The sequence below is a fragment of the Macaca nemestrina genome, chromosome 11 (genome assembly GCF_043159975.1).
Source record: "Macaca nemestrina isolate mMacNem1 chromosome 11, mMacNem.hap1, whole genome shotgun sequence".
Lineage (NCBI taxonomy): Eukaryota > Metazoa > Chordata > Mammalia > Primates > Cercopithecidae > Macaca > Macaca nemestrina.
In genome coordinates, this window is record NC_092135.1 from 64,293,225 (window position 1) to 64,581,582 (window position 288,358).

Consider the following 288,358-nt stretch of genomic DNA (forward strand, 5'->3'; position numbering starts at 1 on the left):
TCAAAATAAGTGAGCTAAGAAGCATGCATGCCAAAGTATTCTTTGGAACATTTGTGGACATTGTCAAAACCAGTGACATCTACTCATAAGATTTTTGATGAAGACATTCTTTAATGATCTATATAGCAAAGGAAGGGGAAATCTGGTTTTAGGAGTCTAAAGGAACAGTTTATTTAGTGGAAATTCATCTGGAGATGGTAAAGTACTATGTTATAAATAACATGAGTTTACAAACAAACCTTTTGCAAACTAACATGTTCATAGATACGACTTCCTGTGTTTCTTATTTCTCTGCTCTCTCTTGGAACTAAAGGCTATGATTATGGCAAGGTATCTAGTAACCCTCACCATAATCTGGGAATGTGATGAAACTCATGTGATATTGTTTAAAATGCATTCTCTTTCTGTTGTTGTTGTTTAAAGTATATTCAAATATAAAGGCTATGGCTAGTTTTTTAAGGGTGAATTAAATGTATAGTATTTCTTACTTTCTGCCATTTGGGGGCAGAATTTTCAGAACCTCACAGATATAAACAGAATTGGAGTCATGAAGAATATTCCAAATTGGATAGCGATCACGGAATAACAAATGAATAGGAAGAAAATAATTCCTATCCTTCCTGAAATTTATATTCCAGAAGGAAGTGCTTTGCCTAAACATTTGCTTTATCTGAGAATCCAAGACTCCTGATCAAATTTATATTCCAGAAGGAATTAAAATTATTAAATTATTATTTAAAAATTATTAAATTTACTAGGAATATAACTTTGACTAGGAGTTTTGGATTCTGAGATAAAGCAAGTGCTTAGGCAAACACGGTTCACAACAATTCAATGAGAAAGGTGCTTAACTTTTATTTATAGACTTCTTTTTATTATTCCAATTAATGAATTGACCTGTTCATTTTTTAAAATGTCCAGATGTCATATTTTCATAAAAATGCAAAATTTACTTAGTGACCTTGAGTTTCTATAAATAGTCACCATTTTTCATTTGCTTGTAACTCCCCAGTGGGAAAAGGTACTGCCTAGGGGACTTAACCTCCACAAGGATTGTCTAAAAACAAGAAATATCTGTGGTATAAACACTAAACTTAAAACTTCAGGTTTCAGCAACAAACTCTTCTGAAAACACTTGAACAAAACTGAGTGAAAAATAAGTGACTTTACTAAAAATTAATGGAAAGAAGAAAGGAGATTTTTGAACTAGCTTTATTAAAATAAATCTAAGATTCTAAATGGTAGGAATCATTGATCTACTTGACCATTGAGAAAACAAGATAGCTTTTCTTTTTTACTCATTTACTCAATTTGTTTACTCAAGTATTAAGCACCTTCTCTGTGCAAAGCACTGTAAAAGGGTCTGTGTGGATTCCAACTACATCACAATGAATCCTTGTTTGACGTAATCATATCTAGGATTAGAAAATGAAGGGTCCCCAAATTCATTAACTAGCTAGGCAAGGATATTCTTTCCCATCAGGAATTCTCCTAAATTGCTAGTATATTTATACAACAACTCAAAAATTTTAATCCTAGTATAAAAGAAAAAACAGAACAAAACAAAATGAAATGGGAGTTCTTGAAAAGGAAGGCACACGTTCAGAGTAAGGCACATTTAGACTAAAAACCAGATCTTTGGGGACAATGGGCATGGGAAAGCTGGAAACTCTCTTAGAATCTATGAATTATATAGTAATTTCTTAAAAATCACCAATGAATCACAGACCTAAACATCAGAGTTAGAAGTGTAAAATTCTAAGAAGATATCATAAGGAAAAATCTTCGAGACATTAGGTTTGGCACATGGACATGGAACCAAAAGCACGGTCAACAAAAGAAAAAAAAGAGCTGAACTGGATTTTTTGAAAATTAAAACTGTTGTGCATCAAAGAACACTACCAGAAAATGAAAAGGCAATCCATATAATGGGAGAAAATAATTGCAAATCATATATCTGATAAGGGATGCTCAACATCACCGATCATTTGGGAAATGCCAATCAAAACCACAATAAAATATCACTTAACACTTGGTCGGATGGCTATTGTTTAAAAAAAAAAAAAAAAAGGAAAAGAAACATTGACGAGGGTGTGGAGAAATTGTAACCCTTCTGCATTGCTGATGGGAATATAAAATAGTGCAGCTGCTGCAGAAAACACTATGGTGGTTCCTCAAAAAATTAAACAGAATTATCACATGATCCAGCAATTCTACTTTAGGGTATGCATCCTAAATAATTAATAGAAGGGACTCACATAGTTATCTGTACACCAGTGTTCATAGCAGCATTAATCACAGTAGCCAAAAAGTGAAAACAACCCAAATGCCTATCAAGAGATGAACAGATAAACAAAATGTGGTACATATGTACAATAAAATACTATACGGCCTTAAAAATGAATAAAATTCTGATATATGCTATGATCTGGATGAACCTTGAAAATGTTATGCTAAGTGAAATAAACCAGACATGAAAAGACAAATGATGTAGGGTTCCACTTATATGAGGTACCTAGAATAGTCACATTCAAAGAGAAAGTAGAATAGTGGTTACCGGGTAACAGGGGAAGAGAGGAGTGGGGAGTCATTGTTTAACAGTTACCGAGTTTTTGTTTGGAATGATGAAAATGTTCTGAAGATGGATGGTGGTGATCGTGTACAACATGAATGTGCTTAATGCCTCTGAATTGTACATTTGAAATGGTTAAAATGGTAAATTTTGTTGTATACTTTTTACCAAAAGATATATTTTTAAATTCACTAGCATGTTTTGAGATCTGTAAGGCAGAAAGAGTCAGCAGGAGAACAAAATCACAGCAGTTAGCAATGGGTCAACCCTGACAACATGCGGTGTCTCCTTGGTATCTGTTTTGCTAGGCAGTAGTCATTTATATCTATGCAGTACCACTATTTCATGAGAAATAATCATATAATAAACCTAAAAATTGATCAAAATATACAAAATATTACTGTACTCCCACCATTGTTTAAGTTTCCAAAATGCAAACATTTAAAGTTACTCTCAATTGTAATCTTTGTCTTATTAGCCCTTCCCCCTGCCCCAAATAATAATAAGAGGTTCCAAGAATCCAATTCATTACAGACAGGAAGAGAATATAGAATATTTACATATAAATACACGTACATATGCATAAATAGTAAATCAATACATAAATGCATATAAATGCATGTACATATGTTTACATCTAAATCACAAAAAATGAAAAAAACATTACTTTTGTATAGAAATTAGAGACGTCTCAAACATTTTTTATGATTATATGTTACCCATGTCCAGAAAGAGATCCAGTTAAAAAAAGAGCACACTCATTCCCTTCCAAAGCTGTACCCCTGCTGGTAATTTTAGCATTGGTTTATCACGCAGCCCTCGACACAGGTTAGCAATCCCTACAAAATCAAGAAAAACCCTCATCTTCTGCTTTCAACCTTGCTCTCTGTATTTCAACCACACCGGCTTTCTTGCTTCTCCTTAAATACATCAAATATGCCTTGGGGCTTTTGCAATTGTTGTTTTTTTGTGACTAGAATGATCCTTCAGTTGTTTAGCTAGCTCCCTTACTTTCTCATTTACTTCATGTCTCTACTCAAATACCCCTGTATAAAATATATATATATATATATAAAATACCTCCTTCTCTCAATTCTCTGTCCTGTTTTATTGTTTTTCACAGCATATCATATGGTACAATGATGGATAGTGGCTAATATTTATCTATTCATTATCTCTTAAAATTGGCGTCAAATATCCATGTGCTGTTCATTGTATCTGGTGTCTACAATAAAAACTTTATGAAGAAGGAAGAGAGGGAAAAAAGAAAGAGGGAAGGAAAGAAGGAATTGCTTTTAAATTCCAGGAAAAGTATGAATGCTGAGAAGAGAGAGGTTGTGAGTTCTTGGAGCTGGCCTGGAGGGACTCAGCAGCCACTTACCACTGCCCTTGGGATCTCTGCCAGGTCTTCCCTCCCTACAAACCTCAATGGCACCAATACCAACTTGGATGCCAACTCCTGACCTACACATTTTGGAGGCCAACTGGACCAGACCTAATGATTAATCACTAGGCTAAGATAAATCAATTGGAAATTTCAGCTTTAACTTTGTTTTTTCTTATCTGTCACTCTACCTCTTAAGCATATCTGTCACTGCCAAAAGTTTTTGTGTCCCTTATTTCACTTAGCATGTCTCTTCTAGGTCCATGCATGCTGTCACAAATAGTAAGATTTCTTTCTTTTTTTAAGGCTAGATAATATTCTATTTTATATACAGACCACATTTTCTCTACCCTTTCATCTGTTGATGATCATTTGGGTTGTTTTCATATTTTTGCTATTGTGAATAATGCTGCAATGAACACAGAAGTGCGTATATCTCTTTGAGATCCTGATTTCAATTGCTGGATCATATGGTAGTTCTATTTTTAATTTTTTGAGGAACTTCCATATTATTTTCCATAGCAGCTACACTATTATACATTCCCACCAACAGTGGACAAGGGTTTCATTTTCTTCACATTCTCAACAACACTTTTCATTTTTTATAATAGCCATCTTAACAGGTGTGAGATAATTATCTCATTGTAGTGTTGATGAAACCTTAACCACTTAGTCTAGAGGATAAGATACCAATCCACAAATAACTAAAATAGATTGAGATATATCATAGAACTCAAAGACCAAATTTCCCATGGTTTTTATATCCCAAAGTACAGTATCTAAGTGGATAATAGATATTTTTAAAAATTGCATGCAAAAATTATTATAAATACAATGTATAATAAGTTTTCCAAAAATGTTTTAAAACCTTTAAAAGACAACTTTTTGAATTATCGAGGTTAGACAATTTAACTGACATAGATAATTGAGTCTTTGTGACAAGTACTGTGATTTAGATTTCATTTGTGTGTATCAATTTGTAATTCTCTAAATATTTGTACTCCTCCAATATAGAATGTCTAAATTTTTATTTTCCAGGATATATAAATACTTCCAATGAACACCATTGTCTTATCCTGCACAAGATCACTTTGCTTTTCATACTTCTCCATCCCCTAGCTCCAGGATCTCATATGTGTAGCTTCATTCCCTGTTACTTCTCCATTTCCGAATAAACTTCACCCTAGGCATTTTTTTTTTTCTTGAGACTGAGTCTTGCTCTGTTGCCCAGGCAGGAGTGCAGTGGCTCGATCTCAGCTCACTGCAACCTCCACCTCCCAGACTCAGGCAATTCTCCTGCCTCAGCCTCCCGAGCAGCTGGGATTACAGGTGCCAGCCACCATGCCCGGCTAATTTTTATATTTTTTTTAGTAGAGATGGGGTTTCACTATGTTGGCCAGGCTGGTCGCGAACTCCTGACATCAAGTGATTCGCCTGCCTCAGCCTTCCAAAGTGTTGGATTACGGGCGTGAGCCACTGCGCCTGGCCCACCCTAGACATTTTATACATATTTCCCTTTTAATTACACCATTCCTCTTTTTTCAAATCTTTTCTACCTTGGGGAACGCCTTTTTCCCATTTCAATTTTTTTAAATGTTAAAACAAAATATGTGAATCATAGCAAAGTCAAGTCAGAGTAGTGCAATGCTGCTTCTAGACCAGGAAAGGGAAGTCATTCAACCTAAAAAACAACTTCAAAAACACTTTAAATGCATAGGTACTCTTTTCGTAATGTCTACACACTTCCACCAAAATCTCAATTTTGACTTAACACAATGTACCCCTCAGGAATTGGTATTCAAGATGAAAATTGAAACAATCTTCCATCTTTCTTTTTTTGTTGTTTTCTATTAACTGTAATTACATGATTTGGTATGTTTGATTGCAAATGTAATTTTATTTTAGCTCCATTAAGGGTTAAACATATTTTATAGAATGCTTGGTAACGTAACCACCAGGTGTATCTGTGTGGGGTATGTGCAAACATATTCTTGGAATATATAAGATTTCTTTCCTATAAAAGAAATGTGTATGTTATTCAAGTTTAGTAACCACCGTGAATCTTTGGAAAGGGTAGGTAATTTCTGAGCCTTAGTGTTCTCACCTCAAATGGTGGTCATGAGGATTTAAATGGAGCATATGAAAATCCCTTAACAAACTACTCAGTTTAGCATCAAGGAGATGTCCATACATAAGACTGTTACATTAATGTTATCAGTAATATTAGCCAGATGTAAACTTTTCCATATGTATTTTTCCTTATAACAGCATAATTGCTGGCCTTGCACAGTGGCTCACACCTGTAATCCCAACACTTTGGGAGGCCGAGGTGGGCGGATCACCTGAAGTCAAGAATTCGAGACTAGCCTGGCCAACATGGTAAAACCCCATTTCCACTAAAACTACAAAATTAGCCGGGCATGGTGGTGCATGCCTGTAATCCCAGCTACTCGGGAGGCTAAGGCAGGAGAATCACTTGAATCTGGGAGGCAGAGGTTGCAGTGAGCCAAGATTGCACCACTGCACTGCAGCCTGGGCAACAGAGTGAAACCGGCACACCTTTACCTATGTAAAAAAACCTGCACATCCTGTACATGTACTTTGAAATTTAATTTAAAAAAAAAAAAGAGTCTGGGCATGGTGGCTCACACCTGTAATCTCTCAGCACTTTGGGAGGCCTAGGTGGGCAGATCACCTGAGGTCAGGAGTTCAAGACCAGCCTGGCCAACATGGTGAAATCCTATCTCTACTAAAAATACAAAATTAGCTGGGCGTGGTGGCGCATGCCTGTAATCCCAGCTACTTGGGAGGCTGAGGCAGGAGAATTGCTAGAACCTGGGAGGAGGAGGTTGCAGTGAGCCAAGATCATACCATTGCACTCCAGCCTGGGCAACAAGAGCGAAACTTAGTCTCAAAAAAAAAAAAATGCATTTTGATTATAATATTCTAAGTTATTAAATGTCTAGATAACATTATTGGACATCTACTCATATCTACTTATCATGTGTAAGACACTAAAGTGATTGTTTTGGAAAAAAGAAATTAGGATATATAAACATATATATCTCCTAATATATAATATACTATATGTATAATATATACAATAGCCCTTAGAAGTAAATACTACTAAGTTACAGGAAAGCAATATTTAAGAAATTAATATTTGACTAAGACCACATATTGAGTAAAGGAAATATTTGGGAGAAAAAAAACTAACTTTCACTATACTAATTTGAACTCAAATTTATTTCTCTGTGCTTTTAACACTTTATAAAAATATTTTACAGTCTGAAATATAGTAGAGATGTAATATAAATTTTGAAAGGCACATCTCTGCCTAGCTGTTCTACAAGTGTTCATTCCTAAAAGTCTGTCAGCTGATCTCACGGGATTTTAAGAAACTTATTCCCAATTGATCCATGAGTAGGCCACTTCCCTTTTTCCTACCTGAATTACCATGAGCCAAGTTTGTGCATGGGGTAACAAGAATGAAATTTTGTTAAGAGGGAAATAATTTCATCACTTCAACTTTATAATATTTTGTTCCATCAAAAGATCATTTATAAAGGTTGGTCCCATAATATTTACCTAGAAGGAATCACTCAGATAAAGGCATCACTTACCAATAAAGCATTCAATTCATCCTATTCAAAATTTATTTAATAAATTGTCTTTACTCTGAGCCCTAAAAGATACACTGTCTATTGACTTGAAAGAATAGTCATTTAGTAGAGTTTAAATCAATATATGAAATAAAATTTTAAATGTTTTTGTAGAAACAGGGTTTCCTTTTATTGCCCAGGCTGATCTAGAACTCCTGGCTCAAGCAATCCTCCAGCCTTGGCCTTCCAAAGTGATGGGATTGCAGGGGTGACCAGCTGCGCCTGGCATGATATTTTATTATCATGTAACATTTTTCTCATTTTTCCCTGTTTTACTCATCTGCATGTATTTGAATATCTACATTCACTTTTTTCAAATTCTAAAGTATAGACTCTCAAGAAGATGACATATTTTTAAAATAATTACATTGGATTTAAAAACATATAGTGTAGGAGCAACTAGTAAAAGTTGACAGATACTACATCCAGTGAAATTACCCCATTTAAAAAAAAAAAAAAAAAAAAAAGCAGATAATGGGCTGAGCACGGTGGCTCACTCACGCCTGTAATCCCAGCACTTTGGGAGGCTGAGATGGGTGGATCACAAGGTCAGGAGATTGAGACCATCCTGTCTAACACGATGAAACCCCATCTCTATTAAAAATACAGAAGCGTTAGTTGGGCATGGTGGCGGGTGCCTGTAGTCTCAGCTACTTGGGAGGCTGATGCAGAAGAATGGCATGAACCTGGGAGGCAGAGCTTGCAGTGAGCCAAGATAGCGCCACTGCACTCCAGCCTGGGCGACAGAGTGAGAGTCTGTCTCAAAGAAATAAAAAATAAAAATAAAAAAATTTAAAATCAGATAATACAGGGAGTCTAGGTGTGCACATAGCACATAACATTTTTATTAAAAATCTAATGGGAATGTTTTTAATACTTATATTTTAATGCATGTATCTAATCTTATTTATCTTTCTTTAGAAGCCTAATTTTCCCATTATTTGTACTGATAGTTTGACCTAAAAGTGGAGTAACATTTGCGTTACTGGCATACATATCAAACATATGGAAGATGAGATGTAAGAGAGAAGGACAAAAAGAAGAAAAAGGGCATTCATTGCAGGGCAGGATGCTAACTTAATGACATTGTGAATGTACTCACTCTAAATTTCCAAGTGACAATCCTAGGTGCAATTAGAGTTTTATTGTATTTTGATAAATGATTCAGAAAGCTTTGTAAAAAATCCAAGGAGACATTTTAAAGAAATTTATGATCAGTAATAGCAGTCTCTCCAACACTTGACACAAGAAAAGGAAATCATAAAATGAATAGCAAGGAAATTACAATTAAAGTAATGGTAGGTTTTGACAACAACATATGGCATTTTTGGCTCCATGGTCTATCACTTTAAAAAATCTAAAGATATTTCATCTCCTGTATTAAAGAAACAATAACAACGTATTTTTTGCTTACAGTAAGTTGTTATTTTAAAAAGAGATGTGGAAAGAATGGTTTTCTCTATAGGACTAAAAAGATATAGAATAATTCAATTCTACATATGTCAATTCAAATTTGTCTGTGGCAGATTATGCATACTGGCACTGTTCAAGGCATTCCCCTCTTCCTTCCCCACTTTATCATGGTCTGGCATTTTTCCTCACCACTCAGAAGGGTTTCATTCCTCCAAACTTCATTCCACCTTTAGCTGCCAAGAGCTGATGGCTTTCTCTTTTGCCTAAAGTCATTTCCTTCCAGCAATGCAGAGAGGAAAGAGTAAGTGAAACCTTCAATGAAGAAATTTCATTTTTTAGAATGGCAGGACACCAAAATTGTTATCTCATATTCCACAAAAGTATTCTACCCACATTCTCTGGATGGTCTCATAAATCCTCATATAAAATATTTTTATACAATTTTATAATATCTATTTTAATATGAACTTGCCTGTCAAGTGGTAATCTAACTCTACATAGTTGTAAAGGAAGATGTCATAATACTTCTGCAAAGAATAAATTAGGTAATTTGTGATGTGTAATATGAAGGACCGTCTTCAATTAGCACACAGATGCCCTCCAATACAACATCCACAATATGTCCTCTTCAGAGCAAATTTTTAAAAATCCCTGCTAGCAGTTAGTGAAATAATTTAGTCCTTCAAGATGTAATGTGATAACCAAATTATTTCCCAAAAATCTGTGACTGGCCATTTGTTACATTAAAAAATCATTAATCAGAGTCTGTCACCTAACTGAAAGCTAAATTTTCAACCAAATGTTAGTAGCAAAACTCGCTGTTTGTTTAATATCTTTAGGTATAGTCTTGAAAAATAAAGGGGTGAGGCAAATCACCATACAAAGTCTGTGTGTGTGTGTGTGTGTGTGTGTGTGTGTGTATGTGTGTGGTAAAATTCTAGTATAAATATGACACAATCATTTATGAGCATCAAGTTTGCAGTCCTTACTCCCACTCTAATAATAGTGATGGGTCTTCATGGATAAGCCCACATTGCCTCTCTGAACCTTCCTTAGAAAATGTTTCAAATTTTTGGAAAATGTGCCCTTTGTACCTGGGGCAAACATCAATTTAGACCATATGGAAACCTAACCTATGACCTCAGCCTCATCTGACTATATTTCTATCACCTGAGCTCACATAAGCATCTATATTTATTTTAAAAGAATATTTTAAATTCATAGTCAGTGACTATTGACTGGCCCTCAAATTTCTGTTAGATGATACAGATTTAAACCTAACAAGGTTATCGTTTTAGATTTGGAGTCACTCATACTAAAATCATATTAGTTTCTGCAATCCAATTTTTTCTTAAAATATATTTTAATACATTTGTGGTCACTGCCTTTCTACGAATTAATTACAAATTACTTATCTTTGCGTACATTATCACCTATACTGCTAAAAGAGAGAATACATCTCAGGATATTTTACCTCCTCAAAATCATACCACGATACTGTAAACATACTAAATGCTCGACAAATAAAAAATAAATAGAATCACAAAATTCATGTTTCCAGGGTTAATAAGCTTTATTCTGGAAGAATCCATATTTTCGTACTTTATTATTTATATAAATATCTACGAACCCCCTACTCCTTGATGCCAGGCACTATTCTGGAAGCTAAGTCAACAATGAAGACATAGTCTGGGTTGCCTTGGAGTATTCAGCATGCAAATTCACAAAATACCTGCATGCCGTAACAAGCATTATGAAAGAAACAAATAAGGTACCAACATCAAGACCAACAGGCGACAACCTACTTTTGACAAGATGATCAAAAATGATCTTTCCAAAACAAAAAAATCACGAGTTGAGATTTAAAGTTTAAGAAGGAGTAAGCATGCGGAGAGTCCAGGCATTGGGAACAGCATTTGAAAAGGCCTTAAAGAGTGCTATTGTTTCACGTGTTTTAGCCACCACCTGGGCAGGTGCACCTTAATGAGAAGAGAATAGGTTCTGGTGAGGTTGGAGAGAAGGGTCAGAACAGACAGTAAACCAGATGCTGAGGAAAGGCATTTATTGTTGTTGCTAACTGGTCTCTGTGTTGTCGTGTTTATTTCTTCTTCTCCTCCTCTTCTTCTTCTTCTTTTTAAAAATGCAGTTGTGAGCCAATGTTTGTTAGGGGAGACAGGATGGTATTGTTTTGTATGGAGAATGAATTGCAGGGAAGAAAATTACAGAAGTAGAGAGATTGATGTGGAGGCTGTGGCAGGGTTCCAAGTAAATTATGATGATGACCTGAACTAATTTGATGGCAGCGTAGATACAGAAAAGAGAGTGAACGAGATGCATCTGAGACGTATGATGAAATAGAAATAAGTTTGGGAGATAAGATTAATAGATCTACTTATAGGCTGGAAAGGGCTGAAATGGAGTAATGAGGAAGAGAGCAATCAAAGGTGATTTCAATACTTGGATGGTGAAGCCATTTATTCAGATAATGAAGATGGGAGGAAAGAATCTGAGACAGAGTTTTAGGGAAAGTCATAAATTATTATCATTATGACATCTAGAATGTTCCATTTACATTAATAAACTTCAAGCTGTTTTACAAGATCATGACTTGTCTTAGAAAAGTACCATATAAATTCTTCTAGCACTTCACACTCTTTTGCATAACTAATAGGAATAGAAATTATATAAAAAATAATTATTATTCATGTAAAATGAAAAATTCTATTTTTTTCCTTGCCACAGAGAAAGTGGGTTGATTATATAAATAAAGTAAATAGAACCCTACTGATTGCTCTTCTGAATTTATTTATCTATTTATTTGTTTATTTATCTATTTTGCTGCTGAAACTCAGCACAGCAACAGGTAGCAAAAACATAGAAGCATTACCACAGAAGGGCTCCCATTATTATGTGCAGGCCCTAGGGGACAGGAGGCCCAAGATGCTTTTGGCAGAGAGCCAGACTTGACTCATCTTTTTTCTGTAGAAGCATCAGGTACTCTGTGAGCCCAGCCCTGCACCATAGGAATCAAGGCATATCATATATCCAGTCACTGTAAAAATACATCACTGTGTCCCACAACTGCACAGGGGTTTACTTAAGGAAACCTCCTTTTAAACATCTACAAAATTTTTTAAAAATTGTCTTAAGCCAAACTATCAGTTGCCTAAATAGAGGGCACATCCTTCTTTACATCAGATACCATATTCTGTCTAAAATCTGGTTGTTGATAAGCTAGTCTAACAATCATGAAAATTTGTTACATAGGGATCAGCTAGCTTTCAAATAATCAATAATTTTTTTTAAATCTCACCATAAATTACAAGAAAAAAATTCTAGTTCAAACTTTTTTAAATAGTGGAAAAAATCTGAATAATTTTCAATAAAATGAACAGTTGAGTAATTGGATTTGGTTTGCAGTTTATATAAAATAGGTTTATATTGATGTTAAAGCAAAAATCATAAAAATATATTTAAATTACAAGGAAAGAAAAAGAAAATATTTATCTTGTCTACAGGGAAGAAGAAATAGAAAAGAATAACAAATATGTTTCTGAAAAGAACTAAACCTTCCAACACTAACTTGTCAGTACTGATAAGCTATCACTTCCTTAAAAGCTTACTTTCATTTGGCTTTTATCTTACTGACACTAGCTTCTTAAAAACTCCCCTAAGTTTCTCATGTAAATTGCTCTTAACATCAGAGTAGATATAATCTACGAACGCTCCAAGTTAAAAAAAAAAAAAACCCTAAAATAATGCGTGAAATGTTTACTATAATCACAAAAACTGGCATTAATGTTTCCAGTTTCTTGTTCTGATTTTTGTCTTGAATATAAGGGACGAAAATATCCATTTTTTTTTCCCCAAAAGTAAATGAGTTTCCGAAGTTGAATTCGATAAAAAGTTAAAAGGATTCTGCATCTTTTCTGAATTTCACTGTAAAATGCTTATTCGAAAAAATAAGTAAATAAATAAACTGCGCTGAGAAATAGGGGCAGAGCTGTCCTGTCAATTATTTGTGTTTGTGTGCTCTTAAGGGGTGCGGGGGTTCTTTTCTGTCCCCACAGGTAGTAACTGCTACGCTGGTTCTGCACGCTCAGCTTTGCAGATGGAAAATACAGCACATGCTTTTTTGCTCGTAAAAAATATGAGCTGCCCCTTGAACTGAAGCCCATCTCACAACTCTGCTAGCGTAAACATAAATAAAAGACAGTAAACCACCCGGCATTGCTATCCTTCCTTTCCACAGTTTCAGAACCTGGCAGCAAACCCACAGCTCTTCTTCCTCCCATTGCTGAAACCACCCGGTCAAGCTTCTCCCCTCTCTTCCTTCCAGGTGGCGTATACAGAGTGCCAGAACCGAGATGTGAAAACAGACACAGGTGGGTGTGGCAGTTGAGGCGAGCACGGGCGAAAGACCGGGGGCTTCTCCTCCCCTCCCCACCGAAGCAGCAAAAGAAAAGGCACTTACTTGCGACCTAGCCGGCTGACCATCCCCACCCAGTGCACCCGCAGAATCTGGCCCCAGGGGAGGGCGCGGGCCTCTCTTTCCCCGGCGCTCTCTCAGGGCTGCTTCTTTTTCTTTGGGCTCCTGTTGCTCAGGGGACGCCTGCCGCTAGCAGCCACTGGCACCCAAGCTAGCCCAGCCCCAGCCGAGCCGGCAGAATTGGAAAGCCCACAGCCGCAGCTGGAGCGCTGGCGACCGCCTGCCTGCACGCAGACTGCGCCCCTCCTGCCAGGGCGCGCCCGGGGAGGTAGCAGCCCCGCCTCCCCTAGGGCAGCTGCGCGGCTTTGCCTCCTCCACTCCTCCCCGCGCGCCCAGGTCCCCACCCCTTGCTCCCTCCCTCCCTCCACTCCAGCAGGCGGCGCAGGGCGGAGACCTAGCTAGGGGCGCGGTGGTGGCGACGCTGTAGCCTCTGCACCATGCACTAATAGAAGGCGGAGGAGGGGGTTGCACGACCTGCCATCCACGGCCACTCATTGGGTGGGGCGTGTGTGTGTGTGTGTGTGTGTGTGTGTGTGTGTGTGTGTGTGTGTGTGTGTGTGTGTGTGTGTGTCCAGCAGCCAGAAGAGCCCTTCCCTTATCTCACCCCCGCCCCCCTCATCCCTTTCCTCCCTTCCTGATCAGCAGAATCGGCTAACGCTTCCGAGAAGCCACTTTGTGTGGCTTGATGGAGAAAAACTCCGGAACAGAGGAGGTGGGGACCAATGGCAAAGCCCTGAGTCTGGGGCATTGGGTGGGGAGCCAGACAACATCGTCTGGCCAGCGCCTCCCGGGTCCTGGGCTCTGAAGAGTCTAGGCTGGGAATTGGTTTCTTCCCTAGGGCTTTGCTCACAACCGCGAGTGGGGCGGTGACGCTCAAAACCGGTATCTAGGATATGTTTTCTGTTTTCTTTATATATATATGCAAATCAGTTGAATTGCAGAGTCTTCCAGGCAAGCAAATAATACATTTTCTTTCGAAGATGCAGTGAAGAATCAGAGGATGTCCTAGGTTGGGAAGGAAACATGGGGAAAAGGCTGCTTTTCCAGACCTGGGACGCGATCATCTGAATATGCCATCAGTCATATGGGTTCTGAATTTCAGAGCTGGTAGGAGCGACTGTGAAAATAAATTTTTAAAAAATCATTTTGTGTGGAGTGTGTGCGTGCGCTGGTGTTTCCTACAGCAGCCTGGGAGGAAGAACAATGGAAACAGGGTTGAAAAATCTTTCTCAAAGAGAAACAGGAAATTTTCACCAAGGGAAGAAATCAAAGGATGGCCATGGGGCAGGGTGCCTCTCAAAAGGGCAGACCACTTTGCAGGATAAACACTAGTGATGGGCACTTGCACTTTTATTATTTGCTTCCACACCTTCTATCATGGAAATTATGCTTAGAGGTAAACAGGAAGGAAATCAAATCCCAGGGTCTACTTTTCCCTGCTGCTTTCTTTACTTCTGAGATTGGTCCTGGGGTTTTGGACCTCACATTCTTGACTCGTAAGATGTGCTATTGAAGGAAGGAAACTTCAGTGACTGAGGCTGTACACTGAAGGTGAACTAGCTCACTTGTGATAATTCTCAGTGCTATATCCTGGACAAATCACCTTCTCCTCCCTGATTGGTGGTAGATGTAGGAAGAAGAGTTCAACTGCAATAGGAATGATGGTCTTTTTTATTAGATGCAAGCAATGCCACATTCTTTTATTTTTAAGACTTTTTTTTTTAGAGCAGTTTTAGGTTCACAGCAAAATTGAGGGGAGGGTACAGAGACTTCCCACATTCCCCCTACCCCACACAAGAATAGCCTCCCCCATTATCAACATCCCACACCAGAATGAAACATTTATTAAAATTAATGAACTTTCTTTGAGATATCATTATCTCCCAAGGTCTGCAGTTCACATTTAGGGTTAGCTCAGGTGTTGTCCATTCTGTGGGGTTAGGCAAATGTATGATGACATGTATCCACACAGTATCATACAGAGTAATTTCAGTGCCCCCCAAATTCTCTGTGTTCCACTTATTCATCTCCCATTTCAACCCCTGGCAACTACTGATCATTTTACTGTCTTTATAGTTTTGCCTTATCCAGGATGTCCTATATAGTTGCAATAATAGAGACTATAGCCCTTTCAGATTAACTTCTTTCACTTAGCAATATGCTTTTAGTTTTCTTCCATGGCTTTTCATAGCTTGATAGTTCATTTCTTTACAGTGCTGAATAATACTCCATCGACTGGTGGTACCACAGTTTATTCACTTACCTACTGAAGGACGTCTTGTTTGCTTCCAAGTTTTAGCAATTATACATAAAGCCTCTATAAACATCTTTGTGAAGATTACTGTGTGGACATAAGTTTTCAAGTCCTTTGGGTGAACATCAAGGAGCACAACTGCTGGATTGTATGGTGAGAGTATGTTTAGTTTTTAAAGAAACTGCTACACTGTCCTCAAAGTGGCTGGAGCATTTTGCATTTCCACCAGCAACACATGAGAGTTCCTGTTGCCTCACATCCTTGGCTAGAACTTGATATCATCAGTGTTCTGGACTTTGGTTATTCTAATACATATGTGGTGGTGTCTCATGCCCATTGTTGACACCATAAGTGTTATCTGGTTTGCATTTCCCCTGTGACATATGATGCAGATCATCTTTTTATATGCTTATTTGCAAAATGTGTATCTTCTTTGGTCTGTTAAGATATTTGGCCCATTTTTTCATTGGGTTATTTCTTTTCTTATTATTGAGTTTTAAGCTTTATTTGTATATTTTGGTTAACAGTCATTTGTCAAATGTGTCTTTTGCAAATATTTATCTAACACTGGCTTATCTGTTTTTGCAGAGCAGAAGTTTTTAATTTTAATGCAGTTCACCTTATCAATTATGTCTCTTATGGATTATGCCTTTGGTGTTATATCTAGAATAACACATATGTTAGATACATTCTTTGAGTGGAATATATAATGTATTATATATTATATACAACATATGTATTATATGTTATATATAACATACATATTATAACATGTTATATGTTATATTACTATATTATTATGTTATATATAATACATAGGTTGTATATAATATATAACATATTATATATTTCACTGTAAGCAACCATTAACAAGAACTTACTATTCTCAATATATCTAGGTTCTTGTTAGAAATCTTCAAACATAAAATCCTGGAAAATAATAAAACCAAAAATAAAATTCTCTTGGTCCGACTGTGGGATCCCTTGCAGGATTTTACCTGTGAGCTCATAGGCAAAGCATTAGGTATATTATTCATTATTTTCCCAATTTTCTTTCATGTTCCAACTATTTATTTCCTTTCCATTTGTTTTATGTGCCATTCCTGGTCTATAGAACATTTTGTAATGTGTTACTTTTAGTAAAACATTAGCTGTTTATGTATTTCTTGCTCTTTTGGCAGCCCTAGAAATTTTATCTCTGTTTAAACCCAGAAAAAGTCTCTTTCTAAATTTCTTATTGAATACTACACTGCACAGTCTTGAGAGTTCATTAAACACTAAATGACAGCATCCGACGTAGACATAAGTAGATGGTGCCTTTAAAATTTAAAGGGTAGGCTTGAATTAAGGGAAGCACAAAGCCTGTCTGGTTGAACAAGTCAATAACCAATAAGTTCCTAACAATATTTACAACTGACCTTCCGTAACTTGGATAGAAAAATGTGGATATGTTGGGTCATGGAAATTAACTAATATCATACAATCAATACCAGAATAGGAATAAGAATTTTATTTCCCTTAGTGAGAAATAAATGGATATCCACACTTCTGTCTTTTCCACAATTACCACTGCAGTTTTCAAAACTGTAGAAGTTTCTGGAAGAACAAAAGATAGACAGTAATATTAAGGCAATAAAATTAAACAATACAATACTGAAAGAGTTTGTTTTTCTCTAAATAGGATTAGAAAAATACTTTTACCTTCTAATATTGGCTGCATGGCAATATTAATTGTAAGGAAAAACAATTATTCTGTTGTGAAAATAGAAGAATAAAGTTACAAGTTTTGCATATACAAGCTAAAAAGTAGGATTCAAAGGTAGAACTTCAAATTATAACTGAAAATGAATAGAATATACAATGAATATTATCAGACATAGATTGGAGTGATGAGATGGACAAATTTTGCTTAATGAAACAGCTGAAGAAAAGAGGTTTCCTAAACGTATTGGCATCTGAGTGTTTGCTCGTCTAATTTGACGTGGTCTGGATTTTTTTGGCCAGAAAAACTGAAAAAACAGAAAAATGAATGTTTTGTCTTGCATGTAGTAGATGCTTAGTAAGTAAATTAATTGATTACTTATTCCCAAAGAATTTTCCCCACGGTGTCATAGTCTACTAATGGGTCCTTTACCCTAACAATGGTTTTGCTGGTAATGTGCTTTCTGTGGAGTTATTTTTGATCAAAACTACTGTTATCGACATTCCCTTGTAGAAGTCTTCCACTAGACAAGGGGACAAAATATATGAAACACTAGTTTTCAGTTGTTGGGCAACATTATCTATAAGACTGTGATCCCTAGAGAAGAGAAAGAAAGTGAGCCTGTGATTGTCTCTGCATACTACATTAAGTTTCTGAACCACAGCTCAGGAAGATGGAAACATAAAGAGCCACAAAATAAGAGTTTGATAGGCCGAGGGAGCTAGAATTTGTTTATTTGGTACAGGATACCTAAGACAAGGGAGATGAACAGAGAGGATACCAGAGATCTGTAGAAAGAGATCTCAAATTTTTGCTTGACAGCATTCTGCAATTGTCTGAGAACAAAAATACCCTAAGCCAGAGAAAGAACTACAGTCATGCATTGCCTAACAGTGGAGATATGTACCGAGAAATGTGTCACTAGGCAATTTTAACATCATAGAGAGAGTACTTACACAAACCTAGATGGTATAGTCTACTACATACTTAGGCTTTATGATATAGCCTATTGCTTCTAGGCTACAAACCTGTACAGCATGTTACTGTACTGAGGCAATTGTAACACAGTGGTATTTGTGTATCTAATCATATCTACACATAGAAAAGCTACAGTAAAAATACAATATTATAATCTGTGGGACCACCATCTTATGTGCAGTCTGTGGTTGACTGAAGTGTTATCTGGCACATGACTGACATGACTGTAATGTTAAGTAGCAGGTTAAAAATTCTTGGACCTCACACAGAGATAGTAATAATTTATCCTCCTCAGTCAAAGTGAAAACACCTCATAGCACAGGAGATACTGGGTAGACTCTTTAGAAGGGTCTTGTCTTAATAGTGGCGCTGAATTAACTTTAACTAACCTTGCTCTGGATTTATCCTAACAAAGCTTAAAAGTGAGGCTTAAAAGGACCCAACTGGTTTCAATTTACTTATATGTTAGCCAGAGTAAAATCCAACACGTCTCAAAGAATCTAATAACATAAAATTCACATTGACTGGCATCCAATTAAAAAAATGACTAGGCGTGCAAAGAAGAAGGAAAATATGAGCTAGAGCCTGCAGAAAAGTCAATCAACAGAAACAGACCCAGAAATGATAAAGATAATGGAATTAACAAGTTAGGACATTAAATTTTGTAATATTAAGTTGGCTATGTATACTTAAGACAGCAAAGAAAAATCTGAATATCATGAGGAGAGAAATATAAGATATAATACATAAAAATGGAACTTCTACATATGAAAAATACAATATCAGAAATGAAAATTCAATGTATTGTAAAGGCAGCACTCGGAAAAGTAGTTAAGGAATATATATACACATTCAAAATAGAAACAAATGATCCCTGCAACAACAAAGTTCATTCACAACCTGTTTTAGCAGCTTGACTGCTATTGTTTCAGACTTTTATTTTCCTATATGAATACATATATCATTAATAGTATTTGAAACAATAAAATATTAATGCAACATTTGTTATACAGTTATAATAATTTATAGGTAACTATGATCTTTTTAAATATTGAATAAGTATTTTAATATATTCATTTAACATATTTGTATTACCTTTATTAAGTTAATTCTCAAGGATCAGAAATTTTTCTTCCCTCAGAGATATATATGGCCAGGTGCAGTGGCTCATGCCTGTAATCCCAGTACTTTCGGATGGTGAGGCAGGAAGATTGCTTGAGTCCAGGAGTTCAAGACCATCCTGGGGCAACATAGGGAAACTCCATCTCTAAAAGAAATAAATAAAAAATTAGCCAGAGACGGTGGTGTGCATCTGTGGTCCCAGCTACTTGGGAGGCTGAGGAGGGAAGATCAGTTGAGCCTGGGAGGTCAAGGCTGCAGTGAGCTCTGATCTTGTGACTGTACTCCAGCTTGGGCGACAGATTGACATGCTGTTTCTAAAAAAGAAAATAATAATAATAGCAATTTTAAAAAGACATATAAATAGGTCCTGAAGATAGTTCCAAAAGAAAAATTTTAAAATATTTCAGCAAACCTATCAAGATGATACAAGATGTAACTTCCCAAGCTGCTACTCTAAAGGAGATAACAGCTAACAGCTATTGAAATTTAATTATTCCATTATATTTACCACATTGAAAGTTTAATTATGTACTATGAAATGGAGTTTGAAAATATCGGTATTTTTCTTGTTGTTCTGATTACCTTAAGAAGGAGTATTGGCAAATTTGAATGTGTAGTCTAAGATGTGGTGATAACTGATTCTTGCCAGGTTAATAGGTTTTAAGGCAATGATGGGGATAGAACCAGTTTGTGGACCAAGAGTTCTGAAGATTTTAGAGGGGCTTTAGAGAGAGGTGAGGCCAGAGAGGTCTACAGAGACCTAGTGGTCCAAGAGTCTTCAGTGCAGCTGTAAAAGACTAGTTCGCTGTTTATAGAAATCTACATTCTAAATACAAAGTTTCTTATTTAAAGATTCTCACACTGCAAGTTTTTATCATAAAAGTAATAACTAGTCAAAGCAGGAGTCCACAGCAGGAACCAGGCCACATAGCAAGAGGTGAGCTGCAGGTCAGTGAGCAAAGCTTCATCTGTATTTACAGCTACTCCCCATAACTTGTATTACCACCTGAGCTCTGCCTCCTGTCAGATCAGTGGCAGCATTAGATTCTCATAGGAGCGCGAACCCTATTGTGAACTGTGCATGTAAGGGATCTAGGTTGTGAGCTCCTTGTGAATATCTGATGCTTGATGATCTCTCACTGTCTCCCATCACCCCCAGATGGGACCTTCTAGTTGGAGGAAAACAAGCTCAGGGCTCCCACTGATTCTACATTATGCTGAGTTGTATATTTATTTCATTATATATTACAACATAATAATAATAGAAATAAAGTGCACAATAAATGTAATGCACTTGAATCATCCCAAAACCATCTCCCACCCCTGTCTGTGAAAAAAATGGTCTTCCAGGAAACTGGTCCCTGTGCCAAAAAGATTGGGGACTGCTGAGTTAATCTTTTAAATAAAAATTTTGAAATTATTGATTACCATTGTTGTAGGATTTTTTTCTAACATTTCTTTTGCTTTCAGCCTAATTGCATTTGCTATTTTTACGTTGCTGTATTTTCAGCAATTCAGTAGACTTAAATTTTCATGGTAGTGAAGAAGAATAAAAAAATAAAAAATAAAAAATTTTAAAAAGCAGAATATATTTGTATAGTGTCTAATAAAATATGTTAAATTTTAAACCAGAGGCCTGTTTTAGCAAAGTCTGAATTTATTTACACTCAGAAAAACCTGTTGATATTCTGAAAATGTATCATCATGTGAAATGTGGTGAAGACAAGTTGAATGGTAATAGCATATAAAAATAATACTGTATAAAAATGATTGGCATGATTTTATAATATATTCAGAAAAGTCATAGATTTAACTCTTGAAATTTTGTTTCTTGCCAGTGAGATTAACAACAGTTATTGAAGTTGTAACATATACCAGGCATTATATTAATAAACGTTATTTTTTTGACCCATTTAATCCATATAACAAAATTTTGTTTGTTTTTTTGTTTGTTTGTTTTTTGAGAGAGGGTTTTACTCTGTTGTCCAGGCTGGAGTGCAGTGGCATGATCACATCTCACTGCAGCCTCAACCTCCTGGGTTCAAGTGATTCTCCCACCTCACCTCCTGAGTAACTGGGACCACAGGCGTGCACTGCCACACCTGGTGATATGGTTTGGCTCTGTGTTCCTACCCAAATCCCTTTTCAAATTGTAATTCCCACCGTTGAGAGAGGGAGGTAATTAGATCATGGGGGCAACTTCCCGCATGCTGTTCTCCCAATAGCAAATGAGTTCTCAGGAGATCCAATGGCTTTATAAGGGACTTTTTCCCCTTTGTCTCTTCTCTCTCCTGCCGCCATGTGAAGAAGGTCCCTGCTTCTCTTTCACCTTCTGCCACGATAGTAAGTTTCCTGAGGCCTCCCCAGCCATGCAGAACTGTGAGTCCATTAAATCCCCCTTTTTAAATAAATTACCCAGTGTCAGGCAGTTATTTATAGTAGTGTGAAAACAGACTAATACACCCGGTGAAGTTGATTTATTTTTTGTAGATACAGGGTCTCCCTATGTTGCCTAGGCTAGTCTTGAACTCCTGGACTCAAGTGATCCTCACACCTTGGTCTTCCAAGTGCTGAGATTATAGGCATAAGCCACAGTGCCCAGCCAACAACTCTTAGAGGTAGGTATTTTTATTATAATTCCAGTCTTTTTTCAGGCTGAACAACTGGCCCAAGGCCACATAGCTAATATATGGACAAGCCAAGGTGACAACCTAAATAAGTTGGCTCCAGAGCCTGTATGCTTAAGCACCATGCTACACTATCTCCATAAAGAAGTGGCTTTTCTATGTCTCCTAAAGGCAATACATACATTTTGAAAATAGCAGCCATCTACATTATAGCTATGAATTGAAAATTGTTACATATAGAATAACAAAATAAATATTAAACAAATAAATCTCTCAGTAATCCATTTATTTGCAAATAAACCTGTAGAGTTGAAATCAAACATGTCAGAAAAGTTAAATTGCATCGTAGTATATTCGATAGAGTACAAAAGCTATTTATTGATCTGCCAGTTACTACTATATCTCTGGGCATGTCTCCTCATTTCTATGTATTTCAGTTTTCTCCTCTGTAAACCAGAAAGTTTGTACTAAATTATTTTTTATTCCTTTGTATACATAAAGTTCAAAATCAGTTTCATCCTTCCACCGTCATTTTCGGCTAAATGCCACATTTACTGCCACCTGGTGTTCAAAATAAGTAGACTGTTTTGTTATACGAAGTGATGTAAAAAACCTTTTGATATTGATAGTTTCTTTACATTCGAAGTAAGGGGGAAAGTCGTGTGTGTGTGTGTGTGTGTGTGTGTGTGTGTGTGTGTGTGTGTGTGTGTTTTAGACAGAATCTTGCTCTGTCGTCCAGGCTGGAATGCAATGGCGCAATCTCGGCTCACTGCAACCTCCACCTGTCAGGTTCAAGCGATTCTCCTTCCTCAGCCTCCACAGTATCTGGGATTAGAGGCGCCCGCCACCACGCCCAGCTAATTTTTGTGTTTTTGTAGGAACAGGGTTTCGCCAAGGTTGCCCAGACTGGTCTCGAACTCCTGACCTCAAGGGATCCACCTGCCTTGGCCTCCCAAAATGCTGGGATTACAGGGTGAGCCACTGTGCCTGGCCCGGAAAGTACATTTTGCTGGTGTTCAGACTTAAGGTCCATCTTTAGATGAGCTGAAACAACCACTTCTGACTGTTTTATATATAAAAGTAATTTCCAAGGAGATAACTTCAGTTAGTAAACCTCACAGATCTGATTTAGATTTAAAAAAATTTTTTTTTGTTTTTGCTGAGACATTATTTCAACAATTTATAATTGTTTTATGGAAACTTTTTTTTTTTTGCTTACTTGTGATTTTTCTCCACAAATATTTATTTAGATTATGTAAAGGGCACACCTGATACAGAAAGGTCTTCCTTTAACCATATAACCTTGTATTATATTCTCTTTTGATTTTAAACAAACTAACAGAAAAAGAAAGAACATATGGTATTTCAGAAATATATATGAAATTAAAGCAAGATAAGGCAGAAGGACAGTAGAAATGGATGTAAATACTGGAATTTTTTTAAAAAAGCTTTATTTGAAAATTTTAAATACAATTAATTTTTTTGAAGTATTAATTTTTAAATATAGTATCTCAAACTTTCTTTAAATTTGTGAAAATATTTTTACTCCTTCCATTACAATAAAATAGATTGGAGGAAATTCAAGATGGGATTGGTTAGAGGTAACAGGTAGAAGCCCTGGCTAGACGGGTACCCAATGAATAGAGTACAACAGGGTCGAGGCCCAAAGAGTCAAAGCACTGTTTGAGGAGAGTTGAGGGAAGGTAGGCGAGAGCACCAGTGGTGGAGTCGCACTCTTCAGAAGAGGTATGCTCTGTTTGGTTACAGGCCCTTGGTCGTCTTCCAAGACCTGACACACTGTTAAATGGAGATTACTCCTGAGTGTGGCACGACTTTGAATGACACTCGTAGTCTTCCAAACAGATACGAAATTTGAATGATACCTTTAATATCCCCTCTTACTTTTTTCCTACCTTCACCAGTTTATTCTCTTGAAAGAAAGGAGAAAAAGAAAAGCAGAACAATCGCAAGTAAAGGCAGATGTGGGGAGAGGTATATGGCAATGGTTTCTGCCTAGTTTGATGAAATATTGATGTCAATGATAAGAGTTATATGCCAGAACTTTACATCTTTGCTTTTGGGTCAACTTTGTATTTCCTGTCTTTACGAATATGTAATTAAAGGAATTCTACCACATGTTAACAAAAGCCAAAGAGGATGGGGGCAAGTGTTGGAGATTCAGTGGTCCCTAGGAAAGAAAAGGTGATTTTATTTAAGCAAAGAACAAAGAAGCATAGAGAAAACTTAATTTTACCAGAGATTTCTTCTTTCTTTTTTCTTGAAAAATTTATGCCAAAGTCTCTGTTTATTTCTATCACTACTTGCACTATTTTAGCTTGAGTGCTATGATCTTTAATCAGGACTATAGAAACAGACTTCATACTGCTCTGTCAACTGCCAGCATTCCTAACTCTAACCAACTCTCTACATTCTCTTATTTAGTGAGTGGTTCTCAGGATCAAGGTCAAATTCTTTAACATCCATTCTGATCTCTAGCATCAAGGTCTTTGCTTTTGCACTTTCTTTTGGTGGACCACTCTGCTCCAGCACTTATTCCTGAGCCACCTCTTTTGTCCTTCAGATCCTGGGCATCACACCCTCTAAACCCTGCTTGACCTGCCAAGTATGGACTAGATTCCCCTCCTCCATGCTTCTATTATGCTCTCAAAGTATGTGTCAAAGTATGTGTCACATTTTATTCTCATTCTTTATTTGGGCTCCAGCAAAGACTTCCCAGAACAAGTGATGCTTGAGCTGGCCTTGGAAGGTTGTTCAAGAATTAGATGGATGGGGCTTGAGGGGGAATTGCAGGCAGAGGGAATATGGTATGCAAGAACAAGGCCCTTTGCAAATCTTTTGTTTCTGTACTGATGAAGTTGAGGGAGGACTTGGGAGAATGAGGGAAGGTAAGCCCAGAGGAAAGGAGGCATGGGTGATAAAGGTCTTGAATATGCCCTGCTGAGTTGCCTGAGCTTAAAGAGGAAAGGAGACATTTTAAATGTGGAAATATAAATTGTCACCATCATATTTGATTCTAGAAGCATTATTCCTATTTTAAAAGAAAAAAATACATATTACTCTGACAATGCTGGGAAGGAGGGTTTGAACAATAATATACAAGATAAAAAATAAAGACCTAAAGAAACTAGGGAAGTGAAAATGGAGTAGTATGGTCAGAAGTGGTAGGTTTTTTGGTTTGTTTTTCTAAGTAGAATTGAGAGGAAGTAAGTGCTTATTGAATTTGGGTAGGAGAGTAGATAGAGGCATATAAAATAAACAGAAAAGAGTTTGAAATTAGTGGCAATAGATGGCAATGATGATTTCATTAACACTCCCCCCATCCCACAATAGAGTTAGTATTATAAAAGAAATAGATTTAATGGTGGAAGATGATGAGTAAAGTTTTATACATATTGATTTTGAGATGCTGTGAGACAGCCAAGTGGAAGTATTTAGGAAGAAGTTGAATGTGTAGAGATTAACATGATGTTGTCATTTAAGAAAAATGGCCAAATATGTTATTTAATACATATATTACATATTTTTAAAATATAATTTTAACACCAAAGGAGTACATATAGAACATAATCTCTGAATAAAGTAATGTATTTCACAGAAAAAAACTTTTGTCAATCTCTCTATTTCTTAATGCGTAGAGAAATATGTTTATTTACAAAATTTAAAAGTTACAATTTCATTTTGCAATATCATATGGCATGTAATTATTTTCTGGACTCACACTTGTCACATTAGGGATCCATATTTGATAGCAATACACAGAGAAGATAACAAATATTAAGTATATCCTAGGATCCAGGGTATGTCAGGTAGTAGGATATATAGAGAACTGTGTTATGTTTCCCATCCTCCTTCAGGAACAATGAACAATGGATTCATTTCTTGAGTTGGAGAGAGTATGGGATGCGGATGGCTCATAGCTGTGATTCTCTCTGGGAATTGTCCTTAACTAAAGGAAAAAGCCCCATGCAAAGATTTGACCCTTTCTCAGAGGCAGCCCACATCTAATGACTGGTTAATATGAGTATGAAGGTCCTGTTCGTTTGCTTGGGTACAAGTTAGAGCTTCCCATGATTTCACTGAGGCTGCTGTTGCAGCTGCACTGCAGTTCTGCTGCTTCTCTGCAATCTTGTTTCCTGCTTCCTCTCAGCTATAATTACAAAGAGTACTTCCCAATGAACTTCCGTACAAATCTTTTGCTGACTCTTCTGTATCAGAAATAAGTTTATATTGCATAGTAATATTGAGGAAAATAAAGTCAGTTGCTACATATAATATCATTATAGAAAAACTACAGGAGTTTTGAGGAAAATAGCCTCATCTTCCAGCATCTGGCACTATTTATGACTTTTTCTCATTCTATGAAAGAATGAGAATGAAAGGGTTGGAGGCCAGGGCATGAACTGGCTAATGGTTAGAACTGTAAGAGCTGTAGGAAAGAAACTGGAAATTTCCCCATCCCCAGAACTATGGCTGTTTATATTTATATTGTAGACTGAAGGTACCAATCTCCACCATGGAAAAGTCAGAAGTTGAGGAGAGGTAAAAACTCCTCATTGACTAGTACCAGTCATGGGCTAGTATTGACAACCTCTTGTCTGGAGATCCTATTATTATATTATTTTTTATCACAGATTTTGCAGTGTGATTAAACCATGGAGAGTACCCCAACTTAAACAATGCGCAAAAATTCTGAACTTAATAAACACAGATAACTTGCACTCCCTGTTCTTTTCAGAGTATTCATCATCATATTCTGTATTAGTCCGTTTTCATCCTGCTGATAAAGACATAACCAAAACTGGATAATTTATAAAGAAAAAGAGGTTTAATGGACACACAGTTCCACATGGCTGGGGAGTCATGGCAGAAGACGCTTTTGACATGGTGACAACAAGAAAGAATTTGGGAAGGGAAACTTCCCCTTATAAAACCATCAGATCTCGTGAGACTTACTCACTATCAGGAGAACAGCATGGAAAAGACCCACCCCCATGATTCAATCACCTCTCACTGGTTCCCTGCTACGACATGTGGGAATTGTGGGAGCTACAATTCAAGATGAGATTTGGGTGCGGACACAGCTAAACCATATTAAATTCCATGCTTCAGTAATGTTGGAACAAAAGGGACTTGTCTGAAGGTTCAGCCATCCACATATTCTTGTAACTTTTGGACACCCTCAAAAATATGTGTCTGAACCAGAACCCCAGAGATGTGCAAACTGAGACCCAGTTGACACAATTACCTTTGCTAAATTTCTAGGCCATTGGCATTAAGGGATGTCATCACAAGCATCAGCCTCATGGGATCTAGAGAAGGAAGAGGAGGGCGATAGAAAGCCGAAATGATGGCCACTAGCCCATTGTAGCTTTAAATGATCTACTCTACAGGTTTTTGGAAGTCACCTTTATCATATATATTTGGAAAATGATCTGTGTCATCAAGTTGGGTTGGCAAGGACATTGTAGTTCTCAGAAATTGAAAACATAATTACTCCCTTTGACTAATTTATTTTCTTTAACATTATCCCCGCAATCACTTGACTTTCTATCCTATTTTTCAGTGATTTTACTTTGAAATATGACAGGTAATGAGCTGTTAAATAATGAGATATCATCTGTCCTACATTTAAATTTAGAATTTCTAAAGCTGAACAAGTATGTTTAGAGTCAGTATTAAAGAACATCCATTTTTAGAAAGAATATGAAACAACTCTATGAAGGGATAAAACATACTATAGTGTTTTAAAAGGCTAGGCTTCAGAGGCAGGTGAAGCTTGTTAATTGTGTTATCATGAGAGTTAGTTAAACACTCTGGGCCCTAGCTCTCTCATCACAGGAATAACAACACCTGCCTTGTATGAGTCTGTGATTATTAAATAAGACTGTATTTATATAAAGATCTTTACATTGAGCTTGGCACATAATCCTTACCCTCATACTATACTACCTTGATTATTGCAGCTTTCTAGTTGTTTTTCAGACCAGGTAATAAAAGTTCTCCAACTTTGTTACTCTTTTTCAAACTTATTTAGGCTATGCTAAGATCTTTGCATTTCCATATACATTTTATAATTTGTTTGATGATATCTACTGTGATATTGATTGGGATCATGTTGAACCTGCAGATTAATTTGGAAAAAAAGTTATATCCTAGCAATATTGGATTTTTCAAACCATGAGCAATGTATTTTTTTTCCATTTATTTAGGTGTTCTTTAAGTCTTCTAAAAAATGTTTTATAGTCTTTAGAGTACAGGCTGCACACACAGTTTGTCAAATTTCTCTCTAAGTACTTAATTTTAAAAATGTTCTTGTACGTTGAATCTGACATTTTAATTAAGTTAATTTTTCAGTAATTAAATCTTATTATAGGGAAACACTTTATGTTTACTAATCTTGTACCTTGCTAAATTCTATTAGGTGTAATAGTTTTTCCTTCTAAAAACTTAGTGGGATTTTAGGTGTAGGTTATATTTTTGTCTGCAAATAAAGACAGATTTACTACATCTCTTTTGATATCTTATTTGATCTATGGATCATTTAGACATGATTTTTTCTTTTGTTTTAAAATAGGGGATTTTCCATATAGCTCTTATTTGTTGCTTTATAGTTTAATTTTGATGGAGTCGGAGAATATATTTGAATAGTTTCAATGCTTTCAAGTTTGTTCACACTTGTTTTATGTTCCAGCTTATTATGTATCAGTTAATACTTTGCTTGTGCTTGAAAAGAATATGTCTTCTGCTACTGTTAGGAGAGTGTTATAAATGTCAATAAAGTCAAGTTGGTTGTTCACATCTACGTTATTCCTGACTGTGTACTTGTTCTACTAATTACTGAAAGAGGAGTGTTGAAAACTCTGATTATATTTGGGAATTGTGTATTTTTCCTTTAATCTCCATCAGTTTTGCTTTATGTATTTTGAAGCTATGCTATTATGTTCATACACACTTAAGATTTCTATTTATTCTTGTTAATTTGCCTCCTTTATTACTATAAAATATACATCTTTACCTCTGATAATATCACTTTCTTGTAAATCTACTTTCAATTTTAATAGTCCAAATTTCTTTGAATTAGTGTTTGCATATATATTTATCACAATTTTGTATTGTTAATCTGTTTGTATCTTCATATGTAATGTGGGTTTTGTAATTTAGAATTTCTATTTGACATCATTGTATTTTAAGTCATGTTTAGAAGTATTTTAATGATGTAATTAACATTTTTATCAATATATAGTGTCGTTTAAATCAATCATCTTGCAATTTGTTTTCTATTCTTCCAATCTGTTCCTTTTTGCTTTACAATTTTTTAAAAAATAATTTGCTATTTTAAGGATTTTAATATATTCTCTCTATTGGCTTATTAGCCTTTCTCTTTGTTTTATATTTTAAATTATTGTTCTATAATTTACAATATATTGTTTCAACTTATCACAGCCTAACTTGAAATACTATTATAGCACCTCAAGTGTAGTATACAAATCTTAATCCAGTATAAATCTATTTCATCAGTCTTGTCCTTTGCCCTTTGTACTATTGTTAAACATTTTTCTTATACATATATAATATGTATTACAAATACATTATCAACCACAGAGATTGTTATCTTTGCATTACACAATCTTTTAAAAGATATTCAAAATGATAAAATGATTTTTATGTTAATCCACGTTTATGTTTCTAGTGCTCTTCATTCTATTGTTTACATACATATTTCAATCTGATATCATTTGCTTTCTTCCTGAAGAAATTCCTTTGGCCTTTACTGTAGTATAGCACTACTGGTGGTAAATTCAATTATTTTGTGTTTGTCTTAAAAAACATCTATTTATCTTCATTTTGGAAATATTACCCATATTTTACATTGCCATATATTGGCTCATGGGTCACAGAAGCACTTTGTTTTTTCCTCTCCTTGTTAAATTTAGTTTTTATTCCTACAGCTTCAAGTTCATTGATGTCTTCTGCAGTGTCTAATCTGCATTTAAACCCATTCAGTTTATTTTTCATTTTGGATGATTTTTTTTAAATCCCTAACACTTCCATTTGGGTATTTAAAAAACATCTCCAATTTCTCTTATTATTATATTTAAGTGTTCTTTTATGTTTTTGTTCATAGTTATACTGTATATAATAGCTAGTTTAAGATTCTAGTCTGCGGATTTCATAGTTTGTATTGTAACCAATTTTGTTTCTTTTTCCTTCTAGTTAAAAGTCATATTATCTGCTTCTTCCCTACCTAAATATTTTCACTGAACACTGGACATTGTGAATTTTATAATGTGCTATATTTTACTATATTTCTAAAATATGTCAGGCACTTAAACTCTGTTCAGAGTAGTTTAACCTCTTTGAGGCTTGGATTGAAGTATATTTAAGTCAGGTCCAGAGCAGCATTTCATAGCGAACAGGGATCCTCACATTTTTGTTTGTTCAGGATCCCTTCTGTCATGTTTCACAGTCCTGTGTTACCTACTTTTCAATGTCTAAAAATATTTGTTTCATGCCTTTTATCTCATTTTCTAGTTGTTTACAATGACACAGCAGTTCCCACAATAGTTAATCCATCCTAAACGGAAACAGAAGACCCTAACTTTACTTTTAAAGAATCTTAAATAAATCTAATTTTCTCAGTGATTGCACCCCCACAATAATGACAACCTGAAATTTCATTTTTTCTCTTCAGCATTAGAATATTTAATTTTTGTGCATTAAACCAATGAAGATGAGCTGGGATAGCTAAGATATGGAAAACATAACCATAGCAGAGTAGTGATTAAATAAAACTTTCTATAATCAACAACATAGAATCTGCAGAGCACTGACATGAATAACTCTATCTTATAATCTCAGAAACAAAAATATCCCATACTATTAATATTATACAAGATCTATTAACAACAATATTCACCAAGGGAAAACAATCAATATAAAACATACAGACAACATTATAATGTCTTAGACATGCCTATGAGTGTTTACTACATAATAATTCATGGTATAGTTATGATAGTATACCACATTTCCATTTTCTTGTTGATTTGTGTAAAAAGTCAAGAGGCTGATATCTGTAGTATACGATCAGGCCATGGGTGTCATCCACTCTACCCCCATCAATAGCAGCAATTACACTTAGGCAATTGTGTTAATAATTTTGGCTAATTGAAGTAAAAGCACAAAGACTGTTATATTGTACATTTAATACATAGTCTGTTATTTAGGGAAAAATACCCTCTATTTTCTTCATCTAAAATAATAAAAAGGTAATGTGATCATACTGGAGAACGATGATAGCTATTCCAGGAAGGTGCCTGGCATCTTCTGACACTTCTTGTCATCGGTGTTAAGAAAATAGAACAGAGTGGATTCATGTCCTACAATCTATTCTATCAGTGGCACATCAGCGCTGAATATTACATCACAAGCCCTTGTCCAATTGTAAGATGGCCTCATGATAGCTGCTTGTGCTTCTTAAATACTCTAGAGTGAAAGAATTTCTCTGGATTTTCACACTTGAGGCTTTTAAATATTCTATATTTCTGTTTAGTGATAAAATTCTGGTTGTTGTTCTAATTTATGTGAGTTTTCGGTAAAAGTACTGCAGATCAGTGTAAGCTAATGCACATGCAATCAATGCCTTGCAAGGCTTTTCATCACACTTTCTTCCTGTATAGATCGATTGCTAATAAAGGTATCCAATTACTTCCCTCAGAGTGTACTTGGGAATAGCATTAAGTGAAGGAAGCTTGATATGGTCACCTGTTTATAACTGTACATTATTCACAAGACCTTTCCTGTGTGCATAAAACGCTGCAGCAGCAGAGATCCCTGGCAGACCTTGACTGCAGTAGAACCTTTGTGTACACTGGAAGGATCCAGTGTTGTTGTTGTTGTATTTCTGCAGAAAGCAATGTGAGGACACAGAAATAATTTAAATACTTTAAATTATTTAGTAATTTAAAGGTCAAGAGAAAAGTAAACATCTTAGAGATAAATATTCATCACTTCTGTGATGTAAAAATAAAAATAAAAACAACTCATCTCCCTTAATCAAACTGATATTACTATCATAGAATCTTGCTTGTCCTAAATATGTCAGTGCTCCAACTTGGTCTAAAAAGGTTCACTCAGTTGAGAAAACAAATCGTTTTCCTGACCAGAACTATCAACCATGATTGTTAGAACAATTAAAAAGAAATATTTGTTCAGTAAACCAAGGGGGCTCTTTCACATATGAAACAAGGTGAAATAATGATCAAAAAGGTATTCCTGCTTTACATTGCACTGTTTCATGGGTTCATGATAAATTCCTTCCTGTTAGTTTTTGTTTAAGAATCTTGGAGAGATTTCTACTAAGCAAAAGAAGTAAAAGTCAGTGTAGGATTAGCAACTACTGCTTATAATACCTATACTGTTAATTAAGAGTCAATTATTAATGGGATATTATGTTAGACAGCTATACTACCTGTTAACACTGTGAAATTACATTCAGGTTTAGGTTTCAGATAATGTAATCATCTTAATGATGATATCTAGTTAGAAAATAAAGTTTTATTCCATCTAAAGCTCCTATTTATTTATTTATTTATTTATTGAGACAGAGTCTCGCTCTGTCACCCAGGCTGGAGTACAGTGGCACGATCTCGGCTCACCGCAATCTCCACCTCCCATATTCAAGCAATTCTCCTGCTTCAGCCTCCTGAGTATCTGGGATTACAGTTGTGCGCCACCACACTCAGCTATTTTTTATATTTTTAGTATAGATGGGGTTTCACCATGTTGGTTAGTCTATTCTCGAACTCCTGACCTCGTGATCTGCTCACTTTGGCCTCCCAAAGTTCTGAGATTACAGGCATGAGCCAACGTGCCTGCCTAAAGCTCCGATTTATTAAGAAAAATATTGAAGACTTTTAATCACTGTGTGTGTCCTGAATTGTTTGCAATTTTGCTCCTCAGAGTGACAGAGCATGGCACTCATTTTTATGAGCAATTCTACTGTGGTTCCAAGCTTGTGCAACATACTCAATAAAATACAAGAATCATAGTATGCACCCTATAATAGTTTCCTTCTTTCTTTTCCTTCCTTCCTTCCTTCTTTCCTTCCTTCCTTCCTTCCTTCCTCTTTCCTTCATCTTTCTTTTTTTCTCTCTTTATCTTGATTTTAATGAAGAGAAATAAGATTTAAGCTTACCCTGGGGAACACTACTATAGGAGATAAAATTTGAGTTATTTCAGTTTCTAAACCTACTAAAGGCCCAAAGTTCAGCTGATGCATGAAACAGGGATATGCAATTATTGTAGAAAGAAGAAGTCACACTCCAAGGAGACCATCTGAAGAAAAGTAAGCAAAGGGGCCTATAAATACTGTAGGCAAGGTTTAAGAGGAAACTAAAGGATTATGCTTCTAAGACTGAAGGGACAAGGGAATAGTTGCCAAAAATTGCCCTAGAGATTAGATGTAGATGTAAGAAACATTTACAGAAATTGTGGCCATAGGTAAAGAACGGAAGCTACACCCAGTGACTGGGGAGGGAGCAAACACTTGGTCTGGTGCTTCCCATTGGTCAAACTCAACCAGAAGCCACAGGTCAAGAGAACCCATTGAAACAGCTCTTGTGAGTGAGTCTCTAAGAGCTGAGGGCAAGGAGAAGAAGGGTAAAGAGTAGTTCTGGCAGGGCAAAAGGAAGATATCCAGTACAGATGATAAACTGTTACAAATACACTACTCTGACAAATTTCATTTATTCTTCAATCAATGTTGTTTAGCAGTGCTTCCTAAGATGATGAAAATGTAATAAATTTGTGCTGTCAAATACGGTGGACCCTAGATACAGGCTTTTATTGAATACTTGAAATGTGGCTAGTGGGATTTAGAAACTGAAGTCTTAATTTTATTTGCTAATTAATTTAAATTTGAATAGTCACATGTGACTAGTAGCTACCAGTACAGACCTAAGTAACTGTATCATAAATTTAACTGTGCATTACAATCAGTTGAAGGGCTTGCTAACACAAGCCCCACTCCCATAATTTCTGATTCTGTGGTAGGGTCACTGAATATGCATTTCTGAAAAGTTTCCAGACACATCATATTAAAATGTTGAAAATTAAAGGCAGAAAAATCTGGAATGCAGCCAGAGAGAGATGATGCAGCCAGAGAGAGATGATGGTGATAGAAATAGCTGACTTATATTTTCATTAAACCCCATATTGACTTAAAGTGTACATACAGAGTTGCAAATTGACACTGAAATTCAATCGTAACACATAGGTAAAACTAAACCACAATACACTGATGTCAAGAAATGGTTCTAAGTAAGAAACCCAGTAATGTGAAATTGTAAAACACGAATGAGAAACAATAGCCCCCCAAATTCTGTATACAACATAGATGTACTATTTAAAAAGAATCCTCTTAGATAACTACAATTTTCAATTGTGAATGTGCACCCACGGAGAGTAGTTTTGTTTGTTTGTTTGTTTTAAGATTCAAGATGTACATGTGCTTCTTTGTTACATGGATATTACATGAGTAGTGGTGAGGTTTAGGCTTATAAAGTACCCATCACCTCACTCAAATATTGAACATTGTACCCAATTGGTAATTTGTCAGCCCTCAGCTCCCTCCCACCTTCTTCGCTTTGGAGTCCCTAGAATCCATTATCCCACTTATAAGTGAGAACATAAGATATTTTACATTCTCTAGCAGACATAATCCTTAAAGACTGGCTGAATAGAATTCTTCTAACAGAAAAGATGAATAAAATAAGAGATCATGGAGCATCAGGAAGGAAGAAGTAATAATGCAAAAAGCAGAAATATAGGTCATACAATGAGCTTTGTACGTGATGTTTGATGATTGGAACAAAATTATAGCATAATCTCATTCTCATGATGATATTATAAAAATGGGGAAGAAAAGGGAAGGTTAAAATAGTAATACAAGTAGACTCATAAAGAGATAGATAGATAGTGAGAGAGACAAGTAGATACAGGAATACTCAGAACAACCACTACCAAAAATGATACACTCAAAATCACTATAATTAAATCAGATGAAATTCTAAAATATGTTACAGGAACATGCAGGAAGAAGAGAAAAGAGAAACAGAGGTCTGAGTCCAGAGAAAACAAACAGGAAAGAACTAATAAATGGCAATCTTAAGTACTGGCATATCAACAATTGCCTCAAGTGTAAGAATTTTAAATACATCAACAAAAAAATAGATAAAAAATATACCTCAGCTAAAGGCTGCTTACAAGAAACTCCCTTCAAATTCAATGACATATATAGGTTGAAAGTAAAATGGTGAAAAAAAATTGCCATGCAAACTTTAATTAAAAAAAAAACAAAATGGGCTACATTGTTATCTGATAAAGTTGACCTCAGAGAAAGAAAATTATTAAATACAAAAACGGACATACATAATGACAAAAAGCAAGCTATTAGGAAGAAATAACAGTCATATCTATATGCATCAAACAACAGAGTTTCAAAATACATGTAAGAAAATCTGAGAGTGCTGAAAGGAGAAACAGAAAAATTCATAATTGTAGTTGGGGATTTCAACAGCTCCTTCTCAGGAACTGATAAAAACACCAGACAGAAAATCAAAAAAGATTCTATATCCTGATTATCTGAACAACACAATCAGCGAACAGGATCTAACAAACATATACGCAACACTTCATCCAACAATTGCAGAATACACATTTTCTCCAAGTGTCCATGAAGCAATTACTAAGATAGACCATGAAGCAATTACTAAGATAGACCATATCCAGGGTCATAAAACAAACCTCAATAAATTTAAAAGAATTAAAGTCATATATAGTGTATTCTCTGACCACAAAGGATTAAAATTATAAATTAAATACATAAAACAAAGGAATATCTCCAAATCTGTAGAAATTAAACAGCACACTTCTAAATCCATGGGCCTAAGAGAAAGCCTGTGTATTTCTTATATAAGCAAGAAAGAATGAAATAACAAATAGGATAATCCTATAAAATAGAAAAATGGAAAACAACAGGAAAAATCAATGAAACAAAAGTCTGTTTTTTAAAAAGTCAATACAATTGATAAACCTGTAAATAAAAGTAAAATACATACCATATTAATGAGTAAGGAAAAACAAGGCAAAAATACCCAAACGATTCTCAAAACCATTTGATAGGGTTTTGATGGCAACTCTATCAAAATCCCAGCTTGGCTTTTTTGTAGAAGTTAACAAGCTTATCATAAAATTTATGTAGAAACAGCCCTAGAATAACTTATCTTAAAAAAAAAAATTAGAACAAAGTTGAAGGAGTCATATCTTCTTATTTCCAGGCTTACTACACAGCTACCGCAATCTAAACAGTTTGGTGATGGAAAAAGAATAGATATATAGGTCAAAGGAATAGAGAATCCAGAAATAAACTGTTACATTTATGGTCAATTGATTTCAACAAGAGGGTCAAGACAATTGAATGGGGAAAGAACAATATTCAACAAATGGTGCTGGGACAGCTGGATAGCAATATGCAAAAGCATGATCTTAGACCCCTTTCTCAAACAATACACACACAAAAATTAACTCAGAAGCATAAACTTAAATATAAGAGCTAAAAACACAACACTCTTAGAAGAAAACGTGGGAGTAAATCGTTGTAAGCTTGGATTAGGCAATAGTTTCTCAAATATCCTAAAAGTACAAGTAAAAGCTTGATAAATTGGACTTCAACAAAATTAAAACTTTTGTGTATCAAAGGACATAATCAAGAAAGTAAAAAGACAACTCACATAATGTGAGAAAAATATTTGCCAACCATATGCCTAATAAAGAACTGCTATGTAAAATATAGGAAGAACCGCAATAAAAGATAAATAATCCAACTAAAAATGGGCAATGGATTTGAATAGGCATCCCTCCAAAGACATACAGATATCCAGTAAACTCATGAAAATGTTCTCAACATAATTAGCCATTAGCAAAGTGCAAAGCAAGACTACAGTGAGAATCTACTTCCTACTCAGGATTGCTATAAACAAAAATACAGATAGCAAATGTTAGCAAGAATGTGAAAAAATGACACCTACATACATTGCTGGTGGGAATATAAAATGGTTGCAACAATTTTGAAAACCAGTAGAGCAGTTTGTCAGTAAATTAAACATAGTGGTACCAATTTCACCTCTAAGTATATAGTGAAGAGAATTGAAATAATGGATCTACCCAAAAATTGTACACTAATGTTCATAGCAGCATTATTCATAATACTCAAAATGTGGAAACAATCCAAATGATGAATGGATAAATAAAATATAATATATCCACATAGTTAAACATTATTCAGCAATAAAGAGGAATGAAGTACTGATATCTGCTACAACATTTGAAATATTGTGCTAAATGAAAGAAGCCAGTCAAAAAAATCACATATTTACACTCCCACCAACAGTGTATAAGAAGAAAATGTGGTACATATATGCCATGTAATACTATGCAGCCATAAAAAAGAATGAGATCATGTCCTTTGCTGGGACATGGATGGAGATGGAGGCCATTATCCTTAGCAAACTAACACGGGAGTAGAAAACTAAATACTGCATGTTCTCACTTATAAGTAGGAGCTAAATGATGAGAACAGATGAACACATAGAGGGGAACAACACACCCTGGGGTCTATTGGAGGGTGAAAGGTGGTAGGAGGGAGAGAATCAGGAAAAATAACTAATGGGTACTAGGCTTAATACCTGGGTGATGAACTAATTTGTACCGCAAACCCCCATGACACAAGTTTACCTATGTAACAAACCTGCACTTGTACCCCTGAACTTAAAATAAAAGTTAAACAAAAAAGAAAAACGATCACATATTATATTATTTCATTAATATGAACTGTCTAGAACAGATAAATCTATAGAGACAGAAAGTAAATTCATGGTTTTCTAGGGTTAGGTGGTGGTGGAATATGGAGTGACTCTCAGAGATAAAACTGTTACAAACTTGAATTGCTGTGATGCTTGTACAGCTCTGTTAATATACTAAAACCATCTAATTATATACTTTACAAGGATATATTAATCATGTCTCAATTAATGTATTTTTAAAAGAATGATTGATAGACAATACGAGCAATTTAATGTATAAGATAGCCATTGCTTGGTAATTGAGAAAGCCCACTTTAAGTGTTCTCTTTTTTTTTTTAATTTAGAGACAAGGTCTCACTATGTTGTCCAGGCTGGTCTTGAACTCCTGGGCTCAAGCAAGCCTCCCAATTTGGCCACCGAAAGTGCTGGGATTCCAGAAATGAGCTGCTGCACCCAGTCTAAGTGTTCCTTTGAAGTCATCTCAACCTTAACACTCTTGAGTTGTCATTTTTCTTTCCCTCACATGAACACATCCTAGATTCCAACTCTACCATCTCATGCCATTTTTTGAATGCTTTTTGCATAAGTAGAGAGACTTCGGGTTTATGGACTCTATTTTTCACACTTCTATATTTGCTGTTACTTCAGCTTAGGATGTCATTCCTCATTTTCATCATCACCTCCCACAAAATCCCATTTACTTGAACACTTAGCTCAAGATCCAGCTTTTCTGCTAAGTTCAGTAAGACTTTCCACTAGCTCTTGGTGAGGATCTCCGTTATTGGAAGGGAGTTAACAAATAGTTCCAACATGGTGTTTTGTCACACTAAGAAATGACTTTAAGGATAAGAGCAATCCTATTTATCTCTAAATTGTTGTGCCTAATACCTAGGAGGTGCTCAACAGATTTTTATAAAATGATAAAATGGAGGGAGAAAATAGGGAAAAAATGGTGATAAAATTGTGTATAAATGTGGACTGCAAACTTATGGATCATTTGAAGGTGTAGACTTTCAAACAGCCTGGGCTAGAATCCAGGAGTATAGGGTTATGCCACCTGGACAGTGAGTAGAACCTGGGGCTGGAGTTGAGATAGAATTCTTTGAGCCAGTGTGTGATTATAAGTAATTGAAGACAGAGGTTTCTATACGGATGAGGAGATGATTAAGTGTCTAACCCTGAAAGTTTTAGTTTACCAAACATAAAGATGAAAATTTCCACTTGTGAAGACTCAGTCATTCACTGGAGTTCTTTATTGACCATTATAGCTAAGAATGCAGACCCAGAATTTATGGAAAGGAACAGATAACAGAAGAGAAAGTTCAAAAACCAAAGAAGAAAATAAAACATGCCTGAGAAGGGATTTGAGGTGTCCAGAGTAATTCTGCTCAGATTTTCTAGCTAATCTCTGCAATAGGGATTTCATCGTCTCCTTGGCTCATATCTCTTTATCCTCCAGCATGAAGAACTATAAGCTGGATGCCCAGGTCTCATCTCTGTGGTGGACTCTTCTCCTTACACGTGCCTGTGTGTTTAATAAAATCGCTTCTTTAACTGACAAAGTCCTCCTTTTCTGCAGGGGCCCACTTTACTCACTTCACCTCTGATATCCAACACAGAACCCATTATTCCTTCCTATATGTGTATTACAATGTACACTCATAGTATAAAAATTATCACATATTAGGATAACCAGCTGCATAGTTATGTTTCCCCTCAGTAGTCAGTAAGCTCTTCAGTCTCAGATATATCTTTATCTGAATAGGATCTGAGTTTACCTTTAGTATTCAGCATTCACAAAATGTTGAATTTTTCAACTTCTGTAATTTTCTCTCTCGTGACGTCCCTTTTTTCAGGGAATGTCTCTACTTTTAAAATTCCCTCCACTAAATGGGGAAAGTGGGACAGAGGGAGATGGAGAGAGAGAGAGAGAGCGAGAGTGAGTGTGAGAGAAAACATATCAAGGTTCTGTAACTGGACCTGGTTTAGAGTCCTGGCCGTTTTACTTATAAGGTCTCTGCCATATAAAAACTTCATGACCTTTCTAAACCTAACTTTTTTCACTCATGAACTAAGAGTGATCACTTCTTCATGCATGATAAATACATAGGATAAGGCTGGGCATAGGAGTGTGCTCAATAAATGGTAGCTGTTACCATTATCTTTAAAACAATTTCAAGTGTATTATATCTATTAATGAAGCACAATAAAATTTTTGAAGATGCAGAAATTGATAAATAGTAGTGTACCAATAAATTTAATTTCAGTATTTTCTTCCAGAAAGCAAATTCTAATAATACGAAAATACATCTAGTAAAATTATCATTATAATTTTGATAGAAGAGTGATCTTTTTATATCTTGTTAATGTGTAGGGGCCTCTGGTAAGCTTACTAAAATTTGTTTTACAAAATTATGTGATCTAAAGAGAGCACAACTGTTTCCAGTTTTAAGCCTGAATTAACAAACTTTAATGTAAAGCTTATTTTTAAAAAGTATACTACACAAAGTTGCCAACATGATTTATCAAATTAAAAACAAACATAGCTTTATGTGGTTTACAAGTTACATTTATTATTTTCTATAGTATCTAAAAAGTAACATATTGTTAAGACTTTGTTAAAAATAACTCTTTACACAGCTTTTGGAAGCTAACTGGCAAACAAGGTTTACAAGTAAAAGACATACTTTTCAAACCAAAATCAGTTTGTTGTCTTTATGCAATCTACAGAAGCAAGTTATGATTCAGTTTAAGTATCTGAAGCAGTTTCCACAGTAAAGGATTCCCAAGAAATAGAAAACAGAGAAGCTTAGATAAAGCACCAACTGTCACATTTTCACCAAGTCAACACTGGTTCCTCACTGGTCCCCATAACATGACAGAGAGCAGAGGGAGAAAGGGAAGGAACACTTAGAGAGGAAAAAAACACCCTGAAATTACATTCATTTAGGGCATCCCCTAAAGGCATCTTGGTTAGGTTATTCAATTTCTGAGGGGCAAAAAAAGATTATAATAATTAAGGCTTGAGATCATGCATTCAGAATAAAATACAATTACTGATCCATAAATTATATGGAATGTTACATAACATACTTAAAGGATGATATTTAAATCAATAACATAAATTTTCTTTCTGAATCTTTTAGGACTTAGCAGGCTCACTGAAATCAATCTTCATACAGTTGGAATAACTTGCAGAATCTCAAACTACATGGAAGTAAATGACTATATTTATATGAATAAGTCAAAGGACAACTATTTATGTCTATATTTAAAAAATAATTTCAATAGTGAAAACTAATGTTTAGGATTTTACAGTTCTTTGAATATAAAACATTTTATAGAGTATTGATGTATATGATAAGATTAAAAACATTGAAAATGTAAATATATAAGGGAAAACTCACTTGTACATACTAATGTTATAAAACAACAACAAATTTAAACTTTTATCTCCTAATTCATAGTTCCCATAGTTTGAGTGACCATTGTCTTTCTCTAAGTTATAAAGAATTATAACGTACGGTAAAAAGTACCTTAAAGTTGCCACAACTTCCCAGTTAAGGGTCAAGACACTGTGAGAATCCCTGTACATAATGGTAGCTCTCAACTCTTCTAATTCATGTTTAAACATACATTTGTCAGATCTTATATATTTAATGTTACATTAGAAATAACTGGTAAAAATACATCAATTTCATAATAAGGTAAAGCTTGAGTCTATTAACATATTATCTATTACATCATTTTAGTAAATGTATACTTTTTTAAAAAATAGGTGGAAATGAGAAGAAAATGCAAAAAAATGTAGGCCTTAACTCTCCTTTGTGCTTCCTGTTTTATGAATCTGCCCTGTTCGAGAACCAGAGCTTAGGTGGAACTAGCCAGAGATGAGAAACCAGGAGCTCGAGCACAATGAAATCCTATTCATTCCCCGTTCCAAAATGAAAAGAAAACAAGAACATACAAAAAGAAACATAGAGCTCCAACCAATCTTTTTCAAATGCAGTTTTAATCAGCCCAAGAATCTCTGAGGCTGATCTCAAAGGCACTTTCTAAAGAACTGCTCTCTCCTTTCTTCCAATTGACATTTGTCTAGGCAAGTTGATGATTTAATAGCCGGTAGCATTTCACCATCCCACATCAGGAAAGTATTTGCTTACCTGTGAGTCTTAATAGTGGTGACTTGAAGCCCATTAAATTATACATAAAATATACAAGAAAGCCCCTGCTGCTGCTGATCTCTATCACCACTTCCCTTCATTCCCTAGAAGGCACACATCATATAAGCCATGTAGAGAAAACAAACATGAGATTGTCAAATGGCCACTTTAACCCACTTTAAACTCACTGCAGCAATATTAAGGGTTCTCTGGACTTGTTAGATATAATGCTAAAAAGTGAATTGGCATGAAGTCTTGTGAATATAAGCTTAATTACCACGGGTTGTAAAGAATTGATTATTATCTCTACTTTTTCTGATCTTTTATTCCTGGCTTAGGCTTTCAACATTTTCAGATATGTGAAGAAATATGCAAAGAGGTGGTAAGTGGGATTAGATCTGGCTTTGAATAGGTGACTTTTCCTTAGCTTTGTCAAAATAGGCACCTTCTTTAGTAGCGTGAACATCTCTATCATCATCTATCATATGAATGTGTGATGTATTTTTGTCATTTCGCCTCAAGCGGTAATTTTTATAAGCACGTTGAATGATGGTTGCTGAAACTGCCTCTTGTTTTCGTTTCAAAGTAGTCGTAATTGGCTCACATGTGATCTTAAAAGGGTTGGCTAACAAAAACCCTGATTCTATTTCTGAAAGAAGTTTCTCCATCCTCACATCTTGACCCATAACTCTCTTTGTAAAAGCAAGTAGGATATCGAGGCAATGAATTCTGTCCCCAACAGCCATGGGGAGGTCCAAAGCAATGAGCTGGCCCTTGTTTGGTTTTGCCATGAAAAGAGGAGGATCAAGAGCAGCTGCAAAATCTGAAAGCTTGCTAGAGTCTATGTACTGGGTCCTATCAGGATCAAACCTTTTCCATACCTGAAAGAATTTCCTAAAATCATCTTCACTCAAGGTCTTGTTTTTCTTCTTAGAAGCAATATTTAAAAACTCCATGACAACAACAATATACATATTTACAATGATCAGCCATGATATGAGGATATAACTGACAAAATAAAAAATCCCAACAGAGGGGTTCCCACAATCTCCTCTAACTTGAGTCCCAGGGTTAATTTTATCAGGATCACAGTCAGACCATTTACTGTTGAAAATTGCATCAAGCATCCCATCCCAACCAGCAAATATTGCAACTTGAAAAAGACAGAGCATACTGCTGCCAAAGGTTTCAAAATTAGACACATCATTAATTCCAGCTTCTTTTTTAACATAGGCAAAATTGTACATTCCAAATATGGCATAGATGAACATGACCAGGAAGATGAGAAGAATGATGTTCAATAATGCCGGGAGGGACAACATCAAAGGAAGCATCAGATTATGAAACACCTTTGGTCCTTTTCCAAGACGCAGCATGTGAATGATCCGTGAGAGAAGTATCAGTTGCACAAATGAAGGAGACACAAGGTAGGATCCTACTGTCATAGGCAGACATAGTCCTGGGGGTGGGAAAAGATAAAGCAGGCTATACAATTATTCAAACACAATTGTATTTTGAGGACTATAAATTATTTTACACTTAATCGTTTTTCCCTATATTTTATTAATCCTTTATTGATCCCTTCCATTTTACTAATCATTCTCATTTAACAGTTAGTATGTTGAAAGTTTGGGTCGGCCAAACACCAACTGTATCAATGCTTAGGGTATCTAGCTAAATTTGGAAGATTATTTTTCTGTAACATAATCTAAGAGTAGCACAGATCAAGCAGTTGTGGAATTACAGATGACCTGATTCTGTAATGTAGGACAATAGTCATAATTTTTTATTGCTATTGGATCAAGAAATTTTTTATTGCTATTGGATCAAGAAATTGGATCATAAATTTTTATTGCTATTGGATCAAAAATATGCAACTTTTATTGAATGCCCAATAAATATATCACATCAATATGCAAAGATGAATGACATGATTTCTGTCTTCGGGAACCTTATAATTTAGAAACTAGTGATAGACATTTAAAATAATTATAAGGCAGAAAGACCTAATTGGTAAATATAATTACAGAAATGTCTGGCATTTCATGATTCATAGATTATAATTTAATTTCTTTATTTCATAAATAGTACTGGGGCTCCAGGAACTTTAAATATGAGTTGAATAAATAAGTCTTTCTTTTTTAGAACTTTTTTGTAACTGAGGTAGTTAGATGAGGGAAGTATGGCAGTGATTAACACAAGAACTATCAAACAAGTTAAAATTATAATTACATTAAAGACATGTTCTCTGGAAGTATTAGAGAGAATGTAGTTTATTTTGAGTTGAGAAGGTAGTGGAAGGAAGAATCCCAAGAGACTTCTAAGTGACACGGGAGGTTTGTTGAATCTGGAGGAATCATGTCTCACATTTCTGTTAAACTTGGTCTCTGTCTAAGATAACATTTCTCGCTGATGTTCTATCCTATCAATACCCTATCTCTATAGTGCTTTAGTGAATCTTCTACTCTGACCTAAATTCTCATTTCCCTTCAACCTTCCAAATTCTTTCATTATGATGGAAGTATCACTAAATTGTGAATTAATTCCTCTGCATTCTCATCACTAATTTTTTAACCCAATCTCTTTTTTTTTAGGGGGGGAGGTTCTTTTTTTAAATTTTGTTTTTCTTTATTTCTTCTAAAAAAAAACCACCAGGATACATGTGCAGAACATGCAGGTTTGTTACACAGTGATACATGTGCCATGGTGGTTTGCTGCACCTATGGACCAGTCCTCTAAGTTCCTTCCCCTCATGCCCCACCCTCCAACAGGCCCTGGTGTGTGTTGTTCCCCTCTCAGTGTCCATGTGTTCTCATTGTCCAACTCCCACTTATAAGTAAGAATATGTAGTGTTTGGATTTCTGTTCCTGTTTCAGTTTGCAGAGGATGATGGCTAAATCTGGCTCTATCTTGAAGCCTCTATTTCCCTTGCAACCCTCTCAAATACAGGGAGCTCATTCTTCCCCACTCCACTTTCCTCAGATTAGAAAGAAAAAATACATATCTTTCTTTCTTTTCAATATGATTTCTGGTCACTTTTCCTTCCTATTATCTTTATAAAGAAAGAGATTTTTGACACTGTGGGTCATGCCATTCAGCTATATCATTTTCTACCATTCCTTGGCTCTATAGTCTACTCATTCTCCATTCATATTCATTGAATACTTCAATAAGTGACTCAATCTCTCTCATTTCACCTTAGCATCTACCATCAACAATCCATTTAAAAGCTACTTTCTGTCTTTGGTCTTCTCAAGTTATTATATTCTTCTCCATGATTTTACAAATCCACACTTACAATCATATTCTGGACCCAGGATACCTTGCCTTCTGAAATTTCAAATTCAAACTGCTTTCTCTCTGACTGCAATTGCTTTTCGTTCCAGTTCTCTGATGAAGTCCCCTTCAGTCTTACAGGACTCTAATTCCATCCTTCCTCTGCCTTCCTCCTATCAGCTCCCTCCTGTCTTCACATACTTTTCTATCAGTTTTTCTGATAGTTTCTTCTTTTCTGAAACTTATGGTTTTTTTCAGTAGTTAGCTGCATTGTTTCCACTATCAACTGAATGAGTGAATATTTGGAAGCACATCTGGGCAAACAGTTTATCTACATTTTCTACTACTCAATACTTAGAATAGTGCTTGATGCAGTAAACCTAAATATTGTTCCTACTCTCATGGAACTTACATCATAATATGTGTGTTACGGGGAAGCAGACAAACTTCTCTCTGCCCAAAACGCTTTGACACTAAATTCTTTGCTTGGCTATCTCCTTATCTGAAAAGTCTCTAATTAGATTTCACGTCTTCCATAAAGTTTTCTCCGACCTCTACTCACTGATTAGGTGACCTCCTTCTGCTATGCTGCTGCAGCACCCTGTGCCTTCCCTACCATAACCTTAATAGCACATATTAAAATGTACTGTTTAATTATCTATATCCTTTAATAGACTGTAAACTATGTATACACAGAAATTATACCTATCTTGTTTACTACTGAATTTTTTGCATATAATACAGCCTTTATTCACAAAGAGAATTATCAAGTATATTTATTAAATAAGAGAGAGATCTCCAAAGTAAGAGAAAACAAGCAACAAATTTATTAAAGCCTGAAACTCTAGTATTGTATAAGTTATAAATAGTTTTAGAGATTAGAGAGAAGGAAATAATAGCAGACTTGAAAGGTTACATCATTCTAAGGCATAAAGATCTTTCTAGCGTCATCCAGAAAATTAATGTATATTACAGAATGAAGGGGTGACTAAACATTCACCTGGTGGCTTGTGATGCAAAGTCTATGTTATTAGTCCAAGAAATATTTTTGAACATCTTATCTCTATCAGGCATGGGTGGTACATGTATGAATACAAATGTGAAGCATTCCTGTTGAAAATAAAAGAAGATCCCTATCTGTTTTGCTTATTAGGAGACTATATTTCATGAGATATTTAGTGTAAGAGCTTGCTTGAATTAATATTATTATGAATAAAAATTTGACTAAAGAAAATCTCACCTGTGATGGAGAAAATAACCACCATAAAATCAAAAATGTTCCACACAATGGTGAAATAAAAACAACGGAGAGCGATGAGCTTCAGTATACATTCCATAGTATATAGCATAACAAAAATTGAGTTAATCCAGTAGAGAGCAATGTACATTTCTAGACTCTGGCCATCAGTGTCTATCATCATGGCTATTGCTTGGAAACATATAAGAACCATAACAATGACATTAAAAACTTGGCTTGTTACCAAGTCAAAAACGAATCCTTGGAGTTTGTTCTGTGGGTAAAAAAACAGGTGTAATAGTCCCATTAATAGGATACATATACATATATATGTTCTTTATACTCTACAACTTTCTTCCCAAAATAAACGAGAGTGTGAACCTAAATTTTTGTCAAACTATAACATATAGTAAAAACAAACAAACAAACAAAATGACCATGAAAAGCTTTGTTAAGGGACACAAAAATTTTGTCAAAAGCATTTGTTAAGGCTTTTAAAATAATGTATAAAAAACACCTCCATTGAAGTTTCAAAAAATCTAGACATTTTCTTACTCGTGGGCGAGGTACTGGTCTTTGAGAGTCCTCATACATTAACTTCTTCAGCCTGCGGTACTGTTTTCTCTGTTTAACTGTGATAAAGATATTTGAGCCTCCCAGGTAAAGAAAGGAAAGAAAAATATATTAAAATCACACTTAATCCAAATTTTCCCTTATATTAGTATGCATTTTAAAGACTTGGCAATTATTGATTTACTCTTCTAAAGAAAGGCTTAACTGCAGTGAACGAAATCATGTTTGAACATGTCTGACTTTCTGCCCAAAAATCCATACAAAGCACATACAGAATACACGCCGATAGTGACAGAAATTCAGTAATCTCTACGGGCACTCTCTTAGGGAAGCGTCAACTCTATTTTCACATAGGGTTGTAGAAGAGGGCAAAGGAGAAACAGCAGGGGATATCTGGAAATATTTACTAAGAAAGGTTGAGTTCAACAGCTAAAGGAAAAGTTGATTTGTATCTTTTAATAAGCAGAAATAAACAGAAATGATCATATGTGATCATTTTTATATGACTGTATATTGCTTTATTTTTCAAATACTATCAGAAGATTTTTTTTACTATTATTCCAAAAGTACCTTGTGCTTGCTTCTTCATAGCACGTTTGAGGACTTACTAATTTTTGTGTTTATAATGCTAATTTCAGTATCTTATGTAATATATGTGAAGTGAATAATGTCATATCCTAGGAATTAGGAATTGTTACTGCTCTAAATCAGGACCTGCTCGCTTAAATTGATGGCAAACACCAATTCGAAGCCTAGAAGCAAATCTTAGTATGTTATCCTGCAGGGTTGATATTCGTAGAAAGCTGAAGCATCCAATCAAAATCACATTTGATCACTCGGCTGTCTACTCCTATTTCACTGGTGGAGACTCAAGAGTGATATACAGTAGTCCCCCCTTATCTGAAGTCTCACTTTCCACAGAGTCAGTTAGCCATGGTCAACCACAGTTGGAAATTATTGCATGAAAAAATACTAAAAATAAATAGTTAATACATTTTAAATTTCATGTGGGTCTGAGTTGTGTGATGAAATCTTGTGCCATCCTGCTCTGTGGAGATTGGAATGTGAATCATCCCTTTGTCCAGCATATCCACTCAGTCTACGCCACCCACACATTAGTCACTTTGCAGGTATCTCTGTTATCGCAGCGATTGTGTTCAAATAATCCTTATTTTAATTAATAATAACCCCCAAAATGTAAGAGAAGTGATGCTGGCATTCGAATATGCCAAAAGGAAGCTGCAAAGTGCTTCCTTTAAGAGAAAAGGTGAAAGTGCTTGACTTAAGGAAAGAAAATATATATATATATGCTGAGGCTGCCAAATCTATGGTATGAATGAATCTTCTGTCCAGGAAATTGTGAAGAATGAAAAATAAATGTATGCTTGATTTGCTGTTATACTTCAAACTGCAAATGGCCACAGTGCATGATAAGCCTTAGTCATGGAAAAGCCATCTTAACGTGAACAGAAACATGTTTTGATTTACAGCAATCAGGTTAGGTACTACCCTGCAGTTTCAGACATCCACTGGAGGTGTTGGAACAAAGTCCCCATGGATAAGGAGGGTCTACTGTACCAGATTTTACACATGGCTAAAGTTTGATTACATGGCTGAAGATAAAATTTCAAAATTAAACTATTCTTTCCTTTGACTTTTTTGGAAGGCTTCCCAAAAGAGATTAGGTGCCTGTGTAAAACAACTCGACTTACATGTCTTTTTAGTCGTTTGCATTTGTGGAGGCCCTGAAGGAAGTTGCTTTTTAGAAATGGTATGAAACAGTAGTTACTCAATTCTGTCTCTGAACTCTGTCTTATCGGGTTCAAGCACTCCTACTTAGGCCACCCAATTAGGATTTATGACTCTCTCTACTTCTAGCAGAAAGAACTACTCTAACTTAGAAAGATGTCCATGCTGGCTGACTCTGAAGGCTTTAAATATAACAGCGAGTAAAAGAGTGCTTTTTTTTCTGGAACTCTTCACATATTTGTTAAGATAGAAAATTTTACTTACAGTATTTATTTTTCAGTACATCACAATTTTCAAAACACTTGTAATTTTTACACAGACACTTATAATTTTTAACTTTTAAACTTGACTGTGTAGTACATATTTTGGATTTAAAAGTCAATGTAAAGATGAACATTTTGGCAATGTTCATCAAAGTGCAGGAACATTAATCATGATTTTTTAAGATACATGTCAAATAAAAATGACATTAAGCTGAATCCAAAGCCAATTATTTGAAGCAGGGCATTTATATATTTATGTATATGCCTGATTTCCTCAGACATTGGATAAACAAATAATATTTATACTTATCTTTATTTTATGCTTGTTGAAATTATCAATAATAACACTAATCAGCATACTCAGAGGGAGAAATACTCCAAATATAATAAAGTTGATAAAGTAACAATACATGTAGATGTTGACTTCAAAATGAGGCTGTATATTTACCTAGAAGTTTAAAATAAGCAAATTATTGATATCGGCTTTTTAAAACAAGTTTTATAAAACAATTTATGACAAGAAAACCCAACAATGAAACTGTTTTCTTTTTGCTCTTTGGCAAAAGGATATCATTGCTTTGAATGTTAAAGTTCATTTCATTCATTTAACCATTGTTGCAAAATCTGGTAACCTTTCAAATGAGCCTATGGGACCTCAATCATTGTATATAATAACTCTAGAAGAATTTCACTGCCAATGAAATATCCAATCTGAAAAGCGTTTAATTTCTATTCATTATTACTGGTGTCCTGTGCTCAAATTGCAAAAATGAGTTTGCTTGTATCCTAACAATGACTTTAAAATGACATTATACTTACAGCAACAGAATCAATTGCTGAATTCATAATAGTGATCCATCCATTAAATGTTGCCTGTAAAAATGACATGCATTTAAAATTTATGCTTCCTGGCAAATAAAAAGTAAAATCTCAATCTGTTATTAGTGCACTGAAACATTTGGCATAGGTTTGCCACACTTCCATATACTGTGTAATTGGGATTCTCAACATTTTCATTATTATATTATCTGTTAACAACTATTTCAAGTACTTAGTTTATTTGTAGTTAGTAACAAAATATTTTAAGATAGTATGACTAGAAAAAGATAAATAGAGAAACAAATATATAAATGGTAAATAAATACATGCGGCCATGTGTCATGGTGACTTGTAGTTGCTATACATTTTCTTTTCTGTGAGAGACATAAGAGGAATTGTTCAACTCTTCACATCTGCTAGATACTGAGTCACTGAGTAGCAGTTCCTCAAAATGCTACTAAAAAGTAGCAACTTGGATTGGACCAAATAATTATTACCTGTGATGGTTAATACTGACTGTCAACTTGATTGGATTGAAGGATGCAAAGTATTGATCCTGGGCATGTCTGTGAGGGTGTTGCCAAAGGAGATTAACATTTGAGTCAATGGGCTGGGAAAGGCAGACCCACCCTTAATCTGGTGGACACAATCTAATCAGCTGTCAGCAAATATAAAGCAGGCAGGAAAATGTGAAAAGACGAGACTGGCCTAGCCTCCCAGCCTATATTTTTCTCCCATGCTGGATGCTTCCTGCCCTCAAACATTGGACTCCAAATTCTCCAGTTTTGAGGCTCGGACTGGCTATCCTTGCTCCTCAAGCTTGCAGACAGCCTATTGTGGGACCCTGTGATCATTGATCATGTAAGTTAATACTTAATATATTCCCCTTTATATATATATATGTGTGTGTGTGTATATATATTCACATATATATCCTACATATACATATATATCCTATATATATATATGAAGGAAGTGGAGAAGCAAGTAAATTTAACAGAGGAAATACAGATACTGGCCCAAACTATTTTTACCACCACTGATCAAGTTATGGGATAATGTATTAGTCAGGGTTCCCTAGAGGGACAGAACTTATGGGAGATATATATATATATACACACACACACACACACACACAAATATATATATATAGAATATATATTATTATATGGGATAATATATAATATATAATGGGATAAATAATATATAATGGGATATATAATATATATTATTATATAGGATAATATATAATAGGATATATATTATATATATATAAGAAGATATATATATCCTATTAGTTCTGTCCCTCTAGGGAAACCCTGACTAATACATTACCCTATAATCTGATCGCTGGTGGTAAAAATAGTGTGGGCCAGTATCTGTATTTCCTCTGTTAAATTTACTTGCATCTCCACTTCCTTCATCCAATGGGGCAGGGACAGTATTTAACTTTCATCTCTTTTTTTTTTTTTTTTTTTTTTTTTTGAGAGAGTGTCTCACTTTGTCACCAGGTTGGAGTTCAGTGGCATGATCTCAGCTCACTGCAACCTCCACCTGCCAGGTTCAAGCAATTCTCCTGCCTCAGCCTCCCAAGTAGCTGGGACCACAGGCGTGCGCCACCACACCCAGCTAATTTTTGTATTTTTAGCAGAGATGGGGTTTCACCATGTTGGCTAGGATAGTCTTGATCTCTTGACCTCATGATCTGCCCACCTTGGCGGCCTCCCAAAGTGCTGGGATTACAGGCATGAGCCACCGCGCCTGGGCTGTCTCTTTAAATTAGCCTAGTGTTGTATGTTGCAGGAAGTCAGGGACCTCGAATGTAGGGACCGGCTAGAGTCATGGTAGAGGAACATAAATTGTGAAGATTTCGCTTTAATATGGACATTTATCAGTTCCCAAATTAATACTTTTATAATTTCTTACGCCTGTCTTACTTTAATCTCTTAATCCTGTTATCTTCGTAAGCTGAGGATGTACATCTCACTGGTACCTCAGGACCACTGTGATAATTGTGTTAACTGTACAAATTGATTGTAAAACATGTGTGTTTGAACAATATGAAATCAGTGCACTTTGAAAAAGAACAGAATAACAGCGAGTTTTAGGGAACAAGGGAAGACAACCACAAGGTCTCACTGCCTGCAGGGTTGGGCAAAAAGAGCCATATTTTTCTTCTTGCAGAGAGCCTATAAACGGATGTACAAGTAGGGAAGATATCACTAAATTCTTGTCCTAGCAAGGAATATTGATATTAATACTCTGGGAAAGGAATTCATTCCTGCGGGGAGGTCTATAAACAGCCACTCTGGGAATGTCTGTCCTATGCAGTTGAGATAAGGACTGAGATAAGCCCTGGTCTCCTGCAGTACCCTCAGGCTTACTAGGATTGGGAAACTCCATCCTGGCAAATTTTTGGTCAGACAGGTTCTCTGCTCTTGAACCCTGTTTTCTGTTAAGATGTTTATCAAGACAATATGTGCACCGCTGAACATATAGACCCTCATCAGGAGTTCTGATTTTGTCCTTGTCCTGTTTCCACAGAAGCATGTGATCTGTGTTCTGCTTTTTGCCCCTTGAAGCATGTGACCTACTCCCTGTTTGTACACCCCCTCCCCTTTTGAAATCCTTAATAAAAACATGCTGGTTTTAAGGCTCAGGTGGACACCATGGTCCTACCAATATGTGATGTCACCCCCGTCGGCCCAGCTGTAAAATTCCTCTCTTTGTACTCTTTTTCTTTATTTCTCAGCCAGCTGACATGGAAAATAGAAAGAACCTACACTGAAATATTGGGGGCGGGTTCCCCTGATAGTTGTATGTCCCATTACATTTATCTACTAATTGCTAAAATATTTTATAACCAAATGTATTAATCACCCACATTTTGTCCTTTGCATTCAACCTACAATATGGATGAATATATAATTAATAAGGAAAAGTCAAAAGTGTACTTACTACTTGAAGCAGAGAAAGGAAACCATTTCCAACATTATCAAAGTTCATTTTTGCATTTTCCCATGGCATGGATTCATTAAACAGAAGGCTTTCACACTGACTCTTATTCATGACTTCAGATGAAGGAAACCTTTCTCCACTTGTTGGGTCAATGCATTCATAGAATCTGCCAGCAAATAAGTCTACTCCCATGATACTAAAAATCAGCCAGATCATCAGGCAGACAAGAAACACATTCAAAGTAGGTAAGGTTGTTTTGATCAAAGCTCTCACAACCACCTGGCATATATAAAAAATGTAAACTTTAGATAGGAAATCTGAAACTGTTTAGTTTTTGATCAGTTTGAAAAATACTAATTGATATAATGACATATTTTTTAAAAACCTTAAAAGGCTGTATCTAAAGATTTAACAGCCCACTTGCTGGTACTGGAATAACCTAAATAGCAATTCAATTTTTATTTAGAAAATACAATCAAATCAGGCCAGGCATGGTGGCTCATGCCTGTAATCCCAGCACTTTGGGAGGCCGAAGCGGGTGGATCACCATGTCAGGAGATCGAGATCATCCTGGCTAACATGGTGAAACCCCTTCTCTACTTAAAATACAAAAAATTAGCCGGGCGTGGTGGCGGGTGCCTATAGTCCCAGTTACTTGGAAGGCTGAGGCAGGAGAATCATTTGAACCCAGGAGGCGGAGCTTGCAGTGAGCAGAGATAGTGCCACTGAACTCCAGCCTGGGCGACAGAGCCAGACTCCATCCAAAAAAAAAAAAAGAAAATACATTCAAATCCAGATATTCTTAAAATGTTTGTGCTAAAAAAAATCATTAAATGACAATAGAGCTTATTAGTACAAATACTAGAAAAATAATTATTTTGCTGACTCAATATGTGTGTGTGTGTGTATATATATGCTTATTGATTTCCTGTATTGTGCCAGAAATGATCATTCAAGATAATTGAACCCATGTGTATGTATGAGGTTATCTTAAAATATATATATTATACATTTTAAGTGAAATAGAATATGTGAAAGAGTAGTCAGGGGAATCAGAAGACCAATAGATTGTACTGTCAATGAAGCCAAGGGAAGAGATTGCTTCAGGAAACTAAACGGGTTGCTGTACTTCACAAAGATTCAATCATCACTGAACCATTTGGTGTCACTGGTGAATCACTCCAGAGTAGGAAGCTTGGGAGATGAATCCACCACCTAAACTTGAATACCAGCAATAATCTATAATCACTGTCATTATTTCCTCAACTGACCTCACTCTTTAAAATTCAATTCAGAATTGTATTCTTATTACTCCACTGAAGCTGCTAAGGCAAATGCAAATCAGTTGCTATATCTAATATAACAATATGTTTTACTATTTCTGCTACTTATTTTTCTCTTAGCTTCTTTTTGTTTGCGTGCGTGTGTGTGTGTGTGTGTGTGTGTGTGTGTGTGTGTTTGTTTGTTTGTTTGTTTTCTGTTTTTTGTTTTTTTAGTAGATATAGGGTTTCACCATGTTGGTCAGGCTGGTCTTGAACTCCTGACCTCAGGTGATCCACCCACTTTGGCCTCCCAAAGTGATGGGATTACAGGCGTGAACCACTGTGCCCGGCCTCTCTTTATTTTATACTTTTGCTTTCCCTTTCCTGACCTTCTTTCACTTTCTTCCTGAGGCACCATTGATTCGTTTTCTACCATTCTAACCTTTCCTTCCTTCAGTCATTACTAGATACTAATACTTTGGCCTGCATATTCTTGCTGATATTCCATAGTTGTCTGTCTTTGAATTAATATTTTGGCTTTTAACTATGATTTCAGTAACACTTTTATTTCTAAAACTAGATCTTTTGTTAATACTTTTAAATATTTTGAAAGGTCCATTAATGGTTCTGCTAAAGAAAAATGCTATGTCTTTTAGAAAATCCACATATAGTGAATAAAAAGAGTGGATATAGTTGACACATATATTTGAAAAGTAGACAGCACCTAAGATCTTAAACTTATTAAAAACATAAATCATTAATTTTATAAGCATGTAGCTTCCTAATATACTCAATGATATACCTTCCTAATATACTCAATGATATACCTTCAGCGATAATTTACAGAACTTCCAGAGGTTGAGATGAGGCTTCAGGTCTGAACCCGACTTTACTCTAAGCCTGGCTACTGTTTTCCTGACCTTGAATTGTCCACAGCCTTGTCTCATTGCCATTCTAATGAATGTACAGCATTAAATAGTACAGGGCCTAATTTCTGACAGAGTCAGTCTCCCTGGCAAATCTCTTCCTGCTTTTCTCTAAATTGGGGCAGACAACTTGCTGATTGTGTTACTTTTTTTTCCTCCCTATATGTCTAAACTTATTAGGAAAAAGAATTGGTATTATCTCGTTTTTTGAAAATAAAAAAGAGTTTGTTTATTTTAGCTACATACTTACTTAGGGTTGTGTGTGTGTGTGTGTGTATTTTGAGTAAATAGGCCCTCTGTAGTTTACATGTTAGAATATTCTATAATGTTTTCCTATCACTGAACAGTATTTATACTGGAAAGGTGGCTGTCTTTTTTTTTTTTTTTTTTTTTTTTTTTTTTTTTTTTTTGAGACAGTCTCACTCTGTCACTCAGTCTGGAGTGCAGTGGAGCGATGTCGGCTCACTGCAGCCTTGACCTCCCAGGCTCAGGTGACCCTCTCACTTCACCTCACCTCAGCATCTCAAGTAGCTGGGACTACAGGTGCATACACCACACCCGGCTATTTTGTATTTTTTGTAGAGACAGGGTCTTACTGTGTTACCCGGGCTGGTCTCAAACTCCTGAGCTCAAGCGATCTGTTCGTCTTGGTCTCCCAAACTGCTAGGATTACAGGTGTAAGCCACTGTGCCCAGGCTGCTTTGTCATTTTAACTTCAACCTTATCGAACCATTCAACCACCTTATTTTCAGCTTATTTTCCACCTTATTTTGGTTTAAAAGCACTGGGGAATATCACCACCTTGTGGATCTTCATGATATGGTTAATGAAGTCTGTTTCTTAAGTTATTATATGTTACAATTACTATTTTAGATTTTTTGTTTCTGAAGTGTATAATTAGGATTTTGCCACATTTGGAACTTTTATGTATTTACCACATAATCAAAATATTAATGTCCCAACACAAATAAATCAAATGTATTTAACAAACAGATCAGGCCTAAGCACTATTATTATGAGTCAATGACACGTTTGTATGAATTACAAGAATATTATCAGGAATCATGGACTAAGTATATATACACAAATATAATTAATGTACTTAAGTACTTTATACAATCATATAAAAGTGAAATTATTAAAATTTCTGAAATTATTTTTTAAATAAAATACATATTTTTAATTACTTATATTTCTGTTTGTATGTATAATAACCACTCAAATTTTGAGAGAAAAATAAACATTCGCTTTTTACCAAGTGGAAAGAGTTTAAGTGTTATGGTTTCTTAATAACAGTTTAAATGTAATATATAATGTTTAAAATACAGAGATAAAGGTTAAACATTAATAATTTTCTCACTAGGTTCTACCATAGCAATGAATATGTGATATGAGGTAGTAAAGTGGTAGACTGGTATAAAAAACTCTATGTAAATAAAAATGCAAAAACACATAAATGTATTATAAAATAAAATAAAAGGTACATTTGAATGTGTTCTGTCATTTCTGTATACAATGGGTCACAGTATAGCTACATACTTATACTACTTGTGGTGGTCAGCGACTCCATTTTTTTTCTATTAGGTCGAGCATTATGCGATTTCCATTTCAGGTACAAAAGATTGAACACCGGCCATTTTATAATATTCAATCTATTTTCTTTACATTGTTCAGACACTGGCCATTTTATAATATTCAATCTATTTCCTTTACATTGTTCAGAAGAGGTTTTAACATGTGAGTGATGAAGACAAGACATCGCTTGTGATTGTGACATTTAAAAAATTAAATTTATCTTAAAATTCAAACTTTTCTTTCATTCAGTGAGTAATCACTTAGGACATACAATGTTTGTATAATTTTAAAGTTTGTTAACTAATCCAAGTTTCATTTTCTAACAATTGTATTTTTAAAATGGAGACAATTTCATTAATATGCATATGTATATGGGGTAGAAATATACTTTTAAAACTATATTTTCTCTCTCAAATACTAGTTTCTTTTACTTGTCTGTGTTGGTTTTTATACTTTATGAGGAATAAGAACGTAGAATCTTAATAAACGTACCTATTCCTCTCTGTTTCTAAGCAATGAAATGTAAGGTTTTTATTGTATTAATACTGTTAAAGGTACAAATGAGAAGAAAACAAAGCTTCCCAATTTGTGCAAATTTAGTAATTCCAAATAAAAATCTGTAGATATAGCTTAGAAACTTATCTCTTACCTTCATTCTTTCAAATTGAGATAGAACTCTGAGGGGCCGAAGGAATTTCATGGAAATAAGTGGTTTTAGTTCTTCCCGAGTTTTGCCTATTAAGCTAAGACAAAACACCTATATATATTTTTTTAAAAAAGTGAATAGGATTCCGTATTAATATAACATGTAAAATAAAATAAACTTTGCATTTATTACAACAGATATATACAACAAAAACTTACCAGTAAATTTGTGAATTACTTTTACATATATTTCAAAATACATTAATAATCACAGAAAGTTATAAGAAAATCGTTTAGTGTTAAAATCACTTTAAAAAGATAAAACTAAATTATTTTCTGGTAATAAGGAATGTATTTTAGTGAGATAAATAAAAGTTATATATTTTATACTCTTTATGATCAACTATTTATAGAGACATCTGTTTTCAGTTTGAAATTAGATTAAGAATCAGTTTCATAATTACTTGTAATACAGTGATCGTATGCAGATATTCATTAAAACAAAATAAGAAACATATTTACAAATGCATTAATATACAAATATGGTTAAGACAATATACAAGATAGGCTTTCAGAGGATAAGCATCAAAGAAGATATGAATATTGTTAAGTCAAAAGTACACACATTACAAAAAGTATAACCAGATACAAAGGTAAATTTTAAAAGTAAATATATTCAAGGTTAATAAATGTTCATAAATACTGACTAAGGTGGTAAGGCTAAGATTAACTTTTATTATATCTTCAGATTTTTCTACATTTTCAAGTCAACATTATGAAAATTTTCTTCTTTTTACCCTTTACTAAAGAGATAGCCTTGAAGTAGGCTTTGAACTTTGGGTATTATTTTCATAAGCATGAAGGAATCTGGACACAGAACAATGGGAAACAAGAAGGCGAGTCGCAGGCATAGTATGGTTTGGCTAGAGCAAAAGGCTAATTTGAAAGAGTAAACTTAGGAAAGAGAGGTCAGCTATTTTAAATCATTAATTGTAGGTTGAGGAGATTCCATCATTATTTTCAGAATAGAGAGCCATTCATTCATTCAACAAAAATACTGAGAACCTTCTAATATGACAGAAATTGTTCTAGGCACAGGACTTAAAGGAGGGAAGAAAACTAAGAAAAAATTCTACCCTAATGGAACTTATATGTTAGTGGGAGAAAACAGACAATAAACAAAATAAATGAACAAATGGTGCAATATTAATAAGGGGTATGGAGATGAAGGAAGCAGACAAAGAGAAAGGGAGTATTGGAGTGGTTGCAGTTTAAATAGTGTTGTAAGGAAAGACCTTCAAAGGTTTCATTTTGGCTAAGGCATCAATGCCAGCCAATGTTCCAGTTGGAAGGAAAAATAAGTACACAGGCACTAAGAAGAAAATAATCTTGACATATTTGAAGTGCTCCATGAAAGCTGGTGCTGATGGATCAGTAAATAGACTTGGACAGGGGAAAGGGAGCATAACAGGGAATATGTTTGGATTACACAGATACTCGTAGAGCATTGATTGCAAAGATTGTTGATTTTACCCTGAATGAGATGGGTGTTTATCATAAGGTTTCAAGAGAAGTGACATGAGCTGACTTCCATTTCACAACAGTTACTCTGGTTGCTATGTGGAAAACAGAATGAAGGTGTGCAGGGCAGAAGCAAGGACACCACTTTGGAATCTATTGTAGAGATCTAAGTGAGAAATTTGGGGAGCTTGGATCAGCCCAACACTTGTGAACATCATAAGTAGTCTAATTGTGATATATGATTTAAGAGTTAAGCCAACAAAAAAAAAAGACTTTAGGGTGCTGATATCATCAAGATATTCTGCAACAAACTTACATGATTAGCAGTAAATTCAAGGTGATTATTGTAATAATCCAGGAATAAAGTGCTGAACTTTTAAAATTTTGGAAAGAGAAGAAAATGATAGATGTTAAATATTATGAACTAAGAAAGGTGTTATATACCAATAATGTAGATGGAGAGGGAAAGGAAAGATATAATAAACTGACAGGAAGTGAAAAAGTAAGACTGAGGAAGAAAAAGTAAATCAAATAGCCTTTTAAATTTTCTTTAAAATACGTACAATAACAACCACGAAGTCCAGCCTGTACCAGCCATTAGAGAAATAGGCTTTAAAACCATATGCCATCCATTTTAGAAGCATTTCCAGAATGAAGATGTAAGTGAAGATCATGTCAGCATATTCTAATAAAATTTTAATTGTCTTTCTCTGATCAATATATATATCTTCAAAAGCCTGTGGGTTAAAAAAAACATATGAGGATTAGGTGTAGAGGTAATTTCTAAAAACTCTTTTGACATAGAAGGGAACAAAATTTCATATCTAATAGCCATATGGTGAGCACTGTCAGAGGTTGTAGGCTCCAGGGCTGGTTCACTATGCTTGTATTTATTGACATAATCCATAAGTATTATTATTTGACCCCATGCCTATGACAGACATCATTAATTGATCCCAGAACTAGTTCTTATATAGGCTGAACCTGGCTTCATAACTGTTTTAAATAGCAATCCAAAAATCCCCTCCAAAATCAGTTAATCAAACTTAAGAGATAAAACCTTTAGTAACATCTGACATGAATCTTATCTGTAATTCCAGGTAGCAATTCACAGATATATACCACTTATTCATAGAGAAACAGATATGTTTTTAAAATGTCTTTAGAAATCCATAAGGCTATCAGGTAAACCAGTTGAAATACTGAAGATTAATTAAAACTATAATTGTTTCTCCAAAGCTTCTCAGTTTTAATGTCAACCTTAATTTGACTATGGAATATGTAAAGTCTGATCATGTCATTGAAAGCAATTTCATAAATATTTTAGCACTGAAAACAGGCAGGCAGACTTTCAATATCAATATACATAAAAGGACAAAAAGTAAGCAAGGATTAAAATAGTCTCGTATAAAGAATGATGTGATTCCTTTTTTTTTTTTAATTAAACTTTAAGTTCTAGGGTACATATGCACAACGTGCAGGTTTGTTACATATGTATACATGTGCCATGTTGGTGTGCTGCACCCATTAACTCATCATTTACATTAGGTATATCTCCTAATCAAGTGGGCTTCATCCCTGGGAGCAAGGATGGTTCAACATACGCAAACCAATAAACGTAATCCTGCATATAAACAGAACCAAAGACAAAAACCACATGATTATCTCAATAGATGCAGAAAAGGCCTTGACAAAATTTGACAGCTCTTCATGCTAAAAACTCTCAATAAATTTGGTATTGATGGAACGTATCTCAAAATAATAAGAGCTATTTATGACAAACCCACAGCCAATATCATACTGAATGGGCAAAAACTGGAAAAATTCCCTTTGAAAACTGGCACAAGACAGGGATGCCCTCTCTCACCACTCCTGTTCAACCTAGTGTTGGAAGTTCTGGCTAGGGCAATCAGGCAAGAGAAAGAAATCAAGGGTATTCAGTTAGGAAAAGAAGAAGTCAAATTGTCCCTCTTTGCAGATGACATGATTGTATATTTAGAAAACCCCATTGCCTCAGCCCAAAATCTCCTTAAGCTGATAAGCAACTTCAGCAAAGTCTCAGGATACAAAATCAATGTGCAAAAATCACAAGCATTCTTATACACCAGTAACAGACAGACAGCCAAATCATGAATGAACTTCCATTCACAATAGCTTCAAAGAGAATAAAATACCTAGGAATCCAACTTACAAGGGATGTAAAGGACCTCTTCAAGGAGAACTACAAACCATGGCTCAGTGAAATAAAAGAGGACACAAACAAATGAAAGAACATACCATGCTTATGGATAGGAAGAATCAATATTGTGAAAATGGTCATACTGCCCAAGGTTATTTATAGATTCAATGCCATTCCCATCAAGCTACCAATGACTTTCTTCACAGAATTGGAAAAAACTGCTTTAAAGTTCATATGGAACCAAAAAAAGTGCTTGCATTGCCAAGACAATCCTAAGCCAAAAGAACAAAGCTGGAGGCATCATGCTACCTGACCTCAAACTATACTACAAGGCTACAGTAACCAAAACAGCATGGTGCTGGTACCAAAACAGAGATATAGACCAATGGAACAGAACAGAGCCCTCAGAAATAATACCACACATCTACAGCCATCTGGTCTTTGACAAACCTGACAAAAACAAGAAAGGGGGAAAGGATTCCCTATTTAATAAATGGTGCTGAGAAAATTGGCTAGCCTAAGTAGAAAGCTGAAACTGGATCCTTTCCTTACTCCTTATACGAAAATTAATTCAAGATGGATTAGAGACTTAAATGTTAGACCTAAAACCATAAAAACCCTAGAAGAAAACCTAGGTAATACCATTGAGGACATAGGCATGGGCAAGGACTTCATATCTAAAACATCAAAAGCAACGACAACAAAAGCCAAAATTGACAAATGGGACCTAATTAAACTAAAGAGCTTCTGCACAGCAAAAGAAACTACCATCAGAGTGAACAGGCAACCTACAGAATGGGAGAAAATCTTTGGAATCTACTCATCTGACAAAGGGCTAATATCCACAACCTATAAAGAACCCAATCAAATTTACAAGAAAAAAACAAACAACCCCATCAAAAAGTGGGCAAAGGATATGAACAGACACTTCTCCAAAGAAGACATTCATACAGCCAACAGACACATGAAGAAATGCTCATCATCACTCGCCATCAGAGGATATGCAAATCAAAACCACAATGAGATACCATCTCACACCAGTTAGAATGGCAATCATTAAAAAATCAGGAAACAACAGGTGCTGGAGAGGATGTGGAGAAATAGGAACACTTTTACGCTGTTGGTGGGACTGTAAACTAGTTCAACCATTGTGGAAAACAGTGTGGCAATTCCTCAAGGATCTAGAACTAGAAATACTATTTGACCCAGCCATACCATTACTGGGGATATACCCAAAGGATTATAAGTCATGCTGCTATAAAGACACATGCACACATGTTTACTGTGGCACTATTCACAATAGCAAAGACTTGGAATCAACCCAAATGTCCATCACTGACAGACTGGATTAAGAAAATGTGGCACATATACACCATGGAATACTATACAGCCATAAAAAAGGATGAGTTTGTGTCCTTTGTAGGGACATGGATGCAGCTGGAAACCATCATTCTCAGCAAACTATTGCAAGAACGGAAAACCAAACACTGCATGTTCTCACTCATAGGTGGGAACTGAACAATTAGATCACTTGGACACATGAAGGGGAGCATCATACACAGGGATAGCATTAGGAATGATGTGATTCTTGAAATGTACTGTTAAATGGAAGTAAATACAAAATAACAATAGATTTTATGACTTTTAATTGAACCAATTGTGGTGTAAATGAGTCCATAAAGATTATAAACATAAAGTTCTTAAAAATTTTTTATTTCGTTACATGTATTTATTTATTATTCAATTATTCAGGTACATAATGCGAAATATTATAAAAAGATGTACAAAAGCCTCCACTTCAATTAGCATGGGCAGAGTAGATTTCACCAGACCAATGATCCTACTGCAAAGAACCAGAAAAACAGTACAAAGTTTTAAAAGCATTTGTTTTTAAAGGCATCACAGAGCTGCTGTATCAATAAAGAGCAGATGAGCCCTAATTGTAGAAAGGAGAAGGTCAAGAATATGTTCAGAACAAAAATATTTAACATGTGAATTCTAATAAAAAGAAGGCTAGTATCTAATAAAAATTAGGCAAGATACATAACTTAGGATAGTTCATAATAATAGAGGGATCAATACTACAAGTACATACATACTACAAGTACCTACATCTGTATGTCCAAAACAATGGGTCATCAAACTATATAAAGCAAAACTGATGACACTAAAAGAAGGTTTAGAAAAAAAAGCAATCATAGTGGGATAATTTAACACATTATATCTATAGCTAACCAAAGAAAACATCTTTGCTATATCACTAAGGCTCCCATTATAGATGAGAACAATGGTAATAACAAACTACAATTGCACCCAGCTACACCATATGACACATGCTTTTCAAGTACATGTTGAACACTGTCATAGATGGTGGAGTTGCCTACAAAGAACTCCTTTACTGGCATATCTAACTATTTCACAGCAACCGAGTGTTGCTTGATAACACACAACTAAAGCCCTCTCTGGAGAATTACCTCTGCTATAGGAGAGCCACCCCGCCTGAGAGGCAATCTTTCCACTCCTAGAGGGACCCAGCACAACCAATGGCTGAGTGGAATAGAGATATAAATACCAGCTCCCTTGAGTCACTCAAGGTGAAATTGTGTGGTGCAGTTTGGGCTCCAGAGCCTCCCTACAAGATCAAGCTGAAATGAGTCTTTCTTGAGGATTATGAAGAAGCCTACAATAGGGTAGGTGTCTTTTAAAAACTCTCCTTAAGGTCTACCTCTACCTCCTCTCCTGGTCACCTGATGTATAAATAGAGTCAACTCTCTTCATTCAGTGGCCTGGGAAGTACCAAGATTGCTAAGGAAGGAGAAGGATTATGTACCAGAAAACCTGGTACCTATGCAGGCCCTAGAAACATGTATTAGCAGGAAATGGAGGAGCTTTCCTGGGAGGGGATCCAGAGAGGGCTGCGTATCAGTTTCCTGTTGTGACTGTAACAGATTACCACAAATATAGTGGCTTAAAAACAACACAACTCTATATACTCTCATTCTTGATGTCAGAAATCACTGGGCTAAAATCGAGGTGATGAGAAGGCTAGTTCCTTTTGGTGGCTGAGGAGTCTCAGTTCCTTCCTTTTTCAGCTTCTAGTGACTGCTTATACATTTTGGCCTGTAGTGCATTCTTCTGTCTTCAAAGGATGACACCCTAATCTCTGCTTCTATCCTCACATCACCTTCTTTTCTGACTCAACTCCTATAGAAACTCTTTTGCAGGAACCATTGTGATTATATTAGGCTCATCTAGATAATTCAGGATAATCTCCTTGTCTCAAGATCTTTAACTTGATCAGATCTGCGAAGACCCTTTTGCCATATAAGTTAACATTCAAAGGTTCTGGGGATTATGTCATGGACATATTTGAGGACTATTAATCAGCCTACCACAGGCTGGATCAAAGGGGATAGAATATGAAGCTGGATAAAGGGAAGAACGTGTTGGTATGGGGGTCACAGTTAACTCCAGCACCACAGGAATTAACATCATATTGATTCATTATATTGATGATATCATGTTAATTAGACCTGATGAACAAGAAATGGTAAGTTCTCTAGATGCTTTAGAGAGACATATGTGCCTCCTACTCTAAGAAAGAGATACAATGCCTGATAGGTCTCTTTAGGATTTGAAAGCAAAATTTCACACTTGCAAATATTGATCCAAAGATGCATTATCAGGTGATGCAGAAGATTGCTATTTTTCAGTAGAATCTGATGCAATAAAAGATACTAAAATAGGTTGACTATATTCTAAGCAGCCTTTCCATTTGAGCCATATGAAGATCCATGATGCTAGCAGAATCTGTGATGGAGAAAGGCATAGTATGGAGTATCTGACAAGTCCACTAGGGGGTACTTGTGTTTCCCATTCTCTCAACCTTAGGATAGGTGGATTCTGGGGTCTTTGCTCCCAGAAAGGTCATTAGGGTACATGCTATGTCTCCTACTAAAACTCAAGCTTAGATGTCATTTGCTCAATTTTTGATTTATTGTACCAGTCAACTAGTAAGAAAGAAAGAAGTTACCATACCAGCAAGGATAATTGACCCTGATCATTATGAGCAAGTGAGATGCTGTAACAAAATAAGAGGAAGAAGAAATACAAAAGTAACACACAGTTTGAATCTATTTTTAATAAGTCTGAAATGGATAAAACTAATCTATGGCAGTTGAACTCCACATGCTGGCTACCCTTGTGGAATAGGGAAGTAACTGAGGGGTAAGAGTGTTGTTCTGGCATCCTGGTAATGTTCTTTTTCTCAATCTAAGTCTGGAGAGGATGTGGAGAAATAGGAACACTTTTACACTATTGGCGGGACTGTAAACTAGTTCAACCATTGTGGAAGACAGTGTGGCGATTCCTCAAGGATCTAGAACTAGAAATACCATTTGACCCAGCTATCCCATTACTGGGTATGTACCCAAAGGACTATAAATCATGCTGCTATAAAGATACATGCACACGTATGTTTATTGCAGCACTATTCTAGACCATTCTTTTCACTTATTACTCTCTCTTGATGACTTGTAGTGTAAATATGTAGATACCTTCTGAATTTTTAAAATAGCTGCACAGAGTTCCATTGGATGGTTTTTTGTAGTATCAAGTCAGCTATTACAGACCTTCTTTTCTAACCCTTTGCTATTATTACAAAACATTCTTCAGTGAATTACCTTGTAGAGCCATTTAATGTGCAGATATTTGTAGAATGTTTTTTAGAATTTATATTCTGGCTGCAGAATTAAGATTGTAGGGTCAAATACATTTGTAGTTCACAGATCCTTTAAAGCATATGCAATAGTTCCCTTTCCTTTGATAGGTACCAAAGTACAAGCATATTATAGCAGTTTTGGATGTGCAAATCATTAAAATGTTTCACACGTGAAAATTCATTAAAATCAGAAGAATCCGGTATCTATTCACATTCCATTTTCCCACTGTCATTCATATATTTTGAAATTCAATATTGCAAAATAATATATTAAAAATCAATATTAAATTTAATATTGAGTGATGCATATATAAACTTTCTAAGAAAGTATAATATTTAGATTTTAAAACTAAAATCACAGAATATGAAATTTGGTGCTATTTGGTGCTATACTAAATATCCTTGGAAATGTAATCCTGGTTTTGACTTTCTAAATTAACAGAATCATGATACATTTGTTCCCAGCAAAGTATCAAACAGCCTGGCTGCTCACTTACCAGAGTGCCGGTGCTGAGCAGAGTAACAAGGCCAATAAAACACTTAAACCAATTGTTCTCTACAATCTTGCAGCAGGTTTTCCTGATGTTCTGCCAGATTTTTCCTTTCTTGGATGCTCCACTGGTTTGACCAAGTGATGATCTGCGTCCACAACCTGTTAAGATTGGAACTGGTAAGAACAACAATCTAGAAAACTCATGAAAAAGTAAACACCTGAAACTTTCTACTATGTGCCACAGCAATTATTTATTTACAAATTCTAGTCCAGGTTGTCTCTGATTTACAAACATTTAATTTATACCCATGGTGTAGTGACCACTGTAATCACTGACCAGAAAATGGAAAACTGGACTTAGGAGTTTGGTAGTAATGAGAGGAAAGGCATTGTGAAAGGCAGAAATGACCTAGAACATCTTGTCACTCTGCAAAACAGTCTGAGGGTAGGTATTCACTAATATTGCAAAAGAAAATACACACAGATATTTCACTTCTGAAAGTTACATTTTGATATAATGCCTGAAAATTTACTCTTTGAAGATTCACATGGCATAACATGCATTCCTGTTTAAAAATATAAATACTTATGAGATGTTAAGAGGCATAAAATTAGTTAAATCAAATTAATTGCTTTGATTCCAGTTCTTATGTGGCTGGAAATGGGAATTTTTATTGAGACTATTATGGAAGTAACATGGACTGTGGAGTACTTTCTGGGCATAGTACATGTGTACGGGACTGCACTTTATGCTTTGGCCAAAAGGGTTGGCAAAATGGAAACCTGAGGCTGGAGAAGAGGTTGATATACAGGTGACAAAACGAAGACATGGAGGTAGGTGGAGTTTAAAGCCAAAACATTTTATTTTAGAATTTTGTCTTCTGTTAAATAATACTATGAGTAGCATTGTGGCAGTGGAATATTATTGATAATGGTGATTCCAAAACACATTTTTCATGCTGTAAGTAATATTGCATAAAAATAAATAATGTTCATATTTGATTTTTTACTGGTAGTTATATCACTGTGTGCTTTAGAACACAGCACAATTTAGGAGTAAAACAGAAAATTGGTATAGTTAAAGCAGCACTGAAATGTGTGTGTATACACATACACATGCACACATATACCTATATATGTTGAAGTCAAATGAAGTGTGCTTAGATCTCATGAAATAGAGCCAATATTTAAGTTACTCATATAAAAACGGCCTATAACTGTCAGAGGAAGACAAATGGTAATGGTGACATTTATATATTTAACATGAATATTAAGAAATGTATAAAGATTCAGTCAACTGACTGACATACTGGATATGGAACATATACATATATTTTTGATATTTGAAAATTTTATTAAATTTGTACCTACATGTTGGTCTGTTTTAACAATGCATAATGATATTCTAGTTTAATAAATATTCAAAGAACAATTAAACTTCAATTTTAAAGATATTTTTCAATAAAATATTCAATGAAAATATTCATATTCATTTTACATATACACTAAAATGTGTACTTACCAAATACAAAAAATTACACCTCACAAATTGTTTTACTAATTTAGCTTTAAACACACATAAAAACTCCAGTGGCAACAGAGATGGAATTGAAGTAAGTCAATTCTGTTTTTCTACCATTAGTCACTATACTGTCATTGTTTATTCATAATCTAGTGTTTCAAAGTAGGACATAAGTAGTACTGTAGAAGTTACAGAAATGAACTAAGTCCTGAAATGAGCTGGAGATTCCAAATTCTTACTGTTCAATCAACAATTGTTAATTGTTAAAATAAGTGACTTAGCTGGTAGTTGAGTCTGAAATGTGCAATGCCACCTATTTAAGAGAGTTATTTGAATTAGCTTCCAGGTAGAATATGTTTACTAAAGGAACATATACATTTTGACAACTTGTAATTAAAATTAGTTTCCTAGCAAGATTAACACAATTTTCTTTTTTTTTTATTATTATTATTATACTTTAAGTTGTAGGGTACATGTGCATAACGTGCAGGTTTGTTACATATGTATACTTGTGCCATGTTGGTGTGCTGCACCCATCAACTCATCATTTACATCAGGTATAACTCCCAATGCAATCCCTCCCCCCTCCCCCCTCCCCATGATAGGCCCCTGTGTGTGATGTTCCCCTTCCTGAGTCCAAGTGATCTCATTGTTCAGTTCCCACCTATGAGTGAGAACATGCGGTGTTTGGTTTTCTGTTCTTGTGATAGTTTGCTAAGAATGATGGTTTCCAGCTGCATTACCATTTTTAGGATGCTTTGATCTTTCACTTCCATAGAACATTTCTTCTTCTTCAGATATAGCAATATCAACGGTACTGCATTCAGATGAGCTAGACTGCTTTATTTTCTAAAAGGTGAAGTCCCACCAAAAAAGTTGTGATTAGTTTCATTTACCCACAGTGGTCAAAGTTTATTTCATTTTCAGAAGTGAGAAAAATTTTGTACAGAAATAATATTGTTAGGTTTAAAAGACCTTAGGCCGATTTCATGGCTGATATTAAAATCATATATATTGATAAGAATTGAAGTTTAAAACACTATTGTATGATACTTACTTTAACCTAAAATAACACTTAGATTAAAATTAATGTTTAGTTAATAACACTTTACTTCTTTAAGATGTATAGGTTGTCTCCAATTCACAAAAGGATTTGGGTTCCAAAGTTTTCTTGAAGTAAGTCACAAGTTTCCCATATATGCTATTTCAATTAGATGAGTAGAATCAAAACAAATCATCCTTTGATGCTAAAGATGGGTAGATCTTAGGTTTCATTGTAAAAATCAGTCCAGATGGTCTTATGTATGTCATCATAGGATGGGATTTATCATGAAGTAAAATGAGGGAAAGGCACAAGAAATAGGGATAAGGACAGGCCTGGGAAAGGGGCACAGCCTTATGAAAAGCACCCAGATGCAGAGATTGACCTTCTTTCTCTGCTTTTGACTGAAGTTCAAGGCTAGGTAGAATAAGGTGGTCATTGCTTTATACAGGTAATAGTGCAAATGATACTCTTTGCCTTTATTTAAAATTATTTTCTCACAATGCTTTATTTTACCTTATTTTGAAATAACTATACTATAAATCATTCTTTAAAATCACCGAGATTCTAAGGTTAATAGCATATAGGTAATATTTTCTAATTAAAACAAAAATTAAGGCAAGTGTATTTTAACATTTGGAATGAAACCAATCTTACTTCGTAAAAATTAAGAAAAAAATCTACGTGAAGTAGAGTGCAAAAAAAAAAAAAGAAATTGTCAATATTTTGTCCTGCCTCTTAGACTTATACACAGTAAGTGTCAAGGAAATGTAATTAGAAAGCTATTTTTGCTTTAGTCCTTACGTGGTCAGTTGTCAGTAAATCATTATAGTGCTCAATTTAAAAAAGTAAAGTATCCAGCAGAATATTATTCTTAAACAGATATTTTTATTATTTCTATTACTTTTATATATTCTTATTTATTTCTAATGAAATAAAATCTGTAGCAATATATTTATGTGAGACTAGGCATTAAGTAATTTAAATATAATATTTGGCACTCAGTAATTAAAATTATACATCATACATTTTTTCTAAAGAGTTGCAAAAAGCCTTGCACATATCCTATTTGATGTGATTTTTCCAAAATACCTGTGAGTAGGTATTATTCTAATTTTACAAATAAATCAATTAAGACTCAAATTATAAATCATTTATTTTGATAGAAGATTATTTAATGGCATAATAAAGTGACCATAATATACTTCTGCATTATAAAAAATATGTTATAAAATACGATGTGAGTTTTGATGTTATTTTTATGATAAACACACACTATATATATGCATATATATGTCAATATATATGCTTATTTTAATAAAAATAGGCTGGAAGTACAAATACCAAAGAAACAAGGGAGTGTATCTCTGAATTATCAGATCATTTATATATTTTTGTGTTTTATTTTTGGCTGTGGGTATACCAACATCCTAAGGAGTCATGGGCTACATAATCTAGAAAGCACCTAACTAAATATATAAATAAACGAATACATCTTTTGTGAGTAGTTAATCAACCAGCAAGACCTAATAACTATACAGCATAAATAATGCAATTTTCATATTTACAGTTGTTTTAAGTTACAGCTTTCCTATGTATTTTCATACTCCAGAATTTCTAAGGAGATTAGCATGAAGTTTTCAGGGAGACTCCAACATGATGTGCTGTGGCAAATAGCAATTTCACCCAGAAATGGATGGTAATCAAAATCTTTAATGATGATTGAGAAGTGTGCTGAGTAAGAATTTATGCCTGTTTTATAGTAATGGTATTAATTTAAAAGGTAAATGAACCTTAGACTATTGGGCATGTGGATTAAAAATGTTTCTCTAACTAAAATAATGATGGCTTTAGTAAATGATGGAAGGACCTTGGATAATTGAAACTGAACTCCTGTTAGAAGACAATTTGTGAAGTTATTGTAGAGCGCATCTCCCAAAACAGAAGAGGTCTGGGAAACAAGATGGTGCCAGAGATGATGGGGACCTGTTAAGAGACATTCCCTGACCCTCCAGTGCCCCGAGTGATCTGAAATGATTCCCCAGTGGGATCCAAAGTTAAAAGCCCTTGTACAGGTGTGATCTCTGTAGGTGTAGCTTTCTATGAAATTGTATCTCCTTCTAAAACACAATGCTGTTTGCAAATGGAGACAATAAGACTGTTTCCAGTAGGGTGTATATTTTAGAAGCTAAGTGAACAACAGTATCTACCCTTCTTTGAATGCGACCCTGATTTTTTAAGCCAGTGCGTTATAAAGCTACCAACTGTGCACAATTCAAACTGGGAGGTTTTAAAAATTCCTTTAGTCCAACTTAACTACAATGTCCAAATATGGGCAGAAATGATCTGACTTAAATCTTAGAATTTTAGCAAGCAAGAAGGAAGTGTAACACTGTTCTAATTCAATCTCCCATTTTAAGATGATAAAGTCCATGGAAATTTAGTGATTTCTTAAATCATATACCTTGATTTTGAAAACTTTGGTTTCCTCAGTATACTCTTCAGCACCCTCAGACTGGTTATTAATTTATAAAATGTCACAATTATATTATCTAATGTTTCCTAAGTGCTTACTCTTTACTAGGCATTGTTCTATGTACTATTATCCCCCTATGGAGTAAATACTATTTTAGCCCCATTTAAATATGAGAAAACTGAAGCTTGGAAAGTTTAACTAATTTGATCAAAAGCATAAATTCAGAGGCTAAGAGTGATGGAGCTCGAAGTGATGGAGTTAGAATTGAGTGGACAATCTGGCTGTGGAACTTCAGTGCTTATTTACTTCCTTATCAACAATACTATAAATCACCACTAAGCAATCAGGATATTTAAACATCTTACCTCCTTGCTGTCTCCATCACCAGACTTACTCTGAATCTCCTTATTTTCCGGATTTTCTATATCAGATTCTCCTGAAGCAACTGGTACAGTTTCTGAGACACTAGGACTGGGGATAAGCGATTGGCTCTCATTTTCAGTAGTATTTTTCTCTGTGCCACTGCTTTTTTCCTTATCCTTGAGAAAATCTTGGGCGTTGCTCAATTCAGAAAGGGTATGGTCAGAAATATCTTCTTTAACATATACCTCATTTACATGGTCCATTGTGTCCTTTGGGACATTTTGTTTTTTGCATAGTATTTTAAGAAGCACATAGTTTATTCCTTTTTTAATCCTTGCCACTGCAAGCTGGAGATTTTTTGCTTCATTATTCTCTTCAGCTGTTACATCCTTGCATGAACTAAATGAGCTCACCAATGCCAGAAACAGGTAAACTACCTAAATAAGGAAGTAAAATGAGGCTAAATGTATCCCATTTTGTTTCATTTTAAGTAATGAAAAGTTTGTTTACAAAACTGACTTGAGAACATTTAATATCTACTCTGTTAGCATATTTCAATAATACAATATATTGTAATTAATAACGGTAATCACCATGCTGTACAATGCATCTTTTGAACTTATTCTTCCTATGTAACTGTAATTATATATACTTTGGCCAATGGCTTCTCAATCTCTACTTTCCCCTAACCACCCAACTTCTGGTAACCACCATTCTGCTCTCTACTTCTAGAGTGTGAATATTAACCCATTTGTGCCTAGTGTTCCATTATTGGAAGGCTAAGCTTGTGGGAGTTATTTATGTCCTACTGCTCAAGGTCATTGCCAAGGTCTGAATTTTCACACAAAAATTGCAACTTCTGACATAAATGGGTTAAGTGTTCTCACCATTAAAACGATAACTATGTGAAGTAATGAATTTGTTAATTAGCTCTATTTAGCCATTCCACAATGTATGTCTACTTCAAAACATTACCTTGTACACCATAAATACATACAATTTTATATGTTAACTTAAAAAATGAATTTGACCAAAAAAGGCTGATCTGAGATTTGAAAATGAAGCAGATGAACTACAATACTATTCAGTTCTTATCCATCTACCACAGTGTGTTAGGTGCTCCGCTATGGATTTGTATAGCAAGAATTTATTTTAAGCTCATGACGTCCTATGCAATATGATTTGTTTCTCTTTTACAGATGGAAAAGACAAGGTTTACATATGTCAAATATCAAAGGATCAAAGGTTACATAGATTAGACCCAAGTCTGCTTTATTCCAAAGCTTATTTTCTCACTGAGTCAGGCTGTCTCACTCAAGGTGAGCAAATAAGTTGTTTTTTCCAGGCAGCTCACTTCACTTCAGCCCTGTTCTAGGAAAACATGTAATAATTCTGCAAACCCAGGAAGAACTATACAGGGATAGAGCTATCCATGGTCCTGAATATCATATCTAATGGCTTTTGTGAGATGAAAACACAGATGCTAGGAAGGTTAGTTGATTCTCTGTTGTAGTAAATTTGGTCAAACAAGAAACAGATAAGTGATGGAAGAATCATTCCTAATACTTGTAACTTATTTTGAACTCAAAGATAGTGTATATTTTGACTTTTACTGTCACTTAGAAATATGATTAAGTACTGATCACTTTCCAGAGAATCAGATTTTAAACTTGTTTATAATTGTAAGGCATACATTATAATTTTGGATAATTATGCTATTTATATGTACATGAAATAAGTATGTGAGCATCTCCAAAGACTCATATTTTGAAACTTCTTTCAAAATTTTAGATCTATGTGAACAGTTGAGTTTCTCAAACACTCCAATAATTACTCTTTTTCTCATGGACATGCACATCTGGGAAAATTAGAACTTCCAACCTAATAGTATTTAATCCTAATGGGTTACATTTACTTCTCTCTATATAGATCTTCCTATTTCTTAGGAATAGAGAAGTTTCAAATAAGACTTGTATAGAAAAATCAAAGTATTTTGCAGTGAATAAAGTCATCAAATACATAAACTTAATCTTATCCATAGTTTTAGCATAGCAATAAAATTTTGGTTATAAGATATATCAATATGGGAAATGTTTTGTGGGTGAGAGCATCTGAAAAACTGGCAGATATCTTTTATAATCCCAATGAAAGATTCTCAGAAGAGAAAAATAAAACAGAAAGGACAATGATCAAATTCTAATAGCCTCTGAAATAAAGAAATAAAGCAGACTTAGGTCTAATCTATGTAACCTTTGATCCTTTCTGTTCTCCCATTAGTGTCTCCTTTGGCAATGAGGTTTACTTATAGATAATCTAGGCAGGAGCTGCATGGCCCCCGTAGGAGCCACACTATTAGCAACTCTATTATTCTCAAAGGACAACAGCTTCGTGATATAAAAGGGTGAGACCAGATATAATTTAAGATACTCAATTGTTTCCTTTTCTTCCACTGTTTGGCTAAGTATTAGGCACAGTGTGAAATAAGGGAAGGGTGTTAGTGTGTTTCATGACTGTAAGCTTCATATGAACAAAAACCATGTTTTCTCTTAATTAGACAACCAGCACACTGCTAGACACAAAATAGGTAATAAATATTTATTTTTAAAAATAAGTGATTATAGAATGAATAAAAAATAGATTTTGTGCTAGGATTTGAACAAGAAAAAGTTTATGCTATATTAATCATATTTTTAGGAAATTACATCAAAGATTTCTTATATCTTAGACACACATGTACACAAATATACACACATACATTCATATATATATATGTATATATAGTGAAAATGTTCAAAGCCTAAAAATGAACGTAATCTTAAAAGTGCTAAGTGCTCTGAAACTGTAGTATAAGATAAGAATTTTATAACCCTCAGAAATGCTACTGCTTTGTTCAGATGTGGTCTGAATTAAAAATAGCCTACTCTCTTTTAAGGATTTAAAGGAAAAGACAGGCTGTGTAAGTGGCGCAAGTTACAGAGAACTGATTACTACTTCTAATTTGAGCATTAACAAAAAAAGAGAGCAGAAAATGCAGAGATTTGTATTGTATAAACTCAGAGTAACTTTAGTCACAGAATCTGTAACTAGATTAAAAACATATATTTATTATTTTTGTGTTAGGAGAGAAAAGGTGAAATAATGTATATAAAACAAAACTTTTTTTAAATTCCCCTGAATTTTGTTTTCTTGCATCTCAAAGATATCCACATATTGGGTGAGAATTGAGCAACTCATAGCAAAATCAAACAGCATAAAAGAGAAAGAAAGTTCAAGATTTAAGTAATTACTTTCTGATTTGTAATCAACAAATAAACATGTATGAAGGAATTTAACATGTATTGAGGCTACTTAATTTTAAATTTCTTGAATTATATCTTAATATATATTTAATTTGGAATTATACAAATATATATGGAATAACATATGTCTCTACAACCAAATTTTTTATTTTTAAAAAGCAACTGAAGTTTGTATTAAGTTTTCTCTTTCTTTTATTTTCATGTTTCTATCCCTCAGTGTTTGGTTTATGTAACCAGAGTCAGGTACTATATTTCACTTTGTGGCAATCACCTAAATCACAAGTAAAACACCCAGAATGAAATTAAAATCTACCTAACTAAAACTTGTCAATAATATTAAATAACTAACAAAAATCTGGTGAAGATATAGGGGTTAAATTTTTCTAGAGTGCAAAGAAATGATTTGTGTAATTTATGAATTACTTATAGGGTGCCAAATGATTACATTTAAGTTATAACAACCCTACAAGGCAGGTACTGTTATGTTCATTCCTCTGTTAAGTATGGCCAGGTTTAAAGAGGCTGTGTAATATGCACAACATCATTTATTAAGTGATTGAAATGGTTTGTCTTTCTTCCCATCCAAATCTCATCTTGAATTGTAGTTCTCATAATCCCCACATGTTGTGGGAGGGAATCGGTGGGAGGTAACTGAATCATGGGGGCAGTTACCTCCACGCTGTTCTCATGGTGGGTGAATTCTCACAAGAGCTGATGGTTTTATAAGGGGTTTACCCCACATTCACTCTGCACTTCTCCTTGCTGCTGCAATGTGAACAAGGACATGCCTGCTTCCTCTTCCACCATGATTGTAAGTTTCCTGAGGCCTCCCACGCCCTGTGGAACTGTGAGTCAGTTAAACCTCTTTCTTTTGTAAATTATCCAGCCTCGGTTACGCCCTTATTAGCATCATGAGAATGGACTAATACAGTAAATTGATACTGCAGAGAATGGGGCACTGTTGTAAAGATACCCGAAAATGTGGAAGTGACTTTGGAACTGGGTAACAGGCAGATGTTGGAACAGTTTGGAGGGCTCAAAGAAGACAGCAAGATGTGGGATGTTTGGAACTTCCTAGAGACTTGTTGAATGGTCTTAACAAAATGCTGATAGTGATATGGACAATAAAGTCCAGGCTGAGGTGGTCTCAGATTGAGATGAGGAACTTGTTGAGAACTGGAGCAAAGATGACTCCTTTAGCCATGCTTTAGCAAAGAGACTGACGGCTTTTTGCCCCTTCCCTAGAGATCTGTGGAACTGTGAACTTGAGAGAGATGATTTCAGGTATCTGGCAGAAGAAATTTCTAAGTGGCAAAGCATTCAAGAAGCAGAGCATAAAAGTTTGTAAAATTTGCAGCCTGATGATGCAGTAGAAAAGTAAAACCAATTTTCTGGAGAGAAATTCAAGCTGGCTGCATAAATTTGCATAAGTAATGAGGAACCGAATGTTAATCACCAAAGCAATGGGGAAAATGTCTCCAGGGCACATCAGAGACCTTCACAGCAGCCCCTCCCATAACAGGGCATAGGCCTAGGAGGAAAAAATGGTTGTGTAGTCTGGGCCCAGGGTCCCCCTGCCGTGTGCAGCCTAGGGACCTAGTGCCAAGTGTCCCAGCTGTTCCAGCTGTGGCCAAAAGGGGCCGAAGTATAGCTTAGACCATCACTTTGGAGTGTGCAAGCCCCAAGCCTGGGCAACTTCCATGTGGTGTTGAGCCTGCGGGTGCAAAGAAGTCAAGAATTGAGGTTTTGGAATCTCCACCAAGATTACAGAGGATGTATGGAAATGCCTGGATGTCCAGGCAGAAGTTTGCTACAGGGGCAGAGCTCTCATAGAGAACCTCTGCTATGGCAGTGTGGAAAAGAAATGTAGGGTTGGAGCCCCAACACAGAGTCCCCACTGGGGCACTGCCTAGTGGAGCTGTGAGAAGAGGGCCACTGTTCTCCAGACACCAGAATGGTAGATCCACTGACAACTTGGACTGCACCTGGAAAAGCCACAGGCACTTAACACTGGCCTGTGAAGGCAGCTGGGATCAGTGCTGTACCCTACAAAGACACAGGGATGGAGCTATTCAAGGCCATGGGAACCCACCTCTTGCATCAGTATGCCCTGAATGTGAGACATAGAGCCAAAGGAGATCATTTTGGAACTTTGAGGTTTAATGACTGCCCTATTGGATTTCAGACTTGCATGGCAGCTGTACCCGCTTTGTTTTAGCCAGTGAATCCCATTTGGAATGGATGTATTTATCCAATGCCTTACCCACATTGTATCTAGTAAGTAACTAACTTGCTTTTGATTGTACAGGCTCATAGGTGGAAGGGACTTGTCTTATCTTAGATGAGACTTTGGACTTGGACTTTTGAGTTAATGCTGGGATGAATTAAGACTTTGGGGAACTTTTGGAAAGACATGATAGTGTTTTGAAATGTGAGGATATGATATTTGGGAAGGGCCAGGGGTGGAATGATATTGCTTGGCTGTGTCTCCAACCAAATCTCATCTTGAACTGTAGTTTCCATAATCCTCATGTGTTATGGGAGGGACTTGGTGGGAAGTAACTGAATCATGATGGTGGTTACCTCCATGCTATTCTCATGATAGTGAGTTCTCAGAAGATCTGATGGTTTTATAAGGGGCTTTCCCCTGCTTCACTACGCACTTCTTCTTGCTGCCACCATGTGAAGAAGGGCATGCCTGCTTCCCCTTCTGCCATGACTGTAAGTTTCCTGAGGTCTCTTCCACCCTATGTAAATGTGAGTCAATTAAACCTCTTGACTTTATAAATTACCCAGTGTCAGGTATGTCTTTATTAGCAGCATGAGAATGGACTAGTACAGTGACAGAACTGAAATTTGAACCCACGTTTCTTTGATTCTGAACTCTGCTTTTTCTACAACTCAACAAGACATAGAACTATTTAAAAACCAATTCATTTCCTTTGGCGTATAATAATTTTTTGTAAGGTTTCTGCATAAGGCTTAAAATTACTGCTGAGTTTTCTTAGAAAATACAAAACTAATTTTTAAAAATGTGAAATATCTTCCTTTTACACTAAACCACATTAGAACCATGGAGGTTAAAAAGATCAACAGCTTCAAAGATTATCTCCTTATATTTTCCCCCCTTCTACTTATTCTACTGCCATTATCATGATGTTTCAGAGTTGGATGACTACTAAGAAAAATTAAGCTGGAAGGATTTAGTGAGCCAAGAAATATGATGGCCAATCAATTGGAAATGGAGGTTCATGTAACTCCATTTATCCTGGAATCCCTCTGCACACTGATGAAGTTTCTGGTTAGTAGAAACAACAAAAAATAGAAATATATTGGAGTTCAAAATCAAAGAAGCAGGAATGTTTAGGCAAATATATATCTATTATATATTTATATGTTATATCATACATATATGTATATATACATACATGCACATATATGTGTGTGTGTATATAGATAATGCCTTAGTATTTCTGCTTCTTTCCCTTTGAATTATGTGTATGTATGTGTTGTTGTTGTTGCTTTCCTCAACAGCCGTAACTCTTCCTTTTGGAAACATAAATATATAATTTATTTGGGAAATTACACTTATCCCCTTATTAGTCATAGGATTTGGGTTTGATCTTATCCCATCCAGCTGTAAGGGAGAGTTATGAACAGTTTAACATAATAAATGCATTCAACACCCTGGGCAATGGAGACTAGTTGATTCAGCTAATGAGATAATAGGAAAAATTGGCTGTGGCTTCTAGAAAAGAAATTCTTTCCTCTATTAGACTTGATATAACACAAAGATATGAAGTTTTAGACTGCAGCAGCCATCTTGATAAACAGAGGATACTAGCTAGCAACGAGCACAGAGAAAAACAGAATTGAGATCTACAAAGACCTCTCTATAATGATCCCACTTAATCATTTGTGTCACACCCAAACTGAAGCAAGATCTATACCTGATATTTTGAGTTATGAGTTATGTATGCTGATATATATGATCATTTCTTGTTTCAACCAGTTAGAGTGGTGTTTTATATCACTGGGAATGAGAAGTGTACTACTATAACTACAAAGGGCAGAAGATACTGAAGTATCTTTTACATGTTGGGCACTGTTCTAGGTTTTATAATAAAGAGGAGAGTTATGGTCCTTTCCCTCATGGTGCTTACAGTTTAATAAAGAACATAGAGAAGTACATTAACAATTAAATACAATGCTAATGTGACAATTGTATGACAAGGGTCTTCTCGAGGTGAAACACAAGCCATGTGGACAGGCAAGGTAAAATTGAGTCTAACCTGAGATTTTTTTTCAGCCTTTTGGGAAATGTACTTGATCTTTATGACATGAGTAAAAAGAAAATACCAACTCTTGTATTCCCGTAAGAATCATTTTTTAGTAAGCCATATCTTTTCCATAGATGCAGTGAAAGTTACTTATTTAATTCACTAAAACCACTTCAGTTATTAGGAAACTTATAAGTGAAAGCTTTCTTAGTTAATACGTAACATTTTTATAGACCAGTGGTTTTCAATCTTGACTACACAATTTAATCAACTGAAGATTTTCAAAAAATCCTGATGACTAGGTCATATCCACATACCAATAAAATCAGAATCTCTAAGAATGTATTCTAGGCATCAGCATAGTTTTATTAATTCCCCAGGTAATTCCAATGCCAGGAAAAGACTGACAGCAGTGTTACATTTAAGTGCTTCTTAAAATTTAATGGGCACACAAATCACCTGGGAACAGTGTTACACTGTAGATTATGATTGCATAGGTCTGGGGTCTGGGAGTCTGCATGTCTAACCACCTTCCAGGTGATGCCAATATTACATTGAGTAACAAGGTTAGAAGCTAGTGCTATCCAATGGAAATATGATGCAATCACATATGCAATTTTAAATTTGCAGTGGCCACATAGAAAACACAGAAAAACAGGCAAATTAATTTTACTAATACATTTTATTTAACAAATATATTTAGTTAAATACAATATACAATTTGTATACAATAAATACAAACATATTTGTATTTAACTAAATATATATTTAACTAAATACCAATAAATAAAGGGAGACTATTGCATTTGTATTTAACTAACAGTATTTGTATTTAGTTAAATACAAATACAGTAGTTCCCCTTTATCCAGGGCAGATAAATCCCAAGACCCCCAGTGGATGCCAGACGCAGAGGATGGTACCAAACCTCATGCATACTACATGATCTGACAGCCCAGACAGCTACTAAAGGACCGATAGGTAGCGTATACAGCATGAATATGCTAGACAAAGGAATGTTTCATGCCCAGAGCAAGACAGAGTGGTATGGCAGGAGATTCCATTACACTACCCAGAATGGCATGCAATTTAAAACTTATGAGTTTTATATTTCTGGAATTTTCCACTGGATGTTTTCAGACAATGGTTGACCACAGGCAACTAAAACCACATACAGTGCAACTGAGCATAAGGACGACCTACTGTATTATCATTTAAAAATGCATTCAACATAAAAATCATTAATGAAATAGTTCACATCACTTTTTGTGTAAGACTTCAAATCTGGTGCATATTTTACATTTACAACACATTTCAAATGAGACTAATCATATATCAGTTGATAATGGCCACATCTGGCTAGTGGGTTACTCTATTGGACTACCACAGTTACAAACCATTAGATCCCATCAATGTACATCATGAAAATACCAAACTACATTATGCCAGTTTTCAAGGAAAATGTAAAAGAACTGACTACTCACCAGTAAATTTCCAATTAAAATGACCATCAGGTAAAAAGGAATACACCAGGATTGGCCTGCAACCTCCATACAGTCCCACAAGGTCTCTACCCACTCTCCACAGAGAATTCGGAACACGTTCAGGTAGGAGTGGAAAAAGTCATGCATGTGCCAGCGTGGGAGTTGACAGTTTTGGTCTATGTGGCAAACAAATTCTTCATAATTCTGACCAAACAGCCTCATGCCGAATGCAGCAGAAAAGAACATGAATATGAACAACAACAGGACCAAGTCTCTCAGGGTCACCCATGCATTACTAAGAGACCGCATCAAAATCTGGAATGTTGGCCAATACTTCCCCAACTTGAAAATTCTCAACTAATAGAGCAATGTAAAATCAAGAACAAGAAACAAAGGATGAAAAACCTGGTCAGTGTATCAGCGTTATACACATATACATATATAGCGTTTAGAGTTTTAAGCATTATTAATATTAACTACTGAACATTCATTTTATGTAAAATTCTTAATACATCTTAAATATTTGATAATTTTGTATACTCAGTCTAAATATATCCTCTTCTACTGATGTATTTGTCAATTCCCATTAAGCATTATACTGTTACAATTCCTCTAGCTTTATATTTTCATAACTATTAGGGGAAGTATTCATTCTTTGTTTTTGCTTTTCACAACATATTGAATATTTTTCCACATTTTTCCCATATGTTGACATGAAAATGATATTGAAAGTCTTCCAGGATCCACTGGATTCTGATGAAGGTACTATCATGTATTTCCCTTTTAAAATAACATGTCAAAGACCAAACACAACATTCTAGGTTTAGTTTGGATAGTCCCCTTCCTTTCACTAGATTTTTAAAAATTTCTGTTTATACAGAACAAGATTACCTTAATATTTTTGGTCACTATATCGCAGTAAACTTACAGTCAACTAGATCTCATATATCATTTTTATACAGGCTATACCTTCCTGACACTTTCTTCTCAATTTTTGTTTGTTTGTTTGACAGAGTCTCTCTCTGTCACCCAGACTGGAGTGCAGAAGCACAATCATGGCTCACTGCAGCCTCCAACTCCTGGGCCCAAGTGATCCTCCCACCTTAGCCTCCTGAGTAGCTGAGACTACAGGCATGAACCACCACTGTGACTTTTTTCTTTTTTTAGAAGTGGAGTCTCACTATGTTGCCCAGGCTGATTCCAAATTCCTTGCCTCATTTCTTGACTTTTTCTAGTGTTCAGTTGTCTTTCTGGACTCAAGAGTGAGATCTTACATTTATCTATGAAAAAAATTAATCATCTTAAATTCAGTCCATTACCAGCCTTTAAAATATTTTGATACTATCTTTTAGCACATTTTCTGCAATTGCCAGTGCTGCTTCCATAAATTTGGTGACAACACCCTGTATATATTTCTCTTATTCATTAGCAAATATTATGGATGAGGATTTAAGATAGGATTCTGAATGAGCTGCTCTCTAGGAAGTAACCATTAGAATAAGATCAAACGGACTTAATTGTTCTTAATTCCTGCTACATTCCTTCAACCTGTCACCAGAATGCAACCATGTATAACTTATCGAAAGCTTATTATTTCAATAAACATTATTCTAATAACATTACTCCTTTGTTTAATTTTCTGAGTCTCACCATTACCCTACCTCATAGACATACACTAATTTTTACCTAATAATTATTATAGTAACATTCTGCTGGCCTGACTGGTCTTCCTTTGTACCTGACATTTAGAAATACTCACCTTATTTCGGCTTCTTGGTGTCATATTAGAATTCTACTTTGGAGACTCCTAATTTTCTTGCTTTCCAAAATGTACTCAGTTACCCTGACCCTGCTTTCTAAAACTGTATCTCAAATTTCCTGCATATATGGCATTATTTCCTTTAACGTTGTGGTCAAATAACAGCATTGGAGACTGCTTACTCTTTCCTTGGCAATAAACTCTTTATATATTAATCAATTCATTTAACACTTCCAATGTCCCAATGGGATAGGTATTACTGTAGCCCCATTTTATGTCTGCAGAAACTGAGATAAACTTCGATCAAATAAAAGTTAGGTATTGGATTCTACTTACCATCCTGAATAATCGAAGAAGAGCCATTCCTTCAACATTTGCTAGACAAAGTTCTGTTAAACCATGGAACACTATTACACTATCAAAAATGTTCCAACCTACTTGGAAATACCCATATGGATGCATTGCAATTATTTTAAAAATCATTTCTGCTGTGAAAATTCCAATGAAAACCTAAATGAAAACCAAACACACAGGTGAGAATATGATTCCAAGAGCTGTATCAGAATCTTCACACAAAAACTCTGTAACACACACTGTTTACTTGTCACTGTCACATTCTTCACAGCTTCTCTGTCAAGATCTGGTTAGTTGTGGAGTCTGCATTATAAGGACAGACTCATACATTTTATTCAACAATCTAATGTCAAACATTATATACAGAATCTTTTATTATTTTAATAAAATTCATCCTAGAAGAAAACAAACGAATATTTCAGGGTGAAGACCTTTCAAGTTTGAATGATTATTTTTGAGGTACGGAGCACATGGTATGATATTTAATTTTTCAACCTCTGAAAAAACAGCACGAACCTATGGAAGCTGTCCTTTAAAAACTGTACTGGCAGAAATCACTAAATTGCTGTTTTGGTACCAAATAAATGTATAATTTGAAACTTGTTGCAGTTTGGCTGCTTTTATTAGTACCAAGCAACTAAACAACAACAGGGAAAGAAAATACATTTAAACAATATACATTTGCTTGAATGTGAACTATTTTTAAACTCACAGGAATTTGCTTTGTCTTTTGAATTGTATGTGAAAAAGGACAGGTGAATCTCAAAAATACCAGGCTAAAATGATAAGTTCCAATCCTGGGCAAAGATACACGGTTAGAACAGACAGGGCCAACTGCTGCTTTAATCAGAATTAAGAATTCAGGAGTCAGGTGCTTATTATTTTACCTCTGCCCTACTCTGGTCTATGAGCTAATGGTACCAAGAGACTGTATATTTGGGAAGGGAGGGGCAATAAAGAATTTCCATGTAATGTAACTGCCAAGCAGCTGGCTATGAATCCCAAATTTAAACTGGGGAATTTTAAATTCCAGCTGTAAAACTATTCAATGATAAGAACCTTTACAAAGCAGGGGTTGGAGAGATAAAGCACAAACACGAGGCTTCATTCAATAATTATGCATATTGCCACACATTGGAGTTACAGAATAAAATAATGGGAATAATGATGAACAAAGAAAAGTTCAATGACAAGAAACTACAAGTGAAAATAATGTACAATGAGAGTCTTACCAGGTTTCCAATGTTGAGAAGATTGTTAGTTGATTTACTCATTGGATAACGCTCCAAGGCCAGAAAACATATGTTTAAAATTATGCATATGATAAGGAAAAGATCAGTAAATGGTGCCATTACAATCCTATGGACAAATTCTTTCAATTTTGACCAACAGGGAGAACAATTCCATATCAAGAAAGTTGTCGCAAATTTATACCAATATAATGGGCATATCTTTTTGGATTTTTCAAGTTCTGAAATGAAAGAATACAAAAGTTAAACATTCTGGCCAGGTGCAGTGGCTCATGCCTGTTATCCCAGCACTTTGCGAAGCCCAGGTGGGCGAATCACCTAAGGTTAGGAGTTCGAGATCAGCCTGGCCAATATAGCGAAACCTTGTCAATACAAAAAATAGCCGGGTGTGGTGGTGCCTGTAATCCCAGCCACTCAGGAGGCCGAGGTAGGAGAATTGCTTGAACCCGGGAGGCAGAGGTTGCAGTGAGCTGAGATTGTGCCACTGCACTCCAGTCTGGGCAACAGAGTGAGACTCTGCCAAAAGAAGGAAAGAGAAAGAGAGAGAGAGAGAGAGAGAGAGAGAGAGAGAGAGAAGGGAAACCCTCTCTTGGGCAACCCACTTTCTCAGCATGAGGAAGCTTTCTCTCTCTCTCCTTTCTTTTTTGTCTGTTAAACTTTCTGCTCCTTAACCCACTTCACATGTGTCCACGTCGTTAATCATCTCGGCGTGAGACAACTAACCCCAGCCTTGCATTTGCAGGATGAAGCCGACTTGATCATGGTGGATAAGCATTTTGATGTGCTGCTGGATTCGATAAAAACAAGCAATGGGAAAAGGATTCTGTATTTAATAAATGGTGCTGGGAAAACTGGCTAGCCATGTTCAGAAAACAGAAACTGGACCCCATCCTTCCACCATATACAAAAATTAAATCAAGATGGATTAAAGACTTAAATGTGAAACCTAAAACCATAAAAACCATACAGGAAAACCTAGGCAATATGATTCAGGACATAGGCATGGGCAAAGCCTTCATGACACCAAAAGCAATGGCAACAAAAGCCAAAATTAACAAATGGGATCACATTAAATTAAAGAGCTTCTGCACAGCAAAGGAAACTATCATCAGAGTGAACAGACAACTTACAGAATGGGAGAAAATGTTTGCAATCTATCCATCTGGCAAAGGTCTAATATTCAGAATCTTCAAGGAACTTAAACAAATTTACAAGAAAAAACAACCCCATCAAAAAGTGGGTGAAGGACATGAACAGATACTTCTCAAAAGAAGACATTTATGTGGCCAACAAAACATATGAAAAAAAGCTCATCATCACTAGTCATTATAGAAATGTAAATCAAAACCACAATGAGAAACCATTTCACGCCAGTTAGAATTGGCCTCATTTAAAAGTCAAGAAACAACAGATGCTGGCGAGGATGTGGAGAAATAAGAACACTTTTACACTGTTGGTGGGAATGTAAATTAGCTCAACCATTGTAGAAGACAGTGTGGCGATTTCTCAAGGATCTAGAACCAGAAATACCATTTGACCCAGCAATCTCATTACTGGGTATATACTGAAGGGATTATGAATCGTTCTACCATAAAGACACATGCACACGTATGTTCATTGCAGCGCTATTCACAATAGCAAAGACTTGGAACCAACCCAAACGCCCATCAATGATAGACTGGATAAAGAAAATGTGGCACATATACACTATGGAGCACTATGCAGCCATAAAAAAGAATGAGTTTATGTCCTCTGCAGGGACATGGATGAAGCTGGAAACCATCATTCTCAGCAAACTAACACAGGAACAGGAACCAAACACTGCATGTCCTCACTCATGGGTGGGAGTTGAACAACGAGAACACATGGACACAGAGATGGGGGCATCACACACAGGGGCCTGTCAGTGGGTAGGTGGCAAAGGGAGGGCGAACATTGGGAAAAGTGCCTAATGCATGCAGAGCTCAAGACCTGGATGCTGGGTTGATGGGTGCAGCAGATCACCATGGCACATGTACACCTATGTAGCAAACCTGCACGTCCTGCACATGTATCCCAGAACTTAAATTTTAATTAAAAAAAAAAAATCTGTGTGTGGAAAAAAAAAGCTGAATGAATTAAATTTCCTCTATTGTGTTCATGCTTGGCTGAGATAGACAAAAGAAAATGAAGCAAACTGTGTATTAGAAGAAAAATGTAGGGACATCTCTCAAAAAAACAAATATGGAACATAGTTGAGAACATTGTGACTTATAATGTCTAGATTTACATGCTTTACAAATTAATGCCTTTTGATATTGTCCATGATAAATAATTATTGGTTACACATAAAAATATAGAGATAAGTCTAGAAAGGACCTTGAGATATTAATGCTATATACCACAATCTCTATTCTTAGTCACAATTTAATATGTCAGTATGTTTTTAATGTTAAACAAAGAAAATTATTTGGTACTCTTTGGTCACTCTTTCCAATGTTTAAAACACCATGATTCTGAACTTTTTATGCATGGCTTATCCTAATATTCTCAAATATTTCTTAAATTTTTGTTGTGTTACCATCTAAGATTCTAAAGAAATTGCTGAATTTCTTTAAAAGTGAATTTTATGAGTAGTACCTTCAATAGTGAGTATCTAATTATTTAGTACTTTACCTTCCTTATGTCTGAGAGTAGCATCTTCCAACACATCCAGTGATGTGTCTGTGGAAGTTGGTGACCTTTTCTTCATTTCTATTTGTATGGTCTTGGCCTGAAAAGGAATTTGATGGTTTAATACTGGCATCCTCTCTTTGAAGGTCCAAGACTATAAGAAGGTGCACAGCCTTGCTAAAAGCTCCAGTTATTCTCCTGGAGCCTTTTCTTTTTATTAAATTGATACATAATCATTGTACATATTTGAGGGGTATATGTGGTATTTTCATACATGCATACAATCTGTAATGATCAAGTCGGGTTAATTGGAATGCACATCATCTGAAACATTTATCTTTTCTTTGTATTGATAACATTTCAATTCCTCTCCTATAGCTATTTTGAACTATATAATAAATTATTAACTAGAGTCACTGTACTACTGAACACTAGATCTTATTCCTTCTATTTAACCATATTTTTTGCACCCATTAGCTAACTTCTCTTCATATCCTCTCATACATACACTTTGCAGCCTCTGGTAACCACCAATAAACTATCTCCTTTTATGAGATCCACATTTTTAGCTCCCACATACGACTGAAAACATGTGAAGATGGTCTTTCTGTGCCTGGCTTATTTCACTTAACATAACCTCAAGTTCCAATCATGTTGCTGCAAATGACAAGACTTTATTCTTTTTAATGGCTGAATAATATTCCATTGTGTATATACTACATTTTCTTTATTCAGGTATCCATTGACAGACACTTAAGTTTATTCATATCTTGGCTATTGTGAATAATACTGCGACAAACATGGAAGTACAGATATTTCTTCAATATGCTGACTTTCTTTCTTTTGAGTACATACCCTGCAGTGGGATCCCTGAATGATATGGTAGCTCTATTTTTAGTCTTTTGAGGAACCTCCATACTGTTCCCATAGTGGCTGTACTAATTTACATTCCCACTAAGAGTGTTCCAGAATTTTGGGGTTCTATCACCTGCCAATCTTTAGGCAGTTATTAAACTGATTTAGGAGTTCTTAAAATTAAATAAAATTTTATACTGTGAGCTCTGAGATCAAATATTAAAGGAGCAAAGACCATGAAATGGTTGTGGTATGATGCATATTTGACAAATAATCCAATATATAGATACAGTTTAGGATTATTGCAAAATATCCAATCAGGAAACATACTACTAAGTAATAACAGAGTGTTTTTCTAACATCTTAAATTTTGTTAGGAAAATGTTAGCTTTATAACCTTGTAAATGATCTTGATAAAATAAAAAATTGTTTGGCATTGTGATAATAAGTCTTGAAGAATAACGAGCACTGGAATGGATTTGTAAGGGTTGTCCTAGATAGACCGTGTATGATATTAAATGAGTAGGACAGGCATAATTCTGTAAGAGAATTACTTATTTCTGTTTCTCATGTCTCTTGAATAATGGTTTTAAGAGATCTTCTGCTTTACTGATCTTGCATTGGTAAGATAGTTAAAACTCCCAGGCTTTGTTGTAGATATTACAAGTTCTATGCATTCATAACTCTGAGGAGTGTGACCAAAGGTGTTTCCAGTGATCAGATGTAAAACGGTATTTGAATTTAAATGTTAAGAACTAGACAATGGATGGATGATATTACACTATAGTGATCCCCAACTGTTTTTACATTTGACACATGCAAAGGATGACACTATCTGTGTATTTGTTAACTTGGGGAAAATAGGTAAAGACTGCTCTTGAATAGAGTTAACTGACACAGGGGCTGCCACTGCCCCAGCACTGAGGGAGTTAATGGTTGAGGCTTGCCAATACCCAACCCAACATTCCGGCTGGCAAATTCTGCTGTGGTATATCTTCAATGGTATAATAGATACCATGAAAATTGTTACATTATTTCACTATCAGTCAAGCCTCCTGCAATTTCACAAATACAACAGCTAGAGGAGGATAAAGCCAATCATACTGCATACTGGGTTTCCTCAGACCGATGACAGACTCTGTAGGTCTAAATTCCAGTTCCTCTTTTCTTTTTCCCCAGTAGGTAAAGTACATGAACAGACACTTCCCAAAAGAAGGTATACTGTGGTAAACAAATATATGATAAAATGCTCAACCTCAGTGATCATTAGAGAAACAAAAGTCAAAACCACAATGAGAAATTGTTTCCCACCAGTCAGAAGGGCTATTGCTAAAAAGACCAAAATAAACAAACAAACAAACAAAACAGATGTTGGTGAGGTTGTGGAGAAATTGGAATGCTTGTACACTGCTGGTGGGAATGTAAGTTCAGTCACTGTGGAAAGCCGTTTGGAGATTTCTTAAATAACTTAAAATAGAGTTAACATTAAAGCCAGCAGTCCCAATACTGAGTATATACCCAAAGGAATACAAATCATTCTATCAAAAAGACACATTCACGTTTATGTTCATCACAGCACTATTCACAACAGCAAGGACATGGGATCAATCTAGATGCCCATCAACAGTAGACTAAATAAAGAAAATGTAGTAGCCTGGAATACTATACCACTCTAAAAGAAGAACAAAATCATGTCCTTTGCAGCTTGATGAACATGGATGCAGCTGGAGGCCATTATCCTAAGCCAGTTAAGGCAGGAACAGAAAACCAAATACCGTATGTTCTCACTTGTAAGTGACAGCTAAACTTTGTGTGCACATGGACATTAAGATGGGAACAATAGACATTAGGTACTGGGGACTACTAGAGGGGGAAGGCTCGCGGGTGGGCAAGAGTTGAAGGACTACCTACCAGGCACTATGCTCACTACCTGGGTGATGGGATCATTCCTACACCAAACCTCGGTGACATGAAATTTGCCCATGTAACATGTGCACATGTACCCCCGAATCTAAAATAAAAGTTGAGAAAAAAAGAGAAACTTTTAAAAAAGTAATCTAAAAGTTCAAGATGTGGATAGGTGTGGTGGCTTATGCCTGTAATCCCAGCACTTTGGGAGGCCAAGGCGGGCGGATCACGAGGTCAGGAGATTGAGGTCATTCTGGCCAACATGGTGAAACCCTGTCTCTACCAAAAATACAAAAATTAGCTGGGCATGATAGGGCATGCCTATAGTCCCAGCTACTTGGGAGGTTGAGGCAGGAGAGTCGCTTGAACCTGGGAGGTGGAGGTTGCAGTGAGACCAGATCGCACCACTGTACTCCAGCCTGGCGACAGAGTGAGACTCCTTCTCAAAAAAGTTCAGGATGTAAGGGTTAGATTTTTGTTGTTGTTGTTTAAACTATGCTTATTCTAGACACTATTTTTAGCTGAACTATAAGTTTACATAAAATGTAAGTTATAATTTATGCAATTTCAAATTTTCATGACATTAAAAACCAATAGAAGTAATTTTTTGTTATTAAGATCTGGCAGGGATTTCTTATATGTGTATCTCCTAAAGACGATATTGTGAGACATAGTGAATAATATCCTTGATTATATCCTTAATGGAGAGGAATTAATTACTCTTCATAGAGCTGTTTCAGATAGGGACAATGTTTGTTGGAATCGCATTAAGAAGCAATTCAGTAAAGATAATTGTCCAGGGTGGGGAATGGGGAATAAAGTACGTGGTAATAATACTGTTGCTGATATAGTTAGTGCTCAATTATCTACTACTTTGGCTTCAACTATGAATAGATTTCAGAATATGAAATGAATAAACCACATGTCTGCTTAGTAAAATATTTACCTTGATTGAGCTTCTTACAAATATTGAATAAATGCCCACACATGGGCCAAATACTAAGGACGTAGCTATTTTACAATGAAAATTGAGAGGACTGTTACTCAACACCCTTCCTTTATGGGATATTTAAGAGCTAATAAGGGCATATGCCTGAACTTTTGACAATCCAATATTAAAATTAAACTGTAAAAGGTGACTAGGATTCTTTTTCTCAAAACTAGTTTAAGTATTTTTTGGAGCGGAAGTAGTAATAAGGAAGAACTTGGTCACATGTCTTGCATTTACCTGAATATCTGACAAGTTTGTCATGAACTCAGGGTTACTCTTTACTGCAGCCATGCTGGCCTTTTTAATTCTCTGACTCACCCTGCCCACTCCATCTATTTAGCCTGGACACATTCTTCACATTTCAGCTCAAGTGTCAGTTTCTCATAGAAACCTTCTCTGACTCAGAGAATCCTTTATAAAAGGCCTTCAAAGGACCATGTCTCTCTGTTTTATTCCACTTGCCCCAGTTTCCTTTAATTTATTAAAGCAGAGAATAATAGAGTGAACCACCAAGTAACCAATATCCAGCCTCAACAATTACTAATGTTCTATTCTTCCTTTTTCATTTATTCTTCACTCTACTTATTTTCTGAAATATTTATTTTAAATGAAATTTCAGAGATAATACACTTTTCAGATAAAATATTAAAAATATAAATAACAACACCATTATCACAATTAGCAAAATTAGTAATTCCTTAATATTAACCAGTACTCATATTATACCCAATGCATTACTCAAAAACATCACTACAGTTGATTTGTTCTAATCAAAATACAAACAAGGTCCAAATATTTTATGTACTTGGCAGTTTTATCAATTATCTTGTAATTTAATTTATTTTTTCCAACATGATTTATTTTGTAAAGATTCTGGGTTGCTTATACTTTAGACTTTTTCACACTCTGTATTAGGTAGATTGTATCATTTCAGTGTAATTTAATGTACTCCTCTCTCTCTTATAGTCTCTGGGGGGAAAAAAAAGCAATTGGATCAAGACGCTTATTAGACTTAACTCAAATTTTGCAAAGAATATATTGTATCTGGTATTTTGTGTTTTCTATTCCATAACAGCAGGAAACACATAATTTATTGTCCTTGAGATACAATTTAGTGTTTATGATAATTTGATAGTCTATCTATCCATTAGACCATTAGCTTCATGAAGATAGACACTCTATTTGTGTTTATTAAAACTTTTTATATCCAGTGCTTTGTACAATTGTCAATCATGGTTTAGTTAGATGAATTATGACTATCATTTTAAATGTGGCAAATATTTTTTTAAAATATTTGTATTTCTACAATTTTACATACATGATTATCTTTCTGAGATTTTGCCAGTAGTTGACAATTCATAAGAAAGTTTCACCTGCAAGGAGTGCTACTGTTTCAGCACTGAGCCTCCGGAATGAGGAAGTGAAGTGGTAAATGATGGATTCTATTCCACAGTGTTGTGAAATCAAATATCAGTGAGTATAGATCAATCTCTGCGGCTGGAACTCCTCAGTGAGGATTAAACTCAAGAATTCATGATGGTACTTATCATATGTCTGGTGCATATTTGACCCTCAATAAACATTTTATGTGACTGCTACCGTCACTTTTATTATTCTTTTAATTATACCTAAATAGAATCAAAGACAAGAATTTTATGTTGCTGGGTGTTTCTCTATTGGAACAGCCATGCCTTCTTGTGTTTGCCTTCTTGTGTTCTCTATAATTAGTGACTGATTATTTATGAACTTTATTACCATGAATTAAATTTTATAGTGTAATAATATAAACATTTTAATATCTTGTATAATATTATGGCTAGTTCTACATTTCCCACTTTGGAGACTGAACCTCAATTTTCTAATGTGAAATATTGAGATAATTCTAATACCTCAAAGGGTTGTCACAGTAGAAAGGCAACAATGTATGTACAAATTTAGCATTGAGTCTGAAACATAGTAAATAAGCAATAAATGTTGCATGATATTAATGTTATTATATTGTTATGAGATAATTCACTCCTATGTGAATTTATTCAAATGTGAGTTTATTCAATCCGATTTTTTCCACAAAAATCGTGTTCTTAATATAGATTGCTGAGCACAATAGTTTGTGTAAAAGCTCTCTTCAACATGATGCATCATATTAACATTTCATAATAATTTTATTAATATTCTTCATAACGTTTTTCAGTTGCTCAGTATAGTGTAAGCAATGCTTAGTGCTTTACATGCATTTATTTCATTTGGACCTCACTACAACCCATAAGACAGGTACTTTATATACATTTTGCAGATAAAAAAAGCTGAAGTTAAGAAAAGCTAACAAACTTGGCAAACATCATTCATCTATAAGTAGCTAAATTGGGCTCAAATCCACATTTATCTGACTGCAGAGCTGTGCTTTTGGCCAATATGACCAATAGCTTTCCTATAATGTGAGAATATGAAGCACCTGAGGAATATCCCGGCAATTCCAGCATTGGAATTGACATCTCACTGGTTTGCAAGCAGATCAGTGACCTGTAGAGCCCTCAATTTGTTCCATTTTACATTATTTTTTCCAGTTTTTGTCTTTATAAATAAAACGGGAAAATTCTTGCACAAATAGTGTATACTTTTACTTCCCAGAAAATTCTGCTTGATAAAATGTTCTCGGAATCTTCCAGGAAAAGAAATGGGTTATGATTTAAAATTTTAATAAAAATCAGAAAATGTGATCCAGAGTAGAAAAGTGAGCGGAAATATTGTAAAACTGGGAAATATCCAAGTTCTTCATAAGCAGAGTTAATAAAACATTTCATCTAGGATCAGAGAAGCATTGTTACATTCTTGGATACAATTGAGTGCAGCCATAAGCCCTTAAGATTGTGAAATACCTCTTCAGAACAAATTACACGTTCAACATATCATTCAAACCCTAATCGCTCAATCTGAAGGACCCCGGACTCATTTCTTAGAAACAGAAAGCTTTTGAAATTTGTTTTTCTGTGGCTTACTCATATATAATGGGAATACTCAATAGCCGTTTTTATACATGTTTTCTTCACACAGTCCACAATTGCTTCTTGTTCAATGGTATGCATGTTATGGACACAAGCAGCTATCGAGTCATTCAGTATGATCTTACATCATGTTGTTCAGATCCCACTTTTTGGTACAGTAGCTTTCTAAAGTTTCTTGACTGGTGATGACTTAATAAAAGGGTTACATACAGGGGAGTTAACATTTCCCTCTTTGACTTAGTAGGGATGTTTGGTATTAATGTACCTTACTACATATTCCACTTCGTGGCAGAGTGTATCTCGGCCCTTTACCTTTCCCCCTTGTCTTTTTATGCCTTTATGAGAGGGTTCTGAGTATGGCTCCTCTCTATTTTTTGTTCTCTAGCTCAATGTAGACCTTTTTCCCATTTACCAAAAAGGTAGTTCAAGGAAGAGACGTGAGATTGCCAGGTCCTGCAGAATATTAGAAAGCTACTTCTGGTTGCTTTCTTCCATCTGGTCCCTTCTTTAAGCACACTCATGCACAGTTTAGATTTTTAAAGACAATTTTACAAAACTTCCTTAATGCTACTTCTGTCAATACTTTGAAATTAATACACCAAAGTTTTTGCTATGAGGCTAAATAATCTGGAAAAAAAATTAAAGCACAACACTAAGCTAGTTGAAAATTACAGTAAAACATTGTTAGGTTTTATTCATCTGGATTTAATTATTTCAGGAATAAAATAATTCCCTGTACTATGATACATAGTGCATTACCTCTGGGAAGAACTAGAAAGCCAAAAAATTAATTTTATTTCTGTCTACAACTTCAGTACTGTAATTTTATCCATCCTTTTAGTACTTTCTAATTTCTAAATTATGGAAGATTCTGTCACTTTTGCATTAACACCAGACATTTTTCAAAGTTGTAGCAAAAGCAAGCTCTCTTATTGAAATATTTTTTGATCTTCTGATTACACACAGATATAAACATCTATTAGAAGGCAATGTACTCCAAGACCTTAAAAAGACACCTCTAGCACTGTGATTTTTAAGAAGCATAAAAAAAAAGAAACCATGTCATTTGCAGCAACACGGATGCAGCTTGAGGCCATTATCCTAAGTGAATTAACACATGAACAGAAAACTAAATACTGCATGTTCTCACTTACTAAATGGGGGCTCAGCACTGGGCACACATGGACCTAATAATGGGAACAACAGACCCTGGGGACTATTAGAGGGAGAAGGGACTATTAGATGGGGAAGAGAAGAGGGAGGGCAAGGAAGGCCTGAAAAACTGCTTGTTGGGTACCAAACACTACCTGGGTGACACCTAAGTCTCACTGTCACACAATATACCCACATAACAAACCTCCACATGTAGCCCCTGAATCTAAAAGTTGAAATTTTGAGATATGTTCCATAAATACCTAGTTTATTGAGTGTTTTTAGCATGAAGGGGTGTTGAATTTTATCGAAGGCCTTTTCTGCATCTATTGAGATAATCATGTGGTTTTTGTCATTGGTTCTATTTATGTGATGGATTACATTTATTGATTTACTTATTTTGAACCAGCCTTGCATCCCAGAAATGAAGCCGACTTGATTGTGGTGGATAAGCTTTTTAATGTGCTGCTGGATTTGGTTTGCCAGTATTGTTAGACTGGATAAAGAAAATGTGGCACATATACACCATGAAATACTATGCAACCATAAAAAAGAATGAGTTCATGTCCTTTGCAGGGACATGGATGAAGCTGGAAACCATCATTCTCAACAAACTAACACAGGAACAGAAGACCAAGCACCGCATGTTCTCACTCATAAGTGGAAGTTGAACAATGAGAGCACACGGGCACAGGGAGGTGAAAAATCACACATCAGGAACTGTCGGGGAGTGGGGGCAAGGGGAGCGATAGCATTAGGAGAAATATCTAACAGAGATGACAGGTTGATGGGTGCAGTAAACCACCATGGCACATGTATACCTATGTAACAAACCTGCATGTTCTAGACATATATCCCAGAACTTAAAGTATAATAATAATAAAAAGATGCTCTAATAAAGCAATTATTTAAAATTCCAAAAACTGTTGAAATTATTAAAAATTTAAAAATTTAAAACTGCATAGAAAAATAAAGAACACTACCATCACTAAGAAAAAGAACTAAAACCCAAACAAAAAAATATCATAGTATGAACCCAGGAGGCAGAGCTTGCAGTGAGCCGAGATCGTACCACTGCACTCCAGCCTGGGCAACAGAGTGAGACTCTGTCTCAAAATAAATAAATAAATAAATAAATAAATAAATAAATAAATAACAATTTTTTAAAAATCATAAGTGTGGTAGATTATTTGCCATAATAGCCACAGATTTCCTTCTTTTTATTTATACCCTTAGGAAATCCCTTTCCACCTTAACTCTAACCTTGGCCATGTTACTTGCTTTACCCACTGGACAATAACAAAGGTGACACAAGCAGAGCCTTAAAGCACTTGGCATTGGTGCTTGCTCCCCTGCTGTTTTTTGCAATCTGTGACCATGAGACCAGCGATGCACTGTCTCAACTGAGCCTAAGCCATAGAATCATGAGCAAATAAATGGTTGTGTCAAGATAAAAATAAAATATATATATATATATATACCTCATCTGTTTCATTTCCTTCCTGAAGTTCTTTCCCAGTCTGTTGAAATTTTGGTTCAATCTTCTTAGATGTTTGACCAACTCTCTGCTTTTCTTCTTCATAGGCCATGGCAAGTATGCCTAAGAACAAACTTGCCATATAAAAGGAAAACCAAAAACTTACCATGACAAAAAATATCATGTAGACTTTCCCAGAGGCATAAAGTATCTAAGGAAAGGTAGAAAGTAAGGCAAAAGAGTAAAATGTTATTTATCTTCTGTGATTCTCCTATTTTAAAGTAAAAGGCAAAATTTTGTTAGGAAAATAATGTAGCCATAAATGGAATGTAATCATAAGACTGTTTAAGCACTGGCTCCACCTGAAGAAATAAATGAAAACCTTTTGAACTTGAGACATACATGTGAAATATAAAATATATGCTGTAAAACCAAGGGAAAATTAGTAATTTAATTAACTTAGGGTAAGTATTTGATTTTTAGTCTTCATTGATAGAGAAAATACATTTGAAATAATTGTCATCTCTCGATATAGAAACTGGACAGCCTCAACATGGAAAGTTATTTTCTTTGCAGAAGAATCTTTAAATATATGAAGTTTAATGAAGTCAGAGAATGTTTGGAGATTGTTTTTTCTGATTATTACTTTATGGAAAAATCACAGCAAACTAAAAAATTAGTCTTTACAAGGAATGGAGAGCAGAATTATTTCTTTACCTGTCAGAGTATCTGCTTTGGTGAACAACCTTTAGACAAGCTACATGGGGAAGTCAAATTACCCATTTACATGAAGGCAGTGCAGTGGGTGACATTTATAGATAGCAAATTACAACATTTTAGATTGCCAAACACAGCACTGACTAGCTTTTTATTTCATAATAACTGCCTAAGACAGATCAGAAAATTAAAAGATTTTAAAAATTATAAGTAGAGCATTACAAATATAAAATATTATCCATTGATTTGACCTCATTGATCAAAAGTACATAAACAAAATTTAAGAAAACAAATGAGAAATTAAATTAACAGAAAAGTATTATCTACAGAAAATATTGTGTGGATGTAAAGAATGTTTACAGATTAATAGAAAGTTCAAACATTCAATGAGAAATAATTTCTTGACCTAGAGTATATTTGTCTTTAAAAGTATTTTTAATAAGACCTATCATCACAGTGAGTAAACTATTTAGGACTGGTTAAATATTTTCTCACTGAAGTACCTGTTATTTACCGTAGCGCATTCAGCAGTCAGGAACAGGTATTATAAAATACACTGCAAACCCCATCTCTACTAAAAATACAAAAAAAATTAGTTGGATGTGATGGTATTTGCCTGTAGTCCCAGTTACTCAGGAGGCTGAGGTGGGAGGATTGCCTGAGCCCAGGGTGGTTCAGGCTGCTGTGAGCCATGATCACACCACTGAACTCCAGCCTGGGTGACAGAGTGACACCATCTCTCAAAAAAAGTACCCTTCAGGCCATGCACATCAGTAAATAGAGTTGGTTCCAAGTATTCATGGGTTCCATTTCTGTGGATTCAACCAACCATGGGTCCAAACTATACATATTAAAATTTTATCTATATTGAACATATAGACTTTTTATCTTGTCATTATAAACAATACAGTGTAACAACTATACAGTCTCATACCATGTAAAAACATTTAGGTCAATGACCAGCAGCATATACAACAGTCATCTCAAAAGATTCTAATGCAGCTGTTCTATATAGGTATATCAATTTTTTTGTTTTTTTATACTATGTTTTTACTGTATCTTTTATATGCCTACCTATACAAATACTTAGCATAGTGTTCCAATTGCCTACAGTATTCAGTATAGTTACATGGTGTGCAAGTTTGTCGCCTAGGATCAATAGGCTACATACGCTATATAGCCTAGGAGTATAGTAGGCTACATCAACCAAGTTTGTGGAAGTACACTCTATGATGTTCACACAATGATGAAATCACCTAATGACACATTTTTCAGAATGTATCCCTGTCATTAAGTAACACATGACTGTATTTACATAGTATTTACATTGTACTAGGTATTATGAGTAATCTCATTTAACTTATACAGGAGATAATTTATACAGGAAGTATGTAGGTTATATGCAAATTCTATGCCATTTTACATTAAGGAACTTGAGAATTCATGGATTTTAGTATCCACCAGAGGTCCTGTAACTGATCCCCCATACATACTGAAGGACAACTATACTTTATGTTTATTATCTTATTCAATATTGCTTTCAATATACAGAAGACAAATGAAAATTAGATAGGAAAAAAGCTACCAAGATCTCACAGTCTATGAGGGAATGCCTGAATTCAGAACTTTTGCTCTCTCCACTATATAATTCTAGTGGAGCATAAAAGCACATCCTCTTGTTAGCATAAAACAGTATACAATTTCTAGTTTTATTACATTTAATTTGAAATAGAGGCTAACTGTGACCTCTATTTCAATGCTTTTTATGAATATAAAATGAAACATTATACACGAAGATCTTAGCACATCCCGAGTTCCCAATAAATATTAGCTATACTGTAAATATAACTTTGTTCCCTGAGGGTTGATACTGTTTTGTCCCTTTCTGTACCCACAGCATACCAGAATACTTGGATAAAATAAATATATTTTGAATTAATAGAAAACAATAATCTCCAAAACATACACTATACTCTTTGGGAAGAATTGCTAAATTTCCCTATTCATAATTAGTTCAGTTTAAGGCAATGTTCAGCGTACAAATCTAGACAAAATCAAAACAAACTCTATCTACATTAGTCAGTAAAAACTTGGAGCACACTATTCACAATAGCAAAGACTTAGAACCAACCCAATGTCCATCAATGTTAAACTGGATAAAGAAAATGTGGCACATATACATCATGGAATACTATGCAGCCATAAAAAAGAATGAGTTCATGTCCTTTGCAGGCACATGGATGAAGCTGGAAACCATCATTCTCAGCAAACTAACACAGGAACAGAAAACCAAACACCACATATTCTCACTCGTAAGTGGGAGTTGAACAATGAGAACATATGGACACAGGGAGAGAAACATCACACACCAGGGCGCCTGTTTGGAGGGTGGGGGGAAGGGGAGGTATAGCATTAGGAGAAATACCTAATATAGATGACGGGTTGATGGGGTGCAGCAAATCACTATGGCACATGTTTATCTATGTAACAAATCTGCACATTCTGCACATGTATTCCAGAACTTAAAGTATAAAAAACAAACAAAAACTTGGAGTACAACAATGAAGATCCTGAAGGCCCTAACAGCAGGACACTTTCAGACTGTTTCCCTATTTCTTTGGTAGAGGGAAAGAACTATCTTAAAACAATTGCTAATGAGAAAATTAATTCATACATTTTGGGGGTAATAAGTGAAGGGCAAAACCTGTATTATCATAGCATATACTGTGATATAGCCCATACAAATTCACTTATATTTTTATTAAAGTTCCATTAAGCATTCTATGTATAGATGCTGAGAAAGCAACAAAAATTAAAATAAGACAAAAATTCTTATTTTTTTTTTCTCAGATAGATAAAAAGTTAGCAGGTAGTTTCTCAGGCAGTTCGTCTCTAAGTGGGAAAATAGCTGGACAAGCAACTAAAACATCACAATCTGAGGAAAGTATAGTGGCCCGTGGCATTCCATGTAGGATGTGCCTTACTCCTACACTGGGCTTGGGGAAAAGCTCAAAGAAGAAATCATGGTTTCACAGCATAAATTTGAAGCATGAAACTGAAGGCAGATAGGAGGAAACTTAAATTTAGGGAGAGGGTATAACATACATGGAAATATGACATTACGAGAAAAGCTCATTTAGGAAGCAGCAAACCTTTTAAATAATTATACAGAGAGCATATATTAGAGTATGTTAAGAAATAAATCAGGAGATGTAGGCAGATGAGACCTTGAAGGGCACTATATATCATGCATATAGAGTTGGAACTTTGGCCTATGGGAATTTGAAAAACACTGACGGATATTTAGAAGAAGAATAACATGATAAAATTATTTTAGAAATAAGAACCTCCTAGTGTTTTGGAGAAAACACTGAATCTTATCAAAGAGACTCGAAATACCAATGGAGGTACCAGTCTAACAAAATTAGAAAAATATAGTTTGTATAAAAATGTCACTTGTAATATTTTCTTTATTTTTACCAAAAATACAATTATGCTGCATGTATGTTTGGTCTACTTGATTTCCATTTAACAATATATTATGAAACTCTGTGCCCCAAATATATTACTTTAGCCTATCATCATTGATGACCCATTTATACACATATATTGCCCAAAATTTATCAAGTCAACCAAAATAAGCATGGATTGGATGTGTATGAATGTTTGTTTAAAAATAAAGAATGTTCTCCTTCAACTATAAATAACTTCAGAAGTTAGAGTAATGCTGCTTTGAAAATAACACTATTTTCTACTATGATAGAACTTCTCTTCAAAGAAAAACTGCATCCCCATTTTAATGAGCATCATACCTGAGAAACTATGACACATACATAATTAGTTATGAACACAGATTCTCAGAATTTTAATTTCAATTCTCATTACAGTAAGCCTTCTGTTATGGTAACTGGAACATGATTGAATATTGAACTGGATAAGAGGAAATAGAAGAACAAAAAGAAATAGGACACTGTATATATTCAATAAATAATTGCTTAAAACATGGTAATGTCATAAATTCAAAATGTTTTAACTAAAGAATTAATACCTAGAAATGTACTTTATTTAGTATTATCAAATGCATAATATCACAGGCTTTGAAATAAGACTATGATCTGAGATCTGGGAGGTTCAACTGCTGTAAATTTTGGGAGGCTACTCGACCTCTCCAAATCTTAGTGTCTTCATATAAAAAGCACACACACAAACAAACATATACAGTCTCTCTCTTCTCTCTTCTCTCTCTCTCTCTCTCTCTCTCTCTGACCTTGTAGAATTGTTTCAAAGATTAAGTAAGATATAATACACATGGCATTGTGGCCAGCTTATAATTTGACATTCAGTAATTCTAGTTCTCTTTTCTTTTGTCTTCCAATTCTTCTGCACGTAAAAATTTAAAAAACTATATTACATTTGACCATTATCTTAGAAGCGAGGGCATGGTGCCATTCCTAACTACAGTACAGATTCTTTCTGTTCTTACCTGGTGATAAAGTACTTCAGGGTAATCCTGAGCCATTAACCGAAAGAGGGCAAATAAGGCCCAGCCAAAACTGTCAAAATTTGTGAAGCCTTGATCAGGATTTATGCCAGCTTTTACACACACATATCCTTCAGGACACTGACTAAAGAAGACAAAGAAAAAAACCTGCTTACTGTTAGGTGACATTATGGCCAAATCATAACTACAGAACATCTGTCCTGAGTAATAAAGAACTCACTTTTCCACAAGGAGAATAATGTCTTCTCCCAAACAATTGCCTGCTAAAAAGTCACACATGAGTTAGATTTTAAGTTGATACAGTGAACGGTGTTAATTAAGCAAAAATAAAAAGGGGCCTCAAAAGTGGTTTTTGCCAAACCATTTTTTTCTATTTCTTTATTTTTTCATTGACAAAGAGAAACTGTACATATTTGTGAAGTACAACATGCTGTTTTGAAATATGTATATATTGTGCAGTGGCAAAATGGAGCTGATTAACACATGCATACCTCATATACTTTTTTTGTGGTGAGAATACTGAAATCTATTATCTTACCATTTTTCAAGAATAAAATGCATTGTATTAACTATATCTTTACTACTCCAATATCAAAAGGGAAATATCTGAACATCAGAGTGAACTGATGGAAAATAGTACTGATAAAAATACAACTGCAATGGTTGAGGGTATAATTTTCAAATGACTTCATGTAAAGCCTTTAGAACCCACTATTTAAGGGTGAGAAAACACTTATTGCATCGATAATTTATAAGCAGTATTTGCACATGGGGAGGCAGATCCAATTAAATATTTATTTTATTTCCTTTCAGGGAGTCCTCATATTTCTATCCATTTAGGAGCTTCGGTGTTGTGTTCCATGATTACAGTGGTAGCCCAGTAAATCATGCTTCCTCTCTCCACGCCCTTGTGTAGTTTTCTCTCATACTATTTTGGGTTTAGTCATGTTACTTGTTTTAGTTTTAATGGAACAAAGAGAGGTTTAAAAATCATTCGTGCACTGGGACTTGCTAAATTGCTGACCCATAGTATCTGAGCAAATGAAGTTCTGTTGTCTTGTTGTTTTGGGATAATTTACCATGCAGCCAAGTATGACTGCTGCAGTTGAAACACTGCATGACTTTCTTTTCTTGCCTTGAAATATACCATTGTATCCTGAATATCCATGACCACGTACGTATATCCAAAATGTATTTCAGGTCATATTTGAGTTTGCAATGTACATAAAAGGAATTAGCTGAAATGGGATGGGACAGATACATAGAGATGGGCTCACCATTTGGATATGAGAATAGAATGGGAGCCCAGCAGGAGCGGGGCAAAAAAATATGTGCTGAGGCTGGGCACAGGGTGCATTGGCTCACACCTGTAATCTCAGCACTTTGGGAGGCCAAGGTGGGTGAATCGCTTGAGTCCAGGAGGTCAAGACTAGCCTGGGCAACACAGCGAAAACCCACCTCTACTACAAACACAAAAATTAGCCAGTCGTGGTGGCACATGCCTGTAATCCCAGCCACTTGTGAGGCAGAGGCACGAGAATCACTTGAACCCAGGAGGCAGAGGTTACAATGAGCAGAGATTGAGCCACAGCACTGCAGCCTGGGCAACAGAACAAGACTCGGTCTCAAACAAACAAACTATATATATGTATGTGTGTGATTGTGTGTGTGTGTGTGTGTGTGTGTCTGTGTGTTGAGCAAGTGAGAAAATGTCAAAATCCCCTGAATTTAACTAAACCATATAACTCATGCTCTCCTCCCCCATGAGCCTTTTGTTAATCTGGGCACCAGAGTATAAGAAAGAGCTGAGTTTACAGATGGCTGCCAAGTCATCCCAGCTGAGCAAAGCAACAGGAGGGAATTATGTGAGTCACACACTGCTGCGAAGTGCCCTGTTTCCCCTTTATGAATTGTAATTTTCATCTGAAATTATAGGACAATGAGACATGACCGTTTTGTCATCTCACTTAAGAATTATTTTGAAATGCTGATTTTAAGAACGAGGTTTTTATTAATGTAAATTATAGCCATAAAAACATATAAGAGATTAAATAAGTGAAATATCGGCATATCTTTTCAATTTTTTTTTTAATGGATGTGAGGCTTTCAGTATTGCCCACGTTGGCCTCGAACATGCAGCCTCGCCTCTTTGTGCGCCAGGACAACCGGCCCGAGCTATCGCGGCTTCCATCAGCATATCTTTCATATTTCTTTTCTCCCAAAACTTCTTTCCAACGATAGATTTATATTGTCTCTCTTGGTCATTCTCACTAGCTCTGGAGCACTCTTGAAACAGAAGATAAGAGCAGCACACCAACATGGCACATGTATACATATGTAAAAAACCTGCATGTTGTGCATATGTACCCTAGAACTTAAAGCATAGTAAAAAATAAAAAATAAAAGATTCTTGTGTAAGTCCCAGCTCTGCCATTTACTAGCTTCTTGACCTTGAAGAAATCATTGAATTAGTCTGACTATTGCTTTTTTTATAAAATTGGATGAAGAGTATTCCACATTGCATACTTCTGTTATGGTCTGAATGTTTGTGTCCCCTCCACATTCATATTGAAATTCTAACTCCCAAGGTGATTAGGAGATGGGGCCTTTGATAGGTGATTAGGTCATGAGGGTGAAGTCCTCTTGAATGTGATCGATATACCAAGAGAAAAGGCCTGAGAGAAACCTCTGGCCTCTTCTGCCATGTGAGGACACAGCAAAAAGGCACCATGTATGGGCCAGAGGACATGCCTTCACCAGACACCAAATTGGCCCAGCACCTTGATGTGGACTTCTTAGTTTCCCTAACTGTGAGTAATAAATTTCTCTCGTTTTTAAACTAACCAGTCTATAATATTTCATTAATGCAGCCTGAGTAGACTAAGACAACTTCTCAGTATGGTTTTGATGATGAAATGAGATAATACAATCAAATGGGAAGCAACAGTAAAAACAACAGTCCTTCATTCAGTACTATCAACAGGTGATAATGATTTAATAGAATAAAACTAATACCACTTACCCAGCATCTGTCCTGTTGCCACAAAGGAGAGCATATCTTTCTCCTTCCAAATAATAAAAGTTTTCTGTTTCTGAAAAATAGGCAAGAAATGATATTCTATGTGTAATTATGAGTTAGCGCCACATTGGAAATCAGTTTGGATCTCTGCGGAAGCTAAAATCACTTTCTGCAATTGTGAAGAAAGGTGTAAATATCCTTGCCTTTTTAACCTAACATCCGATACACAAGCCAGCGCCTTTGGGAATCTAGCAAAATGTTGAGTGTTCAACATTTCTGGCAAGACTGCTTTGCCTTTAACAAAAGTTTCAATTTTTTATATACATGGCAAGGTGATTCTTACCTCGAATATAGTATGGGTTTCCAGTTTTGTTGTGCAGGGTTTCATTTTCATTCTCTTGGGGCCATCGAAAACATTTGTGTTTCAGGTTGCCCATGAAGAGCCCCATCCCAATTAGAGAAAATATGCTCAGAAAAAACAGAGTGAGGATAATGACACCAATAAGCTTCTTCAAGCAGTGGGTCAGGACCCCTGCAAGGGACTTCAGACCTGGAAAGAGAAACATTTGCTTTTGAAATAATGTAATATCTTGGAAAAGCACTATTGGCAAACTTCTCCCATAGCAACTGCATATTCCATTGAAATCAATAGTTTTATCTTATAATGTAATTCTAATTATTTGGGTCTCATACATAAAGTGAATAATAAATCAAAAGTTGAGGTTTATGTATTACTGCTAATTTTTAACACCTAACAAAATAATTCAGACACACTATTTAAAATTAATTATTTGCTTGCTTCTCTTTACAAAGAAAAACAATCCCCCTCTCTTGGTTACTGCTTGTCATACCAACCTCCAGTGTTTGTAAGCATAAATAAAGGTATAAGGTTATAAATCAAAATTCAAATGTTCTTGAAAAACTAAACAGCTTGAAACAGTAGTATTCTATATTATTCTTTAATTGACTTCATAATAATTCAATTTTGTGAGCTAATTAAATAAAATTATGAAGAATTTCAATAAACAAGAATGAGAATAACACAACTGTGATCTATGTAAACTGTATTTATAACAGAATACTAATAGAGAATTCAAACTTAAAACTGGCTTTATTTAAGGATATTCATTTTTCTAAGTAATACATGCTGACTTCTAAAAGTAGAAAAGTAGAAAAAACAAAAACAACATAATCATAGCTCATAGAATAAATTACTATTAACTTTTTTGTGTATAAACTTGCTTTCTTTCTTCCATCCTTCCCTCCCTCCTCCCTTTTCTTTTTCACTTGCTCTCTTATTTGCTAGTTTGTGTGCATTAGTTTCCTAATAACTGCTCAGCACAATGATGAATAAGAATATACTAACTCTGTGATATTAACTATGCAAGTAGTCAACATTTGTATGCTTTAGTTTCATAATTTTTTAAAATGGAAATGATACCTGCTTTCTATCTTATTGTGAGAATTGAAAACTATTCTGTTGAATGACCTCAGATGATTAGGTTTCTTTAGTAAAATATGACAGGGTTGAAATAAAGTCATTCTTGTGACTACAGAAATGTGATAATCTAGATTAAATATACAATTTTAATTTGACTTAATAATTAAATATATGTTTATAGCCTCCTTTTGCCACTTAGAATTGTATCATTCTTTTTATTACAAGCAAATCTTTTCAAAGTATTATACTAGATATATAATAGAACTTTGGTGTCAAACATACAACAGTGGTTTAGCATTGACACACATGTTCACATTGTTTTTGAGAGATGTTGAACCAAAGTATAAACCAGATTATAAGCCTTCACTAAAACTGGAACATTTCAAAATATATTTGGCAGTTCATTAGAAAAAAATTAAATCACTTTAATGTAATTTCTGTAGTTACTATTCCAAACTTTTAAAATAGGTGTATTTGCACGGTGTGCTTATTTGGCAACGGTCATGAGTCCTTAGTGTATCTTTATACTAAATTTTTTTTCATATTGTTTTGTCAGAAATGTTTTTAAGAAGAGCAATTCTTAAAGAAAAATATATGTCTGTGTGTATATATATAGATTATATATATAAAATACATACAGATAGATAATTTCCATTATATTCCCAATTTTTGGTGGAGCTTTAATTTTAGCACTGACATTTTGTTTGATGGAAAAGAAATGACACCATCACATTTTTATAAAATTAAATCTGCTAATCATTTTCATTAGTATATACTAATTAGATTTTGTTAGAAAGTTCTGGGCCATATGCCAATCTTGATCTTAATTTTCTGGTATAACTTCCTCCTTCTTTTAAATTTTAACCTTCGTTTTGCTTAGTGTAAGTCTATTATAGAGTTTAATTGTATTTCTGACTTCATATTAAAGTCTCTGCCTTGATAAAAAAAATTTAAACCAATTGCATTTATTTTCGTAAATCAGGTTTACACTAGAATATACCTTATTTTTTTTATTTCTATATTCTCCTTATTATTCACTGTGTTTATTTTCCTTTGTCATTAAATTTACTGTGTCTATTTTTTCCTTTAGTATTTTAGATAAAATACATGTTTCGAGAACTTATATCCAATTTAAGTTCCTATTTTGAAATAACATGCATATCTCTACATCAATAAGACTGTGTCTACTCAGTCCCACCACATAAGACGAGAAAATAACTGTATTTATTTTCTCACATTTCTCTATTCTTACTTCTCAGTTTTTGCTAATATAAGTAATGACCTTTGACCTAGTTATAATTGTTGAATTGTGTATTTTGTATCACATATTATCTATCATGATTTATAGAAAGGATAAAATTCAAATCCTTACAAGGGCTTCCCAGGAAGCATAAATTCACACAAACAGGGAGTTGAGAGGACTTGGATGAATCTGCCTGACTTGAAGTGGCAGCTGTTCTTCATCCACAGCAGGTTGTTGTCATTCATAAATGTAGGTGGACCTATCCTGACAATTCATCCAAGTTAAATTGGATTTCAACATAAAATCATTAAATTTTTATAATATTAACACCTATTTCAAAGTTTTCTAAAACATAAATAAAATATGTCTCTAGTTCAAGAATGAACTACAGAAGTCCGTGTGCTAACTTCTGATTTATATTTGCATTCTGTTTTGCAACTCACTAACAACAGTAATTTGCAATCCATTCTGTGTCGAAATGGTTTCAGAGCTCATTGCAATTTCTTTTAGAACTAAATACTCTCATTTCTAAATATTTTATTTTCATACTTATTTTTTCAGCAGATATTCTGAAAAGATACACAAGTACTGTTTGAGAACTCTTGCACAGCTGAGAACATACATTTGTTGACTATACATACAAATGACAGCCAAGTATAGAATTCCAGTGTCTCAGCTTCCCTGACTACACTTTCCCCCAAGCTCTGAAACTCCACTGCCTACTTAAGTTTACTATTAACATGAGGTCTAAGGGTGACCTGTCCATGATGTATGTTTCTCACCTTTTTACTTGAAGAATTTTATAATACTTTTATTCTTTAATACTTTACATTTAAAACATTTTACAATATGTCTAAGTGTATATTGTAGTTATTATTTATCTAGTATAAGCTGATCTCTTTCGTTTGTAGGGTCTTTTTCCAGTTAAAAATTTTTAAAGTTTTTTCTATTGTATATATTTCAATAATTTGTTTTTTATATTCATTCTTGTCTGTTTTCAGGATCACAGTTTATGCATAAGATGGACTTTAGTCTTTTCTCCTTCATTAATCCGTTCCATTTTTCAGTTCTATTGTATTAATACAGAATTCCTCTAGTCTTTCTTTATACAAGTGTGCTTGTTTGATGCACTGGTAATACTATTTTGTGGCTTGTATTACCACTGAATATTCATATAGGGTAGTACAATTTTTATCGCTTTTCTGTCTTAAAGTTAGTTATATTTGCCCAGATTACTCTCTCACTTCATCATTTGTTGAGAGACTGCAAAAAGATAATTTATTATGTATGCTTCTATTTTAAGCACATTTATTTTAAAAGAGGATACTTGCTTTCTATTAAATATATGTTTCTCTTTCTATATTGCAAAATATTTTCATTCACTCCATATTGCTGGTATGTGCCTAGTACATTCTCCCTTGAAAAAAAGAGTGAGAGGTCTCTACTAGCCTATAGGCTTCCAACTCCAGTGAATGAATTCTTCTTGTATTATTACAACTTGAATTCATCTGATGTATTTAATAATTCTTACCTGTAGTCTTAAGATGAAGATGCATGTGAAATATGTGGGGAGTAGTAAGGGAGCTAGAGCTGTGAAATTCCCATCAGGTTAACTCTCACTAATTGATTCCTTCACTAGATTTGATAAAGCTGCCATGCCACAGACAGTTTTTATTAAACAGCTTTACTGAGATATAATTCACGAGCTCCACAATTCAACAGCTTAATGTGTACAAATCAATGTTTGAGTATATTACAAGTTATGAATTATCACCATACTTTCCAATCTGTTTTTCTCATTTGTTCTGCCTGAACTACAAATACACAGCCTATATATATTTAGCCTTCTTTCTGGTCTATGAAAGTTGTATGTAGGCTTTGTTTTTGCTTTTATTACATTCCTTATTTGCTTTCTTGATACAGCTATTTCATAACACTTCTGAATTGCAGCTAAAACATTCTGGGTAGCGTTGTTCTTATCTAACTGTTCTTATTCATTCACAATAACAAACTAGAAGGTGTTGGTGTGTTTCTGTTAGAATGTCTTCAGAAATGGGAGCTGTAACTTAGTCTTCAGCATCTTCCATCAATGTGGTAAAGTTGCAACCACACTGATAGAAGATGAATTTTGTGGTATGTGAATTGCACCCTATCCAAACACTCAAAGCAAAGGGGAATTCATCTTATTTTATATTACTTTGTTCATATCAACTGGTTTCTTGATAAAATGAGGAAAAGAAAGAGGCAGATTAGATATGTCTAGACCACTATTTCTCTCAGAAGTCTAAGAAGAAGTTTTTAAGTTCAAATATAATTTGTAAGAATTACAAATTAAAATATATTTTACTGATGTCTATATTTTGGTTTTGTAAAAATTGAGCCTACACCAAATAAATAACAGTCAATGTATTTTTCTCCTCTTTCCTAGAGTGACATAAATGTAAATTTCAGATAACTCACTGGTTTCAGAGTGGAAACATTATTCAATATTTCCTCTGAACAACAACAGGGAAGTTCAAGTGAATACATGGCAGTATATAAAACAAAATGAAAAAAAGATATTCAATGCAATTTCTTACCTTGATTTAAAGGAATAATTTTTAAAATTCTCAAAGTTCTTGCAGTTTGAAGCATTGGAATGAAGTTTAGAGGTGAGTATCTTATAATAACCCTGTGGAATTAAATTAGAGTTACCTAAAAGTCACATTACATCTTTGCTACTTATTCTTGGCTTTTTATGGTTTTTGAAACTTATTTTTAAAACCATATATGCAAACATTTCCCTTGATCACATGATTCCATATTGCAAACAGTTTTATTATTTATTAGAAGACAAAGATTACTGCAGTGGAAAGTGGCCAGGTAAATATTAATCTGTAAACTTAGGAGAGTTTACAAAAGTTTGACACTGTGAATACTCTTAATTTCTCATCAAATATTCTACACTATGTTCATAAATCTTTTGTTGTCTAATTACTGAAAAGATAGTTACAATGCAAAATGAATATCTAGTTTTTTAAGGAATAAGATTCATTTTAAGTATTTAAACTTATGATGATGGTAATTATGATGGTGACATGAGAATAAAGATGAAGAGAGGATGAGAATGAGGATGATGGTGATGACATTGATGATGATGGTGATAATAATGACAATGGTGATGGTGATGATGATGAAGGTGTAAGGCAGACTGTGTGTTGATTAAGGGCACAGACTCTGAAGCCAGACTGCTTGTGTAGAAATCCAGGCTCTACCATGAACTAACTGTGCAAGATGAGCAAATTATTTAAATCTTTCTTGCCTCAGTTGCCTCAACTGTAAAGTGGGGTTAATAATACTTCCTGATTCAGAGGGTTTTTTGAGAGATTTAACAAGTTAACTTATGCGAAGTACGTAGAAGACCACCTGGCACATAGTAAGGGCTCTGCAAGTGTTAACTAACAGAAAGAGCAAAACAGCAAAGAAAATGGTAATAACAGTAAAAGTAGTGATGGTAATGATTACAGTGATATGATACACTATTTTAGATTGCTTAAAATATAGCAGACACTCTTTATGACCTTTATAAATGTTATTAAAAATTGACCCAAAATCTACAAATAGAAAATCACTTTAAATTATTTCTAACAAGAGTTTGATGCCAGTAATGATTTCCGTAGATAGAATACACTAAATAGAAGTATTTTAAAAAGAGACATGAAATTGTTAGAATTGTCTGAAGCATTCCAGAAAATGTGTGTGAGGGGGTGGGTGTTTAAGATACATTATTCTGATCTCTAGCATATTTACTGGTCTTAAGCAATGTAGCTACATGCAACGTAGATTGGGAATTGAGAATCAAATCTGCTAGGACCTTCTAAGTATTCAGGGGATTTGCTCACTGATCACTAAAAGGCACACTTAAAATGCACAAATTCAATATTTATCATTCTTGCTCCAAATAGAAAGCAGAAAATAGCCCACTCCTTTCATTTTTATTGCATCTTCTGAGGACTAGGTCAGAGGCAGCTGAGAGAGCTCACTATGACTATAACTTTGAAGTATTCTCCAGTTGCAGACTATCTTCAGGCAGAAATCTTTGCAGATGTCAATTATTTTTTATGAAAAACATTTGCTGAGCAAAACATTAAAATAGACTCAATTTAAAGAAATACTCACTCAAACATAGTTACGCTGAAATCGAGCCAGTTCCACGGATCACCAAGGAAGGAAAAAGATCCTGCCCAGACACCTCTTGCAAAGAGTTTTACAAGTATTTCAAATGTGTAAATTCCAAGCAAAGTATTCCTGCAGAAATTTTTTCATATAAATATTATTGGTGAGAATAATACATTGTCAACTCTGAAATACTATGTTTATGATAACTAGCTGGCATTTAAGAATAAGTCATCAGGAAGGTGAGACCAGGTCTACTTGGTAGGCCAAAACAAACCAACCACCAATAAATTAGACAACATTCAAGAAAGCAAGTGCTCCTTGAGCCTTAATTCAATGTTTTAAATAGGGTAGGCTGTGTCTTACAGCATTTGTCATGACATTTGACTTTTTAATTTGTTTATTACTGTAGTCATGTAGTATAATTTGAAGTCAGGTAGCATGATGCCTCCAGCTTTGTTCTTTTTGCTTAGAATTGCCTTGGCTATTTGGGCTCCTTTTTGGTTCCATATGAATTTTCTTTTACAGGAACATGGATGGAGCTGGAGGTCATTATCCTTAGCAAACACAGAAACGGAAAACTAAATGCTGCATGTTCTCACTTAAAAGTCGGAGCAAAATGGTGAGAACACATGGACACATAGAGGGGAACAACACAGTGGGGCCTTTTGGAGGGCAGAGGATGAGAGGAGGGAGAGGATTACGAAAAAAATAACTAATGAGTATTAGGCTTAATACCTGGGTGATGAATAATCTGCATAACAAAACCCCATGACAAAAGTTTACCTATGTAACAAACCTGCCCTTGTGCCTCTGAATTTAAAATAAAAGTTAAAAAAATTAAAAAATCAATAAATCCTAGCTGAGAGGTAATAGCCTTTACATATTATGTAGGTAAATGATAAAAACATCACATATCAAATTTGATCCCTATAGGGATTACACAATAATTAATAATCATCATTAAGGGCATGTGTAAGATCTAATTTTATTACATATATATAATATATATATTGAAGCATGTTTTTAATGGTGATATTGTTATAGTCAACTTCCAAAATTAAAGCTCAAAAGGTGGGGGCGGAGCAAGATGGCCGAATAGGAACAGCTCCAGTCTCTAACTCCCAGCGCGAGCGACACAGAAGACCGGTGATTTCTGCATTTTCAACTGAGGTACTGGGTTCATCTCACTAGGGAGTGTGGGACAATCAGTGCTGGTCAGCTGCTGCAGCCCGACCAACGAGACCTGAAGCAGGGCGAGGTATCGCCTCACCTGGGAAGCGCAAGGGGGAAGGGAATCCCTTTTCCTAGCCAGGGGAACTGAGACACACAACACCTGGAAAATCGGGTAACTCCCACCCCAATACACCCCAAACGGGCACACCAAGAGATTGTATCCCGCACCTGGCCGGGAGAGTCCCACGCCCATGGAGCCTCCCTCATTGCTAGCACAGCAGTCTGTGATCTAACCACAAGGCAGCAGCGAGGCTGGGGGAGGGGCGCCCGCCATTGCTGAGGCTTAAGTAGGTAAACAAAGCGGCTGGGAAGCCCGAACTGGGTGGAGCTCACAGCAGCTCAAGGAAACCTGCCTGTCTCTGTAGACTCCACCTCTGGGGACAGGGCATAACTATACAACAACAAAAGCAGCAGAAACCTCTGCAGACGCAAACGACTCTGTCTGACAGCTTTGAAGAGAGCAGTGGATCTCCCAACACGGAGGTTGAGATCTGAGAAGGGACAGACTGCCTGTTCAAGTGGGTCCCTGACCCCTGAGTAGCCTAACTGGGAGACATCCCCCACTAGGGGCAGTCTGACACCCCACACCTCACAGAGTGGAGTACACCCCTAAGAGGAAGCTTCCAAAGCAAGAATCAGACAGGTACACTCACTGTTCAGCAATATTCTATCTTCTGCAGCCTCTGCTGCTGATACCCAGGCAAACAGGGTCTGGAGTGGACCTCAAGCAATCTCCAACAGACCTACAGCTGAGGGTCCTGACTGTTAGAAGGAAAACTATCAAACAGGAAGGACACCTACACCAAAACCCCATCAGTACATCACCATCATCAAAGACCAGAGGCAGATAAAACCACAAAGATGGGGAAAAAGCAGGGCAGAAAAGCTGGAAATTCAAAAAATAAGAGCGCATCTCCCCCCGGCAAAGGAGCACAGCTCATCGCCAGCAACGGATCAAAGCTGGACGGAGAATGACTTTGACGAGATGAGAGAAGAAGGCTTCAGTCCATCAAACTTCTCAGAGCTAAAGGAGGAATTACGTACCCAGCGCAAAGAAACTAAAAATCTTGAAAAAAAAGTGGAAGAATTGATAGCTAGAGTAATTAATGCAGAGAAGGTCATAAATGAAATGAATAAGATGAAAACCATGACACAAGAAATACGCGACAAATGCACAAGCTTCAGTAACTGACTCGATCAACTGGAAGAGTATCAGCGTTGAAGATCAAATGAATGAAATTAAACGAGAAGAGAAACCAAAAGAAAAAAGAAGAAAAAGAAATGAACAAAGCCTGCAAGAAGTATGGGATTATGTAAAAAGACCAAATCTACGTCTGATTGGGGTGCCTGAAAGTGAGGGGGAAAATGGAACCAAGTTGGAAAACACTCTTCAGGATATCATCCAGGAGAACTTCCCCAACCTAGTAGGGCAGGCCGACATTCAAATCCAGGAAATAAAGAGAATGCCACAAAGATACTCCTCGAGAAGGGCAACTCCAAGACACATAATTGCCAGGTTCACCAAACTTGAAATGAAGGAAAAAATCTTAAGGGCAGCCAGAGAGAAAGGTCGGGTTACCCACAAAGGGAAGCCCATCAGACTAACAGCAGATCTCTCGGCAGAAACTCTCCAAGCCAGAAGAGAGTGGGGGCCAATATTCAACATTCTTAAAGAAAATAATTTTAAACCCAGAATTTCATATCCAGTCAAACTAAGTTTCATAAGTGGAGGAGAAATAAAATCCTTTACAGATAAGCAAATGCTTAGAGATTTTGTCACCACCAGGCCTGCCTTACAAGAGACCCTGAAGGAAGCACTAAACATGGAAAGGAACAACCGGTACCAGCCATTGCAAAAACAAGCCAAAATGTAAAGACCATCGAGGCTAGGAAGAAACTGCATCAACTAACAAGCAAAATAACCAGTTAATATCATAATGGCAGGATCAAGTTCACACATAACAATATTAACCTTAAATGTAAATGGACTAAATGCTCCAATTAAAAGACACAGACTGGCAAACTGGATAAAGAGTCAAGACCCATCAGTCTGCTGTATTCAGGAGACCCATCTCACATGCAGAGACATACATAGGCTCAAAATAAAGGGATGGAGGAAGATTTACCAAGCAAATGGAGAACAAAAGAAAGCAGGGGTTGCAATACTAGTCTCTGATAAAACAGACTTTAAACCATCAAAGATCAAAAGAGACAAAGAAGACCATTACATAATGGTAAAAGGATCAATTCAACAGGAAGAGCTAACTATCCTAAATATATATGCACCCAATACAGGAGCACCCAGATTCATAAAGCAAGTCCTTAGAGACTTACAAAGAGACTTAGACTCCCATACAATAATAATGGGAGACTTCAACACTCCACTGTCAACATTAGACAGATCAACGAGACAGAAAGTTAACAAGGATATCCAGGAATTGAACTCATCTCTGCAGCAAGCAGACCTAATAGACATCTATAGAACTCTCCACCCCAAATCAACAGAATATACATTCTTCTCAGCACCACATCGCACTTATTCCAAAATTGACCACATAATTGGAAGTAAAGCACTCCTCAGCAAATGTACAAGAACAGAAATTATAACAAACTGTCTCTCAGACCACAATGCAATCAAACTAGAACTCAGGACTAAGAAACTCAATCAAAACCGCTCAACTACATGGAAACTGAACAACCTGCTCCTGAATGACTACTGGGTCATTCGAAATGAAGGCAGAAATAAAGATGTTCTTTGAAACCAATGAGAACAAAGATACAACACACCAGAATCTCTGGGACACATTTAAAGCAGTGTGTAGAGGGAAATTTATAGCACTAAATGCCCACAAGAGAAAGCGGGAAAGATCTAAAATTGACACTCTAACATCACAATTAAAAGAACTAGAGAAGCAAGAGCAAACACATTCAAAAGCTAGCAGAAGGCAAGAAAAAACTAAGATCAGAGCAGAACTGAAGGAGATAGAAACACAAAAAACCCTCCAAAAAATCAATGAATCCAGGAGTTGGTTTTTTGAAAAGATCAACAAAATTGACAGACCACTAGCAAGACTAATAAAGAAGAAAAGAAAGAAGAATCAAATAGATGCAATAAAAAATGATAAAGGGGATATCACCACCGACCCCACAGAAATACAAACTACCATCAGAGAATACTATAAACACCTCTACGCAAATAAACTAGAAAATCTAGAAGAAATGGATAATTTCCTGGACACTTACACTCTTCCAAGACTAAACCAGGAAGAAGTTGAATCCCTGAATAGACCAATAGCAGGCTCTGAAATTGAGGCAATAATTGATAGCCTACCAACGAAATAAAGTCCAGGACCAGATGGATTCACAGCTGAATTCTACCAGAGGTACAAGGAGGAGCTGGTACCATTCCCTCTGAAACTATTCCAATCAATAGAAAAAGAGGGAATCCTCCCTAACTCATTTTATGAGGCCAACATCATCCTGATACCAAAGCCTGGCAGAGACACAACAAAAAAAGAGAATTTTAGACCAATATCCCTGATGAACATCGATGCAACAATCCTCAATAAAATACTGGCAAACCAAATCCAGCAGCACATCAAAAAGCTTATCCACCATGATCAAGTGGGCTTCATCCCTGGGATGCAAGGCTGGTTCAACATTCACAAATCAATAAACATAATCCAGCATATAAACACAACCAAAGGCAAGAACCACATGATTATCTCAATAGATGCAGAAAAGGCTTTTGACAAAATTCAACAGCCCTTCACGCTAAAAACGCTCAATAAATTCGGTATTGATGGAACGTACCTCTAAATAATAAGAGCTATTTATGACAAACCCACAGCCAATATCATACTGAATGGGCAAAACCTGGAAAAATTCCCTTTGAAAACTGGCACAAGACAGGGATGCCCTCTCTCACCACTCCTATTCAACATAGTATTGCAAGTTCTGCTAGGGCAATCAGGCAAGAGAAAGAAATCAAGGGTATTCAGTTAGGAAAAGAAGAAGTCAAACTGTCCCTGTTTGCAGATGACATGATTGTATATTTAGAAAACCCCATTGTCTCAGCCCAAAATCTCCTTAAGCTGATAAGCAACTTCAGCAAAGTCTCAGGATACAAAATTAATGTGCAAAAATCACAAGCATTCTTATACACCAGTAACAGATAAACAGAGAGCCAAATCAGGAATGAACTTCCATTCACAATTGCTTCAAAGACAATAAAATACCTAGGAATCCAACTTACAAGGGATGTAAAGGACCTCTTCAAGGAGAACTACAAACCACTGCTCAGTGAAATAAAAGAGGACACAAACAAATGGAAGAACATACCATGCTCATGGATAGGAAGAATCAATATCGTGAAAATGGCCATATTGCCCAAGGTAATTTATAGATTCAATGCCATCCCCATCAAGCTACCAATGAGTTTCTTCACAGAATTGGAAAAAACTGCTTTAAAGTTCATATGGAACCAAAAAAGAGCCCGCATCTCCAAGACAATCCTAAGTCAAAAGAACAAAGCTGGAGGCATCACGCTACCTGACTTCAAACTATACTACAAGGCTACAGTAACCAAAACAGCATGGTACTGGTACCAAAACAGAGATATAGACCAATGGAACAGAACAGAGTCCTCAGAAATAATACCACACATCTACAGCCATCTGATCTTTGACAAACCTGAGAGAAACAAGAAATGGGGAAAGGATTCCCTATTTAATAAATGGTGCTGGGAAAATTGGCTAGCCATAAGTAGAAAGCTGAAACTGGATCCTTTCCTTACTCCTTATATGAAAATTAATTCAAGATGGATTACAGACTTAAATGTTAGACCCAATACCATAAAAATCCTAGAAGAAAACCTAGGTAGTACCATTCAGGACATAGGCATGGGCAAAGACTTCATGTCTAAAACACTAAAAGCAGCGGCAGCAAAAGCCAAAATTGACAAATGGGATCTCATTAAACTAAAGAGCTTCTGCACAGCAAAAGAAACTACCATCAGAGTGAACAGGCAACCTACAGAATGGGAGAAAAGTTTTGCAATCTACTCATCTGACAAAGGGCTAATATCCAGAACCTACAAAGAACTCAAACAAATTTACAAGAAAAAAACAAACAACCCCATCAAAAAGTGGGCAAAGGATATGAACAGACATTTCTCAAAAGAAGACATTCATACAGCCAACAGACACATGAAAAAATGCTCATCATCACTGGCCATCAGAGAAATGCAAATCAAAACCACAATGAGATACCATCTCACACCAGTTAGAATGGCGATCATTAAAAAGTCAGGAAACAACAGGTGCTGGAGAGGATGTGGAGAAATAGGAACACTTTTACACTGTTGGTGGGATTGTAAACTAGTTCAACCATTATGGAAAACAGTATGGCGATTCCTCAAGGATCTAGAACTAGATGTACCATATGACCCAGCCATTCCATTACTGGGGATATACCCAAAGGATTATAAATCATGCTGCTATAAAGACACATGCACACGTATGTTTATTGCGGCACTATTCACAATAGCAAAGACTTGGAATCAACCCAAATGTCCATCAGTGACAGACTGGATTAAGAAAATGTGGCACATATACACCATGGAATACTATGCAGCCATAAAAAAGGATGAGTTCGTGTCCTTTGTAGGGACATGGATGCAGCTGGAAACCATCATTCTCAGCAAACTATCACAAGTACAGAAAGCCAAACACCGCATGTTCTCACTCATAGGTGGGAACTGAACAATGAGATCACCTGCACTTGGGAAGGGGAACATCACACACTGGGGCCTATCATGGGGAGGGGGGAGGGGGGAGGGATTGCATTGGGAGTTATACCTGATGTAAATGACGAGTTGATGGGTGCTGACGAGTTGATGGGTGCAGCACACCAATATGGCACAAATATACATATGTAACAAACTGCACATTATGCACATGTACCCTAGAACTTAAAGTATAATAATAATAATAAATAAACAAACAAATAAATAAATAAATTTTTAATAAAAGCTCAAAAGGTAACTTCAAGAAAGCCTTTTCCCCCAGATAATTTAATGGGTCTTTCCATCCTTACAGTCTAATGCAAGCCAAACGACGGGTATGTCTTCAGAAAGAGAGGAATAGAACAGAAAGGGAGAAAGGGATTTTCTTAATGAATGAAAATGAATGAAAGTTACCTGAGTTAAAAGCAAATCAGAAATGAGATTGCAACAGCAAAAAAAATAGATGTGAAGCACTGAAATATTATCTTTATCATTAACAAATATTAAATTTATTATAATATAAAATATAATGTATTATATAATTCAATATTATTAAAATAAAATGTAAAATATTAAAAATATATAATTATATATGATATGTATAAAATAATCATATAACATACTCTAATACTGGTCTCCATTTTGGCAAATTAGTCAGGGACATGAATATGCAATCAAGCAGGACACTAATTAGAATAAACAGTCGGAAAAAGGTAGCTTATAGTCAAGGAATAATAGTTAATAAATAATATTGGAAAAGATATATTTCTATTATATATATTTATATACATTGAGCTAAAATATTTTCTTAAATGTTGAAAAATATTAATCTTATTGAACAATGGGCATTAATATTTGTTAATATTTACTATTGGTGTGTATATTAGAAAATATACTTTATATGTATTTTCAAATGCGGAACACTTAATGAAGTATAATCTAGATTTCAATATGACCTATCATGAGACATAAATTGAAAAGAGAAAAATACTGCAGAAATAGTTGAATAACAGTATAGTTGCAGTTAATGTCAGCACAGTTTAAAGTCAACAAGTCAACAGAAAAGGATATGGATGTGCCAAAACCTTGATAGTTGTTCCTCTGATACAATTGAAAGGAGACAATGTACACAAGATGGAAGCTGCATTGAATCTGAAGATTGTTCTGTTTTTATTTAATACTATGAAAGTCTGTAAGAAGAAAAGCGATCAAGTGAAATTAGAACTCAGAACCACAATCTCATCAATTATGCAACAAATTGTCAATCAATCATCATTATAGTCTTCGACTCTAACAGCTATACTTTTCTTTTTTATATATATTTTTATAGACTAAGTCAAATGGAAGGATTTTAGATGTTTTTATTCGCATTGAGGCTTGTCTGTTTCTCTACCATTTTTGCTTTTTTGGGTTTTTTGCTACTGTTACACCCAAGAAAGTTGTTTGTCTCAAGCCAACCTCTGGTCTCCTTAGAGAACTAACAGAATAGGAAGAACACAATATCCCAATGGCTCACGAACATCCATTTAAAAGTGCCGGAGCCTGTGTATCTGAGAACGTAATGAATGCTAAAAGTTAGATTTTATTTTAGAGCAAATCAAATGTGGGATTATGGTAGCAAAGAAGAGTCAATGAATTGAAATAGTACTTTAATTCTTAACAATTGTCTATGAAATAAAACCAAACTTGCATGATATCATTAACATACATATATCTAAACCAGAAATTTATAACATGTAAACCTAATACGTTGAGATATTAAAGCATTAAAATTCTAACAAAAAATAATGAAATATCAGAAATATTCCGAAATTAAAATTGAGTCATATATCTAAATATGTGTACATGCTTGTGTATGTACATGAACATGTACATACATATTCAAGTGTATATATATATAATGTGTGTATATATAATATATATTCATGTGTGTATATATATATACCTGCATATGAGCAAGTTTGTATATTTTTATATTTGTGTGTAGAGAGATATATATATGTGCACTCATTGAAAGTGTGTATATATATATCCACTATATATCCATTTGGAAAAATTTTATTGTGGGGTATAAATAAATACAATTAGCAAATATTTTATAGCTTACAGTCTAAAAGAGTATATTTTATAATTTATAATATATAACATACTGAAGCACAATAAATTATAGTATACTAAAATTATATATTAAATATAATCTATTAGATGCTACAGTATTATATGTTATGCAGAGGTGATTATTTCTATTTTGTATATATACAGCAAAATAGACTACTTAGTGTAAATATATATTCAACAATATTTCATGAATAAATGTTCTAAATGGAAACCAAATTGTGATATAATTCTTCTTAATAAAATATTTTCTAACACACAATCTGTGAACACTTTGACCTATACTGTAGCTATCTTCCCTCTATTTTAAATGCAAACAGAAAATAAAAACTTAAAAGAGCCGAAGTAAATCTGATTTTTTAAAATGTGCTTTTCATGCTATTTTCCAGAACAATCTCAAACTTCATACAAGATGTAATATATGTGATTGTGATGAGTAATTTCAGATATAATAATCTCCCAATTTAAGAGCTGAAATTGTTTTATTAATTATAAAAGTATTTATTTTATGCCACCTTTAACAGAATAAACCTAATATAACTCAAATAAATTGTCATTTATAACAGCACTTTTATACCAAGCTATCTGTGCAGTTCTTGCTCCAGATGTTTCATGGGAACTAGACCAAGAGTAAATCTGGGCCTTGGTTTATTTTTCAAAATATTTGGTTTTGTCTTCAATAACACAACTAGCACTTTACCAACCGTGTCTGTACACACCGCAGGGTACTCAGAACTTTGCAATATTACACCTATCCCTACGGTTACTGTGCCATATCAATTATTATGACATAAACATAGCAAAAACTGAATGTAGAGGTAATTGAGATGAGGGCTTAACTTATACTTTCATTAAAATGCTCTCAAGATTAAGCATGTATATTATAACAATGCTGCATAATGCCCATGGAGGCTACCAGAGATACTGGAGTCTTTTAAGTTAATATATACATTTCTACCATAAAATGTCAATACTCTTCCACCATGACAAGTATTCCAAAGAATTGTAATTTATTTAAAAAAAAAAATCACTTTGTCTTCCATCCAGAGAATGTGGTGCAATTCCTTGTCACCCATTTGATAATATCATTGAATGCTCTACAAATTAATTTTTTTCACTATGAAGCTAATTGTCACCTTCCCCAAATTTGATATTCTTTCTAGTTATTTCATTTTGTCAGTGGCATCCCCATTCCTCTACGCTGCAAACCTTGGCATTTTTAGCCAGTCAAATCGTGCTGTTTCCTCTCAGCTTTGTTCTCTCTGTCTCCTCTTGACTTCAGTCCTGGATTACTCTCTCTGTTATTTCATCTTTCTAATCCTGTCTCTTCCATGCAATAGTCATTTAGAAATCTGTTGGGTTAATGCTACTTAAACATTATATTCATTGCATCAAGCCTTTGATCACCATATTAAATCCACGTTGACATCTCCATTATCTCACCTCATATCTCACAACTTGCAACAGCTAAGTTTCCAGTTATAGCATCACTTTTTCTTTTCCTCCTTCCAGAATCATTCTCTGCTCTTACCTACACATAGGTCTTCCCTTTCCCTTATTAAAACTTTGAAGTGTTCTTTAAGCTATAACTCAAATTCTGCAGGATCCTTAATGATTCTTTCAGCTTCATTGGTTCACACCAATCTCTGATTTCTAAATGTGATTATTTTCATATTTAACATTTTGTGCTTGTTCTGGGGTTGGACATATAGTAGCAGGTGCCTAAAGTCATTCTGGAGATAAGGAGTAAGTGTATGCATGTATGAATGAATAAAAATGATAAATAACATACGGGTTGTATTTACTTTTCTAACTTCTGAGTAAGCTCATCATATTGAACATTTTAAATTGTTGAGCACATTCTAGGCATTTTACAGGCATTTTAAAATTGAAAACCACAAATGGACAATCATCATGTTCCCTTAAAATATTTCACTTACATTAAGGCATACTAATACATATATTATGAAGTAAAGTAATCCAAAATATACTACCTAACCAGGTAAGATATCAGTTTTGATAAAAATCTCCAATATGTGTGCTCCCAAAATGAGACATCTTATGTAGTTCTGTATAATTTAAAATCAGATCTTGCCCTGTTTTTCATTATCTTTTTGTATCCTATCTCAATTACATTTTTTTATGTCTGGAAATAAAATAATAAAAATGTCATCAAAATAATCTCAATTAAATCTCACATTTTTTTTCTTGTAGTAGTATGGGTCCACATCTTCCAAGGGCTCTGACACCATTCCTTGAGAAAGGTTTCCATAAATAAATGGAAGCTCTTTGCCAACTTCCAAGTCAGGATTTGGCTTTAAATCTTCTTCATGTTCCTCATTATGTGTTTTAGCAATATGCTGTTTTGTAAGTTCAAAAGACTCTTTAGTGAAGGGAACAAGGCCCTTAGGTTCTGGTGAAGCCAACATTTCCAATTTTGTACCTGCAAAAAATTCTATATTAAAGTTGGGTATACTAATAAAACCATAAAAGTACAAAAGGTTGGGACATGAAAAATAGAGACCAGTAAACTGAATGCATGCATTTAAACAACATATTCCTTAGTTTTGTAGAAATCTAAGTTGTCCTGAGTTTTACTGTACTTAATATCGAACTTAATTTGTAATTTCACGAGTAACTCAATATACTTCACTTATTCATTGTTTTAAACTCTTTCTTTTACTGAAATCTACCTTTCAACTTCTCCATTATAATGAAAGAGATCTTTTTTAGAAAGATCTTTTTTGCTAGAGATACTTTTTCTGGTCAAATCCAATTATTTCCCTGGGAGACACATTTAACAATTGACTACACTTTTCTTCTTTAAACTTACTCTGCATTGGCTCTGCACCCTGCTCTTCCATGTCTCTTTTTGTATCTCTGATTACTTTTTAAAAATCAATTACAGTATCAGTCAAATATTAACCCAAATTTTAACTCTGATATCTCTTAAGGGTTTGCCTTCTTCCTCTGCTATATCTATCATTCTGATGAATGCATGGGCAAACAGAGTTTTAATTACTCTTTGCATACAAATATTTATCAAGTGCATGAGAATATTTCCCAGATGCTTTCTTCCCCCAGCTGTCTATATAGTAACTTCACCAAAGGCAGCAACTTAACAGGTAAAAGCAAAATTATTTATCTTTCTGTGTTACTAGAATTACTCTTTAACCTGTGAGCCACTGTAAAAATAAAAACTCAAACTAATCACCTTGAAAATTACTCATGGTATTTTTCTCTCTGTCATCAATCCTTACACACAAAATATTTTTCTTTCAACAATTTTCTATTATGATTCTTGAATACTATTTATTTATATATGTCCTTGAATGTAATCATCTTTATAATTCTATCTTTGGGATACTCCAGTAGTCTTCACATATGTCAACTCTAGTCTTTACCTATTTCAAGATATCCTATAGGCAACTCAAAGTAGTGTTCACTAAATACAATTTCATGCATCAATTCCCCATTCATGAACCTGGTTCTTCTTTCACACATACAAACATTTTATTTTACTAATTTGTTCCAGTCCAATTCCTGTCAAAATTTACCCTTCCAATGATTCTATTCAATGTCAATTGATTGATTTTTATTCATTTGTTTGTCTAAACACTCTTTGTAATTTTATTATTGCAATTAAAGATAATAAATTTTGGTTTTGATATTGTGACATTTTGCATCTGTGTATTTTCTTTCACGGTGCTGGCACTAGCTGAGTTACTTCCATAAGATTTTCCCAAGACAGAAATCACTCACACATATATATACTCACACATATGTTCTACTTCAGAATTTTTCACTGTTGTGCAATTTTCACTGTTGTGCAAAAAATACTTTAACACATTACTTGTTTATTAATTAAAAGTAAGCAAAAGATAAGTTATTTAATATTATTGGGACACCATTCACTGCAAGAATCAGACTTCACTGCTAGCATAAGTAAATGACGAGCAGGATATATTTTAAATACACAAAACGCAATCTTGTAGACATTCAAGGGGAGGATACATGGTACATTTCTGTGTCATAAATGTTCTGTGGAAAATAAAAATGAGAAGTAAAGATGAAAATAACATTTTGGGATGACTACTTATGCCTTTTGTGGAATCAAGTTTTCTGGGTTTTGCTTTGCTTTTCGTATCTGCTGCATTCTACTTAAAGAATGGCTTCCTTTTCTTACTTCTAAGAATGCACATAGACTAAAAATATTGACAGTCTGTTAACTTTATTTGGTTTTCAGTTCTGACCACATACCTATAACATATGTCTCAAAAAAAAAAAAAGATAAACAGAAATATACTTTGACTGAGCCCAGCCTCTGGATTCATTTACAAGAACCAGTCACAAATGACTGGTTCAGTCATTTGTAATCAAAGACAGGGATATTTTTGCAATAGCAGTTGTTTCTTAAGCCCAAGAGATGTTTCAGAGATACGGCACGAGGAAATTTTCAAGGGAAGAATATGTACTAGGAAGATCAACATATATCTACTTAGAGTTGTCTTCCTAGACTAATGGTATAAAAACTCACCTAAAAATTTACTTATTTCTAAATATCTGAGACGTTAAAAATTTGCTAAGATTATCTATAGATACCATATAGATACACACATTTACAAACATGCATATGGTCACATTTCACATATTAAACTTCATTAAGGGGAGAGAAGATGCTCTGAATAAGTACAATTTATGAGTATAAGCTATAGATAACTAAGTTTTCTCTTACATATGAAATCTTTTTTCCTTTAAAATAGCCTTTCAGGCCGGGCGCGGTGGCTCACACTTGTAATCCCAGCACTGTGGGAGGTCGAGGCGGGCAGATCATGAGGTCAGGAGATCCAGACCATCCTAGCTAACACAGTGAAACCCCGTCTCTACTAAAAATACAAAAAAATTAGCCGGGCGTGGCGGCGGGCGCCTGTAGTCCCAGCTACTCGGGAGGCTGAGGCAGGAGAAGGGCGTGAACCCGGGAGGCGGAGCTTGCAGTGAGCTGTGATCTTCCCACTGCACTCCAGCCTGGGCGACAGAGCGAGACTCCGTCTCAAAAAAAAAAAAAAAAAAAAATAGCCTTTCAAAATATTTTTACACAGAGATCCTTGGATATATATTAAATAATTTATAAATAACTTATTGGTTATCTTTATAAACATTCTTTACTATATTATGATAAAATATAGTGATGCTCCCAAAGGCAACTGCTGAATGATCCTGTTATGAGTTTTGTTTCCTGCCTTAGCAATTAACTGTGACTTGACATTTTCTTGGTATTTCTAATCTCCTCCTTCTATGTGAAAAGAGAATATCTAAATTTTCTGGGTGAAGAACTAAAGATTGTTGAACCTCTTCAAAGAAAAAATTCATGGGCTTTGTGACAGTTACTGGCTGCTCAGGTACTTTTATTTACATGAACCAACCCTATTCATGCTCTATTTTCTCACCATAAGACTTGATTATTTAATAAGGAAAATGAAGTAAAATATATGTATTTGAATTTTAGTAAGTCAAACTGTAAAATGTCTCACAAGATGAAAAAATACATGCTAGACAGCATTAAAATAAGATAGGCCTATAAGGACTCAGGGTTTTTGTCTAAAGGCTGGTGGCCAATGGATACAACATACCCAAGTTATCTATATTCTATATGACTTATTCAACATATCAACAATTTAGGTTGTGATAGAGAAACAACCTAGTAGAGACAAATAAAATCATGATCTTTGAACTCAGACCTACAGTCAAATCCTGAACTCTGTTACTAATGTTCTAAGAAACCTCAGTCAAATTATTTAATATCCCTGAACATATTTTCTCAGTCATAAAATTGGGATTCCTCCTCAGGTTAAATAAGGATAAATCAAAATAATATAAGTAAAAATACCTAGTACAGTGTCTGGCACATAATACATGGAAAATAAATATAAATTTTTAACTGTGATAAAATTTGCTATATTAGAATGGTGAGTCAAATTTACTAGAAAAAATGCAATAGAAATACTTGTAAAACTTCAAAATTTGGACTAAAATACCCATCAGCACAAGTACAGTAGAGATATGCTTTTGTAACAGAGAAAATTGTCAAGGGATTTTACTTAATAGTAACTGCAATACAAATCAATACTAATTTGTGTCTGCCAAGAACACTAATATAACCTCTATCTGTGTTGATGGAAGATGCAGGATGCAGTCCTTCTCTACTGTGCTGTAATCCAAGAACACTACAACTAAAAGGCATGTACATAAACTGAAGGGTCTTCAAATGGAACCAGAAGGTTGATTAAGTAAAATAGAACAATTTACAGGCAAGCTAAAAGAATGGAGAATGTATAGTTGAGGTAGAAAAAACTCAAGTACAATCTTACTATTTCCAAGTATCCGAATGGTTCTAACGTCGAAGAGAAATTAGACTTTCATGTTGTTCAAAAAATATGAACTAGAATCAATGAGGTGAAGCCAGAAGATATTTGGCTCGAGAAAATAAAGATTTTTCTAATAGCTGTCAAAAATGAAATGGGTTGATTTGGACATCAGACCTTCCCCTACTACCAACATGGAAACACATACTTCTTGACAGGCAGTGGGATGATTTAAATAGATCTGAATATTGGTTGTTAATTTCCACATCTTATAATTTTGGAACATTCTAAGGTTAAGATCATTGGATTGAATTTGTTGCACAGTTTCACATGATATAAAAGTCTGACTGAAATATTAGCTAACTAAAACTATGCAACACTGAATTAACAAAATCAATACATTTTTGATATTTTTAGGGATCCGTTCTGATTGCTAACAAATATTACTAAACTAACGTAAGTTAAGAACATTGGCCTTAAAAGAAGACACAAAAAGAGGTTACAAACTTCTTGCATGGATGCTGTCATTAATGAAAATGGTTTAAACACCTTCTATCGAAACCGCAAGACCCAATTTGCCAGCCTGTCTTCCTATTGCATAATCCTAGTATAATATCCCTTTTTTTTTTCTTTTACTACTCCATAAAAAATAATCTTGGACTCTTCATTTTGCCACCCCCCAGCTATAAGACCTTAGTAACATCACCTGACCTTTCCTCATATGTAAAATTTGGAATTCCTCATATATCTCACAAGGTTTTAAAGATTCAATCAAACCACAAAGAAATCCTGGACCACAGTAGTGGTTTCATCAGTACTGATTCTGTCATTCAACTCAGTCACTTATCCTAGAAGACTGTTTTAGTGATAATTGTGATGCTGAATGAAACTACCCTGGGTTGTTGACTAGATGAATGAATGAATGAATAGACAGCAGGCATTGCCTTCTGTGATACTGCAAAAAAAAAATGCAAGCACTTATCAAATGGAACTGGCATGCATCCGACTTCTAGATGGTTGAGTGCAGACTGTTAAATTATTAATCATTAAATCATAATTCAGTAAAATCATTTCTGTGGGGAATTTATGTAATATGGTCCAGGCACTATGCTTTCTGGTGAGCCATCTTAATACAGCACTAAAGTCTGAAAAAATATAGAAAGATTAATAGTTAATCCATCCATTAGACTTCTTTCTGAAAAATTGAATAGCTAAAGTAAGCTTTTGGCAATAATTGTATAAAAGTCAATTGTATCAAGTCCAGATTTGGACACTAACAAATTCATTGTACCAATATTTTATATTGTTGACTGAAGTGGAATCCATTTCTGTTGAATATCAGTTGACATTTGCAGGAGCAGCAGAAGTACATGGAAATGGGGTGAATTCTTATAGAAAAAAAAATTCTCCTTGAAATGAATTTCAAATTTAAGTATGAGTGAAAATTTATTTTAATCTTTATGGAAATTATGATTATGGCCATGCTTACCAAGTACCATTTTTAAAGCACTGAACTAGATGTTTCTAATAAATTATCTTATTTTCCCACATATCTTCCTTATGATTACCATTTTAAGGATGGGGAAACAGTGTTTGATCAGTATAATGACTTTTCCATCATTGTATAGCTCTTTATAAAGGTGGTAGAAATAAATGCTAATCTAGGTATTTAAATCTAAATGTTGGTACACTTAAACTACCCTGCAAAAATACATATGATATATACTTTTGGGGGGCAAGTGTAAACAATTGATACTTCTGTATGGCTACTTTAGAAACGTCCAAAAACCAGCGAGCTCACTGGGATAGTTTAGCCACCAACATGCACAACTGAGTAGCTGACAGGTTGATGTAAGTTGGGAGTGTCTAGAAATTTTCTTTAGGTAAATGTTGTCAAAGTAAAACATTTTCTGTTTTGTAAAACCGAAGGTGAGCAAGAATAGAGGACATTAATTTAAAGGGGACATAGTACTGCCTAGCATGGTAATCCACTGTCTGGATTTAGGGAACTCATTATTGTAGGAATTGCAGTTGGAGACCTACTGCAATAGAAGTGAAAGAAAGTATCAGATAATAACTTGACCAGCTTCTTATGGATATAAGAGGTGAACACATGACTGGCCAATCCAATCAATGAACCAACTCAAAATTTTGAATTTAGATCTAAAAACACAAAATAAGAGGGGAGTGGATAATCCATTTTTGCAAGAGAAACAGAAGCTTCAGTAGCAATTTGGGAAGCAGTAATATCAATGGAGCCTACAGCTGTCTCCAGTGTGACATTTTTGGTGGTTTTAGGATGAAGTATTATTTATGTCCACTGGACTGGTTTTGTCATTTGACATTGGCTGTGGTCTTGGCTACATCTTAGTACCTGTCTGAGCACAGGTAGTAGTTTTAGTTTATCACATAATTTCATTTCCCCATGCCAATTTTGTTACTGTGATTAAGCATAATTTGAAGTATTAGTATAATATGGAATCTACATAACAATTGACTAGTTTATTTCAGAAGAAAGTGGAGAAATCGAAGATATTCAATAACTGATAGAGGGAAGCTTGTAAAAAATGCTTTTTCATTGGTATATTCACACTTAGGTGGACATTCTATCAGTCACTGAATCAGTGTTAGTTCCCACCAATCACTTTTTCTCTCTTCTATGTCCCGATTTTCATAAAGGCTTTGGAGCATAAGATATAGTTCAAATTAATTTGGGTTTACTTTTCTTTTACAGGCATTTTAAAGATTGAGTATTCGCTGTCTTTTAGTTATGCGGATAGTGTGGGTTTTGTGTAGGTTTGTTATATTCAGTTGCATAGTTTTGTGTACATATTATATTGTATTTGTTTTTCTTGTTGTACTGCATTGTTTGTGGAACACCTACAGGAAGGTTCGGAAGTGGGCAGTTCTCATTATCCCTGGCTCCATGTACTACTTACATTAAAATAAATTCCAGATGGCTCGACTATGTAAATGTAAAATAAAATTTAAATTTAAAATAACAAAACTTATAAAATCAATCATATATAAATTTATTTTTAATAATTTAAAATGGAAATCTTAGTTTAATGAAGTAAAGTGCTGATTAGGGTATGAAAAAAACACTCAAACTTTTTTTGATCATATAAAATAGTATAATTATTCTAAGAGGAAATCTGGTACTGTTTATAAATAAAAGTGTTTACACTTTATCCTAGCGATTCAAGCAACAGAGACTTGACCCTTGGGTACAAATGTCAAACCAATTTATGCACTCAAATATGTTCACAGTAGTGTAATTTTTATACATGAGAAACAGTCAACAGGTATCTCAGGTGCAGCCACTAAAAAAGATTATAGTTCATCCTTAAAAGGAACTACTATTATTTTTTGTTATTCTGTAACTATATTGAATTTTAAAGTTAAATACATATAGAATGACTTAAAAATAGAAACAAGTGTTAACTGGGAAATAATGTGTCTCGATATCTTAATAAATTTTTTTAAAAGACTAATAGCTTGTTTCTAAGTTTCTACATAGATAATGGGTTCTCATAGTGAAGGCTATATAATCTGGCTTGTATGACTGACAGTCATTCATATAAAGAATATGGACTATGGGGAAAGCATCGGCTTAGAAATTAGGGAAAGATAATGTCTTTTATTTTTTGGTGAGTTTGAGGTACATGTGAAACAACTAAAAGAACAATTCAGATATTGGAAATATAAATCTGGAGGTTAATATATGTAATTAAACTGTATGTACGTGTACATGTTTTACATGCAAATATAAATAGGTATATTTATGTACATATGAGTGTGTATATTAATGTATATATAGAATATGGTTGTATGGTTATATAAATATATAAATAGCTGAAACAGAGAAATAAAAAGATTATGTGCATCTGCAAAATGTGTGAAATTCTTTATGGAGTGATTACAAGGGTAGCATATTGAAAAGCACCTACCTATTATAATTTATGATTTAAAAATCTAATCTAGAAGGCTAAAGATTTTATATATCATCATAATACATGTTTTAAGTCACATGGCTCATATAGTAGTAAGGTATATCACAGTCAAATCTTGAAAAAATTTGGAAAAAATGACACATTATAAATTAGGAAATACTGATTAAGCATGATCACTGCCTTCTTAGCAGAAAATAAAAAGGAAACCAGAAGACAGTATAACAATATCTTTAAGGTGTCAAAGGAAAAAGAAATTTAAAACTAGAATTCTACATACAGAAAAAATACTCCAAGAATGAAGACAAAATAAATATATTTTCACATATTTCAGATGGAAATTTCTATGTTTAAGAAGGAATGAAGAGAATGAAAAATAATAAATATATGGGAATATATTTTTTTAAAGCATAAGTACCCAAAACCGGAAATAGTCCATCAAGATGAGAATAGATTTATAAAAATAAAAATGGAAGTCTATTTATCCAATAGAATAAAATTAGCAAAATAATCAATGAACTACTAATACACATGACAATGAGTGACAAAAACATTGTGCTGAGTGAAAGAAGTCTTATATCAAAGACTACAAACTATATGATCCAATTTATATGAAGTGCTAGAAGAGAGCAAGCTAATCTTGGGAGTAGGGTAGGAATTGACTGCGAAGGTGTGATGATCTCTGTGGTAATGATAATGTTCAATATCCTGTTAGCGACTTGTAGCACACCGGTGCACACATTCGTCAAAATGATAAAATAGTACACTTCAGATTTGTGCTTTTACTTTAACTTCAAAAAAACAAACGAATACTGAATTCTAGTTACTTATATGAATCACACAGTGTTTACGTATAAGATTTACTGTGGTTTGCAATGTATTTTGAAAAGTATCAAAAAATAAGAATTGATGCATGGTTTGAGGGATGGACACAGGGAAAGATATATGGTCAAGTAAATACAAAATAATAATTGAAGACACTAGTTATTGAGAATATAGTTATTCTTTGCTGTTCTGCCAACTTTTCTAGGTGTTTGAAATATTTTATCATAAATATTTGGGGAAAAGATTTAATTATGGAGCAAAATTGTCTGGATTCAAATCTGGGCTTTATCATTTTCTAACTGTAACCTTAGGCAAGGTGTTTAACCTCTCCATGCCTTAGCTTCCTCCTCTATAAAATGGAAATAATAACGGTACCTACCTCATAGATTAATATTAATATTGAATGAGTTAAGACATATAAAGCACTTAGCACAATGCCTGCCAGGTACTATGCACTCAAGAAACATTAGGTATGACTAGTTCTAATCCTTTAAAGCACTGTATTTTTATTTTTATCCATCTTTTTAGTGGAAATATTACCTTAATAGAGGATATGCAGAATTAATTTTCTTTTACTGATAACTCAAAATGATAATAATAATAATAATAAATTACAATGATAATCTGTCACATTTTAACATTCTTATTTTTAAACTCAAAGGGCTCTGCTTTTTACATTCTTTCTTGCTTTATATATTTGTATGTCCTTTCTCATCATTTTAAGATTTTAATCTTGCTAATTTTGAGTTGCTTGTTCATATTTGCTTCATCTTCTAACAAATGTCTGTAACCTGCAACCCATAAAGACCATAATAGTAGACTGCAAGTGACATCCATGATGCCCAAAAACAACAACAAAAAATCAACCACGCTGTCAAACGTTTTGCTGTTAAGAAACTCTCTTCCTTCTGCATGCCTCACCCCCGCCAACCTGATGCCCCAGTATTTTCTTGTCCTGAGCTGTAGCTTGAAGGGTAGAGATTGATGGATGATGACTGCTGGATAAATAAGGCATAGCATGCTTCTCTCTAGATTCCCAGACTCCACTCAGGTTTAGAAGAAATTGATGATATCACTTTTCATTCTAAGTGTAATCTGAAACATGTCATAATTATTACTCAATGACTTAAAGTCCCAAGAGCAGAACTGTTTATCTGTGGGAAGATTGAGAGGCAGTCAGATGGACGGATGTAACATCCAATAAAAAACAGTCATGTACTGCTGTGAGTATTCAAGCTCTAGTCTTCAATACTGGCTAAGGCTTGACCCTATTTGTTGCATAACTCATTTATAGTCTTGGATTCTTTTTTTTTTTTTTTCTTTTTTTTTTTTTTTGAGAGAGTCTCGCTCTTTTTGCCCAGGCTGGAGTGCAATAGTGCCATCTCTGCTCACTGCAACCTCCGCCCCTTGGGCTCAATCAATTCTCCTGCGTCAGTCTCCTGAGTAGCTGGGATTACAGGTGTCCACCACCATGCCTGGCTAATTTTTGCATTTTTAGTAGAGACAGGGTTTCACCATATTGGCCAGGCTGATTTTGAACTCCTGACCTCAGGTGATCCACCCATCTCGGCCTCCTAAAGTACTAGGATTACCGGCGTGAGCCACCGTGCCCAGGCAGATACTTTTTGTATTTGCATTTCTTTACTCTAGTGTGGCTATGACTTTCTTTACTCCAACTCCTTTTCTTGCCACAGAGATTGTTCAACTCTTTTACAACTTAATAACTTCGATGTATGGCTCTAATCTTTAGATTCCTTACAATTGTGTTCTGCCCACAGTTCAGCAGTTTTGCCTAAGGCTCCTCAATCTCTCTGCCTGACCTAGGATTCATCTATTTTGGATCCCAGTTCTAGGATTTAGGCTGGCTTTTGATTTCTAGACTGTGTAAGTAACTCTATCCATTCTTATATCTCTTGTCCTAATCTGTCGCAGGACCCTTGAAACATATTATTAGAATATGCTATCTTGCAGAAAGAAGTTGTGAAGAAGTAAGTCTCTCCATAATAAAATCATATTCATTAATTTTTATAATTATATATTTTAACATTTTTATTTCAGATATATTAAAAAGCTGTAATTTTTCTTTAAGAGATTATTCTTGCGGGTTATATTTGGCAATAAGCTTATCTACAGTTGTTAAGTTTGACATTCATTTGTTGAGCAATCATTTGTGGAACATGTACTTATTGAGTGCCAAGTATGTTACCAGGCAGCAATACACTAGAAATAATAAAGTATAGTCACTACATTTATGGACAATGGATACAGACTTGTAAACAAATAAGAACCAAGTCTTACCTTGTTAATCTCTTAAAATGATTAGTTTCAAGAGGAACAGAGACTGGAATTAAAATCATCTCAAACACTGGTGGGTCTGGTTCTACAGATTATGTGTTAAATCTCCCAATAATATGGGACAATTAATAGCTCTCTTCTTGAGGGAAGGAACAGTTTAGGACATTAAGCTTCAGAATGAGAGTCAACAGACACAATAGGATTAGAAGTCCACAAACAGTGCCAGATAACCAAAGCAAATCACACTGTCACATTTGATTGTAAATATGCTAAGATCAATGAGCATAAGGAAGGCTTAGTGGCAGTTGAAACACTAGAAAAGGACACGAATCACTGGGAATAAGATCTTTTTGAGGGTCTCCTGACTCACTGAGAAATGTGAGTATGACAGTGATAAAGGCAATAGAAAGGGAGGTTTCTAGGAATAAAAAGTAAAGCTGGTTCTGCCTAAAATGTTGCTGCTTGAAGCTTCAAAACAGTAAAGATCTTTGATTCCCTACCAGTAGCCCTGGGAAAGTGGTTGACCCCCACATTCTACAGAACTCAGTGTTCCCAATTTCTCCAGATGTTCTCAAAACTTCCACTGCTTTGCAAAATAAGCCTCTATAACTCTAAATTATCCTTTGTTATCTCATCAAAAAGAGCAAGTTGTAAGGGAGCCAGGACTGTCCTGGAATTCTATTTCTAGTGGATCCAGTCTGTTAAATCCTTGACCAAAAATTCCTGGCTAGTGGCCACGTTAGGATTCAACAAGTGAAGAAAAGTAGGCTGTGCTGCTTCTCAGAGGAATACAAAGGAGGCTGTATGATGCAACCAGACTATAACTTGCCCTTCATCCTGAGGTCTTTGATACAAAATGGTCCCCTGAGATGCAAGACCTGATCTCTCAACTTCTGTTTAAAAAATTCCAGAACTAGGACATCCCTGGGACTCTTGAGGACCTCTCAGAACTAGCTGACCTCCTTGAGTATCCTCTTAATCTGTGGTTAGCCTTAATCTGTAGATTTCCTTGACCCTTCACTGTTGCCAGCTTCTCCTCAGCAGTGGAACTAAGCTCATAGATCCACAAATGGTACCCTAAATCAGTGAATAGACAGAAGAGTTCTAAACAGTGTCATATAAGGTCACTCATAAACCTCTAGCACCAAGTCTGGCTCAGTGTTAGATTCAGATAGACACAAAACCTTCAACAATGTACCAGACCCTGGAAGGTTGACTAGATGTGACCGTGTCAAATCTGCAGTTCACAAGTCCTGGAGCTTCTAAGAGGACAGAGAAGATGAGAGGATGGTGACTTCTGGTTAACACGCTGGTCCTGAGAGCTATAGATAAAGACAATCTCAGTACAAGTGATTTCAATCATGCAAGCTCTGAACTGCATATCAGAAATCTCCTGCGGATAATATTGAAAATCTAGGAGCCAGTGGCCCAATCCAGACAGACTATTTCAGAATAGCTTGTGCTGCAGCCCATTGAGATGAATCTGATGCAGACTGCTAGGCAGAAGGATGCCTTGGTTGATAGCTAAGCTTCACCCAACCACCTTTATAAAGCAAGCAGACACATCATTACATTTTCTTGTTTGTTTTTTCTCATCTGATAGCCTGAGCATGAGAGATAAAGCATATACAGGAGTTGCTGAGACAAATATACCTGTTCAGCAACAGCCCTTCTCCAGAAGATCCACACTCTTTTCGTATCTTTGGGCACTGGTTTTCCCTCAGCTCTAATGACCTTGCAATGTTGGCATTCACATGGTGGAGGACCTGTTGCAAAACAGCTCTAAAGTTTGAAATCAAAAAACACAACTGGGACATTCACCTTTGCCCGTGGCTCCCACCCACCTCCAGGATAACAACTCTCTTTTCCCTTCCACTCTGTCCTCTCCTTTCCAACCCATCCAATCTCATGTTTAAGTAATGTGGCCTAAAGTTCTAGGTTACTTGGGGGCAGTTTGGGTTTATGCCTGTTGTTGAGGATTAACTATTAATTACATCCTTTCCTTTTCAAAAACATCCTGAGTTGGATGATAAATTACATGGCCACTCAATCAGTGAGCGAATGCTCTCTCTAGAGAGCCCCGTTCCCATGCAAGAGGCTGCATCAACAGCATTTCGTAACAGCAACTGCAGCTGCATCTTCTTAGACAATGAAGGACGGGGAAGAAAAGGAATGCCAGAAGTCAGTGTTTTTCTTCTTCCTTACTCACAATTCCCAATTGTTTCCCCTGTCCATCAGTTTTATTTCTAGAGCACAGCCTGCCAGGAATGCACTCAAGCTGTGGAGACAGATTCTCCATCTGTAGGAGATGACTGCCCAGGTCAGGCACAGCCTCCTCACTTCCATTTATTCCCATCTTAGGGAATTGAAAATGCAGCACCTAAAGAATCAATCTCTCTGCTTTTTGAGAAAATGGAGTTGATCCTAGGGGAGATAAAACAAATGTTAGATTAGCTTTGCCAGATAGAATTGTGGAATGTTCTATTCTATATCAAATATATATATTCTTAATGCATTCCAAAAGGATTGAGGTTCACATTTAAGAATGTAGACCATAGAGCAAGATAATATCAATTAAGAAAAATGAAACAAAAAAGTAAGGACAGTGGATCAATAGACTGAGGATAATATTGCAAATGCCAATTTCATTCTGTGTGCAGCAGGAGATAAGGATAAAATGACTTCTCACTTAGTTGTTTTCAAGCTACTTTGAAACAATTATGCTGTATATCAGATATGGACAATGTATCATGCCTATTGCACCAATGACATTTAGATAGGTATAAAACCAAAGCAGTGATGACAATAAGGCTAAGTTAACTCGGGATTAGAAGGTACCATTTGCATAAGTAAAGATACAGAGTTAATGCAACCATTGTATATAATCTGTATTGTTGAGAATTTAAGACTCATACCTGCTGACCAATTTAGCAATTTAGTGACCAACTTATATTGACATTTTTGTTGGTTTGGGCAATTTGACTGCACTTAATAGATACATTATGGCTTATATTTCATCTTTCTCACATTCCATAATGATTACAGCTAAATTCTCTAATGCAGGGCCTTTTCCCATAGAGCTTTCTGACTAGAATGCTTTTCCCCTCAGGGTTTACATACCAAATGATATTAAATGCATTTCTTTTTAAAATTTTTATGGAAGGCTATGAAAATTTTATCATTGACTTCTAGGAAGCAGAAACCTATGAGGAAAGATGACTGAAGCTAACAAAATTCTAAAGGATATACATAAAATTACTCAATCAGTAATTTTAATAGTCTAACTCTGTAGAGACATAATTGAGATTCATCTCAATGAATATGACCATTTACAGGCTGGGATACGGAGGCAAAGGCTACCCTCACACAGTGCAGGTGAGAATATTACTTGGCGCAGTTTTTTAAAAGGCTACTTGTCAACAGTTTCCTTTTTTTTTTTTTTTTTTTTTTTTTTTTTGAGACGGAGTCTCATTCTGTCGCCCAGGCTGGAGAGCAGTGGCACAACCTCGGCTCACTGCAACCTATGCCTCCCTGATTCAAGGGATTCTCCTGTCTCAGCCTCCTGAGTAGCTGGGATTACAGGCTCGTGCTACTACACCTAGCTAATTTTTGTATTTTTAGTAGAGATGGGGTTTCACCATGTTGGCCAGGCTGGTTTCAAACTCCTGACCTCAGGTGATCTGCCCACCTAGGCCTCCCAAAGTGCTGAGATTACAAGTGTGAGCCACTGCGCCCGACCAACAGTTTCTTAAATAAAGTTTCGTGTACTCTTTGGCTCAGCAATTAAGCTGCCATGTAGAAATCCTTGCTGAAGTTTGAGAAGTCATATTTGCAAGGATGTTTATAATAACATAATACTTTTAACTCCAAAGAGTAGAAATAAAATATCTACCCTAAGGATCTAATAACAAAAATTCTAGTACATTGCTATCATGGAATACTAGTTAGTTACAAAAAGGAATGAGATGGATATGCCTGTGCTCATATGGAAAGTTTCACCAAATCAATTACTAAGTGAAAATGTAAAGTTGAGAACAACTTGCACCATTCACCTTTGAATAAAATGTTGTATAATGATTATATACACAAAGTTGTATATGTTAGCATGTGCATAATGTTTTCCCCTCTGGACATGAGTAAAGTGGTTACATCTACAGAAAGAGTCCAAAAAGGTGTCAGAGGATTCTGTTGCTTTCCAGTTAATATTTCTATACTACTTGAACATAACTCACCATGTATATGTATTATCAAAGCCCAGAAATGGAAAATTTGCACACTGAAATTTGAGGAATAAAGGACAGCTTGACTAAAATGACATCAATCCACTTGAAATTTTGCAGCCATCTGTGTGAATAAACGTTCTTTAAATACCTCTTGACTTCAACCCACTTGGATTTTGCTTTTGGATTATTTTTTTCACTTGGGTTGGTTACCTCCCATTTGGAGTTGATTATCTGATGCCTACTTTTTTACTTGTCTGTGGCAAACAGTTTATTAAGGCTGACTTAATTGACTTTTGCTACTTTCTCCTTGGATTCTGACTGCAGCTATGTTCTGCTTCCAAGTCAGTCCATTTTGGCTTCAGGTTCTATTCTTCAATATGTCCACTTAATTCTAGACTCAACTTTCTCACTCTGACAATTTCAGCCAACAAATTCCTAGAATATGTTATCTTGCAAAAGAAAGTGGTAAGTAAGCAACTTTCTCAAAAGCATAAATATGCACTGCCATTTAAAAATTATTTTATCTCTAATTGATAAATAGTAATTATATATACTTAGGGGATACAAGGTGATGCTATTTTATATATATATATATAGTGTATATATATATGTACGTATACACACACATTGTGAAATGATTATATCAAGCTAATTAATATACCCACTATCTCACAAACTTATCTTTGTAGTGGAAACATTTAAAATCTATTCTTTTAGGATTTTGAAATATACAACACATTATTATTTAACTATCACCACCATGCTGTTCAATAGAGCACTTATACTTATGCCTCCTCTCTAACTGAAATTTTGCACACTTTGACCAACATCTTTCCTTTCCCCATTCACCCCCTCACCCCCAGTCTCTGGAAAGCACCATTCTACTCTCTACCTCTAAGAATTTGTCTTTCTTAGATTTCACATATCTATGAGATCATGCGGTACTTGTCTTTCAATGCCTGGAATATTTCACTTGGCATAATGTCTTCCAGGTTCATTCATGTTGTCACAAATGATGTGTATTCAAAAGAACTGAAATTAGTTTGTCGAAGAGATATCTGCTCTCCCATGTTTGCTGCAGTATTATTTACAATAGCCAAGATATGGAAGAAACCTGAGTATCCATCAACATATGAATAGATAAAGAAAATGTAGTTTATATACACAAGGGAACATTATTCAGACTTTTAAAAAAGGAGACTCTGTCATTTGCACTGCCATTTGTTTGGATTATAATTCTTAAAAGTTTTTGATCCAGGCATTTTCTGAAATAAAAAAATCTAGAACTGGCACATTTACTGAAACCCTGGAGGCTTCTTAGAACTGGCTATTTACCTCTGCTTCCAACAACTCCAAAAATGTCTGTATGTTTTTCCAGGATTCCAACCCACCCTCCCCGCAACACTCCCAAAAGCTTAATGTGAAACCAAAAATACAGATGTCTATCCCCTTCTCGAATTGGAGAGAAACTAGAGAGGTGCCTTGAAACATATTAGGGTGAGCATAATTTAGTTTTTATCTCACTCTGAGTTGGGCAAAAATGTCCAACATAGAGCCCCAGGGCCAGAGAAAGAGAGTAGATATGGGCAAGAACCTGTAATCAAGTGCTTAGACCATGTCGCCTCTGGGAGAACTCAGAGGGTGAGCAGCTGGTGGACTGGAAGCCTCACCTTAGCATTTAAAATAGAAGAGACAGACTATTCTACTCAACACAATATATTCACCCAGGGTCTAGGGCCCCCAAACCAGTATCACCTCCTGTTGTAGTTTAAAACCAAATGCCCTATCATACTATCAGACCTTTCTAGGCAGAATTTCCATGAGTGGGGCCCCAGATTCTGCATTTCTATCAAGCTCTTTGATGTCTAGGCAGTCAGTGTGGCACCTGACTCACACCACCATCAGAGCCGTCCATTGAGCTGGTTATCCTTATCCAGCACCAGGCTGAGTCAAGCCAATTACAAATACTGCAGAGACAACAGGGATACCTGTTTGCTAGGGATTCCAGGATGGAATATAAGAAGATGGAGCCTCATTTGTAATAAACAATAATTGAACAAATGTATGTAAATGATAATCTCAGCTGGGTCAGGAAATACTCACCAACTGAAAAATAACCTCTGAAGCCCTCAGATGAAATCTTATCTTTAACCTCAAAGGCTCCCTCTTTCCATGTTGCTGCAATGAGACCTCACTTGTCTGGTTGGTTAGTCCTCACTAATAGAAGAGAAGGAACCAACGCGGGAAAAGAAAAGTGATATCTGTTTGTACAAGATTTTCTCATGTGACAATGGGTGACTGTGCATTGCTGATATCTGGGGTGGGGGTAGGGGTGGGCAGAGGTTATAGATGCTCTTCTCACACTGACAAATACTGAAAATGGTTAGTGGAAATAATGGGATCAGACTCCCAGAAATCAAGAATGTCCCTTTTACTCCAATGCCTCTACCATAAGCTTTCAGGAGGGAGCCTAAGGTGGTAGATAGATGGTGAGTCAATCTCTGAATACCCCAGTTGTGATGCATATCTCAACCTAATGAGATCTAGGGCTGGAGTGTCGATTTCCCAATCCCTGAGTAAGGGATTGGGGAAAATACTGTTATTTTTATTTCTAGTATGCTTTAGACAGGTATTTATCCTACTTTGGGAAAATCAGTGAGAGTATATATCCCCTACCAAACCATCTCAGAATGTCCAGTTTTGAAGTGCTTGGCTCTGCCTCCAGTTCTCCAGTGGAGACTGATATGCAGCAGCAGGTCTAAGGGTTGTGTGCCATCTGGGATCTGTTGACCCCTTTTCCTGAGCCCATGTTCAAATTGAGGTCTTTCTTCTATTACTTTAAACATATCCATGGGAAAGAAGGGACTCACAGTACCTATCCCCCAGGTGCAAGACTTTAATTAATCTCTGCAGTCAAGAGTAGAGTATTTATGCCTAAACTTTGATTTCTCCTATGTTAAGTAATGGACCAAATACATTCAGCAATATCCAATATACGTGATGGCTTCATCCCCAGAAAACAGAACTACACATCTAAAATCAAATTTAAAACAAAAAACAGAAAGAGAGAGGGTAAAGCATATTTGGAGAATATTACAAGGTATTTAAATATGCAAAGCTATCCAAAGCACACACTTTTCACTTTTTTGAGGATAAAGGCTTTCAGATTAGAATATGCTTTAAACTGTACAGGTGGCAAGAAATGGATTAGAATTTCACTTCCTCTAGTGCATTCTAGAGCTGCATGTCAAAGTCCTCTGTATGCTTATATTGAATCAGACTTAGAAGGAAAACCAGCATAGTGAAGCAGATAAATACACAGAATAATCCCTTATGCAATCAACAGTTATACATATTACTTTCATAAACCCTTTATATCATCCCTGTCAATTAGTTTTTATCAAGACTTTTTGAGTGTCATTTATAAATAAAGAAAATAAAGCTTATTCAAGTTAAATAATTGGGTTAATGTGTACCCAAATTGAAATCAAGTTTTATAGTTCTAAATCTCAAAGACTTCTTCATTGGACTTCCCGCTCAATTACTGATTGCCAGGTAGCCTCAGCAAATCACTCCTTACAGGTCTGTCTTGTAAAAACAGCAGTTGGATTATAGAATCTTTAATTAAGGCTAGTCATAGCAGGTATGGTTCCCAGGATTCTGTTTATTACAGGGCCCAGTTTCCTTCTACTTTGTCATAAACTGCTTTCCTGAATGAACAGCAGTGGGGGAAAGTATCCCCAAGAAGCATCACCCACCCAAACTCTCTCCCATTTCAAGATATTTTTCAGTCCAATATCCAAACCGGAACCCATCATTTTCATTAATGAAAGGGGCCCATCGGTGTGTCATTCCACATGCGCTCATCATTTGTCTTGTTTTGACCAAAGTCATAAGTTTTGAAGCTAATACAATCAGTCACACTATCACTTGTAAAAGAAAACCTCCAGAAGATACACATTTTATAGAGCAAAACAATGCAAAAACAACCACCACCACCATATCTCTGTTGATCTAGTCAATACCAAAACGCCCAACTGACTAAATCGACCACGCTGCTTCCAATCACATCAATGCCTCTACTTTTATACTGACTATTCTTTTGGGAAAATCAGTCTTGAAATCTCTGTTATTTAGAATAAGAGATAGGATTCCTAGAAGTGTACACCAATCTGCATAACCTTTCCTCCATTTTATACTATCATTGTATCATGTAATGTAAGTCATCGTCATATAGGGTGTCTAGAATTTTACACTAACAGAGAATGTTGGTTTCAAAAGCTTACCTGATGGAATTAGAAAACTGACTGCACATGCCATGCAAACGCCCACAGACTACGGCTGCTCTTGAAGTGTACTCTTGAAGTAACTCTCTCAATGCACGTTCAAAATTTAAAATCTCTATCCTCCTGCTGGGAACCCTAAGGGTGTGTATGGGATGGGGCAGGTGGGAGTGGCTGGGAAAGGCTGGCAGCAGATAGCGGCTATCACCATTAAGGACACAGCAGCAAGAAAAACGCACTTACTTGCTACGAAGCGACAGGTCTCCACCAGTGCCTGAGGGAATCTTCAGGAGCAGGGCTCCTTGGAGCCCTTTCCTCCTCCTGGGCTTCTCTTTCTCCACGGATCTCTCGGGTTTTCTGAGTTCTAGTTGTGGAGAAGCTGCTGTTAGGCTGGCGTCTGCCCTCACCAGCTGCGGCTCTGCAGTAAATGGGCCCACTAAATTTCCAGTTAGACACCGACTCCCTGGGGCGGCTCTCCAGCCGCTCACCCGGAGACCTCTCCTGCCCAGATGTCCAGTTGAGCCGCGCCCGCTGCTTGGAAGCTGTTTTCGTCTCCTTTCCACTCCTCCCTCCCCTCTCCCGGCCACTCCACTCTCTCCCCCGCCCTCATCTCCAGGCCAGTGCGCGACTTCAGCATCCAGATCGCGCGTGGCCGGGTGATATTGACAGAGACCTGCTGCAGCGGCAGTAACAGCAGCAGCTGTGGCGTCTCCTCCAGCCGCTGCCGGGAAGGGAGGGAGGAAGAGGAGTGGGGGTTGATGAGGAGGGGAAGAGGGGAGAGGGTCTTCAGAGCCTGAGGGAATGAAGGGGCTAGGGAACAGCCAAGGGGGAGAGGAAAAGGAAGAGCGCGGTGCAGCTAAGTTGGGGGGGAAGGGAGAGTGAAAATGAGGGAGAGGAGAGGAAGACAGCAAACTCTGGTACTCTGGTTCTTTAACCTCCAGTTGTATTCTCTCTCCCCTTGCCTAGGTGGTCCAGCAGAACTTAGAGGGGCAATTGTCAGCCTGCAGCATTCAAATCTGGGCATTGCTGTAGCTAAGAGTTTGTAATCTTGTTGTTGTCGTGTGAGTCTGTGTGTAGCTGTTTTTAGGAAAGAGTCAAGAGTCGGCTGGAGCTGCTTTGTACTCTGGATCGCTTTCCCACTCTAGTGATTTGAAACACGAGGGACAGAGGAAAAATTATGTTTACTTTAGAGAACTGCGGCAATACAGTTTAGTTTGGGAGTGAAGGCAAGAGGGGTTGGACCTTCTTCCCAAAGGCCACACCACAGAACCTTCATTTTGTCACCCTATTTTGTGCACACATCACATCACTTACTTCAAAAATATATCAGCATATGTCTCTGAATGATAAGAACTTCTTAAGATTTTAACTCAATACCCTGGTCACATCTAAAAATTAACAACAATTATTTTGTAGCATCAAACATTCACTTGATTTCTTTTTAATGGACAACTGACTGATTGCAGGCTTCTCTTCTCCACACTCTGGTGATGATGCAAATGAATTTTCTAGAGCATAAAACTTTCCCTTAGAGCAGTCTGACACATATATCCCTTTTCACCCAGTAAAATTCTACACACCTTTCCATACATTCAAACACAATATAAATTTAAAGAACTTAATAATATCAAATATTTCAAAGTTCAAATATGATATTTAAAATAAAAAGAAGTACTGCTTTTTATAATGTGTAATGAACAGGCAGTTGATCCCAAGATATTGTACAAACCAATCATATAAATGAGAGGCAAATAGATGGGAAACCAATGGTGTTGGTTTTATATTCTGAGTTGGCCAGCCATTTTCTTGTTTTGGAACAAATATTTGTTTTGGAACAAATATTTGGCACTACAGTTATATAATGGTTATATAATATTACCAGGTGGGATCTGAAAAGTTTTGGCAATTAGTGTGCCCCTAATAATGAGCTGAGGATCCTTCCTCCCCTATTGAGTTTCTCAGCAGGAGGAACTATGCAGTGGAGAGTCTGTTTTCAACATTTCTGCCTTAAGAACTTTATAAGCATATTTCTAAACTGTGCTTTCTAGGAATGTATTCAGCAGGTGGAAGCTCTAGACCCTGCATACTCTCCCATGTCAGGAGAGAAGCTGGCTCTATCACTCTACACTTGAACCAGATATGCCCCTGTGGGCATTGGCTTCCTTTCAGTCTGTTTAAATGGGAGCTGTTATTAGAGATGTCAGTGTCAGAAGTGTGGATGGACCCGATGTTTCAATTCTCAAAAAACTTCTCTACATCCAGAGTTGATGAAACCCTGTATAAAAAAAGACAAGCAAACAGCTCTCCCAAAACACACTCAAACAAACCCAAAACTCTTTCTTTGGAGCTATGTTCTCCAGTTGCACCATCTTTTTCTACCTGGCTACATGGTAGCCATCACATTCTGCCTTTATGGACACTCTTATTTGTTAACGATTTATTTTGTGGTTGATAGTCTTTCCCTCCATTCACACCCTTGCTTTCCTTCTTAAAATCTTTCTCATCCATTTGAATACCAATAACTATTTGGATGAAGCGTCCAACAGCCTAACTTCTGATTTCATCCCTAATGGATTATCATTTTCTCCACATCATCTCTGCTATCAATTCCCACTTTCACCGTTTGAATCCTATCATAGTTAGCAACTGCTTTGTATTTCTTCTTAGCGCTTATCTGGCATGCTAAATATCTGTTGCTTATTTGTTTATTTTCTGTCTTGTTCCACTAGAATGCATTCTGCATGACAGCTGATACTTGTTTATTCCCTGTTCTACAATAGGGCTTAGAAGAAGAGGATGTAGTAGAGTAGGTACCAGTATATTTGCTAAAGTATTGAGCATCATGCATGACCTAATCTACTCTATGCTTTGTGTGCAAATGTGGAGATTCACTATAGGAATAGACCATAGATCACATGTAATATAAAGAACATGAGAATTGTTTGTTGGTCTGTTTCATTCTTTTTTTTTTTTTTTTTTTTTTTGAGACGGAGTCTCACGCTGTCGCCCAGGCTGGAGTGCAGTGGCGCGATCTCGGCTCACTGCAAGCTCCGCCTCCCGGGTTCCCGCCATTCTCCTGCCTCAGCCTCCTGAGTAGCTGGGACTACAGGCGCCCGCCACCGCGCCCGGCTAATTTTTTTTTTTGTATTTTTAGTAGAGACGGGGTTTCACTGTGGTCTCGATCTCCTGACCTTGTGATCCGCCCGCCTCGGCCTCCCAAAGTGCTGGGATTACAGGCTTGAGCCACCGCGCCCGGCCTAACCCTGGTGCTTGGATGCTTTAAATCTTCTATAACATATAGGTGTGAGAATTTCCTTTGGCTTCAGAATCTTGACATACAGCATGGGTCTGCCTGAAAAGAAATGGTAAAAATAAGAAAGTTCAGTCCTGTCTATGGGGAATACCAAGGGATGCAGAGAAATAAAGCACTCAGCCTCAAACCTAAGCTGTTTTTGATAATAGCCATTCTAACGTGTGAGGTGATATCTCATTCTGACATTATCAAAAAGATGAATGATAACAAGTGTGGGTGAGGATGTAGAGAAAAGAGAACCCTGTCCAGTGTTGGTGGGAATGTAAATTAGTACAGCCATTTTGGAAAAGGGCAAACTCAAAAAACTAAAAATAGAATTACCACATGATCTAGCAGTCTCACTCCTGGGTATATATCCAAAGGAATTTAAATTGCTATGTCAAAAGGATAGTTGCAGTCCCATTTTAATTCAGCGTTATTCACAGTAGCCAAGATATGGAAGCAACCTATATGTTTATTGATGGATAACTAGGTAAAGAAATGTGGTATATACACAAAATTAAGTACCATACAGCCTTTACAAAGAAGGAAATTATGTCATTCAAGACAAGGTGATACTAGTGTACATTATGTGAAATTAAATAATCCAGGCAGAGGATGATAAATGCCACATGATCTCACTTATATGTGGAGCTAAAAAAGTCAATCTCATATAACAGAGACTAGAAAGGTGGTCTCCAGAGGCTTGGTTGGGAAGGGGAGGGAGAAGGAAATACAAAATGTTGATCAAAGGGTACAAAGTCTCAGTTAGAATGGATGAATACATTTTAGTGATCTATTGCATTGCGTGGTGACTACAGCTAAAAATAACGTATTGCATATTTGAAAATTGCTTAAAGAATAGATTTTTTAACATTCTCACTACAGAAAAAAGGATAAGCTGGTGAGACAATGGATATGTTAATTAGCTTGATTCAATGTTTTACAATGTATATATAAATCAAAGCATCACAGTGTACCCCATAAATATACAATTATTTATTAATTTAACATAAAGTAAAATAAAATAAAATTCAAAAAAGGGAGCTGTGCTTCTTAGAATGCATTCAGAAGGTAGAAGATCTAGACCCAAATGTTCTGTCTTGTCAAGAAAGAGACCTCCTCTTTCACACTGCACTTGAACCAGATAGGCCCTGGGAGATACCACTTTCCCTTTAGCCCATTTAAATAAGGGTTGGTTATTCTTACCTCAAACACATCAATGTCAAGAGTATGAGTGGATACTTCCCATAGCTTTATTATAGGATAATATAAAATAGAGGCTGATTTTGGATCGCTGTCACAATGCAAGCCTAGAAAAACGAATATAATGTGAACCATATTGTAGAATCATGTCTTTCTGAATCATTTGAATTTTATGATTTGTTATTTTATTTTTTGAGACAGAGTCTGGCTCTGTTGCCCAGGCTGGACTGCAGTAGTATGATCTCAGCTCACTGCAATCTCTGCCACCCAGGTTCAAGCAATTCTCCTGCTTCAGCCTCTCAAGTAGCTGGGATTACAGGCGTGTCCCACCATGCCTGGCTAATTTTTGTATTTTTAGTAGAGGCGGGGTTTCACCATGTTGACCAGGCTGGTCTTGAACTCCTCACCTCAAGTGATCTGCCCTCCTCAGCCTCCCAAACTGCTGGGATTACAGGCGTGAGCCACCATGCCTGGCCTTTTATATTCTTAATACTTCATATATTCTTTTGCAAATGCAGGTTATCTTTTCAAGTGCTATGGGCAGTATCGCTGGCAAATACCTATTGTCTTTTTTTTTTTTTTTTAAATAATACATTTAGGGGCTGCAAGTGCAGATGTCTTATATGGATTGTGTTGAAGTCTGGGATTTCAGTGTACCCCTCACCTGAGGCAATTTTCAACCCTTACTCCTTCCCATGTTCCCACCTTTTGTAGGCTCCAATGTGTTTTATTCCACTCTGTGTCTATATGTACCCATTGTTTAGCTCCCACTCATGAGAACGTGTAGAAATACATCTTATTTGTTCCTTTCAGTTTTTTATCATCCTTACATGCCTGCACAAACACAGTACTGCCCAGAATCAGTTTCTTGTCATTGTTCTTATGTGTACAACATTCAACTTATGATTCTAACTATTAATACTCATGTGTTTGAGTTCCTTGGAATTGCTCTAGAAAACCTTGCTGCAATCTTCAACCCTGTCCTAAGTTCCAGAACTATAAGAATCTGTACCTGATCAGTGAAAAAAACTGTGAAGAGCTGTTTGCGAATCACAGAGGAGAAAAATAAACAACTTGTTTCTCAGGGATTCTCAGAAATGAAAGAACAGGTCATAGATGATAAGAGTCACTTGGACCTCTTTCCAAAAACGTAGACAAAATTCCCTCTAGACTATTGATAATTCATTGATACATTTCTAAACTGGTTTCGATTTTCCTAAGATATATACGTAAACACATTGTCCCAGTTCTACTTTTCAAATATGTTCCAAAGTCAGGCATAGTCAATACAAATCTTAGAAAACAAAGTCGACTTAACATTAGAAATCAGCAGAGAAAATATGTCAAACATCTCTTTGAGAAAACAGACTCATAATATAAGTTGGACATTTTATACCTGTATTATTTAATACTTTGTATTCCCTAAAACAGATTCCAAAAATCATAGGAACATCTGGAGTTTGTGTTCAAAATGTTCCTGACCATAATACATTCCATTACCAATTTCATGTCCAAAAATTCTCTCTCAAGTAATTCCCAGTCAGGCTTGGCAGAAGCCCAGGATAGTATATTTTCAAGTGAAAAAATAAAATACAATTACACAGATAATTACAAAGTTGTAATCTGTCATTTATCTAGAAGTGCCATTGTTACTTGTGTGTATATACATGAAATAGTTGAATATGTGCATGCCATGTGCAAAAGTCAGAATTGACTGCTGTAATAAAAAAAAAACTAAAATAATAGTGGCTTGAATAAAACAGAAACTTATTTCTCTCAAACCTATGATTCCAGGTATAAGCAGTCCAGGGCTACAAAATACAAAGGAATCAGGACATTTTCAATCTTGTTGGTTTTTCTACCTCTAGAGGACAACCCCCACTTGCATGAATGAGGATGGATTAACAACACTTTTACATTCCAGGCAATGGAAAAATAGAATAGAGGAAACTAGAAGTATTAATTAATACCTTCTTGAGTTCATATCTTTTTAGCCAGAACTTAACCCCATAGACACAACTGGTTGCAAGGAAAGGTGAGTAATGTCATATTTATTTTGGTGCCTATTTCAAGAGCTAAAAATTGAGATTTCTAATAAGGTAGATAAAGGTAACAGTAAGTTTGGGGGGATGACCAACACTTCTGTCATGCCATGTCTGTGTCTACAGTTGACATTCTGTTTGGACTGGATGTCCCTGCTGAATTAGGAAAAATGTGTGACTTTCAAAGATTTTAGAACTTGCAAAAGCATAATCAAATTTACCAACAAACCTTTCCTCTAACCTAAATTAGAATTATGAAGCAAGGAATTCATGTTGAAGGATTGAATACTATAATAATAGATTCTAGTTTATTTCCTCAAATTCACTAGGTTTCACAGTTACATTATTTCATTTATTTCTACCACTTTGTGTTTGGTTTGATAAGACACCGGCTCAAAATTTTTCTCACGTATTTTTTCCTTCCCCAATTATTTAAGGCAAGGAAAACAAACCCCAGAAATTCCTAACTACATTTTCAGTGAAACTATGAAACATCTGTAACATCAAAATATACAATATTAAATAGAATGTAGATGGAAAAGTTAAAAATGATTTAGTAAAGTAAAACAAAGAAAGTCTAACTTAATTGTCTGTAAAAAGTGAAACTGGTAAGAATCAAGCCAATTCTATCTACAGACAACTATGGCATCTCAGTCCTTGAAGAGACCCTGTTATTTTGCAACTGGACAAGGTTGGATGCTGAAAACAAAGTTGTTTGAACATCTTTAGGCCACCAGAAGGCCAGCTCCAACTTACCCTGACTACTGCTCTCATCCTCTACTTAAGGTGAGAAGTATGTTCTCTAGAAAATCTGCATTATAGAGTCTTGAAATCTGAGGTATTAAACACAGAAGATGAAGAGAAGTGCTGCCCTGGAAGCAAGAACATTAAAAAGTTTGTATTCTAAATCATGAGATTCTCCCCTCACTCCAGGTTCTTTCCCTTACTCAGAACCCAGAAATCCAGTCCCCACATTTTGTATTTCAGAAGGACTGTTCTAAAGTCTTCCTCTGAAAAACCTGACCTGACCCATAGGGGTAGACCCACTGATATTGGCATTTTAGTGTCCTCAACAAAAAAGTTAACTGATTACAGGCTCATCCTAGAATAAAGCCTTCTAATCCTCAAGATTGACTTCCTAAACTCCCAAACATATGCATAAATACATAGAGTATCCTGTTGGTTTCTTAGTGATCACTAACCAAGAATCACTGGATATTTGAGGAATGCCTTCAGCATGGCAGAGAAAAATTGAAACAAACTTATTGAAAGAAGTGATTTAGTGGAGGTAGAGATCGTAAGGCACAGAAGAAAATTCAAACATAGTACGACCAATATGAGAAATAAGAGAGGTATATTTATGAAGCAAGAAGAGGATGCCGTATTTTAAAGGAACAGAATAGACAAATACTGTTATGATCTCATTTACATGTGGAATCTGAAAAACTCCACCTCATTGAAGCAGAGTGTAAAAATGTGGTTTCCAGTGGCTGGGACATAGGAGAAATAAGGAGAGGAGATGTTGGGAAAAGGGCACAAACTTTCAGTTATAAGATGAATAAATTTTAGGGATCTTGTGTACAGCATGATGACTACAGTCAGTAATACTTTATTTTTTTGTCAGAATTTGCTAAGAGAGTATATCTTAAGCGTCCTCACCACAAACACACACCCACACAAATAGTAATTATGTGTAATAATGAATGTGTTGATTAATTTGACCATGGTAATTATTATAGAATATATATATATGTTAAATGATCTCATTGTACACCTTGAATATATGTAACTTTTATTTCTCAATTAAACCTCAATAAAGCTAAAACATAAAGGAGCAGTATATGAAAGAGCTCTTGGAAATTTAATCTATGAGAGTTTATTATTATTATTATTATTATTAAATGGTTTGGTAATAAAATTATGGAAATTATCAAGAATGTACGGGAAAAAAGGACAAAGAGAACATTTAACTTCAAAGTGAAGAAATGTGACAAACCCTATTTCTGCCAGGTGATCAAGGTCAGCATCAACAGTCATAAATCATATTGTTTGTATGTATCTTCGATATGTGATATCATGAAAATCGCACTTTACCTCTGTGATATTCCTCCAAAATCCCTTATCATCAGACTAATAATGAGGGAAACATCAGACGAATTCCAATAGAAGAACAACCTACAATATACCCAGCACTCTTCAAAACTGTTAAAGAAATAAAACAAGGAAAGTTTAGGAAACATCCATGTCCAAAAGGAGCCTAAGAATATGACAACTAAATGTAATATGGCAAGTTGAATGGGATCCAAGAACAGAGAAAGGACATCAGGTAAAAACCAAAGAGATCTGAATTAACCATGTACTTTAGTTAATAATTATGTCTCAACATTGTTTTATTGATTGCAACAAATGTACTCTATTAATGTAAAATGTTAATAATAGAGTAAATTGTGTGTATATCTTGGGGGTATATGAGTATTCTTTGTAATATTTTCTCAATTTTTTGCTAAATTTAAAACTTTTCTAAAAAGTAAAGTCTATTATTTAATTTTTTAAAAAAAAGTCCTGTTTGTGTAGGCAAGACTCATTGATGGATGCCAAGATTAGTGAAAGAAAGTATTTGCACAGTCTCAAAGAATCTATAGGATAGGTATTCATTACAAAGGGGAAAATAGTAACTTTATAGTGGATTATCCTGACGAAGGCCAACATAATCAAATGACCAAAGTTAATATCACCAATAATAAGACTTCGGGTACCATGTTTCTCTGATATAATTCACTGTAAAGGCATCAATATAATTTCTGTGGTATTTTCCCAAATATGCATAAATTCAATATAAGCCAGAGAATACATCAGAGCAGCTCAAATTAAGGAATATTTCACAAAATAGTCAGTCCGTCCTCTTCAAAGTGTCAAGGTTTTGAAAGGCAAAGAAAGACCAAGGAACAGTCATGGATTATAGGAGACTAAGGCAATATAACAATTAAATATAGCATGGAACTCTGAAACTATCTTTTTTTCCATTGCTCTTTTGTATCAAACATTTATTTTATTTTACGTTTTATTTTAAGTTCTGGGATACATGTGCAGTATGTGCAGGTTTGTTACATAGATATCCACGTGTCATGGTGGTTGGGTACAGCTATCAACCTGTCATCTAGGTTTTAAGCCCCACATGCATTAGATATTTGTCCTAATGCTCTCCCTCCCCTTGCTCCCCACCCTCTGATAGGCCCAGAGTGTGACATTCCCCTCCCTGTGTCCATATGTTCTCATTGTTCAGCTCCCACTTATGAGTGAGAAGATGTGGTGCTTGGTTTTCTGTTTCTGTGTTAGTTTCATGAGAATGATGGCTTCCAGCTTCATCCACTACCCTGCAAAGGACATGAGTTAATTCTTTTTTTATGGCTGCATAGTATTCCATAGTGTATATGTGCCCCATTTTCTTTATCCAGTCTATCATTAATGGGCATTGGGGTTGGTCCCAATCTTTGTTATTGTAAATAGTGCTGCAATAAACATATGCATGCATGTGTCTTTATAGTAGAATGATTTACAATGCTTTTGGGTATATACCCAGTAATTAGATTGCTGAGTTAAGTGGTACTTCTGGTTCTAGATCCTTGAGGAACCACCACACTGTCTTGCATGATGGTTGAACTACTTTGCATTCTCACTAACAGTGTAAAAGAGTTCCTAATTCTCCACAGTGCTGCCAGCATCTGTTGTTTCCTGGCTTTTTAATGATCATCTTTCTAACTGACATGAGATGATATCTCATCGTGATTTTGATTTGCATTTCTCTAATAACTAGTGATGATGATTTTTTTTTATATGTTTTTGGCCACATAAATGTCTTCTTTTGAGAAGTGTCTGTTCATATCCATTGCTCACTTTTTGATGGGGTTGTTTTTTTCTTGTAAATTTGTTTAAGTTCCTTGTAGATTCTGGACATTAGACCTTTGTCAGATGGATAGGTTGTAAAACTTCTCCCATTCTGTAGGCTGCCTGTTCACTCTGATGATAGTTTCTTTTGCTATGCAGAAGCTCTTTAGTTTAACTAGATCTCATTTGCCAATGTCTTTTGTTGCAGTTGCTTTTGGTGTTTCAATCATGAAGTCTTTGCCCACGCCTATGTCCTGAATGGTATTGCCTAGGTTTTCTTCTAGGGTTTTTATGGTTTTAGGTTTCACATTTAAGTCTTTAATCCATCTTGAGTTAATTTTTGTATATGGTGTAAGGAAAGGTGTCCAGTTTCTCTTTTCTGCATATGGCTACCCAGTTTTCCCAACATCATTTATTAAATAGGGAATCCTTTTCCCACTGCTTGTTTTTGTCATGTTTGTTGAAGATCAGATGGTTGTAGATGTGTAGTGTTATTTCTGAGGTCTCTGTTCTGTTCCATTGGTTTATATATCTGTTTTGGTAGTAGTAACATGCTGTTTTGTTTACTGTAGCCTTGTAGCATAGTTTGAAGTCAGGTAGCGTGATGCCTCCACCTTTGTTGTTTTTGCTTAGGATTGTGTTGGTTATACGGGCTCTTTTATGGTTCCATATGAAATTTAAAGTAGTTTTTTTCTAATTCTGCAAAAAAAGTCAATGGTAGCTTGATGGGAATAGCATTGAATCTACAAATTACTTTGGGCAGTATGGCAATTTTCATGATATTGATTCTTCCTATCCATGAGCATGGATTTTTTTTTTTTTCATTTCTTTGTGTTCTCTTTTATTTCCTTGTGCAGTGGTTTGTAGTTCTGCTTGAAGAGGTCCTTCACTCAGGGAAAGTGCTTGTAAGTTGTATTCCTAAGCATTTTATCCTCTTTGTAGCGATTGTGAATGGGAGTTTACTCATGATTTGGCTCTTTACTTGTCTATTATTGGTGTATAGAAATGCTTGTGATTTTTGCACATTGATTTTGTATCCTGAGATTTTTCTGAAGTTGCTTATCAACTTAAAGAGTTTTGGGGCTGAGACAATGAGGTTTTCTAAATATATAATCATGCCATCTGAAAACAGGGACAATTTGACTTCCTCTCTTTCTATTTGAATACCCTTTATTTCTTTCTCTTGCCTGAAGTTCTGCCCTGGCCAGAACTTCCAATACCATGTTGAATAGGAGTGGTAAGTGAGAGCATCCTTGTCTTGTGCCAGTTTTCAAAGGGAATGTTTCCAGTTTTTCTCCATTCAATATGATATTGGCTATGGGTTTGTCACAAATAGCTCTTATTTTAAGATATGTTCCATCAATACCTAGTTTATTAAGTTTTCAGCATGAACAGATGTTGAATTTTATCAAAGGCTTTTTCTGCATCTGTTGAGATTATCATGTGGTTTTTGTCCTTGGTTCTGTTTATGTGATGGATTACGTTTATTGATTTGCATGTGTTGAACCAGCCTTGCATCCCAGGGATGAAGCCGACTTGATAGTGGTGGATAAGCTTTTTGATATGCTGCTGGATTTGGTTTGCCAGTATTTTATTGAGGATTTTTGCATTGGTGTTCATCAAGGATATTGGCCTGAAATTTTCTTTTTTTTGTTGTGTCTCTCCCAGGTTTTGGCATCAGGATGATGCTGGCCTCATAAAATGAGTTAGGAAGGAGTCTTTTTCTATTGTTTGGAATAGTTTCAGAAGAAATGGTACCAGCTCCTCTTTGTACCTCTGGTAGAATTTGGCTCTGAATCCATCTGGTCCTGGACTTTTTTTGGTTGGTAAGCTATTAATTACTGCATCAATTTCAGAACTTGTTATTGGTCTGGGATTCGACTTCTTCCTGGTTTAGTCTTGCAAGGATGTATGTGTCCAGGAATTTATCCATTTCTTCGAGATTTTCTAGTTTATTTGCATATAGATGATTTTAGTATTCTCTGATGGTAGTTTGAATTTCTGTGGGATCAATGGTGATATCTCCTTTATCATTTTTTATTGTGTCTATTTGATTCTTCTCTCTTTTCTTTTTTATTAGTCTAGCTAGTGGTCTATTTTGTTAATCTTTTCCAAAACCCAGCTCCTGGATTCATTGATTTTTGAAGGGATTTTATGTCTCTATCTCCTTCATTTCTCCTCTGATCTTAGTTATTTCTCATCATCTGCTGGCTTTTGCATTTGTTTGCTCTTGCTTTTCTAGTTCTTTTAATTGTGATGTTCTGGTGTCAATTTCAGATCTTTCCAGCTTTCTGAAGTAGGCATTTAGTGCTATATCCCTCTTAACACTGCTTTTGCTGCATCCCAGAGATTCTGGTACATTGTATCTTTGTTCTCATTGGTTTCAAATAATTTCTTTATTTCTGTCTTAATTTCGTTATTCACCCAGTAGTCATTCAGAAGCATGTTGTTCTATTTCCATGTAGTTGTGCAGTTTCGAGAGAGTTTCTTAGTCCTAAGTTTTAATTTGATTGCAGTGTGGTCTGAGAGATTGTTTGTTATAATTTCCGTTCTTTTGCGTTCACTGTGGAGTGTTTTATTCCAGTTATGTGGTCGATTTTAGAATAAGTGCCATATGGTGCTGAGAAGAATGTATATTCTGTTGATTTGGGGTGGAGAGTTCTGTAGATGTCTATTAGTTCTGCTTGGTCCAGAGCTGAGTTCATGTACTGAATACCCTTTGTTAATTTTCTGTCTCTTTGATGTGTCTAATATTGACAGTGGGATGTAAAAGTCTCGCACTATTATTGTGTGGGAGTCTAAATCTCTTTGTAGGTCTCTAAGAACTTGTTTTATGAATCTGGATGCTTCTGTGTTGGATGCAAATATATTTCGAATAGTTAGCTCTTCTCATGGCATTGATCCCTTTACCATTATGTAATACCTTTCTTTGTCTTTTTTGATCTTTGTTGGTTTAAAGTCTGTTTTATCAGAGACTAGGACTGCAACTCCTGCTTTTTTTTTTCAGGGTTGGGGGAGGCTTCCATTTGCTTGGTAAATATTCCTCCATCCCTTTATTTTGAGCCTATGTGTGTCTTTGCACATTAGATGAGTCTCCTGAATACAGCATACTGACGGTTCTTGACTCTTTATCCAATTTGCCAGTCTATGTCTTTAAATTGGGATATTAGCCCTTTTACATTTAAGTTTAATATTGTTATGAGTGAATTTGATCCTGTCATCATGATGCTAGCTGGTTATGTTGCACATTAGTTGATGCAGTTTCTTCATAGTGTCGTGTCATTGGTATTTATATTTTGGTGTGTTTTTGCAGTGGCTGGTACTGGTTTTTCCTTTCCATACTTAGTGCTTCTTTCAGGAGCTATTGTAATGCAGGCCTGGTGGTGACAAAATCTCTCAGCATTTGTTTGTGTGTAAAGGATTTTATTTTTCCTTCACTTATGAGGCTTAGTTTGGCTAGATAGGAAATTCTGGGTTGAAAATTATTTTCTTTAAGAATGTTGAATACTTGCCCCTACTCTCTTCTGACTTTTAGGGTTTCTGCAGCCTGATCTGCTGTTAGTCTGATGGGCTTCCCTTTGTAGGTAAACTGACATTTCTCTCTGACTGTCCTTAACATTTTTTCCTTCATTTCAACCTTGGAGAATCTGATGATTATGTGTCTTGGGGTTGTTCTTCTCAAGGAGTATCTTAGTGGTGTTCTCTGTATTTTCTGAATTTGAATGTTGGCCTGTCTTGCTATGTTGGGGAAGTTCTTCTGGATAATATTGTGAAGTGTGTTTTCCAACTTGGTTCCATTCTTCCTGTCACTTTCAGGTACACCAATCAATCGTAAGTTTGGTCTTTTCACACAGTCCCACATTTCTTGGAGGCTTTTTTCATTCCTTTTCGTTCTTTTTTTTCTCTACTCTTGTCTTCACACCTTATTTCAACAAGTTGACCCTCAATCTCTGATATCCGTTCTTCTGCTTGATTGATTCAGCTAATGATACTTGTGTATGCTTCTGCTTCACAAAGTTCTTGTGCTGTGTTTTTCATCTCCATCAGGTCATTTATGTTCCTCTCTAAACTGGTTATTCTACTTAGCAGTTCCTGTAACCTTTTATGAAGGTTCTTAGCTTCCTTGCATTGGGTTAGAACATGCTCCATTAGCTCAGAGGAGTTTGTTATTACCCACCTTTGGAAGCCTACTTCTCTCAATTCATCAGTTCCATTCTCCATCCAGTTTTGTGCCCTTACCAGAGAGAACTTGTGATCATATGGAGGAGAAGAGGCATTATGCTTTTTGGAATTTTCAGCATTTTTGTGCTGGTTTTTCCTCATCTTTGTGGATTTATCTACCTTTGATCTTTGAGGCTGATGCTCTTTGGATGAGGTTTTTTGTGGGGGTCCTTTTTGTTGATGTTGATGTTGTTGCTGCCTGTTAGTTTTTCTTCTAATAGTCAGGTTCCTCTTCTGCAGGTTGGCTGAAAATTGCTAGAGGTCTACTCCAGACGGTTTAGCCGGGTATCACCAGTGGAGGCTGCAGAACATCAAAGATTGCTGCCTGCTCTTTCCTCTGGAAGCTTCGTCCCAGAGGGGCACCCGCCTAATACCACTGGAGCTCTCCTGTATGAGGTATCTGTTGACTCCCTTTGGGAGGTCTCTCCAAGTCAGGAGGCATGGGGGTTAGGGACCCACTTGAGGAGGCAATCTATCCCTTAGCAGAGTTTGAATGCTGTCCTGGGAGAATCCTCCTTGTCAGGATCAGCTGCTCTCTTCAGAGCTGGCTGGCAGGAAAGGTTAAGTCCACTGAAGCTGCACCCACAGCCATCCCTTCTCCCAGGTGCTCTGTCCCAGGTAGATAGGACTTTTATCTGTAAACCCCTGACTGATGCTGCTGCCTTTTCTTCAGAATTGCCCTGCCCAGTGAGCAGGAATCTAAAGAAGGAGTCTGGCGACAGCTGCTTTGCCACATTGTGGTGAATTCCACCCAGTTCAGACCTCCCAGCCTCCTTAGCACTCTCAGGGGGAAAGTGCCTACTAAAGCCTCAGTAATGGTGGATGCCCCTCCCCCTACCAAGCTCCATCATCCCAGGTCAACTTCAGACTGCTGTGCTGGCAGTGAGAATTGCAAGCCTGTGGTTCTTAGCTTTGTGGGCTCCATGGGAGTGGGACCTGCTGATGAGACCACTTGTCTCCTGGGCTTCAGTCCCCTTTTCAGGGGAGTGAATGGTTCTGTCTTGCTGGGGTTCCAAGTGCCACTGGGGAATACACACAAAAAACTCCTACAGCTGGCTCAGTGTCTGCCCAAACAGCAGCCCAGTTTTGTGCTCAATACCCAGGGAGGCACACGAGGGACTCTCTTGATCTGCAGATTGCAAAAACCACGGGAAAAGTACAGTATCTGGGCAGGGCAGCACAGTCCCTCACAGCTTCCCTTGGCTAGGGGAGGAAGGTCCCCTGGCTCCTGGCACTTCCCAGGTGAGGCAATGCCCCACCCTACTTCTGCTCGCCCTCCATGGGCTGCACCCACTGTCTAAGCAATCCCAATGAGATGAACTGGGCACCTCAGTTGGAAATGCAGAAATCACCCGCCTTCTGTGTTGGTCTCGCTGGGAGCTGCAGACTGGAGCTGTTCCTATTCGGCCATCTTGCCAGATTGCCTGAAATGGATCTTGAACCAGAAAAATGGCACTGATGGGCACTAGCGAGATTCCAGTGAAGTCTGTAGATTAAAAACAAGAACAAGGGACTGGGCTATAAATGGTATGAAATGTATCAATAGCAGCATTGGAATCCAGAAGACAATGGAGTGGCATATTTAAATTTCTATACAAAATTTATCTCTAATCTAGAATTCTATACACATTCAGGCCACAAATCAATATGAGAGATTAAAAATAATTTTTAAACATGGAAGTTCCCCAAAATGTATTTTATATTCACTTTTTCACCTTTATGTATTCTTGCTAAATAAGTTATTGGAAAGTGTAATATATCCAAAGAGGAGGCAAAATGAAACAGTTCCTGGTATCAAATAAACAGGATTTCAATATATGAGAAATGCAAAGAGGCATTTCCTCATGATGTGAATGGATGTGCCAACAGGGAGATGCACAGGAGGCTCCAAGGGCACTCGCTGCAGATTGGAGGTGGAGGAACATGGTGTATTACAGAAATGAAAGGTGTGAGGATACTTGGCCAATGGTTAAAAAAAAAATACATTTAAAAAGTTATCCAAATATTAACTCTAAGAAAAACAAATACATCTATATATATACCTATATATTTGAAGAAATATGATTACAGTACTCTCTGACTCAACAGAATCATAATTATGAAAATAACCAGTGTGGACTTAATCAGTGTCATATAGCCACATGGCAGAATGACTGCATGGAAAGTGAATGAATGAGAGGTAAAATGTTCATTTTATGTAATAGAAATGTGATAGATAATATCTCATATGGATGAATTAGAAGACAGCAGTTTTTATGTATTTTTTGTAAATGTGGTAGAACATTACAGGTGAAATCACTAAAACGATTGAAATGAGTGGTTATCAGGAAGAGAATTCAGGACAATGAGAGAGTTTTATGTCTTTTAGGACTATTTAACTTTTTAAACTATGTTCATGTTTTACCTGAATAAAACATAAAAATAAATTGAAAATAAATATATAATTTTTAGGCCACAATCACACCAACATGAAAATAATAAACAATGTCCCAGCTTTTGTCCTGATTGATGCTTTATCTCTTAATCCACCTGAAAAAAAAATAAACGTGGAGTAATATATTTCACAAAACGGCAATTCAAGAGGTGGCTCTCCAAATAGAGGGTATCCCCATCTTTTCACCTCAGCAGGTATGAGGTGAATTTCCAGAAAAATAACCAGATCATGAATAGGCTTTTCTTTTGTTAAATCAATATTGCATTTATAGCTATAACCCAAGAAATTTCCTTCCATCCTCCTTCCAAAGCCCACCCCTCCATTCAGCTGAGCCCTCAGGATGAGTTACAGACCTTACCTTATCACCTCCCCTGCATTGGCAACTCTCTCCCCTCTCCCAAAACTAATTGCCTTCTTCAAGGAAACAGAATAGAATTGTCCTTCAGGACTCCTCCCTCAATATCATAGCTTAGGGAGGAACAAATCTTGAAGGAATCATCAGTCAACTTGGAATGAAATGCTCCAGGAGGAGCAACAGCATCTGTCTGCACAACAAATACCAGCTGGGATTAAAAAAAACCAATCATCTAAATCCATTATTCCAGAATGTTTACAAACAAAGAAATTAGGATTTTTCTTCAACATACTAATATGTTTCTTCTGTTTATACAAAAGCATGGAAGAATTAATTATTACTTAATCATGAGTCAGGGACTTCTCCAAAAGTATCTCAAGCTATTTTGCCTCTTGCTGTATTTTCTTTTCAATTGTTTGTCCATTTTTAAAGTCCTTAAGTTATCCTTTGCTGCATCCTACCAGACTGAGTTAGCTGGCCAAGTTATGGGCTTTCATATTACATTTATAACTAAGTTATTCATTTTGTCACTATTTGTTTAATTGCACTTTCTTCCCAGAGTGTGACACTGGAGGAGACAGAGAATGTATCTCTTTCTTACCAGGAGGTCTCAGTGTTTTAGACACTCAGATATATGTTTATTTGTTTTTGACTGATAGGCTGTAGGAGCGAACAGCTAAAATTATGAGCTTTGGAGACTCAAGAATTGTTGCATATATTAAGTCATCTGTAAAAAAAGATAATAATGTACAGTACATATGTCTAAAGTAATTAGAAAGACTGACTACATGATGCAATAGGGCTCTTCAAGATGGTAATTACTTTAAAAATGTCACATTTTACTTATTTTTGGATTTTTGATAATAGAGTCCTTCGGGACAATCAAAACAATAACAGAATAACAATGGTTTCCAAATATATACTTTAGAGTAAAATTAATCTGGACAAGCTAGAGGAAAATAGCACTGCATCATAATTAGACAGGCTACCTAGGAACTGTGACTGCTTATTGTAAAGTACAATGAGGACTTTGGACAGGCTGGAGACAGGTGGAAAATAAATGATGTAACATGAGCAACAAAGGAAAGGAGATTCTCAAACATACTAAATGTTTTCAAAACATTACAGTTATACTGCATCTAGATCTCTTTTTGGAGGGTTCTGGTCTTGGTACAAGACCAGAATATTAAAACATAGCACTGATCACAGTCAGCTTAAGTGCTTACTTAGTATTTATTGATAAATTAGTTTATAATCAATGTTTATAGATATATTCTATACAATGTATTATATGGTTTTAGAGATACAGTTTTCTATGTAGCGACTATATATAGGAAAAAATATTTGGAGAAAGCTTGAGAGAAATCAAGAAGACATGTGAAGGTCTCTAAACAATTTTTCAGGCCTCCATGATCTGATTATTCAAGACCGTTTCTCTGCCTATCTGCCTTTCTTCACTTTAATGACCAAAACTGAGGCTTTTGTAACTCTGAGAGGGAAGATTTACTTCTCCCTCTCTTCCCGATTCCTTTTCTTACCTGCTTCCTCATGGACCTTGCTTAATTAGTTTTCACCTTTTTTTCTTTATTTTCAAATCTTCCCATTCAACAAAACTACAGATACACTATGCACTCTATCTACAGAAAAAGAAACAAATGCCCAAACCTAGAAAGCTTTGTACGTAGTTTCATAAGATCTGTGAACTTGTCTGAAGCTTGTCTGTTAATCTTAAAGTCGTCAGTACAGTGAAACAAACTCCTGGTCTTTAATAGTTGATGTTTCTACATTCATCCTATTTGTTCTTTCATTCTACTCTGGTATTTGGCCTTAGGCTCTTTCCAGTTTATTTATTTATTTTTTTTTTTTTTTTTTGAGACGGAGTCTCGCTCTGTCGCCCAGGCTGGAGTGCAGTGGCGCGATCTCGGCTCACTGCAAGCTCCGCCTCCCGGGTTCACGCCATTCTCCTGCCTCAGCCTCCCGAGTAGCTGGGACTACAGGCGCCCACAACCGCGCCCGGCTAATTTTTTGTATTTTTAGTAGAGACGGGGTTTCACCGTGGTCTCGATCTCCTGACCTTGTGATCCGCCCGCCTCGGCCTCCCAAAGTGCTGGGATTACAGGCGTGAGCCACCGCGCCCGGCTCTTTCCAGTTTAATGCTGTTGCCTGGGTCACCAATATGAGAATTTAATGTGAATAAAATACCTTGCAGAGGGTACACAGTGCTTGTGTACCACTGAGGTAGTGGCCAATGTCCTTATAAGGTGCCATATTAGTTTAGCTTTCCTCCAGTTTTTAATTTCACAAGCGTTTTGTAAAGTTTACATGACAAAAAATTAAAATTGGACATGTGTCAATGCTAATTAATTGATATTATGTACAATTTTGTCTTACAATTTAGTACACCTCATTTTGTTACTATTATTTTATCTTTCTGGAAAATCAGAATATTATGTCAGGATCCTGGGATTTGAGAAGCACTGTATATAGTTATTTAACGAGATTCCTGAAACACCAGAATCAATGAACACTTTTCATTTTCCATCTGCTTAACACTCCTGATGTATTATTTCCTTCTTGAAACTTTCTTTTTCTTTGTGTTTGCTTGACACCTCACTTTTCTGGCTCAATTTCTTTGGCACATCTTCTCAAGAGATCTGGTTTTACTCCAGCTCTTTCTCTGGTTTAGCACTGTTTTAAAGAACTTTATAAAATAATCTGCATGACAAACACCAGTGACAAGTGTTTACCTGTATAACAAACCTGAACATGTACTGTTAAACCTAAAATAAAAGTTAAAAAAATTATATGCAATTTTGCATGTAAGGTGTATATAAAGGGCCTGGTAGTTGGTAGTAATTAATGTATGTTAGTTATTATTATTATTGAATTACAGGAGCAAAAATTTCTCCAGCATTGACTGCTCTTACAGTGATCATACCAAAGAATCTGAAATGATAAAAGCCTATTGCAATAGTGGCTATAGAAATGAAGATGGGGGAGTAGACTTGGGAAAATACTCGGAAGAAGTCTATGGATAAGACACAATTTTTTTACATTGGAATTAGGCAATGTAATTAAACATAAATTACAATGTGGTTAAGATAAATGTATTTTTTTTAATGAAAACAACTTTATGCAAAGAGGAAAATGTTTGGTATCTGTCTGAATAATACAGTAGTCACTAGTCATATGTAGCTATATTGAGCATTTGCAGTGAAATTGAGAAACTGCATTTTAAAATTTTATTTTATTGTAATTTATACTTAAATAGCAACATGTGGCTAATCGCTACTATATTGATCAATGTAGCACTTGAAAATAGTGTGATATTAGGAAGATACTTCTCTTCTCAGCTGCTTCATCCACAAAATAAAGAGGTACAAAAAGTTAGTTTACATGATCTTTTCTACTTTCTAGCTCTAAAATTTTGCTTGTGTTTCTTCACATGAAGAAAAAAAAAAGTGATTTTCTGAAAACTATGATGTGAAGCAGGTTGAATACGGGAGAAGAGAATTAGCACTAATTTAGTCACTGTCATTTATTCAGAAAGAATTTGGACAAAGAAAGTAGAATGCCACTCAGTAAATTATAGTCTGATTCTAGAAGAGGCATGAGCATTAGTAACTTTGGTTTTAACTGATTTAGGAAACATTGACTTAAGAAAACATACATTCTGTGGTGGATATAAAAGTTATTGCATTTTAAATCTTATGAGCTGTATATATTATTTCTTAAGAAATTTCCTCAACGTATTATTCAAGGTTCTGCCCACAGTGGCCATTCAGTAAAGGTGGTTGATTTCAAATGCTTTTTTACAGCAAGAATTTAGACTGTATTTCAAATGAGAAAATGCCCTACCGCCCTCTGGTGTTCAAATTTAGCCTTGTATGCCATACAGTCAGTATCCCCTTCCCTTACTCCCAACATTTCATTAAGCTTTTTCCTATTGCAGATAGGGTGTTGTGCATAATTTTGGTTCAGCAAGCAGATCTATTCTTATTCTAGCTATAACTTTGGTGATATCAGTAAATGTATTTGACATGTTTAAGTTGATGCAATTAGTATATCTGAAATAATTCCAGCCTGTAATACAAAATTTAGAGTTTGTATCGGCTCTCTCTTTTTCTCACCTCCTTTCCCTCCCTTGCTCCTTTCCTTTTCTCTCCCTCTCATTAATTACTTGGCATATTAGTCTCTGTTCTCCTATATTTATTGATATTTTGTTAATATTTTCTCTCATAATATATAATCTTATAATACATAGCATATATATAACAAAATTACAATACATATATATTTAATGAAATTATGGAGGTTGAGAGGTCCTGATATTGGCACTCAGACACATATTATGCTAGGCACAAGGCCGACAATTTCTGTAGTCTAATAAAGGATATAGATAAATAAGTAGGACTTACAGTGTAATGTGATAAGTGCATTAAAAATAAATATAAAGTGTTATGGAGGATCAAGAAGAATTGTTCTCAATATAGATGACAGAAATTTTAAAACTTCTCATAAGAAATTATGGCTAAGTTTTGGCTAATATAGCAATTTCAATCACAAATCCATTAACAGTTGGCTTGGTTGTATCTGCAATAAATTTGACCAAGAGGTATAAGAGTAAGGGGCTTATATTTCCAGAGACCATATTTGTTTGGAAATAGGGATGTGTTTGTAAAGAAAAAAAAATAAAACCTGAAAATCATTATCTTCCTCACTAAATAGTTGAGTCTCCCCTAAACTAGGCTTAGGGGAAAATAAGGAAAGCGATAAAGAACCAAGTTGGCAGGAAGGATAATAGAAGGCTTTTAAATCATTTCAGTAAAAAATAATGCACTAAAGTGCTTTAGGGAAAGGATCACATGTGAAATTCTAGCAGACTATAGGGAATTTATATAAAATCAACGCTCAGACTTTATTTAAGAAAACTTGTTTAGAGAACTCAGACTCCCAGGAAATCTTTGCTACACTTTGGGGGAGGTGAGTGTGATCTTATAAAAATACCATTTTATATTGGAATCGAGAAAAAAAACCCATCATACTGGGAGTCGAAATTAGATGTCAAGTTCCAGATCTTTTTTAAAAAATGCTTTAGAAAATCATCTTTTGTATTTTACTGATAATTGAGAAATTATCATCCAAGACATCTACAATTTCAGATTTTAAAATTTCTACAAATGCTGTAATTGTGACTAAAAGAACTTTCTGCATACAATCGATTGCAATAGCTTTTTGGCTTCCACAGACAGAGTCATTAAGAATAAATGTCAGTGTTTGTAAGGGTACAAAAATTAGTCTTGCTGCAATGGTAATGATTTTCAATAGTCCAAGAGTGAGGAAGAAGAACTGAAAATGCATTTAGATGCTGAGGATAATGTAAGAAATAGATTACTGCCCCAGCAGTTTCTCCAAGTATTGGGGACTTGAGACCAAGAAGACTGTAATTGCTAGCTGAAAACTCACAATCGTATGTGGAGCACAATCACTTCATTTTACCTAAAATCAATTGCTTAAAAATAGTATTTATTTTTTAAATTTGTATTAATGACATTAGATATATATGGCATTCATTTCATAGAGAGTTAGTTATTTTTGAAGTCAGAGTCAGAATGACGTGTGTAAATAATGCAATACATTGTGCTCAAATAATTTGTTTCTATGAAAATAGCCTAGATTCACTTTTCAGTGGGGATCCTCTCTCCTCAGCTAGTTCCTTCATTCCTTGTCCCTCTGAGATCTATTCTTCACTTGTTTTCAGACTGTAAATAATTCTGAATTGCTTACTTGTGTGTCAGTCACTTGGGGGCAACTCAGCCTGTGCTTCTCTGACATTGAACACAACTGGACAAAGATGCTTCTACTTAAAGAAGTCTGGGCTTTCTCAAGTGTGGTGACATAACTAGATCATAAGAAAGAAACCCCTGGCCTCTGAAAAAAAATGCAGGATGCTTATTTTTTCCATTAAAAATATATACCTAATTCTGTAGGTTTGAAATCCAGTGAAAATGATCATTTGGAACATTCTTAAAGGGGAAATGAGTTTATTAAAAGTCAGCACACAAGAAACAAAGACACTGGAACTATGGAGCTTTGGCCTGACGATTGTCACTATAGCCAGCCTTCATCGAGCATACATCCTATGCTGTGTTAAAGACACATAAGAGAAATAGAATTATCATCTCAATGTAAGTACTGAGTCCATGCTTTTAATCCCTAGAGGATAACCTCTTAACCTTTAGATTCTGAGCCAACCATAGTACTCAAACTTCAGTTTTCATTAAAATGGCTTGAAGAACTAATTGAAAACCTAGCAAATATTGAGTGGGAGAATGGGGTTCAGGGATCTCCATTTTAAGTTTAGACCAGGTCACAAGTTTAGACACACCAGAGTCTGTCCTTTACCGATTTGGCAAGGATCATGAATATAATAATGGAGTAATTTTGTACGGTGAGCTTAAGGTATTTGTTTGCAAGGAGTAGAAGGAGCTGCCTCTTTACGCCCCTCCCCCTCCTGCATGAGCCGCCTCCCCGCATTACTACTGAGCACCAGCCAAGCACCTTCTTAGGGGCTGCTCTATTTTCTCTAGAAAAGTGGCCCCGCTTCATCCAAATATCCACTTTTCCTAATGTAACTGCTTTTAAGCATTAATATATTCTTAGGACGCTATGCCAAGAGTCAGAAGAACGTAATACTCCTCTCATGCCCTCTGGGACCTGCTGAGTGGTGAGTTGAAAAATAACTCATTCCAAGTTTTACTAAGAGCCATGAGTGGCAAGTTAAAGTTGAATCCATTTTCTAAACGCAATTAAATGGAGATGATAAAAGGAAGTAGTCATCATTTATGGCAATAACACAATTTCCAGTATTATTGTAACTTGAATATAAAAGAAGTGTTAAATAACTTGTAAAATCAATTAGCATATCAGTCATTTTTATTCCTTATTGGTAACCACTCTCTTTCCACTTTCACTGATATCTAAATGTACTTGTAAATTTATTTTGCAGTGAATATTGTTTATAACCATCTAAAAGGAATCCAGGTTTAGTCATCACACCAAGTTTTGTAATGTCTGAGAAATGCATAGCGCACTTAAGAAATGTTAACAGAAATAATGACTGTACTGTAAGTGCTATAAAATATGAAAAATATGTGTTTAGGTGAAGTTGTTGGTTTTGAAAAAGCTTGGCATTAGCACTGGTCTTATTAATATGTTCAGAATTTCAGCTTATGATTTATTATCTGAAAGATCCATTATTTGAGGATACTAACCTGGTATGTGCTGCTAGGATGGGTGAAAGTATGCCCCAGATATGAAAAATAAAATGGTGTGGAATTTTTTAAAAAAGTCAGAAAGTCAATCTAACAGTATTCTTAAGTATCAAGTTCAAAACCAGCAAATAATTTTGTTCATTGGAAAGGCAACACTAGATACAAAAATTAGCAGGCATGGCATCTCATACCTGTAATCCCAGCTACCCGGAGGCTGAGGCAGGAGAATCCTTTGAACTCAGGAGGCGGAGGTTGCAGTGAGCCGAGATCACACCACTGCACTCCAGCCTGGGTGGCAAGTGAGACTCTGCCTCCAAAAAAAAAAAAAAAAAAAAAAAGGCAACACTGTAGAAATACAGAATATCTTTCTAGAGTATAACAGGCAAACTTGGGCTATATGAGTGCATCTGTCACCACTTATGGCCATGAGAGAGACCAGTTCTACGGTCCTAGCTGCTGTCACTCTACCAACTTTATGTAAACTTTGTCCTAACTGTGGCAACATTACCTAATGCCAAATTTTGTAACCCTTGGTCTTCCCATCACTACCTATCCAGAGAAAGTTCCACTTAGCAGTTGGAAGGATTTGGCTTCACTTACCAAAGATAAAATGGTCAGGGGAGACACCTGGAAGTAAAAGAAAGTTGCTCTTTCATAGAGAAAGTTTTGATCAATGAGAAGTATGAGACCAGAAGTAACCAGAATAAATTATCTCTAAATATATATCCTCCTGTTTTGTACTATTTGAAAAGCAAAAACTCATCCTTGCTACAAAGCTGTGACCACTTATTAATGAACTCCGGTAAATCTGTTCTGCCTCGGCTGGGCGTGGTGGCTCACACCTATAATCCCAGCACTTTGGGAGGCCGAGGTGGGTGGATCACTTGAGGTCAGGAGTTCAAGACCAGCCTGGCCAACATGGTGAAACTCCGTCTCCAATAATAATACAAAAATTAGCTGGGCATGGTGGAGCACACCTGTAATCCCAGCTACTTGGGAGGCTGAGGCAGGAGAATTGCTTGAATCCAGGAGGCAGAGGTTGCAGTGAGCTGAGATTGTGTCATTACACTCCAGCCTGGGTGACAAGACTGAAACTCCATCTCAAAATAAAAAATAAAAACAATCTGTTTTCCCTCACCCCCTTTAAAAGAAAAAGAAAAAGAAATCAGAACCTGAAGGAAGCATAAGCTTATCTGCATGTGTTTTCTGGTGATTGCCATCCTTCAGACCTGCTCCTATGGAGTTGCAATCATTAATAGGCACATAACCTTCTACCTCATATTCTGTTTTCTGTGTAATTCCACCTGCTACAATGTGGCTGGCTGGGTAATGCTTAATTACATAATTTCAGTCCTAATGCAAGTGTCAAAGGGTGCAACAATTTGTTCAGCTTCCACTGGAGGGAGCATAGAAAGCTATACTGAAATATGCTTCACCAGAGAAAAGAGTCAGAGAACTCAGAAACTGATCCAATAGGGAGAGTTATATGTCCGACACTGTTTAAAGACTGCCTGAGTATTGTTAGAGCGAGATTTGGAATTGTGATTGAAGGATACCCCAATTTGGGACTAGAAACACTTTCAAAAGGCAATAGAAAGGAAAATACAATAATATGAAAAATGACATTGAGGCTGCACACTTTCTATCCCAGCACTTTGGGAAGCTGAGGTTAGAGGATTGTTTGAGCTCAGGCACTGAGGCTGCAATAAGCCATGATTGTGCCACTGTACCCCAGCTTGAGCAACAGAGTGAGACTCCGTCTCAAAATAATAATAAGAAGAAAAAGATATAAAAATAAAGTTGAGGCCGGGCGCAGTGACTCACGCCTGTAATTCCAGCACTTTGGGAGGCTGAGGCAGGCGGATCACGAGGTCAGGAGCTCGAGACCAGCCTGGCCAATGTGGTGAAACCCCAACCCTGCTAAAAAATACAAAAATTAGCTGAGCATGGTGGCCCGTGCCTGTAGTCCCAGCCACTTGGGAGGCTGAGGAAGGAGAATCGCTGGAACCCGGGAGGCAGAGGTTGCAATGAGCCAAGATCACGCTATTGCATTCCAGCCTGGGTGACAGAGTGACTCCATCTCAAAAATAAATAAATAAATAAATAGATTTGAAAAAATCAAGAAGTAAAAGAGGCAAATGGTTCAAAATTCAGTTGAAAGAAGGACTCTGGCCTGGAGATGGAACTCTGCTATAGACTGTCATACTATCTTTGCATTCCTGCAAATAACATAAATTTGATTATGGTTTATTATCCAATACATTGACTTTGATTTACTAACATTTTGCCCAGAGTTTTGGGATCTATGATGATAAGAGACATTGACATATAATTTGTCTTTTTATAATATGCTTGTCAGATATTGGATTTGTCATTATGCTGATCACATAAAAGAATTTGAGAAGTTCTACTATTTCCTGAAAGAGTTTATGTATATGTTTAGAGAAATTCACTTGTGAAATCATTTGGACCTGGTATTTTTTGGAGGGTAATGGTTTAATGTTTTATTTAATTTTTAAAAAGAAATAGAACTATATTGTCCATTTATTCTCATGTTTTATTTTGAAAATTACATTTTAAAAAATTTTGTCCATTTTAGTACAAAGTTGTCCATTATACTCTTGCCTTATTATCTTAAATCTATAGCATATGTAGTAATGACCCATGTTTAAATTCTCAATTTGGTAATTTCTCTTCTTTTTTCTTGATTAGTTTTCTTTTCCTTTCAATTTTCTTTGAGAACTAAATATGGTTTTATTGAATCTATTATTCATTTATTTTCTATTTCATTGTGCACTTATTTTATCTTTATTATTTATTTTATTCTCTTTTACTTGGAATGGATTTGCTGATATTTTTTATCTTCTTGAGATGGATTCTTCAATTATTAATGTTCAGACTTTCTTCTTTTCCACAATATACATTTATGCCTATCAATTTTACTTAGCTCTGCTTTAGCTGCATTTCTCAAGTCTCTGTTTTATTTTCATGTTCATTTAGCTCAAAATATTATCTAATTTCCTTGACAACTTGTTTATCCAATCAGCTAGTCAGAGTACTTTATATAATTATTAAACAGTTGAAGATATTTTTATTCCTTGTTGTTGTTCACTACTAGCTTAATTCCACTGTGGTCAGAGAAATATTCAGTGTGCTTTTCAAACCTTAGGTTATGGCCCAAGACATGGTCTATTTTGTTAAATATTTCATAGCCCTTGGGCAAAAAGGTGTATTCTATTATTGGGTAGAAGGATCTTATGTCAGTGAGCTCATTTTTGTTAATGGTGCTGTTCAAATATTTTATATGCTTCATGATTTTTTGCCACTTTTTTATGAGTTACTGAAAGAGGCATGGTAACATAGGTTAGTATGACTTTTGGATTTGTGTATCTTTCATTTAATTTACTCCATATTGGCTCTTCTATTTGAAGCTACATTTGGAGTACACAAACATATAATACTGTGTCATTTTATCACTGTGTTTAACCTTTTATCATTATGAAATGCCATCGTTGTTTCCTGTGATGCTTCTAGCTCTAAGTCTTTTTGTACGATTTTAATCAGGCTGTTTAGTCTTTCTTTGGTTAATATTGCATGGCATGTCATTTTATATCCTTTTATTTTCATCCTTTCTTATATTTAAGGAATGGCTAACATCCTCTAAATCAGCAATCAAGATTGTAATCAACAAATAGTTAGGTTTGGTTTTCATTCAGACTGGAAAATCCTCATCTCTTAATGTTATCATTGGCATATTTGGATCTAGCACTATTTGCTTACTCTTTTATCCATCTTTCCTTTTTGTTCCTGTTTTCTTTGTCTTTCTTGACTTATTGTAAATTAAAAGCTCATTTAAAAATATTTCTATGTTTCTTTTACATGAACTTGTTGACTATAGATTGTGTTACTTCTGGGGAGGGGAGAATGAGTTTTCAGAAGATTACAAAATGAACCCATGATTTATTAAATATATTTTAAATTAGCATTTTACTTCTTCTAAGGAGTACAAATTTCTCCTAACACTTTAATCGGTTTACTGCATTCCCAACTTCTGAGTTCTCTTCACCATGTGTTTTAAATGCACAGATTAGTATTATTGTTTTAAATAACCAGTGTTTATTTACATTTGCTAACATATTTATATAGCGTATTTAGATTAACCAATATAACTATACCTTCTAAAAATTACAGCAATTCAGTAAATACATGAGAACCAGGAGAAAATTATAACTTTAATAGTATTTGTTGATTAGAAGAAAATTAAACTCAAGAAAGTAACAGAAGATCATAACAACCTCAATCATGTAGCATGAAGGGGTTAATATTAGTAAAAGTATAAACTAGTAATAAAATTTACAGAAAAATTAAAAGGCACTATAGACTTGATGAATAAAATTAAATGAAAATCCAAATAAAATAAATAAACTATCTGCAAGCCTATAAAAGGAAAAAAAGGTACAATAAAACTAGAATAAAGATTAGCTATATTTTCAGTTGCAGAGAATGCTAAAAAGTATGAAGTAACTAGTGTCATTAGAAGTACATTACATTTGAAACTGTAAATGAATTAAGCTAACAAAAGAGAAAAAATCCAAAGAGATCAATAATTAGAGAATAATTTGAAAAGATATAAAGATTTACCACTAATACTGATACCAGCCCAGGAAATTTTATTGGAGATTCCAAATATATTTTTAGAAAACAAGTAATTCTTATGTTATGTACATTTTTTAAAAAAGTAGACAAATCTAACATTTCACCTAGGAGAACTAGGAAAAAGATCCAACCTTAAAGCTAGCAGAAGAAAAGAAATAACTAAACTCAGAGAAGAAATGAATGAAATAGAATTCAAACAAAAGATCAGAAATCAAAAGTTGGTTCTTCAAAAGAATAAACCAGATTGATAGACCACTATGTGGATTAACAAAGAAGAAAAAGAGAGAAGATTCAAATAAGCACAATCAGAAATGACAAAAGTGACATTACAACTTATCCTACAAAAATACAAAAGATCCTTAGAGACTATTATGAATATCCCTAGGTGCACAAATTTAAAAATCTAGAGGAAATGGAAAAATTTCTAGAAACATAAAATCTTCCAAGATTTAACCAGGAAGAAGTGAAAACCTGAACAAACCAATAACAAGTTCCAAAATTGAATCAGCAATAAAAAAGAATTTACCAACCCCCCAAAAAGTCCTGTACCAGATGAATTCACAGCTGAATTCTACCAGACATACAGAGAAGAGCTGGTACCAATCCTACTGAAACTATTCCAAAAAATTGAGGAGGAAAGATTCCCACTTAACCCATTCTATGAAGCCAGCATCACCCTGACACCAAACTCTGGCAAAGACAAAAAGAAAAAAGAAAACTTCAGACCAATATCCCCAATGAACATAGATACAAAGATCCTCAATAAAAGACTAGCTACCACCATTTGGCCCAAAAATCTCATTACTGAGTATATACACAAAGAAAATAAATCATTCTACAAAAGGACACATGCACCCACATGTTCATCACAGGGCTATTCACAGCAGCAAAATCCTAGAATCAACCTAAGTGCCCATCGGCAGTAGATTACATAAAGAAAATGTGGTACATATACAGCATGGAATACTATCCAGCCATAAAAAAAAATAAAAAGAATAAAATCATGTCCTTTGCAGCAACATGGATGAAACTGGAGACCATTATCCTAAGGAAACTAATGCAGAAACAGAAAACCAAATACTCTATGTTCTTACTTATAAGTGGGAGCTAAACAGGGGGTACACATGGACATAAAGATGGGAATAGTAAACAGAACTACTAGAACAGGAGAGTGGGAGGAGGGAAGGGCTGAAAAACTACATACTTGGGACTATACTCACTACCTGAGTGACAGGTTTAATTATACCAAGTCATGGCATCATGCAACATACCTTTGTAAACAACCTGCAGATGCATACCCTGATTATAAAATAAAAGTTGAAAATTAGAAAATAAAAATAATAAATGACAAAAAAAGATAAACAGGGATATATTCTCAATTCATTCTATAGTGAATCATGTTAAAAGAACAACGTAAAATGTCTACATAATGTTCATACCGGGAATGCAGCATGAGGTAACATTAAGAAAAATATGAATAAAACCCTCTATAATAATTCCAGGAAAAAATATGATTGTTACATGTCATTTATATAACTCATAATTCATTTCTGTTTAAAACTTTAAATGTTACAAGAGGCTGACTTCATTTTATTTAGTAAGTGGACATTTTAATGGTCCAATGCTGGGAATATATTTTAAACTTAATACAAGTCAAAGATACATCATCTTCCCACTATCATTCAGTAGTGCTTTAAAATTTACTAGCCAATTGCAACTAAAGAAAACAGGGAAAATTTGAAAAGAAGCAGGTAAAATTAATATTATTTTCTTTTATGTGATTTTATATCAGAAATACTTAACAGAGTAAATTAAATCATTGTTACAAAGAATAAGATGATATGGTGAAATGATTGGGTTGAGTATTAATTTACAAACATTAGTAACTTTTCCATACTTAAGAAACAATCAATTAGAAAAATACAACGAAAGGAACAACACATTGTAATAGCAACAAAAAATCTAAGAAACACCCCAATAAAAATGTGGAACACTAAATAAAAATAATATATCAATAATATATTAATTTATTTTATTAATCATTTCATATAAAGACTCAGTATCATAAAAATATTATTAATAGGTCCAGACCTTCAAAAATAAATTTATAAATGCAATATTATTCTTGTAACATTTCTAACATGATTTGTAAAAATGATTTTTTTTTTCCCTATTGAATGGTCTTGGCACTATTGTCAGAAATCACTTGACTGTATGTGTGAGGGTTTGTGTCTGGGCTCTCTATTCCATTCCATTGGTACAGATGTCTGTCTTTATACAAGTACCGCACTCTTCTGATAGTTGTAGCTTTGTAGCAAGCTTGGAAAATTGGAAGTGTGAATCTTTCAGCTGTGTTTGTTCTTTTTAAAGATTGGTTTGGATATTTTGGCCCTTGAGAAACTATATAAATTTTAGGATAGATTTTTCTAATTCTGTAAATGCATTATTGTAATTTTCACAGGGATTACATTAAATCTGAATTGACATCTTAATAATATTTTCTTCTAATTCCTAAACATGGGATGTGTTTCCATGTATTTAGGGCTTCTTTTATTTCCTTCAGCAATATTTTGTAGTTTTCATTGTACAAGGTCTTCACCTCCTTGATTAAATTAATTTCATTAATAGAATCTTAAATATTTTATTCTTTTTGATAGTATTATAAATGGGATTGTTTTATTAATTTCCTTTTCAGATGGTTCATTGTTAGTATATGGAAATGCAACTGATTCTAGTGTGTTGACTTTTTATCCTGCTACTTTGCTGAATTCATTTATTCCAACAGTTTTCTTGTGTGGAATCTTTTGGGTTTTCCACATATAAGATCACATTATCTGCGAACAGAGATAATTTTATTTCTTATATTCTATTTGTATGCTTTTTTTCATTTCTTTTTCTTGCCCCAGTGCTCTCACTAGAACTCCAGCACTATTTTGAACAGAAGTAACTAAAGCAGGCATGCTTGCTTTGTTCCTAATTCTAGAGGAAAAGATATTAATCTTTCACCATTAGTATGATTATCACTGCAGGTTTTCCATATATGGATTTTATTATATTGAGGTGGTTTGCTTCTATTTGCAGTTTTTTGAGTGTTTAAATCCTCCAAGTGTTTAATTTTATGAAATTCTTTTCCACATTGAGACAATCACATAGTTATTTTCTTTCATTTTGTTAACGTGGTGTATTTCAGTGAGCAATCTTTACATGTTGAATGATTCTTCCATTTCAGGAATAAATCCCACCTGGTCATGGTTTATAATCCTTTTAACATGCTACTGAATTTGGTTTGCTAGTATTGTTGAGGATTTTGCATCAATATTCATAAGGAATATTGGTCTGTAGTTGTCTTGTCTTGTAATGTCTTGGTCTAGGTTTGGTATCAGGATAATACTGGCCTCCCAGAATGATTTAGTGAGTGTTCTCTCCTCCTCAAATTCTTGGAAAAGTTTGAAAAAGACCGGTTTAGTTCTTTAAATGGTCGGTCAGTGGAATTCACCAGAGAAGCCATCAAGCCCAGTGATTTTTGTTGTTTGGAGATTGTAAATTACTGATTCAATCTCTTTACTAGTTACAGCTCTATTCATATTTTCTCTTTCAGTGTGGTTTAGTCTTGGTAGGTTTTGCATTTCTAGGAATTTGTCCGTTTCATCTAGGTTATCCAATTTGTTGCTGTACAATTTTTCCTAGAACTCTCTTACAATCCTTTTTATTTCTGTAGAATTATTAGTAATGCCTCAGCTTTTATTTCTGATTTTAGTAATTTGAGTCTTCCCTCTGTTTTTCTTAGTCTATCTTGCTAAATGTTTGACGATTTTTTCAATTTTTTCCAAGAATCAACTTTTGATTTCATTGATTCTCTCTATTGTTTTTCTATTCTGTATTTTTAGTCACCTGTGCTCTAATCTTTATCATTTCCTTCCTTCTGCTAGCTTTGTTTTATTTTTCTTTTGTAGTTTCTTAAGTTATAAAATCATGTTGTTGATTTGTGATCTATAAAGTAAGTGTAAAGCCTCTGCATTTTAAACATATGATTTTTCTCCAAACTGATCTATACAGGTAATGCAATTCCAACTGAAGTCTCTACAAGTCTGTTTAAATTGAAAAGCCAATTTTGAAGCCGATGTGGCACTATAAATAGCCAAAATTAGTGGACATAATAGTCTTGACAAGAAAGAATATGGTTAGAGGATTTATGCTATCAGAAGTGAAGACTTATTTTAAAATTACAACAATTAAGGCAGCGTAGTATTGCCATATAGACAAATCAAACAGTATATTAGAATGGAAAGCCGCAAGGCATATAGACACATGTTGATTCATAATAATTCATAATTAAGTTGATACAAAAATGCTTTGGATAAAAAATGATCTATTATGTAAATAGTGCAGGGTTAATTGAATATCCATACAGAAATTTATAGCTTATCCTTATATAGATTTTCTAAAAATATATAGAAAAATATATTAATCTTGAGTCTATACCATCCACAAAAATCAATTCTATGAATATGGCAGACCGAAATGTACAACTTACATCATAAAATGTCTAGAGGATATTATAAGAAGCTATTTTTCATGATCTTGCTATAGAAAAGGATTTTTTAAAGAGGACAGAACAGTACTAATCCTAAACAGGCAGATCTGCAAATTGAACTCCATTAAAATTTAAAACACTCTTAATCAAAAGACACCACTAAGAGAGTAAAACTGCAAGCCACACACAGAGAGCAGGTATTTGCAACACATATACCCAAGAAAGGACTAATATCTGGAATATATTAAAGATCATGTAAATCACTAGCAGAAGTGTAGACAACCAACTTTTATTTAAAAGGACAAATAATTATAGCAAGAATATAAAAAAAGAGGCTATCTAAATTATCAGTAAACATATGAAATGTTTCTCAGTTTCACTTGTCATTACGAATATTCAAATCAAAACCACAATAAAATACCAGAACAAATTTACCAAAATGGGAAAAATTTACAAGTCTGATGATACCAATTATGACAACACCACACTTCACATTGTGTTATTGAGGATGAAATTTGTAAACCCACTTTGAAAAACTGTTTGGCAGTGTCCATTAAAGGTTAAAATTCACATACCTATGACTAAGTAATTCAGCTCTTTGATATATACCTAACAGATATATAAATACTCCAGAAGATACACACAAGAATGTTATGGAAATAATATTTCTAGTAGCCAAAAATAGAAAATATTTAAATGTTCACCAAGGGAAGAATTGATACATAAATTATGGTATATTCAAATTACTGCTACATACAACATTTGAATGAATCTAAAATCAACATATAGAGCTAAAGAAGGTAAGTACAGAAGAATACATACTTTAGGATCTTACCTCTATAATGCATAGCAACAGCCAAAACTAATCTATGGTGACATAAGTCAGACTAAAGGTTTCTACAGGGGATGGTGTTAAAGATGGGGCACAGGGGAGATTGCTTAAGTGCTGGCTGGTTTCTATATTTTGATCTGCATGTTGGTTGTAGGATTTTACCATATTCTTGCTCTGAAAATTCACTGAAGTGTTCACTTACATATATATGCTTCTATAAATATATTGTTATATTAATATATATTAGTCTTTAATAAATATTAAATTAAAACCCAGTTTTAGTAACACCTTATCCAGGCTAACTTCTATAGTTTTCCAGGCAGGGTGAATCAATCCTTCTGTGTTCACAATGCATTGCTTATGTGTCTTTTTGCGCACTCATAAAGGTAAACTGAAAATGTATCAGTTTACTCAACGGATTCATAATTAACTTGTTCATTCTTCAAGGAGAGTTCTGTGAAATGCAAGGGCAAGAATCCCTAAGGAATCCCAGTAACCATTTTGTAATCCATGTTGATATTGGGAAAACATATATGGGTAATGCTGTCTTCAGCTCAGCCCTGGGCTTGCTGTGGCGATCCTCGAGATGACAGGGCTTGACAAAACAGCCTACCAGGGACCTTTCTCCAAGAAGATGACACTTTCCTACATGGTATCTAGTCCCTCAGATCTGCTTCTTTTTTCTTAGTCCAGAATCCTGCCAAAATTCCCCTCCATTTTTCTTCTTCACTCCTCACTAATTTTTACCAAGTGATGAAAGTCTATGTTAGACATTGGTAAACAGTATTTCAGCAATGTGTGATCAAGACAGATTTCTTCATGAAGATATATTCTTCCATGTTTTAATTTAGCTGGTATTGATCTTCCAAAGTACTGTCTTCTTGAGTTGTGACTTAGAGTAGAAGTTTCTTCTCTCTGAACTCATAAGGTAGACTATGTCTACTCTTACTGTTTAAGGAGTCATAAGTTTTGCATATGAATCCAAGTTACTGTGCTACCTCTAGTGTATTCAGGGTATCCTCTGCTGAAATACTGTTTACCAGTGTCTGATCCTGCAGGCCTTTACACAAATGGCAGCGTCTTTGTGCTTTTTAAATACTTTCCATCTGTCTTCTATTAAAAGGGCTTGTTGTTCTCTTCACCCAAATTCTGTTTCTCCTTCTCTTTGCACAGAACTAACTACAAATTTCTTCAGTCTCTAGTACAAAACAGCCCTAACTATATTCAATTCCACACCATCAGCTACATCTCCAGAGACCCGGCTTTAAACAGCAAAGCAGCAAGATGGTTTCAGAGTAATCCAGCCATGTTTAGTATTGACCTTCTCATCCCAGCCAAGAAAAGCTCCTACTGCTTTAGAAATTGGGTTTCCAAGCAGGATGAAAATATTGTTATTGTTTAGTTTGCAAATTTACAGAAAAGTTTCTCTTTCTCTAGGTAATAAGAATAAAGAACAAAGGAGAAAAAAATGTACAGAACACTTTATGTCTTTTACCTTGATAAACAACATTTTCCCCCGAATCACAACTCAAGTCTGGCCAACTTGCATGCCTGTCAACAGTAAATTTCAGTGTTATATATTCATAGCTAATCAACACTCTTCTCTTCTCTTTAGGTTGATATTTTAACCCTAGATAAACTCTGCTTTCACTTTGAAGACAAATTTGTTAGAGAGGCAAAAATAAATCCCAAACTAGTTTCTAGTTCCCTCCAGTCTATCCAGGAATACAACTGTTATATAACCAACTAGTTACTTAAGCCAGAAACTTTGGAGTTGTTATGGTTCTTTCCTCTCCTTGATCCTCACAACTATTCCATTATGACTAATGGAACCTATTGATTTCATGCTTAAATAGCTTTCAAGTCCGTATACTCACCTACATTTGCAATATTGCTATCCTACTCCATACTACTAGCATACTTCACTTGGACTAATGCAACGGCTTCCTAATACAAGGGTCCCTACTAGCTAGAAGGAGAAAGGAAACAGATTTTCCCAAGTCTCCAAAAGGGAGCAGCTCTGTGCACACCTTGGTCCATTCACATGTTCTGTTCTATTTCAAGCAGTCTCTGTTTGAGAAAAAATGTTTTCACAGTACCTAAAAGACAGATTACCTCAACCCATTTGTCCTAAAAATAAATATCAAAATCCTTAATGCAACTTGCATGGCTCTACCTGGTCTGACATCTTTCTACCCTTCTAGTCTGGTCACTCCAGAACCCACCTCACTGAATGCATCCCAGTCACATACGCCTTCCTGCAGCTCCTAGAACAAGCTGTGCTGCCTCTCTCATTCATCCTTCAGAGCCCAGAGACAGCTTTGTTGACCACCCTGAGTAGATTAAACTCCCCTACTTTTTCAATTATAGCAGTTGCCACATTAGTAGTTTAATGTGTTTAGTAATTTAATATGATGAGTTATTTAAAGAATTTCTGTCACTCTTTCTGAACAGAAACTAAAGACTGACATGGACTTTGTTCTTTTTTCATTCATGATTATCTCAAGTACCTAGCACTGAATGTGACTCATGGCTTTTAGCTCATTAAGAATTTGGTGAATGAATGAATGAAAAAATAGTCATCTACCAAGTGTAAATAAATAAAACAACTTTAATCTTGACTACATTCCCTTAAAAATTCTAAAGGCTTGAAATATTAGTATGACATTTTCTTTAAAATTATTTCTTTCAATATTTCTTATACCTCTCCATTTCTTCTCTCCCTTTTCTTCTCTCCCAAGAAAATCTGTGCTCCAGCCAAAACAAATCCCACTAGCTTTTCTTCTTCCCCAGCTTTTTCTTCCATTGACTTACTTATTAGAATAAGTATGACACTTTCTGGTTAGAAGATAATCTTTATAGAAATAAGTGAGAGCTGGGAAGTAATAATGGTTAACATCTACTGAGGGCTGCTTATGTGTCAGGCACTGATTTAAACACTTTATATGGGTTGGCTTATTTAAACTTCAAAACAACCCATTAGGTTAGTGCTAAGACAATTCTGATTTTATTGAGGAAAAAATGTGAAGGCCAAAAGAGTTGGTAACTTGTCAAGATCTTAAGGATGATAAATGTTTGAGACTCTGTCTGAGCCTGCAAAGTCGGGGTTCACTGTCAATGATCTTCATCACTTAGTAACACATTGTCACCTCCCTAAAGCAACAAAACACTTCTCATTGGGAGTGATTGTGGAATAGGCTATGGAAATGCATGCATCTATAGTTTTTGTGTGTGTGTACTATACTGCCTCCCTCCTTCTGCTCAGTATTTAGCACAAACCCTTCCCAGGCCAATAAAATATCAGTAGAATGAACTATTAAATGAAATAATTGATTAACCAATGAGTAAGTTAAGTGGTACAATTTAAGGAGTTGAAGAAAAAAAGTGACCCAATAAACAACATGTATTAGGAAGAATAACCCGTAGGATAGATTGTAGACGCAGCCTTGAAAAACACTAGTGTCTAGACACATGATATGGAGTAAAGGTGTTTAGAATAGAATACAATCATGAAACTGGATAAAGAGATACCCTTTACAGAATGTATGAAATATGAAGTTTTTAACCATTCTTTTTCTGACTTCCATTTACAAAGCTGTAGAAGGACAGGTAAGGCAGTTATTAAAAAAGGGGAAGACAATTTACATCTATAAGTTGTTTAAATATCTCATGGTCCATATCAGAAAATTACTGTCTAGAAAAAGTCTGGCTTCTGCCTTAACTGAACTTGTTTCCCACTTAACATCTCACAGGAATTAGAGTAACCTCTCTCACTGTAATTTCAGTGATAAGAAAGGAATTGAATTGTTTCCAAAAGGGTCTTTCTCTCTTTACATTCATCTTTCTTTCTCTTCTCCAAACCACGTTACATTTATTCTCAAGTTTCTAAATTCTACTGTGGTAGTCAGAATAATGCTCCCCCTGGAGATGTCCACCTTGCAATCCTCAGAACCTGTCAATATGTTATTTGTCTAGAAAAAAATGGTCTTTGCAGATGTAATTACATTAAGGATCTTGAGATGGGGAAAGTGTTTTGGATTAGCTGGGTTGGCCCAATATAATCACAAGGGTTCTTATAAAAGGGATGTCAGAGCCAGAGAAAGAGTTTTGGAGATGATACTGTTGTCTTTGAAAATGTAGTAAGGGGCCATGAGCCAATGAATGCAGAAGGCCCCTAGTAGCTAGATAGCTCAAGAAAGCAGATGATTCTCTATAGTCTCCAAAAGGTTGCAGCCCTGTGCACTCCTTGATTTGCAGGACTTCTGACCTCCAGAATTGTAAAATAATAAATTTGTGTTGCTCTAAGTGACTAAATTTCTAGAAATTTGCTACAAAAGCAATAGGAATCTAATATCTCTATGGTATGTCTATAACAACTTTGTGTGTGTTTTAAGATGGGCAAAGGAAAAAAGAACTAGTGTTGATTCACCTCAAAGTGTCAATTATTTTGCTTTTGTTGAGGCAAAAGACAATTGAAGGCACTCTTGAGACATTTTAAGGTTAAAAATATTCAGTTTTTTTTTTTTCTTTCAGAGACACTTTAAGTGGTTTCAATATATTTTAGTTTTTCAAACTGGATTAGTCCTGGAGGAGTAAGAAATTGACAGTGAGAGGGGGAGGAGGAGGCAAATGTAGATGTGAATACATGCAGACTCGATTTAGATATATGCTTAATTTACAAAATACCAGTTTGTAAATTACCAATTTTCCTATTCCATTGTCTAAGATTGTCAGAAGAAATGACAATAGCCCCAGCGAGTTTACAATACGTAAAAGTAAGCTGGGTGAGGTGGTGAATGCCTTCAATCTTAGCACTTTGGGAGGTCGAGGTGGGCGGGTCCTTTGAGCTTAGGAGTTTGAGACTGGCCTGGGGAACATAGCGAAATCCTGTCTATACACACACAAAACAAACAAAAACAAAACAAACAAACAAAAAACACACAAATTAGTTGGGCATGGTGGTGCGTGCCTGTAGTCCCAGCTATTCAGGAGGCCGAGGTGGGAGGATCACTTGACCAGGGAGGTGAAGACGGCAGTGAGCTGTGTGTGACAGTCTGAGTAACAGAGCGAGACCCCGTCTCACACATACACACAAAAGTACATATCTGTTTGATAGTAAATCTTACTACATAAAAGACATTCTGAAATCGTATCATTCAAACTTTGCTAGTAAATTAGAAGCAACGTTTACATTTTTCTGTGTGTTAATTACTCCCTTTAATGCATATTCTAAACTAGGATTTTCACTTCAAATTGTTTTCCACCAATATCCCTACTTGTAATCTGAATATTTAATTTCTTGGTTGTGTTGAATTGATAGATATTTATCTTTTCCCATTTATTGTACAGTTAACGTCTTTCTCCCTACTACTCAAAACCTTTCCAAGGTTGATTGAATACATATTTACATAATATTGGAAAGGATTTATGTCTTGGTATAATTTAATATCAAAATACAACAGATAGGAAAAGTATCCTATATTCTTTACATAATATTACTAATGCTATGCAGATAAATTGGGAATAATTTCAAAGTATCTTCTGACTGTACTTGTTAAATGAGGTGTGATTAGCAAGTTTTAATCCTCAAAGTAATTTAAGAAACAAACCTACCTGCCAGACATCCCTTTCACCTCCATTACACTTACTCAGGGAGAATTCTCACAACCCAAATAAAGTTTTGCTTTCCCAGAAGCTGCAGAGAACAAACTGATGGGCTGTGATCTCACTAGATGATCCCAAGAGAATCTGTTATTCCCGCCTGATAGTATGAAAGCATAGGCCTTATGACTATCTCACGTCATCGATTTAAGCAAGACCTCTAGAATCTAGAATCTAAAAGAAGGAGCAGGTATCCATTTAAAATGTCCCAGACAAATGAGTCTTTTTACTTTATCTCAGTTACCTCCAGCCACCATTTTTTTCAGTTAAGAATGTGTCTTTGTGCTTGTGTTATTCTTCTGATGTAAGGTTGAACATTCGCCCTGGATGAAAACAGAAGAATTAGTAGCTGTTCTTCCTTTTTTGCATTTGTTCTTACATCAATCATCACTTTATAGTTAGACTTCATCATGTCAAACCATTCATTTAAGGGGTGACTACCATTGACCTACTTGTAATTCATTCCACAGTCTTTTGAAATTTCACATTGTCTCATTAGGTTCAGTTCCAGTCCATTTCATGGTAAGACTGTAATTTGTTATTCTTCTGTGAACTTCATTATAGGACATCATTTAAAAAGTCCTCTTAAAGAGTTGTCAAATAGAGGGGAAACCAGCATGTTTTAGAGTTACTCAGCTTTTGCGTATACTCTAGGCAGATAATAACATTCCAGAAACAATCTGGACTTGTGTTCAAGTAGCCTTGGGCACTTACTATGGTTTCTATAATCAGGGGGTTCGAGTGAGTTTAATTAATCAGTCTTTCTGCCTTTGGGAATTTAACCAATTGAAGCCTGACAAAGAACCAGGAAGTACTAAAATAGGCTCAGAATTCTTACTAGTAAAGTGGGATTGAAGATTATGAGAGGGTCTTTCTACCTTTATTTCGAACCTAGAACTTGACATCCGCCCCTCTCTGACCTGTCCACCATATTGCAGGTAGATATGCAAGACCTAAAAGAGACCCTGCTTCTTTAGCCTACGTCATGGAAATTACAAACATGAGTATTTGCTGTGTCTGGACACAGTTCTCTTCAAAACATGAGAGAGAATTGGGTCTATGCTGCCTGGATTATAATGCTGGGGTCCTACACTCATGGCAATGTGATTCATGGAATGGCAGATTCTCAATTGGGTTCTCACTTCTTCTACCATGGGACAAGGCAGGAATGGAGGATGGGAAGAAGTATACCTTACTGGGAAGTGGAGTGGAGATGCCTCCAAAGAAAAATGGGTAAGAGAAATAATCCCCTGCACCCAGGAAAATACCCTTACGTGCCAGGCATATGACACTCTGGACTTCACAGTATTTCCATAGAGCTGTTTAGAAGTTATGAGATGTCATACTGCCACCTTTCAACTAGAACTTTGGATAAATATATTCTATTAGGGCTCTCCAGAGGGACAGAACTAACAGGATATATGTATATATGAAAGGGAGATTTTTAAGGAGAATTCACTCACATGATCACAAAGTGAAGCCCCACAATAGGCCATCTGCAACTTGAGGAGGTAGGAAGCCAGTAGTGGCTCAGCCTGAGTCCAAAAGCCTCAAAAGCAGGGAAGCTGACAGTGCAGCCTTCAGTCTGTGGCCAAAGGCCTGAGAGCCCCTTGCAAACCACTAGTGTAAGTCTAAGAGTCCAAAGGCCAAAACACTTGGAGTCTTATGTCCAACGTCAGAGAAGTATTCAGCACGGGAAAAAGATGAAAGCCAGAAGACTCAGCAAGCCAGCTTATCCCATCTTCTCCTGCCTGCTTTGTTCTAGTCATGCTGGCAGCCAATTGGCTGGTGCCCATCCACATTGAGGGTGGATCTTCCTCTCCCAGTCCACTGACTCACAAACACACCAAGAAACAATACTTTACCAGCTATCTAAGCATCCTTCAATCCAATCAAGTTGACACCTGATATTAACCATCTCATATCTTAAGTATCTAAACCCCAGTTTCTTCACCTGGAAAAGGGAAATAATACTGGTAGGGTTGATGTGGATATTATTATTTTATTAATTCAAATAGGTTTTCTGGGAACAGGTGATGTTTGCTTACATGGATAAGTTTTTTAGTGGTGATTTCTGAGATTTTGGTGCACCCATCACCTGAGCAGTGTACACTGTACCCAATGTGTAGTCTTTATCCCTCACCCCCCTCCCACCCTTTTCCCCAAGTCCCCAGAGTCCACTGTATCATTCTTATGGTTTCACATCCTCATAGATTAGCTCCCACTTATGTGTGAGAACATACGATTTGGTTTGGTTTTCTGTTCCTGAGTTATGTCTCCAATTCCATCCAGGTTGCTGCAAATGTCGTTATTTCATTACTTTTTATGGGTGAATAGAATTCCATGCTCTCTCTCTCTCTCCATATATATATAGCTACATATATATAATTATATGTATAATAGAAATATATATAACTCAAATATTAATCTCCTCTGGCAATGCCCTCACAAACACACCAAGAAACAATACTTTACCAGGTATCTAAGCATCCTTCAATCCAATCAAGTCGACACCTGATAGAAATGTGATATATATAGCTATATACATTAATATATATAATTATATATAGCTATATATGAAGAAATATATATGTGATATATATAGCTATATATATAATCACATATAATTTAATATATATATCACATTTCTTTATCCACTTGTTGATTGATGGGCATTTGGGCTGCTTCCATAATTTGCAACTGCTATAAATATGTGTGTGCAAGTATCTTTTTTGTATAACGACTTTTCCTCTGGGTAGATACCCAGGAGTGGGATTGCTGGATCAAACAGTAGACCTACTTTTAGTTCTGTAAGGAATCTCCACATTGTTTTCCACAGTGCTTGTACTAGTTTACATCCCCACTAACAGAGTAAAAGCGTTCCCTTTTTACCACATTCACACCAGCCTCTATTATTTTTTGATTTTTTGATTACAGTCGTTCTTGCAGGAGTAACATGGTATCGTATGGTGGTTTTGATTAGCATTTCCCTGATCATTAGTGATGTTGAGCATTTTTTTCATATGTTTGTTGGCCATTTGTGTATCTTCTTTTGAGAATTGTCTATTCATCTCCTTAGCCCACTTTTTAATGGGATTGTTTGGATTTTTCTTGCTGATTTGATTTGTTCCTTTTAGATTCTGGATATTAGTCCTTTGTCACAAGCATAGATTGTGAAGATTTTCTTCCATACTGTGGGTTGTCTATTTACTCTGTGGACTGTTTCTTTTGCTGTACAGAAGCTTTTAAGTTTACTTAAGTACCATCTATTTATCTTTGTTTTTGTTGCATTTACATTTGGGTTCTTGGTAATGAAATCTTCACCTAGGCCAATGTCTAGAAAGGTTTTTCCAATGTTATCTTCTAGAATTTTTATGGTTTCAGCTCTTAAATTTGATCCATGTTAAGTTGATTTTTGTATAAGGTTATAGATGAGAATCCTGTTTCATTCTTCTACATCTGGCTTTGCCAGTTATCTCAGCACCATTTGTTGAACAGAGTGTCCTTTGCCCACTTTATGTTTTTGTTGGCTTTGTTGAAGATCAGTTGGCTATAAGTATTTGGCTTTATTTCTGGGTTCTCTACTCTGTTCCATCGGTCTCTGTCACCATAGTAATCAAATATATTGATTGCATTATTTATAATCTTTGTGTCCTGACTTGTTTTTGTCTACCATCTGCATGCAATTCCAAAATAGATGTATTGAAATCTCAAGTGTACTTGAGCATTAAGAAGAGCATAATATGACCTCATTCATGCATATGTAAATAACCCTTAGATGTGTGTGACCTTTTTTATTCCCAAGTGCTATTGCCATGCCCCCTTATATATCACCATCACATTCTTATTTTCACCAAATCAGGGTTTCCATGTTTAAAACTAATACATGAATGAGTACTTCTGTTGACTGGCCCGGTACATATTTGGCTAATTGCTTAGATCTAAGAAAGGCTTCTTTGCACCGCTGTTTTTCCAGATGGTAAACAAGAAATACAGCAGCGGTTTCTTGACACTGTCTGCTTTGAGTCGGTGCACAGCCTTATGCCAGCTGCCTAATTTCAGAGTCTTGCCCATGACGGAATTAGTTTTCACTTCCAAGACCTTATCCCACTGTAGAACACTAGGTGGCACTAAAATCACACTGAATGGTTCCCATAAGGACCACTGATAACTGTGATGGTGTTTTAAATCATATTGACCTCAAATTCTGACTGTTTTTTTTTTTTTTTTCTGTGCCATTTTCTTAAGCCTCATATGCAGACCACACTTCACAGTCATTTGTAATCAACTACAAGTTTCATATTGCAAAAATTTATTTATGCCTGAGAAACAGAAGAAAGCTGAAAAAGCAGAAATATCAAGCTTATTTGCCCATGCTGCTTAGGTGTAACTGAAGCCAGGAATCTGAGCTCCACAAAGTATAAATGAACTTCAGATGAAGTTTGGAATTTGTTTATTAGTCTCCCAATATTCATGGCCAGAATGGTTTAGAAAGCTTCCAAAATATGATTTATTTCAGTGAAACTTAATTTGATCCTTTCGGAATTAGTCATTTAAATTTCAGAAGAAGCAATTGGTGCAGGTTCATTGCTTATGTAGCACGATGTAAACACTCACCATCACATTTTTTGGAGGGAATCTGGTTTACAAATATTTTTCCCTATATGAAATCATAAATATATTCTATCATTTCTTTAACATTTTAAAGTTCATTTTTTTTCATAGTAGGCCTTTAATCTGCAATGCAATTTTTAAAGTCTTGTGAGAAAAAAGAACTTGCTGAGGGAAAAAGTCTGTGGAAGGAGTTGAGGACCACAGGGACATAGAATGTATTAAAGTGTCTATCTTGTCTCACAGGAAGATAGATATTAGTAAACTGAAAACAAAAATTGGAGGGAGAGGCAGCAACCAGAACACATTTGAAAACAGTGCATGAATTTAAAACCATCAAATGAAATTTGATCTGTGAAAGTGCAGGGCAAGAAAGGAAAAAATGAAAAAAATATATTATAAGTAAAAAATAAAAAGTAACTTGGTAAACTATTTGTTTTAGCCAGATTGGGTTGCCATAACAAAATACCGTAGACTGGATGGCTTAAACAAAGGGAATTTACTTCTCACAGTTCTGGCAGCTGGAAAGTCCAAAATCAAGGTGCCCATCAATTCAATTCCCCAATGAAGGCCCTCTTTCTTGGTTGAAGATGTTACCTTCTCGTTGTGTCCTCTCAGGTCAGAGAAAGGAAGCAGGCTCTGGTAACTCTTCTTACAAGGACACTGACCCCATCATGAGGGCTCCACTCTTCTGCCCTCATCTAAACCTAATACCTCCAAAGGCCTCATCTCCAAATATAATCACACCGGAGACTAGGGCTTCAATACATGAATTCTGGGTGGGAGGCACAATTTAGTCCATAGTTACATTGTAAATAGTACAAAGTAACTCTATATTTTTTTCTATTGTAATGTAGTTTTTAAATGTTCTAAATGGATTCAGCTCACTAACTAAAAGACTGGAATTCTAAAATTATATACATATTTAAATATTTTAGCATATATACAATCATATATAATTAAATTTATAATTCATATATAATTAAATATTATATATCATATTTGTATATGATGCATATACATAGTATTTATGTAATATGCATTATGTATATAGATATATGATATATTAAGACATTGTATATAGTATGTGTTTTGCCTTTTTTCTTGGCCAACATAGTCTAATACTGTATATAGTACAGATTTTAAACAAACAATGCTAACAGAATCAACTAAAAATTAAGAAATGCTATAAAACATAAGAAATGCTATAAAACAGAAACCAATTTAGTAAATATGCACATCTTTATTAAGAAAAAGACATATTGAATTGATTAAAAGGATTTGAATAAATAACAAGGTATATCACATTCATGATGGGAATGACATAACACAGTAAATGTTTAAAATATTGAGAATTTTCTCTCAATTAGCTTACAAAGTCAACATAATCTCAAAAAAATTATGTTGGTTATGTGGTGTATGTAACTGAACCAAATTTTTCATTCCAAACTTTATGTTGAATACTAAACCCTAATAGATTGCTAGGTTCACTTTAAGAAGATAAATGACAACACTGATCAGATATTAGGACATTTTGTAAAGCTATAGTTGTAAAACTAATATCATCTTTATACATGAAGAAACAAGTAGACAAATGAAGCAGAATAGAAACTTTAGAAATGGATGTATGCACTTACGAGAACTTGATGTATTATGAAAATGACACTATAAATCAATGGTTAGAAGATATTAGGAAAATACACTCTATAAAGGAGAAACAAAAACCTGGATCTTTCTTATACCCAATACAAAAGCAAATTCCACATTATAGAAAAAGCATATGAAATTAACACCATAAACAAAGAAAAGAAAATTATTAATAGAATAGCTTTGTGAACTATGGGCAAGGAAAGACTTCTTACACAAGACCACAGCACATAGAAGCTGACTGTTATGATGTGCCCAAATGTAAGGTTTTCTGTTCACTGAGGGATATCATTGATAAATGGGTAAACTGTTGGCTAAATTTAAAATGCATAAGGGATTGTTATTCGAAATATAGAAATAACTCCTGTTAATCAAGAAAAAGACAGAAATTTCAATGGGAAAAAAAGGACCAATGAAAGAGACAAACTACCATAGATCAGATTTATTCCCATAGCTAAACAGCATACAAAGAAACTTCATATTTATAATTATAGAAATGCAAAATAAGGCAGCGAGTCATTACTCTTATCAGAAAGACTCTAATTTAAAAGGATAAACATATCAAGTATTAGAGAATGTGTATAGTGTTAACTTTCACTCACTTGCAGTGAAAAGTAGTCTGGAAATATTTTACACATCACAGAGAAATTCCGAGAATCATATACAGGTAGATGAGGATAAGGATATCGATTGTAGTATTACTTGTGGTGACAGTCATTTGGTGGCAATCTCAGATCTGTCACTGAGTGATATAATGATGTTTAAATGTAGTGGATGTTTATTGTGGTTCACCATGAAATACTAGAATAAAACAACATGTGTTCAGCAACACTGAAAGATCTCTTATCAGGGGTCTGGATAACAAAAGTAGAAAACAGGATGATATTTTCACCACACAGGTAAATTGAAAATACATATATCCACAAAATATATTACATATTTAAAAAGCTATATTCAAGGGCATGGATCAAGCAAATTATCTTTGGGATGAGGGGAGTAAGAATAGTGTTCATGAAACAAAGTCAAAAATAAAAGGATGATTGGTAGAGATTAATGATGACAATGAGTTTTTTTAATTTTAAAATATGATTAACTCAGTGATTTGAAACTGAGCTCCAAAAGAAAAATAACTAAAAGAGAAAAAAAGAAAGGAAGAAAAAAACCACCTAACATCTGTCTGCTACTTAAAGTTCTGAACATTTTATTTAATACTTTATTTTAAAATGGACATATGGAGCATTTTAACCAATGGGTACACAGTAAGGAGAAGGAAATCTCCTCTAATGTTTCTAAATGTAAAATTCTTTTTTCATTACTTATTCTTGCAACAATTATTTACTGTTGCAATTATTTGTTACTCCACCAAGGCCATTATATCACACTACAAGTTATGTATATAATGATTAATACTCGTCTCTCCTGCTTATTGTTCTATGTGTGCTTTCCATCAGAAGATTCATTCTATTCATCCTAGAATATTCTCAGTCTTATCTCTTTGGGTAATTGTCCTACTTCTTTCTCAATTTCATTTCTCATGCATTTCTATTAGAGATGAACTAGATCTATCTAGTCTGGGCAACATGGCGAAACTCCGTCTCTACAAACAAAACAAAACAAAACAAAAATTAGCAGGGTGTGGTGGCGCATGACTGCATTTCCAACTACTTGGGAGGCTGAGGTGAAAGGATGGCTTCAGCCTAGGCGGTTGAGATTGCAGTGATCTGCAACCCTGGGCAACAGAAAAAGACCCTGTCTCAAAATAAAAAAATAAAAGAAAGAGGGAAGAAAGAAGGAAAGAAGGAAAAAAAGAAGGAAGGAAGGGAGGGAGGTAGGGAGGGAAGGAGGAAGGAAAGAAGGAAAGAAAGAAGGGAGGGAGGGAGGGAGGGAGGAAGAAGGAAGGAAGGAAGGAAGGAAGGAAGGAAGGAAGGAAGGAAGGAAGGAAGGAAGGAAGGAAGGAAGGAAGGAAGGAAGGAAGGAAGGAAGGAAGGAAGGAAGGAAAAGGAAGGAAGGGAGGGAGGAAAAAAGATCTCTCTAAATTTATCATCTGACTCTGATCATCTTTTTTGTGTTTGTGCTCTTAAGTTTACTAGTTCTTACATGTTTGTTGTGCATTTATTACGATGATAAGCAAATATTTGAATCTGTTCTTTGGCTATGTCTCTTTTCAACCTAAACAACCTCTGAATTTTTAAATTTCATTGATTATATTTTAATATTACATTTTTAATATCTAACATTTGAAACTAGCTCTCTTTAATGTCTTCCTGCTTTGGTGTTTCATAGTGTTCTTTCTCTTTTGCCTTTGATAATCTACAACATAGTCATTTTAGGTAACCTTAGATTTGTCATTTTGTATTATATCTGAAGTGACAGCTTCTTGAATTTTGATTTTGTTATATATTATTCTTAGCAATCATTTCCCCATTTGTTTTGGAATTTGGGTTTGCAGGCACATCTATAGTGGCATTTGTTCTCTCTCTCTCTCTCTCTCTCGTGCTCATGTTTCTCTGTCTGTAGTTTTGAGTGTCTCAATTTGGATATTATAGTTCCTTACATATAACCAGACGTGATAGTGTTAGTGCCTTAATGTTCGGGGAATATTAGGGATATCTCAGGTCACAGCATGGTTTAGTAAGCAGGTTCATACTTGTCTCGAGTGGGAAGATTTTTATTTTTTTTTACCACATCTTTAGGTATGCCTCTTTATGGAAGTCATTTCCTTGGGAATAATTACAGCCTTTGCCCCCCTTTATTTGGCGAGTCTGGATTCAGTGTCCACCCCTATGAACCATTTTTAGTCTCGGTTACTCCCTATCTACTCTGCCTGCCACTGGACACAAGGCCTAATAAATCTAAATTTCACTTCTGGTTACCTAGATGTTTATCTTGTTTTGGGGTATTTCTATGTGTTTTTTAAAATTTTTTCTTTCCAGATTGTCTGTATAATCAGTATTTGTCTGACGTACAGAGCTATCTCAAAGAGTTAAGTGGTTTCCTTATCTTCTTTATCATTAAAAACAAAAAATAAATAAGTGTAAGACACAGGGAGATTCATGTAAAGGCATTTAAAATAAATTATTTTCTCAAATGAAGCCTTAGCATGTGTAAGTATATTTAAGTCTCCAAGTGATGTTTCAAAAATTACTTTCCTAAACTCATGCAAATTATTTTTAATCTGCTAGTTGCTAGTCAAGATTTTTAAAGCTTAAAATGACATAATTATAGCTTTAAAAGAGTTAAGCCACTTTTTTTCTTTTGATGACACACCAGCAAAGCATAATTGCAAATAATATTGCTTAATAGACAGACTTATTTTAGTAGCTTAGTCAAACTTATTTTAGTGGATCTATTTTGTAAAAATAAAACTTGAGGAATAAATGTGCTCTAACTGAGTCATTAATTCAGACCATTCTCTTTATTGGAAAGTGAAATTTCACACCAACTATTGGTAACATATAAATTTTTGAAATTGCATTAAAAATAACATAGTGCTTATAATTTCACAGGAGTATTTTGGTCTCTGAGATACAAATCTATGTTAATACTAATGAGATACACTTACTTAAATGTGCAGTAACTACTTGCAATGTGTTTTGCAAAACTACTATAAAAATGGTCGTCTCTGTGAATCATCATTTTCAGATATTTTTCATAAAGATATTTATACATTAATTTATATCTGACATGTTTAGAGAACACTAAATACATATTTTTTTCAAGAGACATTGCCAATTTTATCTTCATAAAAACTAATGATGTTGAAATTAAAGATATTGAAAAGATATTTTCCTCTCTACAAGGCACAATTGAAATAAATATTTAAATTGCATTTGAGTGCTTTTAGTCCTGTTTTAGGTTTTAGAAATTAGTTATTTCCAACTTAATATATCTTTTAACTCAAAATCTGTTCAATCTATTAATTTAGCAAGTTTATAACTATAAATATTCAAAGTCTTCTTCAAGAGTTTTATTTTAAAATCTACCATTAACTAGAAGAACAGCCTAATCATAAACTATACATAGAAACAAGCCTCACCAACTTCACATGAATTAAATATGAAAAGAACATGGACTCTAGAGTTGGAAAGACCTAAATTTGTATTCTGGCTTCACCACTTAAGGCCACTATGACCTGAAGGAAGCTATTTAAACCTCAGTTTCATCATCTGTGAAATACTGGAAATAGCACCTAACTCACAGATTTTTTGGAGGTTAACATGAGATAATATAAAAACATTAGCCCAAACACCTCTCCCTCATCAAAGACTCTCTCACTGATGATTCTATCAGATATGAGATCCCAAATGATTTATTTAATTCCTTGGAACCAAAACATCTACAGCAAACTATTGTCTTTAATGTCTATATACTTTAATCAATAATCATTATTAAGTACATACTATGAGACCTATATAATCCTTGTGGTTTCAAGTGCAGACATGGGCTTGAATCTCCTTTGGTGAGGAAGAACATTTATAAAAATTAGAAAAAATGTTCTAATTTCAAATAAAGAGGTGACTGGAATCTGGCCATGAGAAGAAGAAATGAAGAACCATAACATAATCAGACATGAAGAGAGTTATCCCTGCTTCTTGCTTTCTGACTCTTTGGGTTCATATTTCTCTCACCTCTGCTTCTTTTTGTGGCTCAGTTTTTTTCATATGTTTTCCTGCACAACAAATGTCTTTAAGTTGTTCATGGCAGTCAAGTGACAGACACTTAAGACTGTTTTGGAGTCAGAGTCTGCATCTTCTCATATCTCTGGTCAAAAACTCCATATTCTCTGGAGACAAATTCCAATTGGCCCAGTTTTGGCTGAATGTCCACCTGATGCAATCAACTGTGGCAGGTGGCAAGGTCATGGGGCCAACTGCTTACTCAGAAGATAAGAGGGTCTAAGGATGTTATCCGTGCAGGTGGGACTGAATTGGTTTCTCACCACTAATAAATATTCTTAAGAAGGGAAAATATATTATTCAGAGAAAAGGAACTTAAGGATTAGCAAAGGCTGATTGAAATAAAATCAACCATGTAATATCTAACTTTGTGTATGTTTTGCACATGAAACTTCTTATTAAAATGCAGTGACATAAAGGGTAATATTTATGAGAATTGAAGAAACTGTTCTGTGAAGCCAAGAATTCCATGGCAAAGACTTTTGGTATTTTGATAAAATGTTATAATTGTATAAGACCTTCTTTTGACATGTTGTAAACTACATTTATTTGTTACCTCATTTGCTGCTTCAATCACCTGGCTTACATGGAGAAGGACACAAAACAACATTTGGCGTCACAACTCCAGTGATAAAAGTTATTCCCCAAACCCCAGCTGAATGGATTCTATTGGTCTGAAGGATGGACAGATCAGACTGTATGTGTGTATTTTACTGTATGTTTATGTAACAGTATTGGAGAAAGGATTTATGGTAGCTAGTTTAATAGTGAATACATAATATTGAACTACTAGAAAAGTTTTCATAGAGCACACCCTACTGGAAGTGGATAAAAGGTACCACTCTAAATATCAATAGTATTATCTGGAATTTAGATCTAGGAAAACAATTGTGACATTCAAGGACAAAGAGTAAGTGAGACAGAAGTAGAAAGATGATTTAGACTCTTGAAACCAACTAATTATGTAAAGGGACAATAACATTTAAAATATGGCAACCAATGGACAGAAGAGAGATTATTTAAATTAAAAAATCATTTCTCAGGCTGTGTGTTGATATGAAGAATTAATAACATATGAGTTTCATGGTTAAAAATTAGTTGAAACCAACTAATTATGTAAAGGGACAATAACATTTAAAATATGGCAACCAATGGACAGAAGAGAGGTTATTTAAATTAAAGGATTTAAATAAAAATTTAAATTAAAAAATTATTTCTCAGGCTGTGTGTTGATATGAAGAATTAATAATATATGAGTTTCATGGTTAAAAATTACTCTTTTTCTTGAACCAAATTACCTTTAATTAAGTTCAGGTAAACCAATACTTACTGAATGCCTGCCATATTTGAGATTCTATGCTAAGCTCTGAGGACAAAGAATGAACAAAAGTTACAATGCCATTTTTTAATATTTTAACACATAATACATAAGAAGACATGAATACACAGAAATACTAATTCAGCATTACTTTCAGAAATGATAGAAGCATGTAACAAGGCAAAAAATGTGAAGAAAGTGTTTACACTGCCAGTATAGTAATCACAGTGTATTCAAGGAACTCCACTGATGTTATAGAGTTCAGATTTATGAAGCCTGGAGATTCACCATAAACCTTAGTATCAACTTCCTGAGGTGAATAGAAATGACAACAGATTTCTCCTCAATGGAGGGTCAAAGCTTTAAGTCAAATGACTAAGATGTCAAGTATTAAATCAACAATGAGTGAATAGATAAAATAGTTTCCTTTCTGTTTATACAGCAGGGTCTTCCAATGCATCTGAAATCAAGCATGGTAGACAACTACCTACTTCATGCCTAATACCTGGAATGAGTCCCCTTTCAACTTGACCCCATTTGGGACCCCTTTTTGTGACAGTTCTTAAACAATGTTTCTGACCTTCTTGTCTCTGTTCTTTATTCCATAGCCCCAATTTACTCTTGCCTGTGACTTCACATGTACTTGTGACCTCCTGCCCTAGTTATATTAAAAGCTGTCCGTCAATTGTCTACTCTGACTTGGCATCCATTTTGTTTCTGTTATTTTGTCCTGATGACTCCAGCTTTCCTTAAAGTTTTTCATTAACCTCACATCTCTCTGCATTATTATCTCTGCATTGCGACATGTAGTGACACATAATTCATGTCTTAGTTACCTGGCTCAGCTTCTCTCTTTTGATTCTTGCAGCATGCTGTAAAAATAATAGTAGTCCCAGCTACTTGGGAGGCTGAGGCCGGAGAATGGCGTGAACCCGGGAGGCGGAGCTTGCAGTGAGCTGAGATCCGGCCACTGCACTCCAGCCTGGGTGACAGAGCGAGACTCCGTCTCAAAAAAAAAAAATAATAATAATAATAATAGTTCTCTTGTATTGCTCAAAATCTGACTTACACTTGGTTGTTTCCATCAAGAATTTGCAATCTTATTGTATTTATTTTTATTTCCACAGTATCTGCAGATTCTATCACATCCACTCCCCTGATTTTCCCAGTGCCAGTGTGAAGCACTTTGACTATATCTGTGATTGGAAGATAGACATGGAATATGTTCAGAAAATACTTCCAATAGTATTGTACTTGAATTGTTTGATACATGATGGAAACCACAGCATGGGTTCATTATATCCTCTCACTGCAATGTTATCTTCTGTGCTTAGATATTTGACTTTAACAAGCTCCACTAAAAATGCAGGTATTATCTAGGAGAATAATTTCTTAAGAATTTTTTGACACAACCTCAATTATAAGTATATACATTAGTGATGCTGTATTGATATCTCCATTGAGAACACATGTAGAATATAGGACAGTGACAAGTAGAAGGGGAGGTGATGTCAGAAGGAAGTGAGTGGAAAGATTTTAATGATACCACATACACTAAGTACAAGACTGACAATTACAAGATTTCTGTACTACTAATATTGGATGTTCCTCTTACTCTAATTGGCCAACCATATTTTCAAGAGTTTCTTCTGGAAATAGAGAAACTTGAAGGTGCCTTCACGCAGCATGTGCAAATTTTGTCATGAATATTGGAACTTCATTCTTTGTTTTAGATTATGTTTTATTGAAAATGCAAACATTTCTATCGCTTTAAAAACTACATTAAAATAATACAGGAAATTTATGGATTACAAAATAGAAAAAGTAAGATACAGACCATCTAAAATATTATAAACATGTTTGGGATGTGGGGATTACTTGTATTTAAATATCCTTAAATGTTGGATATTAGTAACATACAGTGCAACCAGAACTGGCAAGTGTATACATTAGTGGCATTTGTTAATACCCTCAGTTCTTGCATTTCTTATTCTCTCAATTTTTTAGACATATCTTCTCTTGAAATTTTTTATTCACTCAGTACTCACAAATTCTGAACTTCCTCCCTTCTATCCAAGGATTTACAAATTATTTATATGAAGGCATCACTACATTATGGAAACTGAATTTCTGACTCCTACCAGGAATATTTTCCTTTAAGCAGGGTCACAGCTTTGAGCCAAATTATGGAGGTGTTAAATGTGAAATACCAAGAACCAGCCCATAGATAAAAGAGTTTTTCTTAAACAGAAGACCATTTCAATGCATCTGAAATCAAGTATAGTAGACGATTAAATACTTCACGCCAGGACAATGCTATTCTTTTTTTTGTTTGTTTTTTTGTATTTTTGTGGGTAATAGTAGGTGTAATATATTTTATGGGGTACATGAGATATTTTGATACAGGCATGCAATGTGTAATATACACATCATGGAAAACAGGGTATCTATCCTCTCAAACATTTATTATTTGTGTTATAAACAATCCAATTATGCTTTTAGTTATATGAGAATGTACAATTAAATTATTATTGACTATAGTCACCCTGATGTGCTATCAAATACTAGGTCTTATTTATTTTTCTAATAATTTTTTGTATTTATTTACCATCCCTTCTTCCCCTTAATTCCCCATTACCCTTCCCTCCCAGCCTCTAGTATCCATCCTTCTACTCTCTTATGTCCATGATTTCAATTGTTTTGATTTTTAGGTCCCACAAATAAGTAAGAACATGTGATGTTTGTCTGTCTGCGCCTGGCTTATTTCACTTAACAGAATCTCCAGTTCCACTCATGTTGTTGCAAATGACAAGATCTTGTTCTTTCTTATAGCTGAATAGGACTCCATTGTACATATGTACCACATTTCTTTATCCATTCATCTGCTGATGGACACTTAGGTTGCTTCCAAATCTTGGCTATTGTGAACAATGCTACAGTAAACATGGGAGTGCAGGTATCCCTCCACATACTGTTTTCATTTCTTTTTAGTATATACCCAGCAGTGAGATTGCTGGATCACATAGTAGCCCTATTTTTAGTTTTTTTTTTGAGAAATCATCAAACTATTCTCCATAGTGGTTGCACTAAGTTACATTTCCACAAAAAGGGTAGACAATTCTATTCTTAAATTCGTTATTTGCTGTCTTATATTTCAGAGAAATGTATATATGAGTTGCATTTACATAGAATTTTCCTACACTTTGTATTTTTCACATCAGGACTGCAAAGACATCTTTAAGAAAGATAAAACAAAATTCACAAAAATGAAGTAAATTGAATCTCATTTCATCTGTAGTACTTGATGCCTGAGACATGTTAGACAAATCATTTTTGACTGAAATGAATTTGTTTTATTTACATTATTCTAAAGGAGAGGGAAGAAACATTACAGAAAACTAAAGTATATTCCACTGCTGAGCTAGAGTGTTGCACTACTTGACCAATGTCATCTTTATGACTTTCAAGGTGGTGCAGGCATTTGGGCCTAAGAAACTGGTCTTGCTCAAATGTTGTAATCACTATCCAGAGGCAGAAAGTGATGAAGAATAACAGAGTAACACAGCAGTGGTTCTTGACCATTTTTAATACCTTTCTTGTAGATTTATTGGTACTGGTGTTTATGGCTTGGAAGAATTAAGTTTACTGGTGTGCCCTATTAATGTTTCCCTTTCTGTTTCTTGTGTATTATTTGTTAACACAACAAGATAACAGTTTGCGAAGCACAGTGTTAAAGAGCATAGAGAACTTAATTTGGCTTACCTTTGAGATTTATTACCTTGCAAAAAGAGGCACAGGAGAGAAATTCAAGAACTTCATTATAGTACAAATTGAATGAGACTGAGAGTTGTGCTGTTAGAATATAAATTAATTGATTAATATGTAATCTTGTAGTAAACAAACATTATATCTCTGTTTGTCTCCCTTAAAAATAGATAATTTCTACTTAAGAACTGTGCCTACAAATTAAAATATAGTAAAACAGTGTTCCATCTTTTCATAAATATGAATAAATTTTGTTTCTAATATTTAAAAATCCTTCACTTATAAAGACTGAACAGAAGCTTTGGCAACTCGATGAATTAAACATCTCAGACTCAGATTGATCTTTCCATCTATTGATAATTTTAACAACCCTAATTATTTATCACTGTATATAAGGTATGAAATTCAGATTCAGCTTTCTAGAAGACTGAAATTAACTATTTTTTATTTTTGTTTATATGTGAGTTTATATAATATATTAAAAATACATAAATTTGCCATATCTCATACTCACAAACTTAGGCATAATTTACAATAATTAAAACTTAAAATGAAATATACAAAGAGCAATACAAGTGAGCTTTAAGCTATTTTTCTATTTGATTTAAGCCAAAGTTCTTTGACCACACCTTAACTGGTGCTATATTGCTATTTTAAAGCTTCACTGAAATTTATTGTTTGAAAAGTGTAAAGAGTTTTGCTAAAATTTTAAATAATTGAAAACAGCAAAGACCATCAAGAACACTTGTCTGTTACTTGACTGCTACCTCAATTAAGGGGTTATTAATTTGAAGTGGTTGCATAGCATGAGTGTGAAAACCATTACTTTTATAAAACATAAAATCTGATTCCTTTGTAAAAAGTCTTACCAGTTGCTTTTTTCTGAGATTTTAAATGTTCATTATTTAACATCTAGTTCTTTTTTATATATTAAAAGTGATTATGCATTGTAAATACAAAATGAGACCAAAATAAAACACAAACTTGCAGGGATTTATAACTTCCAGCCAAGGTGGAGTGGAGTAACGTAACTTACACATCCATATAACAACAACAGTAGCAACAAGAGTAGCATGCAGTAGAGTGGGGGAGGACCCAATAGTGTTTTGGTGAACTTGGTGAGTGAGGAGATGGAGCTTAGAGCCTGGGGATGCCAAAGTGTTGGTGTGTCGTGAGGCAGAGTTCTGGAGAGACAAGAGCTGTGCAGAGAGAGTACTCTGGAGATGCGCTGAGGGCCCCATGGAAGCGTTCAGCTGAATAGAGACTACCCAGGGCCAGGAAGGGAACCACTTAAAAAGCAGAGTAAACAATCCAGAGATCTCACACAGGGTCTAAAAAGGTTGTGTTTTTACAATCCAGAAAACCTCATATTTCATGGTGCACTGCGTATAGCCTCAGTAGGGAAGTATTGCCTCAATAAAAAAAGAAAATTAGTGTTATATTATGCAGCTTAAATCCCAGAAAATAGGCCACATGTGGTGGCTCATGCCTGTAATCCCAGCACTTTGGGAGGCCGAGGAGGGTGGATCACCTGAGGTCAGGAGTTCGAGACCAGCCTGACCAACATGGAGAAACCCCTCTCTACTAAAAATACAAAATTAGCCGGGTGTGGTGGTGCCTGCCTGTTATCTCAGCTACTTGGGAGGCTGAGGCAGGTGAATCACTTGAACCCAGGAGATGGAAGTGGCAGTGAGCTGAGATCGTGCGATTGTACTCCAACCTGGGCAACAAGAGTGAAACTCCGTATCAAAAAAAACCAAAAACAAAAACAAAAAAAATCCAGAAAATAAAGTTTAAAGGCAAGCTTTGAACGTATCAAAGTTTCCCACAGAAAAACTCAAGAGTATATAGGCAAATATGAACACATAGACTACACCAAATTAAAATTTACAGTGTCCAGCATCTAGTCAAAATCACCAGGCATGCCCAAGAGCAGAAAAATATGACTCATAATGAAGATTATAAAAAACACAATGAAACAATTCAAACATACCCAGAATTAACAATGAATAGAATATGGAGATAAGATATTAAAATGGTAATTATAACTATATTCCGTATGTTCAATAGACTATACAAAAATTTAAGTAAGTTTAGTAGAGAGAAAGAATATACTTTGTTGTTGTTGTTGTTTTTGAGATGGAGTCTTGCTCTGTTGCCCAGGCTGGAGTGCAGTGGCGCGATCCTGGCTCACTGCAACCTCTGCCTCCCAGATTCAAGTAATTCTCCTGTCATAGCCTCCCAAGTAGCTGGGACTACAGGCATGTGCCACCACGCCTGGCTATTTTTTGTATTTTTAGTAGAGACAGGGTTTCACCATGTTGGTCAGGCTGGTCTCGAACTCCTGACCTTAGGAGATCTACCCACCTCAGCCTCCCAAAGTGCTGGGATTACAGGCATGAGTCACTGCACCCGGCCAAGGAATCTACTTTTAAGAGTTCCTTAAATTTGTAGATATAAAATATAAAAATATTTTAGACAATAATTACACTAAAAAAAGATAGCAAATTGAACACAGCAGAAGAAAAGATTAATGAACTTAAATACAGCAGTAAAACCTATCTAAAATAAAAATCAGAGAAACAAAATGACTTAAACAATGAAAAAGGTATCTAAGAGCTGTAAGACAAGTTGAAGTTGAGTAACATATGAGCAATTGTATCTCAAAAGAGAGGAAAGCAGACAGAAAATACATTTGTTTCCAAATTTTGATGATCATTTTAAACCAACAAATCCAAGAAACTCATTAATCCAAATACGAGAAAGTTTAAAATGACTACCCAGGGTGCATTATAACAAAATTGTCTAAAACCAATGCTGCATAGTATGTACAGGGGAACAGTAATAAAAATGATACCTGACTTCTCATTGGAAGTAAGGCAATCCAGAAAACAACAACGTCTTCAAAATACTGAAAGAATAAAAAGTTATCAACCTAGAATGCTATATCCAGTGAAGGCATCTTTCAAAAATGAAGGAGAAACACTTTTTCAGACATACAAAAGCTGAAGGAATATGTCAATAGCAGGGTTACTATGAAAAAATATTAAGGGAATGCAATTTTTTCTTTTATTAAATTAAAGTTGGGGTTTTCTGCATTATAGCTGATATGTTTTTTACTAACACATCATTTTGATCATTATCAGGTTAATGGAATGAGTATCATAATGTTTGCTAGTAATGATGATATGTCCAATATTGCTCTAGAGTATTAAGAAATCCTCTACTGGTATGGTTCATTGACATCTTGGTCAAGGGGAAAACGTTTTAAATAACAATTCCTATTCTAGTCACTAAATTTATTTCAGAGAGATTTTAAGAAGACTGTTGGATAGGTAGGGTGTGGTGGCTCACGCATGAAATCCAAGCACTTTGGGAGGCCAAAGTGGGCAGATCACGAGGTCAGGAGTTCAAGACCAGCCTGGCCAACATAGAGAAACCCCCTTCTCTGCTAACAATACAAAAATTAGCCGGGTGTGGTGGCACACACCTGTAATCCCACCTACTCAGGAGGCTAAGGCAGGAGAATTGCTTGAATCCGGGAGGTGAAGGTTGCAGTGAGCCTAGATCACGCCACTACACTCCAGCTTGGGTGACAGAGCGAGACTCTGTCTCAAAAAAAAACAAAACAAACAAAACAAAAAAACCAAAAAGACTGCTGAATAATGGGTAGTTCAAGAGTAAGGAGCCAGTAGGGGTTCTATATTTTAGGGCATGTTAAATAGTGTCTCTTTTACAATTTGTTTTGTAGTCCTCATGATAGAAAGACTTCCTTTCTCTTTTTACTTCAAAAGCTCTGATCTACAAATTGCTTTCCCATCCTGGTCTCTCTACATTTCTTCATCTCCAGTTTTATTACACATTTTGAAATGGAAAAGTCATTCTGCAAGTACCTCATTCATCTGTGAGCCTTCCATGGCTGAGAAAATTCGTAAGACTATATAAAGAACATGAGAGTATGGAATTATGGAGAAAACAAACATTAATTATTTGAATATAATTCTGCTCAAGTGATTAACATGAAATGCCAGGCTTGGTTTTCAATGCTAGTTTGGAGGCTCTGAGCTTAGCCTAAATTAAGTAACTAAATGGTCCCTTGGTAGGTCTTTCAGTTATCTCTTTCTCCGTTCTAAATTTATCACTTCTTGGTACTCTCTGAAAGCATCAGAAGAATGCAAAAATTATCTATGTTTTAATAACAATGTTTAATTTTGGTAGCTGTAATTAGGATGTGAATGTAGCCAAAAAATATATATAGATGAGGTGAGTGAAATATTTTTCATATAGTTGGCCAGAATTTGCCTAAGGAAATTCTGCTTAATATAACTATAGAAAATTAGAGCTAATTCATATCATTCACATTTTCATAGGTAATAATCAAGGATTAAGAAAATATAATGAGATTTTCATCCCTTTTGTTAAAAAGTAGGATTGTTGAAGATTAAATAAATACATAAAATAAAAATCAAAGAACAGGATTTGATTTTCATAACCCTGGATTTACTATTACAGAATTACCTCCTCCTAGAAAAGAGAAGAACATGTTTGACAGAAAAACCAATGACTTGATATTTAAAAGCTTTAAATTTAATGAAAAAGACCCAGAAGGTCACATGATCATTTTCAAATGTTAACATGTTTCAAATAAATACCAAATTTAAAAAGTAAAGCATGAGTGTTTCAAGACTAAAATATTTCAATTAAGAAAAGTATATGTAGTTACATACAAGGCTTTTGATGTGCTCAGATTTTAAATGTCCATTTATAAATGATGTAAGAATTATCACATAACTATAACAACTATTATAAAATTAAAATATCTTGCAAAAATAGAGTGAAAATCTACAGACCATAAATTTAAAAAGATGTTAGGAAATGATGAATGCTTTCAGCTTATAGTCAGAACACAGAGAACAGTAAAGAATTACTATTCGGAACAAATGTAGTAAAATTATCAGATAAGATAAAGTGAGAGAGAGACAGAGATAGACAGGCAGAGATAGAGACAGAACACTATTACTTTTTGGTTTTTGCTTCCATAGAAGGAAATTTGTATGAATTTCTAGTATTAATATAATTGCATTAAAGAACATTGAAAAATTGTAGACATTGAAAGTTTGACTGTAATCATCACTGGTGGTAATCTTTAAGATATAATAGCCATTGGGCAGTGTAATAGAAGACTGAATATTGACATTGAATGCAGACATTTAAACAACAAAAAAGGAAAAGATAGGTTTAAGATCATGAGGCTGGCAGTACGTGTGAATAAGTTATTTAAAATTAATTACTATTATGCCCTTTAGAAGTAAATTAATATCTGAATTTATTAAGAAAATTTCTCTGAAAAATGTATTTCTTATATAAAAATCTTTTTTTTTTTTTTAAGAGGGGGTCTCGCTCTGTCGCCCAGGTTGGAGTACAGTGGCGGGCTCTCGGCTCCCTGCAACCTCTGCCTTCTGGGTTCAAAGTGATTCTACTGCCTCAGCCTCCCAAGTAGCTGGGACTACAGGTATCTGCCACCATGCCCAGCTAATTTTTGTATTTTTAATAGAGACGAGGTTTCACCATATTAGCCATGCTGTTCTTGAACTCCTGACCTTGTGATCCACCTGCCTCGGCCTCCCAAAGTGCTGGGATTACAGGAGTGAGCCACTGTGCCTGGCCTATAGACATCTTTTAATGGGTTAATAAGTCACTATAAGAGTAAGTAAAAATATGATCACTGGGTTTCTGTTACAATAAATTAAATTTACCTCAATAAAAGTAGTTAACTACAAGTTTAAGATGAGCCAAAACATTTTGGGAGGCCAAGGCGGGCAGATCACTTGAGGTCAGGAGTTCAAGACCAGTCTGACCAACATGGTAAAACCCCATCTGTACTAAAAATACAAAAATTAGCCGGACATGGTGGCATGCACTTATAATCCCAGCTACCTGGGAGGCTGAGGCATGAGAATAACTTGCACCCAAGAGGCGGAGGTTGTAGTTGGGCTGAGATCACACCACTGCACTCCAGTCTGGGCAACAGAGAGAAACTCTGACTCTAAATAAATAAATTAATTAATTAATAATTTTAAAAAGATGAGCTAAGATAATGTGACTTAAAAAGTTAACATAAAGAATTTTCAGTAACTTCTTTGTAGCAGCAGCAGAGGTTCAAATAGAAGAACAGAGACAGCAAGATAAAAAACTCATGGACTACGACTTTACTAGAACCAGTTGAAAGGGAATTTCATTTCTGGTGAGGATGCAAAAAAGTATGGACAACCTTCATTCCTGTAGTAACACAAAGAGAAACCCAGATAAAACACAAAACTGTACTATTCTATGAAATTACTAAAGACCAACTGATGCAAGAAAGTCTTCATGAGCTGATTCCCAAAGAGAGAAATGACTCATATGTAACAACCAAGTCTCAGAGTAGTTCTGGGGCAACTTCTAGGTTGGGTCTAGGTAAAGGAGAAAGGCTGCCAAAAAACATAAGAAATTGACATGCTAAGGGAAGGCCAGCTAAGCTACTAATCAAGACTGGGGCAGGCAGGAATAACTGTAGTCCTGAAGAACTCAAATAACAAAATAGTTTGCTTGGCCTGACAATAATGTCTACTGCATCACCACCATCACCTGTTTTGCTGAGAATAGTGCCACAAAGGTAGGGCTGCAAAGCCAGACAAGGAAACAACACAAATTAAATCAAACAATCAGTCTAATGTCAATCAGTCCACTATTAGAGTCCCTGAGGAGAGAAGTAACAAAACATGACAGAATATATTTAAATAAATAGTAGTTAGACATTTTCCAAATTTCATGAAAGACATACATCCACAATATTAAGATTTTTAGCAAATCTCAAAAAGAATAAAGTAAGAAAATCACACATAAGTATATCACAGTCATCCTGCTGAAAATTCACTATAAATCCTAAAAACATCCACAGGAAAAACATTACTTTATGTACAAGGAAACAAAGTAAATAACTTCTCCTTAGGGACAAGGCATGCCAGAAATTATGACAAATTTAAAGTGGTTAAAAAGCAAAAACCACTACCCACTGCTACCGCCCCAACCCCAACAGCAACAAAGCAACTATAAACTTAGAATTCTATACTGTTTTCCATAATGGTTGAACTAGTTTACAATCCCACCAACAGTGTAAAAGTGTTCCTATTTCTCCACATCCTCTCCAGCACCTGTTGTTTCCTGACTTTTTAATGATGGCCATTCTAACTGGTGTGAGATGGTATCTCATTGTGGTTTTGATTTGCATTTCTCTGATGGCCAGTGATGATGAGCATTTTTTCATGTGTCTGTTGGTTGTATGAATGTCTTCTTTTGAGAAATGTCTGTTCATATCCTTTGCCCACTTTTTGATGGGGTTGTTTGTTTTTTTCTTGTAAATTTGTTTGAGTTCTCAAGGATCTAGAACTAGATGTACCATATGACCCAGCCATCCCATTACTGGGGATATACCCAAAGGATTATAAATTATGCTGCTATAAAGACACATGCACTCGTATGTTTATTGCAGCACTATTCACAATAGCAAAGACTTGGAATCAACCCAAATGTCCATCAGTGACAGATTGGATTAAGAAAATGTGGCACATATACACCATGGAATACTATGCAGCCATAAAAAAGGATGAGTTTGTGTCCTTTGTAGGGACATGGATGCAGCTGGAAACCATCATTCTTAGCAATCTATCACAAGAACAGAAAACCAAACACCACATGTTCTCACTTATAGGTGGGAACTGAACAATGAGATCACTTGGACTCAGGAAGGGGAACATCACACACAGGGGCCTATCATGGGGAGGGGGGAGGGGGGAGGGATTGCATTGGGAGTTATACCTGATGTAAATGACAAGTTGATGGGTGCAGCACACCAACATGGCACAAGTATACATATGTAACAAACCTGCACGTTATGCACATGTACCCTACAACTTAAAGTATAATAATAATAAATAAATTAAAAAAAAAGAAAAAGAAAAAAAATAAAATAAATTTAAAAATGTCGCAATAAAAAAAAAATAAAAAAAAAATAAACTTAGAATTCTATATCCAGCAAAAAACGTCTCTTAAAAGGAAAGGTAAAATAAAGACATTTTCAGATAGATGGTGTCCAAGAGAACCTGTGGTCAAAGCAAAGTGACAGTATTTTAGGAATAGTATAGAGAGGGATCCTGCCTTAAGTAGATATCCGGTTCGTATGAAAGAAAAGACCCCTTCAAATTCTAAGAGCCTATTATATTACCTGCTTTTTAATTGGAATATTCACAATTTCAGTTCCCTGATTTTCTCCTTCCCTTCAGTTCAAAACACACTTGCATCTTTTAGAAGTTATCTTTACTTATCATATTATCATATTTCATTGTATTCATAATTGCTTCAGGAATTAAGGTACTTTACAAATACTAAGTGAAATCTTCATAATCTGAAATCTAAGGGGTGTCTTAAATGTTAAGCTCCATTAAACTTAGTTAAGCTTCATTAAATGAGGGTTATCGTCTTTAGTCTTCTTAAACAAAGTTGAGAATAACTAAACATTTAAAAATTATTTTTAATGCTTCTATGCTCAAAAGACTACATAAGACTGGTTAAGCATCAAAAGTTAATTAACCCAGGATCATTTAACATCTTTTCTTCCTGCTTGATAGAACACCTACATTGCGAAATTAATATGGATTCCATTAAATAGTTTTAAATATTGTTAAAATGTGTTAAGCATTATTAATCCAATTAATCACCATAATGACAGTAAACACAGTACATATTATTCAACTTTCAGAAAGAAAATTTGTTTTATTTGGATAAAATATACTAAGCTTATGAGTAACTAACATTAATTTTTATCTCCCTTTAATATTAACTTCTTATTTTGAAGTGAAGACACTGAATCAGTGAAATTGTAAGCCTTTATCTGAATTGAATTTTGTCTACTAGCCTATACATTCAATATCATAAAGAATCATTTAAAATCTGCACTTTGCATGATTCAGATTTTATATCTATATCTATCAATTCGTCAACAAATGAATAAAGAATGAATAGATAAAACTGTCCAATAAGGTAGTTCTGTATATGCAATTACCAAAGAGAAGAAAATGCATAGCAAAGGGCACTTGAAGTAACCTACAGTTATTTTTCTGAATCAATATCTGGTATTTGGTGGGGCCATTAGGCTATTGATTCATCTTGATACCACATGAATTAATATTTAAGAATATCTGCACACTCTTCAGACGTTGAATTTTCTCGATGGTTTCCTTTTACCTTATTTTCTTTCAATTAAAGAAATGTATCAATCAGAACAAGGTGTCATAAAAGGGAAATGAAAATATTGTTTAAATGATAAAAATAACATGTATTTAGTCTTTTAACAAATATTTTTATTTAAGCAAGGCTGCTGCTCAGTTCAGCTTTATCATTCATTGATTAGGTAATGCCCAGGTTGTGAAGGACACATGACTTTAATTAGTCACTTGGGGCCCATAGCTAGTCTCTACCAATGTGCTATAGCAATCTAAGAGCTGTGAAGAAAAGAGAATGTCCTTAGTTCAAGTCCCTACATTTTGATACCATCATAACTTGCCAGATGCTCCATATAACATCTCTACCTCTGTCACTTTCATTGCTATTACGTGTGCCACTTTCATTGCTATCGGGTGTAGTAAAAAAGCCTGAATGTCACAGCAACTTATACTGTAGCCTTTGTCTGCTGTAAAGTCCTTTATTTACCTAGACCACATGCTAAACTGGCTGGTAAATGGGTCAAGTCCAAATACGGTATTTGTTTTCTCCAATTATCCTAAAAACCCAAACATTATGCTTCGTTGTGCATAGAGTATGGTATGAATTGCTTCTCACATTCGAAGAGATATTGCAACATACCACTTTTTAAACTGCACAGATGTGGCAGTCTATTTCACTTTTACAAGATTTACCTCACATTTTCATGAATGCTTTTGTCTTACTAAGGCAGCTAGAGAGTTTGCTACGTCATGATGCTGGTGAAATTAGCCTAATGTCATCAGTATAATGAATTAGCCTAATATTTAGAGGAATACAAGACAATCAAGGTCCCTCTGGATTTCATGATGACCAGGACCATAGAAGTTGACATATCCTCAGGAAGGACAGCCAAGGCATTCTGCTGTTTCTGAGTGTGAGGATATCTGTTGATAGGAATTCTAAAGAAAGCAACACAGGTGTGTTAGAATATATTTTTCCCGCTAAAAACTCGATTTCCCCATCTCAGCTGTGATTGGTAAAATCTCCCGACCAGGTTTGCCATAATATATACAATTATTCATTTTGCAAGGCCTACTTGGATGTTGTATCAGCTGAAAATGTAAATGAATAGGGGGCTCCAGAACGAATTACCACCCGTGAATTTTCCAAGTGTTTGGTAATGGTTTGGATCTCTACCAATTGCCTGGAACAGAGTATTATCTTTTTGTTTATTATCATGTTTGCAGGTGTGTCATAATGGCTTCCACTTAACACAATGATGCCATAATGACCTTCACTTCATTGAAATTAACCTACAGATTTTTCCACTTACTAAGTATATATCCTAGGACCAAGGAAAGAACCACAGTATGTGGTTATGATTCCAGGGGATGACCTGTGAGATGTATCAGATCACATATCCATCTTTTTACTGACCTCCAATCCCACTCATTCTGACTAGTAGCTTCTAGTGGGCTTTGGGGTCTCTAAGAATTAGCTTCAATTTAGAGGCAAACTATAATAATTCCTGGAGGGTCTGAGTATTTCCCTGTTCCCAGACATGCTCACCTCACCTTACCAAGATAAGGAAATCTTAGCAAGGTCTCCTTACCTTACCAACATTACATTTCAAGGTAAGGTGAACATTACATTTACATTTCCAAGTTTCTGCAACTCTTTTGGGCAATGGTTATCTTTTCCCACACTGGATCTTTTACTTCTCTGTGTGGGCTATTTTCAGATAAAAATCTCTTGTTATTGGCCACATGAAGTTTTGATGTTGGGGTCTTATGAGAATCAGGCATCCATTGGAGCAACTGCCAAAGTCAAAGGTTTTTAGGAGAATTAGGCTGGTTCTCTTGATTAAGGAGGAGACAATTCTGTAAATACAGAGGTTTAGGGTGATTTGGAGATTTGAAGTCCTTGGTCTGTTCTGTTTTTACCCAAATGACCCTGTATCTCAGTTTCCAACTTCTTCAAATCATACATTAGTGTAAATGAGGAGAGACATGATGGAATTCTGCCTTGAATTGACACTATAACTTTATAGCTTTTAAAATCACACTAGCTTCATCTATTTTCAGGCTATAGAAGATAAGAAGCCTTTTAGAGCTCCATAGAGGTTTTCTAGTTCTTTTCCTTTTTCCCCGTATTCTGAGATGGTCATTGAAAAAATTTCACTTCTCATTTTTGTGGGTACCATCTAAGGTTTTCAGAAGCAGCTATCCCACACCACGATCTTTGTAATCCTTTCAGTGACATAATCACTAATGTAACCACCTATTGATATGCAAATATCAAGGCAAAATAGCAAAAATATATAGCATTTTTCTCAATTTATATATTTCAATCTTTCAGGAAAACTGTTTTTATAAATTCGAAGGATCATTTGGAGCCACAGAAATCTAGCAAAATCAAGTATGCTCATACAGCAATGATATTTCTCTGCTTAGAGCTAACCCTGTGCTAAAATTGTCCTCACTAATTAAACTTAAGTCTAAATGAGAACTTAACTCAATCAGGAGGACTGATTCTTAAGTCAATCAGAGGGCTGTTCTGCTTCTCTCTGAATACCTGAAGGGCACACTCAATTTTTGTTCCAGCATGTTGGGGTATGAATTCTCTCCATTAATCTCAATAATGGAGACTCTAGGTGTTTGACTCCTTGAGGATTCATATTTCAAAGTTAAAATATCTTAAGATTTTTCCTCTGAATTTCAGTGATTCTGACAAATTACCCCAATCTCCTAAATCCTGTTGTGCACTATGACATGTACATCTTCAATATCTACATTGTGCCAAAAGAATCCAATCTGGTGAAGTTATCTGATTATTTACACAATAACAAATGAAACTGCATTCAGTGCCACACACTACAAGAAAAACTCTTTGTTTTTCTAGGTGTCATCTTTCACTCAGTTATAGAAACAATCTTAATATCAACCCACTCAAATTTCCTATCTCAGAATGTGAACAGATTAACAAACAGGAACAATATCTAATAAAGGAAACATTATGTTCTAAATTACTTCATCTTAAAAAAACACATCTATTTGAATAAGTAAAATTATAGATTAAAAAACTTTTTCTTAGATAGAAATGTCTTTTTATAGCATCCTCTACCATGCTATTTCAGCCTTGAACTGAAGAGAGTCTCTAAGAGAAGTGAATCTTTAACAACTTGATTTAACTCACAGCTAAGAATGATTTACAATTAGCATATCAATTATTCATATACAAATGTTTTTAGGCTACATGGAATATGTGTACAATTTGTTACATAAGCAGTTCAATTTCTTCACAAGATAAATATGCTTAGCAAATTATTTTCTCATAAAGCAAAGGTAATATTAAGCTGAACCCTTGCTGAATTATCAAAAATGTGAATTAGGAGGGCCCAAATTAGTTTTTCCTCTAGCCTTATAAACAGTATCTAATAGTTTTATAATCATGTGATATTTAATATCCATATATTTGCATATAAATTACTCTCTAAGATACAGTAAATATTTATATGCAAAGGCTGCTTAAAAATGTAGGGAGCGTTAAAAGCAGCAATAAAATACATTTATTATTTGAAAAAGTATTTCTCCTAAGACTGCATCAATGAGTTCCATATTAAGTTTTGTTACTTTATGCTTCCCAATGATATTTTTTCTACTCTTCTAATATCATAAGTGTAATGGGCCAACTGCAAATCAAAGCATGTTTATTTTACCTCTAGTCACTAACTCTAAAGCAAAATTTTGGAGTCAGAGTTTACCTGACAACTTTCAGATGATGCATAAAGCAGTCTAGTATACCTCCTTTAATTTCCCTTCACTATTCAGGCTGTACTGTTGATAGCAAAGACAAAGTATGTCTACATTCAAACAGAAAATATGTAAAAGGATAATCACCTCACAGCGTGGAAAGTCTAGTTGATGGACAATGTAAACTGCATGCCTCCCAGTACTTGGGGCTAGAGCATTTCTAACTATTAGGAAGGAATTGAAAGATTGTGGCATAACACCTGGTAGTGTGGGTTGAACTGTGTCCGCCCAAAAGCTATGTCAAAGTCCTAACTCCTGATAGCTGTTGAATGTAACCTAATTTAGAAATAGGGTCTTGGCAGGTGTAATCAAGTTAAGATGAGGTCACACTGAATTAGTTTGGGTCCTAATCCTACATGACTGGTATCCTTATAAGAAAAGAGAGACAGAAGTTACACAGAGAGAAAGCCAGGTAATGATTCAAGGAGAGAATGGAGTGATTCATCTATATGGAGTGATTCATCTATAAGCCAAGGAGCACCAAGAATTGCTGGTAACATCAGAAGCTAAAGAAGGCATGGAACAGATTTTTCCCTAGAGACCTCAAAGAGAGCATGGACCTGTTGATACTTTCCAGCTTCCAGAACTGTGAGAAAATACATTTCTTTTATTTTATGCCATCCAGTTTGTGGTAATTTGTTACCACAGTCCTAGGAAATGATATACCAAGATTTCTATGACAGGCATGGCTTTCCTTTAAGTCAAAGGACACTTCATTAAAAATATGTGAGCCAGGCATGGTGACTCACACCTGTAACCTCAGCTACTTGGGAGGTTGAAGCAGGAAGATCACTTGATCCTAGGAGTTCAAGGTTGCAGTGATTGTACCACGGCACTACAGCTCTGGCAACAGAGGCAGACATCAGTCGTGTGTGTGTGTGTGTGTGTATTTGACTGGGTAATAGGTTAATATGTTAGCATCCATTAACACATCATCCAGAAAATAGATTCTCAGAAGAAGTAAAACAAAATCAGATAAACTTTTGATGAGGATAAGCATTATTACAAAGTATGGAAAATCTGTCCTAAAAGAAGTGATATAGCTGTAGTCTGACCACTGTTTTCCCTATTTATTCGCAGGGTAGAGTGAGGGCCTAGTAACTGGGAAAAAAATTATACATTAAATAGCAATCAGAGTGTTGGAAACATATGTAATTTATCATTGTATTGAGGAGTAGAGCCAAAACCTAAAAGATTATTGTGAGACTTCCATTAAGACCAAGGATAAGAGGAAATGGGATAAAGAAATTCATTGCATTGGCTAGAAAGGGACATCTTTAAACATCATAATATTCAATATTTGCTGATGTTAGAATTAAATGTAGATAACAGAACATTAATAGTAGTGTTCAATAAATTGAACTAAATTATTACTTAACATGTAATATAATGATAATATCAATACGGATGATATAGTGATAAAGAATAAATATTCATATGCTAAGAATAGATCATTTGAAAACTATAATCATCTGGAATAATTTATTTTATCTAATCCTTGCATAAAATTTCATTGAGATTTTATGTCTGCTATGACTATTTAAGCAGAAGCCCGGAGGATGAATTACTATGGGAGAAAGCTACTCTGGAATTAAAACTCTCGCAATTTTAATAAAACAGAACTCATAACTACAATTTTTATATGTCCTGTGAAACAATTTTTTATCAAATTCATTTGTTTTGTTATATACAAATAACAAAAAGACCATGTGGTAATCCAGACAAATTATTAAGGAATTCCTAAACACAAGTTTAATTGACTTTAGAAACAAATGCATGGATGGTTTAGTAAAGTAACTATATTATCAAAAAATTAGTCTAGCACACTACCATAGAGTTTCAAATATACTTTAACACTCTTTCATTTCTTTTTATTTTCATATAAGGTCTTAGCATTCACAATAATAACTAGCATCTAAAGCTATGTGAATGAGAAGCCAGTGGTAAATATGCAGACAATTAAGGCCGATGTAAGTAAATAGAAACCCACTGAAATTCTGAAATTTATTATATCATTTATTCAAACGTCAGATAAAAAGTTCCACACCTAAAACAGCCAAAAATGAGTATTCTTTCAGTGTAGTGCTGGTCTTGGTTGTCTTTTGACTATGCAATGTTCAACTCTGTAGGGACAAGAAGTTTATAGATTTTTTGTCTGAAAGAGAAGCAAATATTTTTTGTCCAGTAAAACAGATACCACTAAAGATTATGCAAACCTGTTGGAGACAACCAGCATATTAGTCCGTTCTCACACTGCTCTGAAGAAATACCCAAGACTGGGTAATTTATAAAGGAAAAAGGTTTCATTGACTCAGAGTTCTGCATTGCTGGGGAGGTCTCAGGAAACATACAATTATGGTGGAAGGCAAAGGAGAGGCAGGCATCTTCTTCACAGGGTGGCAGGACAGAGTGAGTGCAAGCAGGGGCAATGCCAGACGTATATAAATCCATCAGATCTTCTGAGACTCACTCATGAATAGGAGAACAGCATGGGAGAACCACCCCCACGATCTAATTTCCTCCACCTATCTTGACATGTATGGATTATGGGGATTAATTCAAGATGAGATTTTGGGTTAGGGCACAGCCAAACCAGATCAACCAGTTTCATATTCAATCCAGAAATATTATTCTAACATTTCTTAAATGCCTTATTTAAAAGGGATCTTTGAACTAGTCATGATGCTTACTGGTTTTCTTATTACTTAATGAGTTAAACAAAATATTTGATATGTCTTCATTTTACATTGAGTGGGAATCATATTTTTCAACTCTTGAAAATTATTTGTTTTGGAGATCATTCACTGTGATGCCTAAGTGGACTCACAACAGAGCCAAGTAAACTGTGTTATAGGAGACCTGCCTATCATAACTGTTTAAATTCAGACATGCCTTCTTGCCTCTGGAGTGAATCTCAAGTGGCAATCAACTTTAACTTTTCTGACACTGTAGAATTTTTGGTTTTTCCTCACTGGTGTTTCTGTTGTTTCTGGTTCACATATTGTTAATAACGTATTCCCCATTGATGGTAGCATTGGATAGAAATTTGACTTTGTTGTCTGACCATTTAGTAGTTTCTGTTTATGGATAATAATTGGCCATGTGTTGAGTGAAATATGCCGAGAATTTGGTTTATTAGTTTATCTTATTTGTCTGTTTTTCTATTTGTGAGCTCAAAACAACTAACATTTTGTGCCCATTTGGAAAGAGAACAACTGGGTTTCTGAACTGATGAATTTTGTGATTCTCTTCTTACTTTTGATCTGTGGTTGAAGCTGTAGAACTGAATCTGAGTTAGTTCTCCTTATATTTGTGTTTTTGTTTGTGTTTCTATAATTCAGCAGAGTATTTACATCTCTTTGACAAATGTGAAGTATTTTTCTACCTCTGGTAGGCGTTACTAGTTTACAGTAAAATGTCTCTAAAAATTAATAAAGTTCTGTTTTGATTGGTTTATAAAGAACAAATAATACTGTTAAGCTAAAGATACATCAATAATGTATTTTTAAAATTCACTAAAATAAGCTTATTTTTATACTTTAGAAGTTCCAATCCCCCGTACAAAAATAATAATCTTTCTCACAGATATTGTTAGTTCAAACACATTGTAAAAATCTAAGTGAAAAAGTCAAGCCTTATCAAATCACATTGATTAATCATTTTAAATAAGAAAATAATTATATGTATTTTTCTCTGATTTATCAGTGTTAAGCACAATACAAGATACATATTGTTTTTTAAAATATTTAGGTTTGTTTCCTAAACCTGAAGTGATTAGTGAATCTGCATTGCTTTTACTGGCTTTCTGATCAAATGAACTGATGTATCTATAAAAGGTATAAGCTTATGAAAGACGTAAATTTGTGTTCAAGTAAATTGAATCAATACTGAGATTTTTAATATAAAAGTGATTATGTTTTGTATTTCTTAGCTTGAACAGAATTATCAAGTTACTTGGTAATTTAAAATCTTTGTCTAACATTAAGATAATTAATGGATAATCTTTCCATACTTAGATAATTATTACTTAATGTAGAATACGGAATCATGGACCATTAAGCATAAGTTTAAGATTATATACTTTTGCTTCTTAGTTTTATGTGCTATAGCGTGCAAATACTGTTGAGTGATTCTAATGAATGTGTTCCTCATTTTTGCCACTTTAAGAAGGGCAAGAAGACGTGGCTATAGAAAGTGGCTATATTTATAAGCTTTATTAGCCTGCGAACGTGTTTGTATATGACAAACAGGTTTTACTTATCTGCCTCTTAGTTTACTCTGTAAATACAAATTTTAAGAAAGTTTACTTAACTCATGTTAACTGTTAATTTCTAGGAGCAGTAAAATTATACTAGGAGCAGTAATGACAGAGAACTATAACTGTACCTTTTTTTAAAAAAGAAGAGTTTGGAACTTTTACTGTCAACTGTAATGTTAACATTGTATTAATGCTTTATCTTTGTTAAATTGGTCTTAGAGCCTAATAAAGGATAGTAAAAGGTTATTCTTTACCTTCTACATAATGTGTCCATTAGCAGTTTCTAGATTTTTCCAGTATAATTGTTTCTTCTTTATGTTGACTATATGGCACATCCTCAAGTATTAAAATAATATTTTCTTTTGTCGTGAATATGCTAAGTTTCTTTTAAATCACATTTCCCTCTTCCATGTTTATCTTAAGATATTTTATTGTCCCTCTGTTTAAATGATCCTTTTTTCTCTCTGTCTCTCTGAGCAAGAACACTATTTTGGATTTCTCCCCTTGCTTCCCATATCCCAACAGTGGTATATTCCAATCTGCCCAAGTACTCAAGAGTTACACAGATCAGAGCAGAGAACTGGGAAAAGTAAAGGAAGATAGAAGGGAAGGATGTTACCACCACAGGAAAAAAAAACACAACTTTTTAAGGAACAAAATTGATTACCTCAGTATACCTTATTTGTTTACCCCTGAGATCCTGAGTTAAAGATGTGTGTGCAGTCAAAGTAACATTGAGGGAAAAAAAAAAATCAACACATCCCCCTCTTATTACAAAATGCACACGTGAGCCTCAGGTGGTTCTCTGTCCAGCAGGTGCTACCTCTTGGGAAACAGGCAGGGCAAGTCAAGACCATAGCCTCTAGGGCAGCAGGATATATGGTTCACCATGATCCAATGTTAATCACATTGGAAATCTCTGATAACTTGATATTTGACTTTCAAATTTGAACCCTAAATTAAGGAAAGCTAAAATAAAATGTTCACAATATCTTTCAAAACTAAAACTATCTTTGAGATTTCTCAGAGAGCGCCTGGAAGAACAATAGAATTTGTTGTTCCATCTGATAAATCGGGATATGTTAGAAATAATTAGTTCTGAATGACATACTCTATATTCCTTAATTAGCTCAAAACTATTGTCACATTCAATTAAATTTTCTTCCTATGAAAGTGTATATCAATTCTGACCAAGATAACCTAAAAGCTTATTATATGTGGATCTTATTAATATTTAATTTTGCATTTCACCCAGAAATCTTATTCTAACATTTACTGATTGCATATATTGTATATATATAGCTTCTCAAATGAATCAGTTGAAATTTTTTACAGTGTCTCTCATTAATTAATAAGCTAAATAATATGCTTGATATACGCTTATTTTATATGTGCATGAGTCATGGTTTTTTAAAAACACATAATTTGTTTATTGTAGCAAAATACACATAAGATAAAATTTACCTTTTCATTAACAATCACCAGTATCTACTTCTGGAACTTTTTCATCATTCTAGATGGAAATTTTGAAAAATAATACTTTAACACAACAAATACTGAAATTGTAATTGAAATTTGAACATTTATTAAAATTTTTGTTGGGTGTTTTCTGTTTATTTGCTTGATTGTGTTTTCCCTGGCACTCTACTAGGTGCTATGGAAACAAAAGTAAATAAAACAAACAAAAATACTCTTTCTCATGTGGTTTACATTGTAACTGAGAAGAGATATATTAAACTAAGCTATTAAGTAAAATATGTAGTATTTTTGATAGTGATACATGCTAACGTGAGTAATAATACCTGGAAAATAAATAAAAAGTGTCAGGGTGAGACAAATTGCAACTTTAGATAAACTACTTCAAAAAGTTTCACTGAGGAAATGCTTTTTAAAAAGTAAGGTGATAAACTACACGAATATTGGGAGTGCAAGAAGCCTAGGCAAAGGAAAGATGAAGGGTTGAGGCCAGTGATGGGAAGTTCTTCGGCACATTTGAGGAACAGAAATAGATTGGTGTGAGAGGAATTAGCAGGAGGAAATTTCCCCTAGTAATGGGAGAAATTTCAGAATAGAAATGGGATGCTAGATTGTAATAATAAAATGTTATGGTTTAGGTTAAGAGTGAGTTGGCACAAGGCACTCAGGTTCTTTTTGTTTGCTTGTTTTTGTTTTTAATTTTTTGTAGAAATAGGGTCTCACTATGTTGCCCAGGCTGATCTCAAACTCCCAGGCTCAAATAATCCTCCCGTTTCAGTCTCCCAAAGGATTGGTATTAGAGGGGCAAGTCATTGTACTTGGCCTTTATTTGTTTATAATCCAGTGAGCTTGGAAGCCACAAAAAGGCTTTAAGCAGAAAAAGTATATGATTTGGCTTATGTTTTAAAATTATTATTCTGAAAACTGTGTTGCGAATAAACTGAATGAAGCAAGGACAGAAGAAAGAAGGCCAACTAGAAGACCATTTCAGTAAGCTGGGTGAGAGATACATATCCTTTCCTACATATTCTGTCATGTGTTGCTTAACAATGGAGATGCATTCTGAGAAACGTGTCATTAGGCAATTATGTCATGCGAACATCATAGAGTGTACTTACACAAACCCAGATGGCATAGCCCAATACACTCCTAGATTATATGATATAGCCTATTGCTCCTACGCTCCAGCATGTGACTGTACTGAATACAGTAGCCAATTTTAACACAACTCTAAGTATTTGTGTATCTAAACATAGAAAAGGTACGGTAAAAATACAGTATAAAAGATAAAAATTGGTACACCTGTATAGGACACATAACAAGAATGGGGCTTGTAGGACTGGAAGTTGCTCTGGGTGAGTCAGGGAGTGAGTGGTGAGTGAATGTAAAGGACTAGGACATTACTGTACACTACTGTAGACTTTATTAACACTGTACAGTTAGGCTCCACTACATTTACTAAAACACTTTTTTCTTCAATAATAAGTTAGCTTAGTGTAAGTTTTTTTTTTATTCTACAAACATTTTAATTAAGTATTTTGACTCTTTTGAAATAGTTTAAAACACAAACACGGTGTACAGCAGTACAAAAATATTTTCTTCTTTTTTTAACATTTTTTGTTAAAAAAAGAAAAAGCAGACACAAACACACACATTGGCCTAGGCCTAAACAGAGGCAAGATAATATTACAGTTTTCTACCTTCATATTTTCTTTCACTTAATGTCTTCAGGGGCAATAAACATGCATGGAACTGTCATCTCCTATGATAATAATGCCTTCTTCTGGGATACCTGCTAAAGAACCTGCGTAAGGCTGTTTTATATTTAACTTAAAAAAAAATAAGTAGAAGGAGTACACTCTAATTGGAGATATAGTCTCCATAGATCCTTGTCTGAATCCATCATGTAACCTTCTGGCAGGAATGAATGAACATGCTAGGAAACAATGCAAAATGAGCTATCAAACAAACATTACAAAACAAATAAAAAAGTTTACTGCCATAAAAAGGGTCAACATACCCAGGAGTAGAAAAATTGTACGTGGAAAAATACATTCAGAATACTGGAGTAATTTGAAGTCACTTTAAAGTAAATTCATGTTAAATTTTCAAATGGCATATACAAAATGGCCAAGAGATTGTAAACTAACGGATGAACATGAATAAAGAGCTAAGAATGTGCTAGAAAATTAGAATCCTTTACACTTAAAAAATCAATAAATGAGTATTAAATTAAACATAGCTGAAGAAAGAATTAGTACATTTGATAATACATTTAGGTACAAATGTAGGGAAAGATACTCAGTTTCCATGGATTGGACGAAGGTCCATACTACTCAAGGAAGTCTACAGATCCGAAGCAAAATTCCAATAACATTTTTGCAGAAATGGAAAAAACAATCCTATAATGTGTACGAAGCCATGAAAGATTAGAAATACCTGAAGAAATCTTGAGCAAAAGAACAAGCTGGAGGCATCACACTACCTAAGATCAAAATCACTTACGAGCTATAATAATCAAAACAGCAACATACTGGCACAAAACCAGACATATAAGCCAATGAAACAGAATAGAGATTCCAAAAATATATCTGTGCAATTATGGTCAATTCTCTTTTGATAAAGACATTAAAAATAGACACTGGAGAAAAGACAAAATTTTTAACTGTGGTTTTGGGAAAACTGGATATGAAGAAAAAGAAAATTAGACCTTTATCTTATACCATATTTAAAAAATCAATGGAAAATGAATTAAGGACTACAATTTAAGGTCTGAAACTGTAAAATAACTGGAAGAAAGCACATGAGAAAAGCTCCATGACCTTGGTCTAAGCAATGAATTTTGGCTACGACCATAAAAACCCGGGCAACAAAATCAAAACTAGAAAAATGAAATTGCATCAAACTAAAAACTTTTTTCACTGTCAAGGAAACAATCAACAGAGTGCAGAGACAACTTAAAAAAATGGACGGCTGAGTGTGAGGCTGAGGCTCACGCCTGTAATCTCAGCACTTTGGGAGGCCAAGGTGGGTGGATCATGAGGTCAGCAGATTGAGAGCATCCTGGCTAACATGATGAAACCCCGTCTCTACTAAAAATACAAAAAGTTAGCCAGGCGTGGTGGCGGGCACCTGTAGTCCCAGCTGCTGGGGAGGCTGAGGCAGGAGAATGGTGTGAACCTGAGAGGCAGAGCTTGCAGTGAGCCAAGATCATACCACTGCACTCCAGCCTGGGCGACAGAGTGAGACTCCATCTCAAAAAAAAAAAAAAAAAAAAGACAGTGTTTATAAACCATATTTCTAATACGGGGTTAATATCCAAAATGTGTAAGGAATTCAAACAACTCAATAGCAAAAAAACAAACAAAACACTTAAAAATGTGCAAAGGTTGTGAGTAGGCATTTCTTCAAAGAAGACATGCAAATAGCCAACAAATATATAGAAAGATGTACAACCTCACTAATTATCAAGGAAATGCAATTAAAATCAAAATAAGATATTACCTCACACCTGTTAGAATGGCTATTTTCAAGTAGAGGAAAGATAACAACTGTTCTGTGAGGGTTTAGAGAGAAGAGAATCCTTATACATTGTTGGTAGAAATGTAAATTAGCATAGTCATTATGGAAAACATTGTGGAGATTTCTCAAAAAATTAAAAACAGAAATACCCTATGATTCAGCAAACCCACTAGTGGGTATTTATCCAAAAGAAATGAAATCAGTATGTCAAAGAGATATCTGCACTTCCATGTTCATTGCAGCCTTATCCTCAATTGCCATGACATGGGATCAATCTAATTGTTGTCCTTCAACAAATGAATGGGTAAAGAAAATGTGGTATGTACACACAATGAAATACTATTCTACCATAAAAAAAGAAGGAAATCCTGTTATTTTCAAAAACATAGATGAACGTAGAGGAAATTATGCTAAATGAAATAAGCCAGACACCGAAACAAATACCACATCCTCGCACTTATATGTGAAATATAAAAAGGTGAAACTCACAGAAGCAGAGAGTAGAATGGTGGTTACCAGAGTTTGAGGGTTAGGGGATGGAGATTAGGGAGGTCTTGGTTAAAAGATACAAAATTTCAGTTAGACAGGAAGAATAAGTTTAAGAGATCCACTATGCAACATGGTCGCTATAGCTAATAATATATTGTGTACTTGAAAATTGCTGAGATAGGTTTTAACTCCTTTTATCACCAAAAAAAAAAAGTGTATAAGATGGTGCATATGTTAATGAGCTTGATTTTTGCCATTCTATAATGTATACATATTTTAAAACACCACGTTGTATACCACAAATATATACAATTTGAAATTATCAGTTAAAATAAACACATAAAATCATGTACATTTCCAGAGTGCAACAAAATTAGGACATGTGAAAGAGAAATTAGTTGTATCAAGAAATGGCAGTATATAATAAACTTCAAAGAATAGGATAATAGAAAGGATGAGAAGATGATAATCAAAGAGATAATGGCTCAGAATTTTTCAAAATTGAGAAAGTGTCCAAAATTTGACAAAACCCATCAGGTGCTAAGCAACGTTAATAAAAATGAATCTACAATCAGCATACAAAAATAATGAAAAATATTGAAAATATTTAAAAGTGAATATACAGATTTTCTATGGAGAAATAACAAGCATATTAAAAGTAGGGTTTATCTTAGCAACAATTTATCTTCGAAGACAATGAAATAATATCTTCAAAGTGCTGAGGGGAAAATGTCTTTGAATGTTGAGTTCTATGTCCAAAGTCTTTATTAAGGCATTTCACACACATACAATAATCAAACCAGCTCACTACTATCAAGACAGAATAAAATAAGTCCTCTCTTTAGAAAGAAAACAAAAGTGACAGCAAAGTTAGTCTTCTTTAAACAAAGAATCTCTTTTAAATAAAAAGAAAAGCTACAGTGTAAATCATTAAGATCTACAGCATTTCTATTGATCTAGAAACTATGCTGTGAATTATTTCTTTTCACTGCTAACAGAAGGTAGATATTTGGAATATTTACAATGTAGGTTGTTAAGCAAAACTCTTGTCTTCCCACTAATCAAGTTAAAACAGGTCTTAAAACACAGAAAGTGTTCTGCATGATTGAAAGTAGCAAGCTTCCTGCAGTGCTACATTTTCCTGACATTTAATGTTCATAAGAACTCTCTACATTTTATTTTTATCACTTAGATAAATATGAAATTTATGTTTGTTAACATCATAAAACATTTAGAAAAGTATAAATCAGAATATATGGCTCATTTTCAATGTAACATTGGTTCATTAATTAAATTTATTGTAAATATTTCAGATTTCACTGAAATTCAAATGAAAACCACATTACTGGAGTTTAAGACACATGTGTACTGCATTTCTTTTACAAGAGCTATCATTTTCTTTTCCTTTGTATTATAAACATTCCAATATGATTTCTGTTCTTTGTAACAATAGCTAAGAATATTTTATTCTCTTGCAGAAGCCTAAAAACAAGCTTAAATAAAATGAACATGTGTCTTAAGTGTTTGTTCTTTAACCTACCCATGAACTGTTATCGACAACTTATTAAATCAAAAAGAAAAATAACTCCAGGCAGAAGAAGTGAGATTCTCAAAACAATGGTGAGAAAAAGATCATAAAATATAATGATAAACTTAATTAAAGGACTCTAAAATAAAAAATATGTGTGTACGTATTTGAGACAAATATGTATTTGTTTGGGACAAAAGGTGAGAGTTCAGAAAAGATTAAGGTTTGTTAAGATCCCTTTCTTCAGAAAAGAAATGTATACGCAGATTTGCTTTAGAATATATTACTATTACTGTATATTAATTAAATTTGACTGTTTATTATTGGTAACTATTAAAAGAACAGAAAATTTCTAACCTAGATCTTTGTATATATTAGAAATATGTCAATTTTTTAATATTCTCCAATAAAATATGTATTATTCATGTATATGTTTATGTTAAAATACAAAATATTATCTAGAAACATACACGCCAAACTCACCATAGGTTGTCTCTGAAGTGGGTGCTGTCAGAAGCGGTTGGGGATGGGGCTTGAAGAGAATGCTTCCTCTTATACAGTAGAGCCTTCAGTCACCCCATTATTTTAGAATAGGGTAAAATACCATGAACGCTTCCTTCTACCCTGTAGGTGAGGTGGGGAAAGGAAGGAGATAAAGGGAGGATAGCAAAAAGCCATTAGACTCGCATCTCCTGGATTTTCATCTCCAGGTTTCCACTGTTTGCAGGTCAGGGGAGACAGGGGAACATCAAGCAAAATTAGGTAAGTTGAGAGCAGGGGCTAGCCTATTACTCCAGGTTGATTTATCAAGTCTCAGGTGAGACTCTTTCAAGAGTTGCCTAGTACTAGCTTGGAGCATGGTAATAACAAAAACAACGTGGTAGGCCTTCTCAGCTGGGCTGAAGCTGATCTTGACGTTTTTACTTTCCTACCTGGCTCTCCATTCCCACGTGGTGTGAGCTCTGACTTACATGCAGTGGGGCTGCCGTGACAAATCAATGTGACCCCAGAGCAAAGGCTGGTGCAAAAGATGTGGCTTCTGTTGGGGAAGTAAAATGAGCCAATAAATTCAAAAAATACTTAGGCATTTAAAATATAAATTAAACACATGCCTACCATATCATCCAAATCATTAGCTATCTGCTCCAAATAAATGAAAGCATACATCAACAGAAAGATATATACATGAATATTAATAGCAACTTTATTTGTAATGGCTAACGTTGAAAACAGCCCAAATGTCTATTAATCAATGAATAGTAAAACAAACTGTGGAATATTAATCTTAACAATAACAAGAAAAATTATTGGACATTCATGCACTTAAATGGGTCTTAAAACAATAGTGAAAAGTGTAAGAAACCAGATTTTAAAAAAGAGTGCATAATATATTATTAAATTTATATATAATTCTAGAAATTGAAAAACAATCTATAGTGAGAGAAGGAAAATACATGCTTTCCTGGGAAATGGGTGAGAGATGTCATGAGGGATGGATCTCAAAGGGCAAAAGGACTTTTTTTTTTTTTTTTTTTTTTTTTTTTTTTTGAGACGGAGTCTCGCTTTGTCGCCCAGGCTGGAGTGCAGTGGCCGGATCTCAGCTGCAAGCTCCGCCTCCCAGGTTCACGCCATTCTCCTGCCTCAGCCTCCCGAGTAGCTGGGATTACAGGCGCCCGCCACCATGCCTGGCTAATTTTTTTTGTATTTTTAGTAGAGACGGGGTTTCACCATGTTAGCCAGGATGGTCTCGATTTCCTGACCTTGTGATCCACCCATCTCGGCCTCCCAAACTGCTGGGATTACAGGCTTGAGCCACCGCGCCCGGCCGCCAGGAAATTTTGGAGCTAGAAGAATTTATTATTTTGACTATGATAATAGTTACTTGCAGTTGTACAAATATCACAACTTTATCAAATTTTACAGTTAAATATGTACAGTTTATTATACATCAATTATATCTCCATAAGGCTGCAAAAGTATTTTTAATGAGCCAAACCTCAGCAAAAGGTAACTGAAATTTTGAGCACTGTATATATAAGAAAGTACACTACACTTCTAGTCCCCAATGAGAAAATGTATTCCCTTTGTATTTCTTTTATAATTCTTTTCGTGGGTGAACATAAGTACCATCATAATGTGTACACCACCTATATTTAAAATATAACATAATTATGCTAACACAAAAATTAATCATATTATACATTAATCAGTGGCAATAACTAGTGTTGAGTATTTGAAGAAATGGTTACTCTCATCCAATGCTGATGGTAATAACCTAGTAGAAAAACTAAAGACAACACTGATCACAGTTCTAGAATTCTACATTGTTATTAACTGACATTTCAGGTTAGACTTATGAAATAATTTTTAAAAATTTTTTTGTGTGTGTGTGGAGACAGAGTCTCACTCTTGATGCTCAGGCTGGAGTGCAATGGCACGATCTTGGCTCACTGCAACCTCTGCTTCCTGAGTTCAAGTGATTTTCCTGCCTCAACCTCCAGAGTAGCTGGGATTACAGGCGCCCGCCACCATGCTAGGCTATTTTTTTGTACTTTTAATAGAGACAGGGTTTCACCAGGTTGGCCAGACTGGTCTCGAATTTCTGACCTCAGGTAATCCACTCACCTTGGCCTCCCAAAATGCTGGGATTACAGGGATGAGCCACCGTGCCCAGTCAACTTATGAAATAATTGTGGATGTTCATTGTAATTAAATACAAGAATGTCCATATCATTTTCTACACACTAGTAAAATGCTGGGGGAAAATTCCATAACATAAATGGTCATTTATATGACATTTTAAATAAATTACATATACAGTGAAATAATATACAGACAGAAAAAATAGTATTTTAGAAAAATATACAATCATTGTCCACTTCTGGGAATGTTTCCTAACACTAGTAAAAAGTACACATATAAAAGTGTATTTTTTCAGACTTGTTTATAATTACAAAATTTAGATACACCTCACATTTACATGAATAGTAAAAGAAATATTATTACAGTCAGACCATAGAATGCTAAGTCACAACTAAAAGACAAGCAGTTTATCATTTACATTTGTACTGACTTGGAAAGATGCCTGTGATGTAAATACACAAACACGTGAGCACATAATTCCCAAAATATTATGTATGATCCTATGATCCTATTTTACAGATGTGTGTATATGTATCAAAGTAAGGGAAAGAGAAAGGAGAAGGCTCCTATACTCACAGAAGTACATGTTGTAAACTGTTAATATGATCCCTGGGACTGGCTAGGTTTGGGAAAGGTTAGAGAGGTGTAAGAAATTTCACTTTAAACTTCACTCATTTAGGTTAAGTTTGAAAATTTTTATAAAATACATACGTTATTTGTGATTTAAAACACAAGGAAATTAATTGATAAAGAAGATAGCACTAGTCATGCTATTTTTTACATAGAAAATCCACTAAATATAACATCATGGTTTTGTGTTTGTTTTTTTTGGTGGGGGGAAATCCTATGTTTCCTAGGCTGGTCTCAAACTCCTGGGCTCAAGTAATCTTCCTGCCTTAGCCTTCTGAGTAGCTGGGATTATAGGCGCTCACCACCATGCCCAGAAAAACATTATGTATTGTATGACTTAATTTCTGAAAATTACATTTGCATATATATTACTCATCGTTTACTAGATTATGACACATTAACAAAATCTCTATGAGTAACAATAATTGTGTTTGATGACTCGTCAAGGTGGTTTTAATTTCAGAACCCAGTATGAAAGTGAGTCCATATTTGGGATATGTTCCTCTCTTGGTAGATGAGTAGTGCAGAATTGCTGGTAGAAACAAGCAAGGCTCTTTAAGCTTCGGCTCAAAACCAGCATAAATATTTTCTGCTCACGTTTTATTAGTCAAAACAAGTCAGTCGCCAAGCCTGACAATGGAGCAAGAAAGTGCTCTCTGCCTGTAGTTAGAAACTTTAAGTAACAAGACAATTAATAAAAAAATGGAATCATCTTATTGGAAGCATATATTAAACACTTCAAACAATAAAACAACATACCACAGTTTTAAAAATATTTTGAAAAGAACTAGAACAAAATGTTGGCATAGGCTATTTATCTCTGGATCATGAAATAGATGGTATTTCAGTTTTTTTTTTTTTCACCTTTATTCGTTAAAATTTTCTACAATTAGCATGCATTTTTCTTGAGACAAGTCAGTTTCCCTGACTACCTCAATGAAATTAACTTCCCACTAACATCTCACTCTCTATGCCCTTGACCTGCTTTATTTCTCTTCATAGTACTTACACCATCTGACTTTCTCTTTTTTTTTCAGCTATGTGTTTGTTTATTCTATACTTTTCCAGCTAGAATTTCAGCTGCATGAATATGGAGAATTTCTCTGCTTTGTTCATTTCTCCACTCAGAGCAGTTTCTGGCATATAACAGACACTCAATAAATATTTCCAAATAAAAGAAAAATAGCAATAAAGGCAATTCCAAAATTCATATAATCAGTTGGGAGGCAAACTCTTGGATGTTGAATTGATTTAAGGAAATAAATGATTGGGAATTATTCTTTATTTTTCTTCCCTTTTGAATCTCAAAGTACAGAAGAAGCTTCCTCAATACAAATCCCCTTTCTCTTTCTCTGTTTTTGTTTGTCTGTTACTCAGAGGATTACTCTTCTCTTACAGTCAGTTGCTGACTGACACTCCCCTGCAAGCCTTTTGTCCCATCCCCCTCAGCTTTCTGTCCTCTCACTTGTTTACTTTCCTTTGCTCTGATGTGAGTCAGGAAATAGCATCCAGTACAGGAGATCCTACCCAAAAGGAGGACAGTCATCAACATATCCATTGTTCACTCTTCTCCTCCTCATCTCCTGGGAACTGTGAGGAAATCCCAGAAGGAATGCTGCAGAAAGAATTTGAGAAAGAGTAAACACACAACTTGCTATTAAAAAAAAAAAATTGAACTTAATCAAAAAGGAATTTGTTTTTAGTGAACTATGTGAAAAGAAGCTAAGCTCAAAGTATAAGATTCCTAGTTGGGAAGAGCTAAAATACCTATGGGCTCTGAATCAGGGCTGTGTCCCAACTTAATATGGATAAATTACTGGACACATACACCCATCTACGACTAAACCATGAAGAAGTTGAATCTCTGAATAGACCAATAACAGGCTCTGAAATTGAGGCAATTATTAATAGCCTACCGACCAAAAAACATCCAGGACCACATGGATTTACAGCTGAATTCTACCAAAGGTACAAAGAGGAGCTGGTACCATTCCTTCCGAAATTATTACAATCAATAGAAAAAGAGGGACTCCTCCCTAACTCATTTTATGGGGTCAGCATCATCCTGATACCAAAACCTGGCAGAGACACAACAAAAAAAAGAGAATTTTAGGCCATTACCCCTGATGAACATCAGTGCGAAAATCCTCAATAAAATACTGGCAAACAGAATCCAGCAACACATCAAAAAGCTTATCCACCATGATAGAGTCAGCTTCATCCCTGGGATGCAAGGCTGCTTCAACATACACAAATCAATAAATGTAATCCATCACATAAACAGAACCAAAGACAAAAACCACATGATTATCTCAATAGATGCAGAAAAGTCCTTCAACAAAATTAAATATCCCTTCATGCTAAAAACTCTCAATAAACTAGGTATTGATGGAATGTATCTCAAAATAATAAGAGCTATTTATGACAAACCCACAGCCAACATCATATTGAATGGGCAAAAACTGGAAGCATTTCCTTTGAAAGCTGGCACAAGACAGGGATGCCCTCTCTCACAACTCCTATTCAACATAGTGTTGGAAGTACTGTCCAGGGCAATCAGGCAAGAGAAAGAAATAAAGGTATTCAATTTGGAAAAGAGAGAGTCAAATTGTCTCTGTTTGCAGATGACGTGATTGTATATTTAGAAAACCCCGTCGTCTCAACCCAAAATCTCTTTAAGCTGATAAGCAACTTCAGCAATGTATCAGGATACAAAGTCAATGTGCAAAAATCACAAGCATTCCTATACACCAAAAGCAGACAAGCAGAAAGCCAAATCATGAGTGAACTCTCATTCACAGTCACTACAAAGAGAATAAAATGCCTAGGAATCCAACTTACAAGGGATGTGAAGGACCTCTTTATGGAGAACTACAAACCTCTGCTCAAGGAAATAAAAGAGAACAGAAAGACATGGAAGAACATTCCATGGTCATGGATAGGAAGCATCAATATCATGGAAATGGCCATACTGCCCAAGGTTATTTATAGATTCAATGCCATTTCCATCAAGCTACCAAGGTCTTTCTTCACAGAAGTGGAAAAAACTACTTTGAAGTTCATATGGAACCAAAAAAGAGCCTGCATTGCCAAAGCAATCCCAAGCAAAAGGAACAAAGCTGGAGACATCATGCTACCTGACTTCAAACTATACTACAAGGCTACAGTAACCAAAACAGTATGGTACTTGTACCAAAACAGATATATAGACCAATGGATCAGAACAGAGGCCTCAGAAATAACACCACACATCTACAACCATCTGATCTTTGACAAACCTGACAAAAATAAGAAATGGGGAAAGGATTCCCTATTTAATAAATGATGCTGGGAAAACTGGCTAGCCATAAGTAGAAAGCTGAAACTGGATCCCTTCTTTACACCTTATAAAAAAATTAATTCAAGATGGATTAAATACTTAAATGTTAGACCTAAAACCATAAAAACCCTAGAAGAAAACCTAGGCAATACCATTCATGACATAGGCATGGGCAAGGACTTCATGTCTAAAACACCAAAAGCAATGGCAACAAAAGCCAAAATAGACAAATGGGATCTAATTAAACTAAAGAGCTTCTGAACAGCAAAAGAAACTACCATCAGAGTGAACAGGCAACCTACAGAATGGGAGAAAATTTTTGCAATCTACACATCTGACAAAGGGCTAATATCCAGAATCTACAAAGAACTCAAATTTACAAGAAAAAATCAAACAACCCCATCAAAAAGTGGGCACAGGATATGAACAGACACTTCTCACAAGAAGACATTTATGCAGCCAACAGACACATGAAAAAATGCTAATCATCACTGGTCATCAGAGAAATGCAAATCAAAACCACAAGGAGATACCATCTCACACCAGTTAGAATGGCAATCATTAAAAGGTCAGGAAACAACAGATGCTGGAGAGGATGTGGAGAAATAGGAATGCTTTTACACTGTTGGTGGGAGTGTAAATTAGTTCAACCATTGTGGAAGACCATGTGGCAATTCCTCAAGGATCTAGAACCGAAATACCATTTGACCCAGCGATCCCATTACTGGGTATATACCCAGACAATTATAAACCATGCTACTATAAAGACACATACATACGTATGTTTATTGCGGCACTATTCACAACAGCAAAGACTTGGAAAGAACCCAAATGTCCATCAATGGTAGCCTGGATTAAGAAAATGTGGCACATATACACCATGGAATACTATGCAGCCATAAAAAGAATGAGTTCATGTCCTTTGTAGGGACATGGATGAAACTGGAAACCATCATTCTCAGCAAACTATCACAACGACAGAAAACCAAAACCACATGTTCTCACTCATAGGTGGGAACTGAACAATGAGAACACTTGGACACAGGGCAGGGAACATCACCAATGCCTGTTGTGGGGTGGGGGCCTTGGGGAGGGATAGCATTAGGAGATATACCTAATGTAAATGACGAGTTAATGGGTGCAGCAAACCACCATGGCACATGTATACCTATGTAACAAACCTGCATGTTGTGCACACGTACCCTAGAACTTAAAGTATAATTTAACAAAAAGAAAAAAAAAGGAACTAACTGGAAATAGATAAAATAAAACCACATACCAAAATTATAGGATGTGGCTAAGGCAGAGCAATTTACTGCTATAAACACATGTATCAATTTACTGCTATAAACACATGTATTAAAAAGAAAAAAATCTTAAATCACTGACTTAAATTTCTTCTTTAAAGAACTAGAAGAGCAAACCAAACCAAAAGTCAAAAAGAGGAAGAAAATAATAGAGTTTGGAGTTAGAATAACTGACATAGAAACATTTAACAAAATCAGAAGTTAGGTTTTTTGAACAGATCAAAAAAAATTGACAACCCTGTTTATAGGCTAACCAAGAAAAAAAGAGAGAAGCTTCAAGTTGCTAAAATAAAGAACAATATAGGGGTTATTAGCACTGTAGAGATTAGTACCATAGACCTCACAGAAATGAAAAAGATTTTAAAAGAATGCTATTAACAACATGCCAAAAAAGTAGATAGCCTATATAAAATTGACACATTCCAAAACGGGCACAAAGTACTGAAATTAAACCACATGGACATAGAAAAAAATGAATACATCTGAAACAAGTAAAAAGTCTAAATTTATAATTTTATAACTTTCTACAGAGAAAAGCTTAGGCCTGTGTGGTTTCACAGGCCAATTCTGCCAAACATTTAATATAAAATTAACATCAATCCTTTACTAATTCTGCCAAAAAAGAGTGAGCCCTTCTTCACTCATTCTGTGAAGCCAGTGTTATAACATTATACCAAAACCAGATAAAGACATCACAAAAAAGAAAACTACATAGCAATATCTCTAGGAATATAGATACAATAATTTACGATAAAATAATAGGAAACCAAATCCAGCAACATACAAATATGATTGTCCACCACATACAAGTGGGATTTACCTCATGAACAATTGATTTAATATACAAAAATCAATTAGTGTAATACAGCATATAGAGTAAAAACTACAAGATTATCTCAATGCATACACAAAAAGCATTTGACAAAATAAAATTCCCCTTCATAATAAAAATAGTCAAGCAAGTAGGAATATACAAGAAAGCGTATTCAATCTGATAAAAGATATCTATCAAAAAACAAAGCAAAACAAAAACAAAAAACTCTCATGTAACATAAAAAAGTAAAAAGCATCAAAATCGGAAAGTAAGAAATAAAAGTATCTCTATTCACAGATGACAAAATTCTATATATAGAAAATCCCAAAGAATCCACAAGAAAATTACTAAAGCTAACAAGTAATTCAGCAAAGTTCCAGGGTACATGATAAACACACAAACATTGATTACGTCTTTATATCCCTATAATGAACATTCCAAAAAGGTAATTAAGGCATAATTCCATTTATAGAAGCATCTAAAAGAATAAAACTCCTTGAAATAAATAACCAAGAAAGTTAAAGACTTTCAAAGTGAAAACTATGCAACATTGTTGAAGACATAAAAGATGACCTACATAAATACGTTACTTCACCAATATCGTGCAGGCTTGATCACTGTAGCTATACATCTTTAAATTAGTTACAGTGATTTTTCTTTTTAAAATTGTTTTGAGTTCTCATGTATTTCTATGTAAAACTAAGAACTAAATTCTATATAAATTTTAGAATAATCTCATCAGTGTTTCCAAAAATTGTGCTACAATGCTGACAAAAATTGCTTTAAGTCTGTATATCACTTTGGAGATAATTGTATTTACAATGTGGAATTTTTCAACTCATTAACAAAATATATGTTCCATTTATTTAACTTCAGATTTTTTCATCACTTTTTTTTTAAATTTATTTATTATTATTATACTTTAAGTTGTAGGGTACATGTGCATAACGTGAAGGTTTGTTACATATGTATACTTGTGCCATGTTGGTGTGCTGCACCCATCACCTCGTCATTTACATCAGGTATAACTCCCAATGCAATCCCTCCCCCCTCCCCCCTCCCCATGATAGGCCCCTGTGTGTGATGTTCCCCTTCCTGAGTCCAAGTGATCTCATTGTTCAGTTCCCACCTATGAGTGAGAACATGCGGTGTTTGGTTTTCTGTTCTTGTGATAGTTGGCTAAGAATGATGGTTTCCAGCTGCATCCATGTCCCTACAAAGGACACAAACTCATCCTTTTTGATGGCTGCATAGTATTCCATGGTGTATATGTGCCACATTTTCTTAATCCAATCTGTCACTGATGGACATTTGGGTTGATTCCAAGTCTTTGCTATTGTGAATAGTGCTGCAATAAACATATGTGTGCATGTGTCTTTATAGCAGCATAATTTATAATCCTTTGGGTATATACCCAGTAATGGGATGGCTGGGTCATATGGTACATCTAGTTCTAGATCCTTGAGGAATCGCCATACTGTTTTCCATAATGGTTGAACTAGTTTACAATCCCACCAACAGTGTAAAAGCGTTCCTATTTCTCCACATCCTCTCCAGCACCTGTTGTTTCCTGACTTTTTAATGATCGCCATTCTAACTGGTGTGAGATGGTATCTCATTGTGGTTTTGATTTGCATTTCTCTGATGGCCAGTGATGATGAGCATTTTTTCATGTGTCTGTTGGCTGTATGAATGTCTTCTTTTGAGAAATGTCTGTTCATATCCTTTGCCCACTTTTTGATGGGGTTGTTTGTTTTTTTCTTTTAAATTTGTTTGAGTTCTTTGTAGGTTCTGGATATTAGCCCTTTGTCAGATGAGTAGATTGCAAAAATTTTCATCCATTCTGTAGGTTGCCTGTTCACTCTGATGGTAGTTTCTTTTGCTGTTCAGAAGCTCTTTAGTTTAATGAGATCCCATTTGTCAATTTTGGCTTTTGCTGCCATTGCTTTTGGTGTTTTAGACATGAAGTCTTTGCCCATGCCTATGTCCTGAATGGTACTACCTAGGTTTTCCTCTAGGATTTTTATGGTATTAGGTCTAACATTTAAGTCTCTAATCCATCTTGAATTAATTTTCGTATAAGGAGTAAGGAAAGGATCCAGTTTCAGCTTTCTACTTATGGCTAGCCAATTTTCCCAGCACCATTTATCAAATAGGGAATCCTTTCCCCATTTCTTGTTTCTCTCAGGTTTGTCAAAGATCAGATGGCTGTAGATGTGTGGTATTATTTCTGAGGACTGTTCTGTTCCATTGGTCTATATCTCTGTTTTGGTACCAGTACCATACTGTTTTGGTTACTGTAGCCTTGTAGTATAGTTTGAAGTCAGGTAGCATGATGCCTCCAGCTTTGTTCTTTTGACTTAGGATTGTCTTGGAGATGCGGGCTCTTTTTTGGTTCCATATGAACTTTAAAGCAGTTTTTTCCAATTCTGTGAAGAAACTCATTGGTAGCTTGATGGGGATGGCATTGAATCTATAAATTACCTTGGGCAGTATGGCCATTTTCACGATATTGATTCTTCCTATCCATGAGCATGGTATGTTCTTCCATTTGTTTGTGTCCTCTTTTATTTCACTGAGCAGTGGTTTGTAGTTCTCCTTGAAGAGGTCCTTTACATCCCTTGTAAGTTGGATTCCTAGGTATTTGATTCTCTTTGAAGCAATTGTGAATGGAAGTTCATTCCTGATTTGGCTCTCTGTTTGTCTGTTACTGGTGTATAAGAATGCTTGTGATTTTTGCACATTAATTTTGTATCCTGAGACTTTGCTGAAGTTGCTTATCAGCTTAAGGAGATTTTGGGCTGAGACAATGGGGTTTTCTAAATATACAATCATGTCATCTGCAAACAGGGACAGTTTGACTTCTTCTTTTCCTAACTGAATACCCTTGATTTCTTTCTCTTGCCTAATTGCCCTAGCCAGAACTTCCAACACTATGTTGAATAGGAGTGGTGAGAGAGGGCATCCCTGTCTTGTGCCAGTTTTCAAAGGGAATTTTTCCAGTTTTTGCCCATTCAGTATGATATTGGCTGTGGGTTTGTCATAAATAGCTCTTATTATTTTGAGGTACGTTCCATCAATACCGAATTTATTGAGTGTTTTTAGCATGAAGGGCTGTTGAATTTTGTCAAAAGCCTTTTCTGCATCTATTGAGATAACCATGTGGTTCTTGTCTTTGGTTCTGTTTATATGCTGGATTATGTTTATTGATTGGTGAATGTTGAACCAGGCTTGCATCCCAGGGATGAAGCCCACTTGATCATGGTGGATAAGCTTTTTGATGTGTTGCTGAATCCGGTTTGCCAGTATTTTATTGAGGATTTTTGCATCGATGTTCATCAGGGATATTGGTCTAAAATTCTCTTTTTTTGTTGTGTCTCTGCCAGGCTTTGGTATCAGGATGATGTTGGCCTCATAAAATGAGTTAGGGAGGATTCCCTCTTTTTCTATTGATTGGAATAGTTTCAGAAGGAATGGTACCAACTCCTCCTTGTACCTCTGGTAGAATTCAGCTGTGAATCCATCTGGTCCTGGACTTTTTTTGGTTGGTAGGCTATTAATTATTGCCTCAAATTCAGAGCCTGCTATTGGTCTATTCAGGGATTCAACTTCTTCCTGGTTTAGTCTTGGGAGAGTGTAAGTGTCCAGGAAATTATCCATTTCTTCTAGATTTTCCAGTTTATTTGCGTAGAGGTGTTTATAGTATTGTCTAATGGTAGTTTGTATTTCTGTGGGGTCGGTGGTGATATCCCCTTTATCATTTTTAATTGCATCGATTTGATTTTTCTCTCTTTTCTTCTTTATTAGTCTTGCTAGTGGTCTGTCAATTTTGTTGATCTTTTCAAAAAACCAACTCCTGGATTCATTGATTTTTTGGAGAGTTTTTTGTGTCTCTATCTCCTTCAGTTCTGCTCTGATCTTAGTTATTTCTAGCCTTCTGCTAGCTTTCGAATGTGTTTGCTCTTGCTTCTCTAGTTCTTTTAATTGCAATGTTAGAGTGTCAATTTTAGATCTTTCCTGCTTTCTCTTATGGGCATTTAGTGCTATAAATTTCCCTCTACACACTGCTTTAAATGTGTCCCAGAGATTCTGGTATGTTGTATCTTTGTTGTCATTGGTTTCAAAGAACATCTTTATTTCTGCCTTCATTTCGTTATGTACCCAGTAGTCATTCAGGAGCAGGTTGTTCAGTTTCCATGTAGTTGAGCGGTTTTGATTGAGTTTCTTAGTCCTGAGTTCTAGTTTGATTGCACTGTGGTCTGAGAGACAGTTTGTTATAATTTCTGTTCTTGTACATTTGCTGAGGAGCGCTTTACTTCCAATTACGTGGTCGATTTTGGAATAAGTACGATGTGGTGCTGAGAAGAATGTATATTCTGTTGATTTGGTGTGGAGAGTTCTGTAGATGTCTATTAGGTCTGCTTGCTGCAGAGATGAGTTCAATTCCTGGATATCCTTGTTAACTTTGTCTCGTTGATCTGTCTAATGTTGACAGTGGAGTGTTGAAGTCTCCCATTATTATTGTATGGGAGTCTAAGTCTCTTTGTAAGTCTCTAAGGACTTGCTTTATAAATCTGGGTGCTCCTGTATTGGGTGCATATATATTTAGGATAGTTAGCTCTTCCTGTTGAATTGATCCCTTTACCATTATGTAATGGCCTTCTTTGTCTCTTTTGATCTTTGATGGTTTAAAGTCTGTTTTATCAGAGACTAGTATTGCAACCCCTGCTTTTTTTTGTTCTCCATTTGCTTGGTAAATCTTCCTCCATCCCTTTATTTTGAGCCTATGTATGTCTCTGCGTGTGAGATGGGTCTCCTGAATCACACGCAGACTGATGGGTCTTGACTCTTTATCCAGTTTGCTAGTCTTTTAATTGAAGCATTTAGTCCATTTACATTTAAGGTTAATATTGTTATGTGTGAACTTGAGCCTGCCATTATGATATTAACTGGTTATTTTGCTCGTTAGTTGATGCAGTTTCTTCCTAGCCTTGATGGTCTTTACATTTTGGCATGTTTTTGCAGTGGCTGGTACCGGTTGTTCCTTTCCATGTTTAGTGCTTCCTTCAGGGTCTCTTGTAAGGCAGGCCTAGTGGTGACAAAATCTCTAAGCATTTGCTTATCTGTAAAGGATTTTATTTCTCCTTCACTTATGAAACTTAGTTTGGCTGCATATGAAATTCTGGGTTGAAAATTCTTTTCTCTAAGAATGTTGAATATTGGCCCCCACTCTCTTCTGGCTTGGAGAGTTTCTGCCGAGAGATCTGCTGTTAGTCTGATGGGTTTCCCTTTGTGGGTAACCCGACCTTTCTCTCTGGCTGCCCTTAAGATTTTTTCCTTCATTTCAACTTTGGTGAATCTGGCAATTATGTGTCTTGGAGTTGCTCTTCTTGAGGAGTATCTTTGTGGCGTTCTCTGTATTTCCTGGATTTGAATGTTGGCCTGCCCTACTAGGTTGGGGAAGTTCTCCTGGATGATATCCTGAAGAGTGTTTTCCAACTTGGTTCCATTTTCCCCCTCACTTTCAGGCACCCCAATCAGACGTAGATTTGGTCTTTTTACATAATCCCATACTTCTTGCAGGCTTTGTTCATTTCTTTTTCTTCTTTTTTCTTTTGGTTTCTCTTCTCGCTTCATTTCATTCATTTGATCCTCAATCGCAGATACTCTTTCTTCCAGTTGATCGAGTCGGTTACTGAAGCTTGTGCATTTGTCACGTATTTCTCGTGTCATGGTTTTCATCTCTTTCATTTCGTTTATGACCTTCTCTGCATTAATTACTCTAGCCATCAATTCTTCCACTTTTTTTTCAAGATTTTTAGTTTCTTTGCGCTGGGTACGTAATTCCTCCTTTAGCTCTGAGAAATTTGATGGACTGAAGCCTTCTTCTCTCATCTCGTCAAAGTCATTCTCCGTCCTGCTTTGATCCGTTGCTGGCGATGAGCTGCGCTCCTTTGCCGGGGGAGATGCGCTCTTATTTTTTGAATTTCCAGCTTTTCTGCCCTGCTTTTTCCCCATCTTTGTGGTTTTATCTGCCTCTGGTCTTTGATGATGATGATGTACTGATGGGGTTTTGGTGTAGGTGTCCTTCCTGTTTGATAGTTTTCCTTCTAACAGTCAGGACCCTCAGCTGTAGGTCTGTTGGAGATTGCTTGAGGTCCACTCCAGACCCTGTTTGCCTGGGTATCAGCAGCAGAGGCTGCAGAAGATAGAATATTTCTGAACAGCGAGTGTACCTGTCTGATTCTTGCTTTGGAAGCTTCCTCTCAGGGGTGTACTCCACCCTGTGAGGTGCGGGGTGTCAGACTGCCCCTAGTGGGGGATGTCTCTCAGTTAGGCTACTCAGGGGTCAGGGACCCACTTGAGCAGGGAGTCTGTCCCTTCTCAGATCTCAACCTCCGTGTTGGGAGATCCACTGCTCTCTTCAAAGCTGTCAGACAGAGTCGTTTGCGTCTGCAGAGGTTTCGGCTGTGTTTGTTATTGCCCTGTCCCCAGAGGTGGAGTCTACAGAGACAGGCAGGTTTCCTTGAGCTGCTGTGAGCTCCACCCAGTTCGAGCTTCCCAGCAGCTTTGTTTACCTACTTAAGCCTCAGCAATGGTGGGAGCCCCTCCCCCAGCGTTGCTGCTGCCTTGCTGGTAGATCACAGACTGCTGTGCTAGCAATGAGGGAGGCTCCGTGGGCGTGGGACCCTCCCGGCCAGGTGTGGGATATGATCTCCTGCTGTGCCTGTTTGCTTAAAGCGCAGTATTGGGGTGGGAGTTACCCGATTTTCCAGGTGTTGTGTGTCTCAGTTCCCCTGGCTAGGAAAAGGGATTCCCTTCCCCCTGGCGCTTCCCAGGTGAGGCGATGCCTCGCCCTGCTTCAGCTCTCGCTGGTCTGGCTGCAGCAGCTGACCAGCACCGATCGTCCGGCACTCCCCAGTGAGATGAACCCAGTACCTCAGTTGAAAATGCAGAAATCACCGGTCTTCTGTGTCGCTCGCGCTGGGAGTTGGAGACTGGAGCTGTTCCTATTCGGCCATCTTGCTCCGCCCCCCCTTTTCATCACTTTTTTGTAGTTTTCAGCCTAAAAGTTCTCTAATGTTTAGCTAGGTTTATACCAAGGTATTTCTCTTTTCTTGAGCAGATCTAAAGACTATTTTATGTTTAATTTTGATATATGTATGTGTTCATTGTTAGAATATAGAAATACAGTTTAAATAAATATTTATCTTGTATTCTGTGATGTCCCTGAATTTACTTTTTAATTTTAGGATTTTTGGGGGTACATTCCTTGGGAGTTTCTACATAGTCAATTATGTCATCTGCAAATAGGAACATTTTTATTTTGTTGTAATCTATATGCTCCCTTCTCCATTACAAAAAAAAAAAATTCTTGTTATGCTTGGTAGAGTTTCTAGTGTCATATCAAATAAGAGTGTTGAGAACAGATATCCTTTCCCTGTTCTTGATATTAGAGGGAAAACATTCTGTAGTCCACCATTAAGTATGTTAGCTATAGGCTTTTTGTAGATGTTAAAAAAAAAAAGAAAAAGAAAAAAAAGAAAGAACAACAACAACAAAGTTTTATTTTCAGAGGTACTTGTGCAGTTTTGTTGTATAGATAAACTGCATGTCATTGGGGTTTGGTGTTCGGATAGTTTTGTCACCTGAGCAGTAAGAATAGTGCCCGATGGGCCGCTTGCAGGGGTTCATGCCTGTTATCCCAGCACTTTGCGAGGCCGAGGCGGGTGGATCACGAGGTCAGGAGATCGAGACCAGCCTGGCCAACATGGCAAAACCCCATCTCTAATAAAGATACAAAAATTAGTTGGGCATAGGGGCGCGTGCTGTAATACCAGGCCGAGGCATTTGGGAAGCTGAGGCAGGAGAATCCCTTGATCCAGGGAGTCAGAGGTTGCAATGAGCCAAGGTCATGCCACTGCACTCAGCTTGAGGACAGAATGAGACTCCGTCTCAAAACAACAACAACAACAAAACAACAACAAAGAATAGTACCTAATGGATATTTTTTCTTGGAAAGGTTCCCTTTGATTTCTATTTTTCTGAGAAGTTTTATTATGAATTGACAGTGAATCAATCTCTGTCCATTTGCTTTCCCTTATCAAATGCATTCTCAGCACCAATTATTATGATCATGTAATTTTTCTTCTGTAGGCTGTTGTTAATGAATTATATTTAATGATTTTTGAATACTGAACTAGCTTTTGATCCTCAGCATAAACTCCACTTAGTCATGATGTATAATTGTTTATCTATATGCAGAATTTCATTTGCTAGTTTTTTAAAGAATTTTTGCATTTATATTTATTAGGAATACTGGTCTGTACTTTTTTCTTTTTTTCCTTTTTGTACTGTGTCTGTCTAGTTTTGGTAATAAGGTATTATTGGCTTCATAGAATTGAGAAGTTTTCCCTTCTTGTATATTCTGGAAGAGCTTGTATAGAATTAGCATTAATTCTTCTTTAAAAACGTGGTAGCATTCTCCAGTGAATTCATCTGGCCCTGGCCATTTATTGTTTGATTGTTTAAAAATAATAAATGGAATTACCTTAATAGTTTTTGAGCCTATTGATATGATCAATTTCCTCTTGGGTGAGTTATGGCAGATTGCATTTTTTGAGGAATTGGTCCACTTGTTCTAAGTTTTCAAATTTATGTGCATAAAGTTGTTTCTAGTATTCCCTTAGTATGCTTTTGATGTCTGCAAGGTCTGTAATAATATTTTCTCTTTCATTCCTAAAACTGGTAATTTGTGTCTTCTTTTTATTTTCTTCATCAGCCTTGCTAGAGGTTTGTCAATTTCATTGATCTTTTTCAAGTTTCAGATGTTTCTTCTGTTCATTTTTTCTATCATTTTTCTGTTTCCAATCACATTGTTTAATTTTCTCGTCATGATTATTTACTTCCTTCCATTTGGTTTGAATTTATTTTGCTCTGCTTTTTCTAGTTCCTTGAGGTAAGTGCTTAGACTACTGACTTGACACTTCCCTACTTTCCTAATGTGAGCATTTAGTGTTATAACTTTCCCTCTCAACAATGTGGTAGTTTCATCTTTTCAAATTTGATACGTTAGATTTTCATTTTTATTCATTTAAAGATAATTCTATTTCCCTTGAGACTCCCTCTTTGATCTATTTATTATTTACAAGTGTGATGTTGTTTTCTTTTCAACTGTTGGATATTTTTCCCTTGTCTTTCTGTTAAATAAATATTTATCTTATATTCTGTGATGTCCCTGAATTCACTTTTTAATTTTAGGATTTTGTTTTATTCATTATGATTGGAGGATACACTATGTATGATTTAGTTGTCTGAAGTTTGTCTATGACATTTCTTGGCCTGGATATTTTGAAGTTTATCTTGTTTTGCTTTCCCTCAGATTCTTTAATCTGTAAGCTTACCTTATTGCCTAATTTCAGAAGTTTTCAGCTATTATGTCTGTGAAAGTTTTCAGTTCTCCTCTCTGTCTTCTCACCTTCCAGAATTATATTGGCACAAAAGTTAGCTCTCTTTTTATAGTATGACAGGCCAGTGAGACTTCATTCATTTTCTTTCTTCTCATAGTTTTCAATTATTATTGTTTTTCTTCATTTTTGTGGACTTTTTCTTCTTCTCTGTCCATTCTGCTGTTGAGCCCATCAGCTAAGGTTATTGTATTGATTATTGTAATTTTAAGTTCTAAAATTTATACTTGATTATTCTTTACATCTGATATTTATCTACTGAGACTTTCTACTCCTTTTCAGAGACTCCTTATTTCAAGTGTTTATGTAATAACTCATTGAAGTTTTTTGTGATGGCTCCACTAAAATCCTTGTCAGACATGTCTAATATGTCTGTAATCTCAGCATTGGTGTCTGTTGGTTCTCATTTTTCATTCAATTTGAGATTTTCCTGCTCCTTGGTATAAAAAATTATTTTTGATAGGAAACTGGATATATTGGTTATTACGCTATGACACTCTGAATCTTTCTTAAACATTTTGTTTTAAATTTGTTCTTCTGACACTTCTCCAAAAAGAAAATGGTGGTACTCACTAGTTACTGCCAGGTGAGAGTCAAAATCCAGGTACCTTATTCAGCCTCTGTTAACTCTTGAAGGGAGAGGCACCACTTTTCTGCTTGATGGAAGTGGAAGCTCCAGCTCCCCAGTGGGCCTCCACTGATAACACCCTGGCTTGGAGGAGCAAACACATCCATTTTTTTGGCCTATACATGGCTTCCATTGACATGGAGTTGGGGGACAGGGAAACTCATAACTGCTGAATAACGAAAGTTTTATGTTTAGGCCTCCTGTTGTATCACTACAAAAGAAAGGGGAAGTTGCCTCTCTAATGTGGCATGAAGTGTAAATTCAGGTTCTTCACAAGGTCTCCACTGACATTTCAGGGATTTGGGGGTGCTCATTAGTGCCCAGTGAGGATCTAAGTCCTGGCTCCCAACTCAATGTTCATTGACACTATCCCAACTCCCCATAGTGGGTTTGGGGTGCATTGTTATAGTCTATGGGGTGGAAGTTTAAGCATTTTGCTTGTTCTTTGTTGGTATATTTGGAGGTATAACCACAGCCCTTCATGTGGTATTTGGCTTGAGTACACAGATTATTGTCTAAAAGCTTTCTGTCTTGCTATAGAAACTTTCTTTCTCTTTCTTTCTTTCTTTCTTTCTTTTTTCTTTCTTTTCTCCTTCCTTCCTTCCTTCCTTCCTTTCTCTTTTTTCATTTGTTCAAAAGAGCATGCTTTTTTGTTGTAGTTGCTCACATTTATATTCCAGGATTCTGCCTTCTCCAGCTATAGAATATATGATAAACAAACAAAACCAATCGATAATGTTTGGCTCTGTATCCTCACCCAAATCTCCTGTAGAATTGTAATTCTCAATGTTGGAGGAGAGGCCTGGTGAGAGGTGATTGGATCATGGGGGTGGTTTCTAATGATTTAGCACCATCCCCTTAGTGCTATCTCGTGATAGAGTTCTCCCAAGATCTGCTGTTTAACACTCCTGCTCCCTTTCTCTCCTGATGGTCATGGGAAAACATGCAGGCTTCTTCTTTACCTTCCACCATGATGGTGTTTCCTAAGGCCTCCTCAAAAAAAAGAAGACTGTGCAGCATGCAGAACCATGAGCTGATTAAACCTCTTTTCATTAATAAATTAACCAGTCTCGGGTATATCTTTATAGCAGTGTGAGAACAGAATAATACACCAAGGAACTCATTCTTATGTCATTCCTCAGGTTCCAAGCTCCCTCACTAATCTGCTTTCTTCTCCCCACCATTTAATATTTCTTGTGTTTATTTTATATGTAATTTCAGAGTTTTAGTTGCACATAGAAGATGCAGTAGGTAAAGTACTTCTAATCTACATTGTAGGAAGCAGAAGTAAAAATGTAATCCTTTTCTAATACAACTTTTTATACAATTCAGTATTTCACTGACTTTATCTCTGCTGTTTTATCAGCCATGCTTCTCTAGCAAAATGGAAAACTCCTCATCATTCTTCATGACTCACCTCAAGTATTTCCATTTTTAAAGCCTTCTGTAACCTCCATTTCTATGACTGCATTCATTTTTTTATAGTGACACTATGAATACCACCATGTGAATGCAGTTACATTCATTTACATTAACTCATTGTCAAACTATCACTTTAAAACTATTTAAAAATACTTTAATAGTCTGATAAGAGCTATCTCTCTTACTACACTTTCAAGGGAGGAATCATATCTTGTTCATATTATGTACTTGAAAAGTATAGTGCCTAACAATAGAAAAGCTCAATGTTGTTAAATGAGTGAATGGGTATAAGGATGAAGGAACGGCAGGCTTTAATTGAAAATGAAGACTAAATATTTCTGCAGGAACACAGAGTTGTAACAATGGAAATAATCTTTTTAAAAGTATGAGGAGGAAGATAAATGAATAACTAATAATTTGATTTTATTTTACAGTTAATGGGTAGCTTCCTGGAAGACACAGAGTGAGAGAGAGATAGGTAAAACAAATTAACTTTTATGTGAAATAAGATGTAATAATCCTGATTTTTTTCACCTCTGTACTAGTGTCATTACAAAAAGATTCATTTACTTGACATATCTTATTATCTCAATTAAGCATGAACTATCCATTTGAAATGTTAATTTAAAAAGTTGACATGGGCCAGGCGTGGTGGCTCACGCCTGTAATCCCAGCACTTTGGGAGGCCAAGGTGGGCGGATCACAAGGTCAGGAGATCGAGACCATGGTGAAACCCCGTCTCTACTAAAAATAGAAAAAATTAGCCGGGCGCAGGGGCGGGCGCCTGTAGTCCCATCTACTCGGGAGGCTGAGGCAGGAGAATGGCGTGAACCCGGGAGGCGGAGCTTGCAGTGAGCCGAGATTGCGCCACTGCACTCCAGCCTGGGCGACAGAGTGAGACTCCGTCTAAAAAAAAAAAAAAAAAAAAGTTGACATGAGACAACAGGACATTAAGTGCCATGTACATTAAACTTTGTTATTATTTGTTTAATTTTATGTTCATTGTTGCCTACAAAAACCACACTTCGCTGTTTATAAAGATAATCATGTGTTGAAAATAAAAGAATGAAAAAAGATATTCTGTGCAAATAGACACCAAAAGAGAACAGAAGTAGCTACACTTATACAAACAAAATAGATTTCAAGACAAAAACTATCAAAACAAAAGACAACGAATGTCACTATATAAGAATACAGTGGTCAATTCAGCAAGAGGATATAACAATTGTAAATACATATGCACCCAATACAATACTGAAGCACCCAGAAATGCAAAGCAAATATTGTTACTATTAAAGAGAGATATAGGCCCTAATACAATAAGAGCTGGAGACTTCAACCCCCCACTTTCAGCATTGGACAGATTACACAGACTGAAAATTAACAAAGAGGCTGGGCTTAGTGGCTTAAGCCTATAATCCCAGCACTTTGGAAGGCCGAGGGGGACAAATTAGCCGAGGTCAGGAGTTTGAGACCAGACTGGCCAACACAGCAAAACCCTGTCTGTACTAAAAATAAAAAAAAAAAACCCAAAAAAGTCAAGAATCATGGTGTATGACTGTAATCCCAGATTCTTGGAAGGCTGAGGCAGGAGAATTGCTTTAACACAGGAGGCAGAGGTTGCAGTGAACCAACATTGTGCCACTGCACTCCAACCTGGGCAACAGGGCAAGATGCCATCTCAAAAAGAAAAAAAAAAGAAAGAAAGAAAATCACAAAGAAACATTGGATTTAGTCTCCATTACAGACCAAATAATGTTTATAGAACATTTCACTCAACATCTGTAGAAAACACATTCTTCTGCTCAGCACATGAATCATTACCAATGATAGATCATATGTTAGATCTATCATTGATAGACTACAAAATAAGTCTTAAAAAATTCAAAATTTAAAATCATATTAAGTATCTTTTCTTCCCACATGTAATAAAACTAGAAATCACTAACAAGAGGAACTTTGGAAACAATATGAACACATGGAAATTAAACAATATGCTCCTGAATGACCAATGGGTCAACAAAGAAATTAAGAAAAACACTGATAGATTTCTTGTAACATATGAAAATGGAAAAAAAATTACCCACACCAAAACCTATGGGATATGGCAAAAGCAATACTGAGGAAAATTTATAGTAATAGTGCCTATTTCGAGAAAGTTAATAAAAATCAAATAAACAATCTAATAATGCATCTTAAAGAATTAGAAAAGCAAGAGCAAACCAAATCCAAAATCAGTAGTAGAAAAGACATAATAAATAACAGCAGAAATAAATAAAATTGACATTTTAAAAAATATAAAACATCAATTAAATGAAAACGTGGTGTTTTAAAAAGATACACAAAATCAACAAACTTTTAGACATATTAAGAAAAACAAGACCTGTATAAATAAAACCAGAGATGAAAAGGACAACAATACAACTTCTACTATAGAAATTCAAAAGATTATTAGAGACTGCTATGAGTAACTATATGCCAATAAATTGCAAAACCTAGAAGAAATGGATAAATTCCTAGAAATATACAACCTACCAAAACAACCATGAAGAAATTCAAAACCTGAGTAGACCACTACAGGTGATGAGATTGAAGACATGCTAATGTCTCTAACTGAAGAAAACCTGAGACTCAATGGTCTCACTGGGGCATTTTACTGAACATTTAAAGAAGAACTAATATCAATCATACTCAAACTATTTTGAAAAATAGAGAATGAGATAATACTTCCAAACTCATTCTATAAAATCTCTATTATAGCAACACCAGATAAAGACACATTAAAAAAAAGAAAGAAAACTATAGGCCACTATCTCCAATGCACATTGATGTAAATATCTTCAAAAAATACAAGCAAACTAAATGGAACAACACATTCAAAAGATCATTCATCATAACTGTATTAGTTCGTTTTCACGCTGCTATGACAAAATACCCAAGGTTGGGTAATTTATAAGGGAAAGAGTTTTAATTGACTCATAGTTCCTTATGGCTGGGGAATCCTCAGGAAACTTACAATCATGGCAGAAGGCACCACTTCACAAGGCAGCAGGGAGAAAATGAGTGCAAGCAGGAGAAATGCCAGATACTTATAAAACCATCAGTTCTCAAAAGAATTCACTATCATGAGCACAGCATAGAGTAAACTGCTCCCATGATCCAATCACTTTCTACTAGATTCCTTCCATGACATGTGGTGATAATGGGAACTACAATTCAAGATGAGATTTGGGTGGGGACCCAAGCACACCATATTATTCCAGGCATGGCCCATCCCAAATTTCATGTCCTCACATTTCAAAACACAGTCATACCTTCCAAAGAGTCCCCAAAGTCTTAGCTCATTCCAGCATTAACTCAAAAGTCCAAGTCCAAAATCTCATCTGAGACAAGGCCAGTCCCTTTTGCCTATGAGTTGATAAAAGGAAACGTAAGTTAATTCCTTCCAAGATACAATGGGGGTAGAGGCATTGGGTAAATACAACTGTTACAAGTGGGAGAAACTGGCCAAAACAAAAACACTATAGGCCCCATGCAAGGCCAAAATCCAACAGGGCAGTCATTAAATCTTAAAGTTCCAAAATGATCTCCTTTGACTCCATGTCTCACATCCAGGGCATGCTGATGCAGGAGGTGGGCTCCCATGGCCTTGAGCAATAAGCAAGTGGGATTCATCCAGGGATGCAAGGATGGTTCAATGTATGCAAATCAATCAATGTGCTACATCATGCCAACTGTATTAGTTTGTTCTCACACTGCTATAAAGAACCACCAGAGACTGGGTAACTTAGAAAGAAAAGAGGTTTAATTGACTCAGTTCCACAGCCTGTACAGAAAGAATGACTGAGAGGCCTCAGCAAATTTACAATCATGGTAGAAGGGTGAAGGGACAGCAAGCATGTCTTCACATGGTGGCAAGAGAAAGAGAGTGAAGGCGGAAGTGGCACACACTTTTAAACAACCAGACCTCCTGAGAACTCATTCACTATAATAAGAACAGGAAGGGGGAAGTCAGGCCCCATGAGTCAATCACCTCACACCAGGCCACTCCTCCAACATGTGGGGATTACAATTCGACATGAGATTTGGGTGGGAAGCAAAGCCAAACCATAGCACGCTGCCCCTGGCCCCTCTCAAATCTCATGTCCTTCTTACATTTCAAAACACAATAATACCTTACCAACTGTCCCCCAAAGTCTTAACTCATTCGGCATTACCTTAAATGTCCAAGTAGAAAGTCTCATCTGAGACAAGGCAAGTCTCTTCGGCCTATGAGCCTGTAAAATCAAAACAAGTTAGTTACTTCCAAGACACAATTCGCATATAGGCAGTGGGTAAATATTCCCTTTCCAAAAGGGAAAAATTGACCAAAACAAAGTGGCTTCAGGCCAAAACCCAGCCAGGCAGTTATTAAATCTTAAAGCTCTAAAATAATTTCCTTTGGCTTCATGTCCTGCATCCAGGATGCACTGAAGCAAGCAGTGGGCTCCCAAGGCCTTGAGCAGCTCTGCTGCTGTGGCTTTGCAGGTTACAGCACCCATGGCTGCTTTCATGGGCTGATGTTGAGTGCCTGTGGCTTTTCCAGGTGAATGATGCAAGCTGTCAGTGGATGTACCATTCTGTGGTCTGGAAGACAGTGGCCCTCTTCTTGCAGCTCCACTAGGCAGTGCCCCAGTGGGGACTCTGTGTGGGGGCTCCAACCTCACATCTTCCTTCTGCTCTGTCCTAGCATAGTTTCTTCATGAGGGCTCCACCCCTGCTGCAGACTTCTGACTGGACATCCAGGCATTTCCAGACATCCTCTGAAATCTATGTGGAGGCTTCCCAAACTTTAACGCTTGCCTTCTGCACACCTGCAGGTCCAACAGCATGTGGAAGCTGCCAAGATTTGGGACTTGCATTCTCTGAAGCAATGGCCCAACCTGTAATTTGTCCTCTTTAAGGCATTGCTGGAGCTGGAGCAGCTGGGATGCAAAGCACCATGTCCTGAGTTGGCATGGAGCAGCCTGGCCCACTAAACTGGTTTTCTCTCCTAGGCCTCCAGGCCTGTGATGGAAGGGGCTGCTACGAAGGTCTCAGAAATGCCTTGGGGACATTTTTCACATTGTCTTGGCTATTACCATCCAATTCTCCTTTACTTATGCAAATTTCTGCACCCTTGAAATCCTTCCTAGAAAAATGAGCTTTCTTTTCTGCCACATGGTCAGGCTACACATTTTCCAAAGTTTTATGCTCTGCTTTCCTTTTAAATATAAGTTATCTTTCCTTATGCAAATGATAGTAGGCTTTGAGAAGCAGCCAGGTCTGAATGCTTTGCTGCTTAGAAATTTCTTCCACCAGGTAACCTAAATAATCTCTCTTAATTTCAAAGTTCCACAGATCCCTAGGGAAGGGGCACAATGCTGCCAGTTTCTTTTCTAAAGCATAACAACACTGATCTTTGCTCCAGTTTCCAATAAGTTCCTCATCTCTGTCTGAGATCACCTCATCCTGGACTTCTTTGTCCATATTGCTATCAGCATTTTGGTCAAAATTATTAAACAAGTCTCTAGGAAGTTCCAAAATTCCCCTCATTGTCCTGTCTTCTTGTGAACCCTCCAAACTGTTTTAACCTCTGCATGTTACCCAGTTCCAAAGTCACTTTCATATTTTTCGGTATCCTTATAGCAATACCCAACTCCTGTTACCAATTTTCTATACTAGTCTGTTCTCACACTGCTATAAAGAACTACCTGGGACTGGGTAATTTATGGAAAAAAAGAAGTTTAATTGACTCAGTTTCACAGGCTATTCAGGAGTCATGGCTGGGGAGGCCTCAGAAAACTTACAATCATGGCACAAAGGCAAAGAGAAAGCAAGTATATCTTCACATAGCGGCAGGAGAAAGAGTGAAGGGGAAAGCAGTACACACCTTTAAATGACCAGATCTTGTGAGAACTCATTCATTCTCATGAGAACAGCAAGTGAGAAATCCACCCCCAAGATTCAATTACTTTCCACCAGGCCCCTCCTCCACCACATGGGAATTACAATTCAACATGAGATTTACGTGGGGACACAGAGCTAAACCATATCACCAAGAGAATGAAGGACAAAAACCGTATGATCATCTTCATTGATGCTGAAAAAGCATTTGATAAAATTCATCATTTCTTCCTGATAAAAGCCCTCAAAAATTAGGTTTAGAAGGAGCATACCTCAACATAATAAATTCCATATATGACAGACCCATAGCTAGTATCATACTAAATGGGGAAAATTGAAAGCCTTCCTCTAAGATCTGGAACACAACAAGGATGCCCACTTTCACAAATGCTATTCAACAGAGTACTGTAAGTCCTAGCTAGAGCAATCAGACAAGAGAAAGAAATAAAGGACATCCAAATTGGAAAGGTGGAAGTCAAATTATCCTTGTTTGCAGATGATACAATCTTATATTTGGAAAAACATAAAGATTCCATTAAAAACCTATTAAAACTGCTAAACAAATTCAATAAAGTTGCAGTGTACAAAATCAACATACAAAAATCATATTTATATGCCAACAGCAAACAATCTGAAAAAGAAATCAAGGAAGTAATCCTATTTACAATAGCCACAACTAAATTCATGGGAATAAACTTATGCAAGAAACGAAAGATCTCTACAATAAAAACTATAAAGCATTGATGCAAGAAATTGTAGAGGACAAAAACATGGACAGATATTTCATGTTCCTGGATTGGAAGAATCAATATCATGGCATTGTCTATACTACCCAAAGAAATCTACAAATTTAATGCAATCTCTATGAAAATACCAATGATCTGCTTCACTGAAATAGAAAAAATAATCATAATATTTATATGGAAGCACTAAAGACACAGAATAGGCAATGCTATCATGAGCAATAGAGCAAAACTGGAGGAATCACATTATCTGACTTCCAATTACACTACAGAGCTACAGTACCCAAAACAGTGTAGTACTGGCATACAAACAGACACATTGAACAATGTAACAGAACAGAGAACCCCAAAATAAATCCATACATCTACAGTAAACTCATTTTCATCAAGGGTGCCAAGAACATACATTGGGGAAAGTACTGTCTCTTCAATAAATGGTGGTGGAAAACCTGGATATCTATATACAGAAAATGAAACTACACTTCTATCTCTCACCATATCAAAAATAAAATCAAAATGGACTAAAAACTAAAATCTAAGACATGAAACTGCTAAAAGTAAACATGGTGGAAATTCTCTAGTACATTGGGCAAAGATTTCTTGTGTAATACCCCAAAAGCACATGCAACCAAAGCAAAAATGAACAACCAGGATCACACCAAGTTAAAATGCTTCTTCACAGCAAAGGAAACATCAACAAAGTGAAGTGACAATGTACAATATGAGAGAAAATATATCCAACCTATCCATCAGACAATGGATTAATGACTGGTATATAGAAGGAGCTCAAACAACTCAACAGGAAAAATTCTAATAAACTTATTTAAAAATGGACCAAATATCAATAGATATTTTTTGAAAAAAAAGGACACATAATTGGCAAACAGGCATATAAAAACCTTCTCAACACCACTGGTCATCAGAGAAATGAAATTAAAATGACAATGAGATATCATCTCACCCCAGTTAAAATGTCTTTTATCAAAAACACAGGCAATAACGTATGCTGGCAAGGATGTGAAGAAGAGGAAACCCTCGAACACTGTTAATGGGAATGTAAATTAGTACAACCACTATGGAGAACACCATGGGGTTACTCAAAAAACTAAAAATAGAACCACCAGGTGATCCAACAATCTCACTCCTAGGTATATACCAAAAAGAAAGAAAACATGTATACTGAAGAGATATCTGCATTCCCATGTTTATTGTAGCACTGTTCACAATGGCCACAATGTGGAATTAATCTAATTGTCCATCATCAGATGAATGGATATGAAACTGTGGAACATGTACAGAACAGAGTCCTAGTCACCCATAAAAAAGAATGATATCATGTTATTTGCATCATTGCAACAATGTGGATGGAACTGGAGGATATAATGTTAAGTGAAATAACACAGGGGCAGAAAATAAACTTCTTATGTTCTTACTCATATTTGGGAGCTAAAAGTTAAGACAATTAAACTCATGGAGATAGAGAATAGAATGCTGGATACCAGAGGCTGGGATAGGGAGAGTGGGGGGTTGTGGGGATGGTTAATGGGTACAAAAATATGGTTATGTAGAATAAATAAGATCTAGTATTTGATAGCACAACAGGATGACTACAGTCAACAGTAACTTATAGTACACTTCAAAATAACCAAAAGATTGTAACTGGAATGTTTGTAATATAAAGAAATGATACATGTTTGAGGTAATGAATACTCCCATTTACCCTGATGTGATTATTATGTATTGCATGTCTGTATCAAAATATCTCATGTACCCCATAAATATACATACCTACTATGTACTCATAAAACTTAAAAATATAATAAAAAAGTCAGTGACCTCACATTGTGAATAAAATATAATCCCAGAAAATCATAAACATATACTTAGAAAAATAAAATTTAGAATAATGGGTGTGCATATATATATGTTATACATTTTTCTGTTATATATCCAGCAGAATATCAATAGCAGTAGTAAATAATCAGCCTAATATTATTTTAAATAGCCGTTTCTAAGTGACAAGTTCTGCTGGATTAAAAGGAAATGGATGACTTGTTAACAGATATATTAGTCAAGGTTATCTGCAAAATCAGAACCCAGAGGGTATAATAGATAGATAGATATGTAGGTAATGGGAGATTTGTTATGGAATTAGCTCCCGCAATTATGGAAGCTGAGAGGTCCCATGACACGTTGTCTGTAAGCTGGAGAACCAGGAAAGCAAATGATATAATTCAGTTCCAGTCCAAAGGCCTGAGAACCAGGCGACTAAAAAGTATAACTCCCAGTCTGTGGGTTGGAGTGGGGGGTGCTGATGTAAGTCCCAGGTCCAAATCTGAAAACCAGGAGCACTAATGTTGAGGGCAGAAAAAGACAGATGCCCAGCTTAAGGAGAAAGAGAGAGAAAGTTAATTCATCATTTCTCTGCCTTTTTGTTCTATCTGGACCCACAACAGATTGTATAATGCTGACCCACATTGGTGAGTGGGTAGCCTCTTTACTCAGTCTCTTGGTTCAAATGCTGATCTCACACAGATGATTCTTTACCAGCTATCAGGACATCCCTTAACCCATTGAAGTTGACACATAAAATTAACCATCATAAATCTACCCCTTGTCAATTTGACATGTTATGCATCTCCTTGAACCTTAATTAATCCCCAAATAAAAAATAATGAAATAATGATTACACCTAACATGATACAACTGTCCTGCCTACAACCAGAAATGCACTAATTCCTTTTCCAGAATAGGAAGTTCTTGAGTGATGTTTATCCCTTCCATGATATGCCATAACAAATAATGTAAAATTGACAATAGTTAATACTGATCTAAAGATAATACATGTTATGTTACATAAGGGAATGAGAGAAAAGTATTTGCTCAATATACATATATGCACACATACTTGTAACAAGGAGGAAATACTCATGACAATTACAATTTTCATTATTGTAACTAGTTTTGTGGTCTTGTATTTGTGATTATCTTCTTCTACTACCCATTCTGTATTCCCTTTGCCTTCAGCAAGAACCTCTGCTGGTTGTGTCTTTTGACTTTGTGGAGTAACTAAAATCTTCATTCCTGAATCTGGGTATTTGGAGTCCTGCCAGGATTGGGTTGTTCTAGTATTCTGTTGACATTAATTTACAGGGCATGGTGACACTAAGTGATGCACTAAGCCATCGCCTATATTTCAGACATACTCATCCTTACCTCCATTGTGGAGTGGCAGTCCAGTTTTCTCTTAGTAGTCTGGATCACTCGATCCAGTCAATAATGTAACTTCCTTACTGGCCTGTTGACTCAGAGCATGAGGACCCCAAGAGGCCATGTGGCAGTCTTAACTTCTAGTTCAATGGAATCATTTTTTGTCTCTCCTGATAGAAGCACTTCTCCCTAGAGAACTAAAACTTATAGGCCAGTAGAGCATAAAGTGATAGGAAAAGGAAGCAAAATTTTTGCTAGTGAATTACTAGGGCTAATGATCATGGTACCACTTCCATGTCCACTTCTTGATTCCAGAACCAATGAATCCTGCCTATCAGAGAAACAGATATATTGGATGCTGATTAAAAACATATACAGCCTTCTAGAGAATCTTTCTGCAGGGCTGCAGGTATTGTGACCTAGCTGACACTGGAATTGAATATCCAAAAGGCCATTTCATCATTCTACCAGGACAGCTGCTTCAGGATGATGGGAAACACAGTAACGAGGGAATTTCATGAGCGTGGACTCATTGCTGCTTTTCTTTGGCTGTGAAGTGAGTTCCTTGGTCAGATGCGATCTTATGTAGAATACCATGATGATGGATAAGTTATTCTGTAAGTTCCCTAATGGTAGTTTTGGCAGAAGCATTGGGTGGAGGAATGATAAATCTGTATGCAGAGTGTCTATGGCAGTAAAGACAAAATGTTGCCTCTTCCATGATGGAAGTAGTCCAGTGTAATTAACCTGACATGAGATAGCTAGCTGATCACCCTATAGAATGGTGCCATATTGGAGGCTCTGTGTTGGTATCTGCTGCTGGCAGATTGGGCACTCCTTGGTGGTGGTAGCTAGGTCATTTCCTTGGTGAGTGAAAGTCCATGTTGCTGAGCCTACATATAAGCTCCATGCCTGCCACCATTTCCATTTTGCTCATAAGCATATTGGGCATTACTCGGTCTACTGATTCAAAGGGTGATCTCCTCTGGAAATACCCAGAAATAATATTTTATCAACGATCTGAGAATCTGTTAGTCCAGTCAAGATGATATCACAATAGATTTTTTTCAAGTCTCAGTATGGATCTAGTAAGTTATAATTAATGAAATTAAATGCTCAAGGGTTTACTTATTTATAACTCACCCAAGTGATGCAATCCAGATTTGCATACAATTTACTTAAACTACATTGGTATGTTGATCCATTGAGTAGTAGAATCGTATTGAGGTAGTTAACAGTAAACATCATAATAAAGTCTTTAACTTTTTTTTTTTTTGAGACAAAGTCTCACTTTGTCACCCAGGCTGGAGTGCAGTGGTATGAGCTTAGCTCACTGCAACCTCTGCCTCCCAGGTTCAAGCGATTCTCGTGCCTCAGCCTTCTGAGTAGCTAGAATTACAAGTGTGCACCACCACACCCAGTTAATTTTTGTATTTTTAGTAGAGATGGGGTTTCACCATGTTGGCCAGGCTGGTCTTGAACTCCTAACCTCAGGTGATCTGCCCACCTCGGCCTCCCAAAATGTTAGGATCACAGGTGTGAGCCACCACGCCCAGCCTAATTTCTTCTTACAACAAAGATTGAGATGAAATTTACACACACACACAAAACTAAACACAAATGAAAATTTAAAAACCAAATGAAAACCAAACACAACTTTGTCCCTTATTTTGAATTTTTTTGGTCCATATTTCCCTTCAGTCTTCAGTAATCTTTTTTTGTTGTCAAGGACTTTGTCCTATTCTCATTTCTTCATATACTTTCCTATGTAACAACTTTCTTATTCACCAGTACAGAAAAGAGCATTTTGTATTTTAGTATTTCAATAAGCAGATATTTTACTTTTAAATTCATGGTCAAGTTTCTGTGGCGCATAGATTTGATGTATAATGAAGACAAGAAAGGACTATCTCATAATGAATAATATATCAATAGCCTGTGACATCTAGATCAGTAATTCAAATTAATGCCAAAATAGACCATGATATATTGGTTTTCCAATAGTACTTTATCTTATTAATAGGAATTTCACTGTGCAGTGTAGATAATGGTTAGAACCATTTGGGCTCTCAAATTCAAGTGACTTGTATACATAAAATCCATGGCAACACCTGGGATTGAAAAACAAAATTATATTACTTTTTTTTTTTTTTGCGACTAAAGGACCTGTTTAGGAAACATCAACATAAGTAATAAAAAGCTATTAGAAATTTTCTTTAAGTTGAAATTATAACATTTCTCCTTTCAAGTTTTGAGATATAAAAGTGCAAAGTTCAATTTCTAGCAGAAATTAATTTTTCACATGCTGGCATCAAGAATATACTTCGTCTTGATATCTATCTGTGATTAGAGGGAAAGCCACAAGACAAAGGCAAGCTCTAGAATAATTTAAAAGACCCACTCTCTGACCTTTCAGATACTTGAGAGAGAAAAAAATAGAAAGTAATACTTGTATGGGAAAACTTGTCATATTTAGAAAAATTACTTCCACCCTACCATTTATATGCTTTCAGGAACAATTAATAGAAAACTAACTTAAACAAAAAACTTGATATTTACTGTAGACTAAAATAACTCACAGTAAATCCAGTATCTCTCACTCTTTTCCTAGCAACTTTTTTGGCTCTTGCTCTTTCACGTGTTCGTTTAATCCTGAGATTGTTATTATGTTTGCAGAACCAGTCCCAGGATTCACATCGATTCATGATAATCACCTTGAACAGACTGTCACTTAAATAATTATTTTCAGAAGATAACAGATTAATTGTAGCATGAATTCCCAGAAAACGTCTCCTCATATCTCATTGTTTCAAAGTGGTTCACATGATTCTTAAACCAGTCACTGACAAGGGAGGGTGGGGTTATCATTATTTCAATCAGGTCCAACCTTGCATTTGGAGGTGAGGTCGGCTTTTCCTGACCCACAGGGAATATAGAAAGAGTGGATATCTATATAAGAAAAAAAAGAAGAAGAAGAAAAGAAGGAGGAGGAAGAGGAGGAGGAGAAGAAACTTTGCTAGAAATAAAATGAAAGGCAGGAATGGATACATCAGTAATAACACTGTAACCATATGTGCATATACATTTTTAATGCAAATCTCTAAAGAAAATATATCCTTATATTCTTGATGAAAACAAATCAATATATAATTAGTTGAGAACTGAGCCCTGCTGATGAAGTTTCAACTTATATCTTATATTGGGTTGCTGTAGACAAAAATTTTATTCCCTTTACAGAATTAGATTACTATAAGCGTAACAAAATTTTCTGTTATTACAAAGAAAATGGAAAGATAGCTGAAAAGTTAATCAAGCTAGTATATAAAGTGATTAATTGAAATATGGTTCCTTGTTGTATGTGTTCTTCATATATAATGAAGCTCCACTTAGCTCTCCAAAGAATAAGTGTATATGCATCCATGTCCACTCTCAGCCCACTTCCATTCTGCAGTGAAGACGAAAATCTTTCATCTTACAGATTCGACTTTTCTGTCTCCAATCCATTAATATATCAAAAGACCATCTATTTTAGCGAGTTAGAGTTAGAATATGAGATGAATGCTTCATCTAAGGAATATGTTGTGTTTAGACCCAAGTTATAGTGGCTAAAGGCATATTTGGTTAAAAAGAGACATATTTGGGCTTATAAACTCCAACTCCCCTCACATCCAACTCAGCACACCACATAGTTTCCATTTGGTCTGAAGAGAGCACAGGTATTTCAGCCATGAATTCCCAGTTAAGCATAAAAGCTGGTAATTTGTAATAGGATATGTGATGCAATTTTGCCCTCTGGTGCCTTCTTTGCCTAGTTGGCAGTTTCATGATCTATAACAAACAAACAAAAAAGGAAATTATAATTCTATTTTTAAAACTCTTCCTTAAATTAATTTGAAAACTTTCTCAGGCTGGGTGTGGTGGCTCAAGCCTGTAATCCCAGCACTTTGGGAGGCCGAGCTGGGCAGATCACGAGGTCAGGAGATAGAGACCATCCTGGCTAACATGATGAAACCCTGTCTCTACTAAAAATACAAAAAATTAGCCGGAAGTGGCGGCGGACACCTGTAATCCCAGCTACTCAGGAGGCTGAGGCAGGAGAATGGCGTGAATCCAGGAGGTGGAGCTTGCAGTGAGCTGAGATCGTGCGACTGTACTCCAGCCTGGGCAGCAGTGCAAGACTCCATCTCAAAAAAAAAAAAAAGAAAAGAAAACATTCTGTAGTACTAATACTGCCAGAATTTTGACAAGGCAGTCCCGGACTCACCTCTCATAATAGTATTTGTTACATGTTTCTTGCCAATTTGCTACAACCACCTATGTGTGAAGGCAGTAGCCATTTTGAATATTCAAAAATTGGTCACTTACTTTGGGGGACTAAATGTGACACAAATTGCATCTTCCTACATTCGATTGAGAATAATATAGTCCCATGAGAAATGGAAGCTTAAAAAATTTAGTACCTGGTGAGGAATTCCCTTCCTAGCAACCAGCCTATTCTATGAAACGAGATCACAAATTCTTGGTGAACAGAATATCTTGGGCAAAATCAGTGTTATTAACTAGAGAGATCGGTTTAGTAATCATTCCAGAAAACAATAAAGGGCCAACAATTCATCTTGGAAAATGATTCATAATGTTGCATGCACTTGGACACTTCCATTTTTATTGCAAGCCAAAGAAAAAAAGGATTCTGGTGAAATCTATTCTACCGAGAACCTACTTAAAAACAATAACAACAACAAAAACCTCAGACTTCTTGCCATGCTGGCCAAAAGTGGTCCAGTGAACCCTTCTAAAAATAATGATTATAAAAATTGAAAAAATATTTTAAACAAACACAACTGTTTGAAATAAGACATTTAAGAAGGAGACAGAAACAATAGGAAAGGTTGCCTTTGAAAGATGACTATGATAAATAAGAATTATAGGTATGTGGCTTTTTGTTTTTTTTGGTCTGAGGATGGTCCTCACCTTTCAGCACCAGTAGCAGAAAGTATAGCCTTACCAGTTCAAGGTAACTTTGGACAAAGTTCAATATTAACAGCTTCAAAAATTAAATTCAAAAGTTAAATCTGGAGATGTAGGTGGAAAATCGTGGGAACAATGGAGCCACATAAGGACCAACCTTCTAGATCTTATAAACTACATTTGCACTGGAGTTGTGACAGTCACTATTTATTGCCTGTTAGCTTCAAGTTCATTCTTCATTGCCTGCTCTGCAAAAAATGTACATGGACCCTATAAATATATTTTTCTGTTGTTGGCTGACAGTGAGAACTATCATTAGAGGGTGTTGAAGAAACATTGTAAGAGGTTAGGAGATGGGCTTCTTGGTTCTGGTAAGCTCTCTGGGTAGGCTCTTGCAGCTTAGCCTCTGCAGCTCACTCTCCTGGGAGATTGGTTTAGTAATCATTCCAGTAAAAAATAAAGAGCCAACAACTCATCTTGGAAAATGATTCATGCACGGCTTCTCTGGCATCTATCTCCTGCAGTGTACAGCACCCAGCAGCCAGCATTTACCTGAGCACTTCCCTTGCGCACTTTTGTAGTAGAGTGCTTGCAGTGAAACATCTCCCCTTGAACAACTTTCTCTGGTGTTCTAGAGGATGGATGTCCAGCAAGTTCTACCTACATAGCATCACAGTGACTATTCTGCCATCCAATCACCATAGCCATGTCCTCTCTAGCATGGCCTGGGCCTCAGCCCTGGAACCTCTTTCTTAGATGTGGGGGCACTTGAGATGTTAACATATGCCTTCTAGTTGAAGTTTGCCTACTTCTGTCCCAAAAACCTATAATGTTTTTTACACACTCTGTCTTTAGGAAAACGAGACAAAGTTTGGAATAATGTATATGAAGCTGATGATGAGGAGCTTGTAATGCAAGTTTCCAGGGGATCTTTGACACGTTAGAATGCTATGAGATGTTTTAAAAGAAGGCATGTAGGTCAAGTCACAGACTGTTAGTTAAAATGAAAAGATTTTAGAAGCAATCATCGGAGGAAGGGAGTTAAGTTCCTAATTTACATCTGTTTTTTTTTTCTTAGCTTTTACAGAGGATGCCTAAAATAAAACGAAATTTTAGAATTTGATTTCTTGTGAAAGTTTGTAATAAATGGTATATTCTTTGTATTTTAACTAATAAGGCTATGATGATACTTGATTAGTTGTTCAGTCTGATTAGATTCAACTGCCTTTAGTAAAATCCATTAAAAGCGCTTATCTCATCTCCAGCACAATGGGGCAGTGTTGCTGGAGTTCAGCTAGTGTTGAGGGTAGGACTGGAAGTAGGAGTAAAGTACAGGTGAGTGTCCTTACCTATCTCTCTCTGTAACAGGTGAGATTCCTATTAAACTGAAATTGCAGAGATTCAGGGATAATTTGCCTGTCCAACAGAGAAACCTGGTGAGATTCACTCAGGATGGTGGCAGAAACACTAAAGGAAAATATTAGGGAAACTTATAGGGAATAGTCACAAACTTTTTGAAAGGCCAAAAGGTTACAGAGTTTGTAATAATTGAACAGACTGAAGGCAGCCAGTTCTTCCCTTAGAGCATTAGGTCATAGGGTAAATACTAGGGACAATAGCGGCTTCCGCAGTTCTGTTTACCCTACCTCCATTAACTGACCTTTCAGCAGTATAGCCCTCTCAGAGTTGAGGGGAGGCCGACCCGGATATTGCCCCCTGTGGTATTTACTTTAAACCGCGGTACCTGAGCTTTAATCATTCGTAAAACTACTCTCTTAACCATGTTAATTACCCTCAAGTGTTTTGACTCAGAGCTTCTGTTGTTAATTGTATGCTAAATAAATGCCTGCAGTGCGAGCTGCTCAGGGCCGGCTATAGTGACAAACTTCTCTTGGTGGACAGGTGGATGGGCACTCGGCAGGACTGACAAAGCGGAATATCTGTATCAGTGTACGTTTTATTTATCCGTCGTTTAGGTCAGGGTCTGAGGACAGAACCCTGCAGCTAATGCCCTCTCGTGAGGAGCAATACCTCAACTGGTGCCCTCTGTGAGGCCAGTCAGGGGTCTGCAGAAACAGACTCCCCGCAGTTGGAGCCCCTCTTGAGGCAGGCTGCAAAGGAAGTGTGAGGACCACCCTGGTGAGGAAAGCTGCGAAGGAAGCGTGCAGGAAACGCGACGGACCCCCGGAAAACGAAGGTGAGGAAAGGAACGCGGTGAAGTCAGTGAGTAATCAGTAAAGTCATTAGTGCCCACTCGAGGTTACCAAGTTCTGGGGGAAGTTAGGTCAAGCTGAGTTTTCATCATAGGACAACAGTTATCAGCACAGCAGAAACAGTACATAACAGTATTAAAACAGTTGTCTAAGGCTAGAGGAGCCTCAGTTTTGCAGGCTCAATTAAAGGACCTAATCATCCATGCTAAACAAACTGCCGTAATGCAAACTGTTAAATCCCAAAGCCCATGGTATCCAGAAGGAATGCTAGATGTAGAACTTTGGGATCAAGTGGGGAGAAATTGTAGCATTAGGCGCCAAGGCGACAGGTCCCAGGAACAGCTTTAACGTTATGGGCTTTAACTAGAGCGGCTGTGGCTCAGTTACACACAGAAGAGCCTAAAAAGAGGAAGTAGGAGAAAACTGTCGCCTGTCTTATCACCTCCTCTTCTCTGGGCCCTAATATCACAGGGCCAACATAACAAAGAGGAAACGGAGGTTTTACCTGAGCCGCGGCCTCCAATAGATAAGAAAAAAGAGGATACGCTACAGCAATCACTTCCTGTTTTCAGCAGGCAGCACTAGAAGGAGAGCTCTTAACCTGCCCAGTAATGCAAGATCAGCAAAGAAATCAGGTACATAAAGATATAATAAAAAGCATTAGAGGCTGGAGCCCTGCGGCCAAGCAGGCAGTAGACAGAAGGAAAGGCTCAGCAGCAAGGAAGCTCGCAAACACTGAGCTGGCAAATGGTCCGGGGAACTCGCCTGCACGGCGGCAGTAGCAGTGAGGAGCCAGGCCCAGCGCGATGAAGTTAGCCTACTGCAGAGGGCCGGGAGGCGCGCAGCGCCGGAGTCCGCCCAGCCGGCAACAGCTGCCGTTAGGTAGCGGGAGGGGGCGGCACAAGCGAAAGAAGTCGCACAAGTGTAACAGCCTGCGCCCCGGGACCCATCTGCTCAGCTTTCTAGCTCTGCAAGTGGCCCACAGCAAAATCTCGTGTGCTCCTTGTTTACTAACGACCTCCTTGATTATAATTCTCTAAGATTTAAGTAAAACGTAAGAAGTTGTAAAACCTCTTTTCTAATAATGGCTTCTGTTATCTCTCTCCTACCCCTGACTTAGCTCTCCAAATCCAATTTAAGTAAAACAGTAACCTCTGAAGGGAGAGATTACAGAGGGCCCATGAATTAGTTAAAAAGCAATTAAAAGCTAGCATGCAAAACCACACATTGCCCTTTAAAGGAGAACTTTAAACCTAATTGAATGATGTATGTTAAATTAGAAGGTAAAAATGTGCCCTTCTCAGAAAGTGAAGAAAAGTTGTATGTAAGTGTAGTGAAAACATATGCATGAATGACTGTCTTAACCCACTGATTACAGATAGTCTTTGATTTGTACTTGCTAAAAGAGTGCTGAATTGAGTTCCCCAGCTAGTGAGTCACTGTTTTCAAGACTGTTTGCTACATTGGAGTCCCTAAATATAGTCAGCCTGAAAACTCGATTGCAAGATTTAAGCTATTCTGCCTGTGGCTTTAAGCACATGGTTAAAGTATATTTGAGTCTCTGCTTCTAGAAATGCTTTCAAATTTTCTTTTTAAACTTCATGTTACTTATTTCAGCTTGCCATCTTAATGCAGTCAATTGATAAGTTATGACCCTGATATCATCAGGATTCATTTAAGAGGCAATTCAAAGTGGCATTGCAATCCCCCATACCTAATGCTTTAACACTGTTTACTGATGGGTCTGGTAGAGACCATATAATCCAGTCACTCAATCTAAATTTACTAGCACTCAGCTGAGGTTACTGTTTATTAAAGAACTTTTACAGCCTCAGTTAAGTTCACTCTGGAGCCCACTCTGTGTGCTCTTTTTTCCCAGCTTCAGTAATTGCTAGACCAATGTACACATCCTATTTTTATTACACACATTTGAGCCCACAGCTCACTGCCTGGCACATTGGCTTATAGCAATGATCAAGCAGAACTTCAAGTTATGGTATCACTACTTGACCAACTCACCCAATCACATCTGTTTTTCCACCAAAATTGGAAAAATGTGTCTAAACAATTTCAATTTACCCAGAGGCTAGCTAAATAAATTATCTACAATGCCCAGATTGCCAACTCACAGGCACATCCCCTCCTTCAGCAAGTGTTATACCCTGGAGGATTGGAACCCAATCAGTTATGGCAAACAGATATTGCACCCCTGAATTTGGAAAACTAAGATATGTGCATTGATACCAACACTCATTTAATTAATGCACATGCTTTGCCTGGAAAGTCTACTCAATATGTCATTAAACATCTTCTTTTAAGTTTTGCATTTATAGGACAGACCACAAAAATAAAGACTGACAATAGTCCAGCTTGTACCAGCTCACAATTTCAACAATTTTGTCACACGTGGAATATCAAACATTCCACAGGCATCCCATATAACCCCAAGGACAGGCAATAGCAGAAGGAGCACAGTTCACCCTTAAAAATATGCTCAAAAAAACAGGAAAAAGGAATATAGGTAAAGACCCTGAAACACTATTGGCACAAGCCTTATTTACCCTTGTTTTTTTAAATTTAGATGACAAATTTTAATCAGCTCTAGAAAAGCACTTTACTAAAACCTCTCAAGGCATAAAACCTGCAGTTGTATGGAAAGATGTGAACAATATATGGCATGGTCCAAGTGAATTATTAACGTGAGGAAGAAAGTATGCTTGTGTCCATACCTAGAAAGAAATAAAGGGAAAGAATGAGTAAGAGACTAGAAAACAGATCAGAAAGAGACGCAAAAAGAAAAACTAAGGAAAGAAACTAGGAATAAGGGAAAGGAAATATTAAGCAAGTTATAAATATAGGAATGTACCTTTAGTAATGAAGCTTATAAAACACAGCCAGAAAGTTAAGGCATGTTGAAGACTGTGAAAGTCATGAAGAAATTTATGCAGGAAATGTATACTTTTTGGTTTTAAAATGTTAATTATGAAAATTTTATGTGTAAACATACTGGCAAAAGTTAAAAAGGTATCATCCAGTTTTTCTGTAAACATTAAAATAAAGCACAAGTTTTTCTTAAAGCACTAACCTGCTCTTTAAAGATTGTAAAAATCTCTTAGCACATGCACCAGCCCTAGAATTTCTAGCACCAGCCTGGAGACCATGTCCTCATCAAAGGAAGGAAAGAAGGAAAAACTCAAGCCAGCCTAAGAAAAACCCTACAGGACCCACAGCCTCAACAATGAGGCTTCCACAAACAACACAGACCCCAGACATGCCGACGCCAAAGGCTAAGCCAAATAAATTATTCGTTTTTAATTCTCTCATTTTGTCTACTACCTATACCTGCTACACTCTATTAAGCTCATCTCTTAAATCTGTCTTTTTCAGCCCTGTTACTTAAGCAAACACACTTTCCAGCTTCCAGTAAGTTAACTGCTTGGCTGGAGGAAGTTAACATACCCCCAGTAGTGTTCTTAGTAACAGCACTCATCAAACTGAAGTGTCAAGTAACACTACAGCTCACTTTTTACCTAGAAAACAATGCTGCTAATTGTACTCATAATTGTCTTATGTTATTTGCTAATTCTAGGATGGAAAGCCGCAATAAGAGCAGTTGTGTCTGGAATTGGCAGGTTCTTGGTCTCACTGACTTCAAGAATGACCCCGCGGACCCTCGGGGTGAGTGTTACAGTTCTTACAGATGGTGTTTCTGGAGTTTGTTCCTTCTGACATTCGGACGTGTTCGGAGTTTCTTCCTTCTGGTGGGTTCATGGTCTCGCTGGCTTCAGGAGTGAAGCTGCAGACTTTCCTGGTGAGTGTTACAGCTCATAAAGGCAGCATAGACCCAAAGAACAGCAGCAAGATTTATCGTAAAGAAAAAGAACAGAGCTTCCACAGTATGGAAGGGGATTCAAGCAGGTTGCCCCTGGCTGGCTCAGGCTGCCTGCTTTTACTCCCCTATCTGGCCCCACCCACATCCTGCTGATTAGTCCATTTTGACAGAGTGCTGATTGGTGCATTTACAATTCTTTAGTTAGACACAGAGTGCTAGACAGAGAAGTTCTCCAAGTGCCCACTAGGTTAGCTAGATACAGAGCACCAATTGGTGCATTTACAAATCCTGAGCTAGACACAGAGTGCTGTTTGGTGCATCTACAATCCTCCAGCTAGACATAAAAGTTCTCCAAGTCCCCACTAGACCCAGGAGCCCATCTGGCTTCACGTAGTGGATCCCACACTGGTACTGCAGGCGGAGCTGCCCACCAGTCCCACGTTGTGCGCCCCTACTCGTCAGACCTTGGGCGGTCAATGGGACCAGGCAGTGGCGCAGGGGGCGGTGCTCGTCGGGGAGGCTCAGGCTCCGCAGGAGCCCACGGAGGTGGGGAGGGGGCAGGTCCCGAGGCCTGCCCCACGGGGAGGCAGCTGAGGCCTGGGGAGAATTCGAGCACCCTGCGGGCCGGGCTGGCACTGCTGGGGGATGCGGCGCACCCTCTGCAGCTGCTGGCCCAGGTGCTAAGCCCCTCACTGCCCTGGCCGTCAGTGCCCGCCTGCGCTCAGAGTGCTGGGCCGCCGAGCCCACGCCCACCCGGAACTCGTGCTGGCCTGAGAGCGCAGCGCACAGCCTTGGTTCTCGCCCGGTGCTTCTCCCTCCACACCTGCCCGCAAGCAGAGGGAGCTGGCTCCGGCCTCGGCCAGCTGGGAGAGGGGCTTCCACAGTGCCATGGCGGGCTGACGGGCTCCTCAAGTGCCGCCAGAGTGGATGCTGAGACCGAGGAGGTGCGGAGAGTGAGGGCTGCTAGCATGTTGTCACCTCTCACGGTGACCACCTCGCCTGACAAACGTGTGACTGCACATATCTGTGCTCTGCAATAAGAAAAAAAACCTAATACAGAAAACAAAAGGGGGAGTTCATGGGATTCATTCAGGATGATGGCAGAAATATTAAAGGGAAATATTAGGGAAAGTTACAGGGAATAGTCACAAACCTTTTTGGAAGGTGGAAAGGTTACATAGCTTGTAATAATTGAACAGACTGAAGGCAACCTGTTCTTACCTTTAGAGCATTAGGTCATAGGGTAAATACTAGGGACAATAAAGGGTTCCCCAGTTAAGTCTGTTGACCCTACCTCCATTAACTCTTCTTTGAGCTAGATGGCCCTCTAGGGGATGGGGGGGGGGTCACCTAAGGATATTAACCCCTAATGGTATTTACTTTAGACTGTGGTACCTGAACTTTAATAATTACCAGAACTCTCCTAACCATGTTAATTATCCTCAAGTGTGTTGACTCAGAGCTTCTGTTGTTAATTGTATGCTAAATAAATGACTGGAGTGCAAGCTGCTCAGGGCCGGCTGCAGTGACAAACCTCTCTGTGTGTGCAGGCAGTTGGACACTTAGCTGAACTGGCAAAGCAAATTATCTGTGCATCAATGTGTTTTATTCATCCGTCATTTAGGTCAGGGTATGCGGACAGACCCCCCTCAGCTAATGCCCTCTTGTGAGGAGCAATACCTCAGAAACCTGTGAAACAGAAATCTTTGCGTCTGCGTGGCTGTTAAGTTTCTTGGGAGGGCTTACAGGAGATGGTAATAGAAACCATTATAGCTAATTTTATCCAAATGTACCTTTCCTCTTTTTATTTTCTTTATAGCCAAGATGTGTGGAAAGCTTGGGATAGGAGATTGTCCAGCCTTCAATGCAAGTTGCTTTTCTTCTATGTAGCTATTTAAGTCACTTAATAAAACATTGTTTTATTTTAAGTTTCAGGATACACATGCAGTTTCTGCAGGTTTTTACATAGGTAAAGGTGTACCATCATGGTTTGCTGAACCTATCAACCCATCACCTAGATATTAAGTTCTTCATGAATTAACTATTTATTTTGATGTTCTCCCTTTCCCCACCCGCACAACAGGGCCCAGTGGGTGTTGTTCCCCTCCCTGTGTCCGTGTGTTCTCATTGTTCAGCTCCCACTTTAAGTGAGAACATGTGGTGTTTGGTTTTCTGTTCCTGTGTTAGTTTGCTGAGAATAATGGCTTCCAACTCTTTCCATGTCCCTGGAAAGAACATGACCTCATTTCTTTATATGGCTGCATATTATGTAGTTTTTTTTGTTTTGTTTTGTTTTTTAAAGAATGCTGTTTGAAGATCTGATCTGTAGACAGTTTTAGGATCAAATTATAACTAAAAATTTTTAATTTAACTCCAAAAGTTCTAACTTTTAATTGATTTATCAAATATGCCAAAACTTTAGAAACAACATTGTCTTGGGTTACTAATGGCTTTTATAATAATCAGCTAAATTATATTTCAATAGAGAAAGACCATGTATACTGGCATTCAAGAAATAAGTAAATGTATGTATGATAATAGCCAGGTTGGTCACTCTTGGAAAGGGAGAGTTCCAGGTTAAAGTTAATCTTGTGATACTGGGTTATGGTCAAAGACATCAGTATATACTGATGCTTAATTTAGTCTAGATGAATATATACAGAAATAATTACATGTATGTGTGTTTATACCGCCTCTTTGTTTGCCCAGGGTGTCTTGGAGCAAGCATAGCACGGTAGGAGTGAGCATACTCCGTACCCAGATCTTGGCTTCTAATACCATTCTCTTTAAAAAAACAAAAAAGTCTTTTTGAAGAAATGATTAATTCAGAAATGGAATAGGGAAAATGCAAGATAAAACTGGAGTGTCTTATAGGGCCAGAAAGTAAGGGAGTACTCAAAAAAATAATAAAAAATAAAAAGGTGAGGGCATAAAAAAGGGACTCAGGAGCCAAGCTGAAAGAGCTCACAATGGTCAATTTAAGCGACAAAATAAATAACATAGCATATCGTGTTTTCTGATACATTAACATGTATATGTTAATCTGATCCATTAGATTGACGGTGATGTTCAGTTTTATTATAGTTGCTGATTTTCTGCCTGCTGTATCTATTACTGATACAAGAGTATTGTATATTTCCAACTGTAAGAGTGGATTTGTCCATGTTTCCTTTAAATTATGTCAATATTGTGTAGTGTATCTTAGTGTTCTGTTGTGTGTTACACACATGGATTACTATTCTCAAAATATTGATCCTTTCATCATTACATACTGTATCTTTTATCCCAGGTAATTTTTCTTGCTCCAAAGACTTCATTGTATGAAATATAACTACTCAAGCTTCCTTCCTGGCATTCTCTGTATTTAATTGGGCTTTTTATGTGAATTTATCTTCTCTCCTCTTAGCATATAAATAAGTGTCTTTGAAAAATTATTTTAGTGGTTGCCCAAGAGTTTGCAATATATATTTAAAACTAATCTATTTAATACATCCACTTTCAAATAATGCTATACTTCTTCACAGTAGTGCAAGTACCTTAAAACCAAGTATTCTCAAGTTATTTTCTGCCATTCTTTATAATATTGGTGTCATTCATGTTTTTCTCGAGCTATAATCAGAATAGATTGTTGCCATTTTTATTTGAACAGTTATATATCAAAGCAATTAAGAATAAGAAAAAGTAAAGATTTTATTTTACCTTAATTTGTTTTTCTGACACTTCATCCTTCTTAATGTAGATCTGAGTTTCTGACATATCTTTTTATTCACTGGATAAAGAATTCGAGGATGGGGTACTTTTTTTGTTTTTTCAATAATTTAAATATTTTACTCCACTTTCTTCTTTGCTTTTACTTTCTGAAGACAAGTCTCCTGTAATTCTCATCCTCACTCCTTTACAAGTAAGATTATTTTAAATCTTCAGGCTTTTTTGAAGAATTCCTCTTTGTCTTTGTTTTCCTGTAGTTTGAATACAATATTCTCAGTGTATAATTTTGCATTTATTCTACTTTGTATTTTCTATGGTTCCTGCATCTGTGGTTTGGTGTCTGTCATTAATTTTGGACAACTGCCAGACATACTGCTTCAAAAATTTCTTCTGTTCCTTTCTATCTTCTCCTTTGATTATTTCCATTAGGCATATATTAGACCTTTTGAAATTGTTTCACAGTTCCTGTATATTCTGTGCCTGGTCGTATTGGTATTCTTTTTCTCTTTGCCTATCAGTTTTGAAAGTTTCTTTTGACATACCTTCAAGCTCACTGATTCTTCCTTAGCCTTGTCTAGAAGACTGGTGAGCCTGTCAAATGTCTTTAAGTCTGTCACAGTGTTTATTATTTCTAGCATTTTCTTTTTATTTTCTGTTAGTTTTTTCCCCTCTGATAACATTACCCATTTGTGCTTGCATGTTATCTGCTTTTTCCTTTAGAGGCTTTAACATATTAATAATCATAGTTATTTTGAATTATCTATTTGATAATTCCAACACCTATAGCATAACAGACCCTGACGCTTGTTTTCCTCTTCAATCTGTGTTTCTTCTTGCCTTTTAAATGTTTCTTGCCTATTTTCTTGTAATTTCTTGTTGAAAGTTAAACATATTGCCTGATATAGTTTGGCTATGTCCTCACACAAATCTCATCTTGAATTGTAACTCCCATAATTCCCACATGTTGTAGGAAGAACCTAGTGGGAGATAACTGAATCATGAGGGCAGTCTAATATTGTTCTCACCATAGTGAATAAGTCGCATGAGACCTGATTGTTTTATAAGAGGAAACCCCTTTCAATTGGTTCTCATTCCCCTTTTGCCTGCCATTATGTAAGATGTGCTTTTCACCTTCTACCATGACTGTGAGGCCTCTCCAGCCACATGAAACTGTGAGTCCATTACACTTCTTTTCTTTTTAAATTACCCAGTCTCAGGTATGTCTTTATCAGTAGCAGTGTGAGAACAGACTAATACAATAAATTGGTATCAGGAGTGGGCACTGCTATAAAGATATCTAAAAATGTGGAAGCAACTTTGTAACTGCATAACAGGCAGAGCTTGGAACAGTTTGGAGGGCTCGGAAGACAAGAGAATGTGAGGAAGCTTGGAACTTCCTAGAGAATTGTTGAATGGCTTTGATGCAAATGCTGATAATATAAAAAATGAGGTCCAGGCTGAAGTGGTCTCAGATGGAGATGAGGAACTTGTTGAGAACTGGAGCAAAGGTGACGCTTGCTATGTTTTAGCAAAGAGACTGGTGGCATTTTGCCCCTGCCCTACAGATTTGTGGAACTTGGAACTTAAGGGAGATGATTTAGGCGGCATCTAGGAGAAGAAATTTCTAAGCAGCAAAGCATTCAAGAAGAGGTGACTGGGTGCTGTTAAAAGCATTCAGTTTTAAAAGGGAAACAGAGCAAGAAAGTTTGGAAAGTTTGCAGTCTGACAATGTGATAGAAAAGAAAAACCCATTTTCTGAGGAGAAATTCAAGCTGGCTACAAAAATTTGCATAAGTAATGAGGAGGCAAATGTTAACACCAAGACAATGGGGAAAATGTCTCCAGGGCATGTCAGAGATCTTTGTGGGAGCCCTTCCCATCACAGACCCAGAGGCCTAGCTGGGGAAAAATAGTTTTGTGGGCTGGGCACAGGGCCCCTCTCCTGTGTGCAGCCTTGAGGTTTGCTGCCCTGAGTCTCAACTACTCCAGTCATGACTAAAAACCATGGTACAGCTCAGGCATGACATCAGATGGTACTAGCCCTAGGCCTTGGCAGCTTCCATGTGATGTTGAGCCTGCAGGTACACAAAAATCAAGAATTGAGCTTTGAGAACCTCTGCCCAGATTTCAGAGGATGTGTGGAAATGCCTGGATATCCAGGCAGAAGTTTGCTGCAGGGACAGGACCCTCATGGAAAACCTCTGCTAGGGCAGTGCAGAAGGGAAATGTGGGGTTGAAGACCCCACACAGAGTCCCCCACTGGGGCACTGTCTAGTGGAGCTATGAGAAGAAGACCACTGTCATCCAGAACCCAGAATAGTAGATCCACCAACAAGCTTGCACCATACACCTGTGAAAGTCTCAGAAAATCAATGCCAGACCATGAAAGCAGCCAGGAGGGAGGATGTACCCTGCAAAGCCACATGGATGGAGCTCTGCAAAACCATGAGAACCCACCTCTTGCATCAGTGTGACCCGGATGTGAGACATGGAGTCATAGTAAATCATTTTGGAACTCACAATGATCTCAAGCAGTCTACCTGCCTCCCAAAGTGATAGGATTATTGGCATGAGCCACTGCACCTGGCATGGGGCTATTTTAACATGGCTTTTTTACTCTTTGTTGAAGCATAAGAAAAGTTTTCTCCAATCTTTCTGAGAGCCTAGTGGATTTCCTGAAGGTAAAGAACATACCTCAATACCATAAAAGCCATAAATAACAGACTCACACCCAAACCATCAGTGTTGAGATAGTCCCCTAAGACTAGGCCCCCAGGAGCTTTTAATTCTGAAGCGAGTTCACAACCTCCTGTAGTCAATTACCATGTCAGTGTTCCTACTAATGTCTGGCTTCCTCTGGTAAGCTCACCTTAGCTGTGATTCTCTGTATTCACCTGTATCTCCAGGTATCAGAGCCATGGTGTGCCCTGTGATTTCATTTCTTTGATGGATCTAAGAGAAGTTGTTGCTGTTCAGTTTGTTTAGTCTTTTTCTTGTGAGGGCAGGAGTGATGAGTCCCAAGGTCTTTGTGTGTCAAAGCTGAAAACATAAATCCTGACTACTTTTTATTAGTAAATGAAAAATGCTTTGTAGCTTCCCTGACAGCACTAATACTCTACATTTGAAATGTAAAGTACATGAATGAGGCCTTTACTTACAAATTCTTGAGATCTTTTTCCACCTTAATCTAAGCTGAGATAGAGAAGATTTTTTGGTCTCCCTTTCTTAGCTGAAACATATGCTCTATCTTTGTTCTCTGAGTGTGTTGTTTTTTACAATCCCTGTTTTATTCAGAGTTCTTAATTTCAATATCTTATGTTGTTCTAGCCCAGGGCCTATCTTTATCCTCTGGAAGTAACAAAGAACAGCAAAAGCCCTCAGTTATCTGGTTGTTGCACCAAGTGGTCACTCTGGTTTTCTGATTCTACTCCACTCTTGGCCCCTTGTATTGTTTCAAGTTCAAATGAGAATTTAAAAGCTTGTTATATTTTTTATTTAAAAACATGTATTTTTATTTGCAAGCATGTTTTCACTTTTTATCTGTTGTTTTGGATATCTAGTCTAAAAGGTCTTTTCTAGTTCATAACTGTATTGCGAAAAGTTCAGACCATAAAATAAGCGGTCCCTGTGTCAAAGATGTATAGCTATCATTGTGCATAAATGGGAGTATTTACTGTGTGCCAGGAACATAGAATGCAAGAATGAGTCAAATTTCATAAGATAAATTCTATTTTCTTTCAAATGTTTCTATGTTAAAAAAGACAAATTTAAAAGTATGTCTAGAAAAACAAAGTGCTAGTGTGGTAAGAGCAGAGTGAAGAGAGAGTGCTTAAATAAGCCTTGTTATGGTGAACATTGTTGGGGGATGCATGCAGGAAAACCAAATGGAAAAGGTGACAATTGAGCAGAAACATGAAGAGTAACTAGAAATGATCCAAATCTAAAAGGCTAGGTAAAATTTTCCAATAATCAGAACCAACATATGTATAGGCAACTAGGGAAAGTAAACGAATTTCAGTGTGGCTAGAATGCTACGTTGGTGGGTAATGAGTGTCAACAAGAAATATGTGAGTCAGGCTACATGGTGGCTTTTGTGCTAAGATGGGTCAAGATTGCATTTTCAAGATAAAATAGGAATTATTGAAGTATTTTATTTATAAAATTGTTATGGGTACATATTAGATCTATATAAATAGAGGATATATGAAGTATTGTGATACAGGCATACAATGCATAATCATCAGTGTAAATGGGGTATCCATCATGTCAAGCATTTTTCATTTTTTTGTTACAAATATTCCAATTATACTTTTATTTATTTTAAAAGGTACAATGATTGATTAGTCACTCTGATTAAATACTACATCTTATTCATTATTTCTAACTATTTTTTGTACCCATTAGCCATTCCCACTCCCCTGCTTCAACACACCCTCACTATGCTTCTAGCCTCTGGTAACCATCACTCTACTTTCTATCTTCATGAATAAAATTATTTTAATTTTTAGCTCCCACATATAAATGAGAAATTGTGAAGTTTGTCTTTCTGTGCCTGGCTTATTTCATGTAATATAATGATTTCCAGTCTCACCTATGTTGTTGCAAATGGTAAATTCATTTTTTCTTTGGCTGCATAGTACTCCATTGTGTATATATTGTGTGTATTTCTTTTATTTTATTTCTTTTATTGTGTATTCTTTCTTTTATTTTTTTCTTTCTCTTTTCCTTTTCCCCTTTCTTTCCTTTTCTTTTACCCAGGCTGGAGTGCAGTGGCAGAATCTCAGCTCACTGCAACCTCTGCCTCCCAGTTTCAAGCAATTCTCATGCCTCAGCCTCCTGAGTAGCTGGGACTACAGGCACCCACCACCACACCCAGCTAATTTTTTCTATTTTAGTGGAGATGGGGTTGCTCAGAGTGGTCTTAAACTCCTGAGCTCAGGCAATCCACCCACCTCAGCCTCCCAAAGTAGTAAGATTATAGGCATTTGCTGCCACGCCTAGCCACAACATTTTCTTTATCCATTTGTCTGTTTATGGACACATAGCTTGTTTCCAAATCTTCACTATTGTGAATAGTGCTGCAATAAACATGAGAGTCAGATGTCTCTTCATTATACTAATTTATTTTCTTATGGGTATATACCTGGGATTGCTGCTCTTATATTAGTTTCTGGAGGAACCTCCAAACTCTTCTGCATAGCGATCATAGTAATTTACTTTCCCACCAACGGGGGTCTAGTACAAGGGTTTCCTTTTCTTCACATCCTTGCCAGCATTTGTTGATGCCTGTCTAATGGATAAAAGCAATTTTAACTGGGGTGAGATGAATCTTATTGTAGTTTTGATTTGCATTTCTCTGGTGATCAATGATGTTGAGCACCATTTCATATACCTGTTTGTCATTTGTATGTCTTCTTTTGGGAAATGTCTATTTAGATCTTTTGTCCATTTTTAATAGGTTTATTAGATTTTTCCTATTGAGTTGTTTGAGCTCCTTATATATTCTGATTATTAATCCCTTGTCTGATGGATAGTTTGTACGTATTTTCTCCCATATTGTGCATTGTGTCTTCAGTTTGTTGATGTTTCCTTTGCTGTGCAGAAGCTTTTTAACTTGGTGTCATCTCAGCTGTTCATTTTTGCTTTGATTTCATGTGCTTTTGGGGTATTACTCAAGAAATCTTTGCCTGTACCAATGTGCTAGAGATTTTCCACCATGTTTTCTTTTAATACTTTTATGTCTTAGATTTTAGTTTTTAATCCATTTTGATTTGATTTTTGATATGGTGAGAGATAGAAGTCTAGTTTCATTTTTTTTTTTTTTTTTTGCATATGGATATTCAGGTTTTCCAGCACCATTTATTGAAGAGACAGTACTTCTCTGATGTGTGTTCTTGGCACCTTTGTTGAAAATGAGTTCACTGTAGATGCATGGATTTGTTTCTGGGTTCTGTATTCTGTTCCACTGACCTATGTGTCTGTTTGTATGCCAATACTACACTGTTTTGGTTACTGTAGTTCTGTAGTACAATTTGAAGTCAGGTAATGTGATTCCTCCACTTTTGTTCTTTTGCTCAGGATGGTTCTGGTTATTCCTTATCTTTTGTGGTTCCATATACATTTGAGGACTTTTTCTCTTTCTGTGAAGAATGTCGTGGTATTTTGATAGAGACTGCATTGAATTTGTAGATTGCTTTTAGTATGGACATTGGAACAATATTCTTCCAATCCAGGAACATGAAGTATTTTTCCCTGTTTTTATGTGTCCTCCATAATTTCTTTCATCAATGTTTTATGCTTTTCATTGAAGAGATCTTTCGCTTCTTTGGTTTATGTTTATTCCTAGGTTTTTAATTTTATTTGTGGCTACTATAAATGGGATTACTTTCTTGATTTCTGTTTTAGATTGTTTGCCATTGGCATTTAAAAAACGCTACTGATTTTTGTATGTTGATTTTGTATACTGTAACTTTACTAAATTTATCAGCTCTAGTAGTTTTTTGATGGAGTCTTTAGGTTTTTCCAAACATAAGATCATTTCATCTGCAAGCAATGATAATTTGACTTCCCCCTTTCCCATTTGGATGACCTTTATTTCTTACTCTTGACTGACTGCTGTAGCTAGGACTTCTAGTACTCTGTTCAGTAACAGTAGAGAAAGTGGGCATCCTTGTTTTCCAGGTCTTAGAGGAAATGCTTTCAGTTTTTCCCCATTCAGTATGATGCTAGCTGGGAGTCTGTTGTTTATGGCTTTTATTGTGTTGAGGTATGTTCCTTCTATACCTAGTTTATTAAGGGTTTTTATTATGAAGGGATGTTAAACTTTATCAAATGTTTTTTCAGCACCAAATGAGATGATCATATGGTTTTCATCCTTTATTCTGTTGATGCAATGCATCACATTAATTGATGTGCATATGTTGAACTATCCTTGCATCCCTGGGATGATGCCTACTTGGTTATGATGGTCTTGTTTTTTTCTTTTTGTTTTGGATTTTAGGTTCAGGAGTACATGTGCAAGTTTGTTATACAGGCAAACTCATGTAATAGGGATTTGGTTTATAGATTATTTCATCACCCAGTTACTAAGCATAGTACCCAAAATTTATTTTTTCGAATTCACTCCCTCCTCCCAATTTCCAGCCTCAAGTAGACCCCAGTGTCTGTTGTTCCCCTATTTGTGGCCATATGTTCTCTTTATTTACCTCCCACATATAAGTGAGAACATGTGGTATTTGGTTTTCTATTCCTGCATTAGTTTGCTGAAGATAATGGCCTCTAGCTCCATGCACATTCTTGCAAATGACATAAGCTCATTCCTTTTTTGTAAATGTATATTATTCCATTGTGTATATATACCACATTTTCTTTACCCAGTCTATTATTGATGGGCATTTAATTTGATTCCATGTCTTTGCTATTGTGAGTAGTGCTGCAAAGTACTTATGCGTGCATGTGCCTTTATGGTAGAGCAATCTATATTCCTTTGGGCATATACCCAGGAATGGTATTGCTGTGTTGAATGGTAGTCCTATTTTTAGCTCTTTGAGAAATTGCCACACAGCCGTCCACAATGATTGAACTAATTTATGTTTCCATTAGCAGTGTATAAGCCTTCCTTTTTCTTCAAAATCTCACAGTATCTGTTATTTTTTGAATTTTTATAAATAGCCACTTTAACTGGTATGAGATGATACCCCATTGTAATTTAGATTTGAATTTTTCTCATGATTAATGATGTTGAGCATTTTTTCATATGCTTGTTGGCTGCATGTATGTCTTTCGAAAAGTGTCTGTTAATGCTATTTGCTTTTTAAAGGAGTCGTTTGGTTTTATTTCTTGTAAATTTGTATAAGTTCCTTATAGATGCTGGATATTATATCTCTGACAGATACATAGCTTGCAAAATTTTTCTCCCATTTTCCCATTTGTATGTTTGCCCTGTCGATAGCTTTTTTTTTTTTCCTGGGCAGAAGCTCTTTAGTTTTATTAGATCCCATTAGTCAATTTTTGGTTTTATTGCAATTGCTTTTAGCATCTTTGTCCTTAAATATTTGTGAGTTCCTATGTCCAGTATAATATTTCCTAAGGTTATCTTTCAGGGCTTTCACAGTTTTTGGTTCTACACTAAAGTTTTTACTGCATCTTGAGTTGATTTTTATATATGGTATAAGGAAAGGGACCAGTTTCAATCTACTGCATATGGCTACCCTGTTATCCTAACACCATTTACTGACTAGAGAATTATTTTCCCCTTGCTTGTTTTTGTCAACTTTGTCAAAGATAAAATGGTTGTAGGTGTGCTGCCTTATTACTAGCATCTCTGTTCTGCTCCATTTTTCTATGTCTGTTTTTGTACCAGTACCATGCTGTCTTGATTCCTGTACCCCTGTAGTATAGTTTGAAGTCAGGTTCTTTTTGCTTAGGCTTGCCTTGGCTACTCACGTTCTTTTTCTGGTTTCATATAAATTTTTAAGTAGCTTTTTTTTCTGGTTCTGTGAGAATGTAATTGGGTAATTATATAGAAATAGCATCGAATCTCTAAGTTGCTTTGGGCGCTATGGGCACTTTACCAATATTACTCTTCCTATCCATGAACACAGAATGTTTTTCCATTTGTTTGTGTCATCTCTTATTTCTTTGATCAATGTCTTGTAATTCTCAGTGTAGAGATTTTTCACATCCCTGGTTAGCTGTATTCCTAGGTATTTTGTTCTTTTTGTGGCAATTGTGAATGGGATTGCTTTCCTGATACAGCGCTCAGCCAGGATGTTGTTGGAGTATAGAAATGCTGGTGTTTTTGCACATTGATTTTGTATTTTGTATTTGGAAACTTTCTGAAGTTGTTTATCAGTTCAAGGATCTCTTGGGCAGAGAATATGGGGTTTCCTAGACATGGAATCATGTTGTGTGCAAACATGGATAGTTTGACTTCCTCTCATGGATGTTGTTAATTTCTTTCTCATGCCTAATTGCTCTAGCCAGGACTTCCAACACTGTGTTGAATATGAGTGGTGAAAGAGGGCATCCTTATCTTGTTCTGGTTTTCAAGGGGTAATGCTTTCATTTCATTTCATTTCATCCCATTATGATGTTGGCTGTGAGTTTTTCATAGATGACTCTTATTATTTTGAAGTGTGTTCCTTCAATACTTAGTTTCTTGAGGGATTTTAATAGCAAGGAATGTGAATTTTAGTAAGCACCTCTTTTGAATCTATTGATATAATCACGTGGTTTTTGTATTTAGTTCTGTTTATGTAATGAATCACATTTATGGATATGTGCATGTTGAACCAAACTTGCATCCCAGAAATAAAGCCTGTTCGATTGTGATAGATAAGCTTTTGGATGTGCTGCTGGATTTGATTTGCCAGTATTTCTTCAGTATTTTTGCATCTGTGAGGATGCAAAATCTGTATTCATCAAGATTATTGGACTGAAGTTTTCTTTTTTTGTTGTGTCTCTGCCAGGTTTTGATATCAAGATGATGCTGGCCAGATAGAATGAGTTGGGAAGTCTTTCCTCTTTCATTTTTTGGAATCGTTTCAATAGGAATGGTACCAGCTCTTCTTTGTACCTCTAATAGAATACGGCTGTGAATCTATCTGGTCCTGGACTTTTTTTCTTTTTCTTTTTTGGTTGTTTGGTAGTCTGTTTATTATTTATTCAATTTCAGAGCTTATTATTGGTCTGTTCAGGGATTCAATTTCTTCCTGGTTCAGTCTTCAGAGGGTGTATGCATCCAGGAATTTATTCATTTCTTCTAGATTTTCTAGTTTGTGTGCATGGAGGTGTGTATAGTAGTCTGTGGTGGATATTTGTATTTCTTCAGGGTCAGTGGTAATTTCCCGTTTGTCATTTCTAGCTTTGTTTGGATCTTCTTTTTTTTTCTTTATTAATCTAGCTAGCAGCCTATCAATCTTATTAATTTTTTGAAAAAAAAAACTTTTAGATTTGTTGATATTTTCTAGCATTTTTCATGGTTTGATCTCCTTCAGTTCAGCTCTGATTTTGGTTATTTATTGTCTTCTGCTACCTTTTGGCTTGGTTTGCTCCTGTTTCTCTAGTTCTTCTATTTGTGATGTTAGGTTGTTAATTTGAAATCTTTCTAATTTTTTAATATGGGCATTTAGTGCTATAAATTTCCCTCTTTACACTGTCTTAGCTGTGTCCTGGGGATTGTTGCATGTTGTATCTTTGTTGCCATTATCTATCTAATACTATCAGTGTGGTGTTGAAGTATCCCACTATTGTTGTGTGGGAATCTATATCTCTTCATGGATCATGAAGGACTTTCTTTATGAATCTGGGTGCTCCTGTGTTGGGTACATGTATGTTTAGGATAGTTAGGTCTTCTTGTTTAATTGAACCCTTTACCATTATGTAATGACTTTCTTTGTATTTATTTATTTTTTTATCTTTGTTGGTTCAAAGTCTGTTTATTTATCTTTTATTTTTGGAGATTTTTTTCTTTTAGGATGTTGAATATAGCCCCCAGTGGCTTCTGGCGTAGAGTTTCTGCTGAAAGTTCTGCTGTTAGCCTGATGGATGCTCTGTTTGTAGGTGACCTGCCCTTTCTCTCTAGCTGCCTTTAACACTTTTATTTTGACCTTGGAGAATCTGAAGATTATGTGTCTTGAGGATGATCTTGCATAGTATCTTGCAGGGGTTCTCTGTATTATCTGAATTTGAATGTTGGCCTTTCTAGTGAACTAGAAAACTCTTGAGAATGTTCTCATGAACGATATCCTGAGATATGTTTTTCAAATTGCTTGCTTTCTCCCCATCTCTTTCAAGAACACCAATAATTTGTAGATTTGGCCTTTTTACAGAATCCCATATTTCTTGGAGATTTTGTTCATTTATATTCATTCTTTTTGTTTACTTTGTGTCTGACTGTATTATTTCAGAGATCCAGTCCTCAGGCTCTGAGATACTTTCCTCTGCCCAGTCTATTCTGCTGTTAATACTTGTGATTGCATTATGAAATTCTTGTAGTGTGTTTTTCAGCTCTATCGGGTCTGTTAGGTATTTTTTATAGTAGCTATTTTGTTTGTCAGCTACTGTATCATTTTATTGTGATTCATAGATTCTTTGGATTGGTTTTGGATGTACTCTTGAATCTCACTGGTCTTTATTTCTATCCGTATTCTGAATTCTATTTCTGTCATTTTAGCTATATCTGCCTGGTTAGCAGCCCTTTCTGGATAACTGATGTAGTCATTTGGAGGACAGAAGACAGTCTGGCCTTTTGAGTTTTTGTATTGGTTTTTTCTCATCTGCATGTTTGGGTGTTTCTTTAACTGCAGTGTAAATCATGTACGTGAGTAGGCTTTTCTGGATGTTTTCAGAGGACTGAGGCTTTGTGCAGAGTGTTTGTAGCTGACTTCTTGTCATTGGTTTCACTGAGAAATGAGTTAGTGAAGTATTGTTGGTGTTGAAGTTGTGGGGTATGATCCAGTAGGTGGCACTTAAGCATATTGGTCAGTAGATAGGCTCTTGCTCAGTCACGTGGCTCTTCTGTATTTCCTCACAGTTGCACTTGTGCTCCCTCTTAATGCTATGAATGTGTGGGCTACTCTCCCCCTTGACTACTGGCTGCAGATCACTACTTGGCACTCCTGGGCTATACAGCACAGCTGTAAGGTGATGTCAGGGTTTATGTTCCCTCCCCAACTTGGAGGCAGCAGAGGAAGGGACTTAGCAGTGGTTGTGCCCCAGAAAGATGCAGAGCTGCAATCAATCAGTATGATTGGCCTGGGATGGTGGGGCTGCACTGTGGGTCCCAGCCAGGGGGTCGGGGCAGGTGCCTGGTAATGGGCAGGGGGGTGGGACCTGTGGGAGACAGGCCTCTTCTCCTCAGGGAAACTGCAGCTTTCTGGAAGGGCAGATAAGGAACTTAGACCCTTGGTTCCTTGCTCAGTTGGAGAGCAGCAGGGGCAGTACCACTGCAGAGGCAGTGGCCAAGAGGCTTTCAGTTGCCCCATGGAGCTCCACCTCCAAGAAACACAGAGTCATTGAAACTGAAAGTATTCAGCTAGATGGCAGGGTAGCTGCATTGCTAGCCTGAGCTGGGAGGTCTGCTTGATAAGAGGGGTGGGACTTGACAGCTTCCAGGAAAGGAGACTGGTCTCCCCTCTTTATGGTGACTGTGGCATGCTGTATGCTTGGTGTAGCCCTCAGCCTCTTTATTTCTTCCCCAGACTGAGGGCAGCAGGGGCAAAACTGCTGCTGTGGCAGCGGCAGAGGGGCTACTGGTTGCCTCTGGGAGCTCTCCCCAGGGAAACTCAGAATCACTACCATTGGGTATGCTCAGCTGTGGATGGGGTTGCTGTTCTGTGGGTCCTGAGCCAGGGTTCCTGCTTGATGAAGAGTGGGGCATGGGTATTCCCAGGGTAGAGGGACTGTATTGCTCTCTGTATGGTGGTTGCTGTGTGCTGGAGGTGCTAGTGACTAGGTCCTTTGTTTCTTCCACAGCCTGAGGGCAGTTATGACAGTACCACTGCAGCTGCAATGGCAGAGGAGTTGTGGGTTGACTCTAGGATTTCCTCCTTAGAGAAATGCGGAGCTGCCTCTGATTGAAGTGATCAGTTAGTGGAAGGGTGGTTGTGCTGGAGTCCCAGGTTGGGTGGCCCTGCCCAGTGAGATGTGAGGACAGGAAACTGTATGGAAGACAATTTGGGCACTTTTCCATAGGGTGACTGCACTGTGCTAAAGGTCTGTGCCAGTCCCTCGTCACCTCTCCAGAGCCTGTAGGCAATACTAGTGAATGTTATGAGTGATTATTGTGCTGAGGAGAAGATGTGTATTCTGCAGCCATTGGATGAAATGTTCTGTAAACATCTATTAGGTCCACTTGGTCTATCGTGCAGATTAAGTCTGATGTTTCTTTGTTTATTTTCTGTCTGGATGATCTGTTCATTGCTGAAAGTGGGGTGTTGAAGTCTCCAGCTATTATTATATTGAAGTCCATCTCTTTCTTTAGCTCTAATAATATCTGCTTTATATATCTGGGTGCTTCAGTGTTGGATGCATACATATTTACAATTATTATATCCCTTGCTGAATTGACTTATCATTATATAATGACCTTCATCTCCTATAGGTTTTGTTTTGAAATCTATTTTGTGTAACATAAGGTATAGCTGCTACTATTTTCCTGCACCCATTGGCATAGAATATTATTTTCTATCCTTTTATTTTCAGTTAATGTGTGCCTCCATAGGTTGTATGTTTCTTGTAGACAACAAATTGTTGGGTCTTGTTTTTTCATCCATTCAGCCACTATTTCCCTACATTGGAGAGCTTAGTCCATTTACATTCAATGACATTATTAATAAATAGAGACTTACTCCTGCCATTTTGTTATTTGTTTCCTAGTTATTTTTGGTCTTCTTTTCCTTCTTTCTTTCCTGTCATTTTTAGTGAACATAATTTTCTCTGCTGTTATGGTTTAATTTCATGCTTTTTATTTTTCATTTATCTGTTATATGTGTTTAGATTTGAGGTTACCATAAGGCTTGCAAATAATATCTTATAATTCGTTATTTTAAACTGATAACACTGGTTACATAAACTAACAAACATGGAAAAAGAAACTAATAAAAACTCTACACTTTAACTTCATTTCCCCCACTTTTTAACTTTGTTGTTTCTATATATATCTTAATGTACTGTCTATGTCTTAAAAAGTTGTTGTAATTATTATTTCTTATCAGTTCATCTTTTTGTCTTTCTACTTAAGATATGGGTAGCTTAAACATCATAAATACAGTTTAATAGTGTTCTGTGTTTGTTATTGTACTTACTTAATTCCTCATTAAAGTCCTTTTCTTCCTGATTGAAGAACTCCTTTTAGAATTTCTGATAGGATAGGCCTGGTATTGATGAAATCTCTAAGCTTTTGTTTGTCTTGGAAAGTCTTTATAACTCCTTCAGGCTTGAGGGATTCCCCATCGCGCCGCCCCCCACCTCCCGCCCCACTGGCTATACTATTCTAGGGTAAAAGTTTGTTCCTTCAGGACTTTTTAATAAGTCATGCCACTCTCTCATAGCCTGTATCATTTCCACTGAAAAGTCTGCTGCAAGATGTACTGGAGTTCCATTACACGTTATTTATTTTCTTTTTTTACTTTTAGGATCCTTTCTTTATCCTTGACTTTTGGGAGTTTGATTATTAAATGTCTTGAGATAGTATTCTTTGGGTTAAGTTTTCTTTGTGTTGTATAACCTTCTTGTACTTGCATATTGATATCTTTCTCTATGTTTGGGAAATTCTCTGCTGTTATCCCTTTGAGTAAACTTTCTACTCCTTTATCTTTTTTTTTTTAAGGCCAATAACTCTTTAGATTTGCCCTTTTGAGGCTATTTTCTAGATCTAGTAAGCATGCTTCATTCTTTTTAATTTTTTCTTTTGTCTCCTCTGTGTATTTTTAAATAGACTGTCTTCAAGCTCACTAATTCTTTCTTCTGCTTAATCAATTCTGCTCTTAAAAGACTCTGATGCATTCTTCAATATGTCCATTTAATTTTTCAGTTCGAGAATTTCTGCTTGTTTTTAATTATTTCAATTTCTTTGTAAAATTTATTTGATAAGATTCTGAATTCCTTGTCTTTGTTATCTTAAATTTCTTTGAGTTTCAGCTATTTTAAATTCTGTTTGAAAGGTCACATAGCTCTGTCTCTCCGGGACCAGTAACTGGTGCCTTATTTAGTTCGTTTGATGAGTTCATGTTTTCTTGGATGGTCTTGATGCTGAGGATGTCTATTGGTGTCTGGGCATTGAAGATATAGGTGTTTATTGTAGTTTTTGCAGTCTGAGCTTGTTTGTACTTGTCCTTCTTGGAAAGGTTTTCCTGCTATTCAAAAGAACTTGGGTGTTGCGATGGAAGCTTTATGTCACTGCAGCTTTATCTGTATTAATGGGCACCCCAAGCCCACTAACAATGTGGTTCTTGTGGACTCATAAAAATACCTTTTTGGTGGTCTTGGATAAAATCTGCAAGAATTCTCTGGAGAACTAGGAAGAGACTCCTCTCTTTCCTTATTTTGTTCCAAACAAAATCTCTCTCTCTGTGCTGAGATGCCTGGAGCTGAGGGAGAGGTAACCTAAGCACCCCTGTGGTCACCATCACTGGAACTATGCCAGGTCAGACATGAAGCCATTACAGTACTATGTCTCACCCAAGGTCTGCTCTTTCTATTACCTGGCTACTACCTGTGTTTGCTCAAGGACCTAGGATGGTACAATTGCAGGTCACAAAGCCAGCCAGGCATGTATCCTTCCGTTAAGGGCAGCAAGTTTCCCTAGGCCCCAGGTAGATCCACAGACATTGTCTGAGAGTCAGAGTCTGGAGTCAGAAATCTTGGAAGTCTACCTGGTACTCTATCCTACTGCAGCTGAGATGGCACCCAAACCACAAGACAAAGTCCTTCCCGCTCTTCCCTCCCCTTTGTGTCTCTCCGTGTTTATCACCACCACAGGCCCATAGAGTACTGCCAGTCTATCACTGACATTTACTTCAGGCCCTGAGGGCTTTTTAGTCAGCTTGTCATGAATGCTGCCAAGCCTGGGACTCACCCTTCAGAGCAATGCGCTTCCTTCTGGCTGTCCAAGAACCAAGGGCTGGAATTGGGGACCCCAAGAGTCCATTTGGTGGTCTACTCCACTGTGGCCTCATTGGTACCTAATCAGCAAAACAAAGTCCTATTTACTCTTTCCTCTGCTTTTCTCGAGCAGAAGTCTCTCCTCATGTCTACCCTAGCTCTGAATGTGCTGTGTCACACCTGAAGCCAGCATGTCTCAGCGTCTCACCCAGAGTCCCACAGCATGTACTGCCTGGTTCTGTTGCTGATTTTGCAGAGTCCAAGGGCTCTTTACTCAGCAGATAAGAATCCTGCCCAGACTGTATTTTTCCCTGTAATTCAGTGTGTTCCCTTCTGGCCCAGGGTCTAGAAATATAATCTCAGATCTAGGACCTCACAACTCTGCCCAGTACCCTATCCTACTGTGGATGAGCTGGTATACAGACTGCAAGACAAAGTCCTCTTTATTCTTCTTTCTTCTCAAGTGAAAAGAAGAGTTCTTTTGGAGCTGCAAGCTGCACTGACTGGGGTTGGGGGAGGTGTGTCGCAAGCAGTCCCTTAGCTGTGCTGGCTGGTTTCTTACTAGGTCACATGCCTCCCAAGTCCACTGGCTCCAAGCCCAGAACAGCAATAGGTCTTGCCAAGGAATTGCAGTCCTTGTGGTCTAGATGGCCTTTTAAGTTTATTTAGGACCTCATAGCACATTAGCCTTTGCTGGTGAGGCATGAGAAGACTCAAGTTCTGACCACTGGAATGGGCAATTCCCCACTGGCTCATGTAAGTTCTCCCTTGAAGGGTATGGGCTGAGTTCTTCCCAGTGTTGCTTTCTGCTGTGACAGGGCAACACTGAGTTCGAATGCAAAGTCCCAGAATTGCTGGGCTCTCCCTTCCCCAAGCACACAGAGTCTGCCTCCACATGTAGCTACTATTGGGGGATGAGGGAAGAGTTGTGTCAGTAAGTCAAAACTGTCTTTCCTGTTCCCCTCAGTGCCTCTTTTAGTAATAGGAAGTTAAACCAGGTATTGTAAATCACCTGATTTTTGGCTCTTATGAAGGTGCTTTTCTGTGCAGATAGCTGTTAAGTTTGAAGTTTAAGGAAGACAATCAGTGGAAGCTTCCATTCAGTAGCTCCACCTCTCTCCAGAAAAATGCTCTATTTAAGTAATTTAAGCAGAAGATCAGGAGCATGGTGAAAATTTTGCTTTTACAAAAGTCACTCAAAAAGATGTATAGAGCAGTGGTTCTCTAATTTTACTGTGTGTTAGAATCTCCTGTAGATCTTCTTGAAACCAGGTTGCAAGACACCCTCTCCCCCAAAGCTTCTGGTTCTAAGTCTGAGGCAGAGCCTGATAATTTGCATTTCTAACAAGTTCCCCAGTGATACTGATACTGCTGGTTGGAGGATCATGCTTTAAAAAATCACGGATATAGAGGATAAGTATACCAAGGGAAAAAAACCAGTCAAAGTAACAAGACCAATTAACTAGTGTGAAAGCAATAAAATCCATGAACAAGGTGAAAACAAAAGCAGTAACAACAAAATTAGATTCAGTTGATTTATGTTGTTAGTAAAAAGACAATTTAAAACATCTATGGTAGATATATATTCCTAATTGATTATTGGGATCCCCCTTTTTTCTCCCTTTTATTTTTCTTAGTTCCCTTTGTTATTCTCTAGCCTATCATCATGTAAAATGAAGAACCTAGGTAGAGGTCCAGGAGAAAATGAAGTTCAAATATACAAGAGAAATGGAAGAGACTACTAAATAATTATTGTGGTTCAGTTTTAATGCTTCTGTATTTTATGGTGCCACTGTTTTTACATTTTTTGGAGTGGGGGGGCATCATAAATTCAGGTGTTGAACGCCTCTGACATCTTAATCTGGCTTTGAGTAAATGATTTGAGAAAAGAAAAAAAAAAAATCAAATAATTTGGGAGTAGATAAAGCTTGTCTGCCAGGTGATAGAACATGAAAAGGGCAAGAATGAAAGCTGAAACACCAAAAGAATTTTTAGCTAAGATGATTTATCACTAGTAAGTATGGATCAGAATGGAATTTAGGCATTTATGCCACATATTCTCATAGCACCTTGTTGACATTGTTTTATAGAACTTTTGTCTGATCTGTATATCTTGTATTCAAAATAAAATGCCCACCATGAGGTGGTGATAAAATCTTAGATAATCGTGAAAATGCAGTTGGTGTGATTGAAATAGCAATTTATCATTGATACTAAAAATATAGAACTGTATTTTTCATTTTATAAAACAGAATTATATATAAAACTAAACATTGAATGAAAAGGTTCAATGTCCTCATAGGATCTAGCTAAACATAAAATATTTAGAGGCATGTATCTTAAAGAGCATTGCAATAGCAAAACCTGAAATACAAATGTGTGTATCTTTATACCACTTATTCTGTTGCCCAAAGTTGTCATTAAAATAATTTTTGTTTACCTCTTCTCTGTACATTCTAAGTGAATAAAATGATTGAAAGTATTTTGTGCAAGTACAATCTGCATTGTCTTATTGAAGGATGGCCTTTTCAAAACATCACAGCTTGAGTGTGTGGCATATTGTAATGTACTCATAATTAGCTTGCTAGTGTAACAAAAATAATAGAATATACCTAAGAGCTGAATATGGAGTTTTGTCAAGATTTTGTACCTACATCAGATGTCTTAACTTCTGGGAATGTGCTGCTTGTCTTACAGATTTATAATGCAATCTTCTATTTTTAGTTCTTGAATAATGTGAAAAGCCATCAAGTTACTTTAAAAAGAGTTTTGCCTTTTCTTTTTACAGCAGCTGCTGTAATCATTGTCATGAATGTACAAGAATATAGCTGAAAAGACTACTTCATGATCAAGAATAACTAAATCAAAAAGGTGTTATTGGGGAAATTAAATAAGAAAATGAAAAAAAATCTTTTTGAAAGTCAATGAAATCTATCTTTTCAACATTTATTCTGGAATGTATATACTATACTATGTGGTGAAATAATGATTTTTATCTTGGCATTTTCTCTTTTCTCAGCTATTATGATTTTACTAAAAATATATATGAGAACAATAAAAAGCCTGTAGCTGATGAGCTGAAATTGTAAGGCACTGAGAAAACAACCACATTTCTTCTTGAAACAGATAGCATAGCAGTGAACAAACACATTCCCGTATTTGCTGGATTCTGGATAATAGTACACCACAGATGGCCTGGCGCGGTGGCTCACGCCTGTAATCCCAGCACTTTGGGAGGCTGAGGCAGGCGGATCACAAGGTCAGGAGATTGAGACCATCCTGGCCAACATAGTGAAACTCCATCTCTACTAAAAATACAAAAATTAGCTGGGTATGGTTGTGGGAGCCTGTAATCCCCGCTATTCAGGAGGCTGAGGCAGGAGAATGGCTTGAACCCGGAAGGCAGAGGTTGCAGTGAGCTGAGATCGTGCCACTGCACTCTAACCTGGTGACAGAGCAAGACTCTGTCTCAAAAAACAAAACAAAAAAAGTACACCACAGACTTATTTTGATGAAAACAGATGTGGAAGGACTTGGCCCATTTCTCAAGGTCTCTCAATGAAGAGATTAGTTTTAGTTACCTTGAATCATTATGAAAGAAAGAGACAAAAATATAGAGTGGTTTCCAGATACAGAATCGTGATCAAACAATGAAGCAAATGGGTAAACTACCTCTTGTGTGTCTTTTTTTTAACAATTGTAACCACAATTTAGGTGGAGTGCACCCTTAAACTGTGCCATAGAATTTGTCTTATCTGTTAGAAGCATAGTCATCCGTTTAGTTTTTACCTTGTACAAGATCATGTTCAGTAACATTCACTTTCCACAAAATGTTTCAGGGAAGAATTTTACCATTGATACTATCAATTACGTCTAAAATAACAATCATAAGAAAATGAAGGTGTACTTTGTAAAGAATAACTTCAATGTACTTTAGAACAGAAAATCCGTGGATTAGAAAAAAGCATTAACATGGTACATTAAATATATCTATGTGACCATCAGCATCAAAATAGAAAAAAATGACATTTCTGGGTAAATTTGACACAATATGTGGCACACAGTTTATATTTAGTCAAATCTCCTGAAGGTAAAAAATAGCCAAAATCTTGAATGACATTTTCTGCAGTTAGTTGTACTCATGTGTTTTGAGATGAGAGAACGGATTTTAGATCTCATTTTATAAAATTGTATGTACATATTAAGATATATTTAAGGGCATTTAATGTAATACTTTGTTATTTTGGGAGAATGGAGGAATAGGATAATACAGAATTTCTGTTTCCTATATGCAATCATGTTATAAAATTAGTGATCAGAGTCAAAAATATTGAGCATTGCACATATCCTCAGAGTTTATATCATCTCCTCATTTTACATATGAGATGGCAAAACTGTGTTTTAATCCTGGGTACATATCTCATTCATGATAATAAGATTTATAATAGGCCACCTTTTATTGAGTATTATGTTTTGTTTGCTTTATACTTTCTGACTTTTTTACAGATGAGTCATTTGGAAGGAACAAGGAAATTCAGTAACCTGCACATGTTTATACAACCATTTCATGTCTGGGCTGGACTGTTTGACCCTGGGCCCATGTGACAAATGTCAGTTTATTCCATCATACCTTGGCTCTTCTCGTGGTGATGTCTTTATACAGAAAGCAGAAAGATGATCAGACATTTTCCATGTTTACATAGATGTGCTGTCCAAAGAAGAATTTGAA

At 35.9% G+C, this 288,358-nt stretch overlaps 2 protein-coding genes and 1 long non-coding RNA gene across 6 annotated transcripts in view; 1 reads left to right on the top strand and 2 right to left on the bottom strand.

The window, feature by feature from the left end:
• Positions 1-13,765, bottom strand: part of LOC105483303 (sodium voltage-gated channel alpha subunit 9) — a 180,808-nt gene extending 167,043 nt beyond the window's left edge. Inside the window, exon 1 of the mRNA XM_011744101.2 lies at positions 13,506-13,765. The gene's annotated coding sequence lies outside the window, so the exon portion shown is untranslated. The remainder of the gene's footprint in view (positions 1-13,505) is intronic.
• Positions 13,766-40,616: 26,851 nt separating this feature from the next.
• LOC105483299 (sodium voltage-gated channel alpha subunit 7) lies at positions 40,617-142,966 on the bottom strand. Of its 4 annotated transcripts, XR_011609848.1 has the most exons (26): positions 142,464-142,643; positions 122,721-122,965; positions 119,479-119,597; positions 119,031-119,120; positions 111,390-111,518; positions 109,811-109,902; positions 104,891-105,097; positions 104,551-104,620; positions 101,511-101,652; positions 96,315-96,521; positions 86,929-87,025; positions 84,256-84,494; positions 83,006-83,179; positions 80,911-81,267; positions 71,852-72,286; positions 68,712-68,817; positions 66,451-66,605; positions 59,618-59,791; positions 57,538-57,645; positions 53,126-53,404; positions 50,168-50,221; positions 49,659-49,796; positions 47,319-47,423; positions 46,767-47,037; positions 46,527-46,636; positions 43,601-43,709 (listed from the first exon to the last, which is right to left on the bottom strand). XR_011609848.1 is itself a non-coding variant. In XM_071072888.1 (25 exons), exons 2-25 carry the CDS (start codon positions 122,949-122,951, stop codon positions 42,643-42,645), a joined length of 5,046 nt encoding a protein of 1,681 aa, XP_070928989.1. In that variant the 5' UTR covers positions 122,952-122,965; positions 142,704-142,966; the 3' UTR covers positions 40,617-42,642. The 4 variants fall into 4 exon arrangements, 3 of the variants coding, with proteins under 3 accessions (XP_070928989.1, XP_070928988.1, XP_070928990.1); XM_071072888.1 differs by lacking the exons at positions 46,527-46,636; positions 142,464-142,643 and adding an exon at positions 142,704-142,966 and having other exon boundaries at positions 40,617-43,709; XM_071072887.1 differs by lacking the exon at positions 46,527-46,636 and having other exon boundaries at positions 40,617-43,709; positions 142,464-142,639.
• A 141,296-nt stretch (positions 142,967-284,262) lies between these two features.
• Positions 284,263-288,358, top strand: part of LOC105483298 (uncharacterized) — a 10,318-nt gene continuing 6,222 nt past the window's right edge. The window contains exons 1-2 of the long non-coding RNA XR_988157.2: positions 284,263-284,385; positions 288,136-288,358. The exon at positions 288,136-288,358 is cut by the window's right edge and continues 1 nt beyond it. This is a non-coding gene — a long non-coding RNA (uncharacterized lncRNA). The remainder of the gene's footprint in view (positions 284,386-288,135) is intronic.

Excerpts from the sequence above, each read along its gene's own strand:
- LOC105483299 (XM_071072887.1), bottom strand. The coding sequence starts at position 142,497 with ATGGCATGTGCAGTCAGTTTTCTAATTCCATCAG. Across the intron at positions 122,966-142,463 it reads CAGTTTTCTAATTCCATCAG|GTACAAAATTGGAAATGTTG; the intron begins GTAAGCTTTTGA and ends AATTTTTTGCAG. Across the intron at positions 57,646-59,617 it reads TGGACTTCGTGGTTGTTATT|GTGTTTTGTCTTAGCTTAAT; the intron begins GTACGTATTTTA and ends AAATATATATAG.